The sequence below is a fragment of the Ranitomeya imitator genome, chromosome 5 (genome assembly GCF_032444005.1).
Source record: "Ranitomeya imitator isolate aRanImi1 chromosome 5, aRanImi1.pri, whole genome shotgun sequence".
NCBI classification, from domain to species: Eukaryota; Metazoa; Chordata; class Amphibia; order Anura; family Dendrobatidae; genus Ranitomeya; species Ranitomeya imitator.
The window spans coordinates 360,647,433-360,935,790 of NC_091286.1; the positions used below are offsets into that span (position 1 = coordinate 360,647,433).

At 44.7% G+C, this 288,358-nt stretch overlaps 1 protein-coding gene across 1 annotated transcript; it reads right to left on the reverse strand.

Annotated features, from left to right (window-relative positions):
- Positions 1–52,622: 52,622 nt before the first annotated feature.
- On the reverse strand, positions 52,623–55,086 carry LOC138637696 (uncharacterized). The gene is made up of 4 exons (XM_069726560.1): positions 54,993–55,086; positions 54,429–54,532; positions 54,189–54,335; positions 52,623–53,714 (listed from the first exon to the last, which is right to left on the reverse strand). Exons 1-4 carry the CDS (start codon positions 55,023–55,025, stop codon positions 52,793–52,795), a joined length of 1,206 nt encoding a protein of 401 aa, XP_069582661.1. The 5' UTR covers positions 55,026–55,086; the 3' UTR covers positions 52,623–52,792.
- Between the last annotated feature and the right edge of the window lie 233,272 nt (positions 55,087–288,358).

Below are 288,358 nucleotides of genomic sequence, written 5' to 3' on the forward strand. Positions count from 1 at the left end.
CTTGGAGCGGCATACACAATTAGTAGGCCCCAACCCAACTAGTAGCCCCACTGCAGTTGTTCCATTAAAAAACTATTTAACAAGAGCCTGAAGATTGAAGCTCAGGAAAGGCAACCAGGGGAACACCTTGGAGCGGCAGACACTGGTAGTAGGCCCCAACCCAACTAGTAGCCCCACTTCAGTTGTTCCAATAAAAAACTATTTAACAAGAGCCTGAAGATTGAAGCTCAGGAAAGGCAACCAGGGGAACACCTTGGAGCGGCATACACTGGTAGTAGGCCCCAACCCAACTAGTAGCCCCACTGCAGTTGTTCGATTAAAAAACTATTTAACAACAGCCTGAAGATTGAAGCTCAGGAAAGGCAACCTGGAGAACACCTTGGAGCGGCATACACCATTAGTAGGCCCCAACCCAACTAGTAGGCCAAATGCAGTTGTTCCATTAAAAAACTATTTAACAAGAGCCTGAAGATTGAAGCTCAGGAAAGGCAACCTTGAGAACACCTTGGAGCGGCATACACTGGTAGTAGGCCCCAACCCAACTAGTAGCCCAACTGCAGTTGTTCCATTAAAAAACTATTTAACGAGAGCCTGAAGATTGAAGCTCAGGAAAGGCAACCAGGAGAACACCTTGGAGCGGCATACACTGGTAGTAGGCCCCAACCCAACTAGTAGCCCCACTGCAGTTGTTCGATTAAAAAACTATTTAACGAGAGCCTGAAGATTGAAGTTCAGGAAAGGCAACCCGGAGAACACCTTGGAACGGCAGACACCGTTAGTAGGCCCAAACCAAACTACTAGCCTCACTGCAGTTGTTCGATTAAAAAACTATTTAACAAGAGCCTGAAGATTGAAGCTCAGGAAAGGCAACCTGGAGAACACCTTGGAGCGGCATACACCGTTAGTAGGCCCCAACCCAACTAGTAGCCCCACTGCAGTTGTTCGATTAAAAAACTATTTAACAAGAGCCTGAAGATTGAAGCTCAGGAAAGGCAACCTGGAGAACACCTTGGAGCGGCATACACCGTTAGTAGGCCCCAACCCAACTAGTAGGCCAAATGCAGTTGTTCCATTTAACAACTATTTAGCAAGAGCCTGAAGTTTGAAGGTCAGGAAAGGCAACCTGGAGAACACCTTGGAGCGGCAGACACTGGTAGTAGGCCCCAACCCAACTAGTAGCCCCACTGCAGATGTTCCATTAAAAAACTATTTAACAAGAGCCTGAAGATTGAAGCTCAGGAAAGGCAACCTGGAGAACACCTTGGAGCGGCAGACACTGGTAGTAGGCCCCAACCCAACTAGTAGCCCCGCTGCAGTTGTTCCATTAAAAAACTATTTAACAAGAGCCTGAAGATTGAAGCCCAGGAAAGGCAACCTGAAGAACACCTCGGAGCGGCATACACTCGTAGTAGGCCCCAACCCAACTAGTAGCCCCACTGCAGTTGTTCGATTAAAAAACTATTTAACGAGAGCCTGAAGATTGAAGCTCAGGAAAGGCAACCTGGAGAACACCTTGGAGCGGCAGACACCGTTAGTATGTCTCAACCAAACTAGTAGCCCCACTGCAGTTGTTCGATTAAAAAACTATTTAACAAGAGCCTGAAGATTGAAGCTCAGGAAAGGCAACCAGGAGAACACCTTGGAGCGGCATACACTGTTAGTAGGCCCCAACCCAACTAGTAGGCCAAATGCAGTTGTTCCATTTAATAAATATTTAACAAGAGCCAGAAGATTGAAGCTCAGGAAAGGCAACCTGGAGAACACCTTGGAGCGGCATACACCATTAGTAGGCCCCAACCCAACTAGTAGTCCAAATGCAGTTGTTCCATTAAAAAACTATTTAACAAGAGCCTTAAGATTGAAGCTCAGGAAAGGCAACCAGGGGAACACCTTGGAGCGGCAGACACTGGTAGTAGGCCCCAACCCAACTAGTAGCCCCACTTCAGTTGTTCCAATAAAAAACTATTTAACAAGAGCCTGAAGATTGAAGCTCAGGAAAGGCAACCAGGGGAACACCTTGGAGCGGCATACACTGGTAGTAGGCCCCAACCCAACTAGTAGCCCCACTGCAGTTGTTCGATTAAAAAACTATTTAACAACAGCCTGAAGATTGAAGCTCAGGAAAGGCAACCTGGAGAACACCTTGGAGCGGCATACACCATTAGTAGGCCCCAACCCAACTAGTAGGCCAAATGCAGTTGTTCCATTAAAAAACTATTTAACAAGAGCCTGAAGATTGAAGCTCAGGAAAGGCAACCTTGAGAACACCTTGGAGCGGCATACACTGGTAGTAGGCCCCAACCCAACTAGTAGCCCAACTGCAGTTGTTCCATTAAAAAACTATTTAACGAGAGCCTGAAGATTGAAGCTCAGGAAAGGCAACCAGGAGAACACCTTGGAGCGGCATACACTGGTAGTAGGCCCCAACCCAACTAGTAGCCCCACTGCAGTTGTTCAATTAAAAAACTATTTAACGAGAGCCTGAAGATTGAAGTTCAGGAAAGGCAACCCGGAGAACACCTTGGAGCGGCAGACACCGTTAGTAGGCCCAAACCAAACTACTAGCCTCACTGCAGTTGTTCGATTAAAAAACTATTTAACAAGAGCCTGAAGATTGAAGCTCAGGAAAGGCAACCTGGAGAACACCTTGGAGCGGCATACACCGTTAGTAGGCCCCAACCCAACTAGTAGCCCCACTGCAGTTGTTCGATTAAAAAACTATTTAACAAGAGCCTGAAGATTGAAGCTCAGGAAAGGCAACCTGGAGAACACCTTGGAGCGGCATACACCGTTAGTACGCCCCAACCCAACTAGTAGGCCAAATGCAGTTGTTCCATTTAACAACTATTTAGCAAGAGCCTGAAGTTTGAAGGTCAGGAAAGGCAACCTGGAGAACACCTTGGAGCGGCAGACACTGGTAGTAGGCCCCAACCCAACTAGTAGCCCCACTGCAGATGTTCCATTAAAAAACTATTTAACAAGAGCCTGAAGATTGAAGCTCAGGAAAGGCAACCTGGAGAACACCTTGGAGCGGCAGACACTGGTAGTAGGCCCCAACCCAACTAGTAGCCCCGCTGCAGTTGTTCCATTAAAAAACTATTTAACAAGAGCCTGAAGATTGAAGCCCAGGAAAGGCAACCTGAAGAACACCTCGGAGCGGCATACACTCGTAGTAGGCCCCAACCCAACTAGTAGCCCCACTGCAGTTGTTCGATTAAAAAACTATTTAACAAGAGCCTGAAGATTGAAGCTCAGGAAAGGCAACCTGGAGAACACCTTGGAGCGGCAGACACCGTTAGTATGCCTCAACCAAACTAGTAGCCCCACTGCAGTTGTTCGATTAAAAAACTATTTAACAAGAGCCTGAAGATTGAGGCTCAGGAAAGGCAACCAGGAGAACACCTTGGAGCGGCATACACTGTTAGTAGGCCCCAACCCAACTAGTAGGCCAAATGCAGTTGTTCCATTTAACAAATATTTAACAAGAGCCAGAAGATTGAAGCTCAGGAAAGGCAACCTGGAGAACACCTTGGAGCGGCATACACCATTAGTAGGCCCCAACCCAACTAGTAAGCCAAATGCAGTTGTTCCATTAAAAAACTATTTAACAAGAGCCTTAAGATTGAAGCTCAGGAAAGGCAACCTTGAGAACACCTTGGAGCGGCAGACACTGGTAGTAGGCCCCAACCCAACTAGTAGCCCAACTGCAGTTGTTCCATTAAAAATCTATTTAACAAGAGCCTGAAGATTGAAGCTCAGGAAAGGCAACCTGGAGAACACCTTGGAGCGGCATACACCGTTAGTAGGCACTGACCCAACTAGTAGGCCAAATACAGTTGTTCCATTTAACAACTATTTAGCAAGAGCCTGAAGTTTGAAGGTCAGGAAAGGCAACCTGGAGAACACCTTGGTGCGGCAGACACTGGTAGTAGGCCCCAACCCAACTAGTAGCCCCACTGCAGATGTTCCATTAAAAAACTATTTAACGAGAGCCTGAAGATTGAAGCTCAGGAAAGGCATTCTGGAGAACACCTTGGAGCGGCATACACTTGTAGTAGGCCCCAACCCATCTAGTAGCCCCACTGCAGTTGTTCGATTAAAAAACTATTTAACAAGAGCCTGAAGATTGAAGCTCAGGAAAGGCAACCTGGAGAACACCTTGGAGCGGCATACACCGTTAGTAGGCCTCAACCAAACTAGTAGCCCCACTGCAGTTGTTCGATTAAAAAACTATTTAACAAGAGCCTGAAGATTGAAGCTCAGGAAAGGCAACCTGGAGGACACCTTGGAGCGGCATACACCGTTAGTAGGCCCCAACCCAACTAGTAGCCCCACTGCAGTTGTTATATTAAAAAACTATTTAACAAGAGCCTGAAGATTGAAGCTCAGGAAAGGCAACCTGGAGAACACCTTGGAGCGGCATACACCGTTAGTAGGCCCCAACCCAACTAGTAGGTCAAATGCAGTTGTTCCATTTAACAACTATTTAACAAGAGCCTGAAGATTGAAGCTCAGGAAAGGCAACCTGGAGAACACCTTAGAGCGGCAGACACTGGTAGTAGGCCCCAACCCAACTAGTAGCCCCGCTGCAGTTGTTCCATTAAAAAACTATTTAACAAGAGCCTGAAGATTGAAGCTCAGGAAAGGCAACCTGAAGAACACCTCGGAGCGGCATACACTCGTAGTAGGCCCCAACCCAACTAGTAGCCCCACTGCAGTTGTTCGATTAAAAAACTATTTAACAAGAGCCTGAAGATTGAAGCTCAGGAAAGGCAACCTGGAGAACACCTTGGAGCGGCATACATCGTTAGTAGGCCTCAACCAAACTAGTAGTCCCACTGCAGTTGTTCGATTAAAAAACTATTTAACAAGAGCCTGAAGATTGAAGCTCAGGAAAGGCAACCTGGAGAACACCTTGGAGTGGCATACACCGTTAGTAGGCCCCAACCCAAATAGTAGCTCCACTGCAGTTGTTCGATTAAAAAACTATTTAATAAGAGCCTGAAGATTGAAGCTCAGGAAAGGCAACCTGGAGAACACCTTGGAGCGGCATACACCGTTAGTAGGCCCCAACCCAACTAGTAGGCCAAATTCAGTTGTTCCATTTAAAAACTATTTAACAAGAGCCTGAAGATTGAAGCTCAGGAAAGACAACCAGGAGAACACCTTGGAGCGGCAGACACTGGTAGTAGGCCCCAACCCAACTAGTAGACCCACTGCAGTTGTTCCATTAAAAAACTATTTAACAAGAGCCTGAAGATTGAAGCTCAGGAAAGGCAACCTGGAGAACACCTTGGAGCGGCATACACTGGTAGTAGACCCCAACCCAACTAGTAGCCCCACTGCAGTTGTTCGATTAAAAAACTATTTAACGAGAGCCTGAAGATTGAATCTCAGGAAAGGCAACCTAGAGAACACCTTGGAGCGGCATACACTAGTAGTAGGCCCCAACCCAACTAGTAGCCCAACTGCAGTTGTTCGATTAAAAAACTATTTAATGAGAGCCTGAAAATTGAAGCTCAGGAAAGGCAACCTGGAGAACACCTTGGAGCGGCATACACTGGTAGTAGGCCCCAACCCAACTAGTAGCCCCACTGCAGTTGTTCGATTAAAAAACTATTTAACGAGAGCCTGAAGATTGAAGCTCAGGAAAGGCAACCTGGAGAACACCTTGGAGCGGCAGACACCGTTAGTATGCCTCAACCAAACTAGTAGCCCCACTGCAGTTGTTCGATTAAAAAACTATTTAACAAGAGCCTGAAGATTGAAGCTCAGGAAAGGCAACCAGGAGAACACCTTGGAGCGGCATACACTGTTAGTAGGCCCCAACCCAACTAGTAGGCCAAATGCAGTTGTTCCATTTAACAAATATTTAACAAGAGCCAGAAGATTGAAGCTCAGGAAAGGCAACCTGGAGAACACCTTGGAGCGGCATACACCATTAGTAGGCCCCAACCCAACTAGTAGGCCAAATGCAGTTGTTCCATTAAAAAACTATTTAACAAGAGCCTTAAGATTGAAGCTCAGGAAAGGCAACCTTGAGAACACCTTGGAGCGGCAGACACTGGTAGTAGGCCCCAACCCAACTAGTAGCCCAACTGCAGTTGTTCCATTAAAAATCTATTTAACAAGAGCCTGAAGATTGAAGCTCAGGAAAGGCAACCTGGAGAACACCTTGGAGCGGCATACACCGTTAGTAGGCACTGACCCAACTAGTAGGCCAAATACAGTTGTCCCATTTAACAACTATTTAGCAAGAGCCTGAAGTTTGAAGGTCAGGAAAGGCAACCTGGAGAACACCTTGGTGCAGCAGACACTGGTAGTAGGCCCCAACCCAACTAGTAGCCCCACTGCAGATGTTCCATTAAAAAACTATTTAACGAGAGCCTGAAGATTGAAGCTCAGGAAAGGCAACCTGGAGAACACCTTGGAGCGGCATACACTCGTAGTAGGCCCCAACCCATCTAGTAGCCCCACTGCAGTTGTTCGATTAAAAAACTATTTAACAAGAGCCTGAAGATTGAAGCTCAGGAAAGGCAACCTGGAGAACACCTTGGAGCGGCATACACTGGTAGTAGGCCCCAACCCAACTAGTAGCCCAACTGCAGTTGTTCCATTAAAAAACTATTTAACGAGAGCCTGAAGATTGAAGCTCAGGAAAGGCAACCAGGAGAACACCTTGGAGCGGCATACACTGGTAGTAGGCCCCAACCCAACTAGTAGCCCCACTGCAGTTGTTCGATTAAAAAACTATTTAACGAGAGCCTGAAGATTGAAGTTCAGGAAAGGCAACCCGGAGAACACCTTGGAGCGGCAGACACCGTTAGTAGGCCCAAACCAAACTACTAGCCTCACTGCAGTTGTTCGATTAAAAAACTATTTAACAAGAGCCTGAAGATTGAAGCTCAGGAAAGGCAACCTGGAGAACACCTTGGAGCGGCATACACCGTTAGTAGGCCCCAACCCAACTAGTAGCCCCACTGCAGTTGTTCGATTAAAAAACTATTTAACAAGAGCCTGAAGATTGAAGCTCAGGAAAGGCAACCTGGAGAACACCTTGGAGCGGCATACACCGTTAGTACGCCCCAACCCAACTAGTAGGCCAAATGCAGTTGTTCCATTTAACAACTATTTAGCAAGAGCCTGAAGTTTGAAGGTCAGGAAAGGCAACCTGGAGAACACCTTGGAGCGGCAGACACTGGTAGTAGGCCCCAACCCAACTAGTAGCCCCACTGCAGATGTTCCATTAAAAAACTATTTAACAAGAGCCTGAAGATTGAAGCTCAGGAAAGGCAACCTGGAGAACACCTTGGAGCGGCAGACACTGGTAGTAGGCCCCAACCCAACTAGTAGCCCCGCTGCAGTTGTTCCATTAAAAAACTATTTAACAAGAGCCTGAAGATTGAAGCCCAGGAAAGGCAACCTGAAGAACACCTCGGAGCGGCATACACTCGTAGTAGGCCCCAACCCAACTAGTAGCCCCACTGCAGTTGTTCGATTAAAAAACTATTTAACAAGAGCCTGAAGATTGAAGCTCAGGAAAGGCAACCTGGAGAACACCTTGGAGCGGCAGACACCGTTAGTATGCCTCAACCAAACTAGTAGCCCCACTGCAGTTGTTCGATTAAAAAACTATTTAACAAGAGCCTGAAGATTGAGGCTCAGGAAAGGCAACCAGGAGAACACCTTGGAGCGGCATACACTGTTAGTAGGCCCCAACCCAACTAGTAGGCCAAATGCAGTTGTTCCATTTAACAAATATTTAACAAGAGCCAGAAGATTGAAGCTCAGGAAAGGCAACCTGGAGAACACCTTGGAGCGGCATACACCATTAGTAGGCCCCAACCCAACTAGTAGGCCAAATGCAGTTGTTCCATTAAAAAACTATTTAACAAGAGCCTTAAGATTGAAGCTCAGGAAAGGCAACCTTGAGAACACCTTGGAGCGGCAGACACTGGTAGTAGGCCCCAACCCAACTAGTAGCCCAACTGCAGTTGTTCCATTAAAAATCTATTTAACAAGAGCCTGAAGATTGAAGCTCAGGAAAGGCAACCTGGAGAACACCTTGGAGCGGCATACACCGTTAGTAGGCACTGACCCAACTAGTAGGCCAAATACAGTTGTTCCATTTAACAACTATTTAGCAAGAGCCTGAAGTTTGAAGGTCAGGAAAGGCAACCTGGAGAACACCTTGGTGCGGCAGACACTGGTAGTAGGCCCCAACCCAACTAGTAGCCCCACTGCAGATGTTCCATTAAAAAACTATTTAACGAGAGCCTGAAGATTGAAGCTCAGGAAAGGCATTCTGGAGAACACCTTGGAGCGGCATACACTCGTAGTAGGCCCCAACCCATCTAGTAGCCCCACTGCAGTTGTTCGATTAAAAAACTATTTAACAAGAGCCTGAAGATTGAAGCTCAGGAAAGGCAACCTGGAGAACACCTTGGAGCGGCATACACCGTTAGTATGCCTCAACCAAACTAGTAGCCCCACTGCAGTTGTTCGATTAAAAAACTATTTAACAAGAGCCTGAAGATTGAAGCTCAGGAAAGGCAACCTGGAGGACACCTTGGAGCGGCATACACCGTTAGTAGGCCCCAACCCAACTAGTAGCCCCACTGCAGTTGTTATATTAAAAAACTATTTAACAAGAGCCTGAAGATTGAAGCTCAGGAAAGGCAACCTGGAGAACACCTTGGAGCGGCATACACCGTTAGTAGGCCCCAACCCAACTAGTAGGCCAAATGCAGTTGTTCCATTTAACAACTATTTAACAAGAGCCTGAACATTGAAGCTCAGGAAAGGCAACCTGGAGAACACCTTAGAGCGGCAGACACTGGTAGTAGGCCCCAACCCAACTAGTAGCCCCGCTGCAGTTGTTCCATTAAAAAACTATTTAACAAGAGCCTGAAGATTGAAGCTCAGGAAAGGCAACCTGAAGAACACCTCGGAGCGGCATACACTCGTAGTAGGCCCCAACCCAACTAGTAGCCCCACTGCAGTTGTTCGATTAAAAAACTATTTAACAAGAGCCTGAAGATTGAAGCTCAGGAAAGGCAACCTGGAGAACACCTTGGAGCGGCATACATCGTTAGTAGGCCTCAACCAAACTAGTAGTCCCACTGCAGTTGTTCGATTAAAAAACTATTTAACAAGAGCCTGAAGATTGAAGCTCAGGAAAGGCAACCTGGAGAACACCTTGGAGTGGCATACACCGTTAGTAGGCCCCAACCCAAATAGTAGCTCCACTGCAGTTGTTCGATTAAAAAACTATTTAATAAGAGCCTGAAGATTGAAGCTCAGGAAAGGCAACCTGGAGAACACCTTGGAGCGGCATACACCGTTAGTAGGCCCCAACCCAACTAGTAGGCCAAATTCAGTTGTTCCATTTAAAAACTATTTAACAAGAGCCTGAAGATTGAAGCTCAGGAAAGACAACCAGGAGAACACCTTGGAGCGGCAGACACTGGTAGTAGGCCCCAACCCAACTAGTAGACCCACTGCAGTTGTTCCATTAAAAAACTATTTAACAAGAGCCTGAAGATTGAAGCTCAGGAAAGGCAACCTGGAGAACACCTTGGAGCGGCATACACTGGTAGTAGACCCCAACCCAACTAGTAGCCCCACTGCAGTTGTTCGATTAAAAAACTATTTAACGAGAGCCTGAAGATTGAATCTCAGGAAAGGCAACCTAGAGAACACCTTGGAGCGGCATACACTAGTAGTAGGCCCCAACCCAACTAGTAGCCCAACTGCAGTTGTTCGATTAAAAAACTATTTAATGAGAGCCTGAAAATTGAAGCTCAGGAAAGGCAACCTGGAGAACACCTTGGAGCGGCATACACTGGTAGTAGGCCCCAACCCAACTAGTAGCCCCACTGCAGTTGTTCGATTAAAAAACTATTTAACGAGAGCCTGAAGATTGAAGCTCAGGAAAGGCAACCTGGAGAACACCTTGGAGCGGCAGACACCGTTAGTATGCCTCAACCAAACTAGTAGCCCCACTGCAGTTGTTCGATTAAAAAACTATTTAACAAGAGCCTGAAGATTGAAGCTCAGGAAAGGCAACCAGGAGAACACCTTGGAGCGGCATACACTGTTAGTAGGCCCCAACCCAACTAGTAGGCCAAATGCAGTTGTTCCATTTAACAAATATTTAACAAGAGCCAGAAGATTGAAGCTCAGGAAAGGCAACCTGGAGAACACCTTGGAGCGGCATACACCATTAGTAGGCCCCAACCCAACTAGTAGGCCAAATGCAGTTGTTCCATTAAAAAACTATTTAACAAGAGCCTTAAGATTGAAGCTCAGGAAAGGCAACCTTGAGAACACCTTGGAGCGGCAGACACTGGTAGTAGGCCCCAACCCAACTAGTAGCCCAACTGCAGTTGTTCCATTAAAAATCTATTTAACAAGAGCCTGAAGATTGAAGCTCAGGAAAGGCAACCTGGAGAACACCTTGGAGCGGCATACACCGTTAGTAGGCACTGACCCAACTAGTAGGCCAAATACAGTTGTCCCATTTAACAACTATTTAGCAAGAGCCTGAAGTTTGAAGGTCAGGAAAGGCAACCTGGAGAACACCTTGGTGCAGCAGACACTGGTAGTAGGCCCCAACCCAACTAGTAGCCCCACTGCAGATGTTCCATTAAAAAACTATTTAACGAGAGCCTGAAGATTGAAGCTCAGGAAAGGCAACCTGGAGAACACCTTGGAGCGGCATACACTCGTAGTAGGCCCCAACCCATCTAGTAGCCCCACTGCAGTTGTTCGATTAAAAAACTATTTAACAAGAGCCTGAAGATTGAAGCTCAGGAAAGGCAACCTGGAGAACACCTTGGAGCGGCATACACCGTTAGTAGGCCTCAACCAAACTAGTAGCCCCACTGCAGTTGTTCGATTAAAAAACTATTTAACAAGAGCCTGAAGATTGAAGCTCAGGAAAGGCAACCTGGAGAACACCTTGGAGCGGCATACACCGTTAGTAGGCCCCAACCCAACTAGTAGCCCCACTGCAGTTGTTATATTAAAAAACTATTTAACAAGAGCCTGAAGATTGAAGCTCAGGAAAGGCAACCTGGAGAACACCTTGGAGCGGCATACACCGTTAGTAGGCCCCAACCCAACTAGTAGGCCAAATGCAGTTGTTCCATTTAACAACTATTTAACAAGAGCCTGAAGATTGAAGCTCAGGAAAGGCAACCTGGAGAACACCTTAGAGCGGCAGACCCTGGTAGTAGGCCCCAACCCAACTAGTAGCCCCGCTGCAGTTGTTCCATTAAAAAACTATTTAACAAGAGCCTGAAGATTGAAGCTCAGGAAAGGCAACCTGAAGAACACCTCGGAGCGGCATACACTCGTAGTAGGCCCCAACCCAACTAGTAGCCCCACTGCAGTTGTTCGATTAAAAAACTATTTAACAAGAGCCTGAAGATTGAAGCTCAGGAAAGGCAACCTGGAGAACACCTTGGAGCGGCATACATCGTTAGTAGGCCTCAACCAAACTAGTAGTCCCACTGCAGTTGTTCGATTAAAAAACTATTTAACAAGAGCCTGAAGATTGAAGCTCAGGAAAGGCAACCTGGAGAACACCTTGGAGTGGCATACACCGTTAGTAGGCCCCAACCCAAATAGTAGCTCCACTGCAGTTGTTCGATTAAAAAACTATTTAACAAGAGCCTGAAGATTGAAGCTCAGGAAAGGCAACCTGGAGAACACCTTGGAGCGGCATACACCGTTAGTAGGCCCCAACCCAACTAGTAGGCCAAATTCAGTTGTTCCATTTAAAAACTATTTAACAAGAGCCTGAAGATTGAAGCTCAGGAAAGACAACCAGGAGAACACCTTGGAGCGGCAGACACTGGTAGTAGGCCCCAACCCAACTAGTAGACCCACTGCAGTTGTTCCATTAAAAAACTATTTAACAAGAGCCTGAAGATTGAAGCTCAGGAAAGGCAACCTGGAGAACACCTTGGAGCGGCATACACTGGTAGTAGACCCCAACCCAACTAGTAGCCCCACTGCAGTTGTTCGATAAAAAAACTATTTAACGAGAGCCTGAAGATTGAAGCTCAGGAAAGGCAACCTAGAGAACACCTTGGAGCGGCATACACTAGTAGTAGGCCCCAACCCAACTAGTAGCCCAACTGCAGTTGTTCGATTAAAAAACTATTTAACGAGAGCCTGAAGATTGAAGCTCAGGAAAGGCAACCTGGAGAACACCTTGGAGCGGCATACACTGGTAGTAGGCCCCAACCCAACTAGTAGCCCCACTGCAGTTGTTCGATTAAAAAACTATTTAACGAGAGCCTGAATATTGAAGCTCAGGAAAGGCAACCTGGAGAACATCTTGGAGCGGAATACATCGTTAGTAGGCCCCAACTCAACTAGTAGGCCAAATGCAGTTGATCCATTTAACAACTATTTAACAAGAGCCTGAAGATTGAAGCTCAGGAAAGGCAACCTGGAGAACACCTTGGAGCGGCAGACACTGGTAGTAGGCCACAACCCAACTATTAGCCCCACTGCAGTTGTCCATTAAAATACTATTTAACAAGAGCCTGAAGATTGAAGCTCAGGAATGGCAACCAGGAGAACACCTTGGAGCGGCACACACTGGTAGTAGGCCCCAACCCAACTAGTAGCCCCACTGCAGTTGTTTGATTAAAAAACTATTTAACGAGAGCCTGAAGATTGAAGCTCAGGAAAGGCAACCTGGAGAACACCTTGGAGCGGCAGACACCGTTAGTAGGCCCCAACCAAATTAGTAGCCCCACTGCAGTTGTTCAATTAAAAAACTATTTACCAAGCGCCTGAAGATTGAAGCTCAGGAAAGGAAACCTGGAGAACACCATGGAGCAGCATACACCGTTAGTAGGCCCCAACCCAACTAGTAGCCCCACTGCAGTTGTTCGATTAAAAAACTATTTAACGAGAGCCTGAAGATTGAAGCTCAGGAAAGGCAACCTAGAGAACACCTTGGAGCAGCAGACACTGGTAGTAGGCCCCAACACAACTAGTAGCCCCACTGCAGTTGTTCGATTAAAAAACTATTTAACAAGAGCCTGAAGATTGAAGCTCAGGAAAGGCAACCTGGAGAACACCTTGGAGCGGCATACACCGTTAGTAGGCCCCAACCCAACTAGTAGGCCAAATGCAGTTGTTCCATTTAACAACTATTTAACAAGAGCCTGAAGATTGAAGCTCAGGAAAAGCAACCTGGAGAACACCTTAGAGCGGCAGACACTGGTAGTAGGCCCCAACCCAACTAGTAGCCCCGCTGCAGTTGTTCCATTAAAAAACTATTTAACAAGAGCCTGAAGATTGAAGCTCAGGAAAGGCAACCTGAAGAACACCTCGGAGCGGCATACACTCGTAGTAGGCCCCAACCCAACTAGTAGCCCCACTGCAGTTGTTCGATTAAAAAACTATTTAACAAGAGCCTGAAGATTGAAGCTCAGGAAAGGCAACCTGGAGAACACCTTGGAGCGGCATACATCGTTAGTAGGCCTCAACCAAACTAGTAGTCCCACTGCAGTTGTTCGATTAAAAAACTATTTAACAAGAGCCTGAAGATTGAAGCTCAGGAAAGGCAACCTGGAGAACACCTTGGAGTGGCATACACCGTTAGTAGGCCCCAACCCAAATAGTAGCTCCACTGCAGTTGTTCGATTAAAAAACTATTTAACAAGAGCCTGAAGATTGAAGCTCAGGAAAGGCAACCTGGAGAACACCTTGGAGCGGCATACACCGTTAGTAGGCCCCAACCCAACTAGTAGGCCAAATTCAGTTGTTCCATTTAAAAACTATTTAACAAGAGCCTGAAGATTGAAGCTCAGGAAAGACAACCAGTAGAACACCTTGGAGCGGCAGACACTGGTAGTAGGCCCCAACCCAACTAGTAGACCCACTGCAGTTGTTCCATTAAAAAACTATTTAACAAGAGCCTGAAGATTGAAGCTCAGGAAAGGCAACCTGGAGAACACCTTGGAGCGGCATACACTGGTAGTAGACCCCAACCCAACTAGTAGCCCCACTGCAGTTGTTCGTTTAAAAAACTATTTAACGAGAGCCTGAAGATTGAAGCTCAGGAAAGGCAACCTAGAGAACACCTTGGAGCGGCATACACTAGTAGTAGGCCCCAACCCAACTAGTAGCCCAACTGCAGTTGTTCGATTAAAAAACTATTTAACGAGAGCATGAAGATTGAAGCTCAGGAAAGGCAACCTGGAGAACACCTTGGAGCGGCATACACTGGTAGTAGGCCCCAACCCAACTAGTAGCCCCACTGCAGTTGTTCCATTAAAAAACTATTTAACAAGAGCCTGAAGATTGAAGCTCAGGAAAGGCAACCTGAAGAACACCTCGGAGCGGCATACACTCGTAGTAGGCCCCAACCCAACTAGTAGCCCCACTGCAGTTGTTCGATTAAAAAACTATTTAACAAGAGCCTGAAGATTGAAGCTCAGGAAAGGCAACCTGGAGAACACCTTGGAGCGGCATACATCGTTAGTAGGCCTCAACCAAACTAGTAGTCCCACTGCAGTTGTTCGATTAAAAAACTATTTAACAAGAGCCTGAAGATTGAAGCTCAGGAAAGGCAACCTGGAGAACACCTTGGAGTGGCATACACCGTTAGTAGGCCCCAACCCAAATAGTAGCTCCACTGCAGTTGTTCGATTAAAAAACTATTTAACAAGAGCCTGAAGATTGAAGCTCAGGAAAGGCAACCTGGAGAACACCTTGGAGCGGCATACACCGTTAGTAGGCCCCAACCCAACTAGTAGGCCAAATTCAGTTGTTCCATTTAAAAACTATTTAACAAGAGCCTGAAGATTGAAGCTCAGGAAAGACAACCAGGAGAACACCTTGGAGCGGCAGACACTGGTAGTAGGCCCCAACCCAACTAGTAGACCCACTGCAGTTGTTCCATTAAAAAACTATTTAACAAGAGCCTGAAGATTGAAGCTCAGGAAAGGCAACCTGGAGAACACCTTGGAGCGGCATACACTGGTAGTAGACCCCAACCCAACTAGTAGCCCCACTGCAGTTGTTCGATTAAAAAACTATTTAACGAGAGCCTGAAGATTGAAGCTCAGGAAAGGCAACCTAGAGAACACCTTGGAGCGGCATACACTAGTAGTAGGCCCCAACCCAAATAGTAGCCCAACTGCAGTTGTTCGATTAAAAAACTATTTAACGAGAGCCTGAAGATTGAAGCTCAGGAAAGGCAACCTGGAGAACACCTTGGAGCGGCATACACTGGTAGTAGGCCCCAACCCAACTAGTAGCCCCACTGCAGATGTTCGATTAAAAAACTATTTAACGAGAGCCTGAAGATTGAAGCTCAGGAAAGGCAACCTGGAGAACATCTTGGAGCGGCATACATCGTTAGTAGGCCCCAACTCAACTAGTAGGCCAAATGCAGTTGATCCATTTAACAACTATTTAACAAAAGCCTGAAGATTGAAGCTCAGGAAAGGCAACCTGGAGAACACCTTGGAGCGGCAGACACTGGTAGTAGGCCACAACCCAACTATTAGCCCCACTGCAGTTGTCCATTAAAATACTATTTAACAAGAGCCTGAAGATTGAAGCTCAGGAATGGCAACCAGGAGAACACCTTGGAGCAGCACACACTGGTAGTAGGCCCCAACCCAACTAGTAGCCCCACTGCAGTTGTTTGATTAAAAAACTATTTAACGAGAGCCTGAAGATTGAAGCTCAGGAAAGGCAACCTGGAGAACACCTTGGAGCGGCAGACACCGTTAGTAGGCCCCAACCAAATTAGTAGCCCCACTGCAGTTGTTCAATTAAAAAACTATTTAACAAGCGCCTGAAGATTGAAGCTCAGGAAAGGAAACCTGGAGAACACCATGGAGCAGCATACACCGTTAGTAGGCCCCAACCCAACTAGTAGCCCCACTGCAGTTGTTCGATTAAAAAACTATTTAACAAGAGCCTGAAGATTGAAGCTCAGGAAAGGCAACCTGGAGAACACCTTGGAGCGGCAGACACTGGTAGTAGGCCCCAACCCAACTAGTAGCCCCACTGCAGTTGTTCCAATAAAAAATTTTTTAACAAGAGCCTGAAGATTGAAGCTAAGGAAAGGCAACCAGGAGAACACCTTGTAGCGGCAGACACTGGTAGTAGGCCCCGACCCAACTATTAGCCCCACTGCAGTTGTTCGATTAAAAAACTTTTTAACGAAAGCCTGAAGATTGAAGCTCAGGAAAGGCAACCTGGAGAACACCTTGGAGCGGCACACACTGGTAGTCGGCCCCAACCCAACTAGTAGCCCCACTGCAGTTGTTCGATTAAAAAACTATTTAACGAGAGCCTGAAGATTGAAGCTCAGGAAAGGCAACCTAGAGAACACCTTGGAGCAGCAGACACTGGTAGTAGGCCCCAACCCAACTAGTAGCCCCACTGCAGTTGTTCGATTAAAAAACTATTTAACGAAAGCCTGAAGAATGAAGCTCAGGAAAGGCAACCTGGAGAACACCTTGGAGCGGCATACACTGGTAGTAGGCCCCGACCCAACTATTAGCCCCACTGCAGTTGTTCGATTAAAAAACTTTTTAACGAGAGCCTGAAGATTGAAGCTCAGGAAAGGCAACCTGGAGAACACCTTGGAGCAGCAGACACTGGTAGTAGGCCCCAACCCAACTAGTAGCCCCACTGCAGTTGTTCCAATAAAAAACTATTTAACAAGAGCCTGAAGATTGAAGCTCTGGAAAGGCAACCTGGAGAACACCTTGGAGCGGCATACACCGTTAGTAGGCCCCAACCCAACTAGTAGGCCAAATGCATTTGTTCCATTTAACAACTATTTAACAAGAGCCTGAAGATTGAAGTTCAGGAAAGGCAACCTGGAGAACACCTTGGAGCGGCAGACACTGGTAGTAGGCCCCAACCCAACTAGTAGCCCCACTGCAGTTGTTCCAATAAAAAACTATTTAACAAGAGCCTGAAGATTGAAGCTCAGGAAAGGCAACCAGGAGAACACTTTGGAGCAGCAGATACTGGTAGTAGGCCCCAACCTAACTAGTAGCCCCACTGCAGTTGTTCGATTAATAAAATATTTAACAAGAGCCTGAAGATTGAAGCTCAGGAAAGGCAACCTGGAGAACACCTTGGAGCGGCATACACTGGTAGTAGGCCCCAACCAAACTGGTAGCCCCACTGCAGTTGTTCGATTAAAAAGCTATTTAACGAGAGCCTGAAGATTGAAGCTCAGGAAAGGCAACCTGGAGAACACCTTGGAGCGGCATACACTGGTAGTAGGCACCGACCCAACAATTAGCCTCACTGCAGTTGTTCGATTAAAAAACTTTTTAACGAGAGCCTGAAGATTGAAGTTCAGGAAAGGCAACCTGGAGAACACCTTGGAGCGGCATACACTGGTAGTAGGCCCCAACCCAACTAGTAGCCCCACTGCAGTTGTTCGATTAAAAAACTATTTAACGAGAGCCTGAAGATTGAAGCTCAAGAAAGGCAGCCTAGAGAACACCTTGGAGCAGCAGACACTGGTAGTAGGTCCCAACCCAACTAGTAGCCCCACTGCAGTTGTTCCATTAAAAAAATATTTAACAAGAGCCTGAAGATTGAAGCTCAGGAAAGGCACCCTGGAGAACACCTTGGAGCGGCATACACCGTTAGTAGGCCCCAACCCAACTAGTAGGCCAAATGCAGTTGTTCCATTTAACAACTATTTAAAAAGGGCCTGAAGATTGAAGCTCAGGAAAGGCAACCTGGAGAACACCTTGGAGCGGCAGACACTGGTAGTAGGCCCCAACCCAACTAGTAGCCCCACTGCAATTGTTCCATTAAAATCTATTTAACAAGAGCCTGAAGATTGAAGCTCAGGAAAGGCAACCTGGAGAACACCTTGGAGCGGCATACACTGGTAGTAGGCCCCAACCCAACTAGTAGTCCCACTGCAGTTGTTCGATTAAAAAACTATTTAACGAGAGCCTGAAGATTGAAACTCATGAAAGACAACCTGGAGAACACCTTGGAGCGGCAGACACCGTTAGTAGGCCCCAACCCAACTAGTAGCCCCACTGCAGTTGTTCCATTAAAAAACTATTTAACAGGAGCCTGAAGATTGAAGCTCAGGAAAGGCAACCTGGAGAACACCTTGGAGCGGCATACACCATTAGTAGGCCCCAACCCAACTAGTAGGCCAAATGCAGTTGTTCCATTTAACAACTATTTAAAAAGGGCCTGAAGATTGAAGCTCAGGAAAGGCAACCTGGAGAACACCTTGGAGCGGCATATACTGGTAGTAGGCCCCAACCCACCTAGTAGCCCCACTGCAGTTGTTCGATTAAAAAACTATTTAACGAGAGCCTGAAGATTGAAGCTCAGGAAAGGCAACCAGGAGAACACCTTGGAGCGGCAGACACTGGTAGTAGGCCCCAACCCAACTATTAGCCCCAATGCAGTTGTTAGATTAAAAAACTATTTAACGAGAGCCTGAAGATTGAAGCTCAGGAAAGACAACCTGGAGAACACCTTGGAGTGGCCGACACCGTTAGTAGGCCCCAACCAAACTAGTAGCCCCACTGCAGTTGTTCGATTAAAAAACTATTTAACAAGAGCCTGAAGATTGAAGCTCAGGAAATGCAACCTGGAGAAAACCTTGGAGCGGCATACACCGTTAGTAGGCCCCAACCCAACTAGTAGCCCCACTGCAGTTGTTCGATTAAAAAACTATTTAACAAGAACCTGAAGATTGAAGCTCAGGAAAGGCAACCTGGAGAACATCTTGGAGCGGCATACACCGTTAGTAGGCCCCAACCCATCTAGTAGGCCAAATGCTGTTGTTCCATTTATCAACTATTTAACAAGAGCCTGAAGATTGAAGCTCAGGAAAGGCAACCTGGAGAACACCTTGGAGCGGCATACACTGGTAGTAGGCCCCAACCCAACTAGTAGCCCCACTGCAGTTGTTCCATTAAAAAACTATTTAACAAGAGCCTGAAGAGTGAAGCTCAGGAAAGGCAACCTGGAGAACACCTTGGAGCGGCAGACACTGGTAGTAGGCCCCAACCCAACTAGTAGCCCCACTGCAGTTGTTCCAATAAAAAACTATTTAACAAGAGCCTGAATATTGAAGCTCAGGAAAGGCAACCTGGAGAACACCTTGGAGTGGCAGACACTGGTAGTAGGCCCCAACCCAACTAGTAGCCCCACTGCAGTTGTTCGATTAACAAACTATTTAACGAGAGCCTGAAGATTGAAGCTCAGGAAAGGCAACCTGGAGAACACCTTGGAGCGGCATATACTAGTAGTAGGCCCCAACCCAACTAGTAGCCCCACTGCTTTTGTTCGATTAAAAAAACTATTTAACGAGAGCCTGAAGATTGAAGCTCAGGAAAGGCAACCAGGAGAACACCTTGGAGCGGAAGAATCAGTTTGTAGACCACATCGAAACTTGTGGCCCCAATGCAGTTTTATAATTCTGACAGGCTGAAAACCAGCCTTTTTTTTTTTTTTAGAGGAGAACAGCTGTATTAAGTGGCGTAGACAGACACTGCTAGTAGGCCTTACACCAGAAAGTTGGCTCACTGCAGGTTGAAAAAAAAGGTATATGGGTACATGGTCGGCATTGGTGTGCTCAGCGGAGGACAAATGGAAGGATGGACCGCAGACAGACTTAGTAGGCCTACAATAAAGAAAGTAGGCTCTATGCACTTTTAAATAGGTTCCAGGGGTACACAGGCAGCATTGGTGTGGTCAGCGGAGGATTATTGGAAGGAGGGACCGCAGACAGACTTAGTAGTCCTAAAATAAAAAAAATTAGGCTCAATGCAGTTCGAATTATCTTGCAGGGGTACACAGGCAGCATTGGTTTGTTCAGCGGAAGACGATTGGAAGGAGTGTCTGACACAGTTAGTACTCCCAAAAAATAAATAGATGTTAATGTCTCTCAAAACAACTAAACCAAAAAACAAAAGGGTGGCATACTTACGTACAGGGGTGGGTTCCTCTGCTGAGTTTCAGACATAGTAATTTGGCGCCGCTAAGTATTTACTGGTGTCAATATAGGACACTGACCCTGACTATTTTAACTAGCATCATACATGTCAACAAATTGGTATTGCCAGTGCCAGGCATTGAAGGATGTCAGCGCATAGAATAAACATTGGTGGAGCTGTGAGAGATAATTTTGCAAGTGGTAGAGCACTGTTTGAGCTGGGGGGGGGGGTGGGAAACTCTCTTGTGGCCGGCGGTACAGGCCCAGGGCCCTTCATGTTACAATGGTGTGTCTGACGTTGGTTGCGCGCCACCACCGCCAGAGACACTTTATTGTACTATGAGGGACCCAGTGGCAGTGCCATCGGCCAAAAGCGGGCACACCCACCTCTTCAGACAAACGGCACTCTCACGGGTGCTTGCGCCAAGTGGCGAGACCACGGCCCCGTGGGGGTGAGTTAGCGCATTTAGGGAGGTGTAAACATGTCGTATGCTGGACAAACAGCTGCTGCAGATTAAGAGATTGGAACAGTCAGTAAGACCAGTCCACAAGCAAGACCTTTTTATAGGAAAGCTAGGTGTCAGCCGGGAAAGGTGGGGCAAAATAATTCAAAATCCATGAGTGGTTCATTTTAATGAAGGTCAGATCATCAACATTTTGGGTAGCCAGACGAATCCTTTTTTCGGTCAATATTGAACCAGCAGCACTGAATACTCTTTCTGATAGCACACTAGCTGCTGGGCAAGCAAGCTCCTGCAATGCATATTCTGCCAATTCAGGCCAGGTGTCTATTTTGGATGCCCAGTAATCAAATGGGAATGACGGTTGAGGGAGAACATCGATAAGGGATGAAAAATACTTAGTAACCATACTGGACAAATGTTGTCTCCTGTCACTTTGAATTGATGCTGCAGTACCTGTCCTGTCTGCGGTCATTGTGAAATCACTCCACAACCTGGTCAGAAAACCCCTCTGTCCAACGCCACTTCTGATTTGTGCACCTCTAACACCTCTGCCCTGTTGCCCCCTGCACCTCGTGTGAGAACCATCACCGGCGCTGTGTGCTGGGAATGCCTGAATCAAACGGTCTATCAGAGTTGCTTGTTTGGTTGCTAATATTTGTTCGAGGTTCTCATGTGGCATGATATTTTGCAATTTGCCTTTATAGCGAGGATCAAGGAGGCAGGCCAACCAGTAATCGTCATCGGTCATCATTTTAATAATGCGTGGGTCCCTTTTGAGGATACATAAGGCATAATCTGCCATGTGGGCCAAAGTTCCTGTTGTGAAATCTGCGGTTGTGCTGGGTTGAGGGGCAGTTTCAGGCAAATCTATGTCACTTGTCTCCCTCAAAAAACCTGAACCCGGCCTTGCAACGCCAACAGTTTCTATTGGCCCCTGAGAAGCTTCCTCATTCAAAAAATAGTCATCCCCATCATCCTCCTCGTCCTCCTCCTCTTCGCCCGCTATCTTGTCCTGTAGACTACCCTGACCAGACAATGGCTGACTGTCATCAAGGCTTTCCTCTTCCTCGGCTGCAGACGCCTGCTCCTTTATGTGCGTCAAACTTTGCATCAGCAGACGCATTAGGGGGATGCTCATTGTTATTATGGCATTGTCTGCACTAACCAGCCGTGTGCATTCCTCAAAACACTGAAGGACTTGACACAGGTCTTGTACCTTCGACCACTGCACACCTGACAACTCCATGTCTGCCATCCAACTGCCTGCCCGTGTATGTGTATCCTCCCACAAATATATAACAGCATGCCTCTGTTCGCACAGTCTCTGAAGCATGTGCAGTGTGGAGTTCCACCTTGTTGCAGCGTCGATGATTAGGCGATGCTGGGGAAGGTTCAAAAACCGCTGATGGTTCTGCATACGGCTGGAGTGTACGGGCGAATGGCGGATATGCGCGCAAAGTCTGCGCACTTTGAGGAGCAGGTCGGGTAACCCCGGATAACTTTTCAGGAAGCACTGCTCCACCAGGTTTAAGGTGTGAGCCAGGCAAGGAATGTGTTTCAGTTGGGAAAGGGCTATGGCAGCCATAAAATTCCTTCCGTTATCACTCACTACCTTGCCTGCCTCAAGATGTACAGTGCCCAGCCATGATTGAGTTTCTTTCTGCAAGAACTCGGACAGAACTTCTGCGCTGTGTCTGTTGTTGCCCAAACATTTCATTGCTGACACTTGCCACTAGCTGTCCCATAATGGGACACCTCGTGTGCAACAGTGGCAGCTGCAGATGGAGTGGTCGTGCGACTGCGGTCTGTGGACGAGCTCTTGCTTCTGCAGGAGGACGAGGAGGAGGAGGTCGGGGATCGAACACCTACAGCCAACTGTTTCCTAGACCGTGGGCTAGGCAGAACTGTCCCAATATTGCTGTCCCCTGTGGACCCTGCATCCACCACATTAATCCAGTGTGCCGTGATGGACACGTAACGTCCCTGGCCATGCCTACTGGTCCATGCATCTGTTCTCAGGTGCACCTTTGTACTCACAGATTGCCTGAGTGCATGGACGATGCGGTCTTTTACATGCTGGTGGGGGGCTGGGATGGCTTTTCTCGAAAAGAAGTGTTGACTGGGTAGCTCGTAGCGTGGTACAGCGTAGTCCATCAGGGCTTTGAAAGCTTCGCTTTCAACTAACCGGTAGGGCATCATCTCTAATGAGATTAGTCTAGCAATGTGGGCGTTCAAACCCTGTGTACGCGGATGCGAGGATGAGTACTTCCTTTTCCTAACGAGAGTCTCATGTAGGGTGAGCTGGACTGGAGAGCTGCAGATGGTGGAACTAGCGGGGGTGCCGGTGGACATGGCAGACTGAGAGATGGTTGGAGATGGTATTCTTGCTGGTGCCCTACATGCAGTGTTTCCTACCACGAACCTGGTGATTCCCTGGCTGCTTTGGCCTGGCGACGAAACCTGCACATTTACTGCAGGTGGTGCGGTAAATGGTGGGCTTACAGTGAGGGAAGGGATGTAGTGTTGCTGACTAGCTTCATTGGCCGAGGATGCTACAACCTTAAGGGACGTTTGGTAGTTAGTCCAGGCTTGCAAATGCATGGTGGTTAAATGTCTACGCATGCAACTTGTATTTAGACTTTTAAGATTCTGACCTCTGCTTAAGGTAGTTGAACATTTTTGACAGATGACTTTGCGCTGATCATTTGGATGTTGTTTAAAAAAATGCCAGACTGCACTCTTTCTACTATCGGATACCATTTCAGGCATTGCAGACTGAGCTTCTTTAAACGGATGGTCTCATCAGGGTCTGATTCTGGATCAGTACACTGCGAGGGCAATGTTCTGGTCTGAGTCAAAGGAACAGCATAGTAATCTGGCTGTGGCTGTGCATCTGTGCACTCCATGTCCGCTTCAACTTGTAATGGGCATGGCCTGTTAACTGTTTTACTTTCTAACCCAGGAATGGTATGTGTAAAGAGCTCCATGGAGTAACCCGTTGTGTCGCCTGACGCATCCTTCTCTGTTGTTCTTGGTGAAGAAGACAAGTATAAATAGCAAAAAGGGAAACCTAAAATATAACATTTAATAAATACTAATTAAAAAACTATACGACACAACAATACATATAATGACAAACTCATGTATTGACCAACAGGTCAATCAGACAGAGAACTGATAAACAGTCCCTGTTAGGCAGGGTGGAGGTAGTATAGTATGTCATCAGGGCCTCATTTAGGCTTAACTCCCCCATCTGTCTTTCAACCTTTCCGTTTTCTGTCCCCTTTTCTATTATGGCCCTTATGGTTTGGATTCTCTTGTGGACCTGGTGCCCGGTTTGTCTCTCCCTCCTCATCATCCTTCCTCCCCTTGTATGCCCTTGTACCCTGGTGGGTCTTTTTGTTTGTCTGTCCGTGTTGTACTTTATGAAGCCAGCCAAAATACTCGTTATTCTATACTGATAGACATATCAGGTACTTTTGTGCCCCGGGTCATTATTAGTTCTAGACCTGGGAGCCCTAAGTTGAGAAGAGAGGAATTTTTAGTTTTTTTGAATTATTTTTTCTCTCTTTGGTAAGACACAACAGCCTAGTGCTTATTTCCCAAACTCAGTGGTCCGCCTTCCTTATAAAGTGAATCCCCCACGTAATAGTCACGACACTTTTTTTTTCTTATATTCCCCTTAGGTTAAAAGACATATAATAGGATGTTTCCAATTTTTTGTGCATGGCACTAAATGGTACGATGTGTCTTATATTATAAAATACTAAGGGAATAGAACTTTTTGCTAATGCCGTTTTTTATAATATTATGCTGGGTGGGCTCGAACTTAGAAGCGATGGGTGAGCTTTGCTTGCGTGGATCTCTACTGACTATTGATTTATGCAGTACCATCAGGGTGTTGATCACACCTTACGTCAGAACTGTGAACCTGGTATTTGCATTAGCCACAGTGTGATCCACGCCCCCCTCCTGTCTGTAGCACGGGCGGATGGCTGTGACTCACTCTGGTGAGTCATATGTGCGCGCCTGGGCAGAAATGTACTAGCCGCTGCTTGCGTTCCAGGCGCAGGGTTGTGACTCACTATGTTGAGGCGGATGCGCACGCTCCGACAACACTAATGCCGCTTGCGTTCCAGAGTCACTGCGCATGTCCATGACTCATTGTTTTGAGTCAGAGGTGCGTGCTCTTCACTGAGAGACAGAAGTGTACCTAACACACACCCTCATTGTTGTGTATCCCACGTGGAGTTCATGCCATCGCCATTAACCCTGATTCACCAATGAGGTTAGTTGGACCGCTGTATGTGGGTTATAGGCCCAGGATTGATTGGCTGAATCTCAGCTGTTCTGGAGGAATAGGCATTATCCCTGATAGGAGTACCATATAAAAGAGACGCCATTCTTGGGTGGTTTGTTGAGAGGCTCCCTGGAGATTTTTTGTCTCGGTTGAGCACTCCATCAAATCCTGACCACGTACTGACTGCCGTGTCCCCTGAGGATTCTTCCCTGAGATGAAACGCGTAGGGAGGTGGTCTTTTACGCAGGAAGTGGTCCGGGAGTCCAACGGATCTTAGATGGTCGGAACCTGATCCATAGGACTCTGATTTTGACATGGGGAGCACATTTCAATATGCTGCAGCATCACATCTGGGTGAGATTGTTCCAATAGCTTTATGTGTATCCCCATGTATTTGAAGGTTTCTTATTGGTGATAGATAGTGGTATTTTCCCCGTTCACCTTATATAGAACCTCAAGTTATATTTTTTTCACAGTAGTATATACTTGTTATGTTGGTTTCCTCTGCTTTACTTGACTGGGTGCATATTACGATAATAAGCCCTGAAGGTTGTGTAGGGTTCCAAATTTACTACTGTTTTTTTTTTTTGTTTTTTTTTTTTCTCTTTGGACTGTTTATCAGTTCTCTGTCTGATTGACCTGTTGGTCAATACATGAGTTTGTCATTATATGTATTGTTGTGTCGTATAGTTTTTTAATTAGTATTTATTAAATGTTATATTTTAGGTTTCCCTTTTTGCTATTTATACATAATTCTTTGGGCACCCATTTTTTTCAGTGAGTGGTTCATTACCCTCTTTTTGCTATATTGTGAAGAAGACAAGGAAGCGACTTGTCCCTGACCGTGAACATCCACTAACGACGTGCTGCTTTTACATTTAGCAGTCTCAGAAGAGGAGGCGAAAGAGCTAGAGGCTGAGTCAGCAAGGAAAGCCAAAACTTGTTCTTGCTGCTCCGGCTTTAAAAGCGGTTTTCCTACTCCCAGAAAAGGGAGCATTCGAGGCCTTGTGTAGCCAGACGACGAACCTGGCTCAACAACTCGAGACTTAGGTGCTATATTGCTTTTCCCACAACCACCTGATGCTCCACCACCACTACCATCATTACCAGCTGGCAATGACCACCCACGGCCACGACCTCTTCCACCAGACTTCCTCATTGTTTGAAAAACGTAACCAAACTAACGGTATTTGTTACTGTAAAACCAGTTACAAGGTGAACTCAAACTTATGTTGGATTTATATATCCCTTTATAGGTGGGTGAGACTGCAGAGAAAATCAGGCCCAATGTATAACAGTACACAGCTTCAGTGGCAGACAGATATGCCACTAACAGGACTGACGCTGATGCAGACACTAACAATTAAAATCTCCCCCTTTTTATTTTTTCTGGGAGAATATTGAAGAAATGTGGCCCACTCTTATACAGTATAGGTTCTGTGGCACAAAATTAGAGACAGATGCCACACACAGCACTGGCACTGAGGCAGAATTGCCAATCTTAATCTCCCACTATTTGCTTTTTTTTCAGGGAGAATTTAAAAGAAATCTGGCCCAGTGTTACACACTAGGTTTAATGTGGCACAAAATTAGAGACAGGTGGCACACACAGGAATGGCACCGAAGCAGTAATGCCAATCTTAATCTCCCACTATTTTTTTTTTCCAGGGAGAATTTAAAAGAAATCTGGCTCAGTATTACACACTAGGTTTAATATGGCACACAATTAGAGACACGTGGCACACACAGGAATGGCACCGAAGCAGAAATGCCAATCTTAATCTCCCACTATTTGTTTTTTTCCCAGGAGAATTTAAAAGAAATCTGGCCCAGTGTTATACACTAGGTTTAATGTGGCACAAAATTAGAGACAGGTGGCACACACAGGAATGGCACCGAAGCAGTAATGCCAATCTTAATCTCCCACTATTTTTTTTTCCAGGGAGAATTTAAAAGAAATCTGGCTCAGTATTACACACTAGGTTTAATATGGCACACAATTAGAGACACGTGGCACACACAGGAATGGCACCGAAGCAGAAATGCCAATCTTAATCTCCCACTATTTGTTTTTTTCCCAGGAGAATTTAAAAGAAATCTGGCCCAGTGTTATACACTAGGTTTAATGTGGCACAAAATTAGAGACAGGTGGCACACACAGGAATGGCACCGAAGCAGTAATGCCAATCTTAATCTCCCACTATTTTTTTTTTCCAGGGAGAATTTAAAAGAAATCTGGCTCAGTATTACACACTAGGTTTAATATGGCACACAATTAGAGACACGTGGCACACACAGGAATGGCACCGAAGCAGAAATGCCAATCTTAATCTCCCACTATTTGTTTTTTTCCCAGGAGAATTTAAAAGAAATCTGGCCCAGTGTTATACACTAGGTTTAATGTGGCACAAAATTAGAGACAGGTGGCACACACAGGAATGGCACCGAAGCAGAAATGCCAATCTTAATCTCCCACTATTTTTTTTTCCGGGAGAATTTAAAAGAAATCTGGCCCAGTGTTACACACTAGGTTTAATGTGGCACAAAATTAGAGACAGGTGGCACACACAGGAATGGCACCGAAGCAGTAATGGCAATCTTAATCTCTCACTATTTTTTTTTTCCAGGGAGAATTTGAAAAAAATCTGGCCCAGTATTACACACTAGGTTTAATGTGGCACAAAATGAGAGACAGGTGGCACACACAGGAATGGCACCGAAGCAGTAATGCCAATCTTAATCTCTCACTATTTTTTTTTCCAGGGAGAATTTAAAAGAAATCTGGCCCAGTGTTACACACTAGGTTTAATGTGGCACAAAATTAGAGACAGGTCGCACACACAGGACTGGCACCGAAGCAGAAATGCCAATCTTAATCTCCCACTATTTTTTTTTCCGGGAGAATTTAAAAGAAATCTGGCCCAGTGTTACACACTAGGTTTAATGTGGCACAAAATTAGAGACAGGTGGCACACACAGGAATGGCACCGAAGCAGTAATGCCAATCTTAATCTCCCACTATTTTTTTTTCCAGGGAGAATTTAAAAGAAATCTGGCCCAGTATTACACACTAGGTTTAATGTGGCACAAAATGAGAGACAGGTGGCACACACAGGAATGGCACCGAAGCAGTAATGCCAATCTTAATCTCTCACTATTTTTTTTCCATGGAGAATTTAAAAGAAATCTGGCCCAGTGTTACACACTAGGTTTAATGTGGCACAAAATTAGAGACAGGTGGCACACACAGGACTGGCACCAAAGCAGAAATGCCAATCTTAATCTCCCACTATTTTTTTTTCAGGGAGAATTTAAAAGAAATCTGGCCCAGTGTTACACACTAGGTTTAATGTGGCACAAAATTAGAGACAGGTGGCACACACAGGAATGGCACCGAAGCAGTTATGCCAATCTTAATCTCCCACTATTTTTTTTTCCAGGAAGAATTTAAAAGAAATCTGGCCCAGTATTACACACTAGGTTTAATGTGGCACAAAATTAGAGACAGGTGGCACACACAGGAATGGCACCGAAGCAGTAATGGCAATCTTAATCTCTCACTATTTTTTTTTTTCCAGGGAGAATTTGAAAAAAATCTGGCCCAGTATTACACACTAGGTTTAATGTGGCACAAAATTAGAGACAGGTGGCACACACAGGACTCTCACCGAAGCAGAAATGCCAATCTTAATCTCCCACTATTTGTTTTTTTTCCGGGAGAATTTAAAAGAAATCTGGCCCAGTGTTACACACTAGGTTTAATGTGGCACAAAATTTGAGACAGGTGGCACACACAGGACTGGCACCGAAGCAGAAATGCCAATCTTAATCTCCCACTATTTTTTTTTCAGGGAGAATTTAAAAGAAATCTGGCCCAGTGTTACACACTAGGTTTAATGTGGCACAAAATTAGAGACAGGTGGCACACACAGGAATGGCACCGAAGCAGTTATGCCAATCTTAATCTCCCACTATTTTTTTTTCCAGGAAGAATTTAAAAGAAATCTGGCCCAGTATTACACACTAGGTTTAATGTGGCACAAAATTAGAGACAGGTGGCACACACAGGAATGGCACCGAAGCAGTAATGGCAATCTTAATCTCTCACTATTTTTTTTTTTCCAGGGAGAATTTGAAAAAAATCTGGCCCAGTATTACACACTAGGTTTAATGTGGCACAAAATTAGAGACAGGTCGCACACACAGGACTCTCACCGAAGCAGAAATGCCAATCTTAATCTCCCACTATTTGTTTTTTTTCCGGGAGAATTTAAAAGAAATCTGGCCCAGTGTTACACACTAGGTTTAATGTGGCACAAAATTTGAGACAGGTGGCACACACAGGACTGGCACCGAAGCAGAAATGCCAATCTTAATCTCCCACTATTTTTTTTTTCAGGGAGAATTTAAAAGAAATATGGCCCAGTGTTACACACTAGGTTTAATGTGGCACAAAATTAGAGACAGGTGGCACACTGTTGTGAATTCCGCTCTTGGGCTCCCTCCGGTGGTTGTAAGTGGCACTTTTGTGAGTTCTGCTCTTGGGCTCCCTCTTGTGATTTCAAGTGGTATGGCTGCTCCTTGGAGTTAGCTGTCATCAGCTGCCTCCACTTATCATCTCTTCTGCTCGGCTATTTAGGCCTGGCTGTTCATTCAGCCAGTGCCACTTGTAAATGGTTCCTGGATTCACATCTATTTGGATTTCCCTGTTATCCTGACCAGTTCAGCAAAGCTAAGTTTTTGCTTGCGCTTTTCTGTTCACAGATTGTGGACTTATCAATTCAGTGCTTTCTATGTTTGTCCAGCTTATCAGTGTGAATTAATTCTGTCTTGCTGGAAGCTCTGGGAGGCAGATTTGCCCTCCACACCTTTAGTCAGGTGTGGAGATTTTTTTTGTAAACTCTGCGTGGATTTTTGTAGTGTTTTATACTGACCGCACAGTATTCCATCCTGTCCTATCTATCAAGCTAGACTGGCCTCCTGTGCTCATCCTGGTTTCATTCTGTGTATGTCTTTTTCCTCTCCACTCACAGCCATTATTTGTGGGGGGCTAATCTATCCTTTGGGGATTTTCTCTGAGGCAAGATAGTTTTCCTGCTTCTGTCTTTAGGGGTAGTTAGCTCTTAGGCCGCCGTCACACTTGCGAGTTTTACGGACCTATGAGCTCAGAAAATACGTCCGTAAAACTCGCAAAACAAATGGCACAATTATTCTCTATGCCCCTGCTCCTATCTGCCGTATTTTACTGATCCGTATTATACGGATTTCTACGGCCATAGAAAATCGCAGCATGCTGCGTATGTCACCGTACTGCGCAAGAAATACGCCAATGAAAGTCTATGGAAGCCAGAAAAATACGGATCACGCACGGACCAGCAGTGTGACTTGCGAGAAATACGCAGCGGTGTTAGATAGAAAAGCCGGTAATTCATTGCGGTGTACAGTAAAATCACACTGACAGCTTACAGAAGAATAGGTAGAATAAATGTGTACACATAGAATAGGTATATATATATATATATATATATACGTATATATATATATATATGTCAGTGAAACACATATATATATATATATATATATTAATATTTCTTCCAGCGCGAGATAGCTTTAAAGCCGGTAATTGAATTACTTTCCTAGAAAGCTCCCAGGCTCGAGTTCATATGAGGACAACCAGCAGAGGGCGCCTCTTATGAACTCGAGCCTGGGAGCTTTCTAGGAAAATTCCCACGATCTAGGAACAACCAGCAGAGGGCGCCTCACCGCAAATGAAGGTAAATATAGGTCATTGACCTACTTTACCTTCATTCCCCGGGGTTTTGCAGCCACGAAGAACGTTGCATTAGCAAAGCTCGTGGCTGCAAAATATTTTAACCCCTTCAGATGGATTTACATCGTTGGACTTTACAGATCTGCGGAAGGTAAGGATATTGTTGGTTTATTATGTTTTTTTGTTACAGAACGAGGGTCTTCAGTGATTGGATTGGGCGTTGAATAAAATATTACAACAACCTTTGTTTTTATTTCATTAAAATAATTTTTAATAATGTGTGTGTTTTTTTTAACCCTTTACTAGTATTGGATTAATAATGGATAGGTGTCACAATTGACACCTCTCCATTATTAATTTGGCTTAATGTCACCTTACAATAGCAAGGTGACATTAACCCTTCATTACCCCATATCTCACCGCTACACGGGAATGGGAAGAGAGTGGCCAAGTGCCAGAATAGGCGCATCTTCCAGATGTGCCTTTTCTGGGGTGGCTGGGGGCAGGTGTTTTTAGCCAGGGGGGGGGCAATAACCATGGACCCTCTCTAGGCTATTAATATCTGCCCTCAGTCACTGGCTTTACTACTCTGGCGGAGAAAATTGTGCGGGAGCCCACACCAATTTTTTCCGCCATTTAACCCTTTAATTTAGTAGATAGAACGGCCAAATTTTGCATATACACACTACTAACATTAGTAGTGTGGAATAGGCAAAAAAAGGGGGATATGAGATGGTTTACTGTATGTAAACCAGGTCTCAAATCATGTTGGGTTTAGGAAGGAGATAGCAAAAGCCGGCAATTGAATTACCGGCTTTAAAGCTATCTCGCGCTGGAAGAAATATTAATATATATATATGTGTCTACTGACATATATATCTATATATATAATTGCCTAAGGGTTTTTCCGTCTTTCTGTCTGTCGTTCTGTCTGTCTGTCTATCTGTCCTGGAAATCCCGAGTCTCTGATTGGTCGAGGCCGCCAGAAATCATCTGGCGGCCTTGACCAATCAGAGACGGGCACAGCGACGATGATGTCATAAAGGACGTAGACATCCCGCGTCCGCAAGGCCTCGACCAATCAGCAACGGGCACAGCGACGATGATGTAATAAAGGACATAGAAATCCCACGTTTCTGATTCAGCGACGGGCACAGTATCGACGTAGATGTCATAATGGTTGCCATGGCGACGATGATGTCATAAAGGTTGCCTCGACCAATCAGTCCATATTGTCCATATACTACAGGGACATGCATACTCTAGAATACCCGATGCGTTAGAATCGGGCCACAATCTAGTATATATATATATATATATATATATATAGACAGTATATATATATATATATATATATATATATATATATATATATATATATATATATATACACTAGATTGTGGCCCGATTCTAACGCATCGGGTATTCTAGAATATGCATGTCCCTGTAATATATGGACAATGATGATTCCAGAATTCGCGGCAGACTGTGCCCGTCGCTGATTGGTCGAGGCAACCTTTATGACATCATCGTCGCCATGGCAACCATTATGACATCATCGTCGCTGTGCCCATTGCTGATTGGTCGAGGCCTGGCGGCCTCGACCAATCAGAGACGCGGGATGTCTACATCCTTTATGACATCATCGTCGCCTGGCGGCCTCGACCAATCAGAGACGTGGGATTTCTACGTCGATGCTGGGCCGGTCTCTGATTGGTCGAAGCCTGGCGGCCTCGACCAATCAGAGAGCCGGGATTTCCAGGACAGACAGAAAGACAGACAGACAGACAGACAGACAGACAGACAGAAAAACCCTTAGACAATTATATATATAGATTTTTTTTTGGTGACACATGGATCCCTTCTATAGCGGTATGTTGGTTTTGCAAGCCTGCGAGAAAAACACGCAGTACGGATGCCATACAGATTACATACGGGGGATGCCATGCGCAAAAAACGCTGACACACCCTGGCTACGGAGGAGCTACGGACCACTATTTTGGGGACTTTTCAGCGTATTACGGACGTAATATACGGACCGTATTGTTTTACGCTGTGTGTGACGCCGGCCTTAGGCTGTGACGAGATGCCTAGGGAGAGTTAGGAGCATTCCACGGCTACTTCTATTGTTGTGTTGAGCTTAGGGACTGCGGTCAGTACAGTTACCACTTCCCTCAGAGCTCGTTCCATGTTGCTCCTAGACCACCGAATCATAACAGTACAAGTGGCCAAAAATGAATTGAATGCATCTCAAAAGAAGGAAAAGAAAGTTCTGAACCATTTTTTTTTCTGTGCTCTGGTTTGTCTTTTTTTTCCTCTTGATATCTGGGTGGTTCAGGATATATGCTTTGGCATGGATGTTCAGGGTTTGTTTTCTCGCATGGATCAACTTGCTGCAAGAGTACAGAGTATCCAGGACTATGTTGTCCAGACTCCGGCTTTAGAGCCTAGAATTCCTACTCCTAATTTGTTTTTTGGGGACAGATCCAAGTTTTTGAACTTTAAAAATAACTGCAGATTGTTTTTTGCTTTGAAACCCCGTTCTTCTGGTGATCCCATTCAGCAAGTAAAAATCATCATATCCTTGCTGCGTGGTGACCCTCAAGACTGGGCTTTTTCTCTTGAAACAGGGGATCCGGCATTATTGAATGTTGATGCATTTTTTCAAGCGCTCGGATTATTGTATGACGAATCAAATTCTGTGAATCATGCAGAAAAAACCCTGTTGGCCTTGTGTCAAGGTCAGGAAGCGGCAGAGTTATACTGCCAGAAATTTAGAAAATGGTCTGTGCTCACTAAATGGAATGAAGAGGCTCTGGCTGCTATTTTCAGAAAAGGTCTTTCTGAAGCCCTTAAAGATGTTATGGTGGGCTTTCCTACGCCTGCCGGTTTGAGCGAATCTATGTCTCTAGCCATTCAGATCGATCGGCGTCTGCGCGAGCGCAAAGCTGTGCACCATATGGCAGTATCCTCTGAGCAGAGTCCAGAACCTATGCAATGTGATAGGATTTTGACTAGAACAGAACGGCAGGAATTCAGACGTCAGAATAGGCTGTGTTTTTATTGTGGTGATTCTGCTCATGTTATCTCTGATGGCCCTAAGCGTACTAAGAGAGTCGCTAGGTCTGTTACCATTAGTACTATACAGCCTAAATTTCTCTTATCTGTGACCCTGATTTGCTCATTGTCGTCCTTTTCTGTCATGGCATTTGTGGATTCAGGCGCTGCCCTGAACTTAATGGACTTAGAATTCGCCAAGCGCTGTGGTTTTTCCTTGCAGCCTTTGCAGAGCCCTATTCCTTTGAGGGGTATTGATGCTACACCCTTGGCCAAGGATAAACCTCAGTACTGGACACAGATGACTATGTACATGGCTCCAGCACATCAGGAAGATTGCCGTTTTCTGGTGTTGCATAACCTGCATGATGTTGTTGTACTGGGTTTTCCATGGTTACAGGAACATAATCCGGTGCTGGATTGGAAAACTATGTCGGTGACTAGTTGGGGTTGTCAAGGGGTACATAGTGACGTTCCTTTGATGTCAATTTCCTCTTCCCCCTCTTCTGAGGTCCCTGAGTTTTTGTCGGATTTCCAGGATGTATTTGATGAGCCCAAGTCCAGTTCCCTTCCTCAGCACAGGGACTGTGATTGTGCTATTAACTTGATTCCTGGTTGCAAGTTCCCTAAGGGCCGACTTTTCAATCTGTCTGTGCCAGAGCATGCCGCCATGCGGAGTTATGTTAAGGAGTCTTTGGAGAAGGGGCATATTCGGCCCTCTTCGTCACCATTGGGAGCGGGTTTCTTTTTTGTTGCTAAGAAAGATGGCTCCTTGAGACCCTGTATTGATTATCGTCTTCTTAATAAGATCACGGTCAAATTCCAATACCCCTTGCCTTTGCTTACTGATTTATTTGCTCAGATTAAGGGGGCTAGTTGGTTTACTAAGATTGACCTCCGAGGGGCATATAATCTTGTTCGTATTAAACAGGGTGACGAATGGAAAACTGCATTTAATACGCCCGAAGGCCATTTTGAATATCTTGTGATGCCATTTGGGCTCTCTAATGCTCCATCTGTGTTCCAGTCTTTCATGCATGATATTTTCCGCAATTATCTTGATAAATTCATGGTCGTATATTTGGATGGTATTTTGATTTTTTCCGATGATGGGGAGTCTCATGTGAAGCAGGTCAGGATGGTGTTCCAGATCCTTCGTGATAATGCTTTGTTTGTGAAGGGGTCTAAGTGCCTATTCGGAGTTCAGAAGGTCTCTTTTTTGGGTTTTATTTTTTCTCCCTCATCTATAGAAATGGATCCTGTTAAGGTCCAAGCTATTCATGACTGGATCCAACCTACATCTGTGAAGGGCCTTCAAAAATTTTGGGGCTTTGCTAATTTCTATCGCCATTTCATTGCCAACTTTTCCAGTGTGGTTAAGCCCCTGATTTGACGAAGAAAGGCACTGAGGTGACGAATTGGTCCTCTGAGGCTGTTGAGGCCTTTCAGGAGCTTAAACGCCGATTTACTTCTGCCCCTGTGTTGCGTCAGCCGGATGTTTCTCTTCCTTTTCAGGTTGAGGTCGACGCTTCTGAGATTGGGGCAGGGGCCGTTTTGTCTCAGAGGGAGTCTGATGGTTCTTTGATGTGCTTTTTTTTCCAGAAAGATTTCGCCTGCGGAACGCAATTATGATGTCAGCAATCAGGAGTTGTTGGCTATGAAGTGGGCGTTTGAGGAGTGGCGACATTGGCTTGAGGGAGCTAAACACCGCGTTGTGGTCCTGACCGATCATAAGAATCTGATTTACCTCGAGTCGGCCAAGCGGCTGAATCCTAGACAGGCTCGATGGTCCCTGTTTTTCTCCTGTTTTGATTTTGTGGTCTCGTATTTTCCGGGATCTAAGAATGTTAAGGCTGATGCCCTCTCTAGGAGTTTTTCGCCTGATTCTCCTGGAGTCCTTGAGCCGGTTGGCATTCTTAAGGAGGGGGTGATTCTTTCTGCCATCTCCCTTGATTTGCGGCGGGTGCTTCGGGAATTTCAGGCTGATAGGCCTGACCGCTGTCCAGTGGGGAAGCTGTTTGTTCCTGATGGATGGACAAGTAAGGTGATTTCTGAGGTTCATTGTTCAGTGTTGGCTGGTCATCCTGGGATTTTTGGTACCAGAGATTTGGTTGCTAGGTCCTTTTGGTGGCCTTCCTTGTCGCGCGATGTGCGTGCTTTTGTGCAGTCCTGTGGGACTTGCGCCCGGGCCAAGCCTTGCTGTTCCCGCGCTAGTGGGTTGCTTTTGCCTTTGCCGGTCCCTGAGAGGCCCTGGACGCATATTTCCATGGATTTTATTTAGGATCTTCCTGTTTCCCAGAAGATGTCTGTTATCTGGGTTGTTTGTGACCGGTTCTCTAAAATGGTCCATCTGGTACCTTTGCCTAAGTTGCCTTCCTCCTCAGATCTGGTTCCATTATTTTTTCAGCATGTGGTTCGTTTGCATGGCATTCCGGAGAATATTGTCTCTGACAGAGGTTCTCAGTTTGTCTCTAGATTTTGGCGGGCCTTTTGTGCTAGGATGGGCAATGATTTGTCTTTTTCTTCGGCATTTCATCCTCAGACTAATGGCCAAACTGAGCGAACTAATCAGACCTTGGATACCTATTTGAGATGCTTTGTGTCTGCTGATCAGGATGATTGGGTGTCTTTCTTGCCGTTGGCCGAGTTTGCCTTTAATAATCGGGCTAGTTCGGCTACTTTGGTTTCACCTTTCTTTTGTAATTTTGGTTTTCATCCTCGTTTTTCTTCTGGGCAGGTTGAGCCTTCTGATTGTCCTGGTGTTGATTCTGTGGTGGACAGGCTGCAGCAGATTTGGACTCATGTGGTGGACAATTTGACGTTGTCTCAGGAAAGGGCTCAACGTTTTGCTAACCGCCGTCGGTGTGTTGGTCCCCGGCTTCGTGTGGGGGATTTGGTTTGGTTGTCTTCTCGTCATGTTTCTATGAAGGTTTCTTCCCCTAAGTTTAAGCCTCGGTTTATTGGTCCTTATAAAATTTCAGAAATTATTAATCCGGTGTCTTTTCGTTTGGCTCTTCCAGCCTCTTTTGCCATTCATAATGTTTTCCGTAGATCTTTATTGCGGAGATATGTGGTGCCCGTTGTTCCCTCGGTTGACCCTCCTGCCCCGGTGTTGGTTGAGGGAGAGTTGGAATATGAGGTTGAGAAGATATTGGATTCTCGTTTTTCGAGGCGGAGGCTTCAGTATCTTGTCAAGTGGAAGGGTTATGGCCAGGAGGATAATTCTTGGGTTGTTGCCTCCGATGTCCATGCCACCGATTTGGTTCGTTGTCATGATCCCAATGGCAAGGGATCACAAAAGGACAAGCACAAAAACAAAACAAGCTCTAGGGTGATGGAACCTGAGCTGACCGCGATCCTGAACCTAAACACACAACTAGCAGTAGCCGGGGAACGTGCCTACGATGATTCCTAGACGTCTCGCGCCAGCCGAAGGATTAACTTCCCCTATTAGAAGAAACACAGACCTCACTTGCCTCCAGAGAAACACCCCACAGAAATAGCAGCCCCCCACATGTAATAACGGTGAAATGAGAGGAAAGCACATACGTAGTTATGAAAATAGAATCAGCAAAAATGAGGCCCGCTAAAGCTAGATAGCAGAGGATACAAAAGTGAACTGCGCGGTCAGCGAAAAACCCTTCAAAAAACCATCCTGAAATTACTTGAACTCATGTGCCAACTCATGGAACATGAGGAGTAATTTCAGCCCACTAGAGCAACCAGCAGCAAGGAATCACATATCTGCAAGCTGGACAAAGACAAAAATAAAGCAAAACGTGGAACAGGAAAATCAAAACTTAGCTTGTCCTGAAGATAACAGACGCAGGGAGCAGAGGTAAAAAGACACGCTGATTACATTGATAGCCGGCGAGGAAATGACAAAAAAGCCAGGTTAAATGGGAAACTCCCATAACCTGATGGAACAGGTGGACACCAGAGACCGCAGAGAACACAAGTCACCCAGTACCATCAGTAACCACCAGAGGGAGCCCAAAAACAGAACTCACAACAGTACCCCCCCCTTGAGGAGAGGTCACCGAACCCTCACGAGAACCACCAGGGCGACCAGGATGAGCCCTATGAAAAGCACGGCCAAATCGGCAGCATGAACATCAGAGGCAATCACCCAAGAATTATCCTCCTGACCATAACCCTTCCACTTGACCAAATACTGGAGTTTCCATCTGGAAACACGAGAATCCAAGATCTTCTCCACAACATACTCCAATTCACCCTCCACCAGCACCGGAGCAGGAGGCTCAAGCGAAGGAACAACAGGTACCTCATACTTCCGCAACAACGACCGATGGAACACATTATGAATAGCAAACGATGCCGGGAGATCCAAACGAAACGACACAGGGTTAAGAATTTCCAAGATCCTATAGGGACCGATGAACCGAGGCTTGAACTTAGGAGAAGAGACCTTCATAGGAACAAAACGAGAAGACAACCACACCAAGTCCCCAACAAGAAGTCGAGGACCCACGCGGTGACGGCGATTAGCAAACTGCTGAGCCCTCTCCTGGGACAACTTCAAATTGTCCACCACATGACTCCAAATCTGATGCAACCTATCCACCACCATGTCCACTCCAGGACAATCAGAAGGCTCCACCTGACCAGAGGAAAAACGAGGATGAAACCCCGAATTACAAAAGAAAGGAGAAACCAAGGTAGCAGAACTAGCCCGATTATTAAGGGCAAACTCGGCAAGCGGCAAAAAGGAAACCCAGTCATCTTGATCAGCAGAAACAAAACACCTTAAATAAGTTTCTAAATTCTGATTAGTTCGTTCCGTCTGGCCATTCGTCTGGGGATGGAATGCAGACGAAAAGGACAAATCAATGCCCATCTTAGCACAGAACGTCCGCCAAAATCTAGACACAAACTGGGATCCCCTGTCAGAAACGATGTTCTCCGGAATGCCATGCAAACGGACCACGTTTTGAAAAAACAGAGGGACCAACTCAGAGGAGGAAGGTAACTTAGGCAAAGGTACCAGATGAACCATCTTAGAAAAGCGGTCACACACAACCCATATGACAGACATTTTTTGAGAGACAGGGAGATCCGAAATAAAGTCCATGGAAATGTGCGTCCAAGGCCTCTTCGGGATAGGCAAAGGTGACAACAATCCACTGGCCCGAGAACAGCAAGGCTTAGCCCGAGCGCAAACTCCACAAGACTGCACGAAAGAACGCACATCCCTCGACAAGGAAGGCCACCAAAAAGACCTGGCCACCAAGTCTCTAGTACCAAATATTCCAGGATGACCTGCCAACACAGAAGAATGGACCTCGGAGATGACTCTACTGGTCCAACTATCCGGAACAAACAGTCTTTCCGGCGGACAACGATCAGGTTTATCCGCCTGAAACTCCTGCAAAGCACGTCGCAAGTCTGGGGAGACAGCCGACAAAATCACCCCATCCCTAAGAATACCAGTGGGCTCAGAATTTCCAGGGGAGTCAGGCACAAAACTCCTAGAAAGAGCATCCGCCTTCACATTCTTTGAACCTGGCAGGTATGAAACCACAAAATTGAAACGGGAGAAAAACAGTGACCAACGAGCCTGTCTAGGATTCAGACGCTTGGCAGACTCAAGGTAAATCAGATTTTTGTGATCAGTCAAGACCAGCACACGATGTCTAGCACCCTCAAGCCAATGACGCCACTCCTCAAATGCCCACTTCATGGCCAAAAGCTCCCGATTACCAACATCATAATTCCGTTCAGCGGGCGAAAATTTTCTAGAAAAGAACGCACATGGCTTCATCACTGAGCCATCGGAGCTTCTCTGTGACAAAACCGCCCCCGCTCCGATCTCGGAAGCATCAACCTCAACCTTTTTTGTGCGTTTAGAGCATGCTGATATAACATGAGCTGAATCACCACAATAAAAACACAATCCATTTTTCCGCCTATAATTTTGCCGTTCACTTCTGGACTGAATTCTATCACATTGCATTATCTCAGGTGCCTGTTCAGAAGACACCGCCAAATGGTGCACAGGTTTGCGCTCCCATAAACGCCGATCAATCTGAATAGCCATAGTCATGGACTCATTCAGACCTGTAGGCGCCGGGAACCCCACCATAACATCTTTAATGGCCTCAGAAAGGCCATCTCTGAATTTTGCAGCCAGAGCGGACTCATTCCACTGAGTAAGCACCGACCATTTCCGAAATTTCTGACAATATATTTCTGCTTCATCTTGCCCCTGAGAGAGAGCCAATAAAGCTTTTTCAGCCTGAATCTCTAGGTTAGGTTCCTCATAGAGCAAACCCAATGCCAGAAAAAATGCATCCACATTGAGCAACGCAGGATCCCCTGGTGCCAATGCAAATGCCCAATTCTGAGGGTCACCCCGCAGGAAAGATATAACAATCTTGACCTGCTGAGCAGGGTCTCCAGAGGAGCGAGATTTCAAGGAAAGAAACAACTTGCAATTGTTCCTAAAATTCAGAAAACTAGATCTATCTCCAGAAAAAAACTCTGGGATAGGAATTCTAGGTTCAGACATAGGCGTATGTACAACAAAATCTTGTATATTTTGAACCTTAGCAGCAAGATTTTTCAGGCTGGAAGCCAAACTCTGGACGTCCATGATAAACAGCTGAGGTCAGAGCCATTCAAGGATTAAGAGGAGGAAAGAAGCAGCCAAACTGCAATTAAGGCTAGGCAGCAAACACTGAGGAGGGAAAAAAAAAAAAAAAAAAAACTTCCTCAGACTACTTTTCCTCCTACTTCAGCCAAAACGATGACCAATTTTTTTTTGGGGCCGGCTATACTGTCATGATCCCAATGGCAGGGGATCACAAAAGGACAAGCACAAAAACAAAACAAGCTCTAGGGTGATGGAACCTGAGCTGACCGCGATCCTGAACCTAAACACACAACTAGCAGTAGCCGGGGAACGTGCCTACGATGATTCCTAGACGTCTCGCGCCAGCCGAAGGATTAACTTCCCCTATTAGAAGAAACACAGACCTCACTTGCCTCCAGAGAAACACCCCACAGAAATAGCAGCCCCCCACATGTAATAATGGTGAAATGAGAGGAAAGCACATACGTAGTTATGAAAATAGAATCAGCAAAAATGAGGCCCGCTAAAGCTAGATAGCAGAGGATACAAAAGTGAACTGCGCGGTCAGCGAAAAACCCTTCAAAAAACCATCCTGAAAAAACTTGAACTCATGTGCCAACTCATGGAACATGAGGAGTAATTTCAGCCCACTAGAGCAACCAGCAGCAAGGAATCACATATCTGCAAGCTGGACAAAGACAAAAATAAAGCAAAACGTGGAACAGGAAAATCAAAACTTAGCTTGTCCTGAAGATAACAGACGCAGGGAGCAGAGGTAAAAAGACACGCTGATTACATTGATAGCCGGCGAGGAAATGACAAAAAAGCCAGGTTAAATGGGAAACTCCCATAACCTGATGGAACAGGTGGACACCAGAGACCGCAGAGAACACAAGTCACCCAGTACCATCAGTAACCACCAGAGGGAGCCCAAAAACAGAACTCACAACAGTTCGTGCTTTTCATTTGGCTCGTCCTGATCGGCCTGGGGGCTCTGGTGAGGGTTCGGTGACCTTTCCTCAAGGGGGGGTACTGTTGTGAATTCCGCTCTTGGGCTCCCTCCGGTGGTTGTAAGTGGCACTTTTGTGAGTTCTGCTCTTGGGCTCCCTCTTGTGGTTTCAAGTGGTATGGCTGCTCCTTGGAGTTAGCTGTCATAAGCTGCCTCCACTTATCGTCTCTTCTGCTCGGCTATTTAGGCCTGGCTGTTCCTTCAGCCAGTGCCACTTGTAAATGGTTCCTGGTTGGATTCACATATCTTTGGATTTCCCTGTTATCCTGACCAGTTCAGCAAAGCTAAGTTTTTGCTTGCGCTTTTCTGTTCACAGATTGTGGACTTATCCGTTCAGTGCTTTCTATGTTTGTCCAGCTTATCAGTGTGAATTAATTCTGTCTTGCTGAAAGCTCTGGGAGGCAGATTTGCCCTCCACACCTTTAGTCAGGTGTGGAGATTTTTTTTGTAAATTCTGCGTGGATTTTTGTAGTGTTGTATACTGACCGCACAGTATTCCATCCTGTCCTATCTATCAAGCTAGACTGGCCTCCTGTGCTCATCCTGGTTTCATTCTGTGTATGTCTTTTTCCTCTCCACTCACAGTCATTTTTTGTGGGGGGCTAATCTATCCTTTGGGGATTTTCTCTGAGGCAAGATAGTTTTCCTGCTTCTGTCTTTAGGGGTAGTTAGCTCTTAGGCTGTGACGAGATGCCTAGGGAGAGTTAGGAGCATTTCACGGCTACTTCTAGTGTTGTGTTGAGCTTAGGGACTGCGGTCAGTACAGTTACCACTTCCCTCAGAGCTCGTTCCATGTTGCTCCTAGACCACTGAATCATAACAGCACACACAGGACTGGCACCGAAGCAGCAATGCCAATCTTAATCTCCCACTATTTTTTTTTCCAGGGAGAATTTAAAAGAAATCTGGCCCAGTGTTACATACTAGGTTTAATGTGGCACAAAATTAGAGACAGGTGGCACACACAGGACTGGCACCAAAGCAGTAATGCCAATCTTAATCTCCCACTATTTTTTTTTCCAGGGAGAATTTGAAAAAAATCTGGTCCAGTGTTGCACACTAGGTTTAATGTGGCACAAAATTAGAGACAGGTGGCACACACAGGACTGGCACCGAAGCAGAAATGCCAATCTTAATCTCCCACTATTTTTTTTGTTTTCAGGGAGAATTTTAAAAAAAATCTGGCCCAGTATTACACACTAGGGTTTCTGTGGCACAAAATTAGAGACAGGTGGCACACACAGGACTGGCACCGAAGCAGAAATGCCAATCTCAATCTCCCACTATTTTTTTTTCCTGGGATAATTTAAAAAAATTCTGGCCCAGTATTACACACTAGGGTTTCTGTGGCACAAAATTAGAGACAGATGCCACACACAGCACTGGCACCGAAGCAGAAATGCCAATCTTAATCTCCCACTATTTTTTTTTATTTATGTGAGAATTGGCAAGAAATCAGGCCCACTGTGTTAGGAGTCGAGTTTCCTCTGCTGCACAGGGGGAATCTCGATCCGTGTCTGCTGCGGTCTCCCATTCGGTATCGGCCGCAGTGGGCTCTGCTCAGCGGAGACATCGCTCCCAGCGTCTCGCTGGGGCTGATTCGGTGCATAGGGTCACTACTGCCTTTTCTGGCTTTCCTATGGTATCCTGCACTGATCTGCGGCGAGCGAGCCTCTCTGGGACGAAGTCCTTGTTTACTCACACTGAGCATGCCCAGGGCAGGGTCTCCCATTGGAGGTTGAGGGCCACATGTTCGGTCACATGCTCTGGTGCTGCAGTACATTCCATTGGTCCTTCTGGAAGGTCCTGAAAGGGCAAAACATGCTCAGGTACTGCAGCACTTTCCATTGGTCCTTCTGGAAGGTCCTGAAAGGGCAAAAACTTCAGTAGCAGCTTCCTGTGCTGCAACTATATAAACTGCGCATGACCGCACGGCCATGCACTAGTATTGTCTTATGTTATGTGCTTTGCGCCAGTGTGGTCACATGTATGTGTGTTCAGGGACCCGGCTGAAATAAGACCCTAGAATGCTGGCTCCTCCAGCGAGGAGTTTTGTGTGTTTGTGTGACCACTGACTGCTCTCTGTTTGGGCAGTTAGCCTGTGCCTCTGTGGAGTCTAACAGGGCACAGTGCTTTCCTTTCACGGCTACTCAGTGAATTAACTGAGTTAGTCTATACTGCCATATAGCTCCGCCGTTTGCTAGCAGCAGGTACTCCTGCACGGTGGACCCCGGGCTGCGAACGCACCAATATCAATAAACATCTCTATTTACTCGGTGCGTTCCGCTAGCCCTAACAGAATACTAGCGCCAGGGTCTGGCTAGTAAATGGCGGACATTCAGCAATCTTTGCGGTATATCCAGCAGCTGGAGGGTAGGTTGGCGGCTCTCGAGAGCTCAACCTCAGCTGTGGATATTACCGCAGTTGCTGTACAGGCTGCTAGCGTGGCTGCAGCAACCTTGTCCACTGCCACCCCTGTTCCGACGTTATCTCGCCTCCCGCTGCCAGAAAAATTTTCTGGAAATAGCAAAACTTGTAGGGGATTTGTGAGTCAGTGCTCTATTCACCTCGAGCTCCTGGCTGCACGTTTTCCTACAGAGCGGGCTAAGGTGGGATTTATTGTGTCTCTTTTGTCGGACAGGGCGTTGGAGTGGGCTACGCCGCTGTGGGAGTGTGGTGATCATGTGGTGCAGAGTGCTCCGTTGTTCCTGAGCACTCTGAAAAAGGTCTTTTTAGGACCTCAAGTCACCCATGACACAGCGCTCCAACTACTGGCATTAACTCAGGGTGAGTCCTTGGTCAGCCAATTTTCCGTCCGCTTCCGTACTTTAGCTTCCGAGCTGGAGTGGTCGGATAAAGCCCTTATCCCCATATTTTGGAGGGGCCTGGCTGACCACATTAAGGACGCTCTGGCCACTAGGGAGATTCCTGCCACACTGGAGGAGTTAATAACTGTCTCTACTCGTATCGACCTCCGTTTTAACGAGCGGAGGTTGGAGCGAGCCCAGTGTAGGCAGAGGTTTCGGCTGGCTCCCACCTTCGCCAAACCTTTGGAATCTCCAGTCCAGGCATCCGAGTCACATGAGGCCTTAGAGGTGACACGAGCGGGATACAAGTCTCAGTCTGCCCGTTCACATAAGGTCCGTCATGTTTGCCAGCAGTCAGGACACCTTGCCTCCAAGGGCCCTCAGCGGTCGGGGAAACGTCAGCGTCTAGTGGCAGTTGGAGGAGGTACACTAGACACGGTGAAGTTTGCCTCAAAGTTGTCCTTCAAGGGGACAATTACCATAGGCCCATCCACTCTTATGGTCGAGCTATGCATGGATTCTGGGGCAGAGGGTAACTTTATGTCTTCCGCTTTTGCCCAGCGTCACGCAATACCCTTGGTGATGCTCGCCAAGCCGGTAACCGTTCGAGTGGTAAATGGGTCAACACTACCTTCACAGATTACCCACCAAACCATTCCTTTCACGCTATCTGTGTCTCCATCACATCAGGAGATAATCTCCCTATTAGTCACTCCTGAGGGAATTGATGAGGTCCTGTTGGGGATACCATGGCTTCGCTACCATTCTCCTCATATTGAGTGGTCCTCTGGGAGAATTTTGGGATGGAGTAAATCTTGCGAGGGTAGATGTCTGAGGGAGTGCGTTCAGGTTGCTACTACACAGGTACCCACAGATCTTTCCTCTCTCCCCAAGCACTATTGACCCTATGCAGACGTGTTCTCCAAAAGAGCTGCGGAGACCCTTCCGCCTCACCGCCCCTATGACTGTCCTATTGACCTCTTGCCTGGTGCTGAGCCTCCCCGGGGTCGAGTCTATCCGTTATCTCTCCCGGAGACGGAGGCAATGTCCCAGTACATCCAGGAGAATCTGGCAAGAGGATTCATTAGGAAGTCAGTGTCACCGGCAGGGGCAGGGTTCTTCTTCGTACAGAAGAAGACTGGAGACTTACGTCCATGCATAGACTACAGGGGTCTTAACGCCATCACCGTTAAGAACAAGTACCCACTACCCCTGATATCTGAGCTGTTTGATAGGCTACGGGGAGCGAGGGTATTTACAAAGTTAGATCTGCGGGGTGCTTACAACCTGATTCGCATCCGTGAGGGGGATGAATGGAAGACGGCTTTTAACACCAGGGATGGGCACTATGAATATCTGGTGATGCCCTTCAGGCTCTGTAATGCCCCAGCCGTTTTCCAAGACTTTGTGAACGACATCTTCCGGGATATGCTCACCACCTCGGTCGTAGTCTATCTGGATGATATTCTCATCTTCTCTCCAGATATTGACTCCCATCGGAGAGATGTTCGCAAAGTCTTCGACCTCTTACGGGCAAACTCCCTCTACGCCAAGTTGGAGAAGTGTGTGTTTGAGCAGGAGTCCTTGCCTTTCCTTGGTTATATCATCTCTGCCCAGGGTTTGGCTATGGATCCTGCCAAGCTACAGGCTGTAATGGACTGGCAGGAACCCCATTCTCTTAAAGCGGTGTAGCGCTTTATGGGGTTCATTAATTACTATCGCCAGTTCATTCCACACTTCTCAACTTTGGTAGCTCCCTTGGTTGCCCTCACCAAGAAGGGAGCAAATCCCAAGTTGTGGTCAGAGGAGGTCTCCAAAGCCTTTCTCTCGATCAAGTCACACTTCGCTAGCGCTCCCATCCTACATCGCCCCGATGTTGATAAGCCATTTATCTTGGAGGTGGATGCCTCATCCGTTGGTGCTGGAGCAGTCCTTTTCCAAAAGGATGCTCAAGGTCGGAAGCATCCTTGCTTCTTCTTCTCCAAGACCTTCACACCAGCGGAGAGGAATTATTCCATCGGGGACAGGGAGTTGCTGGCCATGAAGTTGGCTTTTTCGGAGTGGAGACATCTCTTGGAGGGAGCTCGCTTTCCCTTCCAAGTCTTCACTGACCACAAGAACTTGGTGTATCTGCAAACGGCCCAGCGGCTGAATTCTCGCCAGGCTAGATGGTCCCTGTTCTTCTCCCGGTTCCATTTTACTCTCCATTTCCTCTCCGGGGAGAAGAACGTTCGTGCTGACGCTCTCTCCCGCTCCGTGGTGTCATCGGAGGAGGAGGAGCCTCGGCTTATTGTCCCTTCTGAGAGCCTGAGAACTGTAGCTCCGGTTTTGCTAGAGTCTGTGCCCTCGGGCAAGACTTTCGTACCAGCTAACTTGCGACCAGAGGTTCTCTCTTGGGCTCACTCCTCCAGAGTGGGTGGGCATTTTGGGACCAAGAGGACATCTGAGCTTCTGGCGAGAACTTACTGGTGGCCGCATATGGCCCGAGATGTCAAGGACTATATTCAGGCATGCGTTTCTTGCGCCCAGAATCGGTCTTCTCGGCAATGGCCTGCTGGGTTGCTTTACCCTCTACCGGTGGCAGACAGGCCCTGGGAGATGGTCGGGATGGACTTTGTGGTGGGTCTACCCAAGTCGCGTGGCTGCTCCATTATTTGGGTTGTCACCGACCATTTCTCCAAGATGGTGCATTTGGTGCCGCTTCCTCGGTTACCCTCAGCACGGGCCTTGGCGGTGTTGTTAATTAAACATGTTTTCCATTTGCATGGTATGCCTGATAAGATTGTCAGCGATCGGGGTCCCCAGTTCGCATCTCGGTTTTGGAGAGAGCTCTGCCGTTTACTCAGCATAGAGTTAAACTTCTCCTCTGCATACCATCCCGAGACGAATGGGTTGGTGGAGAGAACCAACCAGACTCTGGTGACATATTTGCGACATTTCGTCTCTGCTAGGCAGGATGACTGGGCATCTTTGCTACCTTGGGCGGAATTTGCCCTGAACAACGCCGTAGCCGATTCCACTGGTCAAACTCCTTTTCTCCTTAATTACGGCCAGCATCCGCGTGTCCCTGTGCCCATGCCCGTGTCATCCACCGATTCTAGGGTGGCAGACTGGGCGGTGGAGGCACGTGACATCTGGGACCGCACACAGGATGCCATCCGGGCCTCCAAGGAGAGAATGAGGGTTTCGGCTGATACACACCGGCGCCCCGCTCCGGTCTTTGCTCCTGGCGACTTAGTGTGGCTCTCCGCCCGTAACATCAGGCTGCGAGTTGAGTCCACTAAGTTTGCTCCTCGCTACATTGGCCCGTTTAAGGTTCTGGAACAGGTCAACCCTGTGGTCTACCGTTTGGCTATTCCTCCACGCCTTGGTATCACCGATACTTTCCACGTTTCCCTCTTAAAGCCCGTTCATTTGTCCCGGTTTTCCGAGTCATCTGCTGGGACATCGGGTTCATCCACGGATGAGTTTGAGGTGAATGCTATTGTGGGGTGCAAGGTGGTACGTGGCAAGAAATTTTATCTGGTGGACTGGAAGGGTCACGGCCCAGAGGATAGAACCTGGGAGCCTGTGGAGCACATTCGGGCTCCGCTGCTTATCGCAGCTTTTGAGCGTAGTGAGGCTCAAGGGGGGGGCTGGGCCCTAGGGGGGGGTAACGTTAGGAGTCGAGTTTCCTCTGCTGCACAGGGGGAATCTCGATCCGAGTCTGCTGCGGTCTCCCATTCGGTATCGGCCGCAGTGGGCTCTGCTCAGCGGAGACGTCGCTCCCAGCGTCTCGCTGGGGCTGATTTTGTGCATAGGGTCACTACTGCCTTTTCTGGCTTTCCTATGGTACCCTGCACTGATCTGCGGCGAGCGAGCCTCTCTGGGACGAAGTCCTTGTTTACTCACACTGAGCATGCCCAGGGCAGGGTCTCCCATTGGAGGTCAAGGGCCACATGTTCGGTCACATGCTCAGGTGCTGCAGTACATTCCATTGGTCCTTCTGGAAGGTCCTGAAAGGGCAAAACATGCTCAGGTACTGCAGCACTTTCCATTGGTCCTTCTGGAAGGTCCTGAAAGGGCAAAAACTTCAGTAGCAGCTTCCTGTGCTGCAACTATATAAACTGCGCATGACCGCACGGCCATGCGCTAGTATTGTCTTATGTTATGTGCTTTGCGCCAGTGTGGTCACATGTATGTGTGTTCAGGGACCCGGCTGAAATAAGCCCCTAGAATGCTGGCTCCTCCGGCGAGGAGATTGAGTCTGAGTGTATTCAGGGACCCGGCTGAAATAAGCCCCTAGAATGCTGGCTCCTCCGGCGAGGAGTTTTGTGTGTTTGTGTGACCACTGACTGCTCTCTGTTTGGGCAGTTAGCCTGTGCCTCTGTGGAGTCTAACAGGGCACAGTGCTTTCCTTTCACGGCTACTCAGTGAATTAACTGAGTTAGTCTATACCGCCATATAGCTCCGCCGTTTGCTAGCAGCAGGTACTCCTGCACGGTGGACCCCGGGCTGCGAACGCACCAATATCAATAAACATCTCTATTTACTCGGTGCGTTCCGCTAGCCCTAACACACTGTAAGGCCATGTTCACACAGTGCGTTTTTTACCGCGGAACCGCGGCGGTTTTGCCGCTGCGGTTCCGCAGCTGTTTTCCATGCAGGGTACAGTACACTGTACCCTATGGAAAACAGGACACACTGTGCACATGGTCCGGAAATTGTAAAAAAAAAGCCGCGCTGAATAGCTCCCGGAAAAAAGAAGGAGCATGTCAATTCTTCTTCCTGAACCGCAGCGGTTCTGCACCCATAGACCTCCATTGTGAGGTCAAAATCGCAGTAAAACACGCAGATCAAAAATATATCTGCGTGTTTTACTGCGGTTTGATGTGCAGAACCGCTGCTGCAGGAAGTTCGGGGAAGCGGGAGGAAGTGCGTGGGCGGAAGTCCGTGGGCGGCGTGTGTTCTCCCGACTGTATCACGAAGAGACTGTCACTATGGAGGCATACCGTCGCATGGGGATCGATGTCGGGCGTCTGATTGATTTGGTAAGTCTGTGTGTCCGTCCCCATGCGACGATATGCCTCTATTGTGCTAAGTCGCCGTATCGGACTACTACTCCCATCCGGTATTTAGGATGGGAGAGTTGTCCCTGTGTCCGGCGACTTAGCACAATACTAAAGTTCACACCAAACACAAACACACAATACACAAACATGACACACAGTACAGTACATACAACACATAACATAGAGTATATACTCACCATACACCACACTTGTAGGCGAAGCCCTCGATCCTCAATGAAAAAATCCCAAAATAATAAAGCAAATCCATACTCCCTGTCCGCAGAATCCATAACCGAGTGTCCCACGCCGATCTCCTGCTCTCCGGTGATACACTGCCAGGAGCGAAGCTCCTAGCAGTGTATCGCGTACTGTCCCGGAGCTCAATGGCGCCGGCGTCTCGGTTAACGGCAGTACAGCTGCGTTGAACTTTCCCACGCAGCACTGCCGTTAAGCGAGAGTACCGGGGTCAATGACCGCCGGTAAACTCGCTCGCGCATGCGCAGTGACACACCGACAGGAACTATGGCTCCTGTCAGTGTGTTGCTGCAGCCGTGGAGAGCAGACACATCTCTGGATGTGTCTGTTCTCCATGGAAGATCTTCGTGGGACCCTCGATGGATTTCTGCGGACAGGGCCAGGGAGTATGAATTTGTTTTTTTGTTTTGCCTTTTTTTCAGGTCGAGGGTCTTCAGGATGGATTGAGCGTGCAATAAAAGAATTGTCAAAAAGTGTGTGTCTTTATTTCATTAAAATATTTTTTCTAGTGTTTGTGTTTTTTTTTAACCCTTTCATTGGCTTAATAATGGATAGGCGTCTCATTGACGCCTCTCCGTTATTAACCGGGCTTAATGCCACCTTACAATAGCAAGGTGGCATTAACCCCTCATTACCCCATATCCCACCGCTACACGGGAGTGGGAAGAGAGGGGCTAAGTGCCGGAATTGGCGCATCTTTTTGATGCGCCTTTTCCGGGGCGGCTGCGGGCTTATATTTGTAGCCAGGGGGGGGGCAAATATCCATGGCCCCTTTCCTAGGCTATGAATATAAGCCCACGGCTGTCTGCGTAGCCTTTCTGGCCTAAAAATATAGGGGGACCCCAACACGTTTTTTTTTCGGGGCCCCCTATATTTTAGTGCCAGAAAGGCTACGCAGACAGCCGTGGGCTTATATTCATAGCCTGGGAACAGCCATGGGTATTTTAACCCCTTCCCGGGCGTCAAATATTGGCCCACAGCTGTCTGCTTAGCCTTTCTGGCCTAAAAATATAGGGGGACCCCAACACATTTTTTTTTTTTAGGGGGGTCCACATATATTATAGTAAACCTTATTAGGATTAATAATTGATCGGCGTCTTATTGACGCCTCGCCATTACTAACCGTGCTTAATGCCACCTTACAATAGCTTTAGGGTTAGGGTTAGGGTTAGGATCCCTGTAGGGTTAGGGTTAGGATCCCTGTAGGGTTAGGGTTAGGATCCCTGTAGGGTTAGGGTTAGGGTTAGGATCCCTTTAGGGTTAGGGTTAGGGTTAGGATCCCTGTAGGGTTAGGGTTAGGGTTAGGATCCCTGTAGGGTTAGGGTTAGGGTTAGGATCCCTGTAGGGTTAGGGTTAGGATCCCTGTAGGGTTAGGGTTAGGGTTAGGATCCCTGTAGGGTTAGGGTTAGGATCCCTGTAGGGTTAGGGTTAGGATCCCTGTAGGGTTAGGGTTAGGGTTAGGATCCCTTTAGGGTTAGGGTTAGGATCCCTGTAGGGTTAGGGTTAGGATCCCTGTAGGGTTAGGGTTAGGATCCCTTTTGTGGTTGTGTTATGTTTAGGATCCCTTTTGGGGTAGAGTGCTTAGGGTTATGAGCCCTAACCCTACCCTAACTATTTCAGTTTATAGTGTGTTTTTTAATGAATGTTGTTGATTGTCGCACGAACCACTCAGGATTGACGGCGACAGAGCTAGTGGTAAAACAACTGCACACAAGCGTTTTTATTGGTGTTTGTGTTTTCAGTTTGTGCTTGTGTTCAGTTATTAGGGGTTACTTTGAAATATTTCCAGCAATTGTGTAACATTACTTGGTCGCGCTATAGATTATGAGATGACACTATTGTATTTATTGTAGGTTCGGGATTATCCGGCCTTGTGGGACCCAGCCGATGAATCCTACAAGGATAAATATTTCCGGGAACTAGCCTGGACCAAAATTGTACGAGACCTTATCCCAGATTGGGACAAGTATCCAGGGAGTACACAGCAGCAAATTGGTAATTTTAATTAAATTTATTTAGTAAACCTTGAGTATATTAAAAATATAATTTGTTTAGATCTCACAAAAAATGTTGTTGTATTTTGTAACCTTTTTTTGGTAGATAACGATGTGAAGAAACGTTGGCGCTCAATCAGAGACCGTTTCACGAAGTTCCTGAACGAATGTTCTAAGAGTGGCTCTTCGCCGAGCAAAAGTAAATTTCCATTTAGCGAAGAGCTGCAGTTTCTTGTGTCCAGTAGGACATTGAGAAAGTAAGTTAAAATCCACTCCACATGATTATTTAAATATAATATGTTGTGCGAAAAATTGATGTTTTTTTTTTCTCCAACAGGACGGAAGGAAACATGTCGGTAGCTGATTTGGAGGACAGCGACAAAGAGGATGGAGCAGGCAGTTCCTCTGGAGTGGGAGGGACCATCTCTACCTCCACTCCCACAGCTTCTGCTGAATCAGCATCCACTTCAGCAGCTGCTGCATCAACATCTAGTTCAGCAGCTGCTGAAGCATCTGATTCCGCAGAAGCTGTGAGAGTGGAGAAGAGAGCTGTCTATCCGGTGGCAGCAGAGAAAAAACAAAAAAAAACAAAGAAAAACCAAGATGACCAAACTGTCCAAATCGCTTGCGACACGTTAGATCTATTAAAAAAATCTAGTTCTGATGACCACTGCGACTCCTTCGCACTAACTGTGGCAAGAAAAACACGCTCCCTGCCACCGGATAGACAATCTCTTTTCATGTCCATGGTCCAGATGTCCCTCACTGCTCTGGAGGACCCTGCTCCGATATCTCCATACAATGAAGTTCTGATGGGGGTGTTGGGACTTTTCAGGCCCCGACACCGAACACCGGAAACACCAGCTACCAGACCCCAGTATTTGGCCCACAGCCAAGTTACTTCTGGAGATAGAGGAAGTTCGCAGCATATGGGGGGAGCACCATATCAATCAGAGGGATCAAATTTCCTCTATTCTCCAGAATATACTTTTCTGAATTGAACATGGGCAAAAATTTTCAGTGGCACCGAGTTTTTTTTGGTTTGTTTTTTAGCTCCAGTTGCCGTTGGCTTTGAAAGGGGCTTTTTTTTGGTTTTTTCTAATTGAAAAATCTTTTGTAAATATTGCAAAGAATTTGTGTTCTTTTAAATATATTATATTTCAAACATAATATTCTCTTCTTTATTACAATGCGGTCAAGGCCGCTATCCTGGGTTTATGGGCTATCAATTAGTGGTTTATGTGTTGATGTGTTAACAATTGTATACGTCATACTGCTATTATTTTCATAAAACACCAAATTTTTTGTAGCCAAAAAAAACAAAAAAAAACTAATTACACCCAAATAGATTTTTTATTGATATTACAATCAATTATTTAACACAGTTTTTTTGGTAACATGAAACAAAAAATTTTTTTTTCAAACTTTTGTGTTGGTTGCTGGCGTTTCTCATTCTTCGGGATGTTGTCAAAACTGTTATCAGCGATGTCGGCAACATTTCTGGGGGGGTCAGTGTAGATGCATCCTTCTCTGCTGGTCAGGCTGCTCAACACCAGCACAGGAGTATTGCCAGTGCACGGCACCTTCAGGACTCATAAAGTAGTCAGTGAAGGATTCTCTCACACGCACACCAGAGTTGGACGGCCTACCCAGACCCCCGTTGTCAACTGGATTAAATACTGGCTGCTGGTACTCCACATCAACGTCAGTGTTGTATTCACGAGCATAGTTGTGGAGTACACAGCAAGCCTTTATCACAGCATCAACGGTGTCTGTGTCCAACTGAATGGCAGTGTGAAAGATCCTCCACTGACTAGTCATGATCCCAAAGGTGCATTCCACATATCTGCGTGCACGACTCAGCCGATAATTAAAAATCCTCCGTCGGGCATCCAGTCCCCTTCGTGGGTATGGGCGCAGCAGGGTTGTCGTTAAGGGAAACGCCTCATCCGATACCATCACGAACGGCACTGGATGTGTGGAACCCGGCAAAGGTCGTGGGGCTGGGAGCGTGCCGCCATCTCGAAGAATTTGCATCCCAATCTGTGACGTTCGCAACACCCGAGAATCCCCAGTACTACCATAGGCACCAACGTCAATGGCAACAAATTTGTAATGGGCATCAGCCACCGCCATCAGGACCACTGAAAAATACTTCTTATAATTAAAGAAGCGTGATCCTGATCGTGGTGGCTGCTGAACCCGAACATGTTTACCATCGACTGCACCTATGCAGTTTGGGAAATTGGCCACAGACTGAAAGCCTGCTGCAACCTGCAGCCAAGTCTCCTCGGTTGGGGAAGGCATCACCATGGGCTGCAACTTCTGCCAGATGACGGTACATGTACACCTCACAATGTTAGAGATGGTAGATTTACCAACTCTAAATTGGAGGTGCAGGGATGTATAGCTCTCTCCTGTGGCCAAAAATCTGAAAAGAAACAAAAAAGAAAATTAGAAATGTCACACAAAAAGGTAATTACAACATGTCACAAGTTAAGGCCGCTATAATATGCGTCCAGCACCATTCAATAATGATGGCATTAACACCCAGCACAACACAAAGGGTGTAAAAAACATTAATAAAAGGCCTGATGGGACTTGTGCACACACGCATGCGAGATATGACCAAGTGTTGCATGGTAATCCCCGGACCTGCTGCATGCACTCCGTTGTGGAGCGTGCGGCTCCATGTATTGGTATGTGGGTGCAGACTCCGCTCCAGAGTGCAGGCGGCAGAGCCGGGGTTTACCATGCAACACTCGCCCGTATCTCACGTGTGTGTGTGTGTATGTGTGCCCCCTGTCCAACAAGAGGACTGGGTGGGTTTAATCACACATACTGGACACACACACACAAGTAAAATACAGACCTAACAACATTCCCCCAAAAAATTGTTACTTACCGCAAGGTGATGAGCAGCCTTTCTTCAGCAGAGATGGACTTCCTCATTACCGTGTCTTGCAGTGTTAAATGGGGTGCCAGGATGGTAAGCAGTCTGTCAAAGGCAATAATTGGTAACCGACAAAACGATATAAATTTTTCAGGATATCTGAAAATTGCAAAAGAACAACAAAAAAGGGTTACTTCACAAGTATTGCTAGCCAAAAAAGGTAAATTAGTCATTCTATATATTTCTACTTACCTCCTCAAATCATTGTACAGCACATGAAAGTGCCCCTTCTCAGTTCGGTCTTCTACAAGCGGGTGCACCCACAATCGTTTCTGCACACGTCTTCTCTGCCGCCGCTAAATAGAAAAATAAAAAAATATTTCGTAAACACAACAATTAGAAAAATATATCAAACATGCAAGGAAAACAATGTCGATTATGTAAGGATACGTGTCCACATTCAGGAAGGCCCACCCCATTCTAGTACGCAATGATGCCAGATGTGTTCATTGTACAAATCCAGCATCATCACACCCGACGTATAGGGTCCTCTTTTATTCATTGCGGAGCCGCAGTTTCACAACAAGGAACACAGACATGCTGTGATCATAAAAGACGCGCAGCATGTCCGGAGTCGCAGGGCTGACGGATGACACACAGTGGACACGTGATTTCATGACATCACCTCCAGTATGCTGACTTGTGGACGCTGCATGTTTGGCGCTGCGGCCACACGCAGCGCCAAACATACAACGTTTCCAGAATGTGGACAAGTACCCATAACCCAATATATAAAACAAACAGACATCTGCTTACCTGACATGCATGTCGATTCAAAATTAGAAGCATCAACCCCAGGATCGCAATCCGGTGTGGCGTGCGGAGCTGGATCCGTGGGCTGTCATCTGGACGACGCTATGCACGTCCACTCATTTTGATGTGTAAGTTCCAAAATGGAGGATGGAAGAAGAAAAGGGTTGGACAAGGAAATGACATCATTTTTTTTTTTTTTCCCCCCCCCACTGCAGTAAACTTTATTTCTGTCAAACACAGACAATCTGCAGACAAAACTGCATCAAAAAACGCACTAAAAAACGCACTAAAAAACGCACCAAAAAACGCACCTGCGTTTTCTGCAGAGACCTGCGGTTTCAGTCAGGAAAAAAAAAGGATGGAAATCCTGAACGTGTGAACATAGCCTTAGACTGTATGTTTTCTGTGCCGGAAAATGAGACACAGATGCCACACACAGGGCTGCCACTGATGCAGATTTGTCAATTTTAATCTGCACCCTTTATTTATTTTTTTTTTCTTTAGGGAGACTAGTGAATAAATCTGGGCCACTGTATTAGAGTATATTTTCTGTGGCAGAAAGTGGCTTGAAGAGATATAACGAAACAAAAAAAAAAAAAAGGGACTGTCCTACAATTACTATCTCCCTGCAGTAATCTCAGCAAAGTATGGCAGGCAGCAATAACAAGGAGTGGACTGCTGCACAAAAAAGTCAAAAGTGTGGAGAAACAAACAAGATAGCTGTACAGAAAGGAAGGAGCAACAGGATTTGTGCTTTGAAAAAAGCAGTTGGTTTGCACAGCGGCGTACAAACAGCAATGCAGCTATCAGGGAGCCTTCTAGGGCAGCCCAATGAGCTACAGCGCTGAGGAAAAAAAAACATTTGCCTCCACTGTCCCTGCAAATAAAAGGTGGTGTTGGACAGTGAAAATCGCTACAGCCAGGGCCGGCTCCAGGTTTTTGTGGGCCCCGGGCGAAAGAGTCTCAGTGGGCCCCCCTTTTAACACATACCACGATTCATGATCGCATATAAACACAGCCATGTAGTATATAACACAGCCCACGTAGTATATAGCACAGCCACGTAGCATATAACAGCCATGTAGTATATAACAGCCCACGTAGCATATAACACAGCCACGTAGTATATAGCACAGCCCACGTATCATATAACAGCCCATATAGTATATAGCACAGCCACATAGTATATAACACGGCCCACGTAGTTTATAGGACAGCCATATAGTATACAGCACAGCCCACATAGTAGTATACAGCACTACCCACACAGTAGTATAGAGCACAGCCCACACAGTAGTATATAGCACAGCCCACACAATAGTATATAGCACAGCCCACACAATAGTATATAGCACAGCCCACACAGTAGTATATAGCACAGCCCACACAGTAGTATACAGCACTGCCCACATAGTAGTATATAGCACAGCCACACAGTAGTATACAGCACTGCCCACATAGTAGTATACAGCACTGCCCACGTAGTATATAAAGACACAAAAGAGAATAGTAAAACCAAAAACACTCAGTTTGAAAAAATGTTGCAGTAATCCGCAAGTGCTAGTAAAAGATGTAAAAAACAGGGTATTTGGTTGATACGTTTTTTGCAAAAAATGTATACTAAGCTGCTCTACCAATCTTCACGGTATACCCTTATCAGAGCAGTCCTAACTAATGTATGCAATCCCTATCTGATGTATTTAAAAACCTGATCATCTGTATATAACCTGTGTGAACAGGGTTCAGAGAGGAAAAAATCCATGTGTGCATACAGGGTAGAACAGCTTTTGTGCAGATAGCCCAAGAGGAGTGGTGGAACTCCCCAGTCTTGTAGACACAAGAGAACAATTATGGAAACAGGAACACATGGGCTACTTGCACAGTGAACAAGTCTGTATGATCATGTTCACACACCACCAAGAAACCTGAAGACACAAAAGAGAATAGTAAAACCAAAAACACTCAGTTTGAAAAAATGTTGCAGTAATCCGCAAGTGCTAGTAAAAGATGTAAAAAACAGGGTATTTGGTTGATACGTTTTTTGCAAAAAATGTATACTAAGCTGCTCTACCAATCTTCACGGTATACCCTTATCAGAGCAGTCCTAACTAATGTATGCAATCCCTATCTGATGTATTTAAAAACCTGATCATCTGTATATAACCTGTGTGAACAGGGTTCAGAGAGGAAAAAATCCATGTGTGCATACAGGGTAGAACAGCTTTTGTGCAGATAGCCCAAGAGGAGTGGTGGAACTCCCCAGTCTTGTAGACACAAGAGAACAATTATGGAAACAGGAACACATGGGCTACTTGCACAGTGAACAAGTCTGTATGATCATGTTCACACACCACCAAGAAACCTGAAGACACAAAAGAGAATAGTAAAACCAAAAACACTCAGTTTGAAAAAATGTTGCAGTAATCCGCAAGTGCTAGTAAAAGATGTAAAAAACAGGGTATTTGGTTGATACGTTTTTTGCAAAAAATGTATACTAAGCTGCTCTACCAATCTTCACGGTATACCCTTATCAGAGCAGTCCTAACTAATGTATGCAATCCCTATCTGATGTATTTAAAAACCTGATCATCTGTATATAACCTGTGTGAACAGGGTTCAGAGAGGAAAAAATCCATGTGTGCATACAGGGTAGAACAGCTTTTGTGCAGATAGCCCAAGAGGAGTGGTGGAACTCCCCAGTCTTGTAGACACAAGAGAACAATTATGGAAACAGGAACACATGGGCTACTTGCACAGTGAACAAGTCTGTATGATCATGTTCACACACCACCAAGAAACCTGAAGACACAAAAGAGAATAGTAAAACCAAAAACACTCAGTTTGAAAAAATGTTGCAGTAATCCGCAAGTGCTAGTAAAAGATGTAAAAAACAGGGTATTTGGTTGATACGTTTTTTGCAAAAAATGTATACTAAGCTGCTCTACCAATCTTCACGGTATACCCTTATCAGAGCAGTCCTAACTAATGTATGCAATCCCTATCTGATGTATTTAAAAACCTGATCATCTGTATATAACCTGTGTGAACAGGGTTCAGAGAAAAAAAACGTATCAACCAAATACCCTGTTTTTTACATCTTTTACTAGCACTTGCGGATTACTGCAACATTTTTTCAAACTGAGTGTTTTTGGTTTTACTATTCTCTTTTGTGTCTTCAGGTTTCTTGGTGGTGTGTGAACATGATCATACAGACTTGTTCACTGTGCAAGTAGCCCATGTGTTCCTGTTTCCACGTAGTATATAGCAGCCCACGTAGTATATAACACTGCCAACGTAGTATATAACACTGCCACCGTAGTATATAACACTGCCCACGTAGTATATAGCAGCCCACGTAGTATATAGCAGCCCAGCCCACGTAGTATATAGCTGCCCATGTAGTATATAGCAGCCAACGTAGTATATAGCAGCCCACATAGCAGCCCATGTAGTATATAGCACAGCCCATGTAGTATATAGCAGCCCACATAGTATATAGCAGCCCAGCCCACGTATATAGCAGCGCAGCCCACGTAGTATATAGCAGCCCACGTAGTATATAGCAGTCCAGCCCACGTAGTATATAGCAGCGCAGCCCATGTAGTATATAGCAGCCCACGTAGTATATAGCAGCCCAGCCCACATAGTATATAGCAGCGCAGCCCATGTAGTATATAGCAGCCCACGTAGTATATAGCAGCCCAGCCCACGTAGTATATAGCAGCGCAGCCCACGTAGTATATAGCAGCCCACGTAGTATATAGCAGCCCAGCCCACATAGTATATAGCAGCCCAGCCCACGTAGTATATAGCAGCCCAGCCCACGTAGTATATAGCAGCCCAGCTGCCCATGTAGTATATAGCAGCCAACGTAGTATATAGCAGCCCACGTAGTATATAACACAGCCCAGCCACTATATAAGAGCCCATACCTTGTCCTCCCAGCCAGGCTTTGCATCCCCCCACAATCCTTTGTTCCAGCCAGGTAGCAGGTGCTGCACACTTCCTGCTTGGGGACACTCGGCTCATTCTCTGGGCACTGGACGGTCGGAAGTCACTCTGCTCTGCGTATCCATGGCGATGGATTGTGGGTGGCCCTCCAGCAGCTGCAAAAGTCCCAGAGCTCCGTGCTGCCTCCTCTCTTCAATCGTGTACCTCGGACCGCAGATGCCTGCCTCAGGGGCCGCATGTGGGCAGCCTGCCTCTAACGCCAGCCCTGAATGGGCCCCCCTGTCTCGCCAGGGCCCCGGCATTTGCCCGGGTACGCCTGGTGCTGACGCCGGCCCTGGCTACAGCACAAGCGGTTTGGGGGTTAATGTACCCTGCCTAACGCTATCCCTGCTTCTGATGAAGCGGCAGCAACCTCTCCCTATACTCAGATCAGCAGCAGTAAGATGGCGGTCGGCGTGCACGCCCCTTTATAGCCCCTGTGACGCCGCAGAAAGCAAGCCAATCACTGCAATGCCCTTCTCTAAGATGGTGGGGACTGAGACCTATGTCATCACGCTGCCCACACTCTGCGTCCACCTTCATTGGTTGAGAAATGGCGCTTTTCGCGTCATTGAAACGCAACTTTGGCGCGAAAGTCGCATACTGCATGGCCGACCCCACACAGGGATCGGGTCGGGTTTCATGAAACACGACTTTGCCAAAAGTCGGCGACTTATGAAAATGAACGATCCTTTTCACTCAACCCTAATCAGTAGTGCTAAATGGGTGTTGTTTGGGCGTGGATATGAGTGTGACTAGTTGTGAAATGGGTGTGGTCAGGGCTGTGTCCTAAAATTTGCTGCAGCGCGATGCGCGCACCACTACCTTTGTCCCTCTTTGCCTTCTTCAAAGGTTGGGAGGTATGCATGCACAGGTAGGAAAGTGATGCTCTGCAGATACATGCACACGTAGGGAAGTGATGCTCTGCAGTAACATGCGCAGGAAGGTAAGTGATGCTTTGAAGACTTTGCAGATACGTGCACAGGTAGGGAAGTGATGCTCTGCAGATACATGCACAGGTAGGGAAGTGATGCTCTGCAGATACACGTAGGAAAGTGATGCTCTGCATATACATGCACATGTAGGGAAGTGATGCTCTGCAGATAAATGCACAGGTAGTGAATTGATGCCCTGCAGATACATGCACACGTAGGGAAGTGATGTTCTGCAGATACATGCACAAGTAGAGAAGTGATGTTCTCTAGTTACATGCACATGTAGTGAAGTGATGCTCTGCAGATACATGCACAGGTAGGGAAGTGATGCTCTGCAGACTTTGCAGATACATGCACAGGTAAGGAAGTGATGCTCTACAGATATATGCACTGGTAGGAAAGTGATGCTCTGCAGATACATGCACACGTAGGGAAGTTTTGCTCTGCAGATACATGCACAGGTAGGGAAGTGATGCTCTGCAGATACTTGGACAAGTAGAGAAGCAATGCTCTGCAGACTGTCACCCTGCATGTCCCTGTGTGCAGTGAGGAGTGCAATGCTCTGCAGAAGCTGTTCACACATACCCCCACTCCCCTGACGACCCCTCACACTGTGGGTGCAGGACCTGCCATGGTGAGAGGAGAGAGGTCCTGGCTGCTCTCCTCCCTCCCTATTAGGCTGGCTCTTTCCCAGGGACACAATGATATCCCGGGGTCGAGCTCTCTGGTTACAGTATAGAGCTTAGGTTGTGTACCTACTGACTGAGCGTGCTCCTGAATGCGCGCCTTCCACCTTCTAAGCCTGCCCCATCCTGCCCTGATGCACCAATCAGCATCAGGCCAATTGCAGCCAGGCAGTCAATCAAAGCACTGAGCTGCACAGCCAATGAGCGGCTGCAGCTCCCAGAGACTGCCACGCCCACTACACAACCTCGAGGGCCCGCACTCAGTTTGCTTTGCATGGCCTTTAGGTGGCCGGCCCTGTACAGCTGATGGGGGAGCAGCCCGGGGGCATTTGCCTCACTGCCACCCGGTCCAGCCTGCCGCTGATGGAGCGCCCCCAGACACAGGGCCACGGGTCACCCGGTATCGGTCCTTTCTGTCTCAGTTCTGGGGTTGTCACGGTGGCTGGACCCGGTCCGGGACCCTGCTAAGGGGCGTCCAATAAAAGGTGATAAGAGTCTGTCAAGGTTTCGTGACGCCACCTGTGGTGTTCGGTCAGGGTGACCGATGCTGCTGTGGGGTCCGCTGGGGCGATGGAATGGCAGCTAGATGGTATACCTTCCCACAGGTGAAGTATGTCCCCAGGGCTTCCCAGTAGGGTGGATGGAGATGGTGTGAGGTGCAGACAATAACGAGGACACAGGGTTGCAGTCTCTTTACTGAAGACTTCAGGATCCGCAATCCAGAGCACAGTTAACAGGGCTGTCTGAGCCGGCCGGTCCGATGGCACATCCAGAGTTCCCTTTGCAGGTGGAAATCGTTGCCTACCAATAGCGCCTGTGTGTTGTAGTGCTACCCTGCTGAGCATTCGGTATAGTCCTCACAACTTCTGTTCTAGTTCGTTCTTTCGTTCGTTCTTTCTAGTTCTTTCTCTTTCTTTCTATTTCGTTCCAGATGTTACTAGTTTCTCGTCCCCCATGTATGTTATGGCTAGGACGCACCCGTATGATGGGAAGGCTTGGAGCTCTTCCGGGACCCTAGAGACGCCCCTCTCCACGCATTGCCCCCTATGTCTGCGTAGGAAATTTAAGGTAGACAGCCAACCTATAATGAACTGTCCTGCGGAGTTTGAAGTAAGGCATAGAGTCAGTTACTTCCTCGGTGTTCCGGCCACCGGCTACGCGCCTCAGTAGGATGTTGCCGCTCTTGGGGCACGACTCCTACTGGCTCTCCTTTGTGCTTGATCTCGTTTCTCACTGTTCCACAATATCCTTTGCTTCGTGTCTCTTTCTTATCGCCACAAGGTAGTGCAGGCGCGGTTCCGTAATGTTCTGTTCGCTAGGTACCTGCCAGGTTACCATGCCTGACAGAGACCGCCCGGAATCTTCTCCCTGCAACACCCCCTGCCACGGGATGTTGCCTGAATCCAACCCAGTCAGCTTCTGACTGACTTCCTATCCAACCCCTAGTTTTACCAGTGTGAGGAGTAGCCCAATAAATAAAGCCTTTTTCTCCCCCTAGTGGCCGGAGTGTGAAGTGTAATGTGTGCTGGTGATACCTGGTCAGAAGAATTCCTTCAGTGCCATCAGACGTACCATCACTCCCCTTAGCGGCAGAGTGTCATACTGCAATGACCAGATCTCTGTGGCGCTACACTGACATGGCTCCTGCAGCATGTCATGAAGGGGTTAATGTGCGTTACTCTCAATACTAGCCCTGTCACCGTTGTATTCTCTTTTAGCACCTTTGAATATTACTCTGGCCCAAACAGATAGGGTTCATCGATATTTCCTGCTAGGTCACAAATCCTAAATACAGTTAGGGCCAGAAATATTTGGACAGTGACACAAGTTTTGTTATTTTAGCTGTTTACAAAAACATGTTCAGAAATACAATTATATATATAATATGGGCTGAAAGTGCACACTCCCAGCTGCAATATGATAGTTTCCACATCCAAATCGGAGAAAGGGTTTAGGAATCATAGCTCTGTAATGCATAGCGTCCTCTTTTTCAAGGGACCAAAAGTAATTGGACAATGGACTCTAAGGGCTGCAATTAACTCTGAAGGCGTCTCCCTCGTTAACCTGTAATCAATGAAGTAGTTAAAAGGTCAGGGGTGGATTCCAGGTGTGTGGTTTTGCATTTGGAAGCTGTTGCTGTGAGCAGAGAACATGCGGTCAAAGGAACTCTCAATTGAGGTGAAGCAGAACATCCTGAGGCTGAAAAAAAAGAAAAAATCCATCAGAGAGCAGACATGCTTGGAGTAGCAAAATCAACAGTTGGGTACATTCTGAGAAAAAAGGAATTGACTGGTGAGCTTGGGAACTCAAAAAGGCCTGGGCGTCCACGGATGAAAACAGTGGTGGACGATCGCCGCATACTTAATTTGGTGAAGAAGAACCCGTTCACAACATCAACTGAAGTCCAGAACACTCTCAGTGAAGTAGGTGTATCTGTCTCTAAGTCAACAGTAAAGAGAAAACTCCATGGCAGTAAATACAAAGGGTTCACATCTAGATGCAAACCATTCATCAATAACAAAAATAGACAGGCCAGAGTTAAATTTGCAGAAAAACACCTCAAGAAGCCAGCTCAGTTCTGGAAAAGTATTCTATGGACAGATGAGACAAAGATCAACCTGTACCAGAATGATGGGAAGAAAAAAGTTTGGAGAAGAAAGGGAACGGCACATGATCCAAGGTACACCACATCCTCTGTAAAACATGGTTGAGGCAACGTGATGGCATGGGCATGCATGGCTTTCAATGGCACTGGGTCACTTGTGTTTATTGATGGCATAAGAGCAGACAAGAGTAGCCGGATGAATTCTGAAGTGTACCGGGATATACTTTCAGCCCAGATTCAGCCAAATGCTGCAAAGTTGATTGGACGGCGCTTCATAGTACAGATGGACAATGACCCCAAGCATACAGCCAAAGCTACCCAGGAGTTCATGAGTGCCAAAAAGTGGAACATTCTGCAATGGCCAAGTCAATCTCCAGATCTAAACCCAATTGAGCATGCATTTCACTTGCTCAAATCCAGACTTAAGACGGAAAGACCCACAAACAAGCAAGACCTGAAGGCTGCGGCTGTAAAGGCCTGGCAAAGCATTAAGAAGGAGGAAACCCAGCGTTTGGTGATGTCCATGGGTTCTAGACTTAAGGCAGTGATTGCCTCCAAAGGATTTGCAACAAAATATTGAAAATAAAAATATTTTGTTTGGGTTATGTTTATTTGTCCAATTACTTTTGACCTCCTAAAATGTGGAGTGTTTGTAAAGAAATGTGTACAATTCCTACATTTTCTATCAGATATTTTTGTTCAACCCTTCAAATTAAACGTTACAATCTGCACTTGAATTCTGTTGTAGAGGTTTCATTTCAAATCCAATGTGGTGGCATGCAGAGCCCAACTCGCGAAAAATTGTGTCACTGTCCAAATATTCCTGGCCCTAACTGTATGTGAGTGCCAAAACTGTAGAAAAAAAGACATAGACCACACATCCAAAATTTCATAAGTTGATTTAATTCTTCTAGGCATAGATTTACAAAACTAAACAGGAGGTTCTTAGTTTAACATTCTGATCAGACTTTATCAAGCCCACTACCATGTCACAGTGAACCTCTCAGTGGGTCCCTAGACTAAAAGGTGCAGCATGGTGTTCAAACTATCATCGCAGCAATGATACACCAGCAGGGCGGGCGACCTGGTGCCTCACAGCACCCATGCTGCGAGGCTGAGTCCCCATGGCTTCAGATCACAACACCCCACAAGCACAACACCACAGCAACAATGGCCACCACACGGCACAAACACCAGTGATAAATTGTAAAAAAAACTCACGTTCCACAAGCTCTCAGACTGTGGACTGAGAGCAAAAACAGGAGGAACTCCTCAGTCTCCTGCTAATTTAAAAACACCTACACTTTTGGCCCTAATATGTGAGTCACTTTGTACACAGCCCACTCCTCGCACTGGCCATCTTTCTTCCATTATGCATGGCCCCTGCTCACACCCTGTACCATATGTCTAAACTGGAAGTAACATCTCAGTTCACTCAGGGTCTTCTTTTAGGAATGACAGGTTTTTTTCTCTGGCCGGTGATCAACATCTGACTTTTATGGCTTGATCTGCGAAGTCAGTATTCAATGTTATACCTAAAAACTCCGTCTTTGGTGCTTGAACTACATAGTCGTGACGTCCCCAGGATCAGACTGCTCTGAGGAACAATGAGCACAATGTCTTCCACAAGCCCGTCCTTTTGCCCTGACTTGTGCTTCACCGTCCCGGCCTTTTATATTTAGCAACTGTGCCACAGATGTCACTTGACCCGATGTCCCCCTCAAATTATTACCTCTAGGGAACACACTCTCCATCCTTCAGTTCCTGTCTATCCAGTGCAATCAGCAGATGGTGGAATTTACTTGCAGGTGCTGTGCAATGTTGACTGAATGCAGCTTCCATTTGCCAACCCTTTTCAACTGAATACAGATTTGATAGAATTTTGATTGAATTGAGATTGAAAAGTCAGTCCAGGGGAAGAAGCACTTTTCTCTGATAAGATATATTCCATTTTCATTTGTTCTATTGATTAACAAAATTAAAATTAAAATGACGGTTACTCTTTGAATACTGTGCAATTTATGTTCTAGCAACATTGAAGTATATAATGCCACCTAGACTGATATACAACCAGTTCCACATTTGTGTGCCACTTTTAAGTCTTCTTTAATCATTTTCATTTTTTAACACAACACAAATGTACCCCAATTTACTTCTTTGTAAGGAAATATGCTTATAAGCAGCCATGTGTTCAGTGACTATAGAAATAATCCCTCCTCACAATGCAATGTATATTCTGTGTTATAAAGATCCATAGAGGCTCAGATACACTGCTACATATTATTCACTGACTTCTTTATTAACTATATTCAAGGTGTTTAATGTAAAAGTTCTCATAGAAGCCAATGTAATGTTTAAAATGTGGCCCTGATGATGATGACAAAGGGCCCTTGACTCACGAAAAGTGAACCTTCAGCAGGAAAGAAAAATCCCCAGTGCCCCAGTGGAGCAAACCATGGCTGATGGACTGCCTTTCATTTAGGCTTTGGGTGTTTTCATTGATGAGAACAGAGACCGAGCCCGGAATCTGCCTCGTTCTGCAGTAGGAAACTCACTTATTCAGTGAGTGCGTCTAGCTGCGGAATGTCCATTAATGTCGAATTCAGTGGTGGAGAACAGAGACCGAGCCCGGAATCTGCCTCGTTCTGCAGTAGGAAACTCACTGTTTTTGTGAGTGCATCTAGCTGCGGAATGTCCGGTTATGTCGTATCCAATGGTGGAGAACAGAGACCAAGCCTGGAATCTGCCTCGTTCTGCAGTAGGAAACTCACTGGTTTTGTGAGTGCGTCTAGCTGCTGAATGTCCAGTAATGTCATATCCAGTGGTGGAGAACAGAGACCGAGCCCGGAATCTGCCTCGTTCTGCAGTAGGAAACTCACTGGTTTTGTGAGTGCGTCTAGCTGCTGAATGTCCAGTAATGTCATATCCAGTAGTGGAAAACAGAGACCGAGCCCATTATCTGCCTCGTTCTGCAGTAGGAAACTCACTGGTTTTGTGAGTGCGTCTAGCTGCTGAATGTCCAGTAATGTCATATCCAGTGGTGGAGAACAGAGACCGAGTCCGGAATCTGCCTCGTTCTGCAGTAGGAAACTCACTGGTTTTGTGAGTGCGTCTAGCTGCTGAATGTCCAGTAATGTCATATCCAGTAGTGGAGAACAGAGACCGAGCCCGGAATCTGCCTCGTTCTGCAGTAGGAAGCTCACTGGTTTTGTGAGTGCGTCTAGCTGCTGAATGTCCAGTAATGTCATATCCAATGGTGGAGAACAGAGACCGAGCCCGGAATCTGCCTCGTTCTGCAGTAGGAAACTCACTGGTTTTGTGAGTGCTTCTAGCTGCTGAATGTCCAGTAATGTCATATCTAATGGTGGAGAACAGAGACCGAGCCCGGAATCTGCCTCGTTCTGCAGTAGGAAACTCACTGGTTTTGTAAGTGCTTCTAGCTGCTGAATGTCCAGTAATGTCATATCCAGTAGTGGAGAACACAGACCGAGCCCGGAATCTGCCTCGTTCTGCAGTAGGAAACTCACTGGTTTTGTGAGTGCGTCTAGCTGCTGAATGTCCAGTAATGTCATATCCAGTGGTGGAGAACAGAGACCGAGCCCGGAATCTGCCTCGTTCTGCAGTAGGAAACTCACTGGTTTTGTGAGTGCTTCTAGCTGCTGAATGTCCAGTAATGTCATATCCAGTGGTGGAGAACAGAGACCGAGCCCGGAATCTGCCTCGTTCTGCAGTAGGAAACTCACTGTTTTTGTGAGTGCTTCTAGCTGCTGAATGTCCAGTAATGTCATATCCAGTGGTGGAGCACAAAGACCGCGCCCGGAATCTGCCTCGTTCTGCAGTAGGAAACTCACTGGTTTTGTGAGTGCATCTAGCTGCGGAATGTCCGGTTATGTCGTATCCAATGGTGGAGAACAGAGACCAAGCCTGGAATCTGCCTCGTTCTGCAGTAGGAAACTCACTGGTTTTGTGAGTGCTTCTAGCTGCTGAATGTCCAGTAATGTCATATCCAGTGGTGGAGAACAGAGACCGAGCCCGGAATCTGCCTCGTTCTGCAGTAGGAAACTCACTGGTTTTGTGAGTGCTTCTAGCTGCTGAATGTCCAGTAATGTCATATCCAGTGGTGGAGAACAAAGACCGGGCCCGGAATCTGCCTCGTTCTGCAGTAGGAAACTCACTGGTTTTGTGAGTGCGTCTAGCTGCTGAATGTCCAGTAATGTCATATCCAGTGGTGGAGAACAGAGACCAAGCCCGGAATCTGCCTCGTTCTGCAGTAGGAAACTCACTGGTTTTGTGAGTGCTTCTAGCTGCTGAATGTCCAGTAATGTCATATCCAGTGGTGGGGAACAGAGACCGAGCCCGGAATCTGCCTCGTTCTGCAGTAGGAAACTCACTGGTTTTGTGAGTGCGTCTAGCTGCTGAATGTCCAGTAATGTCATATCCAGTGGTGTAGAATGTCCAGTAACGTCATATCCAGTGGTGAAGAACAGAGACCGAGCCCGGAATCTGCCTCTCTTTGCTGATGTAAGGTCGTCTCCAGCTGGATCCCTTGTTCTTTGTGGGTTCACAGCGAGACCCTGCCCTGCCTCACCTGCAATAGAAATGTCACAACATTAGCAAAACAGTAAAGATGACTATATGGATATGGAGACAGATTTTAACGAGCAAGACAGATGGAAAAGTTTATATGTCATTTATTATTTCCAGATTATATTGCTTGTGGAGAAAAACAAGTTGGCATATGGAGACTTAAAGGCCAGGCAATGCTTCCCAGGGAATTTGAATAATAGCCTATTCTGAGAGAAAGAGGACGAGAACTCTCTCAAATTGCCACGGAAGAATTGTCTACAAGGAGAAACCTAAACCCTTAAACCCCATGTCAGACATCTCTCACGCAGGAAAATCAGATCTGCTTTACACTGATGAGAAGCAAACACCCCGAAACACATATCTGCGATGGGAATTTCTGCTTTGGCTTCTTATCCTAAGTTATGTGGCAAGGTTTTTTAAAGAGTCGATATTGACTTTTAAGATTGCTACTTGGAATAGGTGTCCATGTCCCCTGCCTCTCTGAAGCGGCTTCTTACATTATATTGCAGCACTAGTCTTTACACACAATGAACTGATCCTAGCCTTACAGGCCATCCTCTGACAGATTGACTACTAGATTATTGATTAGTCTCTTATTGAAAGGAAATGGATTTTAGAAACATTAATAGAACCAGTATGGAAACTCCCCTCGGTATCAGTCTGTCATTGTTAGTTTCAGTTTGCTTACTGTATGTGATAGCTGTAATTTGTATATAACCCCTTCTCATGTACAGCACCATGGAATCAATGGTGCTATATAAATAATAATAATAATATGTTGCTGGTACCAGCTAGACTCCTTACAAAAAACCTGTCTTGGCTCCCAGCCTGAAGCTTTAGCTTGCACAAATAAAAATATTGCTTTCAACATTTAGGTCTCGAGTGATCAATTTCTAACTACCGTATATACTCGAGTATAAGCCGACCCCCCTCCCTAATTTTGCCACAAAAAACTGGGAAAACTTATTGACTCGAGTATAAGCCTAGGGTGGAAAATGCAGCAGCTACCGGTAAGTTTCAAAAGTAAAAATAGATACCAATAAAAGTAAAATTAATTGAGACATCAGAAGGTTAAGTGTTTTTGAATATCCATATTGAATCAGGAGCCCCATATAATGCTCCATAAAGTTTGATGGGCCCCTTTAGATGCTCCATATTAAAATATGTACCATATAATGCTGCATAAAGGGTAATAAGGGCGCCATAAGATGCTCCATAGAGATATTTGCCCTATATAATGCTGCACAAACGTTATGGCCCCATACAGATGTTCCGCACAGCTACTTGCCCCATATAATGCTACACAAGTGTTATGGCCTCATTATAGTGCTCCATACAGCCACTTGCCCCTTATAATGCTGCACAAGTATGGCCCCATAAGATGCTCTGGACAGCTACTTGCCCCATATAATGCTGCACAAGTATGGCCCCATAAGATGCTCTGCACAGCTACTTGCCCCATATAATGCTGCACAAGTATGGCCCCATAAGATGCTCTGCACAGTCACTTGCCCCATATAGTGCTGCACAAGTATGGCCCCATAAGATGCTCTGCACAGCTACTTGCCCTTTATAATGCTGCACAAGTATGGCCCCATAAGATGCTCTGCACAGCCACTTACCCCATATTGTGCTGCACAAGTATGGCCCCATAAGATGCTCTGCACCACTACTTGCCCCATATAATGATGCACAAGTATGGCCCCATAAGATGCTCTGCACAGCCACTTGCCCCATATAGTGCTGCACAAGTATGGCCCCATAAGATGCTCTGCACAGCTACTTGCCCCATATAATGCTGCACAAGTATGGCCCCATAAGATGCTCTGCACAGCCACTTGCCCCATATAGTGCTGCACAAGTATGGCCCCATAAGATGCTCTGCACAGCTACTTGCCCCATATAATGCTGCACAAGTATGGCCCCATAAGATGCTCTGCACAGCCACTTGCCCCATATAGTGCTGCACAAGTATGGCCCCATAAGATGCTCTGCACAGCTACTTGCCCCATATAGTGCTGCACAAGTATGGCCCCATAAGATGCTCTGCACAGCTACTTGCCCCATATAGTGCTGCACAAGTATGGCCCCATAAGATGCTCTGCACAGACACTTGCCCCATATAGTGCTGCACAAGTATGGCCCCATAAGATGCTCTGCACAGACACTTGCCCCATATAATGCTGCACAAGTATGGCCCCATAAGATGCTCTGCACAGCCACTTGCCCCATATAGTGCTGCACAAGTATGGCCCCATAAGATGCTCTGCACAGCTACTTGCCCCATATAGTGCTGCACAAGTATGGCCCCATAAGATGCTCTGCACAGCTACTTGCCCCATATAGTGCTGCACAAGTATGGCCCCATAAGATGCTCTGCACAGACACTTGCCCCATATAGTGCTGCACAAGTATGGCCCCATAAGATGCTCTGTACAGCCACTTGCCACATATAGTGCTGCACAAGTATGGCCCCATAAGATGCTCTGCACAGCTACTTGCCCCATATAGTGCTGCACAAGTGTTATGGTCCCATAAGATGCTCTGCACAGCTACTTGCCCCTTATAATGCTGCACAAGTATGGCCCCATAAGATGCTCTGCACAGCTACTTGCCCCATATAATGCTGCACAAGTATGGCCCCATAAGATGCTCTGCACAGACACTTGCCCCATATAATGCTGCACATGTGTTATGGCCCCATAAGATGCTCTGCACAGCTACTTGCCCCATATAATGCTGCACAAGTGTTATGGTCCCATAAGATGCTCTGCACAGCCACTTGCCCCATATAGTGCTGCACAAGTGTTATGGCCCCATAAGATGCTCTGCACAGTCACTTGCCCCTTATAGTGCTGCACAAGTATGGCCCCATAAGATGCTCTGCACAGACACTTGCCCCATATGCTGTGGCTGCCATAAAAAAAAAAATCACATACTCACCTCTCTTCGCTCAGGACCCCGGCACTGTCACCTGCTCCTCGTGCGGCTCCATCTTCGGCACTGACGCTCAGCAGAGGGCGCGCACTGACTACGTCACTGCGCCTTCTCACCTGAGCGTCACTGCTGAAGACTGAGCGACCCCCTACCCATATACTTACCTGGTCCTGGCGCTGCGTCCCTGCTTCTTCCCCGGCGCTGCATCTTCTTCCTGTATTGAGCGGGCAGCGTCACCGCTCATATACAGTAATGAATATGCGGCTCCACCTCTATGGGGGTGGAGCCGCATATTCATTTCTGTAATGAGCGGTGCCATGTGACTGCTCAATACAGGAAGAAGATGCAGCGCTGGAAGAAGCAGGGACGTGCAGGGACCGCGCCGGGAGCAGGTAAGTATAATTACACAGCCCCCGCTCCCCCTCCCGTGCCGACCCCTGGGTATGACTCGAGTATAGGTCGAGAGGGGGACTTTCAGCCCAAAAAAATGGGCTGAAAATCGCGGCATATACTCGAGTATATACGGTACTTATCCCACTGCATGTTAATGCTAGAACATAACATACTGTATATCATTAAACATATATTTAAGTCTTAAGAACTTACTGTTGGTTTTGGCTGAGGCGGGCTTTATGTCCCGTGAAGCAATTAGGATGTTCAGATGTTTTTCTTAAAACAGGCAGAGAATGTGAAATATGTTTTTCATGCTCTTGATGTTCTGTAAAATACACTGTTAGTGAGACTAGTTGATCATGAATAGGACATTGATTCTACTCTACAGTCATCCTGGGATTGGAGACCCCCAACAGACTAGGAAATTACTTAAAGGGAAACTGTCACTATGAATACACAGTTCAATCTGCAGACATCATATAATAGATCTGGGGGATGAGTAGATTAATATATAATGTAGTTGTGTGAGAAAACATTTAGTATTACCTGTGTTTTACTAATTGATTCCTTTGCTTTTTCTTGGATTTTCGGACCAGTTGGCGGTACTATCACTAACTGACACATTTCTTTGTACAAGTATGTATACAGAGGTAGCTGTCAACCACGGATAGGACTGCCCACTGGACCACAAATTCCAGAAAGGGCAGAAGTTTGACCTATGACATATATATATGTCATAGTTTATGCCCGGCATTACATGCAGGCTACTATTCTGAGCCCTCATGTTTTTAGGCACATGAGAGCTGATCTGATCAGCTGTCATGTGCCCCTAACAGCCGTGAGTGTAATCACGATCCACCCATAGCTGTTAACCTGTTAAATGCTGCTGTCAATCTTTAAAATGGCGGCATTTATCATGGTCACGGCAGAAGCGCATCACTAATCTTGCCCATCGTCGTGCCCGTCACATAAATACGAGGTGCTAATGGGATAGCATGACAACCCGAAGTCTGTAAAAGACCCCTGTGATTGTGATTGCTGATCTGCTATGAGCGCCGCCCTAAGGTCAGTGCTTATAGCAAATGATCAATTCTGCTACAGGTAGCAGGGCTGAAGCGAACAGATGATTGCAGCTTCAAGTCTCCTAAATAGACTATTGAAGCAAGTAAAAGTAGAAACAAAAAGGTTTTAAAAATATGAAGAGAATTAAAAAAATAAAAATTCAAATCACCCTCTTTTGCCCCGTTCAAAATAAAGTGATAAAACAAAAAAATAAAATACACACATATTTGGTATTGACGCGTTCAGAAACGCCTGAGCTATCAAAATATAAAAATAATTAATCTGATCAGTAAACGGCGTAATGAGAAAAAAAAAATCTAAATTTCAGAATTAAGTTTCTTTGGTCGCCGCAGCATTGCAATAACAGGCAATCAAAAGATCTTATCTGCATTAATATGGCATCAATAAAAACGTCAGCTCGGTGCGCAAAAAATAAGCCCTCACCCGGCCCAAGATCCTAAAAATTGGAGACGTTACTGGTCTAGGAAAATGGTGCCACTGGTTTTGTCTTTTCTTTTTTTTACAAACTTTAGATTTTTTTCACCACTTACTGTAAATAAAAAAGAAACTAGACATATTTGGCGTAAGAGAACTCATAATGAGCTGGAGAATCATAATGGCAGGTCAGTTTTAGAATTTAGTGAACATGGTAAAAAAAAAACACAGTTGTGGAATTGCACATTTTTTTGCAATTTCACCGCACTTTTAATTTTTGTCCTGTTTTACAGTACACAATATGGTGTCCTTTTGTTGTTGATCAAAAGGAAAACTTGTCCCACACAAAAAGAGCCCTCAGATGACCACATTGACTAAAAGATAAAAAAAATTACAGCTCTGGGTAGAAAGGGAGATAAAACAGAAACACAAAAACAGAAAGCCCTAATGTATTAAACAGATTAAAAAAATGTTTTTTTCTGAATCTTTCCTCACAAAACTATAAATCAATCTACTCCGCCTCCTCTCCTGTATTTTCTTGGTGACAGGTTCTCTTTAAAGGGAACCTGTCACCCCCAAAGCTAAGCCCACCGGCATCAGGGGCTTATCTACAGCATTCTGTAATCCTGTAGATAAATAAGCCCCCAATGTATCCTGAAAGATGAAAAATAGAGGTTATATTATACTCACCTGGGCGGGCGGTCCGATCCGATGGGCGTTGCGGTCCACTCCTGGACCTCCCATCTTCATAGGATGACGTCCTCTTCTGGTCTTCACGCTGCGTCTCTGTCGCAGGCGTACTTTGTCTGTCCTGTTGAGGGCAGAGCAAAGTACTGCAGTGCGCAGGCGTCGGGAAAGGTCAGAGAGGTCCGGCACCTGCGCACTGCAGTACTTTGATCTGCCCTCAACAGAACAGACAAAGTATACCGGAGCTGGAGCCGCAGCGTGAAGACCAGAAGAGGACGTCATCTGATGAAGATAGGAGGCGCCGGAGAGCGACGCCCATTGGACCGAACCGGGACCACCCCTGGGTGAGTATAATCTAACCTCTTTTTCTCATCTTTTATGTTACATCGGGGGCTTATCTACAGCATTCCAGAATGCTATAGATAAGCCACTGATGCTGATGGGCTTACCTCACCCTCAATTTAGGGGGTGACAGGTTCCCTTTAAAGAAGACTATTCACCAAAAAATTTTTATGTTGAACTGGACTTGAGATCAGTCAAGGTTCGGCAATGGTGGACAGGTTGGAGTGTGATTGATTGAGTGTGTGGACAGGTGTCTTTTATACAGATAACAAGTTCAAACAGGTGCAGTTAATACAGGTAATGAGTGTAGAGTAGGAGAAATTCTTAAAGAAAAAACAGTTCTCCAAGAGCCAGAATTCCTGCTGGTTGGTAGGTGATCAAATACTTATTTCATGCAATAAAATGCAAATCAATGATGTAAAAATCATGAATTAAATCCAGAAAATCACATTATAAGAATTTGTCTCTCACAGGTGAACTGTACCTATGATAAAAATTACAGACCTCTCCATTCTTTGTAGGTGAGAAAACGTGCAAAATAGTCATTGCATCAAATACTTATATTCCCCACTGTAAGTGAGATAAATATATAAAATAAACATCATATAAATGTTATAACCTCTAATTGGTGCAGTGATGTATAAAAAAGATGGACCAAACCACTAGAGTTACCTCTGTGTCTAGGGTTTATTCACTGACATTTTCCTTTAAGAGACTTTTTTTATGAAGGCGTTTTTCCATTAAATTTATGTCATAAAAGCCCTGAGTACTTACTGTCAGAGTTGTCGATCGCGTTGTGATGTGCCTTGAATTTGATGATTACATCACCAATCACAATGGGAGAGAATGTGATGTTTTTGAGGTTGTCCCTTTTTTCAGCCAGGGGTCCTCGAGGAGCTCCATGATTTCCAATATTCAGTTTATTATCATGTTTTCCTGCAACAGAAACCACAGAAATCAGTATTTTGATAATAAACACTTCTCTATGTTGTTTCCCATAGATTATTAACTCTACGTCTAGGGATCTTTTACCGACAAGATTCTTTAAGAGACGATTTTTACAAGGTTGCTTTTCTTTTCATTGTGTTTCTAATATATTTTCAGAAGGGGAGAAAAAACAGAAATGCAAAAAGAGAAAACCTCAATGTCGTGACGGGATTAAAAAATGGGTTTTACTGAATCTTTCCTTACAAAACTATATCTCAATGTACTCCTCTTCCTCTGCTCTCTAATATGGAACCTGCATTTTACACTGTATTTTCTCGATGACAGGTTCTCTTTAAAGAAGACTATTCACCACAAATGTTTCTTGTCGAACTGGACACATGATGGAACATTGGCAGTAAAGTGGAAAAAAACCTTTTTTAAAAAATTTGCCTCAGTTCAGTAGAATTTAATAATTAAAATACTTGTCGTTACTAAGGTAACTTTTGTGAAATCAGAGTGGGAATTGGCAGAGAGTTTTCACTGGGGGTGTACTTCTTTTCCCTCTATGATGCTGGCCACATCTAGAATATGGGATCCAGTTTAAGGCTGCACATTTAAAAAAGGATATTCAGAAATTAGAGTCAGTTCAAAGGTTGGAAACTAGATTATTACATGAGATGGAAGGCCACTCATAGGATGAGATGTGGAACAGTTGGGCTTCTTACATGAGATCTCATTAACATATATAAATATATGTGTCGTCAATACAAAGGTTTAGTACATTACTTATAAATATATGTGTCGTCAATACAAAGGTTTAGTACATTACTTATAAATATATGTGTCGTCAATACAAAGGTTTAGTACGTTACTTATAAATATATGTGTCGTCAATACAAAGGTTTAGTACATTACTTATAAATATATGTGTCGTCAATACAAAGGTTTAGTACCTTACTTATAAATATATGTGTCGTCAATACAAAGGTTTAGTACATTACTTATAAATATATGTGTTGTCAATACAAAGGTTTAGTACATTACTTATCCCTTGCAAGGACCATACTTAGGACTAGGAGGCACTTATTACTGATGGAAGAAAGATGATAACGGCAGCTAATTAGGAAAGTGTTCTTTACAGTTAGAGCAGTCAGACTTTGGAATGCCGACCACAAGAGGTAGTAATAGCAGACACTATTACCACTTTTAAAAAAGGGCTGGATGATTTCCTCAATACACATAACATTGTGGGTTATAGTTAATTTAGTGACAAAATACACAATTGGTGGAGAAAGGTTGAACTTGATGGACCTAAGTCTTTTTCAACCTATGAAAGAAAAAGCATAAGCAACAAGCAACACATCAGAAAATGAACACAGCCCCACAATAGCTTAGAGCAAGTTTCTCAATGTGTGAGGTGTGAGGATACAGCCCTAATCTCCTGGTCTAACCTTCTGTGTGAGTCAGTGTGGAGGCAGAGGCAGCGCAACTGAGTTTATCTGTGTCACATTACAAACCCTTCTATCAGCTTTCATCCTTCTTTGATAGCACAGTCACCGTCTCTGCTGTCCTGCCTCTTCTCCACACTGTCTGTCCAGAGATGCATCATTCATCACACTGTCTAATTCAAGAATAAAAAAAATAGCAAAATCATTTAACCCCTTAAGCCCCGAGGGTGGTTTGCACGTTAATGACCGGGCCAATTTTTACAATTCTGACCACTGTCCCTTTATGAGGTTATAACTCTGGAACGCTTCAACGGATCTTGGCGATTCTGACATTGTTTTCTCGTGACATATTGTACTTCATTTTAGTAGTAACATTTATTCGATATAACTTGCGTTTATTTGTGAAAAAAACGGAAATTTGGCGAAAATTTTGAAAATTTCGCAATTTTCCAACTTTAAATTTTTATGCCCTTAAATCACAGAGATATGTCACGCAAAATACTTAATAAGTAACATTTCCCACATGTCTACTTTACATCAGCACAATTTTGGAACCAAAATTTTTTTTTGTTAGGGAGTTATAAGGGTTCAAAGTTGACCAGCAATTTCTCATTTTTACAACACCATTTTTTTTTAGGGACCACATCTCATTTGATGTCATTTTGAGGGGTCTATATGATAGAAAATACCCAAGTGTGACACCATTCTAAAAACTGCACCCCTCAAGGTGCTCAAAACCACATTCAAGAAGTTTATTAACCCTTCAGGGGTTTCACAGGAATTTTTGGAATGTTTAAATAAAAATGAATATTTAACTTTTTTTCACACAAAATTTATTTCAGCTCCAATTTGTTTTATTTTACCAAGGGTAACAGGATAAAATGGATGCCAAACATTGTTGTACAATCTGTACTGAGTACGCTGATACCCCATATGTGGGGGTAAACCACTGTTTGGGCGCATGGCAGAGCTCGGAAGGGAAGGAGCGCCATTTGACTTTTAAATGCAAAATTGACAGGAATTGAGATGGGACACCATGTTGCGTTTGGAGAGCCACTGATGTGCCTAAACATTGAAACCCCCCACAAGTGACACCATTTTGGAAAGTAGACACCCTAAGGAACTTATCTAGATGTGTGGTGACCACTTTGACCCACCAATTGCTTCACAGAAGTTTATAATGCAGAGCCGTAAAAATAAAAAATCATATTTTTTCACAAAAATGATCTTTTCGCCCCCAATTTTTTATTTTCCCAAGAGTAAGAGAAGAAATTGAACCTCAAAAATTGTTGGCCAATTTGTCCTGAGTACGCTGATACCCCGTATATGGGTGTAAACCATTGTTTGGGCGTATGGCAGAGCTCGGAAGGGAAGGAGCGCCATTTTACTTTTCAATGCAAAATTGACTGGAATTGAGATGGGATGCCATGTTGCGTTTGGAGAGCCCCTGATGTGCCTAAACATTGAAATCCCCACAAGTGACACCATTTTGGAAAGTAGACCCCTTAAGGAACTTATCTAGAGGTGTGGTGAGCACTTTGACCCAACAAGTGCTTCACAGAAGTTTATAATGCAGAGCCGTAAAAATAAAAAATCTTATTTTTTCACAAAAATGATCTTTTCGCCCCCAATTTTTTATTTTCCCAAGGGTAAGAGAAGAAATTAGACCACAAAAGTTGTTGTGCAATTTGTCCTGAGTGCGACGATACCCCATATGTGGGGGTAAACCACTTTTTGGGTGCATAGCAGAGCTCGGAAGGGAAGGAGCGCCATTTGACTTTTCAATGCAAAATTGACTGGAATTAAGATGGGACGCCATGTTGGTTTGGAGAGCCCCTGATGTGCCTAAACATTAAAAACCCCCACAAGTGACACCATTTTGGAAACTAGACCCTCTAAGGAACTTATCTAGATGTGTTTTGAGAGCTTTGAACCCCCAAGTGTTTCACTACAGTTTATAACGCAGAGCCGTTAAAATAAATTTATTTTTTTTTCGCAAACATTTTTTAGCCCCCAGTTTTGTATTTTCACAAGGGTAACATAATAAATTGGACCCCAAAAGTTGTTGTCCAATTTGTCCTGAGTACGCTGATACCCCATATGTGGGGGGGAACCACTGTTTGGGCGCATGGCAGAGCTCGGAAGGGAAGGAGCGCCATTTGGAATGCAGACTTAGATGGATTGGTCTGCAGGAGTCACGTTGCATTTGCAGAGCCCCTGATGTACCCAAACAGTACAAACCCCCCACAAGTGACCCCATATTAGAAACTAGACCTCCCATGGAACTTATCTAGATGTGTTGTGAGAACTTTGAACCCCTAAGTGTTTCACTACAGTTTATAACGCAGACCCGTGAAAATAAAAATTCTTTTTTTTTTCACAAAAATGATTTTTTAGCCCCCAGCTTTGTATTTTTACAAGGGTAACAGAATAAATTGGACCCCAAAAGTTGTTGTTCAATTTGTCCTGAGTACGCTGATACCCCATATGTGGGGGGGAACCACTGTTTGGGCTCATGGCAGAGCTCGGAAGGGAAGGAGCGCCATTTGGAATGCAGACTTAGATGGATTGGTCTGCAGGCGTCACGTTGCATTTGCAGAGCCCCTGATGTACCCAAACAGTAGAAACCACCCACAAGTGACCCCATATTGGAAACTAGACCTCCCATGGAACTTATCTAGATGTGTTGTGAAAACTTTGAACCCCCAAGTGTTTCACTACAGTTTACAACGCAGAGCCGTGAAAATAAAAATCCTTTTTTTTCCCACAAAAATGATTTTTAGCCCCCCAAATTTTTATTTTCCCAAGGATAACAAGAGAACTTGGACCCAAAAAGTTGTTGTCCAATTTGTCTCGAGTACGCTGATACCCCATATGTTGGGGTAAACCCCTGTTTGGGCGCACGGGAGAGCTCGGAAGTGAAGGAGCACTGTTTTACTTTTTCAATGCAGAATTGGCTGGAATTGAGATCGGACGCCATGTCGCGTTTGGAGAGCCCCTGATGTGTCTAAACAGTGGAAACCCCCCAATTATAAATGAAACCCTAATCCAAACGCACCACTAACCCTAATCCCAACTGTAACCCTAACCACACACCTAACCCAGACACACCCCTAATTCTAATCCCAACCCTAATCCCAACCGTAAATGTAATCCAAACCCTAACCCTAGCCCCAACCCTAGCCCTAACCCTAACCCTAACCGGAAAATGGAAATAAATACATTTTTTTTAATTTTATTATTTTTCCCTAAGGCTAGGTTCACATTGCGTTAGGGAAATCCGTTTAGCACTAGCGGATTGCGCTAACACAATGTCTTTTTAGGTGTCGTGTTTAGTGGTCGCGTTAACGTCCCCGCTCTGGAAGATCGGGGATCGGACCTCGGGCGCGCCGCGGACGCTGCAAGCAGCGTCTGAGGCGCGCCACAAAAGAATGGCACCTTGCTAGCGCGAGCCGAAAATGGCACGCTCTAGCGATGCGCTACACCTGAAAATCACATTGCTGTCAATGGTTGTGCTAACGGACCCGTTGCACGGCGTTAATTGTGACATTTTCGCCGTGCAACGCTGTCCGTTAGCGTTAACCCATTAACGCAATGTGAACCTAGCCTAACTAAGGGGGTGATGAAGGGGGGTTTGATTTACTTTTATAGCGAGTTTTTTAGCGGATTTTTATGATTGGCAGCCGTCACACACTAAAAGACGCTTTTTATAGCAAAAAAGTTTTTGCGTCTCCACATTTTGAGACCTATAATTTTTCCATATTTTGGTCCACAGAGTCATGTGAGGTCTTGTTTTTTGCGGGACGAGTTGACGTTTTTATCGGTTACATTTTCGGACACGTGACAGTTTTTGATCGCTTTTTATTCCGATTTTTTTGTGAGGCAGAATGACCAAAAACCAGCTATTCATGAATTTCTTTTGGGGGAGGCGTTTATACCGTTCCGCGTTTGGTAAAATTGATGAAGCAGTTTTATTCTTCGGGTCAGTACGATTACAGCGACACCTCATTTATATCATTTTTTTTATGTTTTGGCGCTTTTATACGATAAAAGCTATTTTATAGAAAAAATAATTATTTTGGCATCGCTTTATTCAGAGGACTATAACTTTTTTATTTTTTTGGTTATGATGCTATATGGCGGCTCGTTTTTTGCGGGACAAGATGACGTTTTCAGAGGTAACATGGTTATTTATATCCGTCTTTTTGATCGCGTGTTATTCCACTCTTTGTTCAGCGTTATGATAATAAAGCGTTGTTTTTTGGCTCGTTTTTTTTTTTTTTTTCTTACGGTGTTCACTGAAGGGGTTAACTAGTGGGCCAGTTTTATAGGTCGGGTCGTTACGGACGCGGCGATACTAAATATGTGTACTTTTATTGTTTTTTTGTTTTTTTTTTATGTAAAGAAATGTATTTATGGGAATAATATTTTTTTTTTTCTGCTTTATTTAGGAATTTTTTTTTTATTTTTTTTTTTACAAGTGTGGAAATTTTTTTTTTTACTTTTTCACTTTGTCCCAGGGGGGGACATCACAGATCACCGATCTGACAGTGTGCACAGCACTCTGTTAGATCGGTGATCTAACATACAGCCGGGCAGGATTAGAGCTGCAGCTGCAGCCTGATCCTGACCCGGAAGTGCTCCCTGCAGGACCCGGATGCAGCCCGGCGGCCATTTTGGATCCGGGGACTGCAGGGAGAAGATGCTCGGTACACGGTGAGCACATCACCGTGTACCGATCGTCTCAGGGAAGCCCGCAGGGAGCCCCCTCCCTGCGCGATGCTTCCCTGCACCGCCGGCACACCGCGATCATCTTTGATCGCGGTGTGCCGGGGGTTAATGTGCCGGGAGCGGTCCGTGACCGCTCCTGGCACATAGTGCCGGATGTCAGCTGCGATAGGCAGCTGACACCCGGCCGCGATCGGCCGCGCTCCCCCCGTGAGCGCGGCCGATCGCATATGACGTACTATCCCGTCCATGGGAATTAAGTCCCAGGTCACCTGGACGGGATAGTACGTCATATGGGATTAAGGGGTTAATTTCACTCTGCAGTCACTCATCATATGACCAGTTCAACCACAAAACTTTGGTGAAAAGTCCTTTTTAAACTGCAAATTAATAACATATTGCTATAAAAGCCAAATGTTTATTTTATGCAAGCAAAAAAAATTAGAATAACAGCTGTTTTGGGATTTTTGGTTGGTAATGTCAGCAATCTTTTCTATCAGGGTCAAGGCAAAATTAACGTACTGTCAGGGGCGGTGACCGCGTCCTCATCTGGGCCCATGTTGATTACTTTATCACCTGCATCAGGCATAGGGATCATGGTGCTTTTAAGGCTTTCTCTCTTTTCCACCATGGGTCCGTGAGAAGCGACATCAGTCACAATATTTGTTTTGTCCTCATGTTTTCCTGTAAAGTAGAATATAGAAATTAGGTTAAAATCTCACCAAGAACAACATTTGCAAGGAGTTTGTGTGGGTTTCCTCCGGGTTCCTCCCACACTCCAAAGACATACTGAGGGGGAATTTTGATTGTAAGCCTCAATAGGGACAGAGATAACAATGTAAGTAAAATGTTGTGGAAATAATGGCGCTACATACAGTGGGGAAAGTAAGCTTTTGACACACTGCCAATTCTACAACTTTACCCACCTACAAAGAATGGAGAGGTCTGTAATTTTTATTGTAAGTACACTTCAACTGTGAGATAGAATTTTTTTAAAATCCAGAAAATCACATGGTATGGTTTTTGCACAATTAATTTGCATTTTATTGTATGAAAAAAGTGTTTGATACAATAGAAAAACAGTAAGTAATTTGGTACAGTAACCTTTATTTACAATCACAGAGGTCACATGTAGTAGTTCTTTCCCAAGTTTTCACACACTGCAGCAGGGATGTTGGCCCACTCCTCCATACAGATCTTCTCCAGATCTGTCAAGTTTCGGCAATGGTGGACAGGTTGGAGTGTGATTGATTGAGTGTGTGGACAGGTGTCTTTTATACAGATAACAAGTTCAAACAGGCGCAGTTAATACAGGTAATGAATGTAGAGTAGGAGAAATTCATAAAGAAAAAACAGTTCTCCGAGAGCCAGAATTCCTGCTGGTTGGTAGGTGATCAAATACTTATTTCATGCAATAAAATGCAAATCAGTGATGTGAAAATCATAAACTAAATCCAGAAAATCACATTATAAGAATCTGTCTCTCACAGGTGAAGTGTAGCTATGATAAAAATTACAGACCTCTCCATTCTTTGTAGGTGAGAAAACGTGCAAAATAGTCATTGCATCAAATACTTATATTCCCCACTGTGAGATAAATATATAAAATAAACATCATATAAATGTTATAACCTCTAACTGGTGCAGTGATGTATAAAAAAGATGGACCAAACCACTAGAGTTACCTCTGTGTCTAGGGTTTATTCACTGACATTTTCCTTTAAGATACTTTTTTATGAGGGCGTTTTCCCATTAAATTTATGTCATAAAAGCCCTGAGTACTTACTGTCAGAGTTGACAATCGCGTTCTGTTGTGCCTTGAATTTGGCGACTATATCACAAACCAGAACGGGAGGGAGGATTTTGATGTTTTTGAGGTTGTCCCTTTTTTCAGCCAGGGATCCGCGAGGAGCTTCATCATTTCCAATATTTAGTTTATTATCATGTTTTCCTGGAACAGAAACCACAGAAATCAGTATTTTGATAACAAACACTTCTCTATGTTGTTTCCCATAGATTATTAACTCTACGTCTAGGGATCTTTTACCGACAAGATTCTTTAAGAGACGATTTTTACAAGGTTGTTTTTCTTTTCATTCTGTTTCTAATATATTTTCAGAAGGGGAGAAGAAACAGAAACGCAAAAAGAGAAAACCTCAATGTCGTGACGGGATTAAAAAATGGGTTTTACTGAATCTTTCCTCACAAAACTATATCTCAATGTACTCCTCTTCCTCTGCTCTCTAATATGGAACCTGCATTTTACACTGTATTTTCTTAATGACAGGTTCTCTTTAAAGAAGACTATTCACCACAAATGTTTTTACTGGGGGTGTACTTCTTTTCCCTCTATGATGCTGGCCACATCTGGAATATGTGATCCAGTTTTAGGCTGCACATTTAAAAAAGGATATTCAGAAATTATTGTCAGTTCAAAGGTTGGAAACTAGATTATTACATGAGATGGAAGACCACTCATAGGATGAGATGTGGAAAAGTTGGGCTTCTTACATGAGATCTCATTAACATATATAAATATATGTGTGGTCAATACTAAGATTTAGCACATGACTTATTCATTGCAAGGACCATATTTGGGACAAGGAGGCACACATTACTGATGGAAGAAAGACGATAACTGCAGCTAATTAGGAAAGGGTTCTTTACAGTTAGAGCAGTCAGACTTTGGAATGCCGACCACAAGAGGTAGTAATGGCAGACAATATAGCAGCTTTTAAAAAAGATCTGGAGGATTTCCTCAATACACATAACATTGTGGGTTATAGTTAATTTAGTGACAGAATGCACAATTGGTGGAGAAAGGTTGAACTTGATGGACTTAAGTCTTTTTCAACCTATGAAAAAAAAAGCATAAGCAACAAGCAACACATCAGAAAAAGAACACAGCCCCACAATAGCTTAGAGCAAGTTTCTCAATGTGTGAGATGTGAGGATACAGCTCTAATCTCCTGGTCTAACCTTCTGCATGAGTCAGTGTGGAGGCAGAGGCAGCACAACTGAGTTTATCTGTGTCACATTACAAACCCTTCTATCAGCTTTCATCCTTCTTTGATAGCACAGTCACCATCTCTGCTGTCCTGCCTCTTCCCCATACTGTCTGTCCAGAGATGCATCATTCATCACACTAATGTCTAATGCAAAAATAAAAAAATAACAAAATCATTTTATTTCACTCTGCAGTCACTATTACATCATGTGATCAGTTCAACCAGAAAAATTTTGTGAAAAGTCTTCTTTAAACTGCAAATCAATAACATCTACTATATAAAGCTGAATGTGTGTGTGTGTGTGTGTGTATGTGTGTGTGTGTGTATGTCCGAGATTCGCATCTGCACCGTCGCAGCTACAGCCACAGAATTTTGCACAGTCACACGTCTGGACCCCGAGAGCGTCATAGGCTATATTGGGAGGCGAAATTTTAACCCCGCGCGTTCCAATTCACCAAACAATTTTGCCCCTATCTACATAATGGGGAAAAAAGTGAAAGGAAAAGTGTTGGAAGCGTCGCAGCTACAGCAACAAAATTTTGCACAGTCACACGTCTGGACCCTGAGAGCGTCATAGGCTACGTTGTGAGGTGAAATTTTAACCCCGCGCTTTCCAATTCACCAAACAATTTTGCCCCTATCTACATAATGGGGAAAAAAGTGAAAGGAAAAGTGTTGGAGGCGTCGCAGCTACAGAAAAAAAATTTTGGACAGTCACACGTCTGGACCCTGAGAGCGTCATAGGCTACGTTGTGAGGTGAAATTTTATCCCCGCGCTTTCCAATTCACCAAACAATTTTGCCCCTATCTACATAATGGGGAAAAAGTGAAATGAAAAGTGTTGGAGGCGTCGCAGCTACAGCCACAAAATTTTGCACAGTCACACGTCTGGACCCTGAGAGCGTCATAGGCTATGTTGTGAGGTGAAATTTTAACCCCGCGCTTTCCAATTCACCAAACAATTTTGCCCCTATCTACATAATGGGGAAAAAGTGAAATGAAAAGTGTTGGAGGCGTCGCAGCTACAGCCACAAAATTTTGCACAGTCACACGTCTGGACCCTGAGAGCGTCATAGGCTATGTTGTGAGGTGAAATTTTAACTCCGCGCTTTCCAATTCACCAAACTATTTTTCCCCTATCTACATAATGGGGAAAAGTGAAAGGAAAAGTGTTGGAGGCAAATTGACAGCTGCCAGATGTGAACAAGGGGGACTTAAAGAGTGAGAGCGATGGCGCCAAAGAGTATATACCGTACAGTTGCTAAGGTGGGACCCCGACATGGGATACTCACCACACACGGGGATATGAACACACACACAAAATGCGCCACACACTACCACGTGCTTGAACACATATACCACCCTCAGCACACATTTCACCACACATACACCAACCTCGCCACATAAAAGTCGAAACACAAAAGTCGCCACTCAAAACTCACCATGCGCAAAACTCGCCACATGCAAAAACTAGGCTCACGCAAAACTCGCCACAAGTGCAAAACTCACCTCATGGAAAACTCGCCACACGCAAAACTTGCACATGCGGAAAAATTGCCACATGCACAAAATTTGCAACACATGCAAAAGTTGCCTCACACAAAACTTGCACATACTCAAAAGGCACCAGACATAAAACTCACCACGCGCAAAACTCGCCATGCGCAAAACTTGCTGCACACAACTTGCTACACTAACCTGTCACATGCAACTCGACACACAAAAAGTTGCTACACGCATGTTGCCACACAAAACTCATCTCACAAAAGTCGCTACATGCATGTCGCCACACACAACTCAACACACACAACTTGACAAACGAAACTCGCCCTAAAACACACACAAGTCTCGTATTAGCCTTCAAAAATAAAAATCTGATTAATAAGCAGACAAACTACAAGAGCAACAAATGTACCATATAGGAAATACGGCAGCTGTCAGTCACATGACCTGTCTATTATGTGTATGTGTGAGCTAATATATACTACCAGGGGGAGGGCTTCCTGTTGGCTGGGGATTTATCAGGCTGCCAATTTATCTTACAAATACTGAGGTAAAAATACTGAGCAAATAACGTGTTAACGAGGTCTAATACAGGAGATCACACAGGTATATACTATATACAGGGGAGATGACACACAGATATATACTATATACAGGAGAGATGACACACAGGTATATACTATATAAAGGAGGAGATGACATACAGGTACATACTATATACAGGAGGAGATGACATACAGGTATATACTATATACAGGAGGAGATGACACACAGGTATATACTATATTCAGGAGCAGATTACCTACATGTATATACTATATACAGGAGGAGATGACATACAGGTATATGCTATATATAGAAGATGACATACACGTATATACTATATACAGGAGGAGATGACACACAAATATATACTATATACAGGGGAGATGACACACAGGTATATACTATATACAGGAGGAGATGACATACAGGTATATACTATATATAGAAGGAGATGACATACAGGTATATACTATATATAGGAGGAGATGACATACAGGTATATACTATATATAGGAGGAGATGACATACAGGTATATACTATATGTAGGAGGAGATGACATACAGGTATATACTATATACAGGGGAGATGACACACAGCAGGTATATACTATATACAGGGGAGATGACATACAGGTATATACTATATACAGGAGATGACATACAGGTGTATACTATATATAAGGGAGATGACAAACATGTATATACTGAGGTGAAAATGAGAGGTGTGAGGTGAAAATGAAAAGGTGTGAGTGCAAAATGAGAGGAGTGAGGGAAAATAGTGTAGTCGGAAAATGACAGATGTGAGGTCGAAATGACAAGTGTTAGGCGGGAATGAGAGGAGTGAGGGAGAAAATGAGAGGTGTGAGGGAGAAAATGAGAGATGTGAGGGGGAAAATTAAAGATGTGATTGGGAAAATGAGAGGCGTGATGGGAAAATAAGAGAAGTGACGTGCTATAACTAACCACAGATATTTACTATGCCCAGGCAACGCCGGGCTCTTCAGCTAGTCTACTATATAAAGCTGAATGTGTGTGTGTGTGTGTGTATGTGTGTGTGTGTGTATGTCCGGGATTGGCATCTGCACCGTCGCAGCTACAGCCACAAAATTTTGCACAGTCACACGTCTGGACCACGAGAGCGTCATAGGCTATGTTGTGAGGCAAAGTTTTAACCCCGTGCGTTCCAATTCACCAAACAATTTTGCCCCTATCTACATAATGGGGAAAAAGTGAAATGAAAAGTGTTGGAGGCGTCGCAGCTACAGCCACAAAATTTTGCACAGTCAGACGTCTGGACCCTGAGAGCGTCATAGGCTATGTTGTGAGGTTAAATTTTAACTCCGCGCTTTCCAATTCACCAAACTATTTTTCCCCTATCTACATAATGGGGAAAAGTGAAAGGAAAAGTGTAGGAGGCAAATTGACAGCTGCCAGATGTGAACAAGGAGGACTTAAAGAATGAGAGCGATGGCGTCAAAGAGTATATACCGTACAGTTGCTAAGGTGGGGCCCCGACATGAGATACTCACCACACACGGGGATGTGAACACACACACAAAATGCGCCACACACTACCACATGCTTGAACACATATACCACCCTCAGCACACATTTCACCACACATACACCAACCTCGCCACATAAAAGTCGAAACACAAAAGTCGCCACTCAAAACTCACCATGCGCAAAACTCGCCACATGCAAAAACTAGGCTCACGCAAAACTCGCCACAAGTGCAAAACTCACCTCATGGAAAACTCGCCACACGCAAAACTTGCACACGCGGAAAAATTGCCACATGCACAAAATTTGCAACACATGCAAAAGTTGCCTCACACAAAACTTGCACATACTCAAAAGGCACCAGACATAAAACTCACCACGCGCAAAACTCGCCATGCGCAAAACTTGCTGCACACAACTTGCTACACTAACCTGTCACATGCAACTCGACACACAAAAAGTTGCTACACGCATGTTGCCACACAAAACTCATCTCACAAAAGTCGCTACATGCATGTCGCCACACAAAACTCAACACACACAACTTGACAAACGAAACTCGCCCTAAAACACACACAAGTCTGGTATTAGCCTTCAAAAATAAAAATCTGATTAATAAGCACACAAACTACAAGAGCAACAAATGTACCATATAGGAAATACGGCAGCTGTCAGTCACATGACCTGTCTATTATGTGTATGTGTGAGCTAATATATACTGCCAGGGGGGAGGGCTTCCTGTTGGCTGGGGATTTATCAGGCTGCCAATTTATCTTACAAATACTGAGGTAAAAATACTGAGCAAATAACGTGTTAACGAGGTCTAATACAGGAGATCACACAGGTATATACTATATACAGGGGAGATGACACAGATATATACTATATACAGGAGAGATGACACACAGGTATATACTATATAGAGGAGGAGATGACATACAGGTACATACTATATACAGGAGGAGATGACATACAGGTATATACTATATACAGGAGGAGATGACACACAGGTATATACTATATACAGGAGCAGATTACCTACAGGTATATACTATATACAGGAGGAGATGACATACAGGTATATGCTATATATAGAAGATGACATACAGGTATATACTAATATACAGGAGGAGATGACACACAGATATATACTATATACAGGGGAGATGACACACAGGTATATACTATATACAGGAGGAGATGACATACAGGTATATACTATATATAGAAGGAGATGACATACAGGTATATACTATATATAGGAGGAGATGACATACAGGTATATACTATATATAGGAGGAGATGACATACAGGTATATACTATATATAGGAGGAGATGACATACAGGTATATACTATATACAGGGGAGATGACACACAGCAGGTATATGCTATATACAGGGGAGATGACATACAGGTATATACTATATACAGGAGATGACATACAGGTGTATACTATATATAAGGGAGATGACAAACATGTATATACTGAGGTGAAAATGAGAGGTGTGAGGTGAAAATGAAAAGGTGTGAGTGCAACATGAGAGGAGTGAGGGAAAATAGTGTAGTGATCGGAAAATGACAGATGTGAGGTCGAAATGACAAGTGTTAGGGGGGAATGAGAGTTGTGAGGGAGAAAATGAGAGGTGTGAGGGAGAAAATGAGAGATGTGAGGAGGAAAATGAGAGGCGTGATGGGAAAATAAGAGAAGTGACGTGCTATAACTAACCACAGATATCTACTATGCCCAGGCAACGCCGGGCTCTTCAGCTAGTATTGTTATAAAGTGTTAATTTATGCAAGCAAAAAAAGTTAGAATAACAGCTGTTTTGGTGTATTTTGGGTTGGTGATGTCAGCAATCTTTTCTATCAAGGTTAAAACAAATTTAACTTACTCTCAGAGGCGGTGATCGCGTCCCCATCTGGGCCCATATTGATTACTTCATCAGGCATAGGGATCATGGTGCTGTTGAGAATATCTATCTTTTCCACCATGGGTCCTTGTGGAGCGATATCAGTCACAATTTTTGTTTGTTCCTCATGCTTTCCTGTAATGCAGAATATTGAAATTAGTATTAAAAGCTTCCCAAGCTTCCAAATGTTTATTGAAAAAAAAATTAAACATTGGCTCAGTGGTTAGCACTACAGCCTTGCAGCAATGAGGTCCTTGTTTAAAATCCCACCAAGGACATCATTTGAAAGGGGTTTGTGTGGGTTTCCTCTGGGTTCTTCCCACACTCCAAAGACATACTGATGGGGAATCTTGATTGTGAGCCACAATGGGGACAGTGATGGCATTGTAAGTAAATAGGTAATACTGTTTTTATTAAGCTTTTTTATATTAAAAATATGTCAAAAAAGCCCTGAGAACTTACTGTCAGAGGAAATGGGCACATCCTTATCTGTTTCAATATTGATGACAACATCAACTGGACCTGGGGTAGAGATGTTGGCGTTCTCAAGGACATCTCTCTCTTTGACCATTGGTCCATCCTCATGTTTTCCTGTTAAAGAGATCAAAGAAATCATAATATTTTAAAATAAAATTTTCTCCATGTTTCTTATTACATCTACTGTTAGTGCTTATCTTTGGCAAGATACTTTAACAGTTTCACAACCGCCCACTGTAGATAAACGTTGGCGCTTGCTGGGCTCTGTGCAGCACCAAGGTTTGTAAAGACATAGTCGGTGGTCCCGCAGCACTCATGACCCCCAGGGTCCTGCAAGCACTGTAATTCCAGTGCAGAGTGATAGCTCTGACAGGTATCATCATTCCTGTGAAACACCTGAAGGATTGATAAACTTTTTGAATTTGGTTTTGAGCATTTTGAGGGGTGCAGTTTTTAGAATGGTGTCACTTTTGGGTATTTTCTGTATTAAAACCTCCTCAAAGTAACTTCAAATGTGAAGTGGTCCCTAAAAAAATAGTTTTTGCAAATTTATTTGGAAAAATGAGAGATCGCTGATCAACTTTTAACCCCTTTAACTTCCTAAGAAAAAAATTATGTTTCAAAAATTGTGCTGAGGATAGACGTGTGGGAAATATTATTTATTAACTATTTTGTGTGACAACACTCTAGTTTAAGGACTTAAAAATTAAAAATTGCAAAATTTTCAGAATTTTCCTTCACATTTCCGATATTTTCAGACATAAATGCAATTTATATTGAACACATTTTACCACTATAATGGAGTACAATATGTAACGAAAAAACTTTCTCAGAATCGGTGGGATCCGTTGAAGCATTCAAGAGTTATTATCACATAAAATGACACAGGTCAGAATGAAAAAATTGGCCTGGTCATGAAGGCGAAAAAAGCCTCTGGCGCAAAAGGGTTAAAAGACCATTTCTAAAAAGATGTTCTTCTATTAATTACATATCAAATGTCCCCAGAGTAAGTCATCCACGTCATAAAGCTGTTACCAAGTTATAAAAAAGCAAAACAATAACTATTTGCATATAGATTTTATAGTCTTGTCCAGGGATAGAAAAATATAATTGGTTTGTTTGAAAAATACGACCACCCCTGTCTCCAGGTTGTGCCTGGTACTGTAGCTCAGATCCAGTGAAGGGAATGCTACAGAGCTGCAATACCATGAACAAGCTGAAGATTTTGAAAGCACAGGGGTTTTTTTTGTTCTTTTTATGGCCGCCCTGTTTTTCTTATCCTGGAGAACTGCTTTAGGCTGGAGTCACACTACAGCGAGATACGGTCGAGTCTCGCAGGTTAAAACCAAGCTCTGGCACCGGCACTCCGGAGCGGAGCATGCGGCTCCATGTATTGCTGTGCGGCCGCATGCTCCTCTCCGGAGTGCAGGTGCTATCCCATCGAAGTAAAGTATTTGTACTGGTTGGTTTACGATAAATCCTGTTTTTCAAAAAAACATCCTTGCCTCTTTGAATACTAATATCAATAAATGGTAAGTTAGTCTTATCAAATTCACTAGGGAATTTCATAACAACAATGTTAGCATTCAGTTCACTGATGAATTCACCAAAAGTTGCCTCGATGCCCAGCCAGATAAGAAAGATATCGTTAATGAACCTATACCAGGTTCCGATATATTGATGCCACCACTGTGACTTATCAGAGAAGACAATGGTTTCCTCCCACCAACCCAGGAATAACCAGCATAAGATGGAGTACAGGGACTGCCCATAGCTGTGCCCCTGAGTTCGTGGAAGTACTTCCTGTCAAAAAAAATAAATTCCTGAGTGAGCGAATTGTAACAAATCCAGTACAAATTGACTGTGGGCCCTACATTGAACAGCCCTTGATTTAAAAAAAAAATTAACCGCTTTTAGGCCCAGGCTGTGTGATATATTACTATATAGGGCCTCAACATCAATAGAGGCCAATAAGGGACCCTCTGCAACATGGATATCCTCCAATTTGAAAAGGAGATCAGAGGTGTCCCTTATATAGGAAGGAAGGGCAAGAACAAAGGGACAAAGTATTTTATCAATATATATGCCACAATTTTAAATCAAAGAGTCAGAAGCTGAAACAATAGGATGACCCTTGATGGGATTAAGGCCCTTATGCACCTTGGGTAAGGTGTAAAAGGTGGCAATGAATGGCTGGGTTGGAAGTAGGAAATCATATTCATTTGTGGAAATCAGACCATCAATTTTTGCTGCCTCCAGCAGACACTTAAGGTACTGTCACACTAGACGATATCGCTAGCGATCCGTGACGTTGCAGCGTCCTCGCTAGCGATATCGTCCAGTGTGACAGGCAGCAGCGATCAGGCCCCTGCTGGGAGATCGCTGGTCGGGGAAGAAAGTCCAGAACTTTATTTCGTCGCTGGACTCCCCGTAGACATCGCTGAATCGGCGTGTGTGACACCGATTCAGCGATGTCTTTGCTGGTAACCAGGGTAAACATCGGGTAACTAAGCGCAGGGCCGCGCTTAGTAACCCGATGTTTACCCTGGTTACCATCCTAAAAGTAAAAAAACAAACACTACATACTTACCTACCGCTCTCTGTCCTCCAGCGCTGTGCTCTGCTCTCCTCCTGCTCTGGCTGTGAGCGTCGGTCAGCCGGAAAGCAGAGCGGTGACGTCACCGCTCTGCTTTCTGGCTGCCCGGCGCTCACAGCCAGACCAGAGAAGCAGAGCGCCGAGGACAGACAGCGGAAGGTAAGTATGTAGCGTTTGTTTTTTTACTTTTTAGGATGGTAACCAGGGTAAACATCGGGTTACTAAGCGCGGCCCTGCGCTTAGTTACCCGATGTTTACCCTGGTTACCGGGGACCTCGGGATCGTTGGTCGCTGGAGAGCTGTCTGTGTGACAGCTCTCCAGCGACCAAACAGCGACGCTGCAGCGATCCGGATCGTTGTCGGTATCGCTGCAGCGTCGCTATGTGTGACGGTACCTTTAAAGTCAGTCCTATACAGCCCAGATGGATCAGATCGATCGTAGGACCTCATATGTTTCAGAGTCTCTAAAGATGGTATAGCACATCTTAAGGAATTCTGATTCACCAATAACAACAAGGTTACCCCCCATAACAGAGGGTTTTATTATCAACTCATTAGTATTCATTAACCTGGTTAGTGCTTCCTGTTCACCCTGTGTTAAATTTGATTCTGAAATACCAGATGGATTTTTTTCAAATCTCTCTCAACAAATTTGAGAAAGATGTCTATGCTGGAGATGTCTGTCTGTGGTGGCATCTTGGTACTTTTATTCCTAAGATTCGTAAAAGGGACCCAATCCCTCCCTTGTGTTGTTTTTTGCCAACAAGCCAGCCAAGGCCCTATAGCCCTCAATCTCATCATCCTGTAACCTTAATCTTTCACATTCAATTTGATCATTACGTGCAAAAACTTTTTCCATTTAAGCTTCCTACAGAAGAGATTGATGTCTATAGTCCAACCAAAGCAATCATATTTATTGGTAGGAACATAATTTAGGCCTTTTTTCAAAACACTATAATCCTAAGTGGATAGGGTGTAGGTGGACAAATTAATTATCTGATACTGATTTAAACCACTTTAAGTCTCAGATAATACCAGGCCCTGGCATTCCTCTCTAAAAAAGAGGAATCGGAGGCTGAGAATAAAGTATTGTCTCCAACAATGGGTCCCCTCGTATTCTGTTGTGATAAACCACCTCTTTGGGGTCCTGTTGTGTTGTATTTCTCTCTGCCTACCCCTTATCTATGATTCTCCCACCCCTAAGGCAAATGCCTGGATTATTGCGTTCAGTATCAGATGTCTCAATATCTGATGAAGAGATATCAGAAACACTGTTTGGCTGGAAATTATAAGCCTGATTGTCCCCAAAGGTTTTAAGGTCCCTCTGGAACTGCGGTTGTTTCCTATCTTTTATAAAGGACTGGTATTTCTCAATTGAGGTTTGTAAAAGGCCCTCTCTTCTATTGAAATCAGGATCTGCCTTATGTTTCAAGATGTTATCTATTGACTTTTACAGATAAGTCAAAAAGCTTTCTATCTTCATCCAACAGTGTCTACATAAACCTCAATGATGAGTCTACTGACTAACCACTTAGTAAGCAACTCTGGAGATGCAGTTCTGGGTGATGGATTAAGATTAACCCTGAGACCTCTGGGCACCACTCTGTTTTTTATGTAATTTTCCAGTGCCTTTATTTCCCACCAGGATTTGATATGTTCTTTATAATCTATACATATATATAATTGTCTAAGGGGTACTTCCGTCTTTCCGTCTTTCTGTCGGCAACTTCCGTCTCGGAAATCCCGCGTCGCTGATTGGTCTCGCCAGCTGCCTGTCATGGCTGCTGCGACCAATCAGCGATGGGCACAGTCTGATTAGTCCCTCCATACTCCCCTGCAGTCAGTGCCCAGGGCCCGCATACTCCCCTCCAGTCACAGCTCACACAGGGTTAATGCCAGTGGTAACAGACTGCGTTATGCCACGGGTATCTCACTCCGTTACCACCGCTATTAACCCTGTGTGACCAAGTTTTTACTATTGATGCTGCCTATGCAGCATCAATAGTAAAAAGATCTAATGTTAAAAATAAAATAAAAAAACATAAAACCTGCTATCCTCACCTTCCGTAGTCCGACGATGCACTCGCGCCTGCCGCCAGCTTCTGTTCCCAGAGATGCATTGCGAAATTACCCAGAAGACTCGTGAGACCGGTAAGTCATCTGGGTAAGTTAACAATGCATCCTGGGAATGAAAGATGACGGCAGCCACACGCGCATCGCCAGAGCTTCGGTGGATCCCGGCGGTTGAGTATATAACTATTTTTTATTTTAATTACTTTTTTTTAACAGGGATATGGTGCCCACACTGCTAAATACTACGTGGGCTGTGTTAGATACCGCGTGGCTGCTATATACTACCTGGCCAGTGTTACATACTATGTGGGCTGTGTTCTATACTGCGTGGGCTGCGTTATATAGTACATGGCTGTTATATACTATGTGGGCTGTGTTCTATACTGTATGCTATATACTACATGGTCACTGTTAGATACTATGTGGGCTGGGCTATATATTACATGGGCTGTGTTATATATTACGTGGCCAGTGTTACATACTATGTGGGCTGTGTAATATACTGTGTGGCTGCTATATACTGTGTGGGTTGTGATCTATACTACATGGGCAGTGTTATTTACTGCGTGGCCTATGTTCACGCATCGGGTATTCTACAATGGTATATACCACAGGCCACGCAGTACTCTTATATACTACGTGGCCTGTGCTATATACTATGTGGCTGCTATATACTGTACATACATACATACATATTCTAGAATACCCGATGCGTTAGAATTGGGCCACCATCTGCTCAATATATAAATCACCAAATAGAGACTTAAGGGACCGATTGGTATTAACAGTTCATAAACAGTTTGCATAAATGGGTGGGTGACGTCAGCAATCTTTTCTATCAGGGTTAAGACAAAATTAACTTACTGTCAGGGGTGGTGACAGCATACTCATCTGGGCCCATATTGATTGCTTCATCACTGGCATCAGGCATAGGGATCATGGTGCTGTTGAGAATATCTCTCTTTTCCACCATGGGTCCGTGAGGAGCGACATCAGTCACAATTTTGGTTTGTTCCTCATGCTTTCCTGTAAAGTAGAATATTGAAATTAGTATTAAAATCTTCCCAAACAAAAGCTTCCATATGTTTATTGATAAAAACATTAAAACATTGGCTCAGTGGATAGCACTACAGCCTTGCAGCACTGAGGTCCTTGGTTAAAATCCCACCAAGGACAACATTTGCAAGGAGTTTGTGTGGGTTTCCTCTGGGTTCTTCCCACACTCCAAAGACATACTAATGGGGAATCTTGATTGTGAGCCACAATGCGAACAGTGATGGCATTGTAAGTAAATCGTTAATACTGTTTTTATTAAGCTCTTTTTTATATAAAAAATATGTCATAAAAGCCCTGAGAACTTACTGTCAGACGAAATGGGCACATCCTTATCTGTTTCAATATTGATGACGTCAACTGGCCTGGGAGTAGAGATGTTGGCGTTCTCAAGGACATCACTCTCATTGACCATTGGCCAATCCTCATGTTTTCCTGTTAAAGAGATCAAAGAAATCATAATTTTGTTTAAATAAAATTTTCTCCATGTTTCTTATAGATTATTACGTCTACTGTTAGTGCTTATCTTTGACAAGATACTTTAACAGTTTCACAACCGCCCACTGCAGATAAACGTTGGCGCTTGCTGGGCTCTGTGCAGCACCGACATTTGTAAAGACATAGTCGGTGGTCCCGCAGCACTAATGACCCCAAGGGTCCTGCAAGCACTGTAATTCCAGTGCAGAGCGATAGCTCTGACAGGTATCATCATTCCTGTGAAACACCTGAAGGGTTGATAAACTTTTTGAATTTGGTTTTGAGCATTTTGAGGGGTGCAGTTTTTAGAATGGTGTCACTTTTGGATATTTTCTGTATTAAAATCTCCTCAAAGTAACTTCAAATGTGAAGTGGTCCCTAAAAAAATTGTTTTTGCAAATTTAGTTGGGAAAATGAGAAATCGCTGATCAACTTTAAACCCCTTTAACTTCCTAAGAAAAAAGATTATGTTTCAAAAATTGTTCTGATGATAAACATGTGGGAAATATTATTCATTAACTATTTTGTGTGACAACACTCTGGTTTAAGGACTTAAAAATTAAAAAATTGCAAAATTTTCAGAATTTTCTTCACATTTTGAATATTTTCAGACATAAAAGCAAATTATATTGATCAAATTTTACCACTATAATGGAGTACAATATGTACCTAAAAAACTCTCTCAGAATCGGTGGGACCCGTTGAAGCGTTCAAGAGTTATTACCACATAAAGTGACACAGGTCAGAATGAAAAAAATTGGCCTGGTCATGAAGGCAAAAAAGGGCTCTGGCGCCAAAGGGTTAAGAGACCATTTTTAAAAAGATGTTCTTCTATTAATTACATATCAAATGTCCCCAGAGTAAGTCATCCACGTCATAAAGCTGTTACCAAGTTATAAAAAAGCAAAACAATAACTATTTGCATATAGATTTTATAGTCTTGTCCAGGGTTAGAAAAATATAATTGGTTTGTTTGAAAAATACGACCACCCCTGTCTCCAGGTTGTGCCTGGTACTGTAGCTCAGATCCAGTGAAGGGAATGCTACAGAGCTGCAATACCATGAACAAGCTGAAGATTTTGAAAGCACAGGTTTTTTTTGTTCTTTTTATGGCAGCCATGTTTTTCTTATCCTGGAGAACGGCTTTAGTGTCAGATTGGTTAGGCTGTACTTACCAAGAGGATTAGCAGTAGTCTCTCTATCGTCATCAGTAGAACATTGAGACTCATCATTTCTCCTGGATTTATCCTTTTTCAGATGTCTTTAAAATAGTAAAATATAAGGTATATTGTGAATTACAAAGTAACATATCTTTATTCTGCAGAATGAAACATAGACTCATATGTTTCTTCAGTCATTTTGTCTGTTACATTCTGCAGAAATATCGGAAATAAGTAAAATTTTGGTATTTATCAACCATTTTTCATGTGCATGAAAGTTCAATATGTGTGGATCATACTGGATTGTAAAGTCATATGAAGATTAGACATGAGTGGATTTATTTGCGTGGAACTGAATTCTGCTCATATTTACAAAACTCAGAATTTTGGAGAACACAGATTTTTTGTAATTCACTCCACGCGAATAAGGTAAAGTGGAAGCTATCTGCAGCCGCCAGCTTGCGGAACAGTAGAGCGCTGCTCTCCTCTCTGACCGACTTCTGCGCTTTATTCTCGATGGCCAGTTTTCCACACTACCATTGTACCGCGCCTCTGGCCAAGTGTTCCCTTTGGATTGGAACTTTGGCTACAAGTGGGCCCCGAAAGGTCTTTGCAATAGAAAGTCCCAACCAAGAGTGAACACTGGGCCGGAGTTGCGTGCAGAGAGCAGTGGGGACTTCCGGAGAGGGGCTTGGTGATGTATGAACTTTATTTTCTTCTTACATCCTTCATTTATTATGATCTGGGACTGGGGAGACCCCAGAGCATAATAGGGAACAATCAATTTGTGAAGAATAATTTTGCTGTGAATCGAATCTCTAAATAAAATCTGCATGATTTGGCAGAATTTTGTCAGAGCCTCTCATCTGTAATAAAGATGTAATTTTTTTTACAGACTCCCATGTACAATATAAATCATCCTCTACAATACTCACCTATATGTGATACTACAGATGACACCAATGAATATTCCAAGGAGGAATATGCTGATGGAAACTACAATATAAATGATGTATTTATTATTCCAATCGATCTTTGTAGGAACAATACCATCCACTGAAAAAGAAGAAAGAATATGTATGTTATATATATTCAATAACTTGTCTGTATTACACTATGCCATTATTATCAAAGCAGTCCTATAAAGGGAATCTGTCACCAGGCTTTTGCCATGTTATCTGAGAGAACCATAATGTGGAAGCATAGACCTTTATCATAGCGATGTGTCAATTACTGGACTGTTTCAAGAGAATCACTGTTTTACCAGCAATTGATTATGACCACAGGACAACTGGTCTTGTGCTTCCTAGTCCAGCCAGGCCTCCAGCACTGATTAGCCACTTTCTGTCAATATACAATGTAAACACAAAGCTGTGGCAAGGTAAAGGTACCGTCACACTCAGCAACTTTACAACGAGAATGACAGCGATCCGTGACGTTGCAGCGTCCTGGATAGCAATCTCGTTGTGTTTGACACGCAGCAGCGATCTGGATCCCGCTGTGCCATCGCTGGTTGGAGCTAGAAGGCCAGAACTTTATTTGGTCGTCAGGTCGGCGTGTATCGTCATGTTTGACATCAAAAGCAACAATGCCAGCAATGTTTTACATGGAGCTAACAACCAGCGAGAACGATAAGTGAGTCGCTGTTACTTCACTGGATCGCTCCTGCATCGTTTTGGAGTAATTGTGTTTGACGTCTCTACAGCGACCTAAACAGCAACGCTGCAGCGATCGGCTCGTTGTCTATATCGCTGCAGCGTCGCTGAGTGTGACGGTACCTCTATACACAGCTCAAAAACTGAGATCTGCTCAATCTGCAGCAGAGAAATCTGTGACTCTATTATATATTCTATTGGACTGTAGGACCCGGCAAGACGATTAAAAATATGGGACTTTAGTTTTGCAAAACTATGTCTCAGGGATGATGCCATATTAATATATAATAGATATAATGGACAATATAGAAATTTATCCAGTTGCTTAGGTAGAGGCCGATGTGTCCCGGTGAAAAAATTTGACCTGGGCCCCCATCTGCATATTTGTCAGATGTATGGTCCCTTGTAACATTCCAGATCCTGTGAAGACATACGTGTTTGCCCCCTCATGTACAGTGTCCCCATCCTGTAATAAAGTCCCAATTCTTCATATAATAATACCACCCATCCTGGCTCTTGACATAATAATGTCCCCATCCTAACCCATTCCTGTAATAATGTTCTCTATCCTGGACCTCATTCAGTAATAATATCCCGAAGAAAAAGAAGACTGACAGCACTCACTTATTGGGGCGCCAGGTCCGCATCCAGGGAACCTTCCTGGATCATCCACATAGTCCAAAGAGAAACAAAAGACCAGCGCTCCATCCGGATGTAGTATTCCAACGTGCAAACTTTATTGAGCCATGTAACAGCGACGTTTCGACCCGGAGGTCTTTATCAAGCATGCTTGATAAAGACCTCCGGGTCGAAACGTCGCTGTTACATGGCTCAATAAAGTTTGCACATTGGAATACTACATCCGGATGGAGCGCTGGTCTTTTGTTTCTCTTTGGACTCAGTAATAATATCCATCATCTTCATATAAAGTCTATATCCTTCGCCTCTTCCAGGTATAATGTCCTCCGTCCTGGGCCCTTTCCTGGTAAAAGTCCCCCTTTCCTGGTATAATGTCCTCAATCTTTTGTCTCTTCCTGGTATAATGTCATCCATCCTGGGCCCTTTCCTGGTATAATGTCCTCAATACCAATATAGAAAAATCATCCGCACTCTTATGGTATATCTTTGCAAAAATGTGATGTATTTATTCACATGTGTTGAGACAAAATTTTCATATATATACACACACACACAGCAGGGAGTATAAACGGAGTAGTAACGTTTCGACCCTGCCTCGGGTCTTTCTCAAACTGCATTTTCTAGGTAGTGTGAAAAATAAGAAGTGTGGTCCCTTTAAGGGCTCCTATTGTTGTGGTGTCAGGTCGTCCTGCTTCTGTGGGCGTGTCCTCAATACTTTGACTCTTCCTGGTATAATGTCCTAAACCATTCCTGTAATAATGTTCCCCATCCTAGACCTCATTCAGTAATAATATCCACCATCTTGATATAAACTTTTTATCCTTGGCCCCTTCCTGGTATAATGTCCTCCATCCTGGGCCTCCTCCAGGTATAATGGTCCTCCATCCTGGGCCTTTTCCTTGTATAATGTCTCCCTTTCCTGGTATAATGTCCCCGATCCTTTAATTCTTCCTGGTATAATGTCCTCCATCCTGGGCCTTTCCTGATAAAATATCTCCCTTTCCTGGTATAATGTCCCCGATCCTTTGCTTCTTCCTGGTATAATGTCCTCCATCCTGGGCCTTTCCTGATATAATGTCTCCCTTTCCTGGTATAATGTCCCCGATCCTTTGCTTCTTCCTGGCATAATGTCCTCCATCCTGTGCCCTTTCCTGGTATAATGTCCTCAATCTTTTGTCTTTTCCTGGTATAATGTCATCCATCCTGGGCCCTTTCCTGGTATAATGTCTCCCTTTCCTGGTATAATGTCCTCAATCCTTTGACTCTTCCTGGTATAATGTACTAAACCATTCCTGTAATAATGTTCCCCATCCTAGACCTCATTCAGTAATAATATCCACCATCTTGATATAAAGTCTTTATCCTTGGCCTCTTCCAGGTATAATGTCCTCCATCCTGGGTCTCCCCCAGATATAATGGTCCTCCATCCTGGGCCTTTTCCTTGTATAATGTCTCCCTTTCCTGGTATAATGTCCCCGATCCTTTGCTTCTTCCTGGTATAATGGTCCTCCATCCTGGGCCCTTCCTGGTATAATGTCTCCCTTTCCTGGTATAATGTCCCCGATCCTTTGCTTCTTCCTGGTATAATGTCCTCCATCCTGGGCCCTTCCTGGTATATTGTCTCCCTTTCCTGGTATAATATCCTCAATCCTTTGCCTCTTCCTGGTATAATGCCCCCCATTCTGGGCTCCTTCCAGTCATTTATATCCCCCATCCCGGCATATTTTTCCAGTAATAATGTCCCTGTTCTACAGCTCTTCTCTAACAAAAGTAAAAAATGAAATAATTCTATTTAAATTCCCCCACTCCCACTACTTGTGACATCTTCCATAGCCGGAGCAGAAGGCGGCAGCTGACTTTAGCGCGAAAGTGACGGGAAGCGCATGACATCACTAGTATGCGTCATTCTGTGAAAATTTGTGCCGCAGTGAATCTCAGCTCAATGTATGTCTGCAGGGCCCACCTACCCAGGCCTGGTCGCACTCACTGTGACCTCGATCGTTAGGCCCCCGGATCTATCTTTCTATATCCAGGCATGTAAACATATCAAAAGGACCTGTCTGTCTAGAGGAAAAAAGTTTAAAAGACATCTGGAGGCTTTTCCATAAATAGATAATATTACTAGATATCTGCTCTAGATTACTGGAGAAGAGGGATGGATCCAGGAGTGGAGTCTAATTGCAGCATTTATTAGGAAGGAACATTGGCTGCAGAACATTGGGTTTACTACAAATAGATAATAGATAACCTATCCACGTAACTATGTGACTTACATCCACAGTCCTCAGGTCCTTTGCACTGTTCCGTGCGGAGAAAACACTTGTCCTGTCCGTTTTGGCAGCCTCTGGTGTTATAGACCACCCTGGTACCAATGCCTGAAAAGAATGAGACATGAATTAGTTGTAGGAAAACACTGCAGGAACTTTTCTCAGTAGTCTTCTAGTGGAGGAGAACATCAGATGTCTACAGCTACTAATATATACATTATTCACGGCACCTAATTTACGTATCCAGACCTAGGACCATTTCTTACAAGTAACTCTAGGACTGCACAGATCACAATTATAGGAAACCCCAACATGTTGGACAAATTAGTCCCCGCTAGTCATAAAACTGTTATTTCCCTTGTGGTAATGATGAAATCACACGACTGACGATCACAGACACAAGTGACTCCATTATTCCATACGGGAAGATCTACATTTACTCTTACAATTAGTTTGAGAGCCAAGAATAGGCAATACAGGATGGGAGGGGGTAACACATGAAGACTCCGCCATGAAATGTATCATGTGACTTAATAACAATCTCAGCCACTCAATAAAAGTTATATAAGAGCAAATATTCGGTATCTCTAATGAAGCAGAGTCCGACACCCATCATATTACACTGGGTCCTATTAGTGATTGTCAGAAGGTTCTGGTGCCAGATGTGAAATGTTGTATGTGAAGGTTAGATCTTAATTGTGAGTTACTTACCGCATGTTTTTGAGCACGGACCAAAGATCAGGTGATTAGTGTTACCTAGAAATGAAAAGTAGACATTAAAGAAGATATCTGCTGACAAAATCAGAAGTGAGATGTATTTCCTATACCTCCCTTTTATTACATGTAGAAGTTATTGTATCCAGCCCGCAGTATTACACCTCTATGTCTTATCTACATATTATTTGATTAAACGCCTGTATCAGTCCTGGCCATGCATTTAGCATTAGTTCCTTCATGACCTTTGACGTACATGTACGTCAAAGGTCGTGTCCTTGTCTTTAATGCCCTTCCCATGTCAAGCCTGCATGTCTCCCAGTAGTTAATGGCTGATTCATGTGACTTTAACAGTTGCGGGAGGATTAGAGCTCCGCCGATGGGTGTTAACCTGTTTAATGCCACTATGAATCTCTGACATTTGCATTTAACACGTGCCGTGGGGGGGTCATATCAGAAGCTGATCGGCGTACCCGTGACATGATTGTGGGGTGACGATGGGTTGTCATGACAGCCGAGGGTCTGCTGAAGATGCCGTGCTTGTTGTGAGGATCCTCTTGTGAAAGTCAGCCTGTAGCTGGCGTTCATAGGAGAACGTGGTTTTAGCTTTACATGGCAGTGTTTATCCACTGTTATATATATCACAATCAACCAGACAATCGCAGCTTCAAGTCCCTAAAGAGGACTATTGAGTAGAGTAAAAATGCAGTAAAAAATGAAAAAAGGTCATTAAAAATTAAACACTTAAAAAAAATAATTCTAAATACACTTTTGTTATCGCTGCATTTGTAAAAGTTCAATCTATCAAAATCTAAAATAAATTCATCTGATTAGTAAACAGCATAATGAGAAAAAAAATCAAAATCACCAGAATACAAATTTTTGGCAGCCGCAACATTGCAATAAAAAGTGACCAAAACATTGAATCAACCCCAAAAGGGAATCTGTAAAAATGTCAACTCAAGGGGGCAAAAACTAAGCCTTCACCCAGCCTAATGGGGTAAAAGCACTTACCTGCTGGGATCGTATGCTTGGGCCAGGAATCATGGCGGCGGATGATGACAGGCGCGCCTTCCACAGATGCTAATAGCACACTCACGATTAAAAGAAATCGAAAGAGCATTTCAGCCTGGAGAAATATCGCTTAATGTGTAATACACAGGGAGCTTCTCCAGACAAAGCCTCTTCCTGCAGCGTCGCTGCCTTATAACCACACATTCCGTGATGTCACAATGGACAACACAAGGAGCGGAACACGAGGAGCGGAACACGGGTCAGATATCTGCAACCACTAAACATGGAGCAGCTCCATCAATCTATATATGATTAGTATAATATTAATGGACAAGGACCAAGCCGCGTTAGAGGGTATTATGAATGTATGGGGGCCGCATAGAGAGACATTATTCATGTGTTGGAGCACAGGGAGACATTACTACTACTGGGCCACCTAGGGTGACAATATTAACTCATGATGAACACATGGGGCACAGATTTACCAGATGAGGGCCACATAGGGGCCAATATTAATATATGGGGGCAGCATAGGGGAACATTATTACTATATGGGGGCCAAAAAACCAAAAAAAGGGACAAAATTACTGTATATGGGTAACATAGGAGGAAATGATTAAAAATTAAAATCGCCAAAGTAAAATTTTTGGCAGCCGCAACATTACAATAAAAGGCAATCAAAACATTGAATCGACCCCAAAATGGTATCAGTAAGGCTATGTGCACACGTTCAGGATTTCTCGCAGAAAATTCCTGAGAAAAACCTGAAATTTTCTGCAAGAAATCCGCATGCGCTTTTGCCGCGTTTTTGGTGCGTTTTTGATGCGTTTTTTTCTGGACATTTCCCAATGAATTTTGTAGTGGGAAATCCGCAAAAAAAACGCAAAATTAATGAACATGCTGCGTTTTTTACCGCGATGCGTTTTTTTCAGCGAAAAAAACGCATCTTGTGCACAAAACATGCGGAATTCATTCCAAATGATGGGATGCTTATTGTATGCTGTTTTTTGCGGTTTTATAGCGTTTTTATCGGGAAAAAACGAAAAAACAGCAACGTGTGCACACAGCCTAACAATGTCAACTCAGGGCGCAAAAAGTAAGCCTTGACCCAGCCTAATGAGGTTTACCCCATAATATGTGAATATTTGGAAAAGTACTTACCTGCTGGGATTGTAGGCTTTGGCCAGGAATCATGGCGGCGGATGTTGATAGGCGCCATATGCTTTGGCCAGGAATCATGGCGGCGGATGATGACAGGCACGCCTTCCACAGATGCTAATAGCACACTCGCGATTAAAAGAAATCGAAAGAGCATTTCAGCCTGGAGAAATATCACTTAATGTGTAATACACAGTGAGCTTCTTCAGACAAAGCCTCTTCCTGCAGCGTCGCTGCCTTATAACCACACATTCCGTGATGTCACAATGGACAACACAAGGAGCGGATGATGTCATCAATCTATATATGATTAATATAATATTAATGGACAAGGACCTAGCCGCGTTAGAGGGTATTATGAATGTATGGGGGCCGCATAGAGAGACATTATTCATGTGTTGGGGCACAGGGAGACATTACTACTACTGGGCCACCTAGGGTGACAATATTAGCTCATGATGAACACATGAGGGACAGTTTTACCAGATGAGTGCCACATAGGGGCCAATATTAATGTATGGGGGCAGCATAAGGGGACATTATTACTATATGGGGGCCAGATAAGGGGACAATATTACTGTACATGGGTCACATAGGAGGAAATAATTAATATATTAGAGGCACATAGAGGGACATTATTTTTTTTAATTTAATTGTTTCTTGCATGTGGTAGTATTGGTACACTGTGTGCAAAACTATTAAAGGGGTTGTCTGGGACTTTAACACTGATGGGATATCCTTACCTAGTAACATAGTTATTAAGGTTGAAGGAAGACTTTAAGTTCATCTAGTTCAACCCATATCCTAACCTAACATGCCCTAACATGTTGACCCAGAGGAAGGCAAAAAAATCCCATGTGGCAAAGAGTAAGATCCACATTGGGGAAAAAAATTCCTTCCCAACTCCACATACAGCAATCCATAGTCTCACTGCTCTTACAGTAAAGAATCCACGTCTGTTATTATGCTTAAACCTTCTTTCCTCCAGACGCAGAGGATGCCCCCTTGTCCCTGTCTCAGGTCTATGATTAAAAAGATCATTAGAAAGGTCTTTGTACTCTCCCCTCATATATTTATACATTAAAATAAGATCACCACTTAGCCTTCGTTTTTCCAAACTAAATAGCCCCAAGTGTAATAATCTAGGTATTGCAGACCCCCAAGTCCTCTAATAACCTTGGTCGCTCTTCTCTGCACCCGCTCCAGTTCAGCTATGTCTTTCTTATACACAGGAGGCCAGAACTGTACACAATATTCTAAGTGTGGTCGCACTAGTGACTTGTATAGAGGTAAAATTATGTTCTCATAAGCATCTATGCCTCTTTTAATGCATCCCATTATTTTATTTGTCTTTGTAGCAGCTACCTGACACTGGCCACTAATTGTGAGTTTGTCATCCACCCATACAGCCAGGTCTTTTTCATTGACGGTTTTTGTCATGATTCCAATGGCAGGGAATCACAAAAGGACAAGCACCAACGAGCTCTAGGGTGATGGAACCTGAGCTGACCGCGACCCTAAACCTGAACACACAAATAACAATAGCCGAGGAACGTGCCTACGTTGATCCTAGACGTCTCGCACCAGCCGAAGATCTAACTTCCCCTATTAAAAGAAACACAGACCTCTCTTGCCTCCAGAGAAATACCCCACAGAAATAGCAGCCCCCCACATATAATGACGGTGAAATGAGAGGAAGGCACATACACAGTATGAAATCAGATTCAGCAAAATGAGGCCCGCTAAAACTAGATAGCAGAGGATACAAAAGTAAACTGCGCGGTCAGCAAAAAACCCTTCAAAAAACCATCCTGTAATTACTTGAACTCATGTTCCAACTCATGGAACATGAGGAGCAATTACAGCCCGCTAGAGCAACCAGCAGCAAAGAAACAATTATATGCAAGCTGGACAAGACAAAAATAAATCAAAACGTGGAACAAGAAAATCAAAAACTTAGCTTGTCCTGAAGATTACTGAAGCCAGAAGCTGAGGTAACAAAACACTCTGATAACCTTGATAGCCAGCGGGGAAATGACAAGAAAGCCCGGTTAAATAGGAAACTCCCAAATCCTAATAGAACAGGTGGACACCAGAGACAGCAGAACACAAATCACCCAGTACCATCAGTAACCACCAGAGGGAGCCCAAAAACAGAACTCACAACATTACCCCCCCTTGAGGAGGGGTCACCGAACCCTCACGAGAACCACCAGGGCGACCAGGATGAGCCCTATGAAAAGCGCGGACCAAATCATCAGCATGAACATCAGAGGCAATCACCCAAGAATTATCCTCCTGACCATAACCCTTCCACTTGACCAAATACTGGAGTTTCCGTCTGGAAACACGAGAATCCAAGATCTTCTCCACAACATACTCCAATTCTCCCTCCACCAGCACCGGAGCAGGAGGCTCAGGCGAAGGAACAACAGGTACCTCATACCTCCGCAACAACGACCGATGGAACACATTATGAATAGCAAACGATGCCGGGAGATCCAAACGAAACGACACAGGGTTAAGAATTTCCAAGATCCTATAAGGACCGATGAACCGAGGCTTGAACTTAGGAGAAGAGACCTTCATAGGAACAAAACGAGAAGACAACCACACCAAGTCCCCAACACGAAGTCGAGGACCCACGCGGCGACGGCGATTAGCAAACTGCTGAGCCTTCTCCTGGGACAACCTCAAATTGTCCACCACATGACTCCAAATCTGATGCAACCTATCCACCACCATGTCCACTCCAGGACAATCAGAAGGCTCCACCTGACCAGAGGAAAAACGAGGATGAAACCCCGAATTACAAAAGAAAGGAGAAACCAAGGTAGCAGAACTAGCCCGATTATTAAGGGCAAACTCGGCCAGTGGCAAAAAGGTAACCCAGTCATCCTGATCAGCAGAAACAAAACACCTCAAATAAGTTTCCAAGGTCTGATTAGTTCGCTCCGTCTGGCCATTCGTCTGAGGGTGGAATGCAGACGAAAAGGACAAATCAATGCCCATCTTAGCACAGAACGTCCGCCAAAATCTAGACACAAACTGGGATCCCCTGTCAGAAACGATGCTCTCCGGAATCCCATGCAAACGAACCACGTTCTGGAAAAACAGAGGGACCAACTCAGAGGAGGAAGGCAACTTAGGCAAGGGTACAAGATGAACCATTTTAGAAAAGCGGTCACACACAACCCAGATGACGGACATTTTTTGAGAGACAGGGAGATCCGAAATAAAGTCCATGGAAATGTGCGTCCAAGGCCTCTTCGGGATAGGCAAAGGTGACAACAATCCACTGGCTCGAGAACAGCAAGGCTTAGCCCGAGCACAAACCTCACAAGACTGCACAAAAGAACGCACATCCCTAGACAAGGAAGGCCACCAAAAAGACCTGGCCACCAAGTCTCTAGTACCAAATATTCCAGGATGACCTGGAATGGACCTCAGAGATGACTCTACTGGTCCAGCTATCCGGAACAAACAGTCTCTCAGGCGGACAACGATCAGGTTTACCCACCTGAAACTCCTACAAAGCACGTCGCAAGTCTGGGAATACGGCCGACAAAATCACCCCATCCCTAAGGATACCAGTGGGCTCAGAATTTCCAGGGGAGTCAGGCACAAAACTCCTAGAAAGAGCATCCGCCTTCACATTCTTTGAACCTGGCAGGTACGAAACCACAAAATTGAAACGAGAGAAAAACAGTGACCAACGAGCCTGTCTAGGATTCAGACGCCTGGCAGACTCAAGATAAATCAGATTTTTGTGATCAGTCAAGACCACCACACGATGTCTAGCACCCTCCAGCCAATGACGCCACTCCTCAAATGCCCACTTCATGGCCAAAAGTTCCCGATTACCCACATCATAATTCCGCTCAGCGGGCGAAAATTTTCTAGAAAAGAACGCACATGGCTTCATCACCGAGCAATCGGAGCTTCTCTGTGACAAAACCGCCCCCGCTCCAATCTCGGAAGCATCAACCTCAACTTGGAAAGGAAGCGAAACATCAGGCTGACGCAACACAGGAGCAGAAGAAAACCGGCGTTTAAGTTCCTGAAAGGCCTCCACAGCCGCAGGAGACCAATCAGCAACATCAGCACCCTTCTTAGTCAAATCCGTCAAAGGCTTAACAACACTACAAAAATTAGTTATAAAACGACGATAGAAATTAGCAAAGCCCAAGAACTTCTGCAAACTCTTAAGAGATGCAGGCTGCGTCCAGTCACAAATAGCCCGAACCTTGACGGGATCCATCTCAATAGTAGAAGGGGAAAAAATATACCCCAAGAAAGAAATCTTCTGGACTCCAAAGAGACACTTTGAGCCCTTTACAAACAAGGAATTAGCCCGCAGGACCTGAAACACCTTCCTAACCTGCTGAACATGAGACTCCCAGTCATCAGAAAAAACCAAAATATCATCCAAATACACAATCATAAATTTATCCAGATATTCACGGAAAATATCGTGCATAAAGGACTGGAAGACTGAAGGAGCATTAGAAAGTCCGAAAGGCATTACCAAATACTCAAAATGGCCCTCAGGCGTATTAAATGCGGTTTTCCACTCATCACCTTGCTTTATTCGTATAAGATTATACGCACCCCGGAGATCAATCTTAGTGAACCATTTAGCCCCCTTAATGCGAGCAAACAAATCAGTCAACAAAGGCAAAGGATACTGATATTTTACGGTAATCTTATTCAAAAGACGATAATCTATACAAGGTCTCAAGGACCCATCTTTCTTGGCCACGAAAAAAAAACCTGCTCCCAAAGGGGACGAAGATGGACGGATATGTCCCTTTTCCAAGGACTCCTTAACATAATCCCGCATAGCAGTATGCTCTGGCACTGACAGATTGAACAAACGACCTTTAGGAAATTTACTACCAGGAATTAAATCTATAGCACAATCGCAATCCCTGTGAGGAGGAAGCGAACTGAGCTTAGGCTCCTCAAAAACATCCCGATAATCCGACAAAAATACAGGAACCTCAGAAGGAGTAGATGAAGCGATAGAAATCAGAGGTGCATCATCATGAACCCCCTGACATCCCCAGCTTAACACAGACATTGTTTTCCAGTCAAGGACTGGATTATGAGTTTGTAACCATGGCAGACCAAGTACTAGAACATCATGTAAATTATACAACACCAGGAAGCGAATCACCTCCTGATGAACGGGAGTCATACGCATGGTCACTTGTGTCCAGTACTGAGGTTTATTCATAGCTAAATGTGTAGAGTCAATTCCCTTCAAAGGAATAGGGACTTCCAGAGGCTCAAGACTAAACCCACATCGCTTGGCAAATGACCAATCCATAAGACTCAGGGCAGCGCCTGAATCTACATAGGCATCGACGGAAATGGATGATAATGAGCAAATCAGAGTCACAGACAGAATGAACTTAGACTGTAACGTACTAATGGCAACAGACTTATCAACCTTTTTTGTGCGTTTAGAGCATGCTGATATAACATGAGCTGAATCACCACAATAAAAGCACAACCCATTTTTCCACCTATAGTTTTGCCGTTCACTTCTAGACTGAACTCTATCACATTGCATTGTCTCAAGTGCCTGTTCAGAAGACACCGCCAAATGGTGCACAGGTTTGCGCTCCCGTAAACGCCGATCAATCTGAATAGCCATAGTCATAGACTCATTCAGACCCGTAGGCGCAGGGAACCCCACCATAACATCTTTAATGGCCTCAGAAAGGCCATCTCTGAACTTTGCAGCCAGGGCTGTTATGGCTGGCAATCAGGCAACACAGCGTGCAGTAATCAGCGCACATACAGAGATCTGGCAATAACCAAAAACAATAGGACGAGCTCTGAGACGTGGAATCTCTGTAGACTGCAGTACCTGATCTATCCTCACACAACTATAAGCAGCAGTGGATTGCGCCTATCACTACCTATGCAACTCGACACTGCCTGAGGAGCTGACTAGCCTGAAGATAGAAATACAAGCCTGACTTACCTCAGAGAAATACCCCAAAGGAATAGGCAGCCCCCCACATATAATGACTGTTAGCAAGATGAAAAGACAAACGTAGGAATGAAATAGATTCAGCAAAGTGAGGCCCGATATTCTAGACAGAGCGAGGATAGCAAAGAGAACTATGCAGTCTACAAAAAACCCTAAAACGAAAACCACGCAAAGGGGCAAAAAGACCCACCGTGCCGAACTAACAGCACGGCGGTGCACTCCTTTGCTTCTCAGAGCTTCCAGCAAAAGTTAATAGCAAGCTGGACAGAAAAAACAGAAAACAAACTAGAAGCACTTATCTAGCAGAGCAGCAGGCCCAAGGAAAGATGCAGTAGCTCAGATCCAACACTGGAACATTGACAAGGAGCAAGGAAGACAGACTCAGGTGGAGCTAAATAGCAAGGCAGCCAACGAGCTCACCAAAACACCTGAGGGAGGAAGCCCAGAGACTGCAATACCACTTGTGACCACAGAAGTGAATTCAGCCACAGAATTCACAACAGTACCCCCCCCCTTGAGGAGGGGTCACCGAACCCTCACCAGAACCCCCAGGCCGACCAGGATGAGCCACATGAAAGGCACGAACAAGATCTGGGGCATGGACATCAGAGGCAAAAACCCAGGAATTATCTTCCTGAGCATAACCCTTCCATTTGACCAGATACTGGAGTTTCCGTCTAGAGACACGAGAATCCAAAATCTTCTCCACAATATACTCCAATTCCCCCTCCACCAAAACAGGGGCTGGAGGCTCCACAGATGGAACCATAGGTGCCACGTATCTCCTCAACAACGACCTATGGAATACATTATGTATGGAAAAGGAGTCTGGGAGGATCAGACGAAAAGACACCGGATTGAGAATCTCAGAAATCCTATACGGACCAATAAAACGAGGTTTAAATTTAGGAGAGGAAACCTTCATAGGAATATGACGAGAAGATAACCAAACCAGATCCCCAACACGAAGTCGGGGTCCCACACGGCGTCTGCGATTAGCGAAAAGCTGAGCCTTCTCCTGGGACAAGGTCAAATTGTCCACTACCTGAGTCCAGATCTGCTGCAACCTGTCCACCACAGAATCCACACCAGGACAGTCCGAAGACTCAACCTGTCCTGAAGAGAAACGAGGATGGAACCCAGAATTGCAGAAAAATGGAGAGACTAAGGTAGCCGAGCTGGCCCGATTATTAAGGGCGAACTCAGCCAACGGCAAAAATGACACCCAATCATCCTGGTCAGCGGAAACAAAACATCTCAGATATGTTTCCAAGGTCTGATTGGTTCGTTCGGTCTGGCCATTAGTCTGAGGATGGAAGGCCGAGGAGAAAGATAGGTCAATGCCCATCCTACCACAAAAGGCTCGCCAGAACCTCGAGACAAACTGGGAACCTCTGTCAGAAACAATATTCTCAGGAATGCCATGTAAACGAACCACATGCTGGAAGAACAAAGGCACCAAATCAGAGGAGGAAGGCAATTTAACCAAGGGCACCAGATGGACCATTTTAGAAAAGCGATCACAGACCACCCAAATGACCGACATTTTTTGAGAAACGGGAAGGTCAGAAATGAAATCCATCGAAATATGTGTCCAAGGCCTCTTCGGGACCGGCAAGGGCAAAAGCAACCCACTGGCACGTGAACAGCAGGGCTTAGCCCTAGCACAAATTCCACAGGACTGCACAAAAGCACGCACATCCCGCGACAGAGATGGCCACCAGAAGGATCTAGCAACCAACTCCCTGGTACCAAAGATTCCTGGATGACCGGCCAGCACCGAACAATGAAGTTCAGAGATAACTTTACTAGTCCACCTATCAGGGACGAACAGTTTCTCGGCCGGACAACGATCAGGTTTATTAGCCTGAAATTTCTGCAACACTCTCCGCAAATCAGGGGAGATGGCAGACACAATGACTCCTTCCTTGAGGATACTCGCCGGCTCAGATAACCCCGGAGAGTCGGGCACAAAACTCCTAGACAGAGCATCCGCCTTCACATTTTTAGAGCCCGGAAGGTATGAAATCACAAAATCAAAACGAGCAAAAAATAACGACCAACGGGCCTGTCTAGGATTCAAGCGCTTGGCAGACTCAAGATAAGTAAGGTTCTTATGATCAGTCAAAACCACCACGCGATGCTTAGCACCCTCAAGCCAATGACGCCACTCCTCGAATGCCCACTTCATGGCCAGCAACTCTCGGTTGCCCACATCATAATTACGCTCAGCAGCAGAAAATTTCCTGGAAAAGAAAGCACATGGTTTGAACACTGAGCAACCAGAACCTCTCTGTGACAAAACCGCCCCTGCACCAATCTCAGAAGCATCAACCTCGACCTGGAACGGAAGAGAAACATCAGGTTGACACAACACAGGGGCACAGCAAAAACGACGCTTCAACTCCTGAAAAGCTTCCACGGCAGCAGAAGACCAATTAACCAAATCAGCACCCTTCTTGGTCAAATCGGTCAATGGTCTGGCAATGCTAGAAAAATTACAGATGAAGCGACGATAAAAATTAGCAAAGCCCAGGAATTTCTGCAGACTTTTTAGAGATGTCGGCTGAGTCCAATCCTGGATGGCCTGAACCTTAACCGGATCCATCTCGATAGTAGAAGGGGAAAAGATGAACCCCAAAAATGAAACTTTCTGCACACCGAAGAGACACTTTGATCCCTTCACGAACAAGGAATTAGCACGCAGTACCTGGAAAACCATTCTGACTTGCTTCACATGAGACTCCCAATCATCTGAGAAGATCAAAATGTCATCCAAGTAAACAATCAAGAATTTATCCAGATACTCACGGAAAATGTCATGCATAAAAGACTGAAAAACAGATGGAGCATTGGCAAGTCCGAACGGCATCACCAGATACTCAAAATGACCCTCGGGCGTATTAAATGCCGTTTTCCATTCATCTCCCTGCCTGATTCTCACCAGATTATACGCACCACGAAGATCAATCTTAGTAAACCAACTAGCCCCCTTAATCCGAGCAAACAAGTCAGAAATCAATGGCAAGGGATACTGAAACTTAACAGTGATCTTATTAAGAAGGCGGTAATCAATACACGGTCTTAGCGAACCATCCTTCTTGGCTACAAAAAAGAACCCTGCTCCCAATGGTGACGACGATGGGCGAATATGTCCCTTCTCCAGGGACTCCTTCACATAACTGCGCATAGCGGTGTGTTCAGGTACGGACAAATTAAATAAACGACCCTTAGGGAATTTACTACCAGGAATCAAATCGATAGCACAATCACAATTCCTATGCGGAGGTAGGGCATCAGACTTGGACTCTTCAAATACATCCTGAAAGTCCGACAAGAACTCTGGGATGTCAGAAGGAATGGATGACGAAATAGACAAAAATGGAACATCACCATGTACTCCCTGACAACCCCAGCTGGTTACCGACATAGAGTTCCAATCCAATACTGGATTATGGGTTTGTAGCCATGGCAACCCCAACACGACCACATCATGCAAATTATGCAGTACCAGAAAGCGAATAACTTCCTGATGTGCAGGAGCAATGCACATGGTCAGCTGGGCCCAGTACTGAGGCTTATTCTTGGCCAAAGGTGTAGCATCAATTCCTCTCAACGGAATAGGACACCGCAAAGGCTCCAAGAAAAATCCACAACGTTTAGCATAATCCAAATCCATCAGATTCAGGGCAGCGCCTGAATCCACAAACGCCATGACAGAATACGATGACAAAGAGCACATTAAGGTAATGGACAAAAGGAATTTGGACTGTACAGTACCAATAACGGCAGAGCTATCGAACCGCCTAGTGCGTTTAGGACAATTAGAAATAGCATGAGTAGAATCACCACAATAGAAACACAGTCTGTTCAGACGTCTGTGTTCTTGCCGTTCTACTTTAGTCATAGTCCTGTCGCACTGCATAGGCTCAGGTTTACTCTCAGACAATACCGCCAGATGGTGCACAGATTTACGCTCGCGCAAGCGACGACCGATCTGAATGGCCAAGGACATAGACTCATTCAAACCAGCAGGCATAGGAAATCCCACCATTACATCCTTAAGAGCTTCAGAGAGACCCTTTCTGAACAAAGCCGCTAGTGCAGATTCATTCCACAGAGTGAGTACTGACCACTTCCTAAATTTCTGACAATATACTTCTACATCATCCTGACCCTGGCATAAAGCCAGCAGATTTTTCTCAGCCTGATCCACTGAATTAGGCTCATCGTAAAGCAATCCCAGCGCCTGGAAAAATGCATCAACATTACTCAATGCAGAATCTCCTGGTGCAAGAGAAAACGCCCAGTCCTGTGGGTCGCCGCGCAAAAAAGAAATAATAATCAAAACCTGTTGAATAGGATTACCAGAAGAATGAGGTTTCAAGGCCAAAAATAGCTTACAATTATTTCTGAAGCTCAGGAACTTAGTTCTGTCACCAAAAAACAAATCAGGAATCGGAATTCTTGGTTCTAGCATCGATTTCTGATCAATAGTATCTTGAATCTTTTGTACATTTACAACGAGATTATCCATTGAGGAGCACAGAGCCTGAATATCCATGTCCACAGCTGTGTCCTGAAGCACTCTAATGTCTAGGGGAAAAAAAAGACTGAAGACAGAGCTAAGAAAAAAAAAATGATGTCAGGATTTCTTTTTTCCCTCTATTGGGAATCATTGGTGTGGCTCCTTGTACTGTTATGGCTGGCAATCAGGCAACACAGCGTGCAGTAATCAGCGCACATACAGAGATCTGGCAATAACCAAAAACAATAGGACGAGCTCTGAGACGTGGAATCTCTGTAGACTGCAGTACCTGATCTATCCTCACACAACTATAAGCAGCAGTGGATTGCGCCTATCACTACCTATGCAACTCGGCACTGCCTGAGGAGCTGACTAGCCTGAAGATAGAAATACAAGCCTGACTTACCTCAGAGAAATACCCCAAAGGAATAGGCAGCCCCCCACATATAATGACTGTTAGCAAGATGAAAAGACAAACGTAGGAATGAAATAGATTCAGCAAAGTGAGGCCCGATATTCTAGACAGAGCGAGGATAGCAAAGAGAACTATGCAGTCTACAAAAAACCCTAAAACGAAAACCACGCAAAGGGGCAAAAAGACCCACCGTGCCGAACTAACAGCACGGCGGTGCACTCCTTTGCTTCTCAGAGCTTCCAGCAAAAGTTAATAGCAAGCTGGACAGAAAAAACAGAAAACAAACTAGAAGCACTTATCTAGCAGAGCAGCAGGCCCAAGGAAAGATGCAGTAGCTCAGATCCAACACTGGAACATTGACAAGGAGCAAGGAAGACAGACTCAGGTGGAGCTAAATAGCAAGGCAGCCAACGAGCTCACCAAAACACCTGAGGGAGGAAGCCCAGAGACTGCAATACCACTTGTGACCACAGAAGTGAATTCAGCCACAGAATTCACAACACAGGGCGCACTCATTCCACTGAGTAAGCACTGACCATTTCCGAAATTTTTGACAATATATTTCTGCTTCATCTTGCCCCTGAGAGAGCTAATAAAGCTTTTTCAGCCTGAATCTCTTGGTTAGGTTCCTCATAGAGCAAACCCAATGCCAGAAAAAACGCATCCACATTAAGCAATGCAGGATCCCCTGGTGCCAATGCAAATGCCCAATTTTGAGGGTCACCCCGCAGGAAAGATATAATAATCTTAACCTGCTGAGCAGGGTCTCCAGAAGAGCGAGATTTCAAAGAAAGGAACAGCTTGCAATTGTTCCTAAAATTCAGAAAACTAGATCTATCTCCAGCAAAGAACTCTGGAATAGGAAATCTAGGTTCAGACATAGGAGCATGTACAACAAAATCTTGTATATTTTGAACCTTAGCAGCAAGATTATTCAAGCTGGAAGCTAAACTCTGGACGTCCATGATAAACAGCTAAGGTCAGAGCCATTCAAGGATTAAGAGGAGGAAGAAGAAAAAAAAAAAAAAAATCAGCCAGGCTGCAATTAGGGCTAGGCAGCAACCTCAGAGGAGAAAAAAAAAAAAAAAAAAAACTTCCTCAGACTACTTTTCCTCCTACTTCAGCCCAAACATTTTGTGGCCGGCTATACTGTCATGATTCCAATGGCAGGGAATCACAAAAGGACAAGCACCAACGAGCTCTAGGGTGATGGAACCTGAGCTGACCGCGACCCTAAACCTGAACACACAAATAACAATAGCCGGGGAACGTGCCTACGTTGATCCTAGACGTCTCGCACCAGCCGAAGATCTAACTTCCCCTATTAGAAGAAACACAGACCTCTCTTGCCTCCAGAGAAATACCCCACAGAAATAGCAGCCCCCCACATATAATGACGGTGAAATGAGAGGAAGGCACATACACAGTATGAAATCAGATTCAGCAAAATGAGGCCCGCTAAAACTAGATAGCAGAGGATACAAAAGTAAACTGCGCGGTCAGCAAAAAACCCTTCAAAAAACCATCCTGTAATTACTTGAACTCATGTTCCAACTCATGGAACATGAGGAGCAATTACAGCCCGCTAGAGCAACCAGCAGCAAAGAAACAATTATATGCAAGCTGGACAAGACAAAAATAAATCAAAACGTGGAACAAGAAAATCAAAAACTTAGCTTGTCCTGAAGATTACTGAAGCCAGAAGCTGAGGTAACAAAACACTCTGATAACCTTGATAGCCGGCGGGGAAATGACAAGAAAGCCCGGTTAAATAGGAAACTCCCAAATCCTAATAGAACAGGTGGACACCAGAGACAGCAGAACACAAATCACCCAGTACCATCAGTAACCACCAGAGGGAGCCCAAAAACAGAACTCACAACAGATTTTGCCCTGAGGTATAGAATTAAGCACATAATTATACATCTTATTACTTCTACCCAAGTGCATGACCTTAAATTTATCCCCATTAAAGCTCATTTGCCACTTATCAGCCCAAGCTTCCAGTTTACATAAATCATCCTGTAATATAAAATTGTCCTCCTCTGTATTGATTACCCTGCAGAGTTTAGTGTCATCTGCAAATATTGAAATTCTGCTCTGTATGCCCCCTACAAGGTCATTAATAAATATGTTAAAAAGAAGAGGTCCCAATACTGACCCCTGTTGTACCCCACTACTAACCGTGACCCAGTCCGAGTGTGCTCCATCAATAACCACCCTTTGTTTCCTATCCCTGAGCCAGCTCTTAACCCACTTACACATATTTTCCCCTATCCCCATTATTCTCATTTTATGTATCAACCTTTTGTGTGGCACCGTATCAAAAGCTTTTGAAAAGTCCATATACACTACGTCCTCTGGGTTCCCTTGGTCCAATCCGGAACTTACCTCTTCATAGAAGCTGATCAGATTAGTCTGACATGAACGGTCCCTAGTAAACCCGTGCTGATACTGGGTCATGAGGTTATTCCTCTTCAGATACTCCAGTATAGCATCCCTTAGAATGCCCTCCAGGATTTTACCCACAGTAGAGGTTAAGCTTACTGGCCTATAATTACCGAGTTCAGTTTTTGACCCCTTTTTGAATATTGGCACCACATTTGCTATATGCCAGTCCTGTGGTACAGACCCTGTTATTATGGAGTCTTTAAAGATTAAAAATAATGGTCTATCAATGACTGTACTTAGTTCCTACAGTACTCGGGGGTGTATCCCATCTGGGCCCGGAGATTTGTCAATGTTAGTGATTTTTAGACGCCGCCGCACTTCCTGCTGGGTTAAGCAGGTGACATTTAATGGGGAATTTTCGTTATCACTAGTCATTTTGTCTGCCATAGGATTTTCTTGTGTAAATACTAGTGTTGAGCATTCCGATACCGCAAGTATCGGGTATCGGCCGATACTTGCGGTATCGGAATTCCGAAACCGAGATCCGATACTTTTGTGGTATCGGGTATCGGTATCGGATCCATAGGGATGTGTAAAATAAAGAATTAAAATAAAAAATATTGATATATTCACCTCTCCGGCGGCCCCTGGACATCACGCTGGTAACCGGCAGGCTTCTTTGTTTAAAATGAGAGCGTTTAGGACCTGCGAATGACGTCGCGGCTTCTGATTGGTCGCGTGCCGCCCATGTGACCGCCACGCGACCAATCAGAAGCCGTGACGTCATTCACAGGTCCTAAATTCCTAGAATTAGGAGTTCAGTGAATGAGAATGACATCGCGGCTTCTGATTGGTCGCGTGCCGCTCATGTGACCGCCACGCGACCAATCGGAAGCCGCGACGTCATTCTCATTCACTGAACTCCTAATTCTAGGAATTTAGGACCTGCGAATGACGTCACGGCTTCTGATTGGTCGCGTGGCGGTCACATGGGCAGCACGCGACCAATCAGAAGCCGCGACGTCATTCCTCAGGTCCTAAACGCGCGCATTTTAAAAAAAAAAGCCTGCCGGTTACCAGCGTGATGTCCAGGGGCCGCCGGAGAGGTGAATATATCAATATTTTTTATTTTAATTCTTTATTTTACACATTAATATGGATCCCAGGGCCTGAAGGAGAGTTTCCTCTCCTTCAGACCCTGGGAACCATCAGGATACCTTCCGATACTTGGTGTCCCATTGACTTGTATTGGTATCGGATATCGGTATCGGCGATATCCGATATTTTTCGGGTATCGGCCGATACTATCCGATACCGATACTTTCAAGTATCGGACGGTATCGCTCAACACTAGTAAATACTGATGAAAAAAAGCCATTTTGCATATTGGCCTTTTCCTCATCTTTATCCACCATTTCACCCAGACTATTTTTAAGGGGGCCAACACTATCATTTTTTAGTTTCTTACTATTTATGTAGTTAAAGAATATTTTGGGATTATTTTTACTCTCTCTGGCAATGAGTCTTTCTGTCTCAGTTTTTGCTGCCTTGACTTGCGTTTTACAGAATTTATTTAGTTTTCTGTCTTTATTTAATGCCTCATCACTACCTACTTCCTTTAATTCTCTTAATGCTTTCTTTTTGTCACTTATTGCATCCCTTACAGCTCTATTTAGCCATATTGGTTTCCTCCTATTTCTAGTATGTGTATTCCCATATGGTATATACTGTGCACAGGTCCTATCCAGGATGCTAATAAACGTCTCCCATTTTCCCCTATTGGACAAACAATCAGTAGATTTGGGTTCCAGTACCATCTCTATGCTGACGACACCCAATTATACACTTCTTCTCCTGATATCACGCCGGCCTTTTTAGAAAAGACCAGTGATTGTCTTACCGCTGTCTCTAACATCATGTCCTCCCTCTATCTGAAACTGAACCTGTCAAAAACTGAACTCGTGTTCGCTCCCTCTACTAACCTACCTTTACCTGACATTGCCATCTCCGTGTGTGGTTCCACCATTACTCCAAAGCATCATGCTCGCTGCCTTGGTGTCATACTTGATTCCGAGCTTTCATTCACCCCCCATATCCGATCACTGGCTCGCTCTTCTTATCTGCATCTCAAAAACATTTCTAGAATTTTCCCTTTTCTTACTTTCGACTCTGCAAAAACTCTCACTGTTTCATTCATTCATTCTCATCTGGACTATTGTAACTCTCTACTATTCGGCCTCCTTCTTACCAAACTCTCCCCGCTCCAATCTGTCCTGAATGCTGCTGCCAGGTTCATATTCCTCACCAACCGTTACACCGATGTCTCTACCTTGTGCCAATCATTACACTGGTTACCCATCCACTCCAGAATCCAGTACAAAACTTGTCAGGGGGTACATGGTGATGTTCCATTGCTGTCAATTTCGCCTTCCACTCCTTCTGAAGTCCCTGAGTTTTTGTCAGATTACCGGGATGTATTTGAAGAGCCCAAATCCGGTGCCTTACCTCCTCATAGGGATTGCGATTGTGCTATTAATTTGATTCCTGTTAGTAAGTTTCCTAAGGGCCGACTGTTTAATTTATCTGTGCCAGAGCACGCCGCTATGCGGAGTTATATAAAGGAATCCTTGGAGAAAGGTCATATTCGCCCGTCGTCATCACCGTTGGGAGCAGGGTTCTTTTTTGTGGCCAAGAAGGATGGCTCTTTGAGACGTTGTATTGATTACCGCCTTCTTAATAAGATCACAGTCAAATTTCAGTACCCTTTGCCGCTGCTGTCTGATTTGTTTGCTTGGATTAAGGTGGCTAGTTGGTTCACCAAGATAGATCTTCGAGGGGCGTATAATCTTGTGCGAATTAAACAGGGCGATGAATGGAAAACAGCATTTAATACGCCCGAGGGCCATTTTGAGTACCTGGTTATGCCATTCGGGCTTTCTAATGCTCCATCTGTGTTTCAGTCCTTTATGCATGACATCTTCCGAAAGTACCTAGATAGATTCATGATTGTATATTTGGATGATATTTTGGTCTTTTCGGATGATTGGGAGTCTCATGTGAAGCAGGTCAGAATGGTGTTCCAGGTCCTTCGTGCAAATTCCTTGTTTGTGAAGGGGTCGAAATGTCTCTTTGGGGTTCAGAAGGTTTAATTTTTGGGTTTCATTTTTTCCCCTTCTACTATCGAGATGGACCCTGTTAAAGTTCAGGCCATTTATAATTGGACTCAGCCGACATCTGTGAAGAGCCTGCAGAAGTTCCTGGGCTTTGCTAATTTTTACCGTCGCTTCATCGCTAATTTTTCTAGTGTTGCTAAACCGTTGACTGATTTGACCAAGAAAGGTGCTGATGTGGTCAATTGGTCCTCTGCGGCTGTAGAGGCTTTTCAGGAGTTGAAGCGTCGTTTTTCTTCTGCCCCTGTGTTGTGCCAGCCAGATGTTTCGCTCCCGTTTCAGGTCGAGGTTGATGCTTCTGAGATTGGAGCAGGGGCTGTTTTGTCGCAAAGAAGTTCTGATGGCTCGGTGATGAAACCATGTGCCTTCTTTTCTAGAAAATTCTCGCCTGCTGAGCGCAATTATGATATTGGCAATCGAGAGTTGTTGGCCATGAAGTGGGCATTCGAGGAGTGGCGACATTGGCTTGAAGGAGCCAAGCATCGCGTGGTGGTCTTGACGGATCACAAGAATTTGATTTATCTCGAGTCTGCCAAACGGTTGAATCCTAGACAGGCTCGATGGTCGCTGTTTTTCTCCCGTTTTGATTTTGTGGTTTCGTACCTTCCGGGCTCTAAGAATGTGAAGGCTGATGCCCTGTCAAGGAGTTTTGTGCCTGACTCTCCGGGTGTTCCTGAGCCGGCGGGTATTCTCAAAGAGGGGGTCATTTTGTCTGCCATCTCCCCTGATTTGCGGCGCGTGCTGCAGAAGTTTCAGGCTGATAGACCTGACCGTTGTCCAGCGGAGAAACTGTTTGTCCCTGATAGATGGACTAGTAGAGTTATCTCTGAGGTTCATTGTTCGGTGTTGGCGGGTCATCCTGGAATCTTTGGTACCAGAGATTTGGTGGCTAGATCCTTTTGGTGGCCTTCTTTGTCATGGGATGTGCGTTCTTTTGTGCAGGCCTGTGGGATTTGTGCTCGGGCTAAGCCCTGCTGTTCTCATGCCAGTGGGTTGCTTTTGCCCTTGCCGGTCCCGAAGAGGCCCTGGACGCATATTTCCATGGATTTTATTTCAGATCTCCCTGTCTCTCAAAGGATGTCGGTCATTTGGGTGGTTTGTGATCGCTTCTCTAAGATGGTCCATTTGGTACCCTTGTCTAAATTGCCTTCCTCCTCTGATTTGGTGCCATTGTTTTTCCAGCATGTGGTTCGTTTGCATGGCATTCCGGAGAACATCGTCTCGGACAGAGGTTCCCAGTTTGTTTCGAGGTTTTGGCGGTCCTTTTGTGCTAAGATGGGCATTGATTTGTCTTTTTCTTCGGCTTTCCATCCTCAGACAAATGGCCAAACCGAACGAACTAATCAGACTTTGGAAACATATCTGAGATGCTTTGTTTCTGCTGATCAGGATGATTGGGTGTCCTTCTTGCCTTTGGCTGAGTTCGCCCTTAATAATCGGGCCAGCTCGGCTACTTTGGTTTCGCCTTTTTTCTGTAATTCTGGTTTCCATCCTCGTTTCTCTTCAGGGCAGGTTGAGCCTTCGGACTGTCCTGGTGTGGATACGGTGGTGGACAGGTTGCAGCAGATTTGGACTCATGTGGTGGACAATTTGACATTGTCCCAGGAGAAGGCTCAACGTTTCGCTAACCGCCGGCGCTGTGTTGGTCCCCGACTTCATGTTGGGGATTTGGTTTAGTTGTCATCTCGTCATGTTCCTATGAAGGTTTCCTCTCCTAAGTTTAAGCCTCGTTTCATTGGTCCGTATAAGATTTCTGAAGTTCTCAATCCTGTGTCATTTCGTTTGGCCCTTCCAGCTTCTTTTGCCATCCATAATGTGTTCCATAGGTCGTTATTGCGGAGATACGTGGCGCCTATGGTTCCCTCCGTTGATCCTCCTGCCCCGGTGTTGGTTGAGGAGGAGTTGGAGTATGTGGTGGAGAAGATTTTGGATTCTCGTATTTCGAGACGGAAACTCCAGTACCTGGTCAAGTGGAAGGGTTATGGTCAGGAAGATAATTCCTGGGTTTTTGCCTCTGATGTTCATGCTGCCGATCTAGTTCGTGCCTTTCATTTGGCTCATCCTGATCGGCCTGGGGGCTCTGGTGAGGGTTCGGTGACCCCTCCTCAAGGGGGGGGGTACTGTTGTGAATTCTGTTATCGAACTCCCTCCTGTGGTCACGAATGGTACTTCGGCGAGTTCTGTCCATGGACTCCCTCTGGTGGCTGTGAGTGGAGCTGCTGCTTCTGAGGTTCCTTCCACAGGTGACATGGTTTATTGTTTGGCTGGCTGCTCTATTTAACTCCACTCAGATCGTTACTCCATGCCAGCTGTCAATGTTCTTGTACTGGTCCAGTTCGCTCTTGGATCTTTCTGGTGACCTGTCTACTCCAGCAGAAGCTAAGTCCCTGCTAGTTAATTATTTGTTCATTGTTTCCTTGTCCAGCTGGCTATCATGATCTAGTCTTGCTAGCTGGAAGCTCTGGGATGCAGAGTGGCACCTCCGCACCGTGAGTCGGTGTGGAGGTCTTTTTGCACACTCTGCGTGGTCTTTTTGTAGTGTTTTGTGCTGACCGCAAAGATACCTTTCCTATCCTCAGTCTGTTTAGTAAGTCTGGCCTCCCTTTGCTGAAACCTGTTTCATTTCTGTGTTTGTGACTTTCATGTTAACTCACAGTCAATATATGTGGGGGGCTGCCTTTTCCTTTGGGGAATTTCTCTGAGGCAAGGTAGGCTTTATTTTCTATCTTTAGGCCTAGTTAGCTCTTAGGCTGTGAAGAGGCGTCTAGGTCGTGTTAGGTACGCTCCACGGCTATTTCTAGTTGTGTGATAGGATTAGGGGTTGCGGTCAGCAGAGCTCCCACTTCCCAGAGCTTGTCCTGTGTGAGTTTAACCATCAGGTCGTTCCGGGTGCTCCTAACCACCAGGTCCATAACAGCGCTCCTTCTCTTCCGAGCTCTCCCATCCGCCCAAACAGTGGTTTACCCCCACATATGGGGTATCAGCGTACTCAGGACAAATTGTACAACAACTTTTGGGGTCCAATATCTTCTCTTACCCTTGGGAAAATAAAAAATTGGGGGCGAAAAGATAATTTTTGTGAAAAAATATGATTTTTTATTTTTACGGTTCTACATTATAAACTTCTGTGAAGCACTTGGTGGGTCAAAGTGCTCACCACACCTCTAGATAAGTTCCTTAGGGGGTCTACTTTCCAAAATGGTGTCACTTGTGGGGGGTTTCAATGTTTAGGCACATCAGGGGATCTCCAAACGAAACATGGCGTCCCATCTCAATTCCAGTCAATTTTGCATTGAAAACTCAAATGGCGCTCCTTCGCTTCCGAGCTCTGCCATGCGCCCAAACAGTGGTTTACCCCCTTATGTGGGGTATCTGCGTACTCAGGACAAATTGTACAACAATGTTTGTGGTCCATTTTCTCCTGTTACCCTTGGTAAAATAAAACAAATTGGAGCTGAATTAAATTTTTTGTGAAAAAAAGTTAAATGTTCATTTTTATTTAAACATTCAAAAAATTCCTGTGAAGCACCAGAAGGGTTAATAAACTTCTGGAATACGGTTTTGAGCACCTTGAGGGGTGTAGTTTTTAGAATGGTGTCACACGGGTATTTTCCATCATATAGACCCCTCAAAATGACTTCAAATGAGATGTGGTCCCTAAAAATAAATGGTGTTGTAAAAATTAGAAATTGCTGGTCAACTTTTAACCCTTATAACTCCCTAACAAAAAAAAATTTTGGTTCCAAAATTGTGCTGGTGTAAAGTAGACATGTGGGAAATGTTACTTATTAAGTATCTTGTGTGACATATCTCTGTGATTTAATTGCATAAAAATTCAAAGTTGGAAAATTGCGAAATTTTCATAATTTTCGCCAAATTTCCGTTTTTTTCACAAATAAACGCAGGTACTATCAAAGAATTTTTACCATTGTCATGAAGTACAATATGTCACGAGAAAACAATGTCAGAATCACTGGGATCCGTTGAAGCGTTCCAGAGTTATAACCTCATAAAGGGACAGTGGTCAGAATTGTAAAAATTGGCCCGGTCATTAACGTGCAAACCACCCTTGGGGGTAAAGGGGTTAAAAAGGTGGTTCTTGCTCGGAAACACTCCAATATGACTGAATTACAACAATTCTGCAAAGGTGAGTGGGCTAAAATTCCTCCAGAGCATTGTACAATACTCATTTGCCAATTATCCCAATCGCTTGATTGTAGTTGTTGCTAATAAGGGTGGCCCAACCAGTTATTAGGTGTAGGGGTCAATCACTTTCTCACACAGCACCCTCTACATTTGGATTTCTTTTTCCCTCAATAATAAAGACGTTTTCCTTGTGTTATCTTTGTCTAATATTTACATTTGTTTGGTGATCTGAAACATTTAAGTGTGACAAACATGCAAAAGAATAGGAAATCAGGAAAGGTTCAAACACTTTTTCAAACAGCAATATCTAAAATATACTAATGATACACAGTTGCATATACTGTATCTTCTTATTTCTGAAGCTACTGGCCATTTTCTGCAATGTGTAATAATAAACAATCAAAGGTGCCAATAATGTAGACCACAACTGTAGCTAATACTATTGTACCTAATTCATATTATACAGTGTATTTTTGTACATCATTGTACATCTATAATTATCTCATATTAGCTACGGTAATATGTCTATGACCTGACTAAATTAATAGTACCAAGGAGTTAATTGCTGTTGCCTGAATGATAAAGAGAAATTCTGGCTCTGATAGGATCAGAGCAGCTGTCCTCAGCTCAGGAAAACAAAAAAGCGATTTAGGATGTCCGAGTACACTGTGCTGAGCTGTCGCATGTTTGTGGAACAATGATAGACTGCAACATATCTGAGCCAGTGCAACAAATAGAATGAGTCAAACGTCTGCCTAGATCAACTGCACTCATGTCATCCACACATCATAGCTGGATGTCATATCTGACATGCAACTAAAGACATTTGTGAAACTATTATTATCCCTCTATTTGATAGCCTTATTCCCAAATATTGAAGAGAATATAAGAATTGAAAAAGAATAGACATTAACTTCAACTTCAAACACAACCCTAAACAGTTATTCAAGACTTTCAATTTTCTCCTCCGTCCCCCAGCACCCCCTCCCTCTCCACTCATCTCGGTGGAAGACTTTGCCTCATTTTTCAAGCAGAAGATTGATAACATCAGAGACAGTTTTGGTCGACAACTCCCAGAGCCCTTCCTCCTAACTGCCCAGCCCTCCTCCTCCAAAACAAACTTCTCCACCATTACAGAAGATCGACTCTCCACTCTACTTTCAAGATCATATCTCACCACCTGTGCACTTGACCTGATCCCATCCCACTTCATCCCAAACCTCACCACAGTCCTCATTCCAACCCTAACCCATCTCTTTTACCTATCACTAACAACTGGCGTTTTGCTCTCAAGCTTTAAACATACCTCAATCACACCTATCCTCACAAAGCTCTTTCTTGACTCATCCTCTGCATCTAGCTATCCCCCATATCACTTGTCCCTTATGCCTCAAAACTACTGGAACAACACGTCCGTCTTGAACTGTCCTCCCACCTCTCTTCCTGCTCCCTCTTTGACTGCTTTGAATCTGGCTTCCGGCCCCATCACTCCACTGAAACTGTCCTAACTAAAGTCACCAATGACCTATTAATGCCCATAGCCAAGCAGCATTACTCTGTCCGCCTCCTCCTAGACATGTCCTCTGCCTTTGACACAGTGGACCATTCCCTACTATTACAGACCCTCTCATCTCTTGGCATCACAGACTTGGCCCTATCTTGGATTTCGTCATACCTAACAGACCAGACGTTCAGCGTCTCCCACTCGCACATCACCTCCTCACCTCACCCCCTATTTGTTGGAGTCCCGCAAGGTTCAGTCCTAGGGCCTCTGCTCTTCTCCATCTATACCTTTGGCCTTGGACAGCTCATAGAGTCTGATGGTTTTCAGTATCATCTCTATGCCGACGACACACAGATCTACATCTCTGGACCAGATATCACCACCCTACTAACCGGAATCGCACAGTCTCTGTCTGCTATTTCATCCTTCTTCTCTGCTAGATTTCTAAAACAATATGAACAAAACAGAATTCATCATCTTTCCCCCATCTCACTTGACTCCCCCAAAAGACCTATCCATTAAAGTAAATGACTGCCCACTCTTCCCAGTCCCACAAGTTTGCTGCCTTGGGGTAATCCTTGACACTGATCTCTCATTCAAACCACACATCCAAGCTCTATCCACTTCCTGCCGACTCCAACTCAAAAATATTTCCTGGATACGTGCATTCCTCAACCAGGAATCTGCAAAAACCCTAGTCCATGCCCTCATCATCTCCCTCCTTGACTACTGCAACCTCCTTCTCTGTGGCCTCCCTTCTAACACTCTCATACCCCTCCAATCTATTCTAAACTCTGCTGCCCAACTAATCCACCTGTCCCCCCACTATTCCCCAGCCTCTCCCATCTGTCAATCCCTGCACTGTCTCACCATTACCAATCAACTCCAGTTCAAAACCCTAACCATGACATACAAAGCCATCCACAACCTGTCTCCTCAATACACCTGTGACCTTGTCTCCCGTTACTTACCTGAACGCAACCTTTGTTCCTCACAAGATCTACTTCTCTACTCTCCTCTTATCTCCTCTTCCCACAATTGCATACAAGATTTCTCCTGCGCATCCCCCATACTCTGGAACTCTCTACCCCAACATATAAGACTCTCGCCTACCGTGGAAACCTTAAAAAAAAAACCTGAAGGCCTACCTCTGCCGAAAAACCTACAACCTGCAGTAACCACCGATAGACCAAACAACTGCATGACCAGCTCTACCCTCGCCTACTGTATTCTCACCCATCCCTTGTAGATTGTGAGCCCTCGAGGGCAGGGTCCTCTTTCCTTATGTACCAGTTGTGACTTGTATTGATTAAGATTATTGTACTTGTCTTTTATTATGTATACCCCTCCTCACATGTAAAGCGCTATGGAATAAATGGCGCTATAATAATACATTTATGTAATGTTTATTTAAAGGGAACCGAAAGCTAATTTTTGCTGTTTGAACCACAGACAGAATGAGTAATGTTAGGGTCACATGACGGTATGAAAAATTAGTCCCATTCTCATCCAGAAGAGTGGGATACATTTTTTTCTCACTTGCCATCCGTGTGCTGTCCGTCTTTTTACTCAGCAGCTATTAATAATCATTTACAATTTCCCATTTTCCTTTTTGTAATTTAAAATGTAAATGATGAAAATATATGTATTTTTTGACTAAAATACACAGGAAATTGTGCCATCTTTAACTTTAGGCCTTTTAGAGATTATTTCATCTTCAACTTGCTCAACTGGGTGCCCAAACTTTTACATGCCACTGTACTTCTCACCTCCGAATACTTGTGTGGTTCTGATAAAGCAAATTTCGATCACATTCTGATTCCAGTTCAGCAGCCATATTATGACTGAATGAAATCGGCCTAAGATATTTTGAAATTTACATTCAGGGATTTCCTTTCTAAACTTTAGTTTTAAAATGTCAAAAATTACATGACTATTATCATTTTGTAATTGGCAAAGATACAAAGTTCGTTACAAAAGGGAATTTATCTTGTATTTAAACATGGGGATTCTCTTACATAGCATTTAAAATGTGTTTCAAGCACTGAAATACAAACATGGAATATTTGCTAAAAAATTTGGGGGCACGTCCTTTCACCCCTCTCTCCCAGATGCTGCAAGCTCAGCAACATCTGAACAAGACTCTGAAGGAATGCCCAGTTGGACAGGAATGATTTCACATAGTGCACACCAGAAGAAACAGATATGGGCAGCACGGTGGCGCAGTGGATAGCACAGCAGCCTTGCAGCGCTGGGGTCCTGGGTTCTAATCCCACCCAGGACAACATCTGCAAAGAGTTTGTATGTTCTCTCCGTGTTTGCGTGGGTTTTCTCCGGGCACTCCGGTTTCCTCTCACATTCCAAAGACATACTGATAGGAATTCTAGATTGTGAGCCCAATCGGGGACAGTGATGATAATGTGTGCAAACTGTAAAGCGCTGCGGAATATGTTAGCGCTATATAAAAATAAAAGATTATTATTATTATATGAAAATCTCTACAATGAAGCAGAGTAGTGCAAAATGGAATAAAGCAATAAAATCAGGGGAGCGCAGGAACTTTTACAAGATATTTATCTCAATTTTTTAAGCTAGTGACAGATCCTCTTTAAAATCTAAAATATCAGATCAACTTTTCCACAGATACTTGTTTTACTGTTAATGATTTCTATAGGAGTAACAGGATGTGCCTTTAAAGGGAACCTGTCATGTCATATGATGCATTGTAGAGCTGGTTGTCAATCAGTGCTTACAGCTACTGCTCTTAGTGCTGTGAGCAGTGATTGTAATTGTCCTGGTTAGAAATATAGTTCATTATGTCCCGGGAGATACATTTTCAGTACCAGTGCCAGTCACCTTCATAATGCTCTTAACCTGCATATTAACCCTATATCTGCATGTTAGTAGCATTATTGGACATGACAGGTTTACTTTAAAATGGCAACTTGAGGATCAAGATTGCAAAGATCAAAAGGCAATGTCAGTTGCAGGGAAGTGAATATGTTTGTCAGACTCCGAAAGGAGTAGTCATGTGTAAATAGTCGGTGACTACCTGCTCATGTATAAGTGCAGAAGAATAATGTGGGATTCGGAACACTGACCTAGGAGACACTACTAGGACGTGCTTTGGATGTCATATAACTATGGAATATATTTGCGATGGCTGTGCTATAAATGCTAGTACTCAGGGGTGTTTTTGAGTGGGCATGCAAGACATTTACCCCAGGCACCGTTTTCAGGAAGAACGCTATTGAGCACCTAATGCAGCAATCTGAGGTGTCTCCCTGGTGGCATTTTGTCACCTCCTGGTAGTGGGATTTGGCCACTTTTCCTGCTCGTTGTCAAACTGACAGGTGGCTCAGAGAAACAGTCAAGCACTGGAAGTCTGAATTCAAGTGTGCTCTGGTCTTTAAGACACAATTACAATTGAAGCACTGACCACCAGCACTCCCTGGTCAGGGAGACGTTAGCAGTGTGATCAGGTTAGCTGAAGTGGACGGCAGCAAGGTAGGTGCTCCAATATAGTTGAAGATGTAGGAAATTTTATTGAAGGAGAATGTGAGGAGACGACAAGATCGGGGAAGTGGGTAAATGTGCAAGGAGATGACAGTATGGAAGGGAGTTGGGTAAATCTGTAAGGAAATAACAGTATGGGGGAGGGGTAAATGTGTGAGGAGGCAACATAATGGGAGGAGTGGGTAACTGTATGAGCAAACGATAATATGAGGAGTAGGTCGTAAATGTGTGAGGAGATGACAGGGTCGGGAAATGTGTGAGGAAACAAAAGTATGGTGGGGAAGAGGCAATTGAGTGAGGAGTTGACAGTATGGTAGGGAGGGGGTAAATGTGTGAGTAGATGACAGTATGGAGTGTAGGAGATAAATGTGTGCGGAGACAGTATGGGGAAAAGAAATAAATGTATGAGGAGACAGTATGGGGAAAGGGGGTAAATGTATGTAGAGGTAGTATGGGGAGGAAAATGTGTGAGGAGGCATTATGGGGAGAATTGTGTGAGGGAACTATATGGGAGGAGATATGTGCAAGGGGACAGTGTGGGGGCAATATACAGTATAGAGACTAGGCAGCATAGCGTGAACAAAGTGTGAAGAAGGGCCAGTATGTAAAGAAGAGAACAGTTTTGAGGGCATTAACCATAAAAGGAACAGTGTGGGAGTCATATTTTCTGCAGGGAGAAAATGGGGGCAATTATTCAGGTGCACGGTGTAGGGAAAATATTTTTATTCAGTAGAATTATAATTAAACTGTTATTTTTAAGGGCATCATTTCAGAATGTGCTGCAAAAGACTAGAGAAGATGTAAATATCCAGAGACGAGCAGTGCATGTCTAAAGTCATCACAGCATCTGGACTAAATGGATAATACATGAAAAAGAATGGCTTGAATCAGTCAACACATTATTATTATTAATAATAATATAGCACCATTAATTCCATGGTGCTGTACATGAGAAGGGGTTACATCAAAAAACAAATATCACTTACAGTAAACAAACTAACAATGATAGACTGGTAGAGAGGGAAGAGGACCCTGCCCTTGTGGGCTTATATTCTACAGGATTATGGGGAAGGAGACAGTAAGTCAGGGGTTGCCGTAGATCTAATGGTGTTGAGGTGGCCGTGTGGTCATTACAGGTTGTAAGCTTTCTTGAAGAGGTAGGTTTTCAGATTTCTTTTGAAGGATCGAAACGTGGTGGATAACCGGACATGTTGGGGCACAGAATTCCAGAGGATGGGGGATATTCAGGAGAAGTCTTGGATGTACTTGGGTGAGAAGCGAATAAGCGTGGAGGAGAGGAGGCGGTCTTGGGAGGACCGGAGATTAGGGCATGCACAAGCATTTTGGTAGAGTGAGGGTTGAGGAAAGGACAGATTCTGGAAATATTTTTGAGCTGGAGGCGACAGGGGGTGGCGAGAGCTTGGATGTGCGGTTTGAAGCACAGGGCAGAGTCAAGGGTTACTCTGAGGCAACGGCAGCGGATTTTGGGGACAGGGAAAAGTGTGATTTCATTTATTTTAATAGATAGATCAGGTAGAGAAGATATGCAAGATGGAGGAAGATATTTAGTTCAGATTTGTCCACATTGAGCTTGAGGAAGTGAGAGGAGAAGACGGAGGATATGGCTGATAGACACTATGGAATTCTGGAGAGTAGAGAGGTGACATCTGGGCCAGAGAGGTAGATCTGAGTCTGAGTGTTATCAGCATATAAATGGTACTGAAAGCCATTGAACTTAATGAGTTGTCCCAGCCCAAGTATTTAGATCACCAATAATATTCATTGTTGTAAATGTTTATTTGTAGTACTATGTCTCATTAGTACTGTCACTCCTATATGGTTCATAGGCTGATGATGGTTGGGAACAACAACTCCCTGTATCTCCTTACCATTGTTGAATTTTAGGCTCATGTGATACGATTGTGTATGGGGCTGACACGACAATAAAATTGATCACTGTCTGCATGTACTGACGTTGGTTTTGGTTATGAATTTACAGTATATACTGATAGTGGTTCTGGTGATATACTTCTGTTCTGTTGGTAAATCTGGTGAAGTACTCCTATACCGATGGTGCTTCTGCTGATGTATTACTGTACGGAGAGAGGTTGTGATGCTGAAATCATGTACCGATGGTGATTGTGGTGATGTATTACTGTACTGATGGTGGTTGTGGTGATGTATTCCTGTGTTTGGTTCTGATCCTGTACACATGTATCAACCCATAATGTGTCAGATAGCGTGATACATAGCTATGGTAATAAAGTATTGTGCCATCTGACAAGATAAAAATGACTACGTCTATATTTATGCAAGGAGCACTAATTATAAAATTAAGCACTGTTGCCTGCCACATGCTAACAGTGTTTATTATACTCACTTTCAGGATCTGGATCTACAGTACTTTCTGTTTCCAGAGGTCATCATCACATGACCACCACTAATATGTATTTTGAGACTTACGGTCACATGCCAACTAGCCTCTCTTCTAGCTGTCGTTTTTCGCTGAACATTGAGAGAATTAGGAGAATTAGGAAGAGCAAGTAGTGATTGTAAGCCCAGGGTGTAGGAAAACCTAGATTCTCCTCTGAAGCACTACAACCACTGTGCCTTAAATATAGTGTAAAGGCTCACTTCACATATTTTATGTATTGTGAAATAATATGTTTGCACTATATTACAAGGTGGTGGTTACTGCACTTTGGACTATTTATGTACCCTGCCCAAAAAAATAAAGGGAACACTAAAATACCACATCCTTGATATCACTGAATGAAATATTTCAGTTGCAAATCTTTATTCATTACAGAATGTGTTGAGAACAATAAAACATAAAAATTATTAATGTAAATCAAAATGAATATCCCATGGAGGTCTGGATTTGGAATGATACTCAAAATCAAAGTGGAAAATAAAATTACAGACTGATCCAACTTCAGTGGAAATGACTAAACACAAGGAAATGATGTTCAGTTGTGTGTGTTGCCTCCATGTGCCTGTATGACCTCCCTACAATGCCTGGGCATGCTCCTGATGAGGACTCCTGGACAGTCTGTGATTCAACGTGACATTGGTGGATGGTGCGAGACATGATGTCCCAGATGTGTTAAATCGGATTTAGGTCTGGGGAACGGGCGGGCCAGTCCATAGCTTCAATGCCTTCATCTTGCAGGAACTGCTGACACACTCCAGCCACATGAGGTCTGGCATTGCCCTGCATTAGGAGGAACCCAGGGCCAACCGCACCAGCATATGGTCTCACAAGGTGTCTGAGGATCTCATCTCGGTACCTAATGGCAGTCAGGCTACCTCTGGCGAGCACATGGAGGGCTGTGTGGCCCTCCAAAGAAATGCAACCCCACACCAGTACTGACCCACTGCCAAACCGGTCATGCTGAAATATGTTGCAGGCAGCAAATCGCTCTCCACAGCGTCTCCAGACTCTGTCACGTCTGTCACATGTGCTCAGTGTGAACCTGCTTTCATCTGTGAAGAGCACAGGGTGCCAGTGGCGAATTTGCCAATCCTAGTGTTCTGTGGAAAATGCCAAGTATCCTGCACGGTGTTGGGCTGTGAGCACAACCCCCATCTGTGGACGTTGGGCACTCAGACCATCCTCATGGAGTCAGTTTCTAACCCTTTGTGCAGACACATGCATATTTGTGGCCTGCTGGAGGTCATTTTGCAGGGCTCTGACAGTGCGCCTCCTGTTCCTCCTTGCACAAAGGCTGAGGTAGCAGTCCTGCTGCTGGGTTGTTGCCCTCCTACGGCCCCCTCCACATCTCCTGGTGTACTGGCCTTTCTCCTGGTAGCGCCTCCAGCCTCTGGACACTACGCTGACAGACACAGCAAACCTTCTTGTCACAGCTGGCATTGATGTGCCATCCTGGATGAGCTGCACTACCAGAGCCACTTGTGTGGGTTGTAGAGTCCATCTCATGCAACCACGAGTGTGAACGCATAACCAACATTCAAAAGTGACCAAAACATCAGCCAGAAAGCATTGATACTGAGATGTGGTCTGTGCTCCCCACCTGCAGAACCACTCCTTTATTGAGTGCACAACAGCATGTGAAATTGATTGTCAAACACTGTTGCTTCCTCCTAAGTGAACAGTTTGGTTTCACAGAAGTTTGATTTACTTGGAGTTGTATTCTGTTGTTTAAGTGTTCCCTTTATTTTTTTGAGCAGTGTATTTGTATTTGCAGAACTGAATTATAATGGTGTTATGTCAATGCACTCTAGCTGTCTGCAGATCTCATAAGTTGTAAATTGACACTGATATTGTAGTTTTACTTACTTTTTTGGTAAATGTAAGACAATATTAGATGGAAGTATGTTTGTATGTAATTGTTATATTGTACTATTGGTCATTAATCCCTTCACCCCCGGAGCTTTTTTCTTTTTTCCTTTTCGTTTTTCGCTCCCCTTATTTCTAGAGGCATTACTTTTTTATTTTTCGGTTAATATGGCCATGTGAGGGCTTATTTTTTGCGGGACGAGATGTACTTTTGAACAAGACCATTGGTTTTACCATGTCATGTAACAGAAAACGGGAAAAAAAATTCCAAGTGCGATGAAATTGCAAAAAAGTGCAATCTCACACTTGTTTTTTGTTTGGCTTTTTTGCTAGGTTCACCAAATGCTAAAACTGACCTGCCATTATGATTCTCCAGGTCATTACGAGGATATATGAGCGAGAAAACAGCCGCACTCTCTCGGGTTATAGCTTGCAAAGTGGTGTATTTATTCACATGTGTTTGACATTCAAATATATGTACACATACAGCAGGATAAGAAAAAAAGTGACGTTTCAACCCAATTCCGGGTCTTTCTCAAGCTGAGTAGCTGATACTGTTTGAAAATTTGAAATTAGGTCCCAAAAAGGGCTCCTCTCGGTGTGGTGCTGGGGTATCCTGCTTCCTGGAAACACACTTCCATGTAAATCAGGTTTTTACATGTATTTTTTCATATTACAGTCTGTATTAAGAAGAAGAAAAATAGAAATCACCAATTTTCACCTGGCCACTGGGGCTATTCTTGAATAGCAGAAATAGACAAACTCAGAAACTTTGTTTTGTATTGAAACTTCTAACATAAATGATTACACCCTTTTTGAAAAGTAAAATTTTAATTTAAAATTTAAATCAGTAGCTCACTAAACACGAGAACAAATTTCAAAAGTCATTACAAAATCTCAAATAATACTAATACTGAAATGAGTTGATGCAAAATTAAACACACCCCCACCTCAAAAACTATTCATGATTTTAAGGATATCAAGTCTTCTAGGCAGGGAATTAACCCTCCGTCACATACAACTGATCTGACAGGCGCTTCTCTTTTACTTTCATTTCTCCTTCCTCACCAGATTGTGAGGAAACCCCCTCCCTCCAGGTAGTCTCCTGTCTCTTGAAGGTCTGTGAAACCTGATATCACAGTTGGATTTCAGAGCTTCAGGGGAGAGGATATAGCTGCACAGATCTCTCAGGCTCATTGTATGTGAATACGTCACATTCAGTAAGGTTGGTATTTTATGTTTTTATTCATCACAATAGTTTATTTAGCTTGTGTTATGAATGTATAGCACAAAATGTGAGGATATTTCATAGAAATAAGGGAGATTTTATAAAAGAAAGTGTGCTGCTCAGGCATATACAGTAGTTCCCTAACATATTCCTTCTCTTGCTTCAGATTATCTGCTGAAATGGAGAGGAAAATGTACAATTTATCCAAACAACTTGATGTTGAGGAAGTAACAAACATGCTGTTAGATGATAGAGACCTCACACTGAATGAGGATTTAGGAGAGGAAAGTGAGATTGATTCTCATGATGAGGTGGAAGAATGTGTCCTGGATTCTGAAACAGAGCAAGATGGTGACAGTGGTGAGGATGAAGAAGTTGGATCATATTATATTGGAAAAGATAAAAATACTAAATGGAACAAGAAGCCATTCCAGAAAAAATGTAGGGAACCTTTAAACATTATTACTCACCTTCCTGCAGTAATAGGAACTGCACGTAATGCAAAAACTGCAGTTGAATGCTGGAACAGTATATTTACAGATGACATTCTGGACTCTATTGTCACATATACCAACCAATATATAGACATTATAAAGGACAAGTACATCTGCAACAGAACCATCAAGCCCACAGATGAAATAGAACTGCGTGCTTTTTTTGGATTACTGTACCTTGCAGGAGCTTATAGGGCAAATAGACAAAGTTTGGAGGAACTTTGGGGTAAAGATGGGGATAGAGTTGAAAAATTTAGCCTTGTTATGTCCATAAACAGATTCAAGATTCTAATTCGTTGCCTTCGGTTTGATGACAGAACTACCCGAACCGAACGCAAAACACATGACCGACTTGCTCCAATTCGTGATATATTTCAAAGATTTGTTGTAAACTGTAAACAAAGTTATTACCCTGGAGAGAATCTCACTATTGACGAAATGCTCCCTGGTTTTCGTGGTGGATGTGCCTTTCGTCAATATATTCCATCAAAGCCAAACAAATATGGAATAAAAATGTATGCCCTTGTTGATGCCAGTAAGACCTACACTTACAACCTGGAAGTTTATGCAGGAAAACAACCAGAAGGTCCTTACTGTGTGAGCAACAAACCCATTGATGTTGTAAAAAGACTGGCTGAACCCTTATTTGGATCGGGTCGCAATATTACAGCTGACAATTGGTTTACAGTTGTGATCTGATTGATTATCTGAAAATTCAGAAGCTGTCATATGTGGGAACTGTAAGAAAAAACAAAAGGGAATTGCCGCCACAGTTTGTAAGTGTGAAAGAGAGACAACAGTACAGCAGTATGTTTGCATTCCATAATGGAAAGGCTTTAGTTTCCTATGTACCACATGCCAAAAAAATCGTACTTCTTCTATCAACACTTCATGATGATGCTTCCATCGATCCTGGGACTGGGGCAGAAAAAAAACCGGAGATAATTACATTTTACAATGCCACCAAAGGGGGTGTGGATACAGCAGATCAGATGTGCTCCACTTTCAACGTCAGCAGAAACATCAAACGCTGGCCAATGGTCATATTTTTTGCTATGTTGAATTTGGGTGGTATAAATTCACAAGTAATTTATCTTGAAAACAAGCTTGAACCACTCCGTAGATGATTGTATCTGAAAAAATTGGCCCATGAACTAGTACTTGGAGAGCTACGTAGGAGAAGCGTGAAAACAATCGGTATCCCCTCTCGCCTTCAAGTTCAGCTCAAAAGGTTCCGCCCAGAAGATGATGGTGAAAAGTCACCATCTGCACCACCTCACAAAAGAAGGAGATGCACCACCTGCCAAACGGAAAGCGGAACCAGAAGGCTTTCAAATTATGAATGTCTCAAATGTCATAAAGCAATTTGCCTGACACATGCAAAAATGGTGTGTAATTCTTGCTATTTGCTCTGCAAGTGTGACTTTTCTGGGGAAACCTCAGCATCTACTTCTGATTGAATATGTTTTTAATAGTACTTAAGGTACCTTAAAATTAAGTTTGTGTTCAAAAATTTTCTTTGTACATTTTTTTGAGAGAGTCGAACTGGGGACTATTTGGCGGGAGTTTTGAAAAGTTTGTATTTCATAGTTATTAGTTTTATGTTAAATAAATGTTTTTTTTTGCAACTGATTATGTGTAGTCTCTTTTACTACATCCCTATGAAGGTCACTGATCACTTTTAGAGCACTGAAATTGCAAACATTAGATATTATAGGTATTTTTCCAGCAGGCGCCTGACAGACACATTGTATGTGAACTCGTTAGTCCGAATATTGTATGTGACGGAGGGTTAACAAGTTGGAGACATATTGCAACATCTGTCTTTTTACATTTTTCAAGAATGACCTCTTTTACAGCCTGGATGCTGGATGGAGAGTGATGCTCAACTTGTCTCTTCAGAATTCCCTATAGATGTTAAGTTGTTAAGTCAAATCATAAGACATACTTGGCCACTGTTGTCGATTCTTATGTTCTTGGAGATATTTTCTATTCCTGAGCCTGACATGTATGACCTTGCTGGAATGTGACCGCTATCTCTATAGTGATGTGTAGTGAGATGACCGCGATCACGATAGTACCGGTGAAGCTTCGTCTGTGATTGGGCAGTATCGGCCCATGCGCAGTCAGATTTGTCATGTGACTGGAGTATATTAGTATATATTAGTCCAGGATTGGAAAGTGTCAGCGCGCATGCCATTTTATCACATCATGTGACTCTCTGAATTGACTGTCTTGTTGCCTGGACAACAAAGAAGTAGACACACTGTGAGGAAACATCATGATACGGTACTCAGGATTTGTGATCCATGTGTCTACGGAATGCTATGATCTATATGTAAAGTTCTCATTCGCAATTTATTTTTATATTTCGTATTTACAAAGGTTGAAATGTAAAGTGTTTGCTGATGAGTGGTCTGTTGCTAATGGGGAGGATTCATGGGCTCTCATAAGTGTTTTTCTGATCATCTGAATTATTTAAACCTGCTGTTTGCACTATGTTTGTATGCTTGACAAATACATGTACAGTATCTGGTAGAAACGTTGCCCTGTATTGAGCAAAATAAAAGAAGATTTAGTTGCTTCACCCAAACTTGGATGCTGTCTTTCATTTAGTTTAGATCAATTTTTCCAAGTGAGCTCCATGGAGTTTTGGACGTTGCGTCTGCTTGTGGATATAATGACCCGGTATCCTGAGTTTCCAAGATGAGTGTTGCGGGCCAATATCTGGTTGTTGATACTTGACCACTGAATCACTTTCACACTGTTCTTCTTGAGAATTGCCCCAAACAAATGTATTTTTGATCATTATCATGTTGGAAAAGTGCATGTCTACCAGGGGTACAAAGTCATGGTAGCATCTCTTTTTTCAATATAGAGCAGTACATCTGTGAATACATGATACCGTCAATGAAATGTAGCTCCCCGACAGCAGCAGAACTCATGGAGCCCCAAATAAGGACTCTGCCACTGTCACGACTCATCTGTCAGGTGACCCAGAACCAGGGGCTCCTTCGATGTCCCTAACACTAGGGGTGCCCTAGCTCACCCTATTCCCCGGGATACTTCTGAAGGTGATGATGCTGGGGCCTCCACCCTTGCCTTATCTCCTGAATCAGCCCTCCGTCTGTTTCCTTTCCCTATCTAGGGAAGAGGGAAGCTGCTGTGCACTATAGTACACTAACCAGATGAAAAAAGTAACATGAACAAGGGTAAATGAAAATACCAGGCATACAAATATTCACTCAAATATAACAGAGGAATTCACCGGGGAGTGGATGATGGGGATAAACCAAAATAAGAGAAGAGAAGGGAATTATAACACTTACAAGCCCATGCAACAGTCACAGATAACTCCTCCAAACTCCCCACATAAACACCTCTCCTCCAAGCCATGCAGCATAAGCTAGCTCTGACATGGGTTTCAATCAGGACCCAGATTATAAAGGGGATGGGAGTGGCTAACCGAGCTCAGCTGAGAGCTCAGACTCCCAGAGCTTCCAACATGGCCGATTAAGCCCCTGTTCTGCTAAACGAAATTAACACCATTTAAAAAGAAGGTGAAGTGCTTCTTTTCAGGAACAATCAGACACTATGGTATTCTGACTCCTCACTGTTTCGGTAAACAATGTTTCACTTTAGGCACCAGACATTTTTTAAATAAATTTATTTAAATGCATGGTGCTTACGCTGCGGCATGGTGGTGCCAGTGTCTTCATCTGGGGCTGCATGAGAGCTCCCGGTGTCGGTCAGATATATTTCATTGATAGTGTCATGAATTCACAAATGTAGTGCTCTATACTGAAGAAGATGCTACCATCACTCTGTTCCCTTGGCAGACGTGTACTTTTCCAACATCACAATGATCCAAAACATGCATATGTTATCAGTGGCGTAACGACCACAGTTGCAATGGTCACCGCTGCAACCGGGCTTAGCGGGTGAGAGGCCCATTAACGCCAGTCCCTACTTCAGCTGAATGTGTGGATGCACATCCAGCTGAAGTGTATTGCAGTGCAAAAGCTTGCCGGATTCATGCACTGCAATACACACTGTCGGCCAATCAGATGCCAGCAGCTGATGTTGGCGTGCATGTGACTGGGGGAGCGCTCTCATAACCTGGATGCTGAAGTCAGCTACCGGCTTCAGAAGATGGCCCTGCATGGCATGAGAGTGCAGGGAAGGTGAGTAGGAGCATTTATTTATTTATTTTTCTTTGCAATAAACAACAGTGGTGCCGGCAGAATGGGGGAACATATACAAGGATTGGGGAACATATACCAGAATGGGGACATATACCAGGATGGGGTGCATATATTAGGATGGGGATCATATACCAGGATTGAGGGACATACACCAGGATAGAGGGACATATACCAGGATGGGGAACATATACCAGGATGAAGGACTTATAGCAGAAAGGGGGCCATATACCATTATGAGGAGTATATATCAAGATGGGAACATATGCCAGGATGGGGGACACATACCACGATGGGGTGCATATACCAGGATGGGGGAACATATATCAGGATGGGGGACATATACTAGGATGGGGAGCATACACCCGGATGGGGGACATGTACTAGGATAGGGTGTATATACCAGGATGGGAGACATATATCAGGATGGGGAATATATACCAGGATGGGGAACATATACCAGGATGAGGGACTTATACTAGAAAGTGGACATATACCATGATGAGGAGCAGATATCAGAATGGAAACATGTGCTAGGATGGAAGAACATATGCCAGGATGGGGAAACATATACAAAGATAGGGGACATACCGTATATACCAGGATGGGGAACATATACCAGGATGGGGGACATATATACCAGGATGGGGACCATGATGGGGACATATGAACCTGGAAAGGCCCAGGCTGACATTATTTTATAATGAGGGGGTAACGGGTATATCCTTATAGGAATTAGAACACTACAGGGGCCCATACATCTAACCAATATGCGGAGGGTGGGGATCCTGTGCAGCGGGCCCATCAGACTCTAGTTACACCTCTGTCTGTTACATTTCTGACAAGGATCGCACACCTATGGGGAATTCTGAGGAAAAAATTGAGCATCATTCTCTATTCAGCATCCAGAGTCTAAGAGAGTTTGGTCTTGAAAAATAAACAAAAATGTAGGTGCTGCAATATGTCCCCAATTTGTTCATTTCATGCCTAGAAGACTTGGTGCTATCCTAAAAATCATTGCGGTCAAACACAATACCAGATGTAGATAAATCAGATGTTTGTCCCTGGATATGGTACCAAATCTATATATGTACGTTCAAACTAATGATTATATACCAAGTACCTATATGTGGGACGAATCTAACAAACCGTTCAGTGCCACAGGGAACATATAAGAGAGAAGCGCACACAGAACTAAATAAAGAAAAAAAAATCTTTATTTCGTTATTTAATCACTAAATATTAAAAAAGATGGGCACATAATATGTTTTAGTTAGCCAAAGTGGCACCACAGATTGGCAAGATACAAATATTGGCATAGAATAAGTAAGCACAACCAATAACATAGCATGAATGCAAATAAGGTGTATAGAGCAACCTAAAACTTGCCGTTAATAAATGCTAAAGTGCTCTGTGCAGTATAATCTTGAGCCAGGAGGTAAGTGACGCAAATTCAGTTATTCCAAAGACATGCTAGAAAGGTAAGACAAAATGTTTCTACATGAGACAAACGATGGTGCCAGTTCCCCAACGTGCGTTTCTGCGGCGTGACTTCTTCAGAACTTTTACTAAGTTATGTGTGTGCTTCTCGCTTATATGTTCCAACAATACGAGATGTAGTAGTTTTTCTGTGGGGAGTACTAATCAACTAATTTGCGTAAAACTGAAGATTTTGTAATGAAAATATATTATTAAACTTACTTACTTTCTACGAAACTCAAATTTTGGAATTTGATTTTGTATTCAGTGAAATATTGATAAAAAAAAATACTTCTTGCAGGGGGTGTATAATTTATGCTAATCACTGAATATAGCTCTGAATACTAATATGCCGCCAAGAAAAAGTTCTTCCTGCTGTTCCGTGTCATTATATGTATGAGAGTTTCTTGTATTTATCAAGAACAGGTTACTGATATTCACGCTGCAGTTGTTAAGCAACAGGTAGTAACACTTACTATAGAAACAGATGCTTCCAAGATCGCAATGATGTTCTTTAATCAATTATGAATTGTAGTGTACTGTAGGTTCACATGTCCACAATGCCAGGGTTACCATAAAAACAGAATCCTGATCACCGGCAAGTAAAGGAATTGTGGTTGTCCGAGTACCTATACACTTTATACAAATGTATAGAATTTACTGGGGCTTTCACAATCTAATATCTATGGGGCTGCAGGATAAAGAAGAACAAAGTATGAATAATCATCTTGCTAACATGCCAAGCAATCCATTTCATATAGCTTCCAGAAATTACTAATATTAATAATTTCATAGAGTCATATTGATAAGTTTCTAATGCACCTATACATTGTAAGATACCCATATAAAGGGAATATTTGCACTTTTTTTTGTTTCTGGCCTGTGCCACTTTACATTTAAGATCCTCAATGTACAGGGAACAGAAAAAAACACCCGAATTAAAGATATTTGTTGTACAAACTGACACTTTTCATACTACTGATTACTTATTAAAGGGAACCTGTCACCAGGTTTTTCCAATTTAAACTATGGCCACCAGTTGAATGCCTCTTTAACAGAATTCTAATAAGCTGTATATAAATCCCCATCACCTCTGTATAGCCCCAAAGATACCTTTTATAATCCCGCCATACGGCTCATTCCGGACCGATGGGAGTCAGTGGTCTTGCATTGGGTATTCCTGTCTCATCGTAATTGTCGTCATCCTACCTGCTTTATATGGATGATCGCGATTACGCACAATGTCCCCCAATCACGTTCCAGGGCAGGCATACTTCGCTCTGTCCTGCTGAGGACAGTGCAAAGTACTGTGCCGGGAGAAGCCAAAGGGCGGAAGTAAAGCCATCATGTAAGTGGCTGTCATATAACTTACCTTGAAGACAACAATTGTAGTGTGATACTAATATGTGTTTTTATTATATAATGTAAAATGCATAGCGTATTATAGGTACTGATGGTGCTGTGTGATTACTGTATTGGTAATGGCTAAGGTAGCTCGGGGGTAAGGATAGTTTAGGACATAATATAGAGTATAGAGCTTAGTTAGTGATAGATAGGAACATTAGGACAGAGAGGCAGTGGTGGGTCTATTAGTGCATAATATATAGTACACAGTATTGGAACAAGATAGATTACAGTTAGATGTTTGGGACTAGCCCAGAATGGGAGGGGTCTGGCCAAGCAAAAAGGGAGGCAATTCCTGATTTAGTTAGTTAGAGAAAATGTGAGGTTTGTGTGAAGATCAAGCCCAAAGCGTAGTGGGCTGAAAGCACGTGGAGTAGATATTGTTCTTTTCATGATTAATCCAACCTCAAAAGGACAAAGTTACACATAATTGTACATCACCAATATATGATGAATACGATATAGAAAAAGAAAAAAAGATAACGTGTAACTAAAATGTAACTTTTATTCCATGCATATTAAAATAATGTGTATAATCATAATCATTAGAGACAGAAAATATATCTCTTTCAGTGCTGATAAACAATTTATACATGCACTTAAAAGTCCTAACCATATAATTTACAAATGATATAACCACATTTAGAACAGTACAGCGCTAATTAGTTAGAGCCTGCAATAGAGCTACTGACTGGTTAATAATGATCACTGTTATCCCCTTAGAAAAAGTCAGTATACCGTCGAAACGCGCGTTGGGACACATGCCCTATAGTTAGTAACAATGTGAGGCAGTCAGGAGCATTAATATTAACATAGTAGGCAGATTGGAGCATCTGAGTGATAGTACAGCTCACCCTGCATTGAACGGAACAACCGACACTTCACACAGTATCCAGCGTGTGTCTATCCCTGCTGCTAGCACTCCTCGTGTCATGTCATGCTCGGGAAGAGATCGCGCCTGAGTGGTACATATTCATTACCGATGCCGCAGAACAGGGTTATCAGTAGAGGCTTTCAGGCAGCGATCACCCCCTTTGATTGTGCGCCAAAACTGACACAATCTCTGGTAACAATCCCTTAGGCCTCTTTCACACATCAGTGTCTCCGGTATGTGTAGTGACAGTTTTCTCACATACCGGAGACACTGACACACGTAGACCCATTCAAATGAATGGGTCTATGCGCATATCTCCGTGTTTTCACGGACCGTGTGTCCGTGTGCAAAACAGAGAAACATGTCCGCTTTCCGCCGGCAGCACGTTACCGCAATACGTGCCACACACGTGCACACGGAGAACAGTGTGCACTCTCCTCCGTGTGCACATACCACCCGCAGGAGAGACAGCGCTACAGTAAGCGCTGTACCCCCTGCGTGTGGTGCTGAAGCCGGCATTCATTCCTTCTCCCCAGCAGCGTTCGCTGGAGAGAAGGAATGAAAAATTAAGGTTTGGGGGTTTTTTCCCTTAAAAATAAAGTTTGTGAGCCACCACCCACCTCCCATCCCCTGTGCGCCCCCCCGCTTGCCAGGAAATACTCACTCAGCTCCTGCGATGTATGCTCTCAGCGCCGGCAGCAGGTCCTGTGTGAACGGTCACGTGGTACCGCTCATTACAGTGATGAATATGCGCATATTCATCACTAATGAGCGGTACCGTGTGACCGCGCCCAGGGGATGGTTGGCGGGTGGTGACTCACAAACTTTATTTTTAAGGGGAACAAAAAATCCTTGATTTTTCATTCCTTCTCTCCAGCGAACGCTGCTGGGGAGAAGGAATGAATGCCGGATTCAGCACCACACTCAGGGGACAGCGCTTAACTGTAGCGCTGTCTCCTGCACGGTCCGTGTGGTCCTCAGTCGGCACACGGGCGGCACACGGCTGCCACACTGATGGGCTACGTGAGCACATGGACACACGGACACAGATAATTCCGGTACCGATTTCTCCGGTACCGGAATTATCTGGACGTGTGAAAGAGGCCTCAACGGGATAACAGTGATGTTTGTTAACTTCAATATACCAGCCCAGGGTGATTTCGCAATCAGTAGCTGTTCCATTGCAGGCTCTAATTAATGAGCGCTGCACTGTGCTAAATGTGCTTATATCATTTCTAAATTATATAGTTAGGACTTTTAAGTGCATGTATAAATTGTTTATCAGCACTGCCTCTAATGATCCTGATAAATAATTAGTTGATTAGTTTGACTGTCAATTTATGGGAACAACAGTCATAATCCCTTTTATTTTTTATACATCTCCCACATCCTTTCACCTATAGGAATCAGTGGGTCACCTTACAAATTGCTCTCGTGACCCAATATACATCTGTTTTGGATGTATGTACAGTAATATTATACACATTATTTTAATATACATTGAATAAAAGTTAAATTTTAGCTACATATTATCTTTTTTTCTTTTTCTATATTGTGTACATATTGTTCTGACAGCATGAGGTCATACCAAGTTTCATGCGGACCCTCCTATAATGTCCAGAGCCTGAGGAGTGTGCCTTAATCCCTTCTATACAGAGGAAGCCGGATGGGGACGCCCGAGAGGGAGATGTAACGGATCTCGGGAATGCTGTAGGGCTGGACAGGGAATCCATGGGACTGACAAGAGGATCAAGCATAGGAATAATCCAAGGTGAACATAAAGCTTGAAATGTACTGTGTTAATGGAACTGGAATCGGAGGGTGCTGTGCCTGATACTGCGTGTTAAAGACTGATGTACTTGAACTGTCCAGTAAAGTTGATCTTCTTAAAATGAACTGGAGGTCCCCTGATTTATGTGTGACTGGTCCTGGTACCATGGACGCGGCTGCAGTGAAGACCTATGGCCTAAAAGTGAATGTAAAGCAAACTTCACCAGCGGCCACGACCAATCAGCGATGGGCAGAGTCCGGCCGTGAAATGGCCGCCCCTCTGCAGTCAGTGCCCCCTCCATACTCCTCCTCCAGTCAGCGCCCGCCGCCCACATAGCGTGTTAGCAGTCCGTTACACCGCGGTGTAACGCAGTCGGTTTAACACAGTCTGTTAACGCTGCTATTAACACTGTGTGACAAACTTTTTACTATTGATGCTGCCTATGCAGCATCAATAGTAAAAAGATATAATGTTAAAAATAATTTAAAAAAAAAATGGTGCTACCTACCGACATCCACCGATGTGCACGAGCGGCGAGGTCTCGCAAGACCGCTAAGTCATCTGGGTAATTTCGCAATGCATCTCAGGGAATGGAAGCTGGCGGCAGCCGTGCCGCTCGCGCTCATCGGTGGACGCCGGAGGGTGAGTATATAACTTTTTTTTTTTTTTTTTTTTAGCCGAGATATGGTGCCCAAACTGCTGTATACTTCGTGGGCTATGTTATATACTGTGTGACTGATATATATATACTACATGGGCAGTGTTACATACTGTGTGTGCTGTGTTATTTACTGCGTGGGCTGTGTTATATACTACGTGGCTGCTATATACTACGTGGCTGCTATATACCATGTGGCTGTCCTATATACTATGTGGCTGCTATATGCTATGTGACTGCTATATACTACGTGGCTGTGCTATATACTAGGTGGCTGTGCTTTATACTACGTGGCTGTGCTATATACTACGTGGCTCTGCTATATACTACGTGACTGTCTGTGTTATATAGTACATGGGCTGTGCTTCGGTCATTGGTCGTGCCCGGCCGGCTGCACAGGGTAATATTAGTAATATATCCCATCCCATCTGGTTCATGGGGACAGGGACATGGACCTGTGTGATTTCACATGCCAGGGCTGAATTCCAGCCCCAGTCCATAGCTGCATACAACTAACTCGACTGCTGTAAAAGAGGCATTAGGCTATGTGCACACGATGCGGATTTAGTGCGGATCCACAGCAGATTTTTCCGCACAGAAACGCTGCAGATCTGCACTGTGATTTACAGTACAATGTAAATCAATGGGTAAAAAAAAAGCTGTGCAGAAATGCTGCGGATTTAAAAGAAGTGCATCTCACTTCTTTTGTGCAGATCTGCAGCGTTTCTGCACCCTTCCATTATAGAAATCCGCAGTGGGAAAAAAAGCAGAAAATCCGCAGAAAATCTGCATCAATTGCATTAAAAAAGCGGCAAATCCGCAGCTGCGGATTCTGCCAGGAGATGCGGATTTTGTGCATAAAATTCTGCACCCCATTCCCTACGTGTGCACATAGCCTAAAGGTGGTGACAGATGGTGTGATTCTGTACAGCCTCCTCACACAGCTCTGTGCGTGAGGCCGTAGAGGATGCAGAATAGGTTTCAGTTGGGCCTTTACAGAGAGAAGATAGTCACAGGTAATGTGATCCTACTGCCTTGTTTGCAGTCGTACTTCCTGTCCTCTGACACAGTAAGAGCTCACGATACACTACAACGACATGAGATTAGGTCCCTTAAGTTTCCATGGTTAGATATACCATCTGGAGAGGCCAAATTCCATATTATACTGCTTTATTACAGAAATGGTAATTTATGACTCAGCAATATAGTCAGGTAGTAGTGTAATAATAATATAATAATAATCTTTATTTTTATATAGCGCTAACACATTCCGCAGCGCTTTACAGTTTTGCACACATTATCATCACTGTCCCCAATTGGGCTCACAATCTAGAATTCCTATCAGTATGTCTTTGGAATGTGGGAGGAAACCGGAGTGCCCGGAGGAAACCCACGCAAACACGGAGAGAACATACAAACTCTTTGCAGATGTTGTCCTGGGTGGGATTAGAACCCAGGACCCCAGCGCTGCAAGGCTGTAGTGCTAACCACTGCGCCACCGTGCTGCCCCTAGTGTATGTAACATACCTCTAGATGGCGGTAAAGATGATGTGCAGCAGGCTTGTCATTTCCTAATATAGCTCAGCGCACAGAATCAAAGTACAGGTGACGTATACAGCCAGGACTAAACGTCATTGGTTTTTGCTTCCTGGGTAGGAAAGAAATCAATACGGTAATCATGTAAGAGAACAAAGTTGGCATATGACACAACTTGTTATATAATTTGTCAGTGGATTCCCACAATATTATTATTATTATTATTATTTATATAGCACCATTAATTCCATGGTGCTGTACATGAGAAGGGGTTACATACAAGTTACAAATATCACATACAGTAAGCAAACTAACAACTACAGACTGATACAGAAGGGCGAGGACCCTGTCCTTGCGGACTTACATTCTACAGGATTATGGGGAAGGAGACAGTAGGTCGAGGGTTGCGGTAGCTCCAAAGGTGTTGAGGTGGCCGTGTGCTTATTACAGGCTGTAAGCTTCTTTGAAGAGGTGGGTTTTCAGGTTTCTTTTGAAGGATCCAAAAGTAGTGGATAACTGGTTGTGTTGGGGCACTGAATTCCAGAGGATGGGTGATATTCGGGAGAAGTCTTGGAGGCGATTGGGTGAGGAGTGAATAAGCGTGGAGCAGAGGAGGAGGTCTTGGGAGGACCGGAGATTACGTGAGGGAAGATAGTGAGAAATTAGCTTGGAAATATACGGAGGAGAAAGGTTATGGATGGCTTTGTAGGTCAGTGTTAGTAGTTTAAACTGGAAGCCAGTGAAGGGATTTGCAAAGAGGGGCAGCAGGAGTGTAGCGAGGAGAGAGATTAATTAGTCGGGCAGCAGAGTTAAGGCCCCTTCACATTAAGCGACGCTGCAGCGATACCGACAACGATCCGGATCGCTGCAGCGTCGCTGTTTGGTCGCTGGAGAGCTGTCACTCTGCACTCCTCCTGCACTGACTGTGAGCACAGCGGCCGGAAAGCAGAGCGCTGACGTCACCGCTCTGCTTTCCGGCTGACCGACGCTCACAGCCAGTGCAGGAGGAGTGCAGAGCACAGCGCTGGAGGACAGACGGCGTTAGGTAAGTATGTACTGTTTGTTTTTTTTACTTTTAGGATGGTAACCAGGGTAAACATCGGGTTACTAAGCGCGGCCCTGCGCTTAGTTACCCGATGTTTACCCTGGTTACCAGTGAAGACATCGCTGGATCGGTGTCACACACGCCGATCCAGCGATGTCCACGGGAGATCCAGCGACAAAATAAAGTTCTTGACTTTCTTCAGCGACCAACGATCTCCCAGCAGGGGCCTGATCGTTGGTCGCTGTCACACAGAACGATTTTATTAACGATATCGTTGCTACGTCACAAAAAGCAACGATATCGTTAACAATATCGTTATGTGTGAAGGTACCTTTAAGGACAGACAGTAGGGGTGCGAGAGTGTTAGAAGGTAGGCCACAGAGGAGGATGCTGCAGTAGTTGAGGCGGGAGATGATTAGGGCATGCACGAGCATTTTAGTAGGTTGAGGGTTGAGGAAAGGACGGATTCTGTAAATATTTTTGTGCTGGAGGAGACAGGAGGTGGCGAGAGCTTTGATGTGCGGTTTTAAGGACAAGGCAGAGTCAAGGGTTACTGCAAGGCAGCGGATATGGGGGACAGGGGAAAGTGTGATTTCATTTGGTATTTTTAGTAAAAAATATTATCTGAGAACCCAAAAAACTTGCAATATGTGAATGTTACTTATTAGGGAAAAGAAAGGGGCCCCCGTAATGCCATATACCCCTCTTACACGTGCATGCTCATATATCTGTATGAAGTCACTTTGTATATACTGTTCCGGTATGATCCACCAATCCACAACAATTACAGATAGACGCCATTTGTTTTTCATGTTCATTATCTCCTCTCTAGGAGAAAATGAGACAACAGCAGATTTTCAGGCTGATAAATAAAACCTCTGCATAACTGTGGTGGGATGAGAGCAGACAAGAAAAATGAGAAACAGAAAAAAATATCAACTATTCTATCAGGAAACCGTTCTATAGGACAAGATTCAATGAGATCAGATTTGCGGTCACTTGATTCGTTGCAGAAATTTCCTAAACTGAATGTTACACATAAAACAGAAGAGACCATGGCTACATGCAGAATAATGTTTCTAGTTATGTTATGACTCTAGTTTTATTGTTGGATGAATACTTTAAATGGTTTCTTAAAATCATCTCTTATTATTCAGACTGTCTTTGAAGAGGTAAAGCAAACTGTGCGAGGGACGTCACTAAGGTGCTGGAGACCCCGGCATGTGCCCCATACGCTTTCTGTATAAGCTGGTCCTATCTAAACATAGCTGCTAATATGTCCTGGCAGCCTGATGATGGCACTTCGCTGGTGTTATTTGCTAAGCAGCAGGACAAGTATAGCCCCGATATGTATACTTCTGCACCGCCAGTTCGTCTACACAACAAGAGGGAATAATGTCATCCAGTCCCAGCAACGCCGCATGTAATGATTATTCATTATGGAAGGAGGAGGTTTCCACAACTGGGCTTAGGAACCAGACTTTTTTGTATTTGTTAATATATATTTTTAATTATTAGCATTATTATTATTATTAGTTACTCTGTAGTGTAAATAGGATTCAGTTCACACCATTAACACATTTTATTTCCAGCATATTTACTGAACTTAAAAAAAAGGCTGCAAATGTGAGAGAAGAGGGAGAAGCGTCACATTTGTCTGTTTATCACTACTGTAATGCAGACTACCCAGAGGTATTACTTATATTGCCATGCTTCAATACTAGAAAATACTTGTCAAACTGTTATCACTTATTTAATGCTGTACTGGGCACAGAATTCTAACAATACTTTTTGCATATGTACTATAAGTATAATTAGATGTCTGCAAATGCTGTCCAGCCAAATAAAAGGGAATCTGTCACCAAGTTTTTTCCACCTAATCTGAGAGCAGCATAATGTTGAGACAAACCACGATTCCAGGGATGTATCACTTACTGAGCTGCTCGCTGTAATTTGTAGTTTTGATAAAATCACTGTTTTATCAGCATGAGATTATCACTAGACGACTAGAAAACCTGCTCCAGGTAGTCCTCCAAATTCATGAGCTCTGTATAACCCCACCCCACCACTGATTGGCAGCTTTCTGCCTATACACAGTGTATACAGAAAACTGTCAATGGTGTGGTTAAACAGAGCTCAGCATTCAGAGAACTGATAGATCTACAATATTGTCCAGCAGGTTTGACTGAACAGTTACAAAAAGTTCGGGTTCGGTTACCAGAACAGTCCCCAGATCCGAACCAGAACCACCTTCACTTGAATGGGGGGCCTCGACACCCAGTGTTTGCCACGCTGTCATGTGCATGACAGCATGGCAAATACCGCTTCCGATCGGCAGTAAATCCCCGCCGATCAGAGAGTTGAGTTTCCCACACTGTCAAAAGACAGCTTGAGCATGCAGCTGTGATCAAAGGTGGAAAGTTTGTCACTGGCGTCAGCTGATGGGACTACTGCTCCCATCAGCTGACACCAGCTGTTGCAAATAAGAGTGAGAGCAACCGACAGCTGATGGGAGTATTCATCAGCTGGCTCCTGCGCTGTGAATAAATAATTTAAAAAAAAATTGTCGTGGGTTCCCTTGTATTTTTGATAACCAGCCAGGCAAAACACACAGCTGGGGGCTGCAACCCTCAGCTGTCAGCAGAAGCAAGGCTGATTATCAAGAATAGAGAGCTCACCGCTCTGTTTTTTTTAAATGATTTAAATTACAAAATGTTAAAAATGGTGTGGGGTCCCCCACATTTTTTAGCCTTGCTAAAAACAGACAGCTGGGAGCTGGTATTCTCAGGCTGGTAAGGGGCCATGGATATTGACCCCCCCCAGTCTAAAAATAGCAGCCTGCAGCTGCCCAGAAAAGGCACATCTATTAGATGTGCCAATTCTGGCACTTTGCCCGACTCTTCCCATTTGCCCTGTTGCAGTGGCAAGTAGGATTCATATTTGTGGGGTTGATGTCACCTTTGTATTGTATTGTGACATCAAGCCCACCACTTAGTAATGGAGAGGCGTCTATAAGACACCTCTCCATTACTAATCCTGTAGTTACATTACAAATAAAGACACAGCCAGAATAAAGTCTTTCATTTGAAATAAAACAAAATACAGTTTTACTTTTTAATTAAAAGTAACAAACACAGTTATACTCACCTAACACCTAATTCCACCAAAGCCCTTCTGTAATAAATCAAAAATAAAAAAACATCAATATCCCTCACCTGTCCGTCGTTCTTTCACACGCCGTAATCCATGTCTGTGGGATCATTACCATATTTTTCGGACTATAAGACGCACTTTTTCCCAAAAGAATTTGGGATTAAAAAGAGGAGTGCGTCTTATGGTTCGAAAGCAGGCTTACTGGGTGGTTGTGTCAGAGGTGTGCCCATGCTGCGGCGGTGGGTGGTGTGAAGTGCACATGACCAGGGTCCCTTCTTCAGGATGCTGGCAGCAAAAATGTGGCGCCTGGTGTCTGCGGTGAACCGACTGCATCACCGGTTTTCCTGCAGCCATCTTCCTGAAGCCATGGGCCGCCGGAGGCTTCATGAAAATGGCCACCGGAGGCCATGCGTGCACAGATTGAAATCTCGGCGGCACTCAGCTTCAGGAAAATGGCCGCCAAGATCTCAACTTGTGCATGTACGGCCTCCGGCAGCAATTTTCCTGAAGCCTTTGGTGTTTTTTATTTTTGTTTTATTACAGGAGACGAGGGATTCAGTGGAATTAGGCGATAGGTGAGTATAACTGTGTTTGTTATTTTTAAATAAAGATGGAAAAGTGTTTAGTTGTATTTCCAATAAAGACTTTATTCTGGCTGTGTCTTTATTTACCATAGAACTATAGAATTAGAAATATAACTATAGGATTAGTCGTCTTATAGATGCCTCTCCATTACTAATCTGTGGGCTTAACCCCTTACCGGCATCGGACGTACTATACCGTCCGATGCCGGCTCCCCTGCTTTGATGCAGGGCTCCGCGGTGAGCCCGCATCAAAGCCGGGACATGTCAGCTGTTTTGAACAGCTGACATGTGCCCGCAATAGGTGCGGGCAGAATCGCGATCTGCCCGCACCTATTAACTAGTTAAATGCCGCTGTCAAACGCAGACAGCGGCATTTAACTACCGCTTCCGGCCGGGCGGCCGGAAATGACGTCATCGCCGACCCCGTCACATGATCGGGGGTCGGCGATGCTTGTATATTGTAGCCTGATGAGCGGTGGCTGTGAGCGCCACCCTGTGGTCGGCGCTCACAGCACACCTCCATTTCTGCTACATAGCAGCGATCAGCAGATCGCTGCTATGTAGCAGAGCCGATCGTGCTGTGCCAGCTTCTAGCCTCCCATGGAGGCTATTGAAGCATGGCAAAAGTTAAGAAAAAAAGTTTAAAAAAATGTGAAAAAAATAAAAAAAACAAAAGTTTAAATCACCCCCCTTTCGCCCCAATCAAAATAAATCAATAAAAAAAATATCAAATCTACACATATTTGGTATCGCCGCGCTCAGAATCGCCCGATCTATCAATTAAAAAAAAGTATTAACCTGATCGCTAAACAGCGTAGCGGGAAAAAAATTCGAAACGCCAGAATTACGTTTTTTTGGTCGCCGCGACATTGCATTAAAATGCAATAACGGGCGATCAAAAGAACGTATCTGCACCAAAATGCTATCATTAAAAACGTCATCTCGGCACGCAAAAAATAAGCCCTCAACCGACCCCAGATCATGAAAAATCGAGACGCTACGAGTATCGGAAAATGGCGCAATTTTTTTTTTTTTTTTTTAGCAAAGTTTGGAATTTTTTTTCACCACTTAGATAAAAAATAACCTAGTCATGTTAGGTGTCTATGAACTCGTACTGACCTGGAGAATCATAATGGCAGGTCATTTTTAGCATTTAGTGAACCTAGCAAAAAAGCCAAACAAAAAACCAATGTGGGATTGCACTTTTTTTGCAATTTCACCGCACTTGGAATTTTTTTCCCGTTTTCTAGTACACGACATGCTAAAACCAATGATGTCGTTCAAAAGTACAACTCGTCCTGCAAAAAATAAGCCCTCACATGGCCAAATTGACGGAAAAATAAAAAAGTTATGGCTCTGGGAAGGAGGGGAGCGAAAAATGAACACGGAAAAACGAAAAATCCCCCGGTCATGAAGGGGTTAATGTCACCAGGCAATACAATGGTGACATCAACCCCACAAATATTACCCCACTTGCCACCGCTATATGGCAAGTGGGAAGAGCTGAGCAAAGTGCCAGAATTGGCGCATCTTTGCTATGGGGCTGTGGGCTGCTATTTTTAAGCCTGGGGGTTAGTATCCATGGCCCCTTACCAGCCTAAGAATACCAGCCCCAGCTGTCTACTTTAGCAAGGCTGGTTTTCAAAAATGTTTTTTAAAATTATTTATTGAAATAATTTAAAAATACAGCCTGGGGACTCCCCTATTCTTGATAAACAGCGTTGATGAAGCTGACAGCTGAGGGTTGCATCCACCAGCTATAAGGCTTGCCTTGCTGGTTATCAAAAATACAGGGGAATTCACACTAATTTTTTTTATTATTTATTTACAGAGCAGGAGCTGGCTTATGAATACTCCCATCAGCTGCTCCTGCTCTCACTGTTATTAGCAGCAGCTGGCATAGACTGAAGGGAGCAGTAGTCCTTTCAGCTGACACCAGTGACCTGAGGTAAACTTTATAACTCCAATCACAGCTGAGCACTCACGCTATCTTTTCACAGCGTGGGAACCACGGCACTCTCACTGGCAGGGATGATTTCAACGCCGATTAGAAGCGGTGTTTGCCACACTGTCATGCACATGACAGCATGATAAACACCCGGTGTTCGGGGGCTGAACCCGAACAGTAACACGGAATTCCTGGAGAAGTCCGTGTTCAGTGTCCGTGCCCGAACAGTACGTGTTTGGTACGAACTATTTGTTAGGCATCCCCTGCATGGGTTGCAGATGTCAAACAGCCCCAAGACATGCAGCCACGGCAACTCTAACATATTATTTGAACACGCCAAAGATGCTCTGTTAGCACTCAAGCATGGTAAGATAACACCTTATTCGAGCAACTTCGCTGAACACTAATCTACAACAAATAAAACAGTGATATCAAAACTTCAGTAAGCAGCGCAGTAAGTGATGCATCTCTGAAATAAGTGTCTCTGAACCTACATTATGCTGCTCTCAGATGGAGTAGCAAACCTGGTAATAGATCCCCTTTAATGACTGATGGAATAAACAGTGGGTATACAAACATAGACTATGGGCCAAGGATGCGTGTTTACTTCAATAAACCGAATGGTAATGGCTTTCTTCCTGCATGAGCAATGCACATAGTCCTTTTAAGAAATCTTCCACTGGGGGAAAGCTCAGAACACCCTGATGCACAATAGATTGCTGCAAATAGATCAATGGCTGCACTCAATTGTACTAAAGCAAGGGAATGTGCGATACATGAAATGTGAATAGCATAATGGCTTGCGAAATCTATGAAAAAAACACATGAGATGTTTAGCACAAAATTTGGCCAAAAAATGTGAGCCCATCCACCAACGTCAAGCTAGTCTCGTGGATCGGATGGGTACCTGACCTGTCTGCCTAGTGTGAACACTTACCTCTGGCTAATAACATGGTAAAGCCTGCATTTATAGGAAGGTCGGAACCAACTGTGTTTGGATGTAATTAAAATCACACTATGGTGAAGGCAGGGTGTTCAAGTCAGAAAAAAATAGTACAGAGGTAAGTGTTCACACTAGGCAGTCAGGTCAGGGACCCATCCGATCCATGAGATTACCTTGACGTTGGTGGATGGGCTCACATTTTTTGGCCAAATTTTGTGCAAAGCATCTCATGTGTTTTTTCATAGATTTCACAAGCCATTATGCTGTTCACATTTAATGTATCGCACATTTCCTTTCTTTAGTACAGTTGTGTGCAGCCATTGATCTATTTGCTATGTAAGTTGTTTTTGGTTACGCACCAGTTCAGACTAGTTCTCTATTCAGTCAGTTTACCATTACTTGCACAATAGATCATTGGCTGGACTTGGCGTGTTAGGCTAATGTGTATAGCCTATCTACAGATTTGTCCACATTGCAGCGTCCTCTTCACAGTCTCCATACATCCTGCACTGCTGTATAGGACCTGCTGGACCCCATCAGTACTGAGATCTTCTTCCTTGGAAACAATGTTTTAGGTGAGTATAGCTCCATAAATGCAAAGTATGAAGGGGCATGCCACAATAGCAATACAGTAGAGAGATTACGCACCTAGTGGACATGGAAGCCATTTTACAGATAAATGTGCAGTGTACACAGGGTGCTCTGTCTTCACCCGACGAATGAGCAAAATACTAGTTCATCAGGTGAAATGATCTTTTGATTTACTTAAAAATCAATGTACTCAGCAGCACATCATTCTCTGTAAACATGTGGTGCCAAAAACAATGACAGCCTATGGACACAGAGAGATCTATATCAGTTTTTGCATGTGAGATGCAGTCAGCCTGAGTAAACAAGCTATCTATTAAATGGCCGTAAGTATGTCATTAATCGGCGGTCGTTTAATGCTGCAAGTTGGCCAATAAAAAAACAACCAGGATACTCTACAAATGTTTTACATGAAAGGGTCAGTCTGCTGCTATATGCTGTTAGTGGTTGTTGATGCAAGGCTGTGTGTCTTATCTGTCTGGTATTTATATTGGATTTATTTCAAATATTGCAACACTAAGGACAAACAAAAATTTGCTGTAATTGTTTATTTTCATGTCTGGGGTTAAAGAGACTGGAAGAGCTCACAATGGAAATGTGCAAGAAACTCGCCATGCTGTGCCCAACTTGGTGCATAGGCAAAATGACCAAAGATTCAGAGTGACATAAGTGTTTGGCCACATGTCAGGGCTGAGAAGGAAGGAGCACCATTTCACTTTTGGGGTACAGATTTTGCTAGAATAATTTGTGGTCAACATTTACATAGCTCCGAAGGAGCCAGAACAGCAGAAAACCCCCCAAAGTGACCCCATTTTGGAAATTGCATCTCTCACTGTCATCTACAGCTGCAGTGACTATTTTGGCCCCAGCTGTTTTCACTTTGTGACATCCACACAATTTTTTTTTTGTTTCCTGCATATATGCCAGTTTAATGAACATACATTGCTCCAAGCTTGTGCTTCTGGAGATGCGCACTCCATAAATTGTTAAGTGGCCTGTCTCCGCTACAGTAATTCCAAAAATGGGGCCACTTACTGCAATTTAGGCACATTGGTCGTGAGAAGTAGAAATGCATTTGGGAGTAAAGATTTCACTGGATTTTTTTTAAGGTGGTGGGAGCCATGTCACTTTTCCAGAGTCTTTGCTCTACTTGTAATATGGGAATCCCTATACAGTGGCTTCTAAAAGTATTTACCCCCTTGGCTTTTTATCTATTTTGTTACATTACAACTTGTATTTAAATATTTTTGAAATCTCATTTTTGTGCTATGCATCACCACTAAATAGTGTAAGTTGGTGAAGTGAGAAAAATATAGGCATAAATTAAATTTTCGGGATCAAATAACTAAATATTGGCAAGTGCATATGTATTTACCCTTTTGCAATGAAGACCTTAAACATTTATGGTGCAATCCATAACCTTCAGAAGTCATATGCTTAATGAAAGAAAGTCACCTTGTGTCTAATCTAAAGGTACCGTCACATTAAGCGACGCTGCAGCGATATAGGCAACGATGCCGATCGCTGCAGCGTCGCTGTTTCGTCGCTGTGTGGTCGCTGGAGAGCTGTCACACAGACAGCTCTCCAGCGACCAATGATGCCGAAGTCCCCTGGTAACCAGGGTAAACATCGGGTTACTAAGCGCAGGGCCGCGCTTAGTAACCCAATGTTTACCCTGGTTACCATTGTAAATGTAAAAAAAAAAAAAACAGTACATACTTACATTCCAGTGTCTGTCCCGTGCCATCAGCTTCTCTGCACTGTGTCAGCGCCGGACGGCCGTAAAGCAGAGCGGTGAAGTCACCGCTGTGCTTTACGGCCAGCCGGCGCTCACAGTCAGTGCGGGAAGCTGAGGCCGGGGGACAGACACAGGAATGTGAGTATGTACTGTTTGTTTTTTTTTGCATTTACAATGGTAACAAGCGTGGCCCTGCACTTAGTAACCCGATGTTTACCCTGGTTACCAGTGAAGACATCGCTGAATCGGCGTCACACACGCCGATTCAGCGATATCTGCGGGAGATCCAGCGACGAAATAAAGTTCTGGATTTTCCCCAGCGACCAACGATCTCCCAGCTACGTCACAAAAAGCAACGATATCGTTAACGATATCGTTATGTGTGTCGGTACCTTAAGTGTCACATGGTCTGTCAATATATACTTACCTTTTCTGAAAGGCCACTGAGGCTGCAACACCTATAAGAGGCACCACTACCCAAACAACACCATGAAGACCAAGCAGATCTCCAAACAAGTCAGGGACCACATTTTTGAGCAGTACAAGTCAGGCTTTGGTTATAAAAAAATATCCCAATCTCTGATGATCCACTGGAGCACCATCAAATCCATTATCATCAAATGAAAAGGACATGGTACCAAAATAAATCTGCCAATAGAGGGCCGCCCACCAAATCTCTCAGCCCATGACAGGAGGGCATTAATCAGAGAAGCAGCACAGAGACCAAAGGGAACCCTGAAGGAGCTACAGAGTTCCAAAGCAGAGACTGGAGTATCTGTCTATACGACCACAATAACCCGTACACTCCATAAGGGTGGCCTTTATGGAAGGAAGGGCGAAGCTTTTAGTTACACACAAAAATTGTAAAGCTTGTTTTGAGTTTGCTAAAAGACGTGGGAGATTCCTCAAATGTATGAAGGAAGGTGCTGTGGTCAGATGAGACCAAAATGTAACTTTTTGGCCAACAAGGTAAGGCTGGTTTCACATTTGCAGTTGTGTCCGCATCATTTCTGACGCATACATCCGCATGCGTCTTTATTTCCTATCTTTAACATTGTAAACGCAGGTGCATGCGTTTGCATGCGTTCGCCCTCGTTTGCTTACGCATGCGTATTTTCGCGGTGTGTGGCTGGGCGCGGCTAACGCACCATGTTAGAATTTTTTGCCGTCAAATTTCCGCCACCATACGCATGCGGACTCTTGCAGAAGGAGTGCGTCCAAACAACACATTACAGTTTATGGGAACGCATAGGAACGCAAGTACATGCGTTCGCTTGCGTTTGCACAAGGGTCTATATACAGAAATCCCATGAGCCACGTCCATTGGCTTGTGTCAATGAAATTCTCCTTGAAACATTTTTTCATAATGCATGCCCATAAACAACCCGTACGCATGCAAAAACGCGTGCAAACAATGCGTTTTATAATCCGTCATGCGTAGGTTGATGTGGATAAAAAACGCAGCATTATCATGCGTTTGCATGCGTTTTGCCAAGCGTTTGCGGTTGCGTATGAAATGCTGCGGACTCAACCGCAAATGTGAACCTAGCCTAATTGCTATGTCTGGCGCCAAACCAACACAGCTCATCACCCAAAGAGCACCATACCCACAGTGAAACATGGCGGTGGCAACATCATGCTTTGGGGATTAAAGATGAGCAAACTTGTTTGGAAAACGTTCACAAATCTCAAATTCAGCACGAATGTTGCACTTTCAGAATCGTGTTTGGATTCCTGAGCTTTTTTCCTAAAAATCGGCATAGTCAGCCAAAGTACTGTATATGACCGAGTTCACTAAGGGCTCTTTCAGACGTCAGTGCCTCTGGTAGCAGCACGGGCAACAAAATGTCCCACACAAGTGCACCACTGATGACACATCAGTGTGACACTAACAGGCGCCTGGGAATCAGCGGCACTGTTTTTGCTGAAGAAGACAGCTCTCATCACTTGGATGCATACAGCATAGATCTCGGCCAAGGGGATATTGAAGCCCTCAACCCTGGATTCCCTGATGAACCCTTGCATCTCTTAAGGGGGAAATGAATCAGGAACAAGAGGGAGCTAATGGCTGATAAGTACCACAACTTTGTGGGATACCTCTTTATGGCTATTTGTATCCATACCTATCATTGTACCCACATTATTGCTCTTCTATTTTTGGAAACAAGAGGGAACTATTTTTGGTGCTTATATATACTACAGGGTTATGGGATTGCTATTGTATACAGTAGATATCTGCAATACATCTATTCTCTTCCCTAGTTCATCTAAAGGTTGTTTGAACGTCGGTGAGAAGTGGCCTTAATCTTCAGACAAGTATGACTTATTTTTTTTCTAGGCTATTGAACTATATATACATCTGTATATATACATCTGCCCAAGTCCATTATTTTTGTTACATCAGTGATGATAAAAGCCAATTGCTATTTACCTGATTGTACACCTTGGCTACATCCCATTTAGATGACCTATAGCAATACAGGACTCTGAGATATTTATTCACTTCCCTATTAAGTCTCCATACTAGAGGTATTTTGTGTGAAAAAAATGTCTATGTATGTGTGTGATTTTTGTGTATTTTTTTTGTATGTGTATATATAAAAGTTAATTCCTAGAGTTCTATTTCTTTTTTGGTTCTAAATAATATCAAGACCATATTATTCCTTAACCCCTTCATGACCCAGCCTATTTTGACCTTAATGACCTGGCCGTTTTTTGCAATTCTGACCAGTGTCCCTTTATGAGGTAATAACTCGGGAACGCTTCAACGGATCCTAACAGTTCTGAGATTGTTTTTTCGTGACATATTGGGCTTCATGTTAGTGGTAAATTTAGGTCAATAATTTTTGCGTTTATTTGTGAAAAAAATGGAAATTTGGCTAAAATTTTGAAAATTTCGCAATTTTCAAATTTTGAATTTTTATTCTGTTAAGCCAGAGAGTTATGTGACACAAAATAGTTAATAAATAACATTTCCCACATGTCTACTTTACATATGCACAATTTTGGAAACAACATTTTTTTTTGCTAGGAAGTTATAAGGGTTAAAATTTTACCAGTGATTTCTCATTTTTACAACGAAATTTACAAAACCATTTTTTTTAGGCACCACCTCACATTTTAAGTCAATTTGAGGGTTCTATATGGCTAAAAATACCCAAAAGTGACACCATTCTAAAAACTGCACCCCTCAAGGTGCTCAAAACCACATTCAAGAAGTTTATTAACCCTTCAGGTTCTTCACAGCAGCAGAAGCAACATGGAAGGAAAAAATGAACATTTAACTTTTTAGTCACAAAAATGATCTTTTAGCAACAATTTTTTTATTTTCCCAAGGGTAAAGAGAGAAACTGGACCCCAAACGTTATTGTACAATTTGTCCTGAGTATGCCGATACCCCATATGTGGGGGGGAACTACTGTTTGGGCGCACGACAGGGCTCGGAAGGGAAGGAGCGCCATTTGACTTTTTCAATGAAAAATTGGCTCCAATCTTTAGCGGACACCATGTCACGTTTGGAGAGCCCCTGTATGCCTAAACATTGGAGCTCCCCCACATGTGACCCCATTTTGGAAACTAGACCCCCCAAGGAACTTATCTAGATGCATAGTGAGCGCTTTGAACCCCCAGGTGCTTCACAAATTGATCCGTAAAAATGAAAAAGTACTTTTTTTTCACAAAAATTTATTTTAGCCTCAATTTGTTCATTTCCACATGGGCAACAGGATAAGATGGATCCTAAAATTTATTAGAGCAAAAGAGGGGAGAAGCCAGCGCAGCCTAAGGTTAAGACGCAATACATAAAGTGCTAATGCACATATTAATTTCTAACTGTATTTTCAAAATGAGACATTTAGCAAACAATTGATCAATTCTTTGAGCCACCCCGCCTCTTCACGGCATTCTCATATTGGGGCAGTCCTACACTACGTTTTTGATATTCGCTGTGCCATAAAGGCCTCCTAAATGAACTAAAAGCAAGACCACATTAAATGCAAGCTGTACCTGGAGCATTACTGAGTCACCCCCATGGCGCCAGAGGGGCAAGCGAGGATAAAGGTTGACCAGGTGGTTCTGGATGGGCAGTGTGGAGATTGGATCTGAAACGTCTGTCTGGACCTGGTCAACCTTTGCCTACTCTGGCGCCATGGGGGTGACTCAGTAATGCCCCAGGTACAGCATGCTTTTAATGTGGTCAATTGTTTGCTAAATGTCTCATTTTGAAAATACAGTTAGAAATTAATATGTGCATTTGCACTTTATGTATTGCGTCTTAACCTTAGGCTGCGCTGGCTTCTCCCTTCTTTTGCTCCCTAAAATTTATTGGGCAATTTCTCCTGAGTACACTGATACCTCACATGTGGGGGTAAACCACTGTTTGGGCACACGGCAGGGCTCGGAAGGGAAGGAGCGCCATTTGACTCTTTGAATGAAAAATTAGCTCCAATCGTTAGCGGTCACCATGTCGCGTTTGGAGAGCCCCTGTGTGCCTAAACATTGGAGCTCCCCCGCATGTGACCCCATTTTGGAAACTAGACCCCCCAAGGAAGATATCTAGATGCATAGTGAGCACATTGAACCCCCAGGTGCTTCACAAATTGATCCCTAACAATGAAAAAGTACTTTTTTTTCACAAAAAATTTATTTTGGCCTCAATTTGTTCATTTCCACATGGGCAACAGGATAAACTGGATCCTAAAATTTATTGGGCAATTTCTCCTGAGTACAGTGATACCTCACATGTGGGGGTAAACCACACACGGCCGGGCTTGGAAGGGAAGGAGCGCCATTTTACTTTTTGAATGAAAAATTAGCTCCAATCGTTAGCTGACACTATGTCGCGTTTGCAGAGCCACTGATGTGATCAAAATGTACATGGAACGAATCTGCCGGCCGGCAGATTCGGCGGGCACACTGCGCATGCGCCCGCCATTTTGGAAGATGGCGGCGCCCATGAAGAAGACGGACGGTCCCCGGGAGCTTCGGTAAGTATAAGGGGGGGAGATCGGGGCACAGGGGGTCGTTGGAGCACGGGGGGGTGGCATAGGAGCACGGGGGGAGCGGACAGGAGGACGGGGGAGCGGAGCACTGGACGGAGGGGAGTGGACCACAGATCGGTAGCTTGGGGGGGGTGATCGATGGGGTGGGGGGGGGCACATCAGTGTTTCCAGCCATGACCGATGATATTGCAGCTTTGGCCACGGCTGGATTGTAATATTTCACCAGTTTTTTAGGTGAAATATTACAAATCGCTCTGATTGGCAGTTTCACTTTCAACAGCCAATCAGAGCAATCATAGCCATGGAGGGGTGAAGCCACCCCCCCTGGGCTAAAGTACCACTCTCCCTGTCCCTGCAGATCGGGTGAAATTGGAGTTAACCCTTTCACCGGATCTGCAGGGACGCGATCTTTCCATGACGGCACATAGGCGTCATGGGTCGGATTGGCACCAACTTTCATGACGCCTACGTGGCGTTATGGGTCGGGAAGGGGTTAAAGATTCAGCTCTCATCACTGTCATCACTGTCCCCTGCTCGTGCTGCAATCAACGCTAGCAGGGGACAATGTTGAGAATTGTATTCAACTGTTAGCTAGAGAGCAGGCGGCAGCTGATGGGAGTATTTATCAGCCGCCACCCGTGCTATAAATAAATAAATATTTAAAAAGATTATGCAGCACCCCAGGTGACCAGTTGCTGCAGTGATGTTGCTTTTCCTTCGGGGAAGGTAATATCATGCTCAGAGGCAATGGAGTTCTCTTCACCAGGTAAGACACACACATGCAACACATTCTGAATCCAGGCCAGGAGGGGGAGCTCAAGACCTGGATTTAGGGGAGATTCCCTAGGCTTTATGTATCCTGACCTGGAGGAGGAGCTAGTTAATTTAGTCTGGGAGAGACACAGAAGTAGCAGGAAGTCTGGGAGTGGGAGCAGATAGAGAGGCCTGGCATTCATGAGGGAGCTGCAGCCTCTGGAAGGACAGATACCCTGAAGGGTTGGATGTGGAGTAGCCGGAAGGGAAGGAGCACAGGAGAGTAACAGAGCTCAGAGTGGAACTGTGGCAGGGCACCCTCAGAGCTGAAGCGCAGTAGCCGGGAACCGGGAGCCCAAGGCTTTTGTTGGACTCTAGGACACAGAGCAGAACCGGATGGCACGACACTACACGTTACCTGCCCACACCATGCCTGAGATGCAGCAGCACCTGGGGAGCCCCTGTAAAAAGGCTCAATCTGCCCGTCGTGCAGGTACCTGTCCCAGGACAGGGGGAAACTGGAGGACCCTATAGGAAGCTTCAGGCAGCAGGGACCTCACCTTTAATGGCGCTAGTTGGAAAGGCTCATGGACCTCTACTGGAGAAGGGAACCCTCTATTGCCTCTGAGCCGGCCGGACCACCATCATCCGAGCCTGGTACCCTGGACTGTGGCCAGCAACATGCAGTAAACCAGGTAAAGACTTGCAACTTGTCTCCTCCACTTATTTACCGGCTATATCATCTACTGCACACACCATAGGACCCCTGGGGAGCCCGCTTCTCCTGTGGGAAGTGTAACATCTGTGCTCCCGCAACATCCCCCAGGGGACCCCTTTAATGCAGCGTCGGTCCTACTACTGACCGAACTCCACAGGTGGCAACACGACAAAATTTGAACATTTTCCCCTTTAAAGACCATTCCCATTTAACGTTGAGGCCCAGGGCCATGGACCGGGTCGCAGCCACCGTGACATCCCCCTTGAGACCGGACCCGGTACTGAGTACCGCACTGCCCTGGGGGTGACTTATTTATGTGGGGTTCTCCTGTATTTTTGATAACCAGCCAGGCAAAACTGACAGCTGTCAGAGTTAACAGGTCTGGTTATCAAGAAAAGAGGGTTCCCCATTTAATGATTTAAATAATTTAAACAATGGCATAGAGTCCCCTCAACTTTTGACAATCAGCCAAGCTAAAACAGACAGCTGGGGGATGGTATTCTCAGGCTGGTAAGGGGCCATGGATATTGCCCCACCCTCAGCCTAAAAAGAGCAGCCCCCAGCTGCCCCAGAAAAGGCACATCTATTAGATACTCCCATTCTTTGCCTGGCTCATCCCACTTGCCCTGTGGCGGTGGCAAGTGGGATTCATATATGTCGGGTTGATGTCACCTTTGTATTGTCCTGTGAAATCAAGCCCATGGCTTAGTAATGTAGAGGTGTCTATTAGACTATTTACTAATCCTATAGTTGTATTGTAAATAAATCCCACTGATTCTGAGAATGTTTTCTCGTGACATATTGTACGACATGATAGTGGTAAAATTTATTTGATATGACTTGCATTTATTTGTGAAAAAAGATGGAAATTTGGCGAAAATGTCGCTGTCACTACTGACAGTGGCATCAGAGGAGATAAATGGCGTGATAGGTGCTAGCACTGATCATGGGCATTGCTTTGGGGGGGCCAACTCTCACACAGAGCTGACACCTGCACCTGATGGAAACCCTGATGTAAATCCTCAGCAGAGAGTGCAGGAGGTCATCTGAGCCTTATTCCGATTCTTGGCAGGTAGAATGAACAAATAAACAGCAAAACAAGAATACTTCTTATTTTTATGCCATTTTCTGTGCAGTAGAAGTCTGCTTTGTTCTTTGGGTCAGTGCAATTACAGTGATACCAGATTTATATTGTTCCTTTTATGTTTCGCTAGTATCACACAGTGAAATGCATTTTTATGATAGTTTTTTATAAGTATTCTTCAGATGCAGAAACAACAAAAATCAGCAATTTACTTATTGTTTTTATTTTTTTGTGTGATTCATTGTGCGATTACGATAATAATAGTAATCGTGCGATTACTATGATTATAGCGACATCAGATTTGTACAGGTTTTTTACGATTTACTACTTTTGCATAATAAAAACAATCTTTTACAAAAATGAATTTGTTTTTTTTGCATCACAATCAGGGCCGTATTTAGAGTTTCTGCTGCCCTAGGCACTTTTAGTGCTGCCTCCCACTTTGGTGAGTAAGACACTATCAGCAGTCGCCTTTTGCATCAGATCGGCAACACTGCATTCAACCTCATTCATTCCCTATGGGATTTGCGGCACTTGCCATGATCTGGCAAATGTGGTACCATACCTCCCAACTTTTGAAAAAGGGAATGAGTTATGAAGTTTGCGGCGCACTACGTGCGCCGCGGCAAATTTTAGGCCACACCTCTGACCACACCCATTTCACAACTAGTCACACCCATATCCATGTCCCAACCACAGCCATTTAGCACTGCTGATCACACTGTTTTATATACAATAATTATAAACAAAAAAAATATGGCCACACAGTGCTCCATACTGTATAATGGCCACACATGATGCTCCATCCTGTATAACGGCCACACATGATGCTCCATCCTGTATAACGGCCACACATGATGCTCCATCCTGTATAACAGCCACACATGATGCTCCATCCTGTATAACGGCCACACATGATGCTCCATACTGTATAATGGCCGCACGTGATGCTCCATACTGTATAATGACCACACATGATGCTCAATACTGTATAATGACCGCACATGATGCTCAATACTGTATAATGACCGCACATGATGCTCAATACTGTATAATGACCGCACATGATGCTCCATACTGTATAACGGCCACACATGATGCTCCATCCTGTATAACGGCCACACATGATGCTCCATCCTGTATAACGGCCACACATGATGCTCCATCCTGTATAACGGCCACACATGATGCTCCATCCTGTATAACGGCCACACATGATGCTCCATCCTGTATAACGGCCACACATGATGCTCCATCCTGTATAACGGCCACACATGATGCTCCATCCTGTATAACGGCCACACATGATGCTCCATCCTGTATAACGGCTACACATGATGCTCCATCCTGTATAACGGCCACACATGATGCTCCATCCTGTATAACGGCCACACATGATGCTCCATCCTGTATAACGGCCACACATGATGCTCCATCCTGTATAACGGCCACACATGATGCTCCATCCTGTATAACGGCCACACATGATGCTCCATCCTGTATAACGGCCACACATGATGCTCCATACTGTATAACGGCCACACATGATGCTCCATACTGTATAACGGCCACACATGATGCTCCATACTGTATAATGGCCACACATGATGCTCCATACTGTATAATGGCCACACATGATGCTCAATACTGTATTATGGCCACACATGATGCTCAATACTGTATTATGGCCACACACAGTTCTCCATACTGTATAATGACCCCCCCTCTTGTATTCATGGCTCATATTCCCCACCCCCCTGTATGCATGGCTCATATTCCCCACCCCCCTGTATGAATGGCTCATATTCCACCCCCCCTGTATGCATGGCTCATATTCCACCCCCCCGTATGCATGGCTCATATTCCACTCCCCCCCCGTATGCATGGCTCATATTCCACTCCCCCCCCGTATGCATGGCTCACATTCCACCCCCCCCCCCGTATGCATGGCTCACATTCCACCCCCCCCTATGCATGGCTCACATTCCACCCCCCCCGTATGCATGGCTCATATTCCACTCCCTCCGTATGCATGGCTCACATTCCACCCCCCCCCTGTATGCATGGCTCATATTCCTCCACCCCCTGTATGCATGGCTCATATTCCACCCCCCCCTGTATGCATGGCTCATATTCCACCCCCCCCCGTATGCATGGCTCATATTCCACTCCCCCCCGTATGCATGGCTCACATTCCACCCCCCTGTATGCATGGCTCATATTCCTCCACCCCCCGTGTGCATGGCTCATATTCCTCCACCCCCTGTATGCATGGCTCATATTCCACCCCCCCTGTATGCATGGCTCATATTCCCCCCCCCCCGTATGCATGGCTCATATTCCACTCCCCCCCGTATGCATGGCTCACATTCCACCCCCCCCCCCTGTATGCATGGCTCATATTCCTCCACCCCCACACCTGTATGCATGGCTCATATTCCTCCACCCCCCATCTTGAATGGCGCGGCTTACCGTCCTCCTTCTTCCCCCCTCCCTTGTCCCCCCATCCCTCATACTCACCTGCCCCTCACCGCGCGGCCGCGACGTCCCTCTGGCTGTCCCGACTCCCGGCGCGCTGCACCTTCTTCCTGCGTGAGCGGTCAGGTGATGCCGCTCTGCTCATTAAGGTCATGAATATGCGCATATTCATGACCTTAATTAGCGGTACCACGTGACCGCTCATTAAGGACGAGCTCCAGACGCCGAGACCAGGCATCGCTGGAGCAGCAGGGTGAGTATTGTCTTCAAGGAGGGCGGGTGGGAGGCGGGAGGGAGGGAGGGTGGGCGGCCAGTTGGGGCGGGGTCGTTCGGGAGGTGACCCAGCTTTAAAAAAAAAACAAAAAAAAAACCTTGCTCAGGTGCCGCCCCCTGCATTGTCCCCGCCCTAGGCACGTGCCCTCACGTGCCTAGTGGCAAATACGGCCCTGATCACAATATTCTGAGAGCTTTAACTTTCTTATTTTTTTGCCTAATGAGCCATATTAGCTTGTTTTTTTGAAGGAAGGCTTGGCATTTTCATTCATACCATTTTTTCTTACACATGACTTTTTGATCGCTTGTTATTCAATTTTTTTATGTCAGTATGATGAAAAAGCTAAATTTTTGGAGTGTATTTTATTTATTTAAATTTTTTACAGTCTTCGCCATATAGGAAAAATAACATAACAGTTTTATAGTTGGGGTCCTTTCGGACACGGCGATACCAATTATGTGTATGGTTTATGTATTTCAACAAAAAAGCTACGTCTTTAGTGGCAAAACGGGTTTTCGTGATATTTTGTATGCTTTTGTGTTTTTTTTTTAAGTTTTTCAATATTTTATTTCATTTTTTTTACTTTTTCACTTAGTCCCACTGTGGTAAATGAATATTTTCCACTTTATTGTTTGTCTCATGCATTGCTGTACTCATGCACTAGAGTAGGAATCGTTCCCAATCGGTTCCAAAATCAGTTGGGGTTGATGCCGCAGGGTGTCAGCTATCATAAACAGTTTTCACTCACAAATTGTCACCCCCTAGTCCCCCGGGGTTGCTATAGCACAATAGACTTAATCCTCAGTGCTGTAAAAAAGCCATACTGTGGATTAAAGCCCCTTATTTATCACCATGAAAGGGCTAATTGACAGTCGTTAGTAGACTGCATCTGGATGTCAACATCCAGTAGGCATATACGCCTAAAAATAATGCACAGCAGAGTGCATGTTCTCTCTGTCAGCACCATTATAGTCTATGGCCCCATCAGCATATACGTGCAAATTTTGTTCTGCGAGTGGGAGGTGTGGACATAAGCTCCGACGGGGCCACTGAATGGGTGCCTAAACCCAACGTGAAAACACTGTAAAGAGATCCTGCAGTTTGTAGAGGGTAAGGGTAGATCATTCTCAAAGGGATAATGAGCATAAATTAAAGGATAGGGCTGGACAATTACGGTACTTCAGTTGCACAATTTTAGCCAGAGGCAGTTCCTGTAGCGGGAGTTGGAAGTTTTTTCAGTAATCATTTGTTGCGGGTCCCCTCAAAAAAAAGCAAACCTGAAATACAGGTCAAAAAAACCTTGACTCTTAACTATTACATTCTGTTACGTAGTGACCATGAACTGTGGGCACCTACCTGATCTGTCGAGCTAGGGGCACCCTAGGCTATCCCTGTTCCCCGGATTACCCCGAATGGTGGAGATGTCTTGGTCTCATACCTTGCTATGCTCCTATATTGCCTTTATCTGTTCCCTCCCCCACCCAGGGAGATGTGAGGTTGAATTGTATAGGCAAACACTAACCAGACAGTGGAAAACAGACAGGGATAAAAGAAAACTGCAATCATACAAAAACAGTTTCAAACAACAGAGTAGAAAACAGGGGAGGAATAGCAAAGAAGAAACCAAATGGGAGAGGATAAGAATAAACATGCAAATCAACTCCATGCAGCAATCTCATGAAAATCTCTCCAACCGCCTATTCCAAACACTGAACTCTCTCCTTCAACTCCAAACCAGGTGATGGTAACTAGCACTGGCAAGGTCAGAAGCAAAGAGGAAGGTTCTTATACTTGCTGGGACTGACGAACTCAGAACAGCTGATCCAACCCAAGACAGAGAACTCCAGTAATCCAACTAAGCAGTTTAACCCTTGCAGCACCAGAGCACAGAAAGCCAGAACTGCTAATGGGACTGTGAATCCATTTTAACTACCGCAGATGTACAGTTAGGGCCAGAAATATTTGGACAGTGACACAATTTTCGCGAGTTGGGCTCTGCATGCCACCACATTGGATTTGAAATGAAACCTCTACAACAGAATTCAAGTGCAGATTGTAACGTTTAATTTGAAGGGTTGAACAAAAATATCTGATAGAAAATGTAGGAATTGTACACATTTCTTTACAAACACTCCACATTTTAGGAGGTCAAAAGTAATTGGACAAATAAACATAAACCAAACAAAATATTTTTATTTTCAATATTTTGTTGCAAATCCTTTGGAGGCAATCACTGCCTTAAGTCTGGAACCCATGGACATCACCAAACGCTGGGTTTCCTCCTTCTTAATGCTTTGCCAGGCCTTTACAGCCGCAGCCTTCAGGTCTTGCTTGTTTGTGGGTCTTTCCGTCTTAAGTCTGGATTTGAGCAAGTGAAATGCATGCTCAATTGGGTTTAGATCTGGAGATTGACTTGGCCATTGCAGAATGTTCCACTTTTTGGCACTCATGAACTCCTGGGTAGCTTTGGCTGTATGCTTGGGGTCATTGTCCATCTGTACTATGAAGCGCCGTCCAATCAACTTTGCAGCATTTGGCTGAATCTGGGCTGAAAGTATATCCCGGTACACTTCAGAATTCATCCAGCTACTCTTGTCTGCTCTTATGTCATCAATAAACACAAGAGACCCAGTGCCATTGAAAGCCATGCATGCCCATGCCATCACGTTGCCTCCACCATGTTTTACAGAGGATGTGGTGTGCCTTGGATCATGTGCCGTTCCCTTTCTTCTCCAAACTTTTTTCTTCCCATCATTCTGGTACAGGTTGATCTTTGTCTCATCTGTCCATAGAATACTTTTCCAGAACTGAGCTGGCTTCTTGAGGTGTTTTTCTGCAAATTTAACTCTGGCCTGTCTATTTTTGTTATTGATGAATGGTTTGCATCTAGATGTGAACCCTTTGTATTTACTGTCATGGAGTCTTCTCTTTACTGTTGACTTAGAGACAGATACACCTACTTCACTGAGAGTGTTCTGGACTTCAGTTGATGTTGTGAACGGGTTCTTCTTCACCAAATTAAGTATGCGGCGATCATCCACCACTGTTGTCATCCGTGGACGCCCAGGCCTTTTTGAGTTCCCAAGCTCACCAGTCAATTCCTTTTTTCTCAGAATGTACCCAACTGTTGATTTTGCTACTCCAAGCATGTCTGCTATCTCTCTGATGGATTTTTTCTTTTTTTTCAGCCTCAGGATGTTCTGCTTCACCTCAATTGAGAGTTCCTTTGACCGCATGTTGTCTCCTCACAGAACAGCTTCCAAATGCAAAACCACACACCTGGAATCCACCCCTGACCTTTTAACTACTTCATTGATTACAAGTTAACGAGGGAGACGCCTTCAGAGTTAATTGCAGCCCTTAGAGTCCATTGTCCAATTACTTTTGGTCCCTTGAAAAAGAGGACGCTATGCATTACAGAGCTATGATTCCTAAACCCTTTCTCCGATTTGGATGTGGAAACTATCATATTGCAGCTGGGAGTGTGCACTTTGAGCCCATATTATATATATAATTGTATTTCTGAACATGTTTTTGTAAACAGCTAAAATAACAAAACTTGTGTCACTGTCCAAATATTTCTGGCCCTAACTGTATGTGTCACCAGACCACACTGTTGCGGTATTCCCGTAATACATTCTAATGAAAAACAACGTTCTGTTTATTTGACCATCTGTCTGATCATTTTTAATTAGCTTCAGTTTTTTTAAAACCACCAATCACTTAAAAAAGTGACCTGTCAAAAAGTTTCACTATGAAGCTGCTTTTATACTTTTCATTAGAAGTCAATGGGAAGTCTACAAAAATGCTAAAAAGATGCCTGGGCATCCCTTTTAGCATTTTGTACAAGTTTTTAGATGTGTTTATTTCAGAAAATAATAGTATTTTATTAACTGTTTAATGGATTTAAAAATACCTGAGAAAATGTCCAAATAATCTAGTTATAAACTGTTTACAAAATGTTAATAGAAAATTATTCAAAAAATGTTTACAAACCGCTAACAAAATGTTTCATGACAAAAAAATTACCGCCTGTAAATTCTTACATATAAAGAGCATTTCCTAAAGCGATTTTCACTTGAAAAACTTGTAATTGTTTACTGTTTTAGGCTGTGTTCACACGTTCCGGTTTTTTCGCGGTTTTTTCGCGGTTTTTCCCGATAAAAACGCTATAAAACCGCAAAAAAACGCATACAAGAAGCATCCCATCATTTAGAATGAATTCCGCATGTTTTGTGCACATGATGCGTTTTTTCCGCATAAAAAACGCATCAGGCACAAAATCCGGACATGCTCTATCTTTTTGCGTTTTTTTTGCGGATTTCCCACTGCAAAATGCATTGCGAAGTGTCCGGAAAAAAACGCGGAAAAAACGCGTCAAAAACGCGGCAAAAACGCGTCAAAAACGCGGCAAAAAACGCATGCGGTTTTCTTCCGGATTTCATGCAGAAAATGTCCGGTTTTTCACAGGAATTTTCTGCATGAATTCCTGAACGTGTGCACATAGCCTAAAAAAAAAAACTCCACGTGTACATACCCTGATGATAAAAATATTGAAAGTTTGAAGAGATGCAACTTAAAGGGATCTATCACCAGGTTTATGCTGTCCAAACCATGGACAGCATGAATCAGAGCCTGGCAGCACGATTGCAACCAAGTATGTTTTTTTTCTAAAAGTCTCACATGATTAGTGGCAAATGTGCAGTATCTGGCTGCAGCCATTATACAGATGATGGCGCTGTGTAATTCCACTCCACAACTGATCACTTTGAGCTCCGACTACACCAAGAACAGCTGATCAGCAAGAGTGCTAGGTGTCGCTCCACCATCAATCTGATATTGATGAGTAGTCATAACCCCTTTAACCCCTTAACGACTGCCAATACGCCTTTTATCGATGGCAGTTATGGAGCCTTATTCCTAAGCGCCGCTTTTTTAACGGAGCTGAGAAATAAGTGTATAGCGCCCCCAGCGTCGGAAAATCTCCAGGGGTAGCTGCAACCCCAGAAAACATGATTTGGGACGGTTTTTACTGACCCCAATCTTGTAATCGCCATTATTCAATGAATAACGGTGATCGCAAAAAAAAAAAATCAGATTTTAAATACATTTCTCTCTCCCCTGATATGATCTAGCACATTAGAGGAGAGAGAAATGGCATCCCCTGATCCCCCCGTACCTCAACCATACCCAGACCCTCCTGCTCTCTCACACAGCCCTCCGTGTCTTCTTACTGGAAGAAAATGGTGGGTACATATGCAGTGCGCCCGCCGAGATCTGGCGGCCGGTACCCTGGAACAATAGATTTTTCCTATTGGTTAATTTTGATCACTGTGATAGGCCTAATCACAGTGATCAAAATAAAAAAATAGTAAATTAAACCCCCCTTTGTCACCCCTTTATTTAGGTAAAAATGATAAAATAAAAAAATGTTTTTTTTTTTCCATTCTTTGCAGTTAGGGTTAGGGTTGGAGCTAGGGTTAGGGCTAGGTTTAGGGTTGGAGATAGGGTTTGGGCTAGGGTTAGGGTTATGTTGGGGTTGTGTTGGGGTTACGGTTGTGTTGGCATTATGGTTGTGTTGGTGTTATGGTTGTGATGTTGGGATTAGGTTGGGGTTGGGGTTAGGGTTGTGGTTAGGGTTGTGTTGGGGTTATGGTTGTGGTTAGGGTTGGGATTAGGGTTAGGGGTGTGTTAGGGTTGGAGTTAGAATTGGGGGGTTTACGCTGTTTAGGCATATCAGGGGCTCTCCAAATGTGACATCTTGCCCACCATTGATTCCATCCAATTTTGCGTTCAAAAATTCAAACGGTGCACCCTCCCTTCTGAGCCCTGCCATGTGCCCAAACCGTGGCTTTCCCCCACATACATCCATTTTCTCCTGATACTCTTTGTGAAAATAAAAAAGTTTGAGTCTAAAGTACATTTTTTTGTGAAAAAAGTTAAATGTTAATTTTTTTCCTTCCACATTGCCTTAGTTCTTGTGAAGTACCTGAAGGGTTAATAAAATGGTGTCACTTTTGGGTATTTTCTGTCATATTGACCCCCCAAGGTCACTTCAAATGTGAGGTGTTCCTTAAAAAAATGGTTTTGTCAATTTTGTTGGAAAAATTAGAAATCGCTGGTCAACTTTTTTAACCTTAATAACATTCTGACAAAAAAATTATGTTTCCAAAATTGTGCTCATGTAAAGTTGACATGTGAGAAATGTTATTTATTAACTATTTTGTGTGACATGGGCACAAAATTTTTTTTTTAAAAATTGCTAAATTTTCTAAATATTTGCCAAATTTCCGTTTTTTTCATATATAAACTCAAGTCATATTGCAGAAATTTTACCACTAACATGAAGTACAATATGTCATGAGAAAACACTCTCAGAATCAGTGGGATACGTTAAAGCGTTCCAGTTCTATATCCCCATAAAGTGACAGTGATCAGAATGATAAAAATTGGCTTGGTCATTAAGGTCAAAATTTGCTCAGTCGCTAAGGGGTTAAAGTATTACAGGCTCACATATATACTTTGTTATATCATGTTATTGTTTTATTAAAAAGTTTCATTTTGAGAATAACACCCAAACCAGAATAGATATATTACTGTGAATAAATAATTCATAATTTGACCTTGGAAAGTACAGAGCAATGACATATTTTATTGAATATAAACAAATGATCTCATCCCTTTCAGATTGTTGTACAATAAACTATTATTTCTAAATGATTATTTGTAATAATATTAAGCATCAATTTATAATATGCCTTGTAGTGAAATTCCTGAATAACATAAAAGCTTTTTGATTTGTAGTTTCCAATTATTTTTTATGCCATATTTTCCCATGTAACTGCAGTTCAGCTCCTAATGAAGTGAATAGGAGTTATGCTACATTACCTGGGACCGGCTACTATGCACTGATCAGAGCTCTGATGTTCCTTTCTGTTCACTGCTTTTACAGGAGCCCCAAAGTTGAAAACAGCTGGTCGTATTCCCTGGTCATTTTATCGCATAATGAACGCCGTAAAAAAAATTATGCTGTTGAATTGTGTTCTGTTTTTTTCTTCAACATTTCACCACATTTTTATTTTCCTGTACATTATATAGTAAAATTAATAGTGTCATTCAAAATTACAAATCGTCCCTCATAAAAAAACAACAACAAACAAACAAGGTCTCATGCAACTATGCTGGCTGACAAATAAAAACAAATATGGCTAATGGAAAAAGGAGGTAAAAATAAAAGCCCAAAAAAAGAAAAATGGAAGGGATGCAGTGGCAAGCTATGTCACATTATTGGGTAGGGTAATATCAATATTGGGAACAAAGCAATACAGCTGGATTGTGTAGGTACGTACACTACATTTCTCATGATCTGGCACCATTTTCTTAATATGGAGAAGTAAAAAAAACTCATTAACTTGTATTTTAAAGTAAATCTCATTTAATATCGAACAAGAGAGTACTATGTAATAAAGAGAGGGAACTGTGACTAACACAAGTAACAAGAATATGTAATGTAAGGGATTGTGTTATATATAACAATACCCCACCATATATAAATAGAGAGGATCATACATAAGATATGCCTCTTCCAGTAACAATGTCCCCTATACTGGGCCCCTTCCTGGGATAGTATATCACAACCTGGCCTCCTTCTTGGTATAATGTCCCTCATCCTGGTCGTCTTTTTGGTATAATGTCCCATATCCTGATCCCCTTCTTTGTACAATGTCCCTCATCCTGGTCTCCTTCCTGGTATAGTGTGCCCTATCCTGGTCCAGTTCAAGGAATAATGTGCCCCAGCCTGGTATAAATGCCCCTCATCCTGGTATAGTGTGCCCCATCCAGGTATACATGTCCCCCATCCTACTATATAGTGACACATCCTAGTATAAGGTCCCCCATCCTGGTATAATATGCCTCATCCAGGTATACATGTCACCCATGCTGGTATACATGTCCCCTATTCCGGTATACATGTCCCACATCCTCATATATATGTCCCCCATTCTGGTATAATGTGCGCCGTCCAGGTATATAAGTGCCCCATCCTCATGTACATGTCCCCCATGCTGGAATGCATGTCACCCATCCTCATATATATGTCCCCCATACTGGTATATATGCTCCACATCCTGGTATGTGTCCCATCCAGGTCTATATGTGCCCCTTCCTTGTATATATGTCCCCCATACATCCTGGTTTAATATGCCCCATCTTTGTATATATGTGCTTCAACCAGGTATATATGTGCCCCATCCTCATATATATATGTCCCCCATACTGGTATGATGTACCCATCCTTGTATATGTCCACATTCTGCTATAATGTGCCCTGTTTTGTAATACAAAAAAAGCAAACTATATTACCCACCTTCTACCTCACTCCCATGCCTGGGATGTCCTCTTCTTCGTCCGCCACGAAGGCTGGCAGCTGACTTCGGCTTCCCCGTCAAGGCGCATGATGTCACTGCCATGAGCCCCCCCTCATGGGCACACCGGTGGCATGTATTGTAGTGCAGGCGGCTGATGGGTTCCCCGCCCCACAATACATCAGCTGTCCTAGGACGCACATTTAGCTGAAGTAGTCACTGGTGGTGGTGGGCCTCCATCCACCACCGGGCCCTGATGCAGCAATATCTCTGCCCCTGGTCAGTAGCACAACCTCTGTTTTCAAGAGGGATACGTTGCCACGCTATAAGGATTTTTAGATCCACATAAAAGATGCAATCAAGCAACAAACAAGCTTTTTGGTCTTTTGTCGGTGGTTTGCTGCATATATACACAGGTCAATGATAGGGTATTGATTGATTGTTATGAGTGATCTTTCAGCAAATTACTGACCAATGTAAATGCGCTCAAAAATCCTGTCAACAGCAGAAAATACAGCTACAATAAGGTCAACCTACATGAACTAACCACTGATCAGCTACGTTGCTGATTGATGGTCATTTATTAGCCTGTTTACACAGGCAAACTGCTCTTCAGATATGCAGTGAATGATCTGTAATAGATGGTTCAGTGCACATAGACTGCCATTGTTCTCGGCAGCACAAGGCCTGATTTACACAGGATGATGTGCAGCCGAGAACAATGATGTATCATGCAGTACAAAAGATCATTTCACTCCATGAATAAGTGTTTTGCTTGTTTGGCGGATGATCGGCAGCCTGTTTACACTGCACGATTACCGTGAAACAAAGCTTCCGTGGAATGCTCACTCACTATAATCGTGCAGCGTAAATAAATGTGCCTAAACTTTTAGTGTAGCCACAGGCATTAGGTATCTGTGGACTGAACGATGTCAAGTCCCAAGTGTATAATTTCCAATATTTCTATGGAAGTAGATAAGTGACTGCCTTATACAATGCTTATCTTAGGAGAAGCAAAAGAATACACAAGTAAAAACTGAATTTGATTATCAATTTCATAAAGCTGCCTATACATATACAGTAAGATAAGGGTTAGACACAGTGATCAATGTATGCAGTTTTAGCTGACCATGATTTGTAAACTTTGTAAGATTGATTTTTTGTGATGGCCAATGGCAGACTTCTGTCTGGCAAAACTGTGATTTGCTGAGGTAGAATATTTTGTTTGTAGTCACTATATCACCTGACTGATCCTCCTCTCCACGTATCACCCTTGACTGACTTAGTAAATGAGGCCCTTCATAAAAAGTTAAGGCCTTATTAGTGGTAGAGAGATTTCTGTAAAAAGTGTATGGGGTGTATGTGTGAGGGAACACTCATTTTTGATATCAGTAATAATGCCATGCATAAATTATGTAGGGCTCCCACCACTATTAGTGTGTACATTCACCTAGCCAAATTAGTTCTCATGCTTCGCCCTTACGAGGGCCAACAGCCCGAAACACTATGTCTGCAAATTGAGATACTGATTTACTACTATGCAATTATGCAATGGTGTACCTTGCCACTTACTTGATGCTTGATATTGCAAATGATGAAATTGGTGGTGAATATCTGCAGCATGAATTGACTCATTGTTCATGTCAAATCTGCAGCGCCGGTCAATTCACACAGTGTATGAATGAGATGTCATAAAATCTGATCCACTACATTGATGCTACAAAATATTGGTTTAGTAGTTAATACAAATCAGGGGGCATTTATCATTGAGTTTGAACCAAAATGTGGAACCACTTCTTTCTATAACATTAGGAAGAGGGCTACCTTATATTATAGGTACCCCAAAAAAAAACTGGTCTAATAGTAAATGCTCTTCCAAACAAATATAATACCCAAAAAGAAAAGGAAGTAGAAGCATCTGAGTAAAATATACCAAACTTTATTGAAAATCCATATTAATGATTAAAAAAAACATAAAAAGGATAATATATAGGGAGAAAGTGATTACAAGTGCCACATCAAATCAGGAAGTACACTGTAACAGGATAAATGGATGGTTAAAAAAAGACAGATGATGTCAACTAGATGTCAAGTTTGCAGTTGCACAATCTGAATAAAAACTGTACACCCCTCAGTGGCTATGTAGCTATCAGCAGGCTCCAAGAATGATTTTCTCTGATGGGGTCAGGATACTCTAGTCCAACGCTGATCACATGGCATAACACATCCAATCAGGAGAAATTATAGCTGATTAGATATAGCCTGTATAAAACCAGAAGCAGGAAATGCATCAGCCATTTTCTGGAAGATGGTAATAGGAGATAGGTGTTAGGGGTTTATATTGTAACTCAGTCACAGCGCTTGATAAAAAACAGACATAACATGCAGAAAATACTATACAAACAGTGTGTGATAGTAATGAGGGTTTGGAGTGGGAGAAATAGAGAATGTTATAGATTTAATTGTGGGAAAGAGATAGGAGAGCAGATCTACATCTGTTACTCGGTTAGGCAACCAGTGTTTGCACATGTCAGATACAGACATATGTGATTTTCATATTTGTTTTAAAAGGGTTTTAACACTCTAAAAAAAGGGGATCCCTGTGGAGATACGGTTGATCAGTGGGTGCTCGTCTGCTGGTCCGAAACGGCATAGACCAGGGCTCATACCACTCCTTTTCCTGTGGGTATAATACTACTCAGACAACACAGGGTGAAAGTAGAACAGTGTGGCAATACTTTATTGAACCACCAACAGACCATAACATATAGAACAGTCCCAGCAACATACCCAAGATTGTGCAAAATTACAGAGTCTCACCCTTCCACTAACTCGCTGGTATTAGAGAAGTTGGAATTCCGGGGCTTTTAGGGATGAATTCCCCCCTAAGGGAAACCCTGCTTTTAGTGTGCACCCACAGAGAGGAGATGACATCGAACTTAGGAAGCTGATATTCCTTTGAGGTACATGGTCAGGTGAATGGTAGGTCCCAATCCTGGCTTTCCCAAAGGTATCCATGGGATTCAGTATTGGTCAATGAAGCAGATATGTATTCTGTCAGCTGTTGCCTTGCCATGGTCCCCTAAACTGACATCCTGTAGAATGCCAAATCTGTGTCTCTCTTGATGGAGGCATGTTGTCCTGGTAGAGTGTTCCTTTAGGAAGTCATGGAGTCCTGGCTGTTGTTCTGTGAAATCACATAATTATTCTTGCAGAATGACAGAAATCCCTTTTTATGTCCACATCTGTGGCTCAGGTCATCATCCATAGGTCAGAGGGGAGGTGGGATGAGTTTAACTCTCATTGTTTGAGTATTGAGTCAATCTGCATAATTCGTCCATCTCTGTTTTGCAGGTCAACAAACTAGCTATCCTGGTACAATATGTAATCAACATATTAACACACATCTATTGTTTAATTACCCTGTGTCTCTGTCATCCAAGATAACAGACAAAAAGTTACAACAAACATGAACTCAAAAGTCAATGTTAAAGGCTCATATGGACAATAGTGTTTCTTGACCAACCAAAGAAAAACCACATAAATTCAGAAGTCAACATAAACATAATAGTCTATGCCTCAGTGGTGACATTGGGACTATAGTGCACATGAATACTGCAGTTAGTCACTGAGTTTGGTGGTTGTTGTCATCTTCATTATCAGACTTGCGGAGCTCAGTAATTAACGGCAGGGGGAATCTGGTGCTGGAGAGGGAAGTGTGAGTGGTATCTGTGTTTGATACTTTGCAAATATCCAGTAGTTTGAGGATCATTTTTTTAAGGTGAGAAAACCCCATTTAAAAATCATAAGGAGTTTGAAAGTACAGTGTGTTACTGTCACGGACGTGGTTTGTGGAACCACTGTGCCACGGACCATGGAGAGCCTGGAGGGGCATCACTAAGCGAACAACTGACTGTTCACTAGAGCCTCTAATGGTGAGGTTAAACTTGGTTACTGATGAATGCAGGTGTCACTCCAGGACAGACCAACAGACACGCAGCAGCTGGACCCAGAGGATAGACTGGAGGGAGCAGCTGGCAGAGTTTGATTTAGAGTTCACATCAGAGTACAGCAGAGTTCGCATCAGAGTGCAGCAGGCAGTGTTTGTATCAGAGTGCAGCAGGCAGGATCTGCATCAGAGTGCAGCAGGCAGGATCTGCATCAGAGTGCAACAGGCAGGATGTGCACCAGAGTGCAGCAGGGACAGGTATGCAACCTTACACAACTCAGACTGCAGAACATGAAGGTTGCTCAGGCACCTCCCCAGTGAGGAGGAAGCAATATATACATAATGTCCCACAGCTATTGGCTGGGGAGGAAATAGCAAGTGTATGCGCTGACCCTTTAAGAGGGCGGGAGAGCACGTGCGCTTGCCCTAAGGACATGGCTAGAGGTCCAGCTGGAAGCATGCAGAGCATGGGGGAGGGAAGAACTTACCACAGCATGGGATGAGTGAATTGACATGCCGGAGACCCTGTCTGTCAGAGCAGGACTCCTGCGTTGTGCTAACAGTTACTAAATAAGCCATTGGTTACCATTGGTTTACTGATAGCCATATATGTGGAGGTCACTTTGATCTTACTAAGGTAGTGTCAGCGTTTAATAGCCCGAAAGGAGTTGGATACAGTCTTAGCAGACTTCTGAGAGTGATACATGTCTTTTCATGGCAATTGGAAGCTTTGGAGGAGTACTTTCGAATGCAGCAAATCAATTCATCACAAATCGACTTTCCTGGTTGAATTTGAGCAAGTTGGTTGAATTTGTATTCCAGGCAATTAAATCAGTCTTAGTTAACACATAGTACAAAGAAAGAAAAAAGCCAGCTCACCGATATGTGCAAGGAGCACGGAACTTCGTCCTGACTCGACGTAGTGCAGATCCAAGTAAAAGAGAAAAATGTTCCAGCTTCTTGATAAAATGTAAAACTGTAATCCATCATATAAAATAGTAGAAAACACACTCCTGGGACAATGCCATATCACAAGTGAAGAAAGCTACGTGACAAAGACCGTATGGTCAAAACGCGTAGCTTTCTTCACTTGTGATATGGCAAGATGCTGGAACATTTTTCTCTTTTAGTTAACACATCACAAGGCAATGTTTTTTGGCTCAAAGTAGCCTTTATTTTGTCAGACAAGACAACCTCACTTCTATAGTCAGCTCCTCGAATAAGATGGAATCAAGCCAATGAGCTAATATGTATGGGAGAAACTCAACTATTAGGCTATGTGCACACGTTGCGGATTAGGCTTAGGAATTTCTGGTGCGGATTCTGCCTCTCCTGGCAGAAAACGTACCTTCGGATTTGTCACGTTTTTGTGCGGTTCCGCAGCGTTTTTTGTGCGTTTTTGCTGCGATTTTCTTCCGGATTTGCTGCGTTTTTTACTCCTGAGGTTTTCTATAATGTAATGGGTATAAAAACGCTGCAGATTCACAAAAAAGAAGTGACATGCTACTTCTTTTAAACCGCAGCGTTTCAGCAGCGGATTTTCCGCAAAGTGTGCCCAGCATTTTTTTTTTCTCCTCGATTTACATTGTACTGTAAATCAAATGCGGATCTGCAGCGTTTCTGCACTGCAAAAAACGCTGCGGATCCGCAGAGAATCCGCAACGTGTGCACATACCCTTACACAACTTTTAATGTCAAAGAGTAACATTCAGCATTTTTTCTTCATTAATAATAGGCATTTAAAATGCCTGCAGATCGAGCTGCTGAAACCACCACCAATCACTCAAATGAGCTCCAAAACGTGCACAGTTCAGGTGCATAGAGAGCGTAGTTCGGATGCTTTCTTATTGCTTCTTTAGAGCGATCGTTGGGGGTTTCAGGATCCAAACCTCCATTGATCTGCAGGCAATTAAAATGCCTGCAAAATATAATAAAAAAACACTTCTGAAAGTTTAATTATTAATTGAAGTTTAACATGTCTGATTTGGTTTGCTTTGGAAAAGAGCACTAATATAGTTGCCTAGAAATGGGGAGAATTTTTAATTGACCTTAACTATTGTATGCTCAATGAACAAGCTTTTTCGGACAAATTGTTCAGTTGCTCAACCCACTCACATTTCACAATTATCGTGAACGATTGGTTGTTGTCGTTAGGATCTTACGATTATCGGCCAGTGCAAAGTGGAACTTTATTACTCCATTCTTATAGAAATAAGTCTAGAAAATAATTCATAGATAAAATTACATTACTTGAACAATATTACTATATTTTGATATATAATTTTAAGGCCATAAGCAAAAATAGAAAAAAGATCCTGGGTTTGTTTTGGATAATCTAACTTACAATTACATTAGAGTGTTTGACACTTGGGTGTGGAATAACAGCAATCCCCAGTGGGAAGATTTCATTACCTTTAACTCAAGACACTGACATGAGCACTATCTACCATGAGCCAGCATTTAGCAGATCAAAGTCTTTCATGCATTTCAATTATAAAACACTTGTGACAGGCACAATACAGTCTCCTCCATTTCTAGCACAGGAAGGGAAAAGTCCACCGTCCAGGAGACTCTTCCAGCGTGGGAAGAAGTCTTAAGCTAGTTAAAAAAACAATAACTGAGGATATTATCCCATAACATAGGATATTCCCAATCAAACCTGGGTGTATTGTAACCTGATGTGTTTTTCCTCTCTTTATTTGGATTTTAGGAGGGGTTAAATGTGTAAAGTGCTACAGAGCAGTAGATGGGACGTATTCGCTATCCGGTTGCGCTCTGGCACCTCGCAGACAATAGTGTCCCAGTCCTAGTGTGCTGTAGGGTGCATCACAGTCACTAGTAGGCCTCCGCTCCCAGGAGCCACCACACACAATGCATTGGACACCAGGTTCTTTGAAACAGTCAAACTTTTACTAAACAGTTCATCAAGTGTGTACAAGTGGGGTAGGGCACAGCTATACAGACTTCCTTCCTCCTTAGCGCAACTCCTCTTCTGTTCTGCCACACGTTCATTCTGGACTACCACAAAGTTGCTGGCTCAATCAGCCCCAGGGATTCGTTTTCCGCTCCGACAGTGCACATGGGTCCAGCCACCTGCTCCTCGTATCTCCATGTCCAGCAAAGTCTGGGCTGTAGCTCATACCAGACTACCTCTTCATGTTCAGTTTGTCTGAAGGCAGAGACAGTGACACCAGCGCTGACTGGGTACCGCACATCATTTCACCGCATTATAGCCCCCTTATATAGCGACATTATTTCTACAGCGTTTTACAAACAGCATTTGATTGGTTGAAAGTCTCACGTATGTGGGCACCATACAACTCCTACATTACATTGGAGGAAAGAAAGGCTGGCACTTCAGATTTCCAAAGTTTGATCCTTTTGTTCTCTAGGAGATAAAACACTGTCAGATGAATTTGGCTGTGTGCCGTTCCTAAGAATGCTTGTTTCACAATAATCATGCAGTCTAACCAGACTGCGGATCTCCCGATGACTGATGAAAACACTTCTTCTTTGGGTAAAATAATTTTTAGTGTTGCCCAAAAGATTTGACAGTGCATAGTCCTGTGTAAACAGGAAATGTGCTGCAGAAAACAATGGCAGGATATACACACTGAATGATTGGTGACTGATCATTCTGTGTAAGGTGTGGTCGGCCAGTGTAAGAAGGCTATTAAACTACGAACAACCGGTAGGCATGTTCCCAGCCTGTGGTCGTGTAAAGCTGCGCATCGGGCAGTGTAATTTATCCTAAAGTTACATACTTTGTAGAGCACGTAAGACAGGAAGATGATGCCTATACGATCTAGTTTAATCAACTAGATTGTGAAATAATTGCTGAAGCCGACAATTTGCTAAAACTAGCCATACACATAAGAGAACTATTAGAACATCCTGCTGATTGTGATGGGATGCACTTACAATTGAATGCATATAGTAGTATATCAACTGCCCACCCCATGATCCCAACATCATCATTATGGGGTAACATTGATAGCAATGTAAAATTTAGGTCCATCTTTATGTTAAGTTTCATGTTACTGTACTGACCATAGAGTAGCTGAAGAGTGACATATACCATAGCTGATGATAAATCTATTTTTAGGTAACAAATGCTAAAGGTTGATTACAGCAAAGAAGATATTTCTATGCACAGCAACATACCCAGTGTGCATCAGTATACATCATGCAACAATACGGTTGTCCACCCTTCAAAGAGAACCTGTCACCTTGGAAACACTAATGATTTGCAGATACAGGGTTAATTACCATGCTGTCCAGCCATCTTATTGGAACTGTGACTGACAAAAGAAAATGAACTTATTTCCTACAGGGAGCCGTTCACAGCACAGATCATTATAGGAGTGGAGGCTGCAAACACACCCTGGCACTTTGATTGACAGTTCACTCTGCACAGAGGCACTGCAGTGCCGGTTGTCAATCAAACTGCTGGGGGGGTTACAGCGGCTGTTCACAGAACAGTTATAGTGAGAGGTGCTGTGGCTTAGTCGCTGCGTGCACACCCTAAGTACTGAAAGCCAGTGCCACGCGGAAGGCAATATGTTCATTTTCTCCCAGTAGCCGCACTTTTAATAAGATGGCAGTAACAGAATGCTACAGTATTTATCTGCAGATAAATAGAGTTTTCCAAGGTGACAGGTTCTCTTTAAAAATGTCGTCCCTATTTTGGCAACACTGGAGGGGATCAAAGGTTACAGTCCTTAAATGAATGAAGCTCAGCTGCAGCACAAGGCACAGCCATACCATAGGTATTACTCATTTGTGCGCTATTCCTGTGACGTAATGTTAATGCCCTTTGGCTGCACTAACACTATAGAAAACTTATTTACCTTATTATACAATGGTCCAGGGCAGAACTTCACCTCTATGTCTCTACATGCTCTTTTACCTACTACATAATTGGTTGTCTGCAGGTATACAGCAAGTAGTACATATTTTTAATATCTCATTACTTCTGATAAGTCTGCTAGTATACTCATATCTATTCATTCTACTTTTTTCCTATAATAGAATTTCATTGCCATTGAAGAATCGATGTGCGAAACTTTATTAAGCAATATCGACATAATCTGTTTGGCAGCATAGTCTGTAATGCAGAATGGTGAAGTCTGAAAGCATTTGTCCAAACCCATTGAACTGAATTTCCAACTACGGTAATTAACAATAGCATACATATGTGAAATGCATGGATAATTTCTGGAGGATCTTTACATTTATTCCCATTCACCCATACAATACACCCCGTTATTGTGGCAGGGGTAATAAAAAACTACTCTTAGCTGAGGTTCACAAATGTTGGACATGTAACAATAATGGTACAGCTGCGAACTACACCATATCATGCAAAAAAAGCAGTAAAATCTTGCTAAACTGACGTTTTTCTCGCACTTGCGATTTGTACACATGTGGTCGTGTGCTCACTAGACAAGCTCGCCCTCTCTCACTTATATTAGAAATCAGGCACGTCTAGTCAGAATGTGACTAGAAATACATAAACCGCATGCATGTGAACACATGACAGCCGCTCTCACGGCCAGCACCAGGGAATCCTGACAGTGTGCGCACTGAGCTCGCGGCAGAGTGTTCAGGAGAGATAGCTTAGAGCCAAACCATTATTTGTCCAACAACTTTGTAAGATCAATGGGCGTCTGTACACGGTTTTTTTTCAATATTAGACATTACATATGTCTAAAGTGGGCATAAATGTTCTATGACACAGGACAAATGATCTTTCTGGAAATGTTCTTGCATTATTCTTTGACAAACAGATCTTTAATGGACTAGCGACTCGCTATGACGATTGTCTGTCATTGGCTGGTTAAAACACTTAAACCACAGCATTTTTCCCTAAAAACACATGTAGCCACCCATACTTTTCACTATTGATGGCACTGTAAATAAACTGCTACAGAATCACTACTACTACAGTAAAAAAATAATAATTAATCATCTAAAATTGAAACTAAGTCACAGAGAGATAGCTCAATTTGTAAGAAATCATAATAAAGCACATCTGGATTCTGTAGTACAAAAGCAAAAGGAAAGATCCTGGCCCTCCCTCCAAACAATGTCTTGTGGAAATGAATGCAATCAACTCTTGCTCCAAAATGTAACTGCAGCATTTTATCCTGACATTCTCTACAAACATGTTTTAGAAAAGGGGTGGGGAGCCTAATTTCCTCCGACCCCCGAGCAGATTGTCGGGGACCAGAGAACACCTTGCAATGCAGAATTCACTTATGAAAACTGCAGCGCATGCAATAAAGTATTACTTACTCACGCTAACCAGTGCCAGCGTGAGGACATACTTTGTGGGCAGAATTAGCGCACTCTGCACTCCCATCCCACCAACAAAGACCACAGCGACAGCCAACAGCGTCTCCTGTAATGTATTTGGCCCAGGACCAGCCCCAGCCACTCCTGAGATGTATATACCCCCAATCCTCCTGTGATATGGATGTCCTCAGTCCCTCCTGTGATGAATATGCTCTCAGCCCCTCCTGTGATGTATATGCCCCATGTTTCCTGTGACATACACCCACGAGTACTAAGAGAACTAAGTAATGTAATAGATAAACCATTATTTCTTATTTTTAGGGACTCTATAGCGACGGGGTCTGTTCCGCAGGATTGGCGCATAGCAAATGTGGTGCCAATATTCAAAAAGGGCTCTAAAAGTGAACCTGGAAATTATAGGCCAGTAAGTCTAACCTCTATTGTTGGTAAAATATTTGAAGGGTTTCTGAGAGATGTTATTCTGGATTATCTCAATGAGAATAACTGTTTAACTCCATATCAGCATGGGTTTATGAGAAATCGCTCCTGTCAAACCAATCTAATCAGTTTTTATGAAGAGGTAAGCTATAGGCTGGACCACGGTGAGTCATTGGACGTGGTATATCTCGATTTTTCCAAAGCGTTTGATACCGTGCCACACAAGAGGTTGGTACACAAAATGAGAATGCTTGGTCTGGGGGAAAATGTGTGTAAATGGGTTAGTAACTGGCTTAGTGATAGAAAGCAGAGGGTGGTTATAAATGGTATAGTCTCTAACTGGGTCGCTGTGACCAGTGGGGTACCGCAGGGGTCGGTATTGGGACCTGTTCTCTTCAACATATTCATTAATGATCTGGTAGAAGGTTTACACAGTAAAATATCGATATTTGCAGATGATACAAAACTATATAAAGCAGTTAATACAAGAGAAGATAGTATTCTGCTACAGATGGATCTGGATAAGTTGGAAACTTGGGCTGAAAGGTGGCAGATGAGGTTTAACAATGATAAATGTAAGGTTATACACATGGGAAAAAGGAATCAATATCACCATTACACACTGAACGGGAAACCACTGGGTAAATCTGACAGGGAGAAGGACTTGGGGATCCTAGTTAATGATAAACTTACCTGGAGCAGCCAGTGCCAGGCAGCAGCTGCCAAGGCAAACAGGATCATGGGGTGCATTAAGAGAGGTCTGGATACACATGATGAGAGCATTATACTGCCTCTGTACAAATCCCTAGTTAGACCGCACATGGAGTACTGTGTCCAGTTTTGGGCACCGGTGCTCAGGAAGGATATAATGGAACTACAGAGAGTACAAAGGAGGGCAACAAAATTAATAAAGGGGATGGGAGAACTACAATGCCCAGATAGATTAGCGAAATTAGGATTATTTAGTCTAGAAAAAAGACGACTGAGGGGCGATCTAATAACCATGTATAAGTATGTAAGGGGACAATACAAATATCTCGCTGAGGATCTGATTATACCAAGGAAGGTGACGGGCACAAGGGGGCATTCTTTGCGTCTGGAGGAGAGAAGGTTTTTCCACCAACATAGAAGAGGATTCTTTACTGTTAGGGCAGTGAGAATTTGGAATTGCTTGCCTGAGGAGGTGGTGATGGCGAACTCAGTCGAGGGGTTCAAGAGAGGCCTGGATGTCTTCCTGGAGCAGAACAATATTGTATCATACAATTATTAGGTTCTGTAGAAGGACGTAGATCTGGGGATTTATTATGATGGAATATAGGCTGAACTGGATGGACAAATGTCTTTTTTCGGCCTTACTAACTATGTTACTATGTTACATGTATGCCCCCAGCCCCTACTGTAGCATGTATGCCCCAACACCTCCTATGATGTGTGTGACTCCAGTTCCTCCTGTGACGTATATGCCCCAGCTCCTTCTGTGACGTACATGCCCCAGCGTTTCCAGTGATGTACATGCTCCAGCATCTCCTGTGACGTGTATGCCCCCAGCCCCTCCTGTATTGTATATGCCCCAGTGTCACCTGTGACGTGTTTGCCCTCAGCCCCTCCTGTGACCATTATGCTCCCAGTCCCTCCTGTGATGCATATGCCCCAGCATCTCCTGTGACGTATATATGCCCCCACCCCTCTTGTCACGTGAATGCCCCAAGCCCCTCCTGTCACATCTATCTCCCCAGCCCCTCATCACGTGTATGCCCCCAGCCCCTCATCATTCTACTGTTTCTAGCACATTGCTATCTACAACACAATTAGCATTACAAGAGACCAAAAACTCCTTTATCCGTTTATCTACTGTTGCCATATGGACAATTGCTGATAACATCTACATCTGTATTATAGCTACAAGAAGCAAAATGAGCAAAAACCCTGCTGTATCTAAATAAGTAAAAAGCAAAAGTGCATTTAAATAACACAGGGTGCTTAGTAATACTGTTTTTGCTCAAAAATAGCATAAAAGCCATCCCACCCTCCCTCGACAAGGGACCTTGATCGGGACGGTCCTACGCTGTCTAGTATTATTATTATTTATTTATATAGCACCATTTTATGGTGCTGTACATGAGTAAGGGCTTACATACAGACTTATAGATATCGTTTACAGTAAACGAATTTACAATGACAGACTGGTACAGAGGGAAGAGGACCCTGTCCTTGCGGACTTACATTCTACGGATTTAAAAACCTTACCATGTATCAGAGTTGACCTCAGTGTGTGAATAAGGGCAGACAAAAGGACCGGGTCCCGACCTGTGGACGCCAGTCTGGGGAAGCCTTTAACTGTACTTTCCAACTCAGGAGAGGGAGGCCACACACTGGCTTGCACAGAATGGACCGTCCTGATCAGAATCACCTTGTCAACGGTAGGATGGCTTTTATGCTATATTTGATTAAAAACAGTATTACTAAGAACCCTGTGTTATTTAAATGCACTTTTGATTTTTACTTATTTGGTTACAGCAAGGTTTTTGCTCATTTTGCTTCTTGTAGGTTTTGTATGCTTTATGGCCAATGTGAACATGCGTTTCTGTGCTGCATGTATACCACCTTAAACCAAGCTCTATTTTTGTGTTTTTTCTTTGTATTTTTGCATTCTATGCAAGCCGGGGTATGTCTCGCTCTTCTGAGTTGGAAATTACACTTAAAGGCTTCCCCATACTGGTGTCCACAGGTCAGGACCCGTTCCTTTTGTTTGCCCTTATTCACACACTGAGGTCAACTCTGACACATGGTAAGGTTTTTAATATTAGACAGCGTAGGACCGTCCCGATCACGATCATCTTGTCGACGGTGGGATGGCTTATATGCTATTTTTGATCAAAAACAGTATTACTAAGAATCCTGGGTTATTTAAATGCACTTTTTACTTATTTAGCTACAGCAGGGTTTTACTTATTTTGCTTCTTATAGGTTTTGTATGCCTTGAGGCCAATGTGAACATGCGTTTATGTGCCGCAGGTATACCAACTTAAACCAAGCTCAATTTTTGTGTTTTTTTAAATCTGTATTATATCTGTATACCCAAACAGTGCTCTCATTGTGCCTACACAAATGTAAGTGATATACCATGTATTCTCAAACTTTTACTTATGCATTATTTATTCTTAGCTCCTGTTGATGCTATGTTAGCTACAGGAAATAAAACACCTATCATGGCTGTGTTATGATGCTATAATGATAGTGTGACCAGACCGTATGGTAATTTATCACATGATGCAATAATCAATTCCACGAAAATGTAAAATTGAATATGATGTGAGTTCAGGTTAAGAGGTTGATGGCGAGTCTGTATATTGCGGTCCATACTCAGACTGCTAATGTCGAGTGTGAAACCAGCCTAAACCACCAATCAGCAATCATTGATTACTTAAAATGATTGTACCTACAGGTACAGTGTCATGTAAACATTTCAGCACCCATAGTCAAAATTCCTTTTATTGTGAACAGTTAAGCAAATTAAAGATGAATGAATTGATCTCTAAAAGGCCTAAAGTTAAAGATGACATTTCCTTTGTATTTTAGGCAAATAAAAAGACATATATTGTAATTATTTACATTAAAAAAGAACAAAAAGGAAAATAGGCAGATGAAAAAGTTTGGGCACCCTTGGAGATTTGTTTGCTCAGATATCTTTGACCAAGGCTTCAGACCTTAATTAACCCATTAGGGTTATGTCTTGTTCACTAACATCACCATATAAATTCAACAAATAAAGTAGCACTCTGTAGTGCTATAACATGCAAATATGAAATATATGAAGTTGAATTGCAATACTGCACTAGAAAATAGGAAAAATTGAGAAGACTTATCACATAAATTGGCCAATTCATGTATACCCGGCAGCCACGATAATGTGATTCTCGTTACTGGGAACCTATCAAAAGTGAATCATCTCTTAGACTGAAGTCTACACTTATATGGAAAGGTAGGATCATGCTGTAATTAAATACAGAAGTTTGGAAGTGACAGTCTTTTCATATTTGTATACTTTATTTGTTGGTTATATATGGAGATGGCTACTCTTAGTAAGTACCTGTTCACACCTGATTTCTGTTTGGACGTGAGGTCAGTCTTTTTAACTTTGCATACATAGGATCTCTGATTGAGCACTCCACCCCTCAGCATCAGTCATATTTAATTACAGCAGGATCTTACCTTCCCATATAAATATAGACTTCAGTCTATGAGATGTTTCACATTAGATTGGTTCCCAGCCATGAGAATTGCCTTACTGTGGCTGCCGGGTACAAATGAACTAGCTCCATTAAAGCAAAATCAGCGCAAAATGATCGTTGTCATCCTGTTCTCCACACTTCTCCCCAGCTCCGTGTTTTTCATAGAATCATAGAATGTTAGAGTTGGAAGGGATCTCCTTGGTCATCTCGTCTAACCCCCTGCTCAAAGCAGGATTCACTAAATCATCCCAGACAGGTGACTGTCCAGCCTCTCTTTGAAGACTTCCATTAAAGGAGAACTCACCACCTCTTATGGCAGCCTGTTCCACTCAATGATCACCCTGTCAAAAAGTTTTTTCTAATATCTAATCTGTGTCTTCTCCCATTCAGTTTCATCCCATTGCTTTTAGTATTTCCTTGTGCCAATGAGAATAAAGATGATCCTTCTACAATGTGACAGCCCTTGAGATATTTGTAGACAGCTATTAAGTCTCCTCTCAGTCTTTTATTTTGCAAGCTAAACATTCCCAAATCCTGTAAATGTTCCTCATAGGACATGGTTTGAAGACAAGTCACCATTCTGTTTGCTCTTCTCTGAACTTGCTCCAGTTTGTTGATGTCTTTTTTTTTAAAAATGTGGTGCCCAAAACTGGACACAGTATTCCAGATGAAGTCTGACCAAAGAGGAGGCCAATAACGACTTCACGTGATCTAGACTATATGCTTCTGTTAATACATCCCAGAATTGTATTTGCCCTTTTTGCTGCTGAATCACACTGTTGACTCTTGTTCTGTCTGTGATCTATTAGTATACCCAAGTCTTTTTTACATGTGCTGTTGCTTAGCCCTATTCCTCCCATTCTGTATATGTTTTTTCATTTTTATTGCCCAGATGTAGCATTTTGCATTTTTCCCTGTTAAAAATCATTCTGTTAGTTGCTGCCCACTCCTTCAGTTTAATTATATCTTTTTGAATCCTCTCTCTCTTCTCTAGTATTAGCTGTCCCTCCCAGCTTTGTGTCATCAGAAAATTTAATCAGTTTACCTTCAATTCCTTCATCTAACTCATTGATAAAGATGTTGAACAATACAGGGCCCAGGACAGAGCCCTGTGGTACCCCACTTGAGACATTCTTCCAACTGGATGTGCAGCCATTTACGACCACTCTTTTTGGTCCGATCACTAAGCCAGTTATGAATGCACCTAACAGTTGCCTTGTCCAATCCATACTTAGTCATTTTTTCAATAAGGATTGTGTGAGATACTTTGTCAAATGCTTTGCTGAAGTCAAGATATACCGTATATACTTGAGTATAAGCCGACCCGAGTATAAGCCGACCCCCCTAATTTTGCCACAAAAAACTGGGAAAACTTATTGACTCGAGTATAAGCCTAGGGTGGAAATGCAGCATTTACCGGTGAATTTCAAAAATAAAAATAGATCATTATTTCCCCATAGCTGTGCCATATAGTGCTCTACACCATTCATATTTCCCCATAGCTGTGCCCCATATAGTGCTCTGCACCGTTCACTGTGCCCCCTAGCTGTGCCATATACAGTGCTCTGCACCGTTCACTGTGCCCCATAGCTGTGCCATATACGGTGCTCTGCACCGTTCATTGTGCCCCCTAGCTGTGCCATATACGGTGCTCTGCACCGTTCACTGTGCCCCCTAGCTGTGCCTTATACGGTGCTCTGCACCGTTCATTGTGCCCCCTAGCTGTGCCTTATACGGTGCTCTGCACCGTTCATTGTGCCCCCTAGCTGTGCCTTATACGGTGCTCTGCACCGTTCATTGTGCCCCCTAGCTGTGCCTTATACGGTGCTCTGCACCGTTCATTGTGCCCCCTAGCTGTGCCTTATACGGTGCTCTGCACCGTTCATTGTGCCCCCTAGCTGTGCCTTATACGGTGCTCTGCACCGTTCATTGTGCCCCCTAGCTGTGCCTTATACGGTGCTCTGCACCGTTCATTGTGCCCCCTAGCTGTGCCTTATACGGTGCTCTGCACCGTTCATTGTGCCCCCTAGCTGTGCCTTATACGGTGCTCTGCACCGTTCACTGTGCCCCCTAGCTGTGCCTTATACAGTGCTCTGCACCGTTCATTGTGCCCCCTAGCTGTGCCTTATACGGTGCTCTGCACCGTTCATTGTGCCCCCTAGCTGTGCCTTATACGGTGCTCTGCACCGTTCATTGTGCCCCCTAGCTGTGCCTTATACGGTGCTCTGCACCGTTCATTGTGCCCCCTAGCTGTGCCTTATACGGTGCTCTGCACCGTTCACTGTGCCCCATAGATGCTCCACATTAATCTGTGCTGCCGCTGCTACTGCTGCAATAAAAAAAAAAAAACACATACTCACCTCCCTTGATTGCAGCTCCCAGCGTCTCGTTCCGGCGCCTCCATCTTCCCGGCGTCTCTGCTCTGACTGATCAGGCAGAGGGCGCCGCGCACACTATATGCGTCATCGCGCCCTCTGCCTGATCAGTCAGAGAGCGCAGACGCCGGGAAGATGGAGGCGCCGGCCGGGAAGATGGATCGGCGCCCGGCGGCTGGAACGAGGACAGGTGAATATAACATACTCACCTAGTCCTGGCGATCCTCGCGCTGTCCCCTCCTGTCTTCGGCGCTGCAGCTTCTTTCTCTATCAGCGGTCACCGGCACCGCTGATTAGAGAAATGAATAAGCGGCTCCGCCCCTATGGGAGGTGGAGCCGCTTATTCATTTCTGTAATGAGCGGTCCCACGTGACCGCTGAAGAGAGGAAGAAGCTGCAGCGCCGAAGCCCGTGGGACGGCAGGGACAGCGCGAGGATCGCTGGGACTAGGTAAGTATACCCCAGCGCCCTCAGCCCCTCACCTGCCGACCCCACCGCTACCGTGACTCGAGTATAAGCCGAGGGGGGCACTTTCAGCCCTAAAATTTGGGCTGAAAATCTCGGCTTATACTCGAGTATATACGGTACTATGTCTCCAGCATTTCTCTGATCCACCCAGTCAGTGATACTGTCATAGAAGGAAATTAAGTTAGTCTGACATTACTTATTAGTTACAAACCCATGCTGACTCTGGTTAATCACTTCAATCTCATCCAGGTACTTACTTACATGTTGTTTAATAATTTGATCAAAGATCTTTCCTGGTATAGACATCAGACTCACCGGCCTATAGTTCCCTGGGTCCACCTTCTTCCCCTTTTTGAAGATAGGAACAACATTTGCTCTTCTCAAGTCTTCTGGGACCTATAACAGTACAGAACACGTTAACCCTGGTCATCCAGTGGCAGGTAAGGAAGAGACATTGCAGGAAACCAAGTTAAGAAGTAGGCCCAATGTAGGGGTGTGGGCCTCTGAGACTTGTAATGGAGTGCATGAGCTGACAATTCCCCAATGGGGGGTATATTTTTTAATAAATAAACTAGCGCCATCTTAACCCCCTTGCCCAAAATTCAGTGGCCTATAACAACACAGAGTACTTTAACCCTGGTGATCTAGTGGCAGGTAAGGAAGAGACATTGCAGGAAACCAAGTTAAGAAGTAGGCCCAATGTAGGGGTGTGGGTCTCTGAGACTTGTAATGGAGTGCATGGCCTGACAAGCATTTGCCCATGGGGGGGAAATTTGTTTAAAAATTTTTCATGGGAATCATAGACCCCCTTGCCCCAAAATTAGACTGCCTGTAGCAGCACAGAAGATGTTAAGTCTGGTGATCTAGTGGTGGAGAATGAGGAGACATAAAGATAAATCATAATGAAATAAAACAAATACTTAAAAATGTGAATCCACCGATGAAAGTAAATAACAAAAGGGAGGGGCAAACACAGGTTCATAGGTTTGAAGCCAGAATGTGTCCAACGAGATATGTTTGTCCCTAGCAACAGCTCAGAGACAGGGCTATAAATAAAAATATAATATAAAAGTCTTTGAATTATTTTCTATTGTAGAGGTATACGCTACCTCATTAGAGGACTGTCCAGAGATAGGGAAAATGGAAAATATAAGAATAAATTGGAATAATAGACGTACATCTCTTTTTTATGACATTTCCCCTTGTGGGATTAACAATTGTTTTGGTTTCCAATTAGTAACGGGCATCATAAAAACACCCTTGCACAAAAAATTGTGACTTTGGCATCACGGAATCCGTTCTCCCTGGTGTTCTACTGGTTGTGGATGATGAGGATAAGGAGGAGGATAACAACAAACAGACCAAATCTGGAAGCGTATACCCATGTGTGGTTGTGAAGAGGTGCATGAGAATACATCTCCCCAAGAAAGAGAATGTGTTAGAGGTTATGTTTCGCTGTTTTCACTTGGTGGTGTACAGAAGTCTTTCCCAATCCAGCCCTTGTTCATTTTTATAAGAGTCAACCTGTCAGCATTATCAGTTGACAGGCAGATGCACTTATCTGTTATAATTCCACCAGCAGCACTAAAAACCCGCTCGGACAGAACGCTAGCAGCAGGGCAGGCCAGGACCTTCAAGGCGTAGAGAGCACAGAGGAATCCCGGAGGACGTTTGTACGATCTGCTAAGTGCACCCTCAGCATCTTCTCAAACATTACACTTCTTGTGACAGCACCCTTTGCCTCTGTCCCGGGACGATGGGAGTGTCTGAGAAAACTGTCCCAGAACTTTGCCATTGTTCCCCTGCCTGAGCTGGATTGTACTTCTGTCTCTCTCGCTTGGACTCCTTGGTTGTACAACAAACTCTGACATCTGTTGCCAGCATTCTCACATGGGAATTTTCTAAGTAATTCCACTACAAGGGCCCTCTGGTACTGCAACATTTTAGTACACCTCTCTGCCTCTGGCAGAAGACATTGAAAGTTCTCCTTGTAGTGTGGGTCTAGAAGTGTCACCAACCAGTAATGAGTGTCACCCAAAATTTTGAAAATGCGAGGGTCACGTGAAACACAGCGCAACATAAAGTCAGCCATGCGTGCCAGACTGCTAACAGGCAAGACGTCCGTGTCCTCACCAACAGGATGATTGACCATGCTGTCATCCTCCTCCTCATCCTACCTGTCCTCAGGCCATCCCCGCTGAACAGACGGTATGACAGCTGTGCTTGTAGTACCGTCTATAGCGCACGAAAGTAGCTCCTGTTCTTTCTCCTCCTCATTGCCTACCAATCCATTTTGGGAAGACATGAGGCTGGGCTGAGTGCAATCCACCTGTATGGTTCCTTGATGCATGTCCTCATGCTCTGCCTGCAATGCATCCTCTTTAATTGTGAGCAGAGCGGTTTTCAGAACATTGAGAAGCGGGATGGTGACGCTAATTATGGCGTCAACACCGCTCACCATCTTGGTGCAGTCCTCAACGTTTTGTAGGATGGTAAATATGTATGACATCCATGTCCACTCCTGAGGTCTTATGTGTGGAGACTGAACTGAATATCGATGGCCTTGTTGATGTTGGTAGTCAAAAACTGCCCTCTTCTGTTCACAAACCGTTTCCAACATATGCAGTATAGAGTTCCAGCGAGTGGGGACATTACGCACTAGTCGGTGAGCTGGAAGCTGCGAACGCTGCTGAAGCACGGCAAGGGCGGCTGAAGCTGTAGCTGTAGCTGACTTTCTAAAATGGGCAGACAGACGGCGTACTTTCACTAGCAGATCCAGCAGCTCCAGGTAGCTTTTCAGAAAATGTTGAACCACAAGGTTAAGCACATGGGCCAAGCAAGGTACGTGTGTGAGCTCACCTTGCCTCAGAGCCAACACCAGGCTCCGGCCATTGTCACACATGACCATGCCTGGCTGCAGGTTCAGCGGTGTAACCCAAATATCCGACTGCCCTTTCAGCACTGTCCACAATTCTGCCGCAGTATGCGGTTTTTCACCTATGCAGATTAGCTTCCAGCTTCTGACTGATGTGTGGATTTCAGAGATGGAGGATGAAGAGGAGGAAGTGCAGGAGCTGTAGACTGTGAGGGCAACCCCGACTGATGTAGGGCCCACAATCCTCGGCGTGGGGAGGATGTGTTCCATCCCAAGGTCCGAATGGGTCCCAGCTTCCACTATGATAACCCAGTGTGCCGTCAGTGAGATGTACCATCCCTGGCCACAAGCACTTGTCCATTTGTGAGTGATTAGGTGGACTTTCCCTGTAACAGCATTGTTGTGGGCACAGGTAATGTTGTGGGACACATGCTCATGTATTGCCGGTACGGCACACCGGGAGAAATAGTGGCGACTGGGGACCGAGTACCTTGGTTGCGGAAAGCTTCCATCTCAATGAGCCTAAAAGGCAACATTTCGAGTGCAAACAGAAGAGAAATGTTAGAATTTAGGACTATGGCCTGTGGGGCATTGGCTGGGTATTTACGCTTGCGTTCCAATGACTGTGGTATAGACAACTGAAGGCTGTGCTGGGACAAGGAAGTGGATGAGCTTGATGATGGTGCTGCTTGACTGTGAGCAACAACAGGTATAGGGCTTGAGGCATCTTCACATGCACAGTGGGCTGGGGATTGGCTTCTACGCAAAACAGTGGAAGAAGCAGTGGTGTCACCTGCAGACAGTGTTCCTGGAGCCTGGGATTCTTCCCACAAAATAAGGTGCTTTGCTGCCATGTGCCTGATTATGCTGGTGGTGGTCAGGCTGGTAGTTTTGCTATCCCTGCTGATGCAGGCATGGCAGGTGCTACAAATGGCCTGTTTGGGGTTATCGGCAGAGTCTTTAAAAAATAACTAGACTCGGGAAGATCTAACAGTTGGAATGGCAACTTCACTCATGTTGGTGTTACGGGGAATGGATGCACGCCTTCTGTCTGTGGCCACCACACTGCTTCTTCCTGCCTGTTGGGGTGATATGCCTCCTTCCCCATGTGTGCTGCTGTCCTCGCTCTGCATGTCCTCCTGCCAGGTTGGGCCAAACACTATGTCATCCACCACCTCATCTTCCACATCCTCACCCTCCTCCTCCTGACTTTCTGGCTATTGTGTCTCATTATCGTCCACCTCTTGAGACACATTTCCACCATCGCCTTCGAATGACCGGGGCTGGTCAAAACTTTGGTCATCGCTACATGTGATCTCATCTGTCCTTACTTCAAGTTGACCGGCCGAGAGTCCGGAATCTTGAAATGGAAAACTGAACAGCCCTTCAGAGTGTCCAAGTGTGGGATCAGTTGTGTCAGGGCACTCGGCATGGTGGGAGGAAGGAGGATCAGGGTGAGGAATATCCAGGCCACACTCACGGCTACTCAGACTTGACCGTGTGGAAGACATGGTGGTGGTGGTGGTGGTGGCTAAGTGACTGGAAGCATTATCTGCTATCCAACCAACAACCATTTCACACTGCTCTGGCATCAATAGTGGTGTGCTGCGGTCCCCTAGAAACTGGGACAGGAAGGTCGAGCGAGAAGATGTGGGTCATGGCCTCGTCCTCTGCATGCACCATCAGCATCACGTCCACTTCCCCATCCCTTGCCCCTTGCCTTGTCCATTTTAAATGGACTACTGCACTATTTCAAAAGCTCAACACAAATGTTTTTATTTGGAGCAAAATTATATCGGATCAGTATGCCTGCAAAGCTACGATTTTTAAAATACAAACACCAGGACTCAGCCTGACATAACAGACTGTATTACATTTTTTTTAGGGTTTTGTTGAATTTTTGAAATAAAAAAGAGTGGAACAAGGCTAGCAGACAGAACTATGAAACTTATGCCTGTCAAGCTACGATTTTTCCAACACAGATACAACAGGCCTCAGCCTGACATAACAGACTGTACTATCATTTTTTTAGGGGTTTGTAGAATTTAAAAAAAAAAAAAAAAGAACAAGGCTAGCAGACAGAAACTTATGCCTGTCAAGCTACGATTTTTCCACCACAGATACAACAGGCTTTAGCCTGACATAACAGACTGTATTAACTTTTTGGGGGGATTTTGTAGAATTTTGAAAATAAAAAAAAGAACATGGGTAGCAGACAAAACTATGAAACTTATGCCTGTCAAGCTATGATTTTTCCACCACAGATACAACAGGCCTCCGCCTGATATAACAGACTGTATTAACTTTTTTGGAAAATAAAATAAAAAAAAGAGTGGAACAAGGCTAGCAGACAGAACTATGCTACGTATGCCTGCAGAAATACGATTTTTCAAAAACAGAAACACCAGCCCTCAGCCTTACATAACAGACTGTATTAAAAAAATTTTTGCCCAAGTGTTTTATTTCCTATCTTCCTGATTCCTGAGCTGCTAGGAGTTGCAGGAGAGGGAGAGAATAGTGTAGCAGCTGATAATTAGCTGCTCTCCCTCCAGTTTGACTTTAAGCTGTGATCCAGCAGTTGTGGGGTTAAAAGGACACAGCTCTGCTGGTCTTCATTTAGGCTATGTGCACACGTACAGGTTTTTTCGCGTTTTTTCGCATTTTTTCGCGCTAAAAACGCTATAAAAACTCATTAAAAATGCATACATTATGCATTCTATCATTTAGAATGCATTCTGCATGTTTTGTGCACATGGATGCGTTTTTTTCCGCGAAAAAATGCATCGCGGTAAAAAAATGAGCATGTTCATTATTTTTGTGGATTTTTTGCGTTTTTCCCGCAATTCTATGCATTTGGGAAAAAACGCACAAAAAACGCATCAAAATCGTGGTAAAAACGCATGCGGATTTCTGGCAGAAATGTCCGGTTTTTGTCAGGAAAATTTCTGCAAGAAATCCTGACATGTGCACATACCCTGACACAGCACAGACCCAACACAATTGCCTCCTAGTTCTAATCTCAAACAACCTCCCTCCTCTCAGCTTACAAGGTGACTAATTACCAGGTAGGTATGTGCAGAAGCTGCTGGGCACTGCAGTCAGGACTTTTCAGTGACAGAGCTCCTCTGTTGAATTTGTGAGTGATCTCAGCAGAGCCTGGCTTCCTCCAGCAGAAGCTGCTTCACCAATAGTAAGACAGCAGGACAGGGCTAATATCAAGCTGTGAGTTCCTGCACTTTTGGGGTTTCTGTCTGTGGGCTGGTCAGACAGGAACAACCAGGGCCGTATTTGCCACTAGGCACGCGAGGGCACGTGCCTAGGGCGGCGACATTGCGGGGGGCGGCACCTGAGCAAGGTGTTTTGTTTTTTTTATGTCCCGGGTCAAAAACGCGACCGACGAAGCCCCGACCCCCCGCCTGCCGCCCCCCGCCTCCGAGTCCCACCCACCCTCCTTGAAGACGATACTCACCTGCTCCAGCCTCCAGCGATGCCTGGTCTCAGCGTCTGTAGCGCGTCGTGAGTGAGCGGTCACGTGGTACGTGGTGATGTCACCGCTGTGCACTGCTTTGCGGCCGGCCGGCACTCACACAGTCAGTGTGGGAAGCTGACGCCGGGGGACGTGACAGACATCGGAATGTGAGTATGTACTGTTTTTTTTTTTTTACTTTTACAATGGTTACCAGGATAAATATCGGGTTACTAAACGTGGCCCTGCACTTAGTAACCCGATATTTACCCTGGTTACCAGTGAACACATCGCTGGATTGGCGTCACACACGCCGATTCAGCGATGACAGCGGGTGATCAGCGACCAAAAAAAGGTCCTGATCATTCCCAGCGACCAACGATCTCCCAGCAGGGGCCTGATCGTTGGTCACTGTCACGCATAACGATTTCGTTAACGATATCGTTGCTACGTCACAAAAAGCGTGACGTTGCAACGCTATCGTTAACAAAATCGTTATGTGTGAAGGTACCTTTAGATCGGGTGGTCAGGGTCTTGTTTACAGAAGAAGATAATTGGGAAAGAGAATTATTATGAATGCCCATTTGCTGATTATCAGCCTGTGTAAATATGCGTTAAAGGAAAGCTGTCACATGAAAAAAGCTATTAACCTGCAGATATGGTGTTAATCTGCAAGTTAATAGCGTCCTTCACCTACCCGGCGCTAGCACTTAGACTCACACTGCTGAGAGGAAATAAACTTTATTCCTCGCGCTCAGGTTTTAATCAAAGGGGTGGCGCAGGTACGGATTCAGTCACCGCTCTGCGTATAGAGAACAGTAGCGGTAACTGCGCCCCCAGCACTGATTGACAGCAGGATCAGTTAAAACTGGCGTTCTCTATATATAGAGCTGTGAATTAACTCTCTCCAGTGTCACCCCTATGACGTAAGGGGTACACGTGACTCATGACCGCCTTTACTGACTTAAACGTCTAACCTTAATTACTTACTGCATCGGATCTCTTGTAAACTGCCTTATCGTAAGATCCCCTCCTGAATAACAACATTACACCAGATTTGGATTAAATGGCCACAGCAGCATTTTATTAAACATAAATACAACATGTAAACAATATCCCCCCAGGGAGTGGTGGTCCTCGAAGCCTTTACTGACTTAAACGCCTAACCTTAATTACTTACTGCATCGGATCTCTCGTAAACTGCCTTATCGTAAGATCCCCTCCTGAATAACGACATTACACCAGATTTGGATTAAATGGCCACAGCAGCCTTTTATTAAACATAAATACAACATGTAAACAATATCCGCCCAGGGAGTGGTGGTTCTCGAAGCCTCAAAAATAACCTTGCAGAAATTCAAATTGTGTACCTTGGCCTCCAGGCTTAGTCTTGCCTTCAGCCGCTAAGCACCAGCTCGGAGGCAGATAATGACCAACCCGGCCAAACCAACCGATTACCAAATCCTTTAATCAGCCCCTCCACGGGCTGATCTACCACATCCACTCGCAATCCACTCCGGGGAGTCTAGGACCCTAGAATCCGCCATTCCCCTCTTTCCACCAACTTCGAGGACCTCCCTCCCCCGCCACAAACATAAATGTTTTGACACCTCAAACATTTGTGTCCCTCCAAACCTTCAAACCCGTCTCAATTCCTTCCTGAACAGCGAGACACCACATGTCAACCCCGATTGCATTTAAATGCACGCCATCTGCCCTCCAATATTCACCCTTTCCGGATTCCAAATTTACATGACGCACTACCAATGCCCCATTCCGCACCATGAACCGAGATACCACCCTATTTACTTTTATTCTGGCCTTATTTATCCCCTCAATTGAGCGAGCACCTCGCCACAACTTCCTCGGGATAATATCGGTTCAGACAACTAACAACTTTGGAAACGCCGCCCAAAGTCTTAAAATGTCGACCTTTATGTCCTTTATCAATTCCCTACAGGTCCTTTTGCCCAAGTCATTCCCGCCCAAATGAATTACTACCTCATCCGGAGCTCCATCCAAACGAACAAACCGGTGGAACTCCGGCAAAAGCTGGCTCCATATCATTCCGCGTTTCCCGATCCACCACAGAATCGCTGTCTCTCTTGAGAACCCCAGTTGCCGCCCGTCCGGCCGAATTGCAGCCTGCAAAGCCGCCCAAAAAACGAAAGAGTGGCCCATGATCCACAACAGCCAGTGCTCGCAGCCTGAAATAGATAACACAACAATAAGAAAAAAACAATTCAACTATTAAACCATTAGACCAAGTTTGGGCGGATATAGGAAATTAATCTCGACTCCCACTGACCGATCTTTTTTACCACCTCCTCGCCCAGGCCCCTCCTGGCAGCTTCCGTCGCTGCGCCAATTCTAAATGAGTGCCCACTGTAATCCCCCGGTGAAATTCCCCCTGAAATCAAACATTTCTTAAAAACCGCTATGAACTGAAATCGAGATAAAAAGGAACAGTCCTCATGGACCAAAAGGGGGTTGGACAATCCTCCGCCCATCCCCATGAAAGCATTGACACATAAGAACGGGCATAATGGGGAACCGGCCACCCTAAATAACACCACTTTACAGCCTTTACCTTGACTGTCTGTCTTAGAAAATCAAAGCCGAATGACTACCCTATCATTATACACGTCCACGTCGTCCCTCAACAAACCACCTTTGGTTCTTTTAGAGCGGCTGACCAACTCCCCTAACCGAAAGGCTCCAAAGAATGCTAATGCGAAGGCCGCCTTAAAAAGAATTATTTCCCATTGCGATGAACAGACCGAAGCTAACTGATTGCCCAAAATTAACAATACCTCATATGATACCGGGTGTCTTTTATCGCTCACCGCCCAACTTTTTCTCCATCCCTTTAATGTCTGAACTACCAAAAAGACTTTGTGACGTCCTTAAGGCCCCGAGCCTTGAAACCGAATGCAATGCCCGCCAACAACTTGTTCAGTCTAGACACGGACCAATCTGACTCTTTAAAATGCCCAATCAACAACAATAATCTGCTCTCATCCTGTAGTCCCGCCCCTAGAGAAACACCCCACTCTTCCCAAGTACCCCATGCCTGCTGATACTGACTCCACGACCTAGCCGATAAAGAGTTCTGAAACAGATCATCTACTTGTAACGCCCACAGGGTGAGACAAGGTATAGTAGACTCACTAGACCAGAGGTGTCAAACTGCATTCCTCGAGGGCTGCAAACAGGTCATGTTTTCAGGATTTCCTTGTGTTGCACAGGTGATAATTTAATCACCTGCACAGAATGATTCCATCACCTGTGCAATACTAAGGAAATCCTGAAAACATGACCTGTTTGCAGCCCTCGAGGAATGCAGCTTGACACCTCTGCACTAGACCACTGATGGTGCAGTGGCGGCTGTATACCCGATACTCAAAAGACAGGAGAGTGGATCTCATAAACCAAAAGCTATTTATTAACAAAGTAAAAACAAAAAGGAAAACTGAGTCAGAGGGAAAGAACCTCTGGATCATAACACTGTACCACGTAGTGGAGCACCAGGCTAGGTGTACCCCTATACAGGGATTCCCCCGTCACAACACCAGGTGGCCTGAATGCCACGAAACCAGGACCAGAGGACGACCCGTACTGACAATCTGGCAACACAGTAGAATACTTGAGCCTGCTGGTGGAGAGAATCCCAGGAGCTCCATGAAGTCCAGAAAGGTTGATCCCACCGGTAGCTGGGTCAGGAGGGTTCCGTTAGAAGAGGCAAGACAACGTGAAGTGGGAACCGGAGAGACCAGAGGAGTCCAGAATGGGAATCGCCAGAAGAGGACTCTGTGAAAATAGAGGTATCATTAAGGTGCAGAGCACAGCAGAGTGTGGCCTGAAGCTGGGGCAACTATCCAGAGAATGAACACCTTGCCCAGGCACCTCCCATAAGGGGAGGGTGCTTTTTATGCACAGAGCATCATGACACAGACAGCCCTAATAGCGAACAGGTGTCCTGCTGTTTTAAGTATGTGCAGGAAGCGGGGTGCGGCTCCTAAGAGCATTTCCAGGATACCTGCCAAGAGGATGCAGGTTCTCAGCAGAGAAAGGAGCCGCTGAGCGTCTGAAGCCATGGACAGGGTGAGCAAAGCTGTGTAATAGGCGCCGGCCTCCCTGCGCAGCGGAGACCGGACCTGCAGCTGAGGGCATGACACTACTGCCCGCCAGGAAGCTTCCATAACTCCGCTGGGCACTCCCGGCCTGTCGACTCCGCCTGAGGTACCACTTCTCGAAAACGATCTCCCTGCAAGTGAGAAAGAGCAACAGAGACAGGGTTAGAAGCCATCGATCTGACCTCTGCCACAATCCACAAATTCAAAGATAAGCCCAAAAACACCAAACACGGCAAAATTTTTACTACCGCCGGTGAATCAGCCGACAGTGAATTTATCGCCATGGCAACCGCATCGGACCCACATGGAAAACTAATCTTCCTGTCTCGCACACTGTTACCCCATGACGACAACGCAACAACGATAGGGAACAAATGAGGAAGAACCTGATTTTGTAGCCAACCTTGCTCCCGCCAGAAACCAGGCCATTCAGCCAACAACCAACTGCCTCGAAAAAAACAAACCAAAACCACGATCACCCACCACGGCAATGATGAAACCCAAATCATCTGAATTCACAACCGGTTTTATCCAGATAGACTTTCCGTTGTAATTCTCCAAATTTGCCCATACTGCCAAATCTTCACGCAATTCCTTCTTTAGTCTGATAAAATGAACCGGAGTTCGAACGCCCCTGGTCCCCAACAACAACCTGCGGCAGAATGCCCTTCCCATCGGCATAATACGGCAAGCGAAGTTCAATTTGCCAAGCAAAGATTGCACCTCTCTCAGCTTCAATTTTTAGCACTACATGCCCTAGACACCTCTTCACTCAGAGCGCTAACCTTTCTATACCCAGAAAACTCAGAACAGTGACTGGACCCACAGTTTTGTCCGGAGCTAAAGGAACCCCGAAAATCTTGCACTCTCTCCATAGTGTGCAATGGCACCGAGCAATCGGTACTTTGAGCCGGGCCTATAAACAGGAAGTCATCCAGATAGTGAATGCAGGATTTCAAGCCCGACACGTCTTTCACCACTGACTCCAAAAAGGTGCTAAAAGTTTCGAAGTACGCGCAGGAAAGGGAACAACCCATGGGGAGACAGCAATCGACGTAAAAACCTCCATCCCAATAGCAACCCAGGAGATGCATACTCTCCGGGTGAACCGGTAGTAGCCTGAAAGCCGCTTCGATATCCGTTTTCGCCAACAGTGCGCCACCCACACATACCCGCACCCAATCCATAGCCGCATCAAATGAAGTGTAAATCACCGAACATAACTGAGGGTCAATTCCGTCATTTACGGAGGACCCTTTCTCAAAGGACAGATGATGAATCAATCTGAATTTATTGAGTTCCTTTTTTGGTACCACACCCAACGGGGAAACCCTCAGATTGCATATAGGCGCCACTGGAAAAGGGCCGGCCATCCTACCCAATTTAACTTCGCTTTCCAGCCTTTTAGCAACCACGTCAGGAAATTGCAGAGCCTATTTCAAATTTTTTGTGGAAAATTTATGTTCCGCATCCACGAATGGCATACGGAAACCATCCCGAAAACCTCTTTCTAACAAAGCTGCAGCTGGTTAATCTGGGTACCTGGCACCATCACGTCCAGACAAATTGGCGTAATTCCTTTTTTCAGAACCGTCTCCGCTTCTCTGTTTGCCACCCTTAAAACATTTGGATGACCCGTGCGGTCCCCCGCAAGTTGCACATTTATGCTTGAATTTGCATTTTCCCCCAAATTTACGTGACCCTTCATTGAATGCAAAGCACAGTCCTCTCTGCATTGCCGCTGAGTGTCCCGACTGCCCTGAACCCCCAGCGCTTCCAGGAAATTCTCTGGCTGCCTGACCCGAAGCGTGACGGGACCATAACCTTCATCCACAAAGCTATATCTTTGTGATCTCACCGAATACTGGGCCTAATGGCCTTCCGTTGCCGGAATTGCTCATCGTATCTGAGCCAACCTTGGCCCCCGTAAGACCGATAAGCTTCCCCAATCGCATCCATGTAACAAAAAAGCCCCGAGCAGTTCTTGGGGGACCTCTCACCAATCACACTCGCCAAAATGGCGAATGCCTGTAACCAATTAGAAAACGTCCTGGGAATCAGCCTAAAATGCCTTTTTTCTTCCTCCTCTTTTTTTTAAATCATCTTTGCGCATCCTGTCCAATTGAAAACGCTCTAGTGGTAATAAGGAGACTATTTCCACGTATTCCCCTTTCCAAATTTTTTCCCTAGTTTCACTTTTTAAGTGTGCCCCCAACGGTCCCTCGAAACAAACGTATACCTCCCCACGGGCCGCGTCATCCAAACGCACTGAGGTATCTTTTTCCGCTTCCCCTGCCTGACTGGCAACAGACATGCTAACTGAAGGTACGGCGGCACTCGTCGCCACAGCATCATTCCCCACGTTATCTGATGACATACTCCTAGAACTCATATCAGTGAACCCCCCAGAGAAGCCCTCAAACCCGAAACTTCCCCCGGATTCCCAAGCCATGCCGCAGAAGGAGAAGACCCCAGGTTTGAACCCACCGATCCCCATAGCGCCACCAGATCTCTAAGCCCGTGCATGATAAATCCTAACCCCCCCGACTCCCCCCATAAATACATCCCTACTAACACTGACAGAGGGAGCTAACACAGGGGTACATGAAAGAAAAGGATTGTCCTCACCTAGCTGCCCGAGTGCTGTGGACCCAGCAGCCGAAGATCCTGAAGCCAGACGTACATGCTCCTCTCCTGAGCTCTCTATCCGTTGGTCCCCGGGTAAGTCAGACGGCCGACTGCCGTCCTGTGACACCCCATCCGAAGGTGCAGGGTCCCTTGCTGCTGACGCCACCACTGTGGAGATGCCTGAGCCAGCGTAACGCTGCCCGTGCTGAGAAGTGCTCCTATCTGCAGCTGTGACATGGCCAGACCCTCTGGATGGACTCAGCCCCGGCCTGCGCTGGCTAGAGGAAGTCAGCCCTCCAGCTCCCTGCCCCGTCCCAGGCAAAGCGCTGCTGACAGGGCCGGCAGAACGCCGCCCGTTAGATGCCACACTGTTATGATAAGGTAATTCAGTACCACGATGGACATAGAGGTCAGAGCACATTCAGTGACCTGACAATAACCCAAAAACATAGAACGAGCTCTGAGACGTAGGAACTCTGCTGACCGCAATCCCTAATCCTCTCCAACCACATTAGAGGCAGCCGTGGATTGCGCCTAACGCTCCCTATGCAACTCGGCACAGCCTGAGAAACTAGCTAGCCTGAAGATAGAAAATAAGCCTACCTTGCCTCAGAGAAATACCCCAAAGGAAAAGGCAGCCCCCACATATAATGACTGTGAGTTAAGATGAAAAGACAAACGCAGAGATGAAATAGATTTAGCAAAGTGAGGCCTGACTTTCTGAACAGAGCGAGGATAGGAAAGGTAACTTTGCGGTCAACACAAAACCCTACAAAAACCACGCAAAGGGGGCAAAAAGACCCTCCGTACCGAACTAACGGCACGGAGGTACACCCTCTGCGTCCCAGAGCTTCCAGCAAGCAGGAAAAAACAAATAGACAAGCTGGACAGAAAAAACAGCAAACAAAATAGCAAAGCGGAACTTAGCTATACAGAGCAGCAGGCCACAGGAACGATCCAGGAGGAAACAGGTCCAATACTAGAACATTGACTGGAGGCCAGGATCAAAGCACTAGGTGGAGTTAAATAGAGCAGCACCTAACGACTTCACCACATAACCTGAGGAAGGAAACTCAGAAGCCGCAGTACCACTTTCCTCCACCAACGGAAGCTCACAGAGAGAATCAGCCGAAGTACCACTTGTGACCACAGGAGGGAGCTCTGCCACAGAATTCACAACACCACACGCTGAGAGGCCTGGGAATAAGGCCCCCGCCTCCTGGAATCGCCCGCTGCTCTGTGCCGAGCAGGCTCACCTGACCTGGCGCAGCCCGCCGCTCCTGGTCCCGACACCTGGTGAGTCACACGCGCCGAGGAGGAGGCCGACACCTCCCCTTGCTGCAGGCCCCGCCGTGCTGCCGGATTCATCCCGGCTCTGCCGCGGGCCGCTGCTGCACCGCCGCTCACGTCTCCTGCCGGAGGGTCCCTAGATACGGCGCCGGGCCAGAGGGGTGACGTCAGGGCTCAAGCGCGCCGGAAGCCTGGACCTCCGCGGCCAGCGTCCCTCTGCAGATACCTGGGCTGGTCCTGTCACCGCTCCGTCCAGAAGGCTGCTTATGGACTGCTGCAGCCATTCGGTGCCCTGTGTGCTGGACTGTTCACGCAGTCTCTGCAATAAGGCCTCCACGTCCATCACTGGGGATTTCAGCCACCGCCGGACCAGCAGGTGAGCGTGGCAGTTGCTGAGGTGAAATTGTCGGTTTCTTATCCAAATCACCCCCTCAGTAAGCTCCCCCCGCTTGCTCCTCCCTGCCTCATCCAAACCCTGCCCCCCCTCTGTCCAAATTCAAAAGTACACAGCCCAAGCAAACTATTTAACCCCGACTCACCCTTGCCCACCCTGAGGCTCTGCCATTCCCTGTGACCCCGTCATACTGGCCTCCTTTGAGGGCCAGGGGCCCAGTACGGCCTTTCCTTGACTGAAACCGGAACACTACCGGGAGCAATAAAATGAAGAAAAGCAGACAATCCGGGATCATTCATATGCATTCATCTCTTCAATAGTAGTGTCAAATCTCTTACTTTGCTATGTTACATAAATCACAGGACACTAAACAAAATGTTTCTTGGTAGAAATGAAGATCTTAATGACACAGTTGCGTATGATTTCTGCATATTATGTAGGAAGATGAAGGGGCACCAATTTTAAAGCTTTTCCATAAAGCAGCACTCACTCTGGGTGGATTGCTGCTTTGTCACTTATCTTTTCTGGTCTTTTGTGCGTATATTTGTTGGTATGTGGCATGTTCGCATTTGGGGAGCCTTTTACCTCTTTGATGTTTATTCAGATCTGGCCAGAAGGCTATGTTCCACATCTCTACTTTCAGCCATATTCACCTAATAGGCAAGCTCAGACGGAAGCTGCTATACTAGAAAAACCTGTTGTTCTAATAATGTGACAGTCACTCTTCCCCTCCCAAATAAACAGGAAAAGCTAAATGTGCTGTCAGTCATGAAAGCCTTGAACTGCTCCTACTGAAAACACCTGCTCAACAATGATACCTATGTCTGTATCTCTATATTACCTATACATAAAGAAAGTGGGAATAAATAGTGGAAGTGAGCATGCTCCAGTTCAGTTAAAGGGTGAAATTCAGTCATGCTGATCTTATCAGCCAGTGCTTTTCAGATTGAAAAGGCTCAGTAAATCCATGCAGTGTTCACAAAGGGTGCATTTGTGCCATATATTTGTGATATTCATAGTGCACATTACCACCATGGAGGCCAGACTTAAAAAGGAATTCCAGCAGCATTTGTGTATGGCCAAATAACACAGAGGACAATCGTATCGCAATGCTTGGACTGGTCATCGGCTCTCCTGACAAAAGCATGACAGCATGTATTTCTATGCAGCTGTCACACTCGGGTCAGGACAGCCGATGGTCAGTCCAAGCATTGTGAGTGATGCAATTGTTGTCCATGTTGTACAGCCATCTGACTGCGTCCTACAACGAATGACAGTAGCTTATCATAATGAGGCCTTTCAATAGATGTTCTCCAAAGGTATTCTAGTTATAAGTGTTTACACCTGTCGATTAGATAAGATATAAAGGCTAGATCGATGCTAACACAACAATAACCAAAATGGTGGACCTGGTCCTCCCATCCACAAGACCACAGCTTGGAGAAGTTTGATCAGAGGGGTAAAGCATAGCACTTATGGAAATAGCTGAATGCTGCGCAAGAGTTTCAAGATCATATACTCCACATGTAATCTTAGATGTTTCTATCACAATGGGGATCTATTTGTTGAGTTAATGGACATACACGTGCTTCTCACAAAATTAGAATATCATCAAAGAGGTAATTTATTTTGGTTCTTCAATACAAAAAGTGAAACTCATATAGAGTCATTACAAAGTGATTTATTTCAAGTGTTTATTTCTGTTAATGTTGATGATTATGTCTTACAGCCAATGAAAATCCCAAAAGTCATTATCTCAGTAAATCTCAGTAAATTAGAATACCTTATAACACCAGCTTGAAAAATGATTTTAAAATCTGAAATGTTGGCCTACTGAATTGTATGTTCAGTAAATGCACTCAATACTTGGCGGGGCTCCTTTCGCATCAATTACTGCATCAATACGGAGTGGCATGGAGGCAATTAACCTGTGGCACTGCTGAGTTGTTATGGAAGCACAGGTTGCTTTGACTTGTCTGGTGTCTTATCTCCCTCTTCACAATATCCCATAGATTATCTATGGGGTTAAGGTAAGGCGAGTTTGCTGGCCAATCAAGCACAGCAATACTGTGTGTTTAAGCCTGGTATTGAAAAATGAAAATAGTCAGCTCACCTTCGTTTAGGCCATTCATCATCTGTTCCTGCATGGATTGAGCAGTCAGTTCCAAGAAGGGAAAAAAAGGAGTATATCCAGCAGGAATGATGACTAAAATTTAAATTTATTGGTGCATATTAAAAAAATGTAATATTCTTATGGTAAACCACATAAAAAATCTAAAGTCCATTACAGCATATGCACATATACTGTAGCAGCGTTTTGCCAACGCATTTCGACTACTGTCTTAATTATGGCATGCATGAAATGAAACTGAATGTCTCTTTTGTTTCACTCTTGGGAGTTATCACAGCTGATTCTGCTCCTGTTAATTACCTCCGTATAACACCCCATGCTTGCTGCACTTATCTACTCTAAATGAAACTTATAGAAAAAAACACGTATTTAATGAACAAAAAACAACCTTTATTAAATGGTATAAAAACAGACAAGTTTAAAAATAGCCAACAGTGCTACTAGTGAGCCAAGAAAAACAGACAGGCATCACCAATGGATAGGCGGATAAATCACTAAGTGTGACAGATTAAATAATACATCCCTCAATGCATGACCTAAGTATACCAGGGTATAGAAAAATACTAGCCAAGGCTAATAGATTAATGGTACAAAAACCCCACAAAACAGGGCCAACGATCCCCTAATGCAAAGACTAAAACGATGTATATGTAACTGTGGGGTTAGGGTCAGTAATAAACTGAACTCCAGAAAAAATACCAGGGCCAAGGCTACAAAAAGTACATAATAATACAATCCCTGGAATCCTAAAGGTCAATAAAAGATAGTATACATGAGGAGATAATTACCAAATACAAAGTTAATCAGCATCCAAATGGTGATGTCAGGACCCCAATGCGCATTTCGGCGCTGTGCCTTCGTCAGGGGGAGTGGCATCACAACAAAAACATGACCTTTTTATACAGACAGTGGCCAATCAAAATACACGGTGTCAGAATTGTGCGACCGGAAGTTGGATCAAGGAGGATCATGGACCTTGTATTCATATGTGAAACAGAAAAGTGGACAAGGAGTATATTAGTGCAGAGGAAATATATAAATATCATGAAAATGATATATTAATAAGTACGAGTGAACATAAAAAAGAAAAACATATGAATAGGCAGCATGCATCCCTGTTTTACAATATATTTCTTTATATTCAGTACACATATACTATTAATGCGATTTATGTCATTAGCCTACCTGACTCTTATTTATATTTAATATTAGAGATGGCCGGCTTTGTAACTCGGTGGGCTGTGCGCACGCACATTGGTGTCCCGGGAGGTGTTGCCGGCGACGGCGTCTTTCTCTGGCTGTGGGCGGGTGTCATGGGGCGGTTACCTGCTCGCGCTTGTTTGCGCGTTGCTGGGCGCCGCTCTCTGACATCCCGCCCCCGGTCATGACGCTCTCTCCGACGTCAGTCTCCTTGGAGATGCCGGGCGCTGTGCGCCGCTAGTTACCACGCGAGTCCGGCGTCTCACTACAAGGTCCATGATCCTCCTTGATCCAACTTCCGGTCGTACAATTCTGACACCGTGTATTTTGATTGGCCACTGTCTGTATAAAAAGGTCATGTTTTTGTTGTGATGCCACTCCCCCTGACGAAGGCACAGCGCCGAAATGCGCATTGGGGTCCTGACATCACCATTTGGATGCTGATTAACTTTATATTTGGTAATTATCTCCTCATGTATACTATCTTTATTGACCTTTAGGATTCCAGGGATTGTATTATTATGTACTTTTTGTAGCCTTGGCCCTGGTATTTTTTCTGGAGTTCAGTTTATTACTGACCCTAAAGGTACCGTCACACTTAGCGACGCTGCAGCGATACCGACAACGATCCGGATCGCTGCAGCGTCGCTGTTTGGTCGCTGGAGAGCTGTCACACAGACAGCTCTCCAGCGACCAACGATGCCGGTAACCAGGGTAAACATCGGGTAACTAAGCGCAGGGCCGCGCTTAGTAACCCGATGTTTACCCTGGTTACCATCCTAAAAGTAAAAAAAAACAAACACTACATACTTACCTACAGCCGTCTGTCCTCCAGCGCTGTGCTCTGCACTCCTCCTGTACTGGCTGTGAGCACAGCGGCCGGAAAGCAGAGCGGTGACGTCACCGCTCTGCTTTCCGGCTGACCGACGCTCACAGCCAGTACAGGAGGAGTGCAGAGCACAGCGCTGGAGGACAGACGGCTGTAGGTAAGTATGTAGTGTTTGTTTTTTTTTACTTTTAGGATGGTAACCAGGGTAAACATCGGGTTACTAAGCGCGGCCCTGCGCTTAGTTACCCGATGTTTACCCTGGTTACCAGTGAAGACATCGCTGAATCGGTGTCACACACGCCGATTCAGCGATGTCTGCGGGGAGTCCAGCGACCAAATAAAGTTCTGGACTTTCTTCCCCGACCAGCGACAGCACAGCAGGGGCCTGATCGCTGCTGTGTGTCACACTGGACGATATCGCTAGCGAGGACGCTGCAACGTCACGGATCGCTAGCGATATCGTCTAGTGTGACGGTACCTTTACCCCACAGTTACATATACATCGTTTTAGTCTTTGCATTAGGGGATCGTTGGCCCTGTTTTGTGGGGTTTTTGTACCATTAATCTATTAGCCTTGGCTAGTATTTTTCTATACCCTGGTATACTTAGGTCATGCATTGAGGGATGTATTATTTAATCTGTCACACTTAGTGATTTATCCGCCTATCCATTGGTGATGCCTGTCTGTTTTTCTTGGCTCACTAGTAGCACTGTTGGCTATTTTTAAACTTGTCTGTTTTATACCATTTAATAAAGGTTGTTTTTTGTTCATTAAATACGTGTCTTTTTCTATAAGTTTCATCTCACATTCCACGTAGAACGATATTTTATCCATTTATTTGGACACACTTAGATATATATTATATATAACTTATATATACGGTATATTTTTATATAATTCTGTTACTATCACATGATATATTTTTTTCGGTGTGTCTTATAGCAAGGATTATCATCTGTTACTCTACTCTAAACTAGACTGCAAGAAAGAATAAATACAAAAGATGTGTAACCACACGTGCATTAAAAACATTGAGAAAAAATATATGTATGTATATGGACGTGCACGCAAATAATTTTTTAATTAATACTGCAAGATCAAGTCTTGTCTATGGTTCAGACCATGTGGATTTCACCCTGGAAATGAGAAATTCGCATGGTCTGAACCATAGACAAGACTAACAAAAAGAGAAAAATATGCGGCACTCACCCGTCTTTGTGCTGAGCATTCGTGTTCTTTATTGGAATAAAGTCGTAGAATGATTATACATCCATTAAAACATCAGGTACATGTGAGGGTGCGGTATTGGAGAAAGGACGACGGCCGTTTCGCACACTGAGTGCTTTATTCCAATAAAGAACACAAATGCTCAGCACAAAGACGGGTGAGTGCCGCATATTTTTCTCTTTTTGCTTGGACTTATATTCAGCTTATATGCTTGGTATGCAGAGCACCTTATACCCACCAGCTTCGTGGCACCTGCAGTTCGGCTTCTCATCAGAGTCTTATTCCATTAGAACTAGTTTGCCTCTAGTGCCGTTCATTTCATTCACCGTTTATCTGCATAGACAAGACTTGACCTCAAGCAGCTTGGATTGTGTGCCTCTCCACTCTTCCTCCAGACTCTGGGACCTTGATTTCCAAATGAAATGCAAAATTTAGTTTAATCTGAAAAAAAAACTTGACCACCGAGCAACAGTCCAGTTCTCTTTCTCCTAGCCCCAAGTAAGACGCTTCTGGCATTGTCTATTGGTCAAGAGTGGCTTGACATAAGAAATGTGACACTTGTAGCTCATGGTCTGGATTCGCCTGTGTGTTGTGGCTCTTGAAGAAATGACTCAAGCAGCAGTCCACTCCTTGTGTTGTGAATCTCCCCACAATTTTTAATGGCCTTTTTTTCTTAACAATCCTTTCAAGGCTGCGGTTATCCCTGTTGCTTGTTCATCTTTTTCTACCACACTTTTTCCTTCCACTCAACGCTCCATTAATATGCTTGGAAACAGCAGTCTATGAATAGCCAGCTTTTTTTAGCCTACAGAAACAGACTAAGGAACCTTTTTAAATGCTTAGGAAGCCTTTGTTTTTGTTAATTATTCTAATTTACTGAGATAATGACTTTTGGGTTTTCATTGGCTGTAAGCCATAATCATCAACATAAACTGAAATAAACACTTGCAATAGATCACTTTGTAATGACTCTATATAATATATGAGTTTCACTTTTTGTATTGAAGAACTGAAATAAATTAACTTTTTGATGATATTCTAATTTTGTGAGAAACACCTGTATGTTCTCATTCTTATTGTTCCATAACATTGATTTCAATGGAGAAGGTAATCACATCTGCGAATGACTTATTAGTTTATTTTGGGAAAGGTGGTACTGTAATAGGAAAGCCCAGTGATAAATTATTGGAAATGTCCAAACATAAATTCAGAGTATGCCCTGGTCTAGTCTGTTTTGAGGACATGACAGTGCTGGTTCCAATGACAGCCAGTTCCTGCACCCATCCATGATGCAGATGAGAATATGGACCCCCACATGTGCACAATCGTGTCTGCAATGGCAGCACTTTTTTGAATGTAGCCTACCTCATATCATAGCACAAGACAGTGGGACCATAGTCCACTTTTTAACAATAAAAACAAAAAATACGGTACATTTTTTAAAACAAAAGTGTGTCTATCATTGGATGAGGAACTGCAATTGTATCTGAGTATTTCCGGCATGTGCAATATTTGATTCCAGCTCAAACATTGTTGAGTTACAACCTGCAGGTAGAATAACATTTCAGGCAAATAAATGTACAAACAGAAGCTCACCAAAATAATGTAATGTTAAAAGATAATTTTATAGAATGCAGTTTAAAAATATTAGTAAAATCACATATACAACATAGACAATCTCAAGCAAAATAAGATAGCCTACCTACAAGGGTTAATTATGAATCCCATATATCAACCATGTGTAGGATTGACTCAACCTACTGAATCCCTGCCTTGCCGTGGAGGTTAGCACCCTAGGTTTGCAAATGGTTCCCCAGCTTACCGAATGCTAGTTTTGGGGTTCCATATTAGGCCCTTACCACCTCACACCACAAAAACAAGCCTACCTACATTAAGTGTCACATATCAAATGTAACACTATGGTCAAATTCTCTGTGAATTCTGAACTGGAAAGGGAATTGGCAGTGGTCCACATATATATATAGTACTAATTCAAACCTTTACTAGTACATGCAATATATAATGGTATCATGGTAACCAGTATTCACTAAAGTGTCATATAATAGGTCTCTAGTGCCGAACAAACTGTATCCCCAAGGTAATAATTATATAACAAGAGATCACCAGGAGTGGTCCATAGTATCCAAGCCTCGTAATGGTACTCAGCACTCCGTAGTAAGATACTACAAAGGTTCACAGTGTTTTTGACTAATAATCAGCACTCCAGGAGTCCATACTAAATGCGCTGGAAATAAATAATGGTAAACAGCACTCCGTGAAATAAGTATATGTACACAGTATCCAAAACTCATAATAAGTAGTATCCAGAACTTGAAGTGTTTCCGCCTCACAAGAAGGTTCTTCAGGAGTAATATAGTGGACATAATAATGATAAATGCGTTTCAGTTATGCGTGTCAAGCAAAACGCGCAGGTGCAAAAACTATTAAAAACAAAACTGAATGATGAGTCTCTTCCCGAAGTATGTACATTGCATTTCAGTTATGTGCATCATACAAAGTGCGCATGCGCATTAGGTAAGAAAGATAAAGATGACAAACTGGGTATCCAGCATGACATGCATGCACAGAAAGGTGTCAACACACAGAAAAAGTGATGAATGAACAAAAGAGTTTGAATGGGAACTGTTGTAACTATATAATGAAATCATATATGTACCCCCATGGTAAATGGGAACTGCAATAACTATATAATGAAATAATACTATATATACTCGATAGTCAGGTGGAGGGGCGATAGGAATAATTAGCTTATGTTAAGATAATAAAGACAAAGTTCTAAGATAATCAGTAAATGAAGATGTTACCATCACAATTAAACATTTGCTGATTCATAGTCCAGCTGAGGTAGCCCTGTATATGACAGTATACGCTCTCACAGATAAAGGAGAGGTAGGCAAGACAAAAATAAATATGGTACCTATTTCAGTCAATGTATTTTGGTCAGGCCTCTTTACTAGGAATCCAGTAAGGTAGGTATATTTATCCGCAAACATAAAAGAAAAAAAACGAAAAAAAAACCCACATCCTTATGGGATGCGAGAGTCAACTAGATAAAGCATTCAAAATGCAGCTGTTCATGTAGACCTTTGGGGGTGACCAAATCCCTGAAATATGTCTATTGTGAGACACCCAATGTGAGACTAATAGCAGAGTTGTTGGAAGAGAGCTCCAGGGATATTGGTGCAGGACCCTTCACTGACCTTAGACGTGCGAGTAGTAGGAGGTCACCAGGAGATGAAATTACGACTGTCAAAATTTTATCCAAATTGGTTATTAAAGACCTAAGGAAATTAAGTTCTAAAAACAGGGGATTTTCATCCACTTTACAGCCCCAGTAAAGGGCCTCAGACTAATTAGTAAGCAATGATAGCTTTAACCCTTTAGTGACCAAGCCAATTTTGACCTTAATGACCAAGTCAAATTTTTGAACTCTAACTAGTGTCACTTTATGTGGTTATAACTCTGGAATGCTTTTTTTGTGACACATTGTAGTTTGTTAGTGGTAAATTTATTTGTGAAAATTTCTGAATTCTGGCAAAAATGTAGAAAATGTTGCAATTTTCAAACTTTCAATCTTTATATCCTTAAACTAGTTAGTCATGCTGTACAAAATAATTCATAAATAAAATTTCCCATATAACTACTTAACATCTGAATTATTATATACATATTAAAGATTGCCTTGCGCAGCCGTGTACTACGGAGGACAGATAATGAACTTCAATCCAATATTGCGGCCAGAATGCAGCCAGCGGGTAAGGAAAGGGTGAATCAAACACCTGAAAACTCCGCAAATATGACCGAAAACCGGACCCGCCAAATTCAGGTGACAGGTTCCCTTTAAATATCAGAAACCTTCCACAAGTGGGAGCATTTTGGAAACTACAACCCTCCAGGATTTTATCCAAGAGTATAGTAAGCATTTTGAACCCACCGGTACTACACAGAATTTGATAGCATTAGGATGTCATATTGAATATTTTCATTTTTTTTTTAACTAAAATGTTTTAGCCCCAAAGTTGTAATTTTCACAATGGGTATAGGAGAAAACGCAACCCATAATTTGTTACACAATTTCTGCCGAATGCGATTATACCCCATATGTTGCTAAAAACGTCTGTTTGGTCACATGGCAGGGCTAGGATAGGAAAGAGTGCTATTTGTCTAGAATAGAATGTGAATGCCTTGCTGCATTTGGGGAGCCCCTGACAACATTTATGGAGCATGGTGTAGTGCCCCATACATTGTGCCCAGCTTGTGCTTCAGGTGATAGGCACTCCGTAAATTAAGTGCTAAGTATAATAATGTAAAACATGTGGTCGCTTACTACACTTTAGGCACAATTGGAGATTTTGGATTTATGCATTTGGGAGACTTCACTGGATTTTATTTGAGGTGCATGTCGCTTTTCCAGTGTCTTTGTTCTACCAGTAACGTGGGAAATCCCTATAGTTCCAGTGACATGACAGACCTGTGTGGCCATTGGTTTTGAGAGGGATAAATTAGAGTTTTTATTGGTAACATTTTGTGGTACATAATAATTTTTGATCACTTCCAGAATAAGGCTGAGCACCTATGTCGTGGTTACAGTGTAAATCCCTCAAAAAAGTGATTCAGACAAAATCTCTAACGGAATCACTCACCATAATGAGGCATATAGACACACTTTGTACTCGTTTTGGTGTCTGTTGCAGTAGTATCCATCTTTTTTGGCATGCACAGAACTGTGGTCACCCACACTTGTGCACTAAAAAAATGCCTAAAATGATGGAACACTGCCAGAACAGAGAGGAGGCGGAATCCAAACTGAATCCATCTGCCTCAGAAGAAAGTAGTTCCGTCGGGGGTTTTGGCTGAAAAGCGGATTTTGGGGAATTTACATGGAAACACCGATGTAAGCGCTCAGCAGAGAGCGCAAGATAATTATGAACCTTATTCCAATTTTTGGGAACTATAATGAACAAATAGACAGCAGTACAGGAATAGTTCTTATTTTTAGTTTTGCGTGGTTCACCGAGCAGTATAAGTGATAAGGTGGATTTATTCTTTGGAGTGGCGTGATTACAGTGGAAATCAGATTTATATAGTTTTTTATGTTTTGCTGCTATCACACATTAAAAATGCTTTTTTATAAAAAGTAGGTTTTTTGGTACCATTATGGGGTACATAGTATTTTTTTATCAAATTTTCAGACACAGAATGAACAAAAACCAGCAATTCAGTTATTGGTTTTCTTTTTGTTGTTCACCATACAGTAAGGCTATGTGCACACGTTCAGGATTTCTCGCAGAAAATTCCTGAGAAAAACCGGACATTTTCTGTAAGAAATCCGGAAGAAATCTGCATGCGGTTTTGACGCGTTTTTTTCCGGACACTTCCCAATGCATTTTGTAGTGGGAAATCCGCAAAAAAACGTAATGAACATGCAGCGGTTTTTACCGCGATGCGGTTTTGTCGTGGAAAAAACCACATCATGTGCACAAAACATGCAGAATTCATTCTAAATGATGGGATGCTTATTGTATGCGTTTTTTTTTGCGGTTTTATAAAAACCGCGAAAAAAACGCAATGTGTGCACACAGCCTAAAAGTGATAACACCAATTTGGTCGTTGGCTCAGTAGGATTATAGCTATACCAGATTAATTAAGGTTATGTGCACACGTTGAGGATTTCCTGCAGAAACGCTGCAGATCCGCAAGTGATTTACAGTACAATGTAAATCAATGGTAAAAAAAAATGCTGTGCTAATGGTGCGGAAAATTCCGTGCGGAAACTCTGCGGATTAAAAGATGTAGCATGTCACTTCTTTTTTGCGGATCTGCAGCATTTTTGTACCCATTCCATTATAGAAATCCGCATGGGGTAAAAAACACAGTAAATCCGCAGAAAATCCTCACAAAATCCGCAGCAAAACCGCACAAAAAACGCGTCAAATCCGCACCTGCGTTTTCTGCCAAGGGTTGCAGAATCCGCACCAGAAATTCCTAAGCCTAATCTGCAACGTGTGCACATAGCCAGGGGCGGATTATCAGAGGGTCAATGTGGGCGGTAGCCCAGGGCCCAGTGGGGTGGGGGGGGGGGCCCTTGGCTACTGTACAGATTGACCCTCTGATAATCCGCCCGAGTGTGACTGTGAATGCCCGCCTGCATTTATGTGCCCCCGGACCCGGTGGGCAGAGAGAGAGGGCCTGCATCGGGCCCCGTCTCATCTGCTCACCGGGCCCCTTCCGGCGCTGCGGCAGTTTCCTATTGACGTGCGGGCGCGCGCCCGCACATCAATAGTTAACAACAGCCGCCAACCAATTGGAGGCTGGCAGCTGAAGTCGGCCGCAGCACACACGTCGCCGGCGTCTGACGTCATTGTCAGTCGCCGGCGAGTGTGCGCTGCTGGAGGGAGCTCACCACCTGGAGCGCTGGTCAGGTGAGGAGACTGTTTGTTTTTTGATAACCTAACGGTGGACACATTGGGGGCAATGCTGGAGGACACACTGGAGCGATGCTGGAGACACTGGGGCAGATTGCTGGACACACTGGGGGCAATGCTGGAGGACACACTGGGGCAGATGATTGCTGGAGACACTGGGGCAATGCTGGAGACACTGGGGCAGATTGCTGGACACACTGGGGCAATGCTGGAGGACACTGGGGCAGATTGCTGGAGACACTGGGCAAGATTGCTGGAGACACTGGGGCAGATTGCTGGAGACACTGGGGCAATGCTGGAGACACTGGGGCAGATTGCTGGACACACTGGGGCAATGCTGGAGGACACACTGGGGCATATAGCTGGAGACACTGGGGCAGATTGCTGGAGACACTGGGGCAATGCTGGAGACACTGGGGCAATGCTGGAGACACTGGGGCAATGCTGGAGACACTGGGGCAGACTGCTGGACACACTGGGGCAATGCTGGAGGACACACTGGGGCAGACTGCTGGACACACTGGAGCAGATGATTGCTGGAGACACTGGGGCAATGCTGGAGACACTGGAGCAATGCTGGAGACACTGGGGAAGATTGCTGGACACACTGACGGCAATGCTGGACATACTGGGGCAGATTGCTGGACACACTGGGGGTAATATACTGGAGACACTGGGGCAGATTGCTGGACACACTGGGGGCAATGCTGGATACTCTGGGGCAATATGCTGGACATACTGGGGAAGATTGTTGAACACACTGTGTGGGGGCAATGCTGGATACACTGGGGCAATACTGGATACACTGGGGCAATGCTGGAGACACTGGGACAGATTGCTGGACACACTGGGACAGATTGCTGGACACACGGACAGATTGCTGGACACACTGGGCAATGCTGGACAATTGGACATACTGGGGCAGATTTGTTGTGAATTCTGTGGCAGAGCTCCCTCCTGTGGTCACAAGTGGTACTTCGGCTGATTCTCTCTGGGAGCTTCCGTTTGTGGAGGAAAGTGGTACTGCGGCTTCTGAGTTTCCTCCCTCAGGTGATCTGGTGAGGTCGTTAGGTGCTTCTATACTTAACTCCACCTAATGCTTTGATCCATGCTTCCTGTCAATGTTCCAGTGTTGGACTTGTTTTTCCCTGGATCATTCCTGTGGCCTGCTGCTCTGCATAGCTAAGTTCTTCTTTGCTATTTGTTTGCTAATTTTTCTGTCCAGCTTGTCTAATTGTTTTGCTGGAAGCTCTGGGACGCAAAGGGTGTACCTCCGTGCCGTTAGTTCAGTACGGAGGGTCTTTTTGCCCCCTTTGCGTGGTTTTATTTAGGGTTTTGTGTAGACCGCAAAGTTATCTTTCCTATCCTCGCTCTGTTAAGAAAGTCGGGCCTCACTTTGCTGAATCTATTTCATCCCTACGTTTGTCTTTTCATCTTAACTCACAGTCATTATATGTGGGGGGCTGCCTTTTCCTTTGGGGTATTTCTCTGAGGCAAGGTAGGCTTATTTTCTATCTTCAGGCTAGTTAGTTTCTCAGGCTGTGCCGAGTTGCATAGGCAGAGTTAGGCGCAATCCACGGCTGCCTCTAGTGTTGTTTGGAGAGGATTAGGGATTGCGGTCTGCAGAGTTCCCACGTCTCAGAGCTCGTTCTATTATTTTGGGTTATTGTCAGATCACTGTATGTGCTCTGACCGCTATGTCCATTGTGATACTGAATTGCCTATCACAACACAGATTACTGGACACACTGGGGGCAATGCTGGACATACTAGGGCAGATTGCTGGACACTGGTGGTAATATGCTGGACACACTGGGGCAGATTGCTGGACACACTGTCTGGGGGCAATGCTGGACACACTGGGGCAATATGCTGGACATACTGGGGCAGATTGCTGGATACACTGGGGGTAATATGCTGGACACACTGGGGCAGATTGCTGGACACACTGTCTGGGGGCAATGTTGGACACACTGGGGCAGATTGCTGGACACACTGGGGGCAATATGCTTTAGTCAGACACTGGGGCAGATTGCTGGAGACACTGTCTGGGGGCAATGCTGGACACACTGGGGCAGATTGATGGACACTGGGGCAATATGCTGGACATACTGGGGCAGATTGCTGGACACACGGGGGTAATATGCTGGACACACTGGGGGCAGGACTGGAAGCATGGGCAGAATGTAGACACGGGGCATGATTGGAGACATGGGGCAGAATGAAAGACATGGGGCAGGATTGGATCATGGGGCAGGATGGATACGATGGAGACAGATGGAGCAGGATGGGGAGATCATATGGTGTAGAATGGATACTCATGAGTGCAGGATGGGAGAACATATGGCTGGAGCCAGGAATGAGACACAAGGGGCCAGGATGGGGAATATTATTACCATAGGGGCTCATTAAGGGATATTATTACTGCAGTGATATTTATTTTATTTTTTGAGTATACTGTTTTAAATGGGGGGCGGTCCTGTTACTGTGCAGAGTGACACTATATCACCTTTTTTTCTTCATGTGGTGTAATGTAGAAGTTGTGAAAAATTAAGTAATGTGTTCTGCAAGCGGAGCACGAGATAACTGTTATTTCCTGCAGCAACGAGTCCTGGCTGGAAGAAATGATGGCGGTCTGTGCTGAATGAAAGATGAAGGACTTCACCTAGAGACGTCACTGGTGAGTCAGTGTTACCTATACACTGACACTATACACTGTATACTATATACAGAGGTCCTGTGTACAATGTCACCAGTGATCACTGTATTACCTATACATTATATACAGAGCTCCTGTGTATAATACCACCAGTGATCTCTGTATTACCTCTACACAGACACTGCAAACTAAGTACAGATCTCCTGTGAATACTGGCACTTATTGTGATACTATTGTGTTTTTTTTATTTTTTATTACTGATCAGTATTATAGTATTCAGTCACTATGTGGTGGTAATATGTGATCTGGAAACGGTGTTGTGGTATTTGTCCCTTGTATGGGCTATTTAGTCACAAAGTGGTGGTAATATGTGGTCTTGACATGGTGTGGTGGTATTTGTTCCTTGTATGTGATATTATACGATCACTGTGGTTGTAATTTGTGGTCTGGTCATGGTGTGGTGGTATTTGTTCCTTGTATGTGATATTATTGGTCAAAATATACCTAAATTGTATTGCAGATTTTAACAAATATTTAATAGGTTACAGTAGAGTAGGGCCCGGCCATTTTTCTGGAATAATCTGGTTCGGGTATATCATGACCCCCGTCACATGACCCCCGTCACATGACCGGGGGGGCCCACAGTGTCTGAACAGCCAGGGGCTCTGGCTACCCTTAATCCACCCCTGCACATAACCTAAGTGTTTTTTAAAGCTTTGCTAATTTTACACAGTAAAAACATTATTTTACCAACATTAATTTGTGTTTGTATTGCCATATTCTGAAAGCTGTAACTTTTGTTTTTTCAATAGGCCATTTTAGGTATTGTTTTTTACGAACAGTTCAGCGGTTTCATTTATACAATTTATTTCTATATGTGACTTTTTGATCACGTTTTATTCACTTTTTTGTGAGTCCGTATGATGAAAAAGCAACATTTTTTGTCATGGTTTTTTTTACGGCGTTCGCCATACAGAATATATAACGTGACTATTTTAAAGATCTGGACATTCCAGATGTGGCAATATCAAATTATGTGTACATTTTATTTATTTTTGTTTTAACACAATAGCTACATTTTGCATGGCGAAATAGCTTTTCATGATTTGTGTGTGCTTTTTTGTGGGTTTTTTAAAACTTTTTTACATATTTTATGTAACTTTTTTTTTAACTTTTCCACTTAGTCCCATTGTGAGATATGTATATCTTTCATTTTGATCTCAGGTCTCATACACTGCAGTGCTCATGTATTTCAGTGCAAGAGACTTGTCAGTGACTCACTGGCTGTGCCTGTAAGACAATTCCAAATTCGGGTCAGGCAGCACAGGATCAGAAGATGAAGCTGAGGTCAGAGTCAGAGATGTCAGACAGGATGGGTAAAAAAGCTGGGGCAGTAATGGTAAGTGGAATAAGGCTAGGTTCAGATTGCGTTAGTGCAATCCGTTTAGCGCCTAGCGCTAGCGGATTGCGCTAACGCAATGTGTTGTAAAGGGGTCACGTTAAACGTCCCTGATCTCCGATCTGCGCGAGCGGGGAACGGACCGCGGGTGCGCCTCGGACGCTGAAAGCAGCATCCGCGGTGCGCCACAAAACACCGACACATCGCTAGCGTGTGCCGAAAATGGCACGCGCCAGAGATGCGCGTCCCCGTTGCTGTTAATGGGCGCGCTAACGGACGTGTTGCACGGCATTAATTTCGCCGTGCAACGCTGTCTGTTAGCGCGGTCCCATTAACGCAATGGGAACCTAGCGTAAGGAGGAACGCATTAACTAAGAGAGCTAAGAAGATAGGAATCAATGTCGGAGTGGGATGAGGGGGAGTGGTAGGCATCACCTACAGAAAATGTAGAGTAATCTGGGTCTAGTTAATACATAGCGCCTTTACTTCCCTCTGATGTGCTGGAACATGGCTAGACAATAGACGTATAGGCACATTTGAGTGTGTTGGATGCTCTTCTAGCTGCAACCCAGGCTCGGGAAGCCGAACCAGTCGCGGGAGGAATGACTGCGGACCACCGAGTTGCTCAGACTCGTCAGGAGACCTTGAGTCCCACCCGTTCTCGGCCGAGAAGGGTGGTGTGCGAGGTAAAGCCGTTACAGTCACAGAAGTAAACCTCGAAACCCCGAACATGTAAATAGTTAACTGTTGGTTTCCTGCTCTTTTTGCTGCTTCAACCCGTAGGGGTTAATGAGTCCTCCTGAGAGCCATAGAGAGATGGTTGATAGGTCTCATGTTGTGAACTGAAGAAGAGATGCAGTAGGCCCAGACAAGTAGCTAGGCGGTCCTGCATATGTGAAGTCAGAGAAATAAAGAAAAAGTTAGATTTGTACTATAGCGTTTTATAGTAAGCCTTTAGTGGGTTCAGCCTATACACCCTTAAAGGAAAAGTTAAATTATTGTTCAAAATTTGCACTTAGTAGGTAGAATACCCGGCTGGGTAATAGAAATTATTTATAGTCAGTAGATTAGAATGTTATTTAAAATATTTACATATGTTTCTGTTTGTAACGTTCACGTGACCTCACCTCCCATAAAGGGAAGCATTGTTATATTTACTTGTTCAAAGCATTCCAAAATTTTGTATGTCTTTTTCTAACATGTATTGTTGTTCTTCTTTTCCCAGTCCGGGAGCACTGGATTTAACAGGGGGGAGTGCAGCGCCCCAGAGTCCTGGTCGTTGCAGTAATGTCGCTCTGCCACTAAGGGGAGTGATGTTATGTCTAATTGCACTAAAGGAGTTCACCTGACCAGGTATCACAGTCACACATTACACTTCACACTCTGGCCACCAGGGGGAGCAAAAGGCACTATGTATTAGGCCACTCCTCACACTTTGGTAAAACTGGGGGTTGGATAGGAAGTTAGTTAGAACGCAGCCTGGGAGTGCTCCAGGGAGGACCTGTCAGGGGTGGGTTCCTGGCAGGTTCCTAGCAGAAAGGACAGAACGTTACGGAGCCGCGCCTGCACTACCTTGCGGCAGCATCCTAAGGAAGGACACGAAGCGAAGGATATTGTGGAGAAGTGAGAAACAAGATCACAGCACAAAGGAGAACCAGTAGGAGTCGTGCCCCGAGATCGGCAACATCCTACCGAGGCGCGTAGACGGAATGCCAAGGAAGTAACTGACTCCAAGCATTACTTCAAACAGCGGCAGGACAGTTGATTATAGGTTGGCTGTCTACCTTACATCACCTAAGCAGACATAGGGGGCAAACATGGAGAGGGGCGTCTCTAGGGTCCCAGAATAGCTCCGAGCCTTCCCGTCAAAAAGGTGCGTCCTAGCCAGATATACTTGGGGACGGAGAGAGAAAGAACGAATACGAAAGTTGTGAGGACTATCCCGAATGCTCAGCAGGGAAGAACTACAACACACAGGCGCTAGTTGGTAGGCACTGATTTCCACCTGCAAAGGGAACTCTGGATGTGCCTCCGGACCGGCCGGTCTCAGGCAGCGCTGTTAGCAGTGCTCTGGATTGCGGACCCCGAAGTCTTCAGTAAAAAGGTAAAGAGACTGCAACCCTGTGTCCTCGTTATTAACGGCAACTCGCATCATCACCACCTACACTACTGGGAAGCCCTGGGGATATACTTCACCTGTGGGAAGGTATACCATCTAGCTGCCATAACACCACCCCTGTGGGCCCCAAGCAGCGTCGGTCACCCTGACCAAATACCACAGGTAGCATCACGAAACCTTGACCGTCTTTCATCACCCTTTCATTGGACGCCCCTTAGCAGGGTCACGGACCGGGTCCAGCCACCATGACAACCCTAGAACCGAGACAGAGAGGACCGGTACCGAGTACCCTGCGGCTCTGCGTCTGGGGGCGATCCAACTTGGCATCACAAACAGAATCGTACTTAAGCCTGAAGAATCAAGTCATGTGTGCTTTGGAACGGTGTTGGAATTGTGCTTGAACTGTGACTTATTGCAAAGACTGTGCATTGCTAACTACCGTAAAGATTCCCGCCAAAACTGCCGCCATTACAGCGCCACGAGGAGCGCAGGAGAAGGGCGTGGAGTTGTGGGCGAAAACGAACCGAGAAGCGTGAAAAGTAATGGCCGCCCAGTCTATTTTTGCATCTTGGAGACGTGTCCGTAAGCAGCAGAGACTCGCCTCCTGCTTCTCTATGGAGGGCGGGAGCTATGAAGACGGGGCCGCCCCCGAAAAAGGGCGTGGGAGGAATATGAAGAAGACGAGACTGACATGGCGACCCCCAGGCGTCCACGTGGAAATACCCCAGCCCGGTATGATCCCTCATCGGGGGGAGAGGACCCCGGTCCACTAGCGCAAGAAGGACCTGGTGCGCAACCGCTGGGAAGCGGGATGGACATGATCAGGGTCCGGCGGCTGGTCACCCGCAGGAGGAATGCTCGGGAGGAAGCACAGTCCGCCTCACTGACGACCCCGGCCTCCCCGTCCGAATCGTGGATCGGCCGAGGTCGGCGCGGTCCCCATACAGGTACCGAAACCAAATGGGCCCCTGGGGTCCGTCTATCCCCTTTAGCTCATCCATTGCATGCTGCGGCTGCGGGGGGTCCAGTTGCATCGCTGCCCCATCATGGATCGAGGGGACCGGACCTTAGGATCCTCACATGAGAGGAGTACCAGCAGCACCGATTGGTGGAGTGGAAGGAGGAAACCAAACCCGGGGCCCTGCTCGACTTGTGGGAAGACCCTCTACCACAGTGGGGAATTGCAGTCCTCTTCAACCCCCAGGAGGGGAGGGGAGTCATCCAAGAGATCGGGACGCCATTGACGGTGCGTGTCACCCGGGATGAGGTGGAACCCTGCTACGGACAAGCTGACCGTGACTTACGACATGGAGATGCGGTAACCTACACCCGATGGCAGAGAGGAGCTGGCTGGTGGGCCCACGGCGTCCAAAGGTGCGCAGCTCTTCTAGCTGCAACCCAGGCTCGGGAAGCCAAACCAGTCGCGGGAGGAACGACTGCAGACCACCGAGTTGCTCAGACTCGTCAGGTGACCTTGAGTCCCACCTGTTCTCGGCCGAGAAGGGTGGTGTGCGAGGTAAAGCCGTTACAGTCACAGAAGTAAACCTCGAAACCCCGAACATGTAAATAGTTAACTGTTGGTTTCCTGCTCTTTTTGCTGCTTCAACCCGTAGGGGTTAATGAGTCCTCCTGAGAGCCATAGAGAGATGGTTGATAGGTCTCATGTTGTGAACTGAGAAGAAGAGATGCAGTAGGCCCAGACAAGTAGCTAGGCGGTCCTGCATATGTGAAGTCAGAGAAATAAAGAAAAAGTTAGATTTGTACTTTAGCGTTTTATAGTAAGCCTTTAGTGGGTTCAGCCTATACGCCCTTAAAGGAAAAGTTAAATTATTGTTCAAAATTTGCACTTAGTAGGTAGAATACCCGGCTGGGTAATATAAATTATTTATAGTCCGTAGATTAGAATGTTATTTAAAATATTTACATATGTTTCTGTTTGTAACGTTCACGTGACCTCACCTCCCATAAAGGGAAGCATTGTTATATTTACTTGTTCAAAGCATTCCAAAATTTTGTATGTCTTTTTCTAACATGTATTGTTGTTCTTCTTTTCCCAGTCCGGGAGCACTGGATTTAACAGGGGGGAGTGCAGCGCCCCAGAGTCCTGGTCGTTGCAGTAATGTCGCTCTGCCACTAAGGGAAGTGATGTTATGTCTAATTGCACTAAAGGAGTTCACCTGACCAGGTATCACAGTCACACATTACACTTCACACTCCGGCCACCAGGGGGAGCAAAAGGCACTATGTATTAGGCCACTCCTCACACTTTGGTAAAACTGGGGGTTGGATAGGAAGTTAGTTAGAACGCAGCCTGGGAGAGCTCCAGGGAGGACCTGTCAGGGGTGGGTTCCTGGCAGGTACCTAGCAGAAAGGACAGAACGTGACGGAGCCGCGCCTGCACTACCTTGCGGTGGCATCCTAAGGAAGGACACGAAGCGAAGGATATTGTGGAAAAGTGAGAAACAAGATCACAGCACAAAGGAGAACCAGTAGGAGTCGTGCCCCGAGATCGGCAACATCCTACCGAGGCGCGTAGCCGGAACGCCGAGGAAGTAACTGACTCCAAGCATTACTTCAAACAGCGGCAGGACAGTTGATTATAGGTTGGCTGTCTGCCTTACATCACCTAAGCAGACATAGGGGGCAATCGTGGAGAGGAGCGTCTCTAGGGTCCCAGAATAGCTCCGAGCCTTCCCATTAAACGGGTGCGTCCTAGCCAGATATACTTGGGGACGGAGAGAGAAAGAACGAATACGAAAGTTGTGAGGACTATCCCGAATGCTCAGCAGGGAAGAACTACAACACACAGGCGCTAGTTGGTAGGCACTGATTTCCACCTGCAAAGGGAACTCTGGATGTGCCTTCGGACCGGCCGGTCTCAGACAGCCCTGTTAGCTGTGCTCTGGATTGCGGACCCCGAAGTCTTCAGTAAAAAGGTAAAGAGACTGCAACCCTGTGTCCTCGTTATTAACGGCAACTCGCATCATCACCACCTACACTACTGGGAAGCCCTGGGGATATACTTCACCTGTGGGAAGGTATACCATCTAGCTGCCATAACACCACCCCAGTGGGCCCCAAGCAGCGTCGGTCACCCTGACCAAATACCACAGGTGGCATCACGAAACCTTGACCTTCTTTCATCACCCTTTCATTGGACGCCCCTTAGCAGGGTCATGGACCGGGTCCAGCCACTGTGACAACCCTAGAACCGAGACAGAGAGGACCGGTACCGAGTACCCCATGGCCCTGCGTCTGGGGGCGATCCATAAGCATTTTGCCAATTGCAAAACCAAGGGTGCAGACTATTCAAATGCTCTTGCCCTCTGGACTACATTGGTAAAACCAAGCGAGCACTCTGAAAAAGAACTGGGAGGCACTTAGGTAACATCAGACATGCTAGGGACACTCCCATGGTGCATGGTGGCGATTTAAAATGTTTCTCTTTTAGTGTCATTGAAGTTATTGTACTTTCACCTCGGAGGGCAAATGGGACAGTAGAATCTTACAAAAAGCTTAAATGGATATATCGCAGAGGGTTGGTTGCCCCTTAAGGGTTTAAAATTTTAACTTTAAATTAACAGCTGCATTTTGGGTGCTTTATCTAGCTGACTCTTGCATCCCATCAGGATGTGGCTTCTCTTTTGTTATCTTTGCATCTAAATAGACCTACCGTACCTTACTGGATTCCTGGTAAAGAGGCCTGAATTGAAACGGATTGTACATACTTCCGGAATAGACACAACATAGCGATTCTGCACATGCATGCTTTGCTTGACAAGCATAATTGGAACGCATGGTGCGTGCTTCCAAAAATAGGGCTATATTCGGGATTGTAATAATCACGGTGCACTGACTTCCTCTATTTGGTTTACGTCTATTTCAACTGGATGCACATTACATTTAGTGCACAGTACTTCAGATTACATTATTCCCCCATGTGCCCTGTGGTGCCTTATTGCCTGGCAAATCCAGATCATTGTTTTGACAGCTAAGTACACTAGTTATCTTTATTTATTCCTTGTCAATTAAACTACTCCTGAAGAACATTCTTGTGAAAGGGAAACGTGTCGAGCTCTTAGTACTGCTTATTATGAGTTTTGGATACTGTGTACGTATACTTTTTTAATGTTGTGCTGTTGACCATAGTTTATTCCCAGCGCATTTAGTATGGAGTGCTGATTATTCCTAAGAAACACTGTGAACTTTCGTAGTATCTTACTATGGAGTGCTGAGTACCATTTCGACTCTTTGATACTATGGACCACTCCTTGTGACCTATTGTTATATAATTACTACCTTGAGGATACAGTTTGTTGGGTACTAGAGACCTATTATATTACATTTTAGTGAATACTGGTTACCATTATTCCTTTATATATATATTGCATATACTAGTAAAGTTTTGAATTATCTACTATATAATTGTCTAAGGGTCACTTCCGTCTGTCTGTCTTTCTGTCTGTCACGGATATTCATTAATCGCGGCCTCTGTCTATCATGGAAATCCAAGTCTCTGATTGGTCATAGCAAAACAGCCACGACCAATCAGCGACGGGCACAGTCAGGCAGAAAAATGGCAGCTCCTTCCTCCCTGCAGTCAGTGCCCGCTACGTGCTCCCCTCCAGTCAGCGCTCACACAGGGTTAATTGCAGCGTTGACCGCGGTGTAACGCACTTGGTTAACGCTGCTATTAACCCTGTGTGACCAACTTTTTACTATTCATGCGGCCTATGCAGCATCAATAGTAAAAAGATCTAATGTTAAAAATAATAAAAAAAATAAAAAATAGTTATATACTCACCGTCCGTCGGATCAGGAACAGGCCTTTCCCGCTCCTCGCCATGTCCCGGTGACCACTCCATGCATTGCAGTCTCGCGAGATGATGACGTGCGGTCTCGCGAGACCGCTACGTCATCATCTCGCGAGACCGCAATGCACTCTTCAGACCGGAGTGCGCGAGGATCGTCGGTAACCGCTTTGATCCGGGGGCCAACGGAGGATGAGTGTTATGACCTGGTGGTCAGGACAATAATGGACCTGGAGGTTAAGAGCACACGGAATGACCTGATAGTTACTGATAATATAGGACGAGCTCTGGGACGTGGGAACTCTGCTGAACGCAATCCCTAATCCTATCAACCACACTAGAAATAGCCGTGGATTGCTCCTAACGCTCCCTATGCAACTCGGCACAGCCTAAGGAACTAGCTAGCCCTAAAGATAGAAAAATAAAGCCTACCTTGCCTCAGAGAAATTCCCCAAAGGAAAAGGCAGCCCCCCACATATAATGACTGTGAGTAAAGATGAAAATACAAACACAGAGATGAAATAGATTAAGCAAAGTGAGGCCCGACTTACTGAACAGACTGAGGATAGGAAAGGTAGCTTTGCGGTCAGCACAAAAACCTACAAAAAGACCACGCAGAGGGCGCAAAAAGACCCTCCGCACCGACTCACGGTGCGGAGGCGTTCCCTCTGCGTCCCAGAGCTTCCAGCAAGCAAGACAACAATCCAAATAGCAAGCTGGACAGAAAAATAGCAAACCAGAGAAAAATAAGCAGTCACTTAGCTTCTGCTGGGAAGACAGGTCACAAGAACAATCCAGGAGTGAACTAGACCAATACTGGAACATTGACAGGTGGCATGGAGCAAAGATCTAAGTGGAGTTAAATAGAGGAGCCAGCTAATGAATTAACCTCGTCACCTGTGGAAGGAAACTCAGAAACACCCACAGCCACCAGAGAAAGTCCATGGACAGAACCAGCCGAAGTACCATTCATGACCACAGGAAGGAGCCCGACAACAGAATTCACAACAGTACCCCCCCTTGAGGAGGGGTCACCGAACCCTCACCAGAGCCCCCAGGCCGACCAGGACGAGCCAAATGAAAGGCACGATCCAGATCGGCAGCATGAACATCAGAGGCAAAAACCCAGGAATTATCTTCCTGACCATAACCCTTCCACTTGACCAGGTACTGGAGTTTCCGTCTCGAAATACGAGAATCCAAAATCTTCTCCACCACATACTCCAACTCCCCCTCAACCAACACCGGGGCAGGAGGATCAACGGATGGAACCACAGGCGCCACGTATCTCCGCAACAACGACCTATGGAACACATTATGGATGGCAAAAGAAGCAGGAAGGGCCAAACGAAATGACACAGGATTGATGACCTCAGAAATCTTATACGGACCAATGAAACGAGGCTTAAACTTAGGAGAGGAAACCTTCATAGGAACATAACGAGACGACAACCAAACCAAATCCCCAACACGAAGTTGGGGACCCACACAACGCCGGCGGTTAGCGAAACGTTGAGCCGTCTCCTGAGACAATGTCAAATTGTCCACCACATGAGTCCAAATCTGCTGCAACCTATCCAAAACAGTATCTACACCAGGACAGTCCGAAGACTCAACCTGCCCTGAAGAGAAACGCGGATGGAAACCAGAATTGCAGAAAAACGTCGAAACCAAAGTAGCCGAGCTGGCCCGAATATTAAGGGCGAACTCAGCCAACGGCAAAAAGGACACCCAATCATCCTGATCAGCAGAAACAAAGCATCTCAGATATGTTTCCAAAGTCTGATTAGTTTGTTCAGTTTGGCCATTTGTCTGAGGATGGAAAGCCGAGGAAAAAGACAAATCAATGCCCATCCTAGCACAAAAAGATTGCCAAAACCTCGAAACAAACTGGGAACCTCTGTCAGAAACGATGTTCTCCGGGATACCATGTAAACGAACCACATGCTGGAAAAATAATGGCACCAAATCAGAGGAGGAAGGCAATTTAGACAAAGGTACCAAATGGACCATCTTAGAAAAGCGATCACAAACCACCCAAATGACCGACATCTTTTGAGAGATGGGGAGATCCGAAATAAAATCCATAGAAATATGCGTCCAGGGCCTCTTCGGGACCGGCAAGGGCAAAAGCAACCCACTGGCACGAGAACAGCAGGGCTTAGCCCGAGCACAAGTCCCACAGGACTGCACAAAAGAACGCACATCCCGTGACAAAGACGGCCACCAAAAGGATCTAGCCACCAAATCTCTGGTAGCAAAGATTCCAGGATGCCCAGCCAACACTGAACAATGAATCTCAGAGATAACTCTACTAGTCCATCTATCAGGGACAAACAGTTTCTCTGCTGGGCAACGGTCAGGTCTATCAGCCTGAAATTTTTGCAGCACCCGCCGCAAATCAGGGGAGATGGCAGACAAAATTACCCCCTCTTTGAGAATACCCGCCGGCTCAGGAACACCCGGAGAGTCAGGCACAAAACTCCTTGACAGGGCATCAGCCTTCACATTCTTAGAGCCCGGAAGGTACGAAACCACAAAATCAAAACGGGAGAAAAATAACGACCATCGAGCCTGTCTCGGATTCAACCGTTTGGCAGACTGAAGATAAGTCAAATTCTTGTGATCTGTCAAGACCACCACGCGATGCTTGGCTCCGTCAAGCCAATGACGCCACTCCTCGAATGCCCACTTCATGGCCAACAACTCTCGATTACCAACATCATAATTGCGCTCAGCAGGCGAAAACTTTCTAGAAAAGAAAGCACATGGCTTCATCACCGAGCCATCAGAACTTCTTTGCGACAAAACAGCCCCAGCTCCAATCTCAGAAGCATCAACCTCAACCTGAAATGGGAGCGAAACATCTGGCTGGCACAACACAGGGGCAGAAGAAAAACGACACTTCAACTCCTGAAAAGCCTCTACAGCTGCAGAAGACCAATTGACCACATCAGCACCCTTCTTGGTCAAATCAGTCAACAGTTTAGCAACACTAGAAAAATTAGCGATGAAGCGCCGATAAAAATTAGCAAAGCCCAGGAACTTTTGCAGGCTCTTCACAGATGTCGGCTGAGTCCAATCGTAAATGGCTTGGACTTTAACACGGTCCATCTCGATAGTAGAAGGGGAAAAATGAACCCTAAAAATGAAGCCTTCTGAACTCCAAAGAGACACTTTGACCCCTTCACAAACAAGGAATTCGCACGAAGGACCTGGAACACCATTCTGACCTGCTTCACATGAGACTCCCAATCATCCGAAAAGACCAAAATATCATCCAAATACACAATCAGGAATTTATCCAGGTACTCTCGGAAGATGTCATGCATAAAGGACTGAAATACTGATGGAGCATTGGAAAGCCCGAATGGCATAACCAGGTACTCAAAATGGCCCTCGGGCGTATTAAATGCTGTTTTCCATTCATCACCTTGTTTAATACGCACAAGATTATACGCCCCTCGAAGATCTATCTTGGTGAACCAACTAGCCCCTTTAATACGAGCAAACAAATCAGACAGCAACGGCAAAGGATACTGAAATTTGACTGTAATTTTATTGAGAAGGCGGTAATCAATACAAGGTCTCAAAGAACCATCCTTCTTGGCCACAAAAAAAGAACCCTGCTCCTAACGGTGATGACGACGGGCGAATATGGCCTTTCTCCAAGGATTCCTTTATATAACTCCGCATAGCGGCGTGTTCTGGCACAGATAAATTGAACAATCGGCCCTTAGGAAACTTACTACCAGGAATCAAATTAATAGCACAATCGCAATCCCTATGAGGAGGTAGGGCACTGGCTTTGGGCTCATCAAATACATCCCGATAATCCGACAAAAACTCTGGAACTTCAGAAGGAGTGGAAGACGAAATAGACAAAAATGGAACATCACCATGTACCCCCTGGCAACCCCAGCTGGACACAGACATAAATTTCCAGTCCAATACTGGATTATGAACCTGTAGCCATGGCAACCCCAAAACGACCACATCATGCAGATTATGCAACACCAGAAAGCGGATATCCTCCTGATGTGCAGGAGCCATGCACATGGTCAATTGGGTCCAGTACTGAGGCTTATTCTTGGCCAAAGGCGTAGCATCAATTCCTCTCAATGGAATAGGATACTGCAAGGGCTCCAAGAAAAAACCACAGCGCCTAGCATACTCCAAGTCCATCAAATTCAGGGCAGCGCCTGAATCCACAAATGCCATAACAGAATAGGATGACAAAGAACAAATCAGAGTAACGGACAATAGAAATTTAGACTGTACCGTACCAATGGTGTCAGACCTAGCGAACTGCTTAGTGCGCTTAGGACAATCGGAGATAGCATGAGTGGATTCACCACAGTAAAAACATAGCCCATTCCGACGTCTGTGTTCTTGCCGTTCAGCTCTGGTCAAAGTCCTATCACATTGCATAGGCTCAGGCCCATGCTCAGATAGTACCGCCAAATGGTGCACAGCTTTACGCTCACGCAAGCGTCGATCGATCTGAATGGCCAAAGACATAGACTCATTCAGACCAGCAGGCATGGGAAATCCCACCATGACATCCTTAAGGGCTTCAGAGAGACCCTTTCTGAAGATTGCTGCCAGGGCACATTCATTCCACTGAGTGAGCACAGACCACTTTCTAAACTTCTGACAATATATCTCCGCTTCATCCTGACCCTGACACAGAGCCAGCAAGATTTTCTCTGCCTGATCCACTGAATTAGGTTCGTCATAAAGCAATCCAAGCGCCAGGAAAAACGCATCAACATCACGCAATGCCGGATCTCCTGGCGCAAGGGAAAATGCCCAGTCTTGAGGGTCACCACGTAACAAAGAAATAATGATCTTTACTTGTTGAACAGGGTCACCTGAGGAGCGAGGTTTCAAGGCAAGAAATAATTTACAATTATTTTTGAAATTCAAGAACTTAGATCTATCACCAAAAAACAAATCAGGAATTGGAATCCTAGGCTCTGACATCGGATTCTGAACCACAAAATCTTGAATGTTTTGTACACTTATAGTGAGATTATCCATCAAACAGGACAGACCTTGAATGTCCATGTCTACACCTGTGTTCTGAACCACCCAGATGTAAAGGGGAAAAGAGAGACAAAACACACTGCAAAGGAAAAAAAAAAAAAGGTCTCAGAACTTCTCTTATCCCTCTATTGAGATGCATTAGTACTTTGGGCCACCTGTACTGTTATGACCTGGTGGTCAGGACAATAATGGACCTGGAGGTTAAGAGCACACGGAATGACCTGATAGTTACTGATAATATAGGACGAGCTCTGGGACGTGGGAACTCTGCTGATCGCAATCCCTAATCCTATCAACCACACTAGAAATAGCCGTGGATTGCTCCTAACGCTCCCTATGCAACTCGGCACAGCATAAGGAACTAGCTAGCCCTAAAGATAGAAAAATAAAGCCTACCTTGCCTCAGAGAAATTCCCCAAAGGAAAAGGCAGCCCCCCACATATAATGACTGTGAGTAAAGATGAAAATACAAACACAGAGATGAAATAGATTAAGCAAAGTGAGGCCCGACTTACTGAACAGACTGAGGATAGGAAAGGTAGCTTTGCGGTCAGCACAAAAACCTACAAAAAGACCACGCAGAGGGCGCAAAAAGACCCTCCGCACCGACTCACGGTGCGGAGGCGCTCCCTCTGCGTCCCAGAGCTTCCAGCAAGCAAGACAACAATCCAAATAGCAAGCTGGACAGAAAAATAGCAAACCAGAGAAAAATAAGCAGTCACTTAGCTTCTGCTGGGAAGACAGGTCACAAGAACGATCCAGGAGTGAACTAGACCAGTACTGGAACATTGACAGGTGGCATGGAGCAAAGATCTAAGTGGAGTTAAATAGAGGAGCCAGCTAACGAATTAACCTCGTCACCTGTGGAAGGAAACTCAGAAACACCCACAGCCACCAGAGAAAGTCCATGGACAGAACCAGCCGAAGTACCATTCATGACCACAGGAGGGAGCCCGACAACAGAATTCACAACAGGTGAGTATATAACTATTTTTTATTTTAATTCTTTTTTTTTAACAGGGATATGGTGCCCACATTGCTATATACGGCGTGGGCTGTGCTATATACTGCGTGGGCTGTGCAATATACTACGTGGGCTGTGCAATGTACTATGTGACTGGGCAATATACTACGTGACTGGGCAATATAATACGTGACTGGGCAGTATACTAAGTGACTGGGCAATATACTACGTGGCTGGGCAATATACTACGTGGCTGGGCAATATACTACGTGGCTGGGCAATATACTACGTGGCTGGGCAATATACTACGTGGCTGGGCAATATACTACGTGATTGGGCAATATACTACGTGATTGGGCAATATACTACGTGACTGGGCAGTATACTACGTGACTGGGCAATATACTACGTGGCTAGGCAATATACTACGGGACTGGGCAATATACTACGTGGCTGGGCAATGTACTGCGCGGGTTGTGCAATGTACTGCGTGGGCTGTGCAATGTACTACGCGGGCTGGGCAATATAGTACATGGCTGGGCAATATACTACGTGGCTGGGCAATATACTACGTGACTGGGCAATATACTACGTGGCTGGGCAATATAATACGTGACTGGGCAACATACTACGTGGCTGGGCAATGTACTGCGCGGGCTGTGCAATGTACTGCGCGGGCTGTGCAATGTACTGTTCGGGCTGTGCAATGTACTAAGCGGGCTGTGCAATATAGTACGCAGGCTGTGCAATGTACTACGCGGGCTGTGCAATGTACTACGCGGGCTGTGCAATGTACTGCGTGGCCTGTGTTATACACTATGTGGCCTGTGTTATATACTATGTGGCCTGTGTTATACACTACGTGGCCTGTGTTATATACTGCGTGCGTGGTACTGCGCGGGCTGCGCAATATACTACGCGGGCTGTGCAATATACTACGTGGCTGGGCAAAATACTACGTGGCTGGGCAATATACTACGTGACTGGCCAATATACTACGTGACTGGGCAGAATACTATGTGACTGGGCAGTATACTATGTGTCTGTGCTGTATACTACGTGGCTCTGTGCTGTATACTACGTGGCTGGGCAATATACTACGTGACTGGCCAACATACTACGTGACTGGGCAGTATACTACGTGTCCGTGATGTATACTACGTGGCTCTGTGCTGTATACTATGTGACTGGGCAATATACTATGTGGCTGGGCAATATACTATGTCGCTGGGCTATATACTACGTGGCTGGGCTATATACTACGTGGCTGGGCAATATACTACGTGGCTGGGCAATATACTATGTGGCTGGGCAATATACTACGTGGCTGGGCAATATACTACGTGGCTGGGCAATGTAATGCGCGGGCTGTGGAATATAGTACGCGGGCTGTGCAATGTATGAGGCGGGCTGTGGCTGGGCAATATACTATGTGGCTGGGCAATATACTACATGGCTGGGCAATATACTACGTGACTGGCCAACATACTACGTAACTGGCCAGTATATTATGTGTCTCTGCTGTATACTACGTGGCTCTGTGCTGTATACTACGTGGCTGGGCAATATACTATGTCACTGGGCAATATACTACGTGGCTGGGCAATATACGACGTGGCTGGGCAATATACGACGTGGCTGGGCAATATACGACGTGGACATGCATATTCTAGAATACCCAATGCGTTAGAATCGGGCCACCATCTAGTTACTATATATTTACCGTGGACCACCGCCAATTCCCTTTCCAGTACGGAATTCACAAAGAATTTGTCCACAGTACTTTCTATTGTGAATTTACTTGAGGACATTTTTGCCCTAGTGATACTTCATTTGATTTATGGCATTCAGTGTTGGTTTGTTTCTTGTGGTTTGGCTTGTTAAGAACCTAATAGGGGACACCAAGGCCAGCATTCGGTGAGCAGAGGTGCCGTTTAAGAATGTAAGGTGCCAACCTCCATGTCAAGGCAGGGAGAAGTCAGGGATACAGTAGGGCATCCTAGGCTGTGGTATTTTTGGTCCCAACAACTAACACATAGTTGATATCTGGGATTTACTATTAACCCTTTTAGGTAGCCTAACTTATTATGTTTGAAATTGTCTATGTTCTATATGTGATTTTACCAATATTATTTTTAAGTGGATTCAATAAAATTATCATTTTAAAAGTACATTATTTTCAGGAGTCTTCTATAAGTAGTATGTACTTATTCATTGTTTCAGTGACTCAGAGGCTGGAGTTGCAAATGGTTTATTTTAACTTTTCTTATTAGTGTAGGACTGAGGAATAACTTCAGGTGATTCCAGGCAGGCTGATGTACTGCTATACTGAAAGTATGCATTGGTCTCTGCTGACATGTGGAAGCCATGCACATGGTAATGGCAATGTATCCCAAGAGGCCCCCTGCCCCCATCGGCATTGTGACCATTGTATATATGGCTCAATGGTTACAACTGTTGATTTGCATCACATGGAGTCCAAGATGGCCGCGGATCCGGGTCCTGCAGGGAGGGAGGTGGCTTACCAAGTGCCTGCTTAGAGCAGACACTTGGTAACGCTGCAGCACTCTGAGACAGATCGGTGATCTGTCAGAGTGCTGTGCAAACTGGCAGATCACCGATCTGTATTGTCCCCCCCCTGGGACAAAGTAAAAAAGTAAAAAAAAAAATTTCCAAGTGTGTAAAAAAAAAAAATCCTAAATAATGAAAAAAAAAAATATATTATTCCCATAAATACATTTCTTTATCTAAATAAAAAAAACAAAACAATAAAAGTACACATATTTAGTATCGCCGCGTCCGTAACGACCCGACCTATAAAACTGGGCCATTAGTTAACCCCTTCAGTAAACACCGTAAGAAAAAAAAAAAAAAAAAAAACTAGGCAAAAAACAACGCTTTATTATCATACCGCCAAACAAAAAGTGGAATAACACGCGATCAAAAATACGGATATAAATAACCATGGTACCGCTGAAAGCGTCATCTTGTCCCGCAAAAAATGAGCCGCCATACAGCAACATCAGCAAAAAAATAAAAAAGTTATAGTCCTCAGAATAAAGCGTTGCAAAAATAATTATTTTTTTCTATAAAATAGTTTTTATCGTATAAAAGCGCCAAAACATAAAAAAAATGATATAAATGAGGTATCGCTGTAATCGTACTGAACCGAAGAATAAAACTGCTTTATCAATTTTACCAAACGCGGAACGGTATAAACGCCTCCCCCAAAAGAAATTCATGAATAGCTGGTTTTTGGTCATTCTGCCTCACAAAAATCGGAATAAAAAGCGATCAAAAAATGTCACGTGCCCGAAAATGTTACCAATAAAAACGTCAACTCGTCCCGCAAATAACAAGACCTCACATGACTCTGTGGACTCAAATATGGAAAAATTATAGCTCTCAAAATGTGGTAACGCAAAAAATATTTTTTGCAATAAAAAGCGTCTTTCAGTGTGTGACGGCTGCCAATCATAAAAATCCGCTAAAAAACCCGCTATAAAAGTAAATGAAAAAAATGTATTTATTTCCATTTTCCCATTAGGGTTAGGGCTAGGGTTAGGGCTAGGGTTAGGGCTAGGGTTAGGGCTAGGGCTAGGGTTAGGGTTAGGGTTAGGGCTAGGGCTAGGGTTAGGGTTAGGGCTAGGGCTAGGGTTAGGGCTAGGGTTAGGGTTAGGGCTAGGGTTAGGGCTAGGGTTAGGGCTAGGGTTAGGGCTAGGGCTAGGGTTGGGACTAGGGTTAGGGTTAGGGCTAGGGCTAGGGTTAGGGTTGGGGCTAGGGTTAGGGCTAGGGTTAGGGCTAGGGTTAGGGTTAAGGCTACAGTTAGGGTTGGGGCTAAAGTTAGGGTTAGGGTTTGGATTACATTTACGGTTGGGAATAGGGTTGGGATTAGGGTTAGGGGTGTGTCTGGGTTAGAGGTGTGGTTAGGGTTACCGTTGGGATTAGGGTTAGGGGTGTGTTTGGATTAGGATTTCATATAATTGGGGGGTTTCCACTGTTTAGACACATCAGGGGGATCTCCAAACGCGACATGGCGACCGATCTCAATTCCATCCAATTCTGCATTGAAAAAGTAAAACAGTGCTCCTTCCCTTCCGAGCTCTCCCGTGTGCCCAAACAGGAGTTTACCCCAACATATGGGGTATCAGCGTACTCAGGACAAATTGGGCAACAACTTTTGGGGACCAATTTCTCCTGTTACCCTTGGGAAAATACAAAACTGGGGGCTAAAAAATAATTTTTGTGGGAAAAAAAGAGATTTTTTATTTTCACGGCTCTGCGTTATAAACTGTAGCGAAACACTTGGGGGCTCAAAGTTCTCACAACACATCTAGATAAGTTCGTGGGGGGGTCTAGTTTCCAATATGGGGTCACTTGTGGGGGTTTCTACTGTTTAGGTATATTAGGGGCTCTGCAAACGCAATGTGACGCCTGCAGACCATTCCATCTAAGTCTGCATTCCAAATGGCGCTCCTTCCCTTCCGAGCCCTCCCATGCGCCCAAACGCTGGTTCACCCCACATATGGGGTATCAACGCACTCAGGACAAATTGGACAACAACTTTTGGGGTCCAATTTCTCCTTTTACCCTCGAGAAAATACAAAACTGGGGGCTAAAAAATAATTTTGAGGGGAAATATTTTTTGTTTTTCACGGCTCTGCGTTATAAACTGTAGTGAAATATTTGGGGGCTCAAAGTTCTCACAACACATCTAGATAAGTTCCTTGGGGGGTCTAGTTTCCAATATGGGGTCACTTGTGGGGGGTTTCTACTGTTTAGGTACATTAGGGGCTCTGCAAACACAATGTGACGCCTGCAGACCATTCCATCTAAGTCTGTATTCCAAATGGCGCTCCTTCCCTTCCGAGCCCTCCCATGCGCCCAAACGCTGGTTCTCCCCCACATATAGGGTATCAGCGCACTCAGGACAAATTGCACAACATTTTTTGGGGTCCAATTTCTCCTGCTACCCTCAGGAAAATACAAAACTGGGGGCTAAAAAATTATCTTTGTGGGAAAAAATTTTTGTTTTATTTTTACGGCTCTGCATTATAAACTTCTGTGAAGCTCTTATTGGGTCAAAGTGCTCACCACACATCTAGATAAGTTCCTTAGGGGGTCTACTTTTCAAAATGGTGTCACTTGTGGGGGGTTTCAATGTTTAGGTACATCAGTGGCTCTCCAAACGCAACATGGCGTCCCATCTCAATTCCTGTCAATTTTGCACTGAAAGGTCAAACGGCGCTCCTTCCCTTGCGAGCTCTCCCATGCGCCCAAACAATGGTTTACCCCCACATATGGGGTATCAGAGTACTCAGGACAAATTGTGCCACAACTTTTGTGGTCCAATTTCTTCTCTTACCATTGGGAAAATAAAAAATTGGGGGCGAAAAGATAATTTTTGTGAAAAAAAATGATTTTTTATTTTTACGGTTCTACATTATAAACTTCTGTGAAGCACTTGGTGGGTCAAAGTGCTCACCACACCTCTAGATAAGTTCCTTAGGGGGTCTACTTTCCAAAATGGTGTCACTTGTGGGGGGTTTCAATGTTTAGGCACATCAGTGGCTCTCCAAACGCAACATGGCGTCCCATCTCAATTCCAGTCAATTTTGCATTGAAAAGTCAAATGGCGCTCCTTCCCTTCCGAGCTCTGCCATGCGCCCAAACTGTGGTTAACCCCCACATATGGGGTATCAGCGTACTCAGGACAAATTGTACAACAACGTTTGGGGTCCATTTTCTCCTGTAACCCTTGGTAAAATAAAACAAATTGGAGCTGAAGTAAATTTTTTGTGAAAAAAAGTTAAATGTTAATTTTTATATAAACATTCCAAAAATTCCTGTGAAGCACCTGAAGGGTTAATAAACTTCTTGAATGTGGTTTTGAGAACCTTGAGGGGTGCAGTTTTTAGAATGGTGTCACACTTGGGTATTTTCTATCATATAGACCCCTCAAAATGACTTCAAATGAGATGTGGTCCCTAAAATAAAATGGTGTTGTAAAAATGAGAAATTGCTGGTCAACTTTTAACCCTTATAACTCCCTAACAAAAAAAAATTTTGGTTCCAAAATTGTGCTGATGTAAAGTAGACATGTGGGAAATGTTACTTATTAAGTATTTTGTGTGACATATCTCTGTGATTTAATTGCATAAAAATTCAAAGTTGGAAAATTGCAAAATTTTCAAAATTTTCGCCAAATTTCCGTTTTTTTCACAAATAAACGCAGGTAATATCAAAGAAATTTTACCACTATCATGAAGTACAATATGTCACGAGAAAACAATGTCAGAATCACCGGGATCCGTTGAAGCGTTCCAGAGTTATAACCTCATAAAGGGACAGTGGTCAGCATTGTAAAAATTGGCCCGGTCCATAACGTGCAAACCACCCTTGGGGGTAAAGGGGTTAAAATCTGCAACATGTCAATTTCTTGTGTTTATTTTCTCCATAGAATAACATTAGATGTGGAAAATGTTTAGGAAAAAGAACACGTGTTTTTAGCGAATGCTGCGGAAACACACTAAGGCCAGTCTCACACGTCCAGATAATTCCGGTACCGGAGTTATCCGTGTCCGTGTGCTCACGTAGGCCATCCGTATGGGATCTGTGAGTACGGTTTTAGGGTCCGTGTGCTGTCCGTGCGCTGTCCGTTTGCTGTACGTGTGTCCGTGTCCGTGTATTGCATCCATGTGCGGTACGTATTTACACGGACCCATTGACTTTAATGGGTCCGTGTGATCCGTGCGCTCCCACGAACACTGACATGTCTCCGTGTTTTGCAAACAGACACACGGTCCGTGAAAACACGCTGACATGTGCAGAGACAGTGTCTCCGGTACGTGAGGAAACTGTCACCACACGTACCGGAGCCACTGACATGTGAAAACGGCCTAAAACACATGTAATCTGCACAGGACTGTATCATTAACGTTTTCTCACAGCCAAACACCAGGAAGAATGAAGAGCAAAGCAGTTTTTAAAAACAAGACATACCAAAAAGAGACAAAAACCGCAGTGTAAAAAAACAAAATAAAAATGCATGTAAAAAAATGCACTAAAAAATGGATTTAAAAAAGAAACCGAATTTATCAAATAGATGCACAAATTCTGCAGAAAATCTGCAACATCAAAAACTCACCAAATACTCATTGTGAGAACTCAGTTTAACAAGTATCTGTACACAGATAAAAGACTCACAAATGGATTTCTCACCAGTATATGTCAGGCCAGGGTCAGACTAGAGAGAAATACGAACGAGTAAGAGGCGCAAAAACAACGCATTGCACACGGACCAAGTTTCTCTATGGGGCAGCTTCCATCAACCGTATATTTCTAGGCCGTATTTTACGGGCTGATAAAATCGTAGCATGCTGCGTTTGTCAGCGTATTGTGCAAAAAAATTCACCAATGAAAGTCTATGGGGGCGAGAAAAATACGGATTACACACGGACCATGCGTGTGACTTGCAAGAAATACGCACCGGTGTTCTATAGAAAATTCGGTAATTCAGTGCGGTGTACAGTAAAATCACACTGACAGGTTAGAATAGAATAGATAAAATAAATGTGTACACATAGACTAGGCATATCTATAATATAAGGCTGGGAGCGTCACTCTGTCCGAAGCCTTTATAGACTGCGCAAGCGCCGGCGCAGTCTGGACCACACAGAGTGACGCTCCCAGGACATCGCGGTATGCGTAAGCACTGAACGCACACCGCGATCTCCAACGGAGAGGCAGGGACGTGCCAGGAGGGTAAATATAAGCTATATTCACCTGTCTGTCCCGTTCCAGCGCTGCGGGCCGCTCTCTTCCGGGTCCTCTGCCTGTGACGTTCACAGTTCAGAGGGCGTGATGACGCACTTAATGCGCACCGCCCTCTGACTGAACAGTCACAGCCAGAGGACCCGGAACACGGAGCGGCACGCAGGGATGGAATGGGACAGGTGAATATAGCAAGTGTCGGGGGCCTGAGCTAGTGGCGATACCGGCACCTGACCCCCACAGCGCGCCGGTGTCCCCGCCTGCTCAGGCCCCCCAGCACTCGGCGCCCAGCGACGATAGGTGAGTATGTTTTTTTTTATATATATATCGCAGCAGCATACGGGCATATAATACTATGGAACATCTTATGGGGCCATCAACATTTATGGAGCAGCATACGGGGCATACAATATGGAGCATCTTATGGGGGCCATAAACCTTTATGGAGCACTGTACGGGGCATATACTATGGAGCATCTTATGGGGGCCATAAACCTTTATGGAGCAGCATACGGGGCATATACTATGGAGCATCTTATGGGGGCCATAAACCTTTATGGAGCAGTGTACTGGGCATATACTATGGAGCATCTTATGGGGGCCATAAACCTTTATGGAGCAGTGTACGGGGCATATACTATGGAGCAGGGCCGGCGTCAGCACCCGGCGCACCCGGGCAAATGCCGGGGCCCTGGCAAGACGGGGGGGCCCATTTGGTATGTACAACACACTCGTCGGTCAGCCGCCAGCGCGCGTCACTCAGTCACTACATCCCGACCACGTCCCCCGGCGGCACCTTCGCCTTGGCTGCAGGGGGCCGGCCGCCGGGCGGGGCACAGTCAGCTGCTGTGTCCCTGAGGACTGAGTCACTGAGCTGAGGCCATTTCGCTGGCGCTGCGCAGCTGCAATACTCACCGCCGCCCGGCCCTGGCCTCACCATTGGATAGAGAAGAGAGAAGACACTTCCGGTTCCGGGTCGCGACGCTGGTGCTGGGTCTGGGTCATCTCTCCTCCTCACATCCGGTCGGCGGGCGGAGAGGAGAGAGATAGAGAGCTGCGGTTCGGAGTTGAACTTGGACGTCCAGGCTGCGTCCACTCCACGGTCCACCATCCAGATGATCCAGCACAGCCAGGAGGAGACTAGGACAGATCCGGACCGGCAGCCGCAGCGCCAAGCAGGAGGAGAAGAAGAGGACGAGGGAATCTTCCAGACCTCAGGCTTCCCACCCACCACCTGGGACAAAGTGTAAGTGTTCAATGTAAGAAGTACTGCCCTCATCATGTATCGATTCGACTACATATCTCAGCTGCACAGTGCCTTGTTGATGCCTCACCCCAAAGCTAGGAGCAGATGTCCCGATTGCCCACCCGTTCCCAGCACCCCTTTGCCCTTGCACTCCCAGGCTAGGGCACCCGCACCTTTGCTGGGTGCTGCTGAATGCTCCACTTTGCTTTCCACTTATGGTGCAGGCTCTTTTCCAGCAGTACAATGGCTCCATCCTGTTTTTCCAGCATTTGCATATGATCTGACCCATAAAACAGAGACCTTCAGGGCAGCCGCAGTGCCAACGAACGTATTTTCTGATATTACATTGCATCGCGCCCGGACCAATCTTATTCTATGGCGGAATCATTGTATCAGATATTCTGATCTCACGTGACGCGGCCATGCAAGTAGTCCATGGGAAAAAAATCAGACTGAACTCGGGTGACATCTGACTGCAGAATGGAGATGCTGGAGACATTTTTTCTCATCTTCTTGTCAGCCAAGAAAATGAGATCACACTGCTGAGAAAATACAGAAGTGTGACCCCGGCCTAAGGCTGTTATCAAAGCAACAATGGCCACGACGGCCATTCTTATCTGTGCATCATGAATCGTGGTATAAATGTGTTAAAGGGGGGTTGGGGGGGCCCACTGAGACTCGTTCGCCCGGGGCCCTCAAAAACCTGGAGCCGGCCCTGCTATGGAGCATCTTATGGGGGCCCTAAACCTTCATGGAGCAGCGTACGGGGCATATACTATTGAGCATCTTATGGGGGCCATCAACCATAATGCAGCAGCATACGGGGCATATACTATGGAGCATCTTATGGGGGCCATCAACCATAATGGAGCAGCATATGAGGCATATACTATGGAGCATCTTATGGGGCCATCAACCTTTATGGAGCAGCGTATGGGGCATATGGATGGGAGCAGCAAATTACAGAACGGTGGCGCAGGATGGGAGCAGCACATGACAGAATAGGGCAGCACATGACAGAACGGGGGTGCAGGATGGCAGCAGCACATGACAGAACGGGGGTGCAGGATGGAAGCAGCACATGACAGGATGGGGCGCAGGATGGGAGCAGCAAATGATAGAATGGAGGCGCAGGATGGGTGCAGCACATGTCAGAATGGAGGCGCAGGATGGGTGCAGCACATGTGAGAATGGAGGCGCAGGATGGGTGCAGCACATGTCAGAATGGAGGCGCATGATGGGTGCAGCACATGTGAGAATGGGGGCGCAGGATGGGAGCAGCACATGTCAGAATGGGGGCGCAGGATGGGAGCAGCACATGACAGAATGGGGACGCAGGATGGAGCAGCACATGACAGGATGGGGGCGCAGGATGGAGCAGCTCATGACAGGATGGGGACGCAGGATGGAGCAGCACATGACAGGATGGGGACGCAGGATGGAGCAGCACATGACAGGATGGAGACGCAGGATGGAGCAGCACATACCAGGATGGAGACCATATCCCAATATAAATGCTCGCCACCCGGGCGTAGAACGGGTTCAATAGCTAGTATATATATATATACACTGTATATGTCATTGACACACACACTCGGCTCATGTGTTCCTGTTCTACATATACCGTATATACTCGAGTATAAGCTGACCCAAACTATATTTTGCCACAAAAAACTGGGAAAAGTTAATGACTCGAGTATAAGCCTAGGGTGGAAAATGCAGCAGCTACCGGTAAATGTCAAAAGAAAAATAGGCACCAATAAAAGTAAAATTAATTCAGACATCAGTAGGTTAAGTGTTTTTGAATATCCATATTGAATCAGGAGCCCCATATAATGCTCCATAAAGTTTATGATGGCCCCATAAGATGCTCCATATTAAAATGTGCCCCATATAATCCTGCATAAAGGTTAATAATGGCCCTATAAGATGCTCCATAGACACATTTGCCCAATATAATGCTGCACAAATGTTGATTTTGGCCCCATAAGATGCTCCATAAAGATATTTGCCCCATACAGTGCTGCACAAACGTTGATTATGGCCCCATAAGATGCTCCATACAGACACTTGCCCCATATAGTGCTGCACAAACGTTGATTATGGCCCCATACAGACACTTGCCCCATATAGTGCTGCACAAACGTTATGGTCCCATACCGACACTAGCCCCATATAGTGCTGCACAAACGTTATGGCCCCATACAGACACTAGCCCCATATAGTGCTGCACAAACGTTATGGCCTCATAAAGACACTTGCCTCATATAGTGCTGCACAAAGGTTATGGCCCCATACAGACACTTGCCCCATATAGTGCTGCACAAACGTTATGGCCCCATTAATACACTAGCCCCATATAGTGCTGCACAAACGTTTTGGCCCCATACAGACACTTGCCCCATATAGTGCTGCACAAACGTTATGGCCCCATACAGACACTTGACCCATATAGTGCTGCACAAACTTTATGGCCCCATACAGACACTTGCCCCATATAGTGCTGCACAAATGTTATGGCCTCATACAGACACTGGCCACATATAGTGCTGCTCAAACGTTACGGCCCGATAGATGCTCCATACAGACACTTGCCCCATTTGCTGTTGCTGCGATAAAAAAACAAAAATAACATACTCACCTCTCCATCACTCACGCCCCCGTCACTTTCAATATTCACCTGAATTTGTTCTGGTGCCGCTCCATCTAAAGCGTCTTCTGCACTGACGTTCAGACAGAGGGCGCGCACTAACCACGTCACCGCACCCTCTGACCTGAGCGTCACTGCAGAAGACGCTAAAGACGGAGCGGCGCCGGAACTGGGAGCAGGTGAATATCGCGCAGCGCTCCCCTCCCCAGACCTCACCTGCTCCTGGCGCGGTGCAGTCCCTGCTTCCCCGCAGCTTCTTCCTGTATTGAGCGATCACCATTACCGCTCATTACAGTAATGAATATGCGGCTCCACCCCTATGGGAGGTGGAGCCACATATTCATAACTGTAATGAGTGGTACCATGTGACCGCTCAGTACAGGAAGAAGCTGGGGCGCTGGGAAGCCAGGGATGTGCAGGGACAGCGCCAGGAGTAGGTGAGTATAATTAGACATCCCCCGCTCCCCCTCCCCTGCCGACCCCTGGGTATGACTCGAGTATAAGCCCAAAAAAGTGGGCTGAAAATCTCGGCTTCTGCACGAGTATATACAGTATATATATATAGCTTAAAAGCCGGTAATTAAATTGCTGGCTTTTGCTATCTCCTTATCAAACCTTACAGGATACGAGACATGGTTTACATACAGTAAACCATTTCATATCCCCTATTTTTTTACATATTCCTCTCTAATAATGTTAGTAGTGTGTGTGCAAAATTTGGGAGCTCTAGGTGTTAAAATAAAGAGGTTAAATCACGGAAAAAACTGGTGTGGGCTCCCGCGCAATTTTCTCCGCTAGAGAGGGAAAGCCAGTGACTGAGGGCAGATATTAATAGCCTAGAGAAGAACCATGAATATTGCCCCCCCCCCCACCGGCTAAAAAACATCTGCCCCCAGCCACCCCAGAAAAGGCGCATCTATAAGATACGCCTATTCTGGCACTTAGCCACTCTCTTCCCACTCCCGAGTTGCGGTGGGATATGGGGTAATTCTAACATAGTTATTAAGGTTGAAGAAAGACTTTAAGTCCATCTAGTTCAACCCATAGCCTAACCTAACATGCCCTAACATGTTGATCCAGAGGAAGGCAAGAAAAACCCATGTGGCAAAGAGTAAGCTCCACACTGGAGAAAAAAATTCCTTCCTGACTCCACATGTGGCAATCAGACTAGTTCCCTGGATCAACACCCTATCAAGGAATCTAATATATATAACCTGTAACATTATACTTTTCAAGAAAGGCATCCAGTCCAGTCCAGTCTTAAATTTAAGTAATGAATCACTCATTACAACATCACACGGCAGAGAGTTCCATAGTCTCACTGCTCTTACAGTAAAGAATCCGCGTCTGTTATTATGCTTAATCCTTCTTTCCTCCAGACGTAGAGGATGCCCCCTTGTTCCTGTCTCAGGTCTATGATTAAAAAGATCATCAGAAAGGTCTTTGTACTTTTCCCTCATATATTTATACATTAACATAAGATCACCCCTTAGCCTTCGTTTTTCCAAACTAAATAGCCCCAAGCGTAATAACCTGTCTTGGTATTGCAGACCCCCAGTCCTCTAATAACCTTGGTCGCTCTTCTCTGCACCCGCTCCAGTTCAGCTATGTCTTTCTTATACACCGGAGACCAGAACTGTGCACAGTATTCTAAGTGTGGTCGAACTAGTGACTTGTATAGAGGTAAAATTATGTTCTCCTCATGAGCATCTATGCCTCTTTTAATGCATCCCATTATTTTATTTGCCTTTGTAGCAGCTGCCTGACACTGGCCACTGAATATGAGTTTGTCATCCACCCATACACCCAGGTCTTTTTCATTGACGGTTTTGCCCAGAGTTTTAGAATTAAGCACATAATTATACATCTTATTACTTCTACCCAAGTGCATGACCTTACATTTATCCCCATTAAAGCTCATTTGCCATTTATCAGCCCAAGCTTCTAGTTTACATAAATCATCCTGTAATATAAAATTGTCCTCCTCTGTATTGATTACCCTGCAGAGTTTAGTGTCATCTGCAAATATTGAAATTCTACTCTGAATGCCCCCTACAAGGTCATTAATAAATGTTAAAAAGAAGAGGGCCCAATACTGACCCCTGTGGTACCCTACTGCTAACCGCTACCCAGTCCGAGTGTGCTCCATTAATAACTACCCTTTGTTTCCTATCCCTGAGCCAGCTCTCAACCCACTTACACATATTTTCCCCTATCCCCATTATTCTCATTTTATGTATCAACCTTTTGTGTGGCACCGTATCAAAAGCTTTTGAAAAGTCCATATACACTACATCCACTGGGTTCCCTTGTTCCAGTCCGTAACTTACCTCTTCATAGAAACTGATCAAATTAGTCTGACATGAACGGTCCCTAGTAAACCCATGCTGAGACTGGGTCATGAGGTTATTCCTCTTCAGATAATCCAGTATAGCATCCCTTAGAATGCCCTCCAGGATTTTACCCACAGTAGAGGTTAAGCTTACTGGCCTATAATTTCCGAGTTCAGTTTTTGTCCCCTTTTTGAATATTGGCACCACATTTGCTATATGCCAGTCCTGTGGTACAGACCCTGTTGTTATGGAGTCTTTAAAGATTAAAAATAATGGTCTATCAATGACTGTACTTAATTCCTGCAGTACTCAAGGGTGTATCCCATCCGGGCCCGGAGATTTGTCAATTTTAGTGGTTTTTAGATGTCGCCGCCGCACTTCCTGCTGGGTTAAGCAGGTGACATTTAATTGGTAATTTTTATCACTAGTCATTTTGTCTGCCATGGGATTTTGTGTAAATACTGATGAAAAAAAAGTCATTTAGCATATTGGCTTTTTCCTCATCCTCCATTTCACCCAGACTATTTTTAAGGGGGCCAACACTATCATTTTTTAGTTTCTTACTATTTATGTAGTTAAAGAATATTTTAGGATTATTTTTACTCTCTCTGGCAATGAGTCTCTCTCTGTCTCAATCTTTGCTGCCTTGATTTGCTTTTTACTGAATTTATTTAATTTTTTGTATTTATTTAATGCCTCCTCACTACCTACTTCCTTTAATTCTCTAAATGCTTTCTTTTTGTCACTTATTGCACCCCTTACAGCTCTATTTCGCCATATTGGTTTCCTCCTATTTCTAGTATGTTTATTCCCATACGGTATATACTGTGCACAGGTCCTATCCAGGATGCTAATAAATGTCTCCCATTTTCTTTGTGTATTTTTGTGTCTCAGGATATCGTCCCAGTAATTGCACCAAGATCCTCTCTCATCTGTTGGAAATTTGCCCTCCTGAAGTTTAGTGTCCTTGTAACCCCTCTATTACACATCTTTTTAAAGGATACATGAAAACGTATTATTTTGTGATCGCTATTTCCCAAGTGACCCCCAACCCTTATATTTGCTATGCGGTCTGGCCTGTTGGTTAATATTATGTCTAGCAGTGCCCCCCTTCTTGTTGGGTCCTGAACCAGTTGTGAAAGGTAATTGTCTCTCATACCTCCTCCTCCTTTTTCTCCTCTCGCTTCCTCAAACTCAATGTGGACAAATCTGAACTCATCATCTTTCCTCCATCCCACAAATCTTCCTTACCTGACCTATCTATCGCAGTCAATGACATCATGCTTTCCCCTGTACCCGAAGTCCGCTGCCTCGGAGTAACCTTCGACTCTGCCCTGTCCTTCACACCGCACATCCAAGCTCTTTCCACCTCCTGTCGCCTCCAGCTCAAAAATATCTCCAGGATCCGTCCTTTCCTCAACCCCCAATCTACTAAAATGCTTGTGCATGCCCTCATCATCTCCCGCCTTGACTACTGCAACATCCTTTTCTGTGGCCTCCCTGCTAACACCCTTGCACCTCTCCAGTCCATCCTTAACTCTGCTGCCCGACTAATCCATCTCTCTCCTCGCTACTCCTCCGCTTCCTCCCTCTGCAAATCTCTTCACTGGCTCCCATTCCCTCAGCGTATCCAGTTCAAATTACTAATACTGACCTACAAAGCCATCCATAACCTGTCTCCTCCATATATCTCTAAACTATTCTCCCGATATCTTCCCTCACGTGATCTCCGGTCCTCCCAAGACCTCCTTCTCTCCTCCACACTTATTCGCGCCTCATCCAATCGCCTCCAATACTTCTCCCGAATATCCCCCATCCTCTGGAACTCTCTGCCCCAACACGTCCAACTATCAACCACAGTCGGATCCTTCAGACGGAACCTGAAAACTCATCTCTTCAGGAAAGCATACAGCCTGCACTGACACCGCTGCCGCCTCATCACTATCGAAGCTACCGCCTCACCAACACCGGAGCACCTGCAACCCCCAACCTACTGTCTCCTTCCCCATAATCCTGTAGAATGTAAGCCCGCAAGGGCAGGGTCCTCGCCCCTCTGTATCAGTCCGTCATTGTTAGTTTGTTTACTGTAAGTGATATCTGTAACTTGTATGTAACCCCATGGAATCAATGGTGCTATATAAATAAATAATAATAATATAATAATAATAATAGTTTTCAAAAACCGATTACCTTTGCTGGAACTGCAGGTTTCTGTTCCCCAATCTATTTCAGGGTAGTCGAAGTCCCCCATAATAATGACTTCTCCTTGAGTCGCAGCTTCATCTATTTGCTTTACGAGGATATTCTCTATTGCTTCCATTATTTTTGGAGATTTATAACAAACCCCTATCAGTAATTTATTATTTTTCCCCCTCTCCTTATCTCCACCCACAGGGATTCTACATTTTCATTAAATTCACCTATATTATCACGCAGGATGGGTTTTAAGGATGATTTTACATATAGACACACCCCACCCCCTCGCTTATCTGTACGGTCATTTCTGAACAGGCTATAGCCCTGCAAGTTAACAGCCCAGTCATGGCTCTCATCCAGCCATGTTTCAGATATCCCCACCATGTCATAATTATGCTCCAACAACATTAGTTCTATTTCATCCATTTTGTTGGCGAGGCTTCTGGCATTAGTATGCATGCACTTGATGTTCCTCTCTGTACCTCTATTTCTTAAATTATTAACTGTTCTAACCCCACCCTCCATGCCACCGCCACCCCCAACTTCCTTACGTGTGCCCAGGTCTCTATCTGCACTATCTTCCCCTCCTATAAAATGAATACCCTCCCCCCAATTCCTAGTTTAAACACTCCTCCAACCTTCTAGCCATTTTCTCCCCCACACACAGCTGCACCTTCCCCATTGAGATGCAGCCCGTCCCTAGCATAGAGCCTGTAGCCAACTGAGAAGTCGGCCCAGTTCTGCAGGAACCTAAACCCCTCCTTCCTACACCAATTCTTGAGCCACTTATTAACCTCCCTAATCTCCCGTTGCCTCTCTGGCGTGGCACGTGGTACAGGCAGTATTTCTGTGTGTGATGAAAGAAACTCCTGAGAGTTTTTCTCATCACACACAGTTGTGTGATCACGGCCAAGGTCACTGCTGCATCACACTGCATTGCAATACTTACAAAATGCATTTCAGACCCGAGTCGGGGCGTTGACCCAGCCATCCCACATCGCTTTGGCCACCTCATTCCATAGCTGCCGGATCGTCACGTTGTCCGAGTGCTGCGGAACCCAGATGTCCCACAACCGGACTCGCCCATGGACCAGGGAGATAAGGAGGTAATTTTCAATTAGGTCCTCATCCCGTTTTGGAACCTAAAAAATAAATAAAGACTGTTGTGAATTCTGTGGCAGAGCTCCCTCCTGTGGTCACAAGTGGTACTTCGGCTGATTCTCTCTGTGAGCTTCCGTTGGTGGAGGAAAGTGGTACTGCGGCTTCTGAGTTTCCTTCCTCAGGTGATGTGGTGAAGTCGTTAGGTGCTGCTCTATTTAACTCCACCTAGTGCTTTGATCCTGGCCTCCAGTCAATGTTCTAGTATTGGACCGGTTTCCTCCTGGATCGTTCCTGTGGCCTGCTGTTCTGCATAGCTAAGTTCTGCTTTGCTATTTTGTTTGCTGTTTTTTCTGTCCAGCTTGTCTATGTGTTTTTTCCTGCTTGCTGGAAGCTCTGGGACGCAGAGGGTGTACCTCCGTGCCGTTAGTTCGGTACGGAGGGTCTTTTTGCCCCCTTTGCGTGGTTTTTGTAGGGTTTTGTGTTGACCGCAAAGTTACCTTTCCTATCCTCGCTCTGTTCAGAAAGTCGGGCCTCACTTTGCTAAATCTATTTCATCTCTACGTTTGTCTTTTCATCGTAACTCACAGTCATTATATGTGGGGGCTGCCTTTTCCTTTGGGGTATTTCTCTGAGGCAAGGTAGGCTTATTTTCTATCTTCAGGCTAGCTAGTTTCTCAGGCTGTGCCGAGTTGCATAGGGAGCGTTAGGCGCAATCCACGGCTGCCTCTAGTGTTGTTGGAGAGGATTAGGAATTGCGGTCAGCAGAGTTCCCACGTCTCAGAGCTCGTTCTATGTTTTTGGGTTATTGTCAGGTCACTGTATGTGCTCTGACCTCTATGTCCATTGTGGTACTGAATTTTCTTATCATAACAGTACTGGAGGCCGAAAGTACTAATGATTCTCAATAGAGGGAAAAAAGAAGTTCTGAGACCATTTTTTTTTCTCTGCACTGTGTTTTGCCTTTTTTTTCCCCTAGACATTTGGGTGGTTCAGGACACAGGTGTAGCGATGGACATTAAAGGTCTGTCTTCATGTGTGGATCAGCTCACGGCAAGAGTACAAAATATTCAAGACTTTGTGGTTCAGAATTCTATGTTAGAACCGAGAATTCCTATTCCTGATTTGTTTTTTGGAGTTAGAACTAAATTTCTGAGTTTCAAAAATAATTGTAAACTATTTCTGGCTTTGAAACCTCGCTCCTCTGGTGACCCAGTTCAACAAGTTAGGATCATTATTTCTTTTTTACGTGGCGACCCTCAGGACTGGGCATTTTCTCTTGCGTCAGGAGATCCTGCATTAAATAATATCGATGCGTTTTTCCTGGCGCTCGGATTGCTGTACGATGAACCTAATTCAGTGGATCAGGCAGAGAAAAATTTTCTGGCTCTGTGTCAGGGTCAGGATGAGATAGAGGTATATTGTCAGAAATTTAGAAAGTGGTCCGTACTCACTCAATGGAATGAAGGTGCGCTTGCAGCTATTTTCAGAAAAGGTCTCTCTGAAGCCCTTAAGGATGTCATGGTGGGATTTCCTATGCCTGCTGGTCTGAATGAGTCTATGTCTTTGGCCATTCAGATCGGTCGACGCTTGCGTGAGCGTAAATCTGTGCACCATTTGGCGGTATTACCTGAGCTTAAACCTGAGCCTATGCAGTGCGATAGGACTTTGACCAGAGTTGAACGGCAAGAACACAGACGTCTGAATGGGCTGTGTTTCTACTGTGGTGATTCCACTCATGCTATCTCTGATTGTCCTAAGCGCACTAAGCGGTTTGCTAGGTCTGCCACCATTGGTACGGTACAGTCAAAATTTCTTCTGTCCGTTACCTTGATCTGCTCTTTGTCATCATATTCTGTCATGGCATTTGTGGATTCAGGCGCTGCCCTGAATTTGATGGACTTGGAGTATGCTAGGCGTTGTGGGTTTTTCTTGGAGCCCTTGCAGTGTCATATTCCATTGAGAGGAATTGATGCTACGCCTTTGGCCAAGAAAAAGCCTCAGTACTGGACCCAGCTGACCATGTGCATGGCTCCTGCACATCAGGAGGTTATTCGCTTTCTGGTGTTGCATAATCTGCATGATGTGGTCGTGTTGGGGTTGCCATGGCTACAAGTCCATAATCCAGTATTAGATTGGAAATCCATGTCTGTGTCCAGCTGGGGTTGTCAGGGGGTACATGGTGATGTCCCATTTCTGACTATTTCGTCATCCACCCCTTCTGAGGTTCCAGAGTTCTTGTCTGATTACCGGGATGTATTTGATGAGCCCAAGTCCGATACCCTACCTCCGCATAGGGATTGTGATTGTGCTATCGATTTGATTCCTGGTAGTAAATTCCCAAAAGGTCGACTGTTTAATTTATCTGTGCCTGAGCACACCGCTATGCGGAGTTATGTGAAGGAGTCCTTGGAGAAGGGGCATATTCGCCCGTCATCATCGCCATTAGGAGCAGGGTTCTTTTTTGTAGCCAAGAAGGATGGTTCACTGAGACCTTGTATAGATTACCTCCTTCTAAATAAGATCACGGTTAAATTTCAGTACCCCTTGCCGTTGTTATCTAATTTGTTTGCTCGGATTAAGGGGGCTAGTTGGTTCACCAAGATAGATCTTCGTGGTGCGTATAATCTTGTGCGTATTAAGCGAGGCGATGAATGGAAAACTGCATTTAATACGCCCGAGGGCCATTTTGAGTATCTAGTAATGCCATTCGGACTTGCGAATGCTCCATCAGTGTTTTAGTCCTTTATGCATGACATCTTCCGAGAGTACCTGGATAAATTCCTGATTGTGTACTTGGATGACATTTTGATCTTCTCGGATGATTGGGAGTCTCATGTGAAGCAGGTCAGAACGGTGTTTCAGGTCCTGCGTGCTAATTCTTTGTTTGTGAAGGGATCAAAGTGTCTCTTTGGTGTTCAGAAGGTTTCATTTTTGGGGTTCATCTTTTCCCCTTCTACTATCGAGATGGACCCTGTTAAGGTCCAAGCCATCCATGATTGGACTCAGCCGACATCTCTGAAAAGTCTGCAAAAGTTCCTGGGCTTTGCTAATTTTTATCGTCGCTTCATCTGCAATTTTTCTAGTATTGCTAAACCATTGACCGATTTGACCAAGAAAGGTGCTGATGTGGTCAATTGGTCTTCTGCTGCTGAGGAAGCTTTTCAAGAGTTGAAGCATCGTTTTTCTTCTGCCCCTGTGTTGTGTCAACCAGATGTTTCGCTTCCGTTCCAGGTCGAGGTTGATGCTTCTGAGATTGGAGCAGGGGCTGTTTTGTCGCAGAGAAGTTCTGATTGCTCGGTGATGAAACCATGCGCCTTCTTTTCCAGGAAGTTTTCGCCTGCTGAGCGAAATTATGATGTGGGCAATCGAGAGTTGCTGGCCATGAAGTGGGCATTCGAGGAGTGGCGTCATTGGCTTGAAGGAGCTAAGCATCGCGTGGTGGTATTGACTGATCATAAGAACTTGACTTATCTCGAGTCTGCCAAGCGGTTGAATCCTAGACAGGCTCGTTGGTCGTTATTTTTTGCCCGTTTTGACTTTGTGATTTCGTGCCTTCCAGGCTCTAAAAATGTGAAGGCGGATGCTCTGTCTAGGAGTTTTGTGCCCGACTCTCCGGGTTTGTCTGAGCCAGCGGGTATCCTCAAAGAGGGAGTAATTGTGTCTGCCATCTCCCCTGATTTGCGGCGGGTGCTGCAAAAATTTCAGGCTAATAAACCTGATCGTTGCCCAGCGGAGAAACTGTTTGTCCCTGATACGTGGACGAATAAAGTTATCTCTGAGGTTCATTGTTCGGTGTTGGCTGGTCATCCTGGAATCTTTGGTACCAGAGAGTTAGTCGCTAGATCCTTTTGGTGGCCATCTCTGTCGCGGGATGTGCGTACTTTTGTGCAGTCCTGTGGGATTTGTGCTCGGGCTAAGCCCTGCTGTTCTCGTGCCAGTGGGTTGCTTTTGCCCTTGCCGGTCCCGAAAAGGCCTTGGACACATATCTCTATGGATTTTATTTCAGATCTTCTCGTCTCTCAAAAGATGTCAGTCATTTGGGTGGTCTGTGATCGCTTCTCTAAGATAGTCCATTTGGTACCCTTGTCTAAATTACCTTCCTCCTCTGATTTGGTGCCATTGTTCTTCCAGCATGTGGTTCGTTTACATGGCATTCCAGAGAATATCGTGTCTGACAGAGGTTCCCAGTTTGTTTCGAGGTTTTGGCGAGCCTTTTGTGGTAGGATGGGCATTGACTTGTCTTTTTCCTCGGCTTTCCATCCTCAGACTAATGGCCAGACCGAACGAACCAATCAGACCTTGGAAACATATCTGAGATGCTTTGTTTCCGCTGATCAGGATGACTGGGTGTCCTTTTTGCCTTTGGCTGAGTTCGCCCTTAATAATCGGGCCAGCTCGGCTACCTTGGTTTCGCCGTTTTTCTGCAACTCTGGGTTCCATCCTCGTTTCTCTTCAGGGCAGGTTGAGTCTTCGGACTGTCCTGGTGTGGATACTGTGGTGGACAGGTTGCAGCAGATTTGGACTCATGTAGTGGACAATTTGACCTTGTCCCAGGAGAAGGCTCAACGTTTCGCTAATCGCAGACGCTGTGTGGGTCCCCGACTTCGTGTTGGGGATTTGGTTTGGTTATCTTCTCGTCATATTCATATGAAGGTTTCCTCTCCTAAGTTTAAACCTCGTTTCATTGGTCCGTATAGGATTTCTGAGGTTCTTAATCCTGTGTCTTTTCGTCTGACCCTTCCAGATTCTTTTTCCATACATAACGTATTCCATAGGTCATTGTTGCGGAGATACGTGGCACCTATGGTTCCATCTGTTGAGCCTCCTGCCCCGGTTTTGGTGGAGGGGGAGTTGGAGTATATTGTGGAGAAGATTTTGGATTCTCGTGTTTCAAGACGGAAACTCCAGTATCTGGTTAAGTGGAAGGGTTATGCTCAGGAAGATAATTCCTGGGTCTTTGCCTCTGATGTCCATGCTCCCAATCTTGTTCGTGCCTTTCATATGGCTCATCCTGGTCGTCCTGGGGGCTCTGGTGAGGGTTCGGTGACCCCTCCTCAAGGGGGGGTACTGTTGTGAATTCTGTGGCGGAGCTCCCTCCTGTGGTCACAAGTGGTACTTCGGCTGATTCTCTCTGTGAGCTTCCGTTGGTGGAGGAAAGTGGTACTGCGGCTTCTGAGTTTCCTTCCTCAGGTGATGTGGTGAAGTCGTTAGGTGCTGCTCTATTTAACTCCACCTAGTGCTTTGATCCTGGCCTCCAGTCAATGTTCTAGTATTGGACCGGTTTCCTCCTGGATCGTTCCTGTGGCCTGCTGTTCTGCATAGCTAAGTTCTGCTTTGCTATTTTGTTTGCTGTTTTTTCTGTCCAGCTTGTCTATGTGTTTTTTCCTGCTTGCTGGAAGCTCTGGGACGCAGAGGGTGTACCTCCGTGCCGTTAGTTCGGTACGGAGGGTCTTTTTGCCCCCTTTGTGTGGTTTTTGTAGGGTTTTGTGTTGACCGCAAAGTTACCTTTCCTATCCTCGCTCTGTTCAGAAAGTCGGGCCTCACTTTGCTAAATCTATTTCATCTCTACGTTTGTCTTTTCATCTTAACTCACAGTCATTATATGTGGGGGCTGCCTTTTCCTTTGGGGTATTTCTCTGAGGCAAGGTAGGCTTATTTTCTATCTTCAGGCTAGCTAGTTTCTCAGGCTGTGCCGAGTTGCATAGGGAGCATTAGGCGCAATCCACGGCTGCCTCTAGTGTTGTTGGAGAGGATTAGGAATTGCGGTCAGCAGAGTTCCCACGTCTCAGAGCTCGTTCTATGTTTTTGGGTTATTGTCAGGTCACTGTATGTGCTCTGACCTCTATGTCCATTGTGGTACTGAATTATCTTATCATAACAAAAGACATTAATGTTGGATACATTAACATAAGGAAAAGAAAGAAAACAGAGACAGAAAACTGGCATGAATATTGAAAGTCAAGAAACAAAAGGAGTCAAGAAGAAAAAGGAAAAAAAGAGGAAAGTAAAGAAATGAACATCCAAAAGAAAAGTGAGGATACAATAAACAGTCAGCCACGTATACATACACACTGCCGCCTTGCCAGCTGACCATGACCCCGCTGCTCCTGCTCAGCCTCTGCCACAGTGGAAGTGCTCTAAAAAAAGGGAAAAAAAATTGTCATATGTGTAGATGTCACAGTGAATACTTACCAATCTGAGGAGGTGAGTACTCACTTCACTGACATGTTCGGCTTGTGCAGGCCCAGGCCGTTGCTCCTCCTCAGAAGATGACATTCTGATGCACGCAGAAAGAAAGAAATGGCAGAAATTAGAGCATATAGAGACAGAAAATAGAAAATAAAGACATTGGCTAGGATATACTCACATTGTTCAGAGTGTAGATTCCTTCCTGTGTCTGGTCTGCTGCGTCTGCTCTTGTCCCGTCTGCTGAGTAGTGACCTGCAAATGCCCACTCCCTCCCTTTATCATTTTTTATGTGGGGGGTGGCTAATCAGTGTCTAGACATGTTTTCCTGTGGTGCAACGCATGCGTTCACAAATGCAAGCAAACGCATGTGCTAGCGAACGCATGCGTTCACATAGACAGCAATGCGGGTTTTTTTTGCCGCATTCCTTCCGCTAACAACCGCATACGTTTCTAGGCGGCAAATTGATGCCTCTAAAATAACTACATGTAGTGCTTACTGCGCCAAACCGCAGACGACGAAACGATGCATGCGTCGTCAAACGCGGCAAAACGCAACCGATCGCAGACACATGCGTCCCTAATGTTAAATATAGGAATACACGACGCATGCGGATAATTGCAGAAGAAACGCTGCGTACACAACCGCAAATGTGAAACCAGCCTTAATGCACCCCATGATCCTGTTTGCGTTGGCAGCTGCTGCCTGGCACCGGCTGCTCCAGGTAAGTTTATCATTAACTAGGATCCCCAAGTCCTTCTCCATGTCAGATTTACCCAGTGGTTTCCCGTTCAGTGTGTAATGGTGATATTGATTCCTTCTTCCCATGTGCATAACCTTACATTTATCATTGTTAAACCACATCTGCCACCTCTCGGCCCAAGTTTCCAACTTATCCAGATCCATCTGTAGCAGAATACTATCTTCTCTTTTACTGACTACTTTACATAGTGTTGTATCATCTGCAAAAATATCGATATTTTACTGTGAAAACCTTCTACCAGATCGTTAATAAATATGTTAAAGAGAATAGGTCCAAACACCGACCCCTGCGGTACACCACTGGTCACAGCAATTCAGCTAGAGAATATACCATTTATAACCACCCTCTGCTTTCTATCACTAAGCCAGTTATTTACCCATTTACACACATTTTTCCCCAGACCCAGCATTCTCATTTTGTGTACCAACCTCTTGTGTAACACGGTATCAAACGCTTTGGAAAAATCAAAATATACCACATCCAATGACTCACCTTGGTCCAGTCTATAGCTTACCTCTTCATAAAAACTGATTAGTTGGTTTGACAGGAGCGATTCCTCATAAACCCATGCTGATATGGAGTTAAAGTTATTCTCATAGGGATAATCCAGAATAACATCCCTCAGAAACCCTTCATATACTTTACCAACAATAGAAGTTAGACTTACTGGCCTATAATTTCCAGGTTCACTTTTAGAGCCCTTTTTGAATATTGGTACCACATTGGCTATGCACCGCTCCTGTGGAACAGACCCCGTTGCTATAGAGTCCCTAAATATAAGAAATAATGGTTTGTCTATTACATTACTTAGTTCTGTTAGTACTCGTGGGTGTTTGCCATCCGGACCCGGAGAGTTATCTATTTTAATCTTATTTAGCCGGTTTCGTACCTCTTCTTGGGTTAGGTTAGGTTCACATTGCCTTAGTGCAATCCGTTTAGCTGATACGCTAACGGATTGCGCTAACACAATGTCCAAAAAGGGATTGCGTTCGGCAATCCTGCTAGCGCAGATGCCCAATCTGCGCTAGCGAGGAACGGACCCTGAACGCTGCAAGCAGCGTTCGAGGTCCGTCCGAAACTAACGGCACATCGCAGACGCATGCCAAAAATGGCAGTCGTTTGCGATGCGTTAGGGATCCGTTAGCACATTGCAGTCAATGGGTGCACTAACAGATCCGTTACATAGTGTTAACTGCGACAATTGCGCCATGTAACGGAGTCCGTTAGCGGACACCCACTAACGCAATGTGAACCTAGCCAGATTGGTGCCCCTTAATATAGGGTTTTCTTTGTCTCTCTGCATTTCACCAAGCATTTCATTTTCCACTGTGAATACCGTGGAGGTGTTTTAATATATTAACTTTTTCCTCGTCATCTACAACCATTCTTTCCTCACAATTTTTTTAAGGGGCCTACACTTTCACTTATGATTCTTTTACTATTGATATAGTTGAAGAACAGTTTGAGATTAGTTTTACTCTCCTTAGCAATGTGCTTCTCTGTTTCCTTTTTGCCAGCTTTAATTAGTTTTTTAGATAAAGTATTTTTTTTCCCTATAGTTTTTTAGAGCTTCAATGGTACCATCCTGCATTAGTAGTTTAAACGCTTTCTTTTTACTGTTAATTGCCCCTTACTTCTTTGTTTAGCCACACTGGGTTTTTCCTATTTCTTGACCTTTTATTGCCACAAGGTATAAACCGCTTAGAGTGCCTATTTAGGATGTTCTTAAACATTTCCCATTTATTATCTATGTTCTTATTTCTGAGAACATTGTTGCAGTCAACCAGATTAAGGGCATCTCTAAGCTGGTCAAACTTTGCCTTCCTAAAGTTCAGTGTTTTTGTGACTCCCTGACAAGTCCCCCTAGCGAAAGGCAAGTGAACATTATTGTGGTTGCTCTTTCCTAGATGCCCGACGACCTTCAGATTTGTTATTCTGTCAGGTCTATTAGATAGTATTAGGTCTAAAAGTGCTGCTTCTCTGGTTGGATTCTGCACTAATTGTAAAAGATAATTTTTCTTGGTTATTAGCAGAAACCTGTTGCCTTTATTGGTTTCATAGGTCTCTGTTTCCCAGTTAATATCCGGGTAAAGTCCCCCATAACAAGGACCTCATTATGGGTTGCAGCTTCATCTATCTGTCTTAGTAGCAGACTTTCCATGATTTCTGTTATATTTATTATTATTTATTGTTATAGCGCCATTTATTCCATGGCGCTTTACATGTGAGGAGGGGTATACATAATAAAAACAAGTACAATAATCTTAAACAATACAAGTCATAACTGGTACAGGAGGAGTGAGGACCCTGCCCGCGAAGGCTCACAATCTACAAGGGATGGGTGAGAATACAGTAGGTGAGGATAGAGCTGGTCATGCAGCGGTTTGGTCGATCGGTGGTTACTGCAGGTTGTAGGCTTGTCGGAAGAGGTGGGTCTTCAGGTTCTTTTTGAAGGTTTCAATGGTAGGCGAGAGTCTGATGTGTTGTGGTAGAGGGTTCCAGAGTAGGGGTGATACGCGAGAGAAATCTTGTATACGATTGTGGGAAGAAGAGATAAGAGAGGAGTAGAGAAGGAGATCTTGTGAGGATCAGAGGTTGCGTGTAGGTAAGTACCGGGAGACGAAGTCACAGATGTATGGAGACAGGTTGTGGATGGCTTTGTACGTCATGGTTAGGGTTTTGTAGTGGAGTCTCTGGGCAATGGGGAGCCAGTGAAGGGATTGACAGAGGGGAGAGGCTGGGGAGTAGCGGGGGGACAGGTGGATTAGTCGAGAGTGTTAGAGGCGAGAGTGTTAGAGGGGAGGCCACAGAGCAGGAGGTTGCATTAGTCAAGGCGAGAGATGATGAGGGCATGGACTAGGGTTTTTGCAGATTCTTGGTTGAGGAATGAACGGATTCGTGAAATATTTTTGAGTTGAAGTGGAAAGGGCTTGGATATGTGGTTTGAGAGATCAGCGTCAAGGATTACCCCGATATTTGGGGGTTTGTAACAGACCCCAATGAAAAGCCGGATTACGTACCGGTAATGCTCTTTTAATGAGTCCACGACAGCACCCCACATGAGAGAGAGGGATCCGCCCATAGGAACAGGAAACCTACAGAATAAAAGGAGGCGGTCCCCCCTCCTCCTCAGTTTAGTTTACAGAGTATAAAAAGGGATCCGCAAAAGTGTTAGTATTCATTCTTATTCAGTAACATAAAATTCTTAACTCTATACAACCATTACTTTTGAACTTAAAGGAAAGAACTGTGCAGAATTTAGGGAGGGTAATACATGGGTGCTGTCGTGGACTCATTAAAAGAGCATTACCGGTACGTAATCCGGCTTTTTACCCTTCTCCACGACAGCACCCCACATGAGAGATTTTCAGAGAGTCATTATTTGGGTGGGATTACTGTACTAAGGACAGCTCTACCAAAAGTCAGATCAGAGGAAGCAGAAAGGTCAAGTCTGTAATGGTTGTAGAAGGTAGAAGGTGTGGACCAGGTTGCGGCCTTACATATTAGGTGGATCGGTACATCCGCTTGCTCTGCCCAAGAGGAAGCCATGGCTCGCATGGAATGCGTCTTTACCCCCACTGGCGGGATTTCGCCCTTCGATGTGTAGGCCAGACAGATAGCTTCTCTGATCCATCAAGAAATGGTAGCTTTTGTGACCCCATGTCCTTTCTTGCGGCCCTGAAAAGAGACAAGCAGAGCCCTACTCTGCCTCCATGTCTGAGACCTCTCTATATACGTCAGGATGGCTCTTCTGACATCTAAGGTGTGCAACTTATGTTGTTCTGGGGTTACAGGTGTATCAAAAAAGGAAGGCAGAAATATCTCCTGAGATCTGTGATAGATGGATGCTACCTTAGGGAGGTATGAGGGGTCAGGTTTTAAGACAATTCTATCCTGAAATACCATTAAGAAAGGCGGGTCTACCGATAGGGCCTGGATGTCACTAACCCTTCTAGCTGAGGTTAGGGCTACCAATAGGGCGACTTTGTATGTTAGGATCTTTAGAGGTATGGCATCTAGTGGCTCAATTGGGGAGCCAGTTAAGGCTTCTAAGACTAAATTCAAATCCCACGGAGGTAGACGGGGAATATGGACCGGATTACAACGTTCACAAGATTTAACAAATCTGGAGACCCACTTGTTAGCTGCTATGTTGTCTCCATACAAGGCTCCTAAAGCTGAGACTTGAACCTTTAGGGTGTTTACCGATAGACCTAATTCTCTACCCTTTTGTAGGAACTCTAGAATCGGAACTATCGGGATTTGTCTAGTGAATGGTCTTGTATGAAAATTTAAGAATTTTTTCCATACCCTACTGTATAATAGGGTGGTAGATCTTTTCCTACTTAACAACAGGGTGTTAACTAGTTGTTCTGAGAACCCCCTTGACTTTAATAACTGCCTCTCAAATTCCAAGCCGTCAAGTGAAGACCTTTCACTTGCGGGTGGAAAAATGGGCCCTGAGACAGCAGTTCCTTGTGTAAAGGAAGGATCCATGGATAGCATAGAGACATGCTCTGGAGACACGAGAACCATGGCCTTTTTGGCCAGAAGGGCGCAATCAGGATTACTCTGGCTTGGTCCCTCCTGATCTTCCTGATCACTAGAGGTATCAGAGACATCGGAGGAAAGGCGTACGCTAGTTTGAAGCTCCAAGGATGGTGAAGAGAGTCCAACATGTCTGGGTGATCCATGAGGTTCAGGGAAGCAAACCTTTTTACATGTCTGTTGCCTCTTGTGGCGAACAGATCTATTTGGGGTACGCCCCATGCTTTTGTTATCATCCTGAATATGTCCCTGTTTAAAGTCCATTCTCCTTGGCGTAGCCTGTTTCGACTGAGGTAGTCTGCCTTGGTGTTTTCTGCCCCCTTGATGTGCAGGGCTGTTAAGGATGGAAGATGAAACTCTGCCAACAGGAGGATGTTTGCTGCTACGTTCATCAGGGTTCCTGATCGCGTACCTCCCTGACGGTTTATGTACGCCACTGTGGTGGAATTGTCCAACAGAACTCTCACATGCATTCCCTGAACCTGTGGAAGAAAATGACTTAGGGCATATTCTACCGCTTTTAATTCTTTCCAATTTGAAGAACACATTAGCTCTGCCTGATTCCAGGTGTTTTGGACCAGACTATCCTCCATATGTACACCCCAACCCACAGGGCTGGCGTCAGTGATAATTGTTTTAGAGGGATTTATCATCCATGGTACGCCCCTTGAAAGGTGATCCATGTCTAACCACCAGCTTAGGGATTCAATCACGTCTCTGGAAAGAGTAATTTTACTCTCTAAATGTTGTACTTTCTCTTGGATAGACAATATTTCATACTGCAATTGACGGGTATGATATTGAGCCCACGGCACAGCTGGTATACATGAGGACAATGATACTAGCAAGGACATGGCCTTCCTCAGGGTCATGCAGGGTTTTGACATTGCCTCTGACACCTTTGATTGTATAATTATTCTCTTTGACTGCGGAAGAGAACTTTTCTGACTTACTGAATCTAGTTCAATTCCCAGAAATATCTGGATGGTGTCTGGATTCAACCTGGATTTTTCGTAATTCACGATCCAACCTAGATCCTGCAGAGATGAGATCGCTTTAGATAACCGCATTTCACATTGGGTTATGGAATTTCCTATAACAAGAAAATCATCCAGGTAGGGTATTATGAGAGTGTTCTGCTGGCGTAAGTGAGCCATCACTTCTAGGATCACCTTTGTAAAGATGCGGGGAGCCATAGAAAGCCCAAAGGGCATTGCTACATACTGAAAGTGACGAACCTGTCCTGCCAGGATGACCGCTACCCTTAGGTACTGCTGGTGTTCGGCATGTATGGGAAGATGATAATAGGCATCTTTTAGGTCTATTCTGGCCATGACACACCTAGGGAACAAAAGCTTGATGGCAGAACTAATGGATTCCATTTTAAAAGTATGATTACGCAAAAAGGAATTTAATTTTTTGAGATTTATGATGGTTCTGAATGAACCATCTGGTTTTTTGATCAAAAACAAAGGGGAGTAGAATCCCCTTCCTTTTTGATCTTGGAGAACCTCCACCAACACTTTTTTAGATAGAAGAGATAGGATCTCAGACTCTAGAGCCTCTTGTTGTTCTTGTAACCTTTGTTGATGTTATTAAAAAAGAATCCCAAGGGATTCTAATAAATTCTAATTTTAGACCATCTCTTATAATGTCCAGAATCCAACGGCTGGATGTTATATGTTCCCATTTGGACAGAAAAATTTTTAGCCTGCCGCCCACTTCAAGGTTAGTGGTACTTGCCACGTTTCAAATTGTAGGATCCGCTAAACAGAGCTCCTTTTTGCTTAGGATCTTTCGCTTCCCAGCGATCCCTTTGCTCAAACGGTTTCCTGGTAAAGGGTCGTCTCTTGAATGCTCTCCCTGGCAGGGGAGCGCACAAAGTTTTGCCTTTGCCGGTGCGTCCCCTTTACAGTTCTTCAACCAGAGTGCTCGCCGGGCTGTATTCACTAGGCCGGCTGACCTGGCTGCTAGGCGTAGCGAATTCACTGAGGCGTCCGCTAGGAATGCTACAGCCTCCTTCATTAGAGGGATCTTTGGTAGAATGGAGTCTCTTACAGTTCTACCTTTGATCTGCTCCTCCAGTTGTTCCATCCATACCAGCAGCGATCTCGCCGTACAGGTAGCAGAGATGGCTGGCCGGAATGCCCCTGTATTGGCCTCCCAAGATTTTTTAAGCAAGGCCTCTGCTTTTCGGTCCAATGGGTCAGTTAGCATCCCCGAATCCTCAACTGGCAAGACCGATTGCCTGGAGGTTGAGGCTACAGCTGCATCTACTTTTGGCACTTTTGACCAAGAATTCAGCTCCTCGTCACTGAAGGGATATCGCCTTTTAGAGGATGATGGCAAAAATCCTCTTGTGCTCTGTCTATCCCACTCCTTCTTAATTAACTCTTTAATGGTGGTAACTACGGGGAAGGACCTACGTTTCCTTTGTCCTAACCCCACGAACATGATGTCCTGAGCTGATTTTTTCCCTTTTTCGTCTGGGCACCCCATCGTGTTTCTGACCGCTTTCACCAAGTTGTCCACGCTGCTGTTAGGCAGACACAGCCCCCCTTCATCTTCGGATGAACTCGGACGAGAATCCGATTCATCTGAGGACTTATGTATCCCCTCTGACTCTGGACTTTCTGGAGATGGAGACTTGCTAGGTTGGCGGGAACTGGTGCTACTAGCCTGCGCCAACCCCTGCCTCTCTTCCCGAATCATGGCTCTGACGTCAGATGGTGTCATTATGTTTTCCTGACGTAAGGTTAGCAAGATGCAATCCGAGCATAACCTCTTCATATAAGAATCCGGTAGGGGTTGTATACATAAAGCACATTCTTTGTGCTTGGATTTGTGTGCCTTTTTCCTGGACTAAAGGAAGGGGACATAGGAGGAACATATATCAGCATATAGGTAGAGGATTCTTTAAACTCACCCAGAGAAGCTGACAGGTACCGGATCTGGAGGCGGATTCTTTGAGGGATCTTTTTGTTTGGTGGAAGATTGCTCTTGTCGACCACCATCTTTAGTGCTGCTTCTGGCGCTTTTCTCCTTACTAGGAGAGTGCTCTGTCACAGCAAGTTGCGCCTCTTCGGCCGGTGAAGCCATACTCACATCCACACACCGGCCGACACTAGCGCTGCAGTTTTTGAACCGGAAGTGCTCAAGCGACTTCCGGGTTAGACGCGCCGCTCCTCTCTCCATGCGGCGGCTGTGTTCATTTAGCCGGCCGCTTGAGCGCGCGAGCCCTCATGGAGCCGGGCGGACCAGCGGTGACCGGACCCGGACCATGGCGACTGACCAGACGAGGGGGGAGGCTGAACACAGTGGCTCCCCCGCCGCTGCTTCTGGACCGCAGCCCCTGCCGTTCCCACAGAGACCGACGCAGGCGGGTGCATGGCCCAGGGATCCTTCACCTGTAGGGTAAACTGGGATTCCTATAGGAACAGGAAACCTAAACTGAGGAGAGGGGACCGCCTCCTTTTATTCTGTAGGTTTCCTGTTCCTATGGGCGGATCCCTCTCTCTCATGTGGGGTGCTGTCGTGGCGAAGGGTAAAAATTTTGTTACTATTTTTCCCTCCATGTATTTTGACCCATGTGGACTCGACATCCTCATTCTCTTCGCCAATATCCTCCCTTAAAGTGGACTTTATACAAGACTTTACAAAGACAAACCCCTCCTCCTCTCTGATTTTTACAATCCTTTCTAAACAGACTGCAACCCTGTAAGTTAACTGCCCAGTCATAGCTTTCATCTAACCATGTCTAGGTTATTCCCACTATGTCATAGTTACCTGTAGATATTTCTGCTTCTAGTTCTTCTGTCTTGTTTGTCAGGCTTCTGGCATTTGCGAGCATGCAGCTTAGAGGATTTTGGTTTGTTCCAATCTCCTCCCTGTGGATTGTTTTAGAAATTTTCTTACCTCCCTTCCGAGTATGTTGTCTAGGGTCTTCTTTGCCGCACCTCATATACTTCATCAATATATTCTCTGGCTTCATGCTCATGTCCAACATTTTTCTTCTAGTCCCCTCTTCTTCTAGTTTAATGCCCTCCTGATGAGTGTAGCGAATCTTCTAGCGAATGTGTGTTTCCCAGGTTTGTTGATGTGTAGTCCGTCTCTGTCGAGAAGTCCTTCGTACAGGTAATTCACACCGTGGTCCAGGAATCCGAATCCTTGTTGTCTGCACTATCATCTTATCCAGTTGTTCGCATCTAGGATCCTGTTCCATCTCCTGGTGACATGCCCATCTACTGGAAGGATAGAAGAAAAAGCTACCTGTGCATGCAGATCCTTTACTTTCTTCCCCAACTCTTCAAAGTCCTTGCAGATTGTCCTTCATTGCCGTGTTATTGGTACCAACATGTATCAGAAGAAATGGGTGGACATCCTTGGAACTGATGAGCTTTGGTATCCTATTGGTCACATACTTGATTTTCGCACCTGGGAGGCAGCATACTTCTCTTGCAGTTATGTCCGGTCTGCAGATGGCTGCTTCTGTGTCTCTCAGTAGTTTGTCTCCCACCACTACCACTCTTCTTCGCTTCTTGGCTGTACTTTTTGTTGTCACTTCTGGGTGTTGCTGTGTGCCCTTTTTTTCTTTGCTTGCTGGTAGTGCTCATTCTTAGGTGTGCCATCTTCGTCCTCCACAAGGCCTCGGTATCGGTTTCTCAGTTGCGTGGTTGGTGATACTTTATCTAAAAAACTAATTAAAGTTGCCAAAAAGGAAACAGAGAAGCACATTGCTAAGGAGAGTAAAACGAATCCAAAACTATTCTTCAACTACCGTACATACTCGAGTATAAGCCGAGAATTTCAGCCCATTTTTTTAGGCTGAAATTGCCTCTCGGCTTATACTCGAGTCATTCCCAGGGGTCGGCAGGGGAGGGGGAGCGGCAGCATTCTGTAATGCTGTAGATGAACCCCGATGTATCCTGAAAGATAAGAAAAACAGGTTATATTATACTCACCCAGGGGCAGTCCCGCTGCGGTCCGGTCTGATGTGTGTCGCGGTCCGGGTCCAGCACCTCCCATCTTCATACGATGTCGTCCTCTTCTTGTCTTAATGCCGCAGCTCCTAAGCAGGCATACTTTGTCTGCCCTGACCTTTCCCGGCGCTTTGTAGCGCAAAACAATCATCGTCTCATAAGAGTTCCACTGTTTTACCCGCCTGCTGTGGCTTTTATGTCTCCACAATAAAGTAATTTTTTGTATGGAACTGTGAGTGCCTGTCCACTCTCTTCACATGGACTTCTTTTATGTTTTTTGGATAACGGCACCCGTATCCTTTGGGGTGTGTGTTTATGGCCTTTTTATTCCGAAGTTTAGCAGCTGTGCTGGCTTTTCATTCTCTGTTGTGATGCACATTTGTTACTACCTAGTGATGAGCGAATATACTCGTTGCTCGGGTTTTCCCGAGCACGCTGGGGTGACCTCCGAGTATTTGTTATTGCTCGGAGATATACAGTTAGGGCCAGAAATATTTGGACAGTGACACAAGTTTTGTTATTTTAGCTGTTTACAAAAACATGTTCAGAAATACAATTATATATATAATATGGGCTGAAAGTGCACGCTCCCAGCTGCAATATGATAGTTTCCACATTCAAATCGGAGAAAGGGTTTAGGAATCATAGCTCTGTAATGCATAGCGTCCTCTTTTTCAAGGGACCAAAAGTAATTGGACAATGGACTCTAAGGGCTGCAATTAACTCTGAAGGCGTCTCCCTCGTTAACCTGTAATCAATGAAGTAGTTAAAAGGTCAGGGGTGGATTCCAGGTGTGTGGTTTTGCATTTGGAAGCTGTTGCTGTGAGCAGACAACATGCGGTCAAAGGAACTCTCAATTGAGGTGAAGCAGAACATCCTGAGGCTGAAAAAAAAGAAAAAATCCATCAGAGAGATAGCAGACATGCTTGGAGTAGCAAAATCAACAGTTGGGTACATTCTGAGAAAAAAGGAATTGACTGGTGAGCTTGGGAACTCAAAAAGGCCTGGGCGTCCACGGATGACAACAGTGGTGGATGATCGCCGCATACTTAATTTGGTGAAGAAGAACCCGTTCACAACATCAACTGAAGTCCAGAACACTCTCAGTGAAGTAGGTGTATCTGTCTCTAAGTCAACAGTAAAGAGAAGACTCCATGACAGTAAATACAAAGGGTTCACATCTAGATGCAAACCATTCATCAATACCAAAAATAGACAGGCCAGAGTTAAATTTGCAGAAAAACACCTCAAGAAGCCAGCTCAGTTCTGGAAAAGTATTCTATGGACAGATGAGACAAAGATCAACCTGTACCAGAATGATGGGAAGAAAAAAGTTTGGAGAAGAAAGGGAACGGCACATGATCCAAGGCACACCACATCCTCTGTAAAACATGGTGGAGGCAACGTGATGGCATGGGCATGCATGGCTTTCAATGGCACTGGGTCACTTGTGTTTATTGATGACATAAGAGCAGACAAGAGTAGCCGGATGAATTCTGAAGTGTACCGGGATATACTTTCAGCCCAGATTCAGCCAAATGCTGCAAAGTTGATTGGACGGCGCTTCATAGTACAGATGGACAATGACCCCAAGCATACAGCCAAAGCTACCCAGGAGTTCATGAGTGCCAAAAAGTGGAAAATTCTGCAATGGCCAAGTCAATCTCCAGATCTAAACCCAATTGAGCATGCATTTCACTTGCTCAAATCCAGACTTAAGACGGAAAGACCCACAAACAAGCAAGACCTGAAGGCTGCGGCTGTAAAGGCCTGGCAAAGCATTAAGAAGGAGGAAACCCAGCGTTTGGTGATGTCCATGGGTTCCAGACTTAAGGCAGTGATTGCCTCCAAAGGATTTGCAACAAAATATTGAAAATAAAAATATTTTGTTTGGGTTATGTTTATTTGTCCAATTACTTTTGACCTCCTAAAATGTGGAGTGTTTGTAAAGAAATGTGTACAATTCCTACATTTTCTATCAGATATTTTTGTTCAACCCTTCAAATTAAACGTTACAATCTGCACTTGAATTCTGTTGTAGAGGTTTCATTTCAAATCCAATGTGGTGGCATGCAGAGCCCAACTCGTGAAAACTGTGTCACTGTCCAAATATTTCTGGCCCTAACTGTAGTTTTTATCGCCTCAGTTGCATGACTTACGGCTTCCAGGTAAGCTGAACACGTGGGAATTCCCTAACAAACGGGCATTCCTCACATGTATTCAGCATATCTGGAAGCTATAAATCATGCAACTGAGGCGATGAAAACTATATCTCCGAGCAATAACAAATGGAGTTCACCCGAGCAACGAGTACACTCGCTCATCACTATTTATCATCCATTATGCCACTGCTACAGGGCAGTGGGAAGAAAGGCTAAGTGCTGGAATTGGCGCATCTTAGAGATGCACCACTTCTGGGGAGGCTGTGAGCTTCTGTTTGTAGCCGGGGGGTCCAATAACCATGGCCCCTTCCTAGGCTATTAATATCAGCCTGCAGCTGTCTGCATAGACTTTTCTGGCAATTAATTATAGGGGGACCCTACATCTTTTTTTTTGGGGGGTCCCAATTTAGTAGCCAGTAAAGGCTAAATATACAGCTGCGGGCTGATATTCATAGCCTGTGAAGATCCATAGGTATTAACCCCTTCCTAGGCTATAAACATCGGTTGCTGGCTTTCCTTCTCTGGCACAGAAAATTGCACAGGAGCCCACACCATTTTTTTTAAATTAAACCGAAATTGCATTTAAGGCCGGGGTCACACTTGCAAGAGACTCGCATGAGTCTTACACCTCAATACCCGGCACTGCCGCCGGCACTCGGGACCAGAGTGTGCGGCTGCATGTTTTTCTATGCAGCTTTAAGCTCTGGTCTGAGTGTCGGCGGCAGTGCCAAGTATTTAGGTGCGAGACACGCGAGAGCTTCTCACAAGTGTGACCCCGGCCTAACACAGATTTTGTGTGTGTCTTTACTTAAAGGGAACCTGTCACCTCCAAAATCGATGGTGAGGTAAGCTCACCGTCATCAGGGGCTTATCTACTGCATTCTGTAATGCTGTAGATAAGCCCCCGATGTAACCTGAAAGAGGAGAAAATAGAATTATTCTTACCGTTAATTCGGTTTCTAGGAACCTTCCATGACAGCCACTTCAGAGGTTGTCTTCCCCGCCCTAATAGGGGACAGGAACACAGAGGTAAAATACCCCTCCCCTTCCTGCACCGCCAGTGTTTTCCTGGACACAGTAGTATGTATACTTACCACAAAAGTGCAGGAATCATCCAATAAGAATATCAGGTAGGGAGGGAAATTAGTGCTGTCGTGGAAGGTTCCTAGAAACCGAATTAACGGTAAGAATAATTCTATTTCCTCCAGTCACCTTCCACGACAGCCACTTTGGAGTAGTACCAACAGCTAATTTCTCTAGGGAGGGACCACGGCCTGCAGAACACGTCTGCCAAATGTTAAACCCCTATTGAAATTTAGCCGGTAATGTCTGGTGAACGTATGGATGGACGACCAGGTGGCGGCTCTGCATATCTGCTCTGATGAGGCATTCCCCCTCTCTGCCCACGATGTTGCCATTTCTCGGGTAGAGTGTGCTTTCAGAGAGGCAGGTGGATCCAGTCCCTGTGATGAATATGCCAGAGAAATAGACTGTTTGATCCAGTTTGCGATGGTGTTTTTTACCGCCTTCTTTCCCTTGTTTCGTCCCGATAACTGGATGAATAAATTTTGATCAATTCGCCAGGCTTCAGTCTGTTGTAAGTAAGATAGGACCACCCTGCGAACATCCAAGGTGTGGAAGGTCTGTTATTTAGGGTTGGAGGGGTTTGGGCAAAAAGAAGGTAGTAGAATGTCCTGATCTCTGTGGAAATTCGAGACCACTTTAGGTAAAATGGATCGGTCTAGTTTTAGTATAATGCTATCCGTAGTGATCGTTAGATATGGTTCCTGTATTGACAGGGCCTGTAATTCACCAATACGTCTAGCCATAGTGATTGCGACTAGAAAGACTGTTTTCAAAGTTAAGATCTTTATGGATATAGCATCCAGGGGTTCAAATGGATCCTGGGTTAGTGCGTTAAGTACTGTATTGAGGTCCCAGGAAGGTACCCTATTACGGAGTGTAGGACGAATTCTGGATGCTGCTGTCATAAATTGCTTGATCCAGCGATGATTGGCTAAATTCGAATCAAAAAAGCTACTAAGAGCCGATACTTGCACTTTGAGTGTGCTAGGGGTAAGGCCTATTTCCAAGCCCTTCTGTAAAAATTGTAAGATCATTGCTATATCAGGATTGAAGGGGTCTGGAACTTCTGGGGAGCATCAGGACGTAAATTTTTTCCAGACCTTAGTATAGATGGCATTGGTTACCGCCTTTCTGCTTTTTTGAAGGGTCTGAATTACGTCAACTGAGAGTCCTTTAGCTTTTAAGATTGTCGTTCAGTAGCCATGCCGCCAAGTTCAATCTGTTTAGGTCCGGATGTAGTAGGGGACCCTGGTGTAGGAGATCAGTCTTTTGAGGTAGAAGGCAGGGACCTTCCAGGGCCATATCTAATAGGGCGCTTTACCAACCCCTCCCGGGCCATAATGGGGCAATCAAGATTGTGGTCACTCCATCTGTCCTGATTTTTTGCAGTTTTTGCCAGCATGGGAATGGGAGGAAAGGCATATGCAAGGTTGAACTTCCACTGCTGTGAAAAGGGATCTATTCCCTGTGCCTTGTCTCTGTGATGAAGGGAGAAAAATGTTTCTACCTTCGCATTTTACCTGTTGGCGAATAAATCCACCTCTGGAGTACCCCATTTTGCGGTTAGGGACTGAAACACTGCCTGGTCTAGGGACCACTCTCCTGGATGAACGTCTTTCCTGCTGAGGAAATCCGCCTGAGTGTTGTCCAATCCTCTCAGATGTACTGCTGTGACCGATAGAAGGTTTTTCTCTGCCCAGAAAAATATTCTTGCAGCTACCTCCTTTAGAGAGGCATACTTTGTTCCCCCCTGGTGTCGTAGATAGACTACTGTGGTCATATTGTCCGAGTAAATACGAACGTGATGATTTTTGATCAGTGCAGATGATGCCTTTAGGGCTTCCTCCACAGCTTTCAATTCTCTTAGATTCGAGGAGCTGCTGCTGATGTTCGATGTCCATTGTCCCTGAAAGTGGAAACCCTCTACCACCGCACCCCAGCCTCTTTTGCTGGCATCTGAGCGGAGTGTTTTTAGGGGAAGGTGGTCCCAGCTGACCCCTCTCTGGAGATTTTGGTAATCTAGCCACCATTTTAGCGCTGATTTCACATGGCCAGGGAGAAGTATTTTTTGACTCAATGGAGTCTGTCATCTCCTGGAATGTAGGAGCACGTAAGTCTGGAGAGCTCGTGTGTGAGCCTGGGCCCAGGAAACCGATTGTATACATGCGGTCAGGGACCCTAGTACAGACATCGATTCTCTGAGGGTCGGTGCACGCTGGCCTCTGAACTTTGCTACCTTGCGGACAAGGTTGATTTGATGATCTTTGGGTAGAAAATATGTTCTTACATCCGAGTCCAGTAGCACCCCCAGAAATTTCCTTCTTGTGGAGGGATGGACCTCTGATTTTTCCAGATTTGGGATCCAACCCAGGGTTTGTAATATCTCTAGGGACTTTGATAAGTCTGTTTCCAGACAGGAGGCAGATGGAGCCATGATAAGGAGGTCGTCTAAATACGGGACTACATAAATTCTTATGTACTGGAAACCCTTTTTGATCTTTGGGTTTCAGACCCTCAAAAATCTCATCATGTACTGTGAGTGTAACTTCTTCATCCTCTACCCCCATAGTGCCTCTTACTAAACTAATTAGGTCACTCATGTCCTCAGAATTAAAATATTTTTTGTTTTCTGATTTACAGGTGGGGGTAGAAGTGAAGCCTTCATTTTCCCAGTTATCCTCTGAACCCGAGGACTGGATCTCTCCCGAGTCTGGGTCGGATTCTACTGGGGCTTTTTTCCTCCTTTTTGGAGGGGGTGGCTGAGGCACCGACATTTGTGAGAAGGTGGCCATAGAAGAGTGGACCTCATCTTCAATGAGGGATCTGATGCTATCCAGGAGCGAGGGTTGTTCAGCGCGTAGGGCCTCATCCGTACAGGATTGGCAGAGCTTTTTCCCGTATGTTGATGGGAGTTTGGCGTACACACTTTACATTTGCGGCTTGACTTTTTAGGATCAGAAACCTTTTCTCCCTATAAGGCCGGGGACACACACAACGTATAAAAAAAGGTCAGTTTTTGACGGACGAGAATCGCACAAATGTTACCAAAACAGTGATCTGTGTGCAGTGTGAGGATGCGATTTTCTCGCATCAAATGATCTGTTTGACATCCGTGTGACATCCGTATTGCATCCGTATGGCGAGATTTTCTTGCAGGCTTGCAAAATGGACATATAACTGTTTTTCCACCTGAAAAAATTTAAATCATCAACAAGAACATTATTTAATGGCCCTAAAACAGGTGCCACCCACCAATCTATGCAGTAGAGTCCCTGCTTGTGTTGGCGCACTTCGGATTGATGAGCAACATGTCTGATCTACTGACTTTTAACACCACAGAGTGTGTGCTTTACAACTGGGTACTTTCCCAACGTTTTGGCCAGCCATACCCAGTTATTGTAGATCCGAGGAGGCGGAGACGGATGTGGGTACATCCACTTCTGAAGCAACAGATCAATAAAGGCCATTTCAGCCATCTGTATGCTGCTCTGAGGACAAATCCTGACAATTTCTTCAACTATTGTCGGATGAGGATTCAAACCTTTGATATTTTGTTGGAGATTTTGCGACCAGGGATCACGAAGGACACCAGGATGCGCAAATCTATTTCAGCAGAGGAGCGCCTTATCCTTACCTTACGGTATGTATAAATACTCTTTGTCCAAAATAAATTAACACTTTAAGGTTGTTACCCCTTTTTCCAATTAGCTAATTAAATGGTTATGTAACTTCCACATCATTTGGCCTTCTTTTAAAATATTTAATTTTGGCAAAGATCAAAGACATCACATGTCCTTAATGTTTGAATAATCATGCCATCTTAGTTATATATTTTTTTGGCCCATATAACACTGTATTGTGTTCATTTTATATTTTTAAATAATACTCTGTTTTCTTTTAGCTTCCTTGCCACTGGCCTATCATATGCGGCACTGCATTTAGAGTTTTTACTGGGCAAATCTACAATTGTGCGGGATACATGCACGGAAATCTGGAGAAGACTCCATCAAGAGGTGATGCCTGAACCCAAAATGGCAGACTGGTTACGTATTGCACAAGGATTTCAGGACACCTGCCAGTTTCCGCACTGTATTAGGGCACTTGACGGAAAGCACATCCGTGTGCGTAAGCCGCCAGGTTCAGGGACCCAATTCTATAATTATAAACAGTTTTTCTCTGTAGTGCTGTTGGCCCTAGTCGACAGCAACTACAGGTTTATAATTGTAGATATTGGGGCCTATGGGAGAACTGGAGACTCTAGAGTCTTCAGTTCTTCCATTATGGGTCGGCGGCTGCGCAACAATGAATTGGATCTCCCACCCCTAAGTCACATACCAGGGGCTAATTTGGATGCGGTGCCTTACATGATGGTAGCAGATGAGGCGTTTCAATTATCAAGGATTTTAATTCTTTTTGTGTGTGTTTATGTTATTTTAGAATTTATCTTACACGTATCTATTACCATCTGTATGTTTCTGGGTCTTTCTGAGACATCTGGTGTATGTGGCGGCTGTGTCCTGGAAGAAGAAAAAGATCGAAAGAAAACAGAATATCGATCCATCACGAACAGTGCATAATACAAGAAGCCTTGATGTCCATTCTTCCTTGGGATATATGTAAAAGATTTTTTTGATATATAGGGCAGTAGTATATGTTTTTATTTTTATTATTTATTTTTTGTATCCTTTGTATAAGTTGTGTTTTCACATTTATTATGTTTTTCATTGTCATCTCTTTATATGGGATTGTATATTATCTTTGTAATATGCGATATGCACGGAGCACAGGATAATTTGGGAGTGCTCAATAGTTGAAACTTTGGATTCGTCACACCTTATGACTGACGGCACTTACTATCCAGACCCCACTTATTCCTTGATGTGATCGCCGTTTTAGTGATCATATCCTAACAGGTATCAGCACTTTCTTGTCACTTAATGTAGATTGGGTACAGAATTTTATCTCTGTCCGTAGCTCTTATACTATATACGTACTGCCCGTAGTTGTTCCCTGGAGCAAGATGGCGTTCTCGGCACGCACGCATGCGCGCCACAGCGGGGACTGGCCGACCATTTCTCCCGGCATCCGGAAGTGACATAGCGGGAAGTGACGTCCAGAGTATTTTTCCTCGCCCCGCTCTGTACGCTGGGAGAGCCGGCGGGGATGTGCCGGATGTCCCCATACTGGCAGTACGCATGCGCCAATTATGTTGCCGGCGAACAGTCACAGCTGCTACCTCCCTTTATAAGAAAGCCAGGTAATACACAAAAACACGCCCCCCGAGGAAGCAAACGCGAAACGTGCGTCGGGGCTACCTGGACGGACACTGGCACCTATTAATGGGTAAGATAGGGTGGGGGGTTTTGGAATCCTGTGTGCCCATTTGGGCGAGCTGAATGGCATCACGCAATTAAGAGGAGCATTTTACTAAGCACTTTCTATGACACATTAGTTACCTTAGGGTTCCTATTCAGAGGTGTCTGGCCCCCTATAGGTCTATCTACTCATGGTGTTACTTTTCAGTGTCCTTGGTCCATTGTACATTGGCTCTGCGTGTACCTTGTCTTTATTGTGTTTGTATATATGTTGTGCTATATATTCATAATAAAATTTTTTACTTTATATACCATATATGGAGATGGGCTGTATTTACTCCTTTTCGTTGTAGGATATATCCATCAAGAGGTGATGACTGAACCCAAAATGGCAGACTGGTTACGTATTGCACAAGGATTTCAGGACACCTGCCAGTTTCCGCACTGTATTAGGGCACTTGACGGAAAGCACATCCGTGTGCGTAAGCCGCCAGGTTCAGGGACCCAATTCTATAATTATAAACAGCTTTTCTTTGTAGTGCTGTTGGCCCTAGTCGACAGCAACTACAGGTTTATAATTGTAGATATTGGGGCCTATGGGAGAACTGGAGACTCTAGAGTCTTCAGTTCTTCCATTATGGGTCGGCGGCTGCGCAACAATGAATTGGATCTCCCACCCCTAAGTCACATACCAGGGGCTAATTTGGATGCGGTGCCTTACATGATGGTAGCAGATGAGGCGTTTCAATTATCAAGGAACGTCATGAGGCCCTATCCACGGAGAGGCCTGGACTACCGGCGCAGAATTTTTAATTTGCGTCTTTCCCATGCCCGCCGTCTGGTAGTGTTCATTCGGCATTCTCAGTGCAAAATGGCGGGTACTTCAGTCTGCAATCCAACTGAGTGAAGGCAATGTCAATGGCGTGATAAAAGCATGTGTTGTTCTTCACAACTTTACAAGATACCATGATTGCCCATCATCTGCTGCAGATGAAATTGATTCTGCAAATAATGTCTTGTCAACTACACGTGTTCTTCCTTCACGTCATCAGCCCTCAGGCCTAAAAGTTCATGATGTTTTAACCAATTTTTTTGTGTCACCAGAGGGATCGACTGTTTGGCAAGACCATGCTGTTTTGCTGTAAAGTTAAGTTATATTGTAAGTTAATAAATACCATAATTTTCCTGTTTGAATTGTGTAGTATGTTTCTCCTTCTGAAATTAGCTAAGTGTGTAAAGTTGTCACATCATGTATGTAGTTGGACCAATACATAACACTCAGATTTGTTAACCAATTTTTACTGCTCAAAGCATATATAAATTTTCAAAAAACATATTCTCAGCATATGTAATTTGAGCCATATAAACCAGAGGAAACCAGACAGATGAACATGCCAAGGTCACAAATAACTTAGCCCATACAAAAGCCTAAATGACAGGCCAAAAAAATGTCCAAACAAATCACAGGTCCTGGTAGGTTGGGGGTGGTGATGGTGATGGCGGGTGTCCAGCATGTGCGGAACTTTGCCTAGGTGGTTGACCAACCAGACTGTCAACCTGTGGTATTGCAGATATATGTGAATGAGGTAACACTTGATGTTGAGGGTAGAAGGGCATCAAGTCCTGGGTACTGGATTGTCCCATTTGGTCAGACCCCCCAATATGGCCATGTCGAGCAGACACATGTTGGGGCCAGCCTCCAAACATGTGTCTGTTCAAGTGGTCATATTGGGCAGTTGCAGGATAATCATAAATTGGCCTGTTTTGGGGTTGTTGGGTGCTTTGAGCAGGCTGTTGTTGTGGAGCTATACGTGGCGGGGGTGGTGCTGCAACTGTTTGGGTTTGGTCCTGTGGAAGGTCTTGCACCGCCAGAAGGTTGGTAGCTGACATTTGCCACCGTTCGAGGTAATTAAAAACATGAGTCGGGTTGTTTGGGGGTGTGGCCGCATCTAGAACAATTTGGATACAACCTCTGGTCCGCAGCCTGAGCAAGCGTGGAATGGGCCGTAAATAGCGGGCAAGACTGCGGAAGTACGCTTCCTCCCCATCGTCATGGGCAGCCCTGGACAAATAGTCCAACACCCCTGTATCCACTTGCCTCCTGGTGCCAATGTTAGAAGCCACCCTCCTGCGCCGACCACGGTTTGGTCTTGTTGTAGGCTGTGGTGATGTATCCAGAGCCAAGGTTGGACTGCTGCTCTGGGCTCCTTCCTCCACCTCTGGATTTGCCTCCTGTGTGGCAGAAGACGCTGCTGCTGGTTGTGGTGGTGGTTGGTTGCTGCCTGTTGCTTGGCCAGATGGTCCAGCCATTTCGGCACCTTCACCAACGGGGTCAATCACCAACTCAGAGTCAGATGCAGACTCCCTTCCTGTCAGATTGGACTCTGTTCTGTATTTCACAAATGATTTTTTTTTTTAAAAAATACATATTCACGTAATAAGATGTGACATGCATGCACTTACGGTCTGAGCTCCATCACCGATGCAAGAAAATTAAGCCGATCAAAATAAAGATATTTTCTTTTTTTTGTTGCTGCATCACCACTCCGCCCAGAAACTTGCCGTTCACGTTGGTATTGGTCCCGGCAACTCCGCCAGCGTCTAGTGACATCATTGACTGCAAAGATCACAAATTTTTTTTTATTAAATATCAAGCACATAACTCAAACCGTTACAGGGTTTGCAATCACACACGGGCCCTGGAGCGTAGGGGGACCTAAAATTCCTTTGGGCCTATGTTAATGGACTATAGCTACTACATTTCATCCATATTTGTGTGTCTTGGTAATGTTTTTGCATCCTCAACCAAGAGCTTGGATCATTTACTTCACTCATAAACACACCACATATGATGTGTTCATGCTTATTTTTATCAGGAACCCAATATAAAACCCCATTTTTTGTTAAAGGATGGTACTTACAAATTTCTTGCTGAACCTCTTGAGGTCGCTCATCAAAATCGAGGAACATGTGGTGACAGATTGACCTCCATGCTGCGTCTTTACGTGCACGGTCCACATAATGTGCGTTGCATTGGTCCCATAATTCTGGTCTATCATGGACCAAAGCAATCAGCATCTCCACATTTATATGCCTGGCCATGCTGCTACACAGTACACTCCGTGGAGGCGTGCTTCCTGCTTTTCAATCCAGCGTGGGCCAGAAATTAGCATGCCAAAGCTTCCTGATAATGGATGATTCAATTTCCTGTCACCTGGAGAAGTCTTCCGTATTTCTCGCAATGCACATGCATGGTCCGTATGTAATCCGATTTTTTATCGCACCCATAGACTTGCATTGGCGATTCTTGGCCGAGATACGCTGACAATCGCAGCATGCTGCGATTTCACTCGGATCCGTAATACGGCCGAGAAAAAAAAAATCGGATGATGGGAGTTGCACCGTAGATTAACATTGGGACGAGCGCAATGCGATTTTTTAGCGCATTGCACTCGTCCGTATTACGGTCTAGTGTGACCCTGGCCTAAGAGAGAGAGAGGGTTTGCTAAGCCATTTAGGGGTATATAGATATATATACATATACACATGCATGCATATACGTACAGTGGGGCAAAAAAGTATTTAGTCAGTCAGCAATAGTGCAAGTTCCACCACTTAAAAAGATGAGAGGCGTCTGTAATTTACATCATAGGTAGACCTCAACTATGGGAGACAAACTGAGAAAAAAAAATCCAGAAAATCACATTGTCTGTTTTTTTTTAACAATTTATTTGCATATTATGGTGGAAAATAAGTATTTGGTCAGAAACAATCAATCAAGATTTCTGGCTCTCACAGACCTGTAACTTCTTCTTTAAGAGTCTCCTCTTTCCTCCACTTATTACCTGTAGTAATGGCACCTGTTTAAACTTGTTATCAGTATAAAAAGACACCTGTGCACACCCTCAAACAGTCTGACTCCAAACTCCACTATGGTGAAGACCAAAGAGCTGTCAAAGGACACCAGAAACAAAATTGTAGCCCTGCACCAGGCTGGGAAAACTGAATCTGCAATAGCCAACCAGCTTGGAGTGAAGAAATCAACAGTGGGAGCAAAAATTAGAAAATGGAAGACATACAAGACCACTGATAATCTCCCTCGATCTGGGGCTCTACGCAAAATCCCACCCCGTGGGGTCAGAATGATCACAAGAACGGTGAGCAAAAATCCCAGAACCACGCGGGGGGACCTAGTGAATGAACTGCAGAGAGCTGGGACCAATGTAACAAGTCCTACCATAAGTAACACACTACGCCACCATGGACTCAGATCCTGCAGTGCCAGACGTGTCCCACTGCTTAAGCCAGTACATGTCCGGGCCCGTCTGAAGTTTGCTAGAGAGCATTTGGATGATCCAGAGGAGTTTTGGGAGAATGTCCTATGGTCTGATGAAACCAAACTGGAACTGTTTGGTAGAAACACAACTTGTCGTGTTTGGAGGAAAAAGAATACTGAGTTGCATCCATCAAACACCATACCTACTGTAAAGCATGGTGGTGGAAACATCATGCTTTGGGGCTGTTTCTCTGCAAAGGGGCCAGGACAACTGATCCGGGTACATGAAAGAATGAATGGGGCCATGTATCGTGAGATTTTGAGTGCAAACCTCCTTCCATCAGCAAGAGCATTGAAGATGAAACGTGGCTGGGTCTTTCAACATGACAATGATCCAAAGCACACCGCCAGGGCAACGAAGGAGTGGCTTCGTAAGAAGCATTTCAAGGTCCTGGAGTGGCCTAGGCAGTCTCCAGATCTCAACCCTATAGAAAACCTTTGGAGGGAGTTGAAAGTCCGTGTTGCCAAGCGAAAAGCCAAAAACATCACTGCTCTAGAGGAGATCTGCATGGAGGAACGGGCCAACATACCAACAACAGTGTGTGGCAACCTTGTGAAGACTTACAGAAAACGTTTGACCTCTGTCATTGCCAACAAAGGATATATTACAAAGTATTGAGATGAAATTTTGTTTCTGACCAAATACTTATTTTCCACCATAATATGCAAATAAATTGTTAAAAAAAACAGACAATGTGATTTTCTGGATTTTTTTTTCTCAGTGTGTCTCCCATAGTTGAGGTCTACCTATGATGTAAATTACAGACGCCTCTCATCTTTTTAAGTGGTGGAACTTGCACTATCGCTGACTGACTAAATACTTTTTTGCCCCACTGTATATACGGGATAGCTGGGCCCGACACCTGCTACTTACTTTGGTAGGAGGGGGAACGCTGGCATCTGCAGATGCAGAGCAAGGGGGTCTGTCACCGTCCATGTCCGTCAGTGTAACAGTCAGACAGCTTACCTTGCTACCCAGATCTCTTTATGAAGGATCGGTGGCCCCAGTGTGATAGTGCTCCTCCCCCCACGTGTTGCCCGATTGGGGTAGGTCCTGGAATGCCCCCGAAAACGCTGCTGTATGGCATGCCTGCTGCTCGGACGCCATTGCCGGCCGGCGTGTGCTCCATGGAACGCACCTGAGTGAACCGGAACTGACGCGCGTTAACCCGGAAGTAATCAGGCCTCCGGCCACAGTCCGGGACGCATGCCACCTTCAGCGCTGCAGCCATGGGAGGGAACCGGGGGGCTGCAGGAGGCCCCCGGTAAGCATGTCACCGCCCCACATTACTCCACGAAGGGAACGCCGGAGGGGCAGGAAGATCCTGAGTCCTTCCGAAGAGAGGAGACGGGAGCAGCATTATTTGAGGAGGGAATGCCCGACCTCCATGCCGCCCAACTTTCATCCGGTAAGTGGAGCTCCATCGCCAGCCCCTTCAGAATCTCCTCATGCCCCATAGGGGACAGGAAAACACGGCGGTGCAGGAAGGGGAGGGGTATTTAACCTCTGTGTTCCTGTCCCCTATTAGCGCGGGGACAACAATCTCCGAAGTGGTTGTTGTGGAAGGTGACTGGAGAAAAAGAGGTTAGATTATACTCACCCAGGGGCGGTCCCGCTGCGGTCCGGTCAAATAGGTGTCTCAGGTCCGCTCCGACACCTCCTATCTTCATTCCATGATGTCCTCTTCTGGTCTTCACGCCGCGGCTCCGGTGCAGGCATACTTTGTCTGCCCTGTTGAGGGCAGAGCAAAGTACTGCAGTGCGCAGGCGCCGGGCCTTTGACCTTTCCGGCGTGAAGACCAGAAGAGGACATCATGGAATGAAGATGGGAGGCGCTGTTCCGGACCTAAGACACCCATCGGAGCAGGACCGCCCCTGGGTGAGTATAATCCAACCTATTTTTCTCCTCTTTCAGGTAACATCGGCGGCTTAGCTACAGCATTACAGAATGCTGTAGATAAGCCCCTGATGACGGTGAGCTTACCTCACCATTGATTTTGGGGGTGACAGGTTCCCTTTAACTCTATGTACCATTTTATTACTAAACATCGTGCTTTGTATTATCTATCGATTTATCTATAGACCAACTATCTATAGATTATCGATCGATAAATCTAATCTGTGTGTGCAAACATTATTCTTCAATGGAGTATGTAAAAGAGGAGATCGGACAAGGAAATTACATCAAATTTTTTTTTTCTTGTTAAATAATAGATCTTTATTTAGCCTACAAAAAACGCATACAAACACATGGATTTTTACCTACGTTTTCAGCCAAGAGATGCAGAATCTGCTCAGTAAATTCCACAGGCAAATCTGCTAGGAAAGTGAGAATCTGGAATTGCTTGCCTGAGGAGGTGGTGATGGCCAACTCAGTGGAGGCGTTCAAGATGCCCGGATGTCTTCCTGGAGCGTAACAATATTGTATCTTACAGTTATTAGGTTCTTTAGAAGGACATAGATCTAGGGATTTATTCTGACAGAATATAGACTGAACTGGATGGACAAATGTCTTTTTTCGGTCTTGCTAACTATGAGACACCACCTGGCAATATGGAGTGAGGTAATACTGTGGGGAGACACCACACGGCAATACGGACTGAGGTAATACCATGGGGAGACACCACCTGGCAATAGCACTGAGGTAATACCATGGGGAGACACCACCCGGCAATATGGAGTAAGGTAATACCGTGGGGAGACACCACCCGGCAATATGGACTGAGGTAATACCGTGGGAGACACAAGGCAATACAGACTGAGGTAATACCGTGGGGAGACACCACCCAGCAATAGCACTGAGGTAATACCATGGGGAGACACCACCCGGCAATAGCACTGAGGTAATACCATGGGGAGACACCACCCGGTAATACGGACTGAGGTAATACCATGGGGAGACACCACCCGGCAATATGGACTGAGGTAATACCGTAAGGAGACACCACCAGGCAATACGGACTGAGGTAATACCATGGGTAGACACCACCCGGCAATATGGACTGAGGTAATACCGTGGGGAGACACCACCCGGCAATACGGACTGAGGTAATTCCATGGGGAGAAACCATCCGGCAATAGCACTGAGGTAATACCGTTGGGAGACACCACCTGGCAATATGGACTGAGGTAATACCGTGGGGAGACACCATCCAGCAATAGCACTGAGGTAATACAGTGGGAAGACACCTGCCAGCAATACGGACTGAGGTAATACTGTGGTGAGCCACTACTCGGCAGTATGGACTGAGGTAATACTGTGGGGAGACACCACCCAGGCAGTACAACTGAGGTAATACAGTGTGGAGACACCACCCGGCGGTACTGTCTGAGGTAATAGTGTGGAGACACCACCCGGCGGTACTGAGGTAATACAGTGGGGAGGCACCACCCGGCAGCAGTACTGTCTGAAGTAAGACCGTGTAGAGACACCACCCGGAGGTACTGTCTGAGGTAATAGTGGGGAGACACCACCCAGCGGTACTGTCTGAGGTAATACAGTG

Bases quoted from the DNA above. Each gene is read 5' to 3' on its own strand.
- LOC138637696 (XM_069726560.1), bottom strand. From the start codon at position 55,025: ATGCTTCTAATTTTGAATCGACATGCATGTCAG. The intron at 54,533-54,992 runs GTAAGCAGATGT...TTTTCTATTTAG, and splicing joins TGAATCGACATGCATGTCAG to CGGCGGCAGAGAAGACGTGT. The intron at 54,336-54,428 runs GTAAGTAGAAAT...TGCAATTTTCAG, and splicing joins CTGTACAATGATTTGAGGAG to ATATCCTGAAAAATTTATAT.